Below are 288,358 nucleotides of genomic sequence, written 5' to 3'. Positions count from 1 at the left end.
ATGGGTGCGGTCAAGCCAGGCGACATACCCTTCATATAACGGCGCCCACCACCTAGTTTCCCGTACTTCCTCGGAGTTAGGTTCTAGTGGCTCCTCCTCATCATCAGGCCCGCCCGAGGATACCCCTGAAGTACCCTCAGAACGCATAACCCTTCCCTTACTTTGAGACCAATGTCCGCCCTCACGACTCAGCGCGCTAACAATCAACCCTCGTGGTGAAATCCTCCCTCCACCCTCCGATCCATCATCGGAAGTTCCCCAGTCCAGGCTTCCAGTCCGTTCTGTGATAGGACCCCGGGAATCCCCTGACATACCCAGACTAGAGGTAGACCCGAAGGAACAGGTGACAGGGACAGGGGTTTGAACTAGGGCCTTGGGGCTAACCCTGGAGATGGACGGGGTTGGGGGACGGGACTGGACGGTAGGTTCCGGCAGGGTCACGGCCTGCTCCTCCGCAACAACTGACTCACGTTCGCCACAATGTTCGCTCTGTCCTTCGGTAGTGGGTCCTCTCGTTCTCCGATTCGAGCGCCCACTCCGTCTGCTGTCCGTAGGGGATCGACTTCCACTGCTCGACCGTAGAGGCGCAATCGCCTCCCACTCGACACCGCTCAGGTCGTCCGGAACTGCCTCTGGATCCGCACGTGCTGCGACGCCATCTTGGGTTGGGTCCCCAAGCGAGACCTCTTCCTCCACGAGGATATCCGGCAACGCCCTTCTGCTGCGCGGTACAGCTTGACCCTGGTTCCGCTTTTCGCTCACCTCCACCCCCGGGATCTGCGGTGAGCACGGGGTTATCCTACTGCTCCGCAGGGTCGGGGTGGATCGACCTCCTTCCGACCCGCTAGTCACCACGGCAGTGGGACTCCGGCGATCGGGTTGTCGCCGCACTGGAGACCCTCGGCTCCTTGTCTCCACACCACGAGGAATGGCATCTCGCCACGGAATACCAGTAGCATGGTACTCCTCTAACAAGTCCTGTGCCTCTGCCAGCCTGGCACACTCCTCGTCCGAGGACTCTAATTTACAGTTCGGTCGGGGTATTCCAGTAGGGGACCGTCTATGGGCTCCTTTCCGGTCACCTCTACGATGACTGGGTTTCTCCTGATTGAGAACCCGGCCGGGTTCCTGCTCCGCGGGATCTGCACTCTCCCTCCACAGGGCACCCGGAAGCTCCGCTGCCAACGTCGGGGTAGGATGTCTCATCCCTACAGTTTGTACTGGCACAAAAGTCGTCATGGGCCACATGTACTGCAGGCTACAGTGAGGGCATCGAGCCTCACTGCCCACGGCTCCACCAGGCAGTCTGCACTGCAGGCAGAGGCAGACCACTGTCTCCACACCTTCTACTCGGATAATCAGGAAGCCTCCTGGAGCCGAGTAGGGGTGGGTTGATATCAAGGGACTCTGTTCCACCTTCTCCGCTTGCTCAGCCATGGTCACCAACGGGAGCACTCGTCCTAGTGGTCTGTAGTGATCAATGGCTCTTCGCAACTGAAGTGCAGGGGATGGTTGAGCTGTCCTTCCCCCCGCTTCCTCCCTCAGCATCCGGTGGAACTTTACACCACTCCCCCTGGTTGAAACTAGGGGGATGTCTCGCCGCTTTGTGGGCTGACCCAGCACAGGGGCTGAGTGAGTCATAGTCCATGAGGGCGCGGCTCCAGCTTTCGCGCCAAACTCCCCAACTGGGTGGAGTTTCCTCGTTGCCGCCAATCCTGGCCAACAATTTGCAAACTGCAGAGTTGCAAGGCTTTCTGCAGCTGGCCCACGCGATGTCCCGGGAACGCGGGAACCGTCATTTTGGTAAGCACTGTCCTTTTTTGTATTTGAGGTAGCGTCTGGCTGTTTGTTAATTGGTGTGTAACAAAGTCCATTTCGTTCCTCCCATCTCGCAAGGCTGTCGTCCTCACTATTCTCAGGGGTATCATCCCTAGAACATAGGCATGACAAACACGGCGCAGCCACGGCTTTCACGCCATTCCATAGCAAACACACAAGAGTCTCTCCTGTAGCTTGTTCTCCTTCCTCTTCCCGACATCCTGGACCTTCTGCTCTTTGCAGATCCTCCATTCTGACGGTCACTTCTTGCTCACGGTATACTGGATTATTGTACATGGAGCTCCGCTCTGCAGGGCAGCTACCACATCCGTACAATAAACATGCCTTGTGCACCACCTCGTGTACCTAACATATGTCTAACTCGTTTTTGCACTACCTCAGGCTAGGCTCACTCTCTGTGTCTGCTGTATCTCCTTCCTCCCAGTCTGTGCTCCCCTCGGTAAGTGATCTGGAATGGCTAGAGTACTCTGGGGCTCCCATGCAGTACTTGGGCGTCTACCTCTCTTAGTCAGCCTAGTGCAGACCCTCTCCAGGACACCTGACCTAGTTAACAAGCTCTCCCTTCTGGCGTCATACCCCTAGCGCGACCTCAAGGTGACTCGGACAGCTATAGCCCCTCTCCAGACCCACTAACTCCTCTCAGGTTCCCAGGCTACTCCTGCGGTTCCATCCCAACACAGCACAAAGTGGCAGGATACACTTTCCCTGTTTCCTAGCGTGTGCCTAGCAAAAGCCTGTCCTGTTGATAGGTATATATATCTCAGCAGCGCCTCCAATTGTAACGGGTTTCCCCCCCCCAATCTCACATTGGCCCGGGTACTTTAATAACCAACTCCCATTACGTGTGTGTTTGGTGGTGCACCTGTAGGTAACAGGGCTCCTGAGTCTCCCGCTTGATGGTATTAGGGGATTTTCAACAGAACAGGTAGCTGAGGTAGTGGGTGCGAGTTCAACTTACATCATGTGCAGCGCCTCCACCTCATCAGGATCTGTGCTTCCGCAGGGAGATGGTCCTGGTGAGGAACTCCTTCTTGGTGGTGCCATCCACTGTTGAGTAATTTCACACTCACACAGTGGGGGTATCGTTAACAAGGTCATCTTTATTGTAGACGGTGATGTAGCAGACTGCCCCATGCAGCTGCCGGCTCTAGCCGCACATCTCTCCTTGCTGTCCCTTCGCCAGGTACGCCCTCCTGAATTGAAGTGGGATTCCCTCTTCTCCTAGGGAGATCCTCTCTGTGCCAGGTCCCTGGACACAGAGTGGCTTACACAGGCTGATTGGTCAACCTGGACCGCTAGTTACTTCACTAGGGTCACAAAGAGTTCCTACAATCCCTTATGCAGGCCATACAACTTCCTAACAGCTTTCCACAGCTGCCAGAACACTAGGTTAGAACTCTGTAACTAACTGTGTTGTGCCTTATATACTTCAGGAGGCAGTCGCATCCCTGATGTCACTATCCAGGGACTCAGAGCATACAGCCACTCCCCTCCATACATAGGGCACCTCACCATTGGATGAGGGGAAACCTCCATAACTACTGCTGGCATACCTGTTCTTACCAGGACTTACTGCCAACAGAGAGGAAAGCAATATACCATTATTATGCATGGCTATACTAGTGTAATTTTTAGTAATATCTCAACAAAATATGAAGATATTTACACACTTCATTAAAGAGGAGGGAAGGCAGTATACTGCCATGGAAGAGTAAAAGAAACAAGCCAGACTGCCCCTTTCCTTCATATCTCCCAGTAGCACACACCAGTGGGTAATTATAGCAGCAATTCAACCAGGAGGGAGAGAACTTAATATATAACAGCTTGCAGGACCTTCCTGATGCTTGGATATTCAGCTTATAGTATACTGTGAAAGTATGGGTGTCATGTAACGGGCCTGAGCAGACCCCGCAAGTTCGTTTGGATCGCCAACCCAAGACACGGAGTTCAAGAAGCAATGTTTATTTGCAAGGGCAACGGAATAGAATCATACAAATATACACAAAAAGCACAATTAACCACTTTGTGACCCACCTCTGACCTGGGAAAGGATTGGATTTCTCCCCACCGAGTAGGTTACCCAGAGGTGGTGCCAGGGGTAGCCGCAATAGTCCCTCTGTTCCTGGGTTGTGGAAACAGTCCGTTATGGGGTACAGCAATGTCCTGGGGGCCGCAGGCTCACAATAGATAAACAGTCCTTGTCCTAATTACCGGTAGAGGCTGTTCCACTAGTCCAGGGACTGACCTCCACTGGTTGGTTGTTGCAAGGGGTAAAGGGTATCAGTCTTACTCCAGGTGCAGTGACAGACTAAGACAGGCTGAGCTGTTCTAAGATACACAGGAAAATTTTGGGTTTTCAGAACCAGATTCAGATCCTATGTTGGTGTACTATCTCTTATACTTAGACACGTTTGTAATGGCTCTAATGAATCGTTGTATAAGACGATGATCTGCAATCAATAGAGTGTTGAAGTGTTTGGTTTCAGACTCTCAAAACCATCTTGTAAGAAAGCAAGAATCTTAGGGATTGATGCGGTCTCTGTTCTTACCCACTCTTGGTGAAACACTTGGCCTTGAGAAGATCCCTTCTTATGGGTAACACTATTAGGCCGTGCTTATAGTGCTGGCGCCGCCACCCGAAAACAAACACATTGCCGCCGCCGCGTGCGCTTATAGTGCGCGCGACAGCAACAAAGCGATGGAGCGAAAACTGGTAGCCAGCAAAATTAGCTTTTTCCAGGGCTGTCGCGTCACGCGACGGCCCTTCAACCAATGAAATTGCCGGAAACACACGACAACGCCCAGCGAAATATCACTTTCGCCAGTGACGTCACCCGTCGTCTCGCCATCGACGGCACGGCCTTAGGTTTTACTAGGTCTGTGACACATGCTCGCCTTGGCCAAATATAGAAAATATCGTTATTACATCGCCTTGATTTTTTTTTTTTTTTTATCTTCCTCCGTAGAGTACCCAAGAAATCATTGGCCCGGAAGAAAGATATGTCATCTGGAAATTCAAAATCATAGCATTCACGTGATGTAGATTTCTCCCCTCTTGTCAAGGAGCAAAATGTTTTGACCTTGGCATTCTGCTTTGTTGCTATGTTATCCATTTCTGTTATAGCCCAGTATATTCTATTAAATAAGCTGCACTACCCAGCATACGGGGTCTGTTTCTGAATGGTGAAAAGGGCTCTAAAAGGTAGGTCGTTTAAGCCAGATAAATTATTTTGTCCTACATCAGGAGTCTAAGCTATTACGCCTCTGGTCTGTGCTGCCTGGAGACATGAAGGAAAAAGAATATTCATTACGCAAATAAGTAAAATTGTTACTTTAGGGTTGAACCATTCCAAGGAAGCTTATTGCACCAAGCGATTGACATTTTGTGACCAGCTACATTGGGCGGCCCCTTGAACAAAAATAAGCGCAACGCTCTGAATAGTTTTCATATTTCCAAATACACAAAATTATTACAAAAAAAAAAATCACTGAACTGAAAACAAATAGTTTCATTCACATCAATGTAGTACTGTGGCTTTGCAGCTTGGGGTAAACCTTCACTTCAGATGATTTTCCTTATGCTGTAGATTTTGATTATGCATAAAACTCTTAGGATTGCTGCACTTTTTATATATGCTACTTTTAGTAGTGTAAATGAGACGCATATGCAACATTTGCATTATAAAAATGGTCATAACAACGCTCCCAAAAACTCCAATGGACTGGAGAACCTCCGCCTAGTTCCAAAACCTACCATAATAAATGCCATGAACTGAGACATGTGGTGGCAGTTTGCCCTTTGAACTCGGACCAAATGCAGAGATATCTCGGTGGTAGTTTATAGGGTGGTGCTTCCTCTATAAAGCACACAACCATAGAGCAGGGGAGGTTAGAAAGAAACAGAATATGTCACATTAAGGTGGATCAAGTGTCTATAAGAGCAATGCTCGATGCTGGCAGTACGGTCACTTTTGTGTCTGCATACCTCGTTAGTAATTTAGATTTGACAGAAGTTTCTTTACATGTGACTTCTATTTATGGAGACATCTGCTGTTACCCCGGTGTATATAGAAAACCATCTTGGCCCAATACATGACCAAGTAGGCAGAGTACCAAAACTGTTTCATGAGGTGCTACTGGGTCAGGATTTTCCCTAGATTTGGGAATTATGGGAAAGGGAGTCTGATTCTTTTCAGAATGTACCTTCATCAGAACTCCAAGCTCCCTTAGGTTCAGTTGTACCTTTAGAGGTTATGGTGGGTGGGTGAAGAGAATCCGACTCTTGAGAACAATGTAGATTTTGGTTTTCAGGATTTGGGGGTTTACCTGTTAAGTTTGCTTCTGCGCAGCCAAGCGATTTGACTTCGTAAATGCAAAAGCTAGCGTAGTGCGTATAAATGGGAAACCTGTTGACCCGGAGGCTATGCCATCTGCCAATTATTGACTATGGAGACATAGTATATGGCTCGGCTCCTCAAACCCACCTTAGCAAACTTGACACCCTCTACAATTCAATTTGTCGTTTTGTTCTCCAATGCAACTACAACACACATCACTGCGAAATGCTCAAAGAACTAGATTGGTCATCACTAGAGTCTAGGCGCAAAGTTCACCTTTCCTGTCTCACCCTCAAATACTTTCTGGGCAAGCTACCCAGCTACCTGAACAAGCTCCTCACCCCTACCACATGCAGTACCTATCACCTGAGATCAGACTCCAAAAGACTATTCATGGTCCCAAGACTCAACAAAGTATCCGGACGTTCCTCCTTCTCCTTCCGTGCACCCCAAAACTGGAACAACCTACCAGAGACTCTCATATCCACCACCAGCTTAAGTTCTTTCAAATCTAAGGCTGTCTCACACTTTAATCTGGTCTGTAACTGTTTCATAAGCTCATAATATATATTTTCTTTAACTGTGCATGCAATGTCTTGTATATAAATGTATACCTTGTTCATTTATGTAACTGTATTTGTAACCATGTATTATTTGTTTTACTCTGTGCCCAGGACATACTTGAAAACGAGAGGTAACTCTCAATGTATTACTTCCTGGTAAAATATTTTATAAATAAATAAATAAATCTCCACCCTAATTTATAAGCAACAATGATTTGCTGTATAGGGTAGAGAAAAAGGACTCGATTTGCTAGAGCAACTTTTTGTGCATAAAATTTTTAGCCGGCAGGTTTTAGACCTAGCGCAAACATCATATTTTGGGCAGATACTTAGGAGTAAAAAAACACGAGGAGAGACGAGAGATAATAATAGAGATAAGGATAAGGCTAGAGATAAGGATAAGGCTAGAGATAAGGATAAGGTGAGAGATATATAGATAAAGGAACACCTTTTATGTCCCACCTTACAAAAAGATATAAAAGGAGATGTCGACTATTTAATATTAAGCACTTGTGCACTTCGGTCTATCACCCTCAGACAGATTGTTTAGTAGAGCGGTTTAACAAAACCCTTAAAAAGTATGCTACGCGCCATAGACCAAGATGGTAAGAATTGGGCTTTCCTGTTACCGTATCGGTTTGATGTAAGAGAAGTAAATTAGGCCTCTACTGGCTACATCCCTTTGAGTTATTGCATGGGAGACATCCCTGAGGTATATAAGATATGCTTAAGGAAACGTGGGAAACTGAGTCGACCCCACAACGTAGCATAGTGGAGCATATTACACAAATGCAAGATCTCATTTCAGCAGTGTTACCGATTGTACAGCAACATATGCAACAAGCCCAGAGTTCGCAGAATTTCTATAACCGAAATGCCCGACTTACGGTGCTCAATACAGGAGATGGTCTTAGTGCTGATGCCCATGGTGGAATGTAAGTGTTTAGCCACTTGGCAGGGCCCATTCAAAGTTACGGAGAGGTTAATTACCGCACTAGCCAGCCAGGAAAAAAAAAACCCCAGAACAGTTGTATCATGTGCACCTGTTTAAACCCTAGAAAGAGGTATGCCGAATCAAAAACTGTTCCCTCTGGGCCACCTTCAATCCCTGATGTAAAAGTTGCAGACACATTGTCTCTGGGGAGCAGACAAACGCATACGTTGTGCACCTTCTCCCATACCCAGAAGCATCTCGGTCATTGAGATCAACTACGGAAGCTGGAAAGGTTGTTAATTGTTTAACAGGAGCTAGACGACAGGCAGTTAAAGAGGTAAAGAAAATGCTTGATAGGAGTTGTACAGTAACTGGTCTAGTCCCATTGCCTTAGAGACTTATTTTGAACTGTTTTTAGCACCCAATATAATATATATTTTTACATTTCATTACCTTTGATTATTTATTTCAGTGAATGTTTGCTAGTGATTACACGCTCTTTTGTTGGTGATAGGGTTACGTTTACCGAGAAGAGCTGCATGTACAGCAATAAGAGTCAACATACAGTATTTATAAAAACAAAGCTTCTTTATTCTTAGCATATAAACCTGCATGTTAAGTTGAGCACTTGTAAAATAAAACATGGCAAGTTTAAGCAAATGAAATTGTAAGTGTCAACACAAGTGTCTTGTAAAGCAAGCCTGAAATTCATTTTGTAACTACAAAACAATTTATTTGGTAAAACATTTGAATGAGGCAACTCAAGGGAAAAAAAAGTGAAATGACTTTCTAAATATAAAAACGACAAACAAAACATGATTAAAAAGCAAGTTATTTACATGTAAAACATAATGTGCACAGTTCTACACAAATAGCCAGTGCATAAACCTTTTCTTCATTTTGCAGTTCAGGACATTGCATTAAAACGGGTACTGATAAACTGACCACATCTCAATTTAAATATATGAAGATCTTTCTTCACCGGGATGTGATATGGTTTGGCGTCACAGGAACCAAACGGTAATAGTGGACAGAAAATGGGTGACTTTCCTGTCAATATCACCTTGTTTACAATATACACGCTTCAATTATTACACTTGAAATAATCTGTTCATTTCAAGCAACTTCTGCAACTATTGTGGTATAACAGATTTCTGAAGAAAACTACGCTGATGTAACTCCCAAAAATGCTACACAAAAATAAGCATTTGGTGCATGACTAGCTTACATTGTATATGTTACTATACTTATACAATATTGCCAGTTACTATTAAATATAATTATACAATGAGGATTATTATATTTATCTGCAAACACATAGGAGATGGGTCTTTAACGTCAGAGAGAAGCTCCAAAATACCATTTCTATGTATTTAAATGAGTTGTAGGGGGAAAGTGGTAAATTCCTTTGAAGAAATAGAGACATAAGCATCACTATTAATTAACATAGAACAGAAACCCATGTTAAATACCAGTAAAAATGCAGAAACGTAAGCTTAGTCTCAAATCTACTAAAAATAAAACTTTTTTTTGGCAACAAATTCATAAAAACCCTGCTTTAAAATTAAATGTACTTCTCCATTTATAAATTTATATTTGAGGTAGAATACTGTATCCAAGTATGGATTATGTTTGCTTAACATTGCATATACTTTTTTTCAAATTAAATGCACGTTTGCATTTGTAATAGAAAATGCAACATAAAAAAAAAAAAAAAATACTGATTCTATGTGTGTATAATAAAATATGTCCTGAGCTGGCATTTGCTTTTCACATTCACATTGTACAGCATTACGACGGATTATCCAGCGCGTCATTATGCGTTCTACAGAACGCATCATCTGATGTCAGAACGGATTATCCGCAGCTCACTGACTCATTAAACATGGGATTCACATTGTAACGTTTTCACTACCCACCAGCAGTTTGCTGAACGGATTCTGTCAGATAACTCGAGGACTGCCTGTACTGTACATGAAAGCATGCAATAAACAAAGCATATTTTACACTACTTACAACAGATGAATGCCTGCAAATTAATGTGTTTTTAATATATATATATAATTATATATAAATATATATATATATATATATATATATATATATATATATATATATATAGGTTCTTTTTTTTCTTCAGCTTTTATAAAAGTAGTTAACAAAACTATGCTCATTCCCTTGGGAATTTAACACACGGGAAAAAAATAATCAACATTTGTAATTTCGCAGTATAGGCATCCGATATCAATATTCCTTCAGCTGTGTACACAAACGATGGAATAATTTTACCCCCCTCTCCGCATGTACGCTTTGCAGATTCCTGCTCGCATTTAGTTACGCCAAGCTAGCACAATGCACAGAGGGGTTTGTGCAATACTTTATAACAATATCAGCCTTATAAAATATAAAAGTTTGCCTAATAAGAGGCCAGCAAACTGGTCACAATGACAAACTACAGGCAATAAACAGTGACACGTTGGTATGCAATTTGTAAACACGTTTAAAACCATAAAAAAAATCTATTTTTTATATTACTAGAAATTTGTAGAAGTTTAAGATATTTTATATCATGTAACCGCCACAAACGTTCTACTTATTTTTTGTATCAAAATCCTGAATTATAGTATAATTTCTTTTAATAACGCATGTCACCCTATGTTCGCTCTATAGACAGTGTATTTACTTGCACTTTCATAAAAAACAGGTCTAACATGCATCCATGTTCAGGAGAGGGTGCTACGCTTTAGCACGCCCTTAACTCCTATTGAAATTAAGGAGTGTTAAAATACGGACCCTTGTTTCTAAATCTGTATGCAATGCAATGCCAGGCAGAGAATGAGCGCACTGCAGATATTGCAAACAGGGTTTAGATAAAAACAAAAACATGAAGAAGCAAGGCAAGCCAGAACGTGGAGGGAAGGAAGCCCTTTCCAACTTCATCATTTATGCCTGAAAAGCAAAAAAGTGAATTCAATATATATTTTTGCCTCGAATAGGCAAACTCTAAAAAAATAACTTTAAAAGACATTATATACAGAACATTTGTTATTTTACACAAGATATATTGTCAAAAATACTTTTTTGTTTCACAAATCCTCCAAATTAAAAAAATAGGCGGATATATTTTCTTTAAAAAGGAAGGCATATTATTTTCTCTTGCTAGTAGATATAAGGGAGTATACGGTACGGCACGCGTTGACAGTACTTTTCCCAGTCAAGGCCATATTTTATTTTGCATTGGTGCTCATCTCTGGCTTCCCGATGGATAAGAAGACAGGTTAAGAAAACCCCATAGAAATAAGGCAAAATGTGATTGAAGCCTGAAAAGGAAAGAGAGAAGAGTATTTAAAGAAAGTAAAAGGAGAATAAAGTGCGCGCTGTCCCAGCAATCTCTGTTGATTCCAGGTGGGGATGGTTGTTCCTCTGCTGCTCCAATTCTCCCGTGATCGGTGGGGGTAAACCAGGACATACAGTATAAAACAAAAGAGCGCAAAAAGGAGAAAAAAAACAAACACAATAAGTTCCAATACGATAAAATGTATAAAAAGGAACAAAATAACACCTACATATAAAACAGAAGTACGTAGATCCAGTCATGCACAGATCTAAAAAAGGACACAGCCATGAGGGTCAGATCCTGAAAAAAGTCAGGACCCCACAATCTCACAGTCCAAACGGTGGAAGAAGGAGCACAGTCCAGCCAGCCAGTTGTTGTAGGCGCTCAGTGCATTTGGAGTCCACGTGGAGGTAAGGAAATGTCAGCTTCCAGGTGTCCGTGGCCATGGCGGTGAGGTAATCACGCAGCTACGCGACGCCGTACGTCTGGAAGCCGACATTCCCCTACCTCCACGAGGACGCCAACGACTTGCTGGCTGGACTGTACTCCTTATTCTACCTCGGACTGCGGGATTGCGGGATCCTGACTCTTCAGGATCCGACCCTCGTGGCTGTGTCCTTTTGGATGACTGGATCTACATGATTCTATTTTGTGTGTTATTTTGTTCCTTTTATAAATGTTATCGTATTGGAACTTGCGTTTAATCCTTTTTGCGCTCTTTTTTTTGTTTTATATTTAAACAAATTGCATACTGATAGGAAAAGCGCATTCTCTTCTGCAAATCCTAATCATGGTACATGTATAAAAGCCAAGGATGCAAAGCCCTTGTTACACTTCGACCAATGGTGGGCAACAGGCGGCACGTGTGGACTTTCACTGCGGCCACTGGCCCCTTCCAACTAAATACAAATACAGGAGAGCGCTAAACCAGGGATAGAATATCTAAAAGTTGTGTGGGAGCTGCATGAAAAAGAACTGTTCCCAGTCCAAAAGATAGAGGTGTCCAAGAAAAATCAGCACCTCAATACAAAAAGAAAACAAATATATGGTGAAGAATGTTCACAAAACGAAGCTCATTCAAATCTGGTAAGATATGCCCTTGCATGCAAGTGTCAGATCACAGGCACTAAAAGTTATCTCTTCTTTACTTGCTGTTTTTTCTTGCAAGGTTAGATGTAAAAGTAGCACGACAGCCTCTTGATGCAAGTATGAAGAGACATCTTTATGATGAAAAACACTGGTACAACGCAAAGTCAATTCATTTGCACTAGGGAGCCAGATAAGAGTAAATCCCCTTCTCTCCTATTGCCATGACGGTTCCTGCCGGCGTCTGACGTCACTTCCGGGATTTCGTGTGCAACACTCTTTGTGGTCCTCTGTCAACCTACGCGTTTCGCAGGGGGGGTTCCTGTTTCCTCAGGGGATTTACTCTCTGGCTCGCTAATGCAAATCAACTGACTTTGTGAGTTGTAGCAGTGTTTTTAATAATAAAGATGTATTTTCATACTTGCATCAAGAGGCTGTCGTGCTCCTTTTACATCTAACCAGGCAAGAAAAAAATGGCACGTAAAGAAAAGATACATGTAAGTGCCTGATCACAGGCACTAAAAAGGTAAGTGTATATCTTACCAGATTTGAACGAGCTCCGTTTTTTGAACATACTTCACCATATAATTTTTTTTCTTTTTCTTCCTTCCAATTTTCAGTTTGTCACGCTTAGTGTAAATGTTTTTCAGTTCTAAAAGGCGGCAAAGTCATCTCAGACTACAACCACTTAAAGGTTTAATGATGCATTAACTCTAGATGAACATGCCAGGTGGGGAACAGACAACGTTACCGGTCCACATTTTCCAACAAAACATCACTGAGAATTTCTGGTACATGTTGCTCCCCTGAACCAACGGACCAATTTATTTTCCATTATTCCAGAGATACTGACCACACGGCAGACACCAAGCCACGGCCATGATCAGGTCGCCCAAGTAGTTAGGATGACGAACAAATCCCCACCACCCGGAGACCAAGAGTTTCTTTCCACCCGACGTAGGAATGGTTTTCAAATCTGGGTATGAAACAAAGGGGGTTTTTTGTTTTTGTTTTTGTTTTTACAGGGAATTGGACATTTTTATACATAGACACAGAATAGCGATAAGGAAGATTTACTTACATGCAAGTCTCGGATCATCTGGATTTTTCCTGAAGGCGTTCTTCTGGTTGTTTGCAGCACGGAAAATTACGTATCCAAGAGCTAGTTTAATTACAATGTGGTTAAATTAAATCTACACACAGTAAACCTGCACAGTAAAATTGCACTTCTACAGTTACTGGATCCAGAAACATACTTTTACATTGTATTTTAATATATAATTCAAGGCTATGAAAATCCGACCCAAATCCTTTGTTCATAAGTTGCTACAGCCCAACTCCGTTATAGCGCGGTCCTCGGCGGCCACCCGATCCGACCGCGCTATTACCGGGTTCGCGCTAATTTTAAAACAAAATGGCCGCCGCGCGCCCGATCGGGAGGGAAGAGGTGACCGGCAGCTCTACACGTCCCCCAACAGCCACCGTACCTTCCCCAAGCAGCCTCACTTCCCACAGTAGTCCACACCGATCCCCCCCCCACCCTCCCCACCCCCCTGCCAGACCCGCTCCGATCTCAGCAGCTGACACCAAAGGTAGGGAGGGGGGGTGTGTGCAGCGTTTTGTGAGCGTGCAGCGAGAGAGCGCAGCGTGCAGCGAGAGTGCGCAGCGTGCAGCGAGAGTGCGCAGCGAGAGTGCGCAGCGTGCAGCGAGAGTGCGCAGCGTGCAGCGAGAGTGCGCAGCGTGCAGCGAGAGTGCGCAGCGTGCAGCGAGAGTGCGCAGCGTGCAGCGAGAGTGCGCAGCGTGCAGCGAGAGTGCGCAGCGAGAGTGCGCAGCGTGCAGCGAGAGTGCGCAGCGAGAGTGCGCAGCGTGCAGCGAGAGTGCGCAGCGTGCAGCGAGAGTGCGCAGCGTGCAGCGAGAGTGCGCAGCGTGCAGCGAGAGTGCGCAGCGTGCAGCGAGAGTGCGCAGCGTGCAGCGAGAGTGCGCAGCGTGCAGCGAGAGTGCGCAGCGTGCAGCGAGAGTGCGCAGCGTGCGTGCGCAGCGAGCAGCGAGAGTGCGCGGCGAGCAGCGAGAGTGCGCAGCGTACAGCGAGAGTGCGCAGTGTACAGCGTGCAGCGAGAGTGCGCAGTGTGCAGCGAGAGTGTGCAGCGAGAGTGTGCAGCGAGAGTGTGCAGCGAGAGTGTGCAGCGTGCAGCAAGAGTGTGCAGCGTGCAGCAAGAGTGTGCAGCGTGCAGCGAGAGTGTGCAGTGTGCTCTGGTGCTGTGAGTGTGCGCAAAAAAATCCAATTTTTTTTTTTTTTTTTTAAATTCGGGGTCCATGCTCAAACAGCGTTTTAAGCAGATCTGCGTTATAGCGGGGTTGAGCTGTATTTGCATAAATGAGAAAAAGACTCAGTCATTTTCGATTACTGTAAGGCAGTGGTTCCCAATCCTATCCCTGGGGACCACCAGCCACACTTTGCTTTTGTCTTATTTTATACATGGAGGTCACAATCCCATTAGCACTCCTTGTGAGAGATAAATATCTATATCTCTAGATGTCTACTCATATATATGGGTTCTGAGCTTGCAGGGGTTGTGGGTTACTCAGTGCATACTTAGCTGGTACCTCCTCACGACTCCATTTAGCAGGATCCCATAGGGGTCGCTGTTCTAAAACCCCCAATCCAATGCCATGGGGTCAGTGACACTCATCTCAATCAACACCACATTCATTCCAGCACTTTCCATCTTCGCAGTATTGCTAGTCTGCCCCTCCAGAACTTACCAACATTCTAATGCAATCAATGATGCTGTACTTCTGCTATTACAGCCAGAATATACTATTTTTTTACCACGTTTTAACTCCAGCCTTCTTTAAAGTATTGCTGCCAGGTTCACTTATGTTTTGGCAAATATACAATGATGTATGTATATGTGGTTTAAATTAAAACCAGCCTATATTAGCTTATTAACCAAAGCTGTGGGTTTGTGTTGTCAGTATAAAGAAGCTAAACGGAAAAGTAGATCATATTTATTTCCATATACTTTTATGGGTGCTGGTGGAATTAAACATTTTTTTTTTAAAGCGGATTAATTTTATGGTCAGGGCTTTTACTGTATATGAGATGATACACACTTATTTTGAAAAACGCTGCATGTGGTATTGGATCAGTATGAATACAAAAATACATACCCATTTGTTTTTTCTATACATTTTTAGTTTTTTGGACAGAAATAGTAGTTGGAGAAATACATATGCTTACTGTTTAAAGCAATAATTGCTGAAGCAACTGTCCAAGAAATATCCACCTGGTGGTTGACCAAATAGAATGTCTGTAAAGTGTAAGTAAATGGAACCCACACTAGGTTTCCAAAGGCCAACATGAAACCAAATCCATCATGCACAATATCCATAGATGTCAAGACCGCTTCCTAAAAGCAAAAATATATACATTTATTGTACTAAAGATGTTTTTTTAATGCAATAACATGCAAGATAAAAAGAATCTAACAGAATGTTCTGTAAAAATAATAATAAAAAAAAACAGTATCTAGGACAGAACTAAAACTTGAATATATTTTCAAACATATGCCACAGCAAGGTGTGGGTATATGATGCAGGAACTGTACAAATTACGTTCAGTATGATTATATAAATGATGAATGTAAATACATACACCTACATGGACAAAGGGATCTTGAGCATGAATGTGCTTTGCTGTGTTTATAGGGCTTTAAATTTTGTCCAAGTTAATTGAGAAGGCAAACAACCATATGAAGAGAAAACGTGGCCTGCAGTATACATATAGATCATGTTCACATATAGCCATGATAAATCTAACACCCCCCTGCAGTGGGCTGTATCCCATCTAAATAAAAGTATCTTTAGAATGCAAGCCATACAAGGAAAATGTGCAGAATCACATGCACATATAATTTATATAACAAAAACTATGCCATCATAAACTACAACGTTACATGAAGTTAGCTGGATTGTACATCCAGTTCCGGTCACTTCAGTATTCAAAAAGCTGCTGCTACCCAAGTGGTTAAAAAGAGGCTAGTTTTAGTTGGATGGGATATTACAGTGGGAAGAGCACCACAGCTCAGCTAGGTAAAACATGTTGTTCTCTGTTGTGACTCTGCACTGCTTGCTGTACAGTGAGCATGTGTGGTCAGATTAGTGTTACCAAATCTTTGCTGATCTTGGTGGTAGCTGTCTGATGAACAGTTTGCTCAAACATATTCTCCCATAATATTCATGGACTTTTCACTTTATGACTTAGAACCTTAGGTTGGCAAAGTGTTTGCACGATGTAGGACAAAAAAAGGGAAAGTTTAAATAAAGTGGTATTGTTTTACCTTAAAAAAGGGAGCCCTGGGCAATGGAGAAAAGCATTATGGCTAAAATATGTACAAGCACACTCCGACCCGATTTTATACAAAAGATATCAAAGGTTACAGGTACAGTGATAACCGGTGTTGTCTATTTTAAAGCAATTCCTGTACACAATGGGTTAATAGAATATACCTTTTTTTTTTTTTTTAAACAAGTTTTATTTCAAATTTAATTGTAACCTTGTTAGTTTGTAAAAACTTCCATTTCACAAAAAACTTCCCGTTTTAAACCATGAAGACCAATTACCTCATTCCAAAAAGCATGGGCGACATACAACAGTTGAAAACTGTTTACCAAGATCATAGATACCGAGGGAACACCACGGTTCTGCATTTTCATTTCCGCCAGGAGCATTATCAAGTTAATGAGAACCTAGGAAGAGAAGAAAAAACAAAAACCATGGCCCTTTAGCAAAGGTAATTAGAAAGCTGTACGTTTCTGTACAATTTAACTCTTCGGTTGTCCATTTTGCACTCTAGACTAGGAAAATACATTTAACCATTTGAACAGCAGAGTGGCACGGCCTCTCCAGCACACCGTATTTACGTGACCGCTCTATAGAACTTTCATGTGATGGTAGCGGTCCTAAGCCTGCAGAACGGAAGCGCAGTCCTCTTCCATTGCCCTGCACGAGATCGCGCCCGTGCCTCCATAGAAGCACAGGACATGATCTGCCCTGGAAAAACGAGCACTCTGCGGGTATGATATAGCCACTACGACATCATGGGGCAACAGGGGTGCCAGACCCCATGACAGCCGCTACGTGCCTTGGGGCACCAAAGGGTTAATGGATCAAATTTAGGCACCGTATGCTTCATATAGATACAATCCTTCCATTAAAAACAAAACTATTAGAAGGATATTAATGACTGAATATGTTGTATCTAAATACTTTATCCCCCTGCATGGGCTGCCCAGTCAGAGAATTTTTACTTGAGAACTAGTTTTAAAATGTTTCAATTCACGAGAGAAGAGTGCGTGCGCGTGCACACACACACACACACACTCTAAACAAGTAGTGTTATAAAACTATGTCCACCAGTGGCCTTAAGACAACTTACCCAGCCAATTAGTCCAGGACGAAGTTCGGTGAAATATTTAAGATCAAACTTTCCAATGCGGGGGTTTAATTCACGACCCATGAAAAAGCTATATATCACATGTCCTGCAAAGAATTATTGAATTATAATAGAGCATATGATTTGGTAACTGTCTAAATCTAGATAAGGAAAATACTAGAAAAAGTGCCTGACAGAGCATAAGCCATATGTGAAATAAATAATTGGCACAAGAAAATATTATATTATTTTGCGCTCTGCCATTCTACAGCCAGAGAATTGCCTAATGGAGTAATTCTGCAAGCGATGCAGAGAAGCAATAGTTTGGTTGTAATGTAATAATTTTATTATTAATAAGAAATTAAATTGCTTTTTCACATTGTCTTAAAGGTTTTAGGATGTATATGAAAAAAGACCTACCAGAGCTACCTCCCAATGAAAGTTCGTTATTTGGGGCTTTCAAAGAACGTGCATATAGATAGATGCTTAGAAGAATGGAGAAAAGGGTAGCAGAAGCCGCAAACTGAAGATAATTCTCAAAGACGTAAAGAAGGCTGATCTTGCAGTACAAGGTCACTGCAACTGCTGCTGCAGTCAGAAGTAACGCATGAAATCCTGTTACAGAAAAAATAAATATATACACACACTTTAATAATAAGGATTGATCAAAATGCAAATAAATTACTAATAAGGTATGGAAACAGAATTTAATCACAGTGTATACAACAAAGCATCAGTATTTATTGCGCCATATAGATACCAGCTCGTTGTTTACAGAATTACCACCTTTTATTTGAGACAAAATTATGGTGAGCAAAAAAAATTAAATTAAAGTGCTACCCAATGTGCTTAAAATATTATGGCTGAACTACAACGTATGTTTTAGTAACATCTTTTCATATTAAATGTAGTTAATCGCATTACAACTCATATTAATCCACGTTTTTAAAATGGGGGGGGTGGGGTGTAGGTAGAGAAATATAGCAAAAAAAACATGGTGTCTTTATAAGCAAAATAACCACAACCTTCCACCCCCCATAACCTCTGACAGAACAAGTATTCCACGGAGCTCGGGTTAAACATTTATATTGTAGGAAAATGGAGCCATTATCAAGGAACGTTCAAAAAAATATTTAAGAACTTGCATATTTAAAACTAATTCTGATAGAAACTAAACATACCATTTATCCTGTACTTCAGTCTCTTCCCATTTACAAGTGGCACTCCATCTGTAATCTTAGAACATTAAATTTGGTAACTACAGATGAAACATTTCTGTTAAGGCAGAATTTATCGGAAATGTAGCTATAATATGCGTATGAAATAAAATACAAAAAAAAGGTGACAATAGAATCTAACAAAGGGGAAACATTTTAATCTAAATTGTAATGTAATAAAAAAAATGGGGCTCATTAATGAAAGTCCCCAACTAGAAATCATAGCAGGTCATTCCATGACCGGTACTTTGTTTTACATTTTCCCCAACAGGCAATAACAAAAAAAGGTTTTAAACAAGTCTTTTACCTTTCCCAGTGGAAGCAAGTAGAACAGTGCTTGCAGAAATATCCACAGCAGGAAAACCCCAAAAACTGTAGTGTTCCATAAATCACTGACGGTTAATCCTGAATGGAAATTGAAAATGCTTGCATCCTTCTGTACACACACCAACAGTAAGTAGTAGAGAAGGACAGGCTGGGCCAAGATCATAAATGAAACCCCTAAAACGCAAACAAATGTTAAAAGAAAAAAAAAAAAAAAAAGTCAATGTAATGTATTTTACAACACTGTAATAACTTCTGGTAGGAGTTGAAGCATAGTTTGGAAGCAGTGCTAATCAAAACAATGAAGCCAATTTGTAGAATGGAAAAATACCAAACTAGTATTATTCGAGAAACAACAATAGAACTGTTTTAGTTACATAGTTAGCACAATTGTAAAGGGGATGGCCTGAATTAGGGTCGTTCTATACTGCCGGGGCGTGCTACGCACGCACGGTAGTGATAAATGGCTTTGAGGTCAAGTCAGCCCTTCTATACAAGGGCCGCGCGTGCACGGCGGGGAGCCGACAGACAGCGGCGAAGACGGGGAAAAGATGATTTTGCGCCGCTACCGGTGCTCAAATGTATGTATGTATGCGCGCGCGCGCGTGTGTGTGTGTGTGTGTGTGCCAATGATTGCACAAATAAAAAAAAATATTAAACTTTTTTTTTCTTTAAAAAAAAACACACACGCACGCACGCGCGCACGCTCCCGGCTCTATAAAAGGGAAAAGCATGCGGCACGCGCGGCACGCATACAGTATAGAACGGACCTTAGGGAGTATGATCACTTTCAAGGAAAAGGGGTGTCCTTTTTAATAGGAGTTTGCAGAAACAAAAAAAAGGACATACCAATTGTTCCTCCAAATTCCAATACTTTCCTATTTTCAACAGCTTTTTCTTTCACGATTTTTTCTTTCGCGATTTCTTCTTTTAAGATTCCTTTTGTTATGCTGTCCTCTTTTCTGGGGTTGAAAATATATCGCAACACCTTTTCATTGTTGTTTTCCATCTCTTGTTCCACTTTTAACTATGAAAACAGTTTTTGTGAATTAGACTTGAGGCAAAGCATAAATATGAATAATTAAAATATGCACTTTCAAGATCTTCTACATAATGAAGGAAAAGGTAGGGATTCAGAAAATGCTGCTAAGGAGCAACAGGATATCTAGTATAAAGATGTACGAGACATGTCCAGGTGTCAGGAAATGGTGCACCTTTATGTATATTGAAAACATTGTTTGGTTTGAGCAACCCACAGCCACTGCCCAAAGATCAACTGCAGATATCGCCAGATTAACAGTACCAGCTGCCAGGGAAGCAGCGGAATGCTGACCTAGGCATCAGCCTATCTGTTGGGGGGAGGGGGGGGAGTATGGGGGGGGGAGGGGGGTATGGGGGGGGGATTCTGAAGAACAGGCACCCTCCCCCACACAGGCAGCCGCGGCTATTGCAGTCCCTGGGACCGCTGTGATGTGCTTTTAATGCTGCGGTTTTGGGGGCAGCAAGTCTGGCTACATCTGTAGTTATGGTTCTAGGTTTTCAAGGCTACATTATTATTATTTTTTTTACATTTACGCTGGTACTGTATTATGAAATTACTAAATTAAGACAAAGCAGAATGTAATGCATAACTCTTCAAATGTATCATTGCATTTAATTTCAACTTTTCACATTTAAAACAAAGCATTAGACATAACTTGAACTATGAAACAATAAAAATTATAGACCAGGTGCTATTTGTCAAGTGACAGCACTAGGGTTAGTCAATATTCATGATAACGATATATTGCGATAAATCACACAAGAGGTTGGTGTACAAAATAAAGAAAATTGGACTCAGTAATAATATATGCACCTGGATTGAAAACTGGTTAAAGGACAGACAACAGAGGGTTGTCATAAAAGGAACTTTTTCAGGTTGGGCTAAAGTCGTGAGTGGAGTACCTCAGGGATCGGTACTGGGATCCCTGCTTTTTAACTTCTTTATTAATGACCTTGAGGTTGGCATCGAGAGCAAAGTCTCCATATTTGCTGATGATACTAAATTGTGTAAGGTAATAGAATCAGAGCAGGATGTAATTTCTCTTCAGAAGGACATGGAGAGACTGGAAACGTGGGCAGGTAAATGGCAGATGAGGTTTAATACAGATAAATGTAAGGCTATGCATTTGGGATGCAAGAATAAAAAGGCAACTTACAAATTAAATGGAGATATATTGGGGGAATCCTTGATGGAGAAGGATTTAGGAGTGCTTGTAGACAGCAGGCTTAGCAATAGTGCCCAATGTCATGCAGTAGCTGCAAATGCAAATAGGATCTTATCTTGCATCAAACGGGCAATGGATGGAAGGGAAGTAAACATAATTATGCCCCTTTACAAAGCATTAGTAAGACCACACCTTGAATATGGAGTACAATTTTGGGCACCAATCCTAAGAAAAGACATTTTGGAACTAGAGAGAGTGCAGAGAAGAGCCACCAAATTAATAAAGGGGATGGACAATCTAACTTATGAGGAGAGGCTAGCTAAATTAGATTTATTTACATTAGAAAAGAGGCGTCTAAGAGGGGATATGATAACTATATACAAATATATTCAGGGACAATACAAGGAGCTTTCAAAAGAACTATTCATCCCACGGGCAGTACAAAGGACTCGGGTCCATCCCTTAAGGTTGGAGGAAAGGAAATTTCACCAGCAACAAAGGAAAGGGTTCTTTACAGTAAGGGCAGTTAAAATGTGGAATTCATTACCCATGGAGACTGTGATGGCAGATACAATAGATTTGTTAAAAAAAAAAGGTTGGACATCTTTTTAGATGGGAAAGGTATACAGGGATATACCAAATAAGTATATATGGGAAAGATGTTGATCCAGGGATTAATCCGATTGCCAATTCTTGGAGTCAGGAAGGAATTAATTTTTCCCCTTAATGGGGTTTTTTGTTTGCCTTCCTCTGGATCAATAAGTATAGATATATGATAAAGTATCTGTTGTCTAAATTTAGCATAGGTTGAACTTGATGGACCTATGTCTTTTTTCAACCTCATCTACTATGTAACTATATGTAACTAATGTGTTAAAATGCAAGTCTGAAACCGTTCTAGGAAATCTAAATAAAATGTCTTCTCAAAATAAAAATTCTTTAGATTTACTAGAACAAAAGGGACCTTCATTCCAAAACCTTTTCCACGTCGGGCACTTTGCCTTTTCTCACCTACACTGCTCCCATCACCCTAACACCCCATCATTCACCCAGAGATACTCCATTTAAAAACAGATTTCATTTATAAAACGTTAAAAATATAAAAACAGATTTTTCAACCATTAAGAATGGTCGAAAAATCAGTTCTAATTATGAAAATGTTCAAAATTAAAGGCCGACAGTGATGGGATGAGGGGGATGTTAGGGTGATGGAAGCAGTGTGGGTGAGAAATGGTGAAGTGCAGGCATGGCAAGAGGATTAAGGGTCCAGGGGGGGGGGGGAGAGAGGAAGGGTTTAAGGGTTCCCACTCCCAGGAGATTATGTTAGCGCGATATTACTGCATATCGGTATATCACCCAGACCTACACAGCACCAACATGCCACTAGGTAAGCTTGACTTTTTATATAAAATACATATGTACCTGTGTAATCCTCTGAGATGCAACATTTTTTTCAATACCCTCTGGTTCACCGTTGCGCTTGCCAACTTTGTACTCATGTAATTTCTGAAATGAAAACAAGTCTCCCATTTATATTTTCATTTTTTTTGCAACGTTTGAACAAACAATGAAGGAGGAGGCGGAAAAATAAGAAAAAACAATATTTCATTTCAATACCTATACTTATAAACATTTAAAACGACTGTTCGGAGTAGTTGAATAAATTCTTTTTAAAATCAGGAATAGCTTTTCCACTCCAATATAATTGAAAATTAAACAGTATTTAAAATGATTGATCATATTAAAATAAGCGACTAGCGAGACCAAATAAAAAAATGTCAATACCAGTGGAGTTAGATGAATTTGTAAGATGTCTCCCTTTGTTAAATCTCTGATTTGAGAAGGTGGCTGCAGGGCATTCTTCGGCGTACGAGCTGGAGAACGTGCGCGCCCAGGGGACCGAGACCTCGATCGACTTCTGCGTCTGGAGGGAGAGACGGAGCGTTTCTTGCTCCGGAATGCAGCTGCATGCTGTCAGGGTAGGAAGATTTCATCAAGGTTAGAGTCATCATAAATCCTCACATTGTGTTCATAGACCACCTGTAAATGTCAGCCTCTTCCCGTTCACAAATTCCACTTTTGTACCAATGCTTTTAATCGTACTGATATGATGGACATGTTTTTGGTTCACTTAGTGTGGATTCAGCACAGGAACAAAAAAGAAAAAGAAGAAGAGGTACACAAGATTTCCTCCTCTTACATTTTGAAAGAATATAAACATTCTTAGTGAGATTTATGACATAGGGGAATTGTTTCATTAATGCAAGGGTGCGCAAACTTTTCAGTCTGCGACCCCCTGCCTGCTCTCCTGTCAAATGATGTCACTTTGCCATGGCGATGCGTCGCCCAAAGCCAAGGTAAGTGAAGTTAGAGGCCTCGAGCGTTCCCCTGGCATTTAATTTAAATGCCTGTGGGGAAGCGCGCGGCCTCTAACTGCTGCACCCCCCCCACCCCCAGAAATCTTGTGATCCCCCAGTTTGCACACTTCAGTGTTTACACACTTTAGATAATCAAATATCATAACGCATTGATATTTGATTATCTAAAGCACGAGATTCGCTGTGGGGGGCGCAGGGTTTACAGAGGCCCCGCGCGCTTCCCGAAGGCACTTAAATTAAGTGTCGGGGAAGCGGCGAAGGCCTCTGTAAACTACCCTTAACTTGCTTCTGTAGACGCGTCACCATGGCGCTGCAAGGTCATGTGCTGTCACGTTGCAATCACGACACCAACGCCAGAGGCAAGGTAAGAGGCAGCGGAGGGGGGGGGACGCAGGGGGGAAAAAAAAAAGAAAGAAAAAAAAGTAGACGATTGTGCTGCCCTGATCTAAAGGAATGAGAGTCTACAATCACAAATTAGATAAGGTGTGACATAAAACGAGTTCTACATTTTCCATTTCTAGTAATTCCTGATTAAAAGTTCACTAAATCCCTCCAGCTTATTCTACATCAAATGGAATATCGTATTGGATAGGAGAGCAAGTAACAAACACATTTGCATTCAAATCATAACTGTTTGATAGCGCTCTCTACCCAAAATACTTTACTGATACTTCTGGAGTATCAACATTTCTATTTTACAATCTGCATATTTTAGGACAAATCAAATGTATTTATGGATTAAAGAGTGGACATTTAGTGCATTTGCTTGACAAAACTATTTTAGATTAGGCGTTTCTAAATAACCCACAAGTCTGTAAAAGTAAAATTAATTATTTTACAATTATGGATTTAGATTTTGAATGTGGTCCTACTAAGTACACAAAGCAAGATAAGTATTTAAACTTTGTTTTAATTGTCGTGGTAAATGAGGGGGTGCGGGGGGGGGGGAGGAGAAAGGTGTGATTGTCAATCTTGTTTGTTCCATCCCAAAGGCAAGGTAAATCCGATTTCCAGGCCCCTTACTTTCTGAACACAGGTTAGGTAGGGACATAGGATAAATAAACAGGAGAAAGTAAAATCAATGCTAAGCGTCAGGTTTACAAACAGTCCAGTGTACACAGACAACCAACCAGCTAGTTTAACTTGAATGTACCAAGGTCATCAGTTAAAATTGTTCCAATGTAGAACTGTGCCTTTAGCAACGAGAACGAAAGCTCAATTTACAGAAAGCCGACAGATAAAATAACAGCTTTGAAAAGGGGCAGCCACGGAAACTTAATTGGTTAAGCATTTATTTAAAGAGTGGTGTTGAGGCTTCTTTTTTTAATGTATTGAACAGTCTTGGTAATGTTAGTAAACATTGAATTTTAATGTTTAGAGGGGTCTTGCCACCTATTCTCCAATATTCTGCCCGTTCTAGGTGATTTAACAGGGAACGGCATAAATAAATATAACAACCCTTAAAAAATCGAATAGAACAAGCAAGATTGCAATCACGTATCCCTGGCAAAGGACCCACTACAAATCAAAAAAGAAAAGGAAAAAAAAAACACTTTAAAATAGACAAATAAAAATACCTAGACTTGTCCACGATTTGTTGGGAGAGAATGGTTTGGAAACAGAGCACATTGTGAATTACTGTTGGTGACAATCTAAAGCAAAAACAATTTTTATACACACCAGTCAGCTGGAAGCAAACAAAACCTGAAGGTAAAGATGGGATGTTCAAAAGTCCTGCGTTCGTGTGTGTCTTACACTCCCTACTCAATGTGATGTCGTCTTTCCTTTAGCTGGGAAGATTTCCGCTTCATACATTTGAAGGAAATCTTCCTGAGCAAGAGAAGGACCGCTTCACAGCTTATTAAAATAGGTCATTACGGCAATTACTGCCGTTTCCTCAAAATGTAACCAAAACCGCAGGCATATCGTCTCTAATGTTTTGCCAGTATCTTTTCAAATGACGGATTCTCTCTCCTCCATATCTCCTAAATGCAACCGGATATAATGTAGGAGAGCACAGCATTCATGTCAGAAGACGGGAACCAGCAATTAAGTGCGCATATTAAAACAATAGTCTCAAAAATGGCTTTTTTGGCATCTTATTCATAATACCCGGCCTTACCTTGATATCGTTCTCCTTAAGCTCCAGCTCCGTCCCATCCTTATAACGCACAGTGTAAAGTTGAGTTGGGACATCAAATGTTACAATTTGCACTTCATAGTAAAGGCAGCTTCCCGGCCACCGACCCATTACCAACTCGCCACTATCGTATTTTCGAACGGACATTTTCACAATAAATTCACCTGCACAAAGTTTAAAGTAAGAGAATATTACTTTAACACACACACTATAGGCCACATTTCACTAGAAATATTACGAATTCAGCACTTTATACAATAGCATACGCTCCCTGGGCAGTAATTGAATGTGCCAATGAAGTGGCCCTGGGGTAAGCAATGGTCAAAGTCAGAATAGTTATTACTAAGCAACTGTAATATATCTTTGATTCAAACATCCAACTCTGTTTCCAGCACTCGTAGGTAAATAATAAATGTGTGTTATTTGGATATGCCAGAATATTTTTTGCTAAATAAAATCACAACAAGAAACACTGCAAAAAGGAGCAGAGAAAGCACAATATCAATCAATGCCAACAGACACGGATAAAAATAACAAACACCCAATCCCAGCAAGCTCTAATCCCAGAACACACACCTTAAAAAGGAGGAGTGCTACTGAACGTGGCCAAATGTATACGACAAAAGACAGAAAAGCCCAATGCAACAAAATATATAGTACTAGCTGAGACCCGGCGTTGCCCGTGAGTTAAATTTCCTGCTCCCTCCTCTCCCCCTATTTCTGTGCTCCCCCTCTCCCACCCCTCAGAGGGAGGGAGGGACAGTGGACAGGAGGGGACGACGACAGTGGATAGGAGGGGGAGAGGACACACACACAGTGTCACACACACACGCACACAGTGTCACACACGCACACAGTGTCACACACGCACACAGTGTCACACACGCACACAGTGTCACACACGCACACACGCACACAGTGTCACACACGCACACAGTGTCACACGCACAGTGTCACACGCACACAGTGTCACACACACACGCACACAGTGTCACACACACGCACACAGTGTCACACACACACGCACACAGTGTCACACACACACGCACACAGTGTCACACACACACGCACAGTGTCACACACACACGCACACAGTGTCACACACGCACACAGTGTCACACACGCACACAGTGTCACACACGCACACAGTGTCACACACGCACACAGTGTCACACACGCACACAGTGTCACACACAGACACAGTGTACAGGAGGAGGGGGGTAGGGAGAGTGGAACATGCTCCCTCAGGTGCAGGCTCCCGTGCACGCGGCCCTCAGCTCGCGCTCCCTCAGGCTGCCCCCTCCCCCTCCCGGCCGTCCGTTCCGCCGCTTGGTCCCGCCCGGTTGAGGTGGGAGGCGCCGGGGTGTGAGGTGAGCTGGGAGGCAAGGCGGGAACACAGGCTGGAGGCGCAGGGGTGTGAGGTGAGCTGGGAGGCAAGGCGGGAACAGGCTGGAGGCGCAGGGGTGTGAGCTGGGAGGCGCAGGGGTTTGAGGCGCATGGCCGCCGGCAGGGGTGTGAGCTGGGAGGGGAGGCTGGAGGCGCAGGGCCGTTTACTTACTTACCTGGTGGTGTCTGTGTGTATGTGTGGTGTGTGTGTGCTGGGTGAGGCGGCAGTTTGGTGGCTCTATGATGTCACCCTTCTGATTGGCCAGAGGCTGAGGACCAATCAGATTCACCGCATCTAGCACCAACCATACAAATTTCAAATTTATATATTAAGATATACAGTAGTTAAATACTTCAACAATAATATTCTCATGAGTAAGGGTATTTTAGTTAAACCCTTTGCCAGAGAGTTATAAGCCTGCAGCCACGTCACAACCAAATTTGCAGGTCCTAACACTAAACTGTGAAACGTCTCTTTTAAGTGTTTTGAGTGAGAATGACGGCAGTAGGTCTGTCCCTACATGGTGGGTTCTGGAGTTAGAGATTGCTGGGATTGTGTGTTTGTTAATCAATTTTAAACTGGCATCGGTTGTTTGAAGGTTAGTGGCCCCTCCTCCCAGGGTTTAAGCTCACCCCTCCCCACATTTTAAAGTACGGAATGTTTTTTTCATTTTGCTGTATGGACAGACTTACTGCGGCCATTCTCCCTCCAAACAGAGGTAAACGAAGTTTCACAGTTTAGTGTTAGGACCTGCAAATTTGGTTATGCCTTGACGTGGCTTGCAGGCTTATAACACTTTGGCAAAGGGTTTAACTAAATGACCCTTACTCATGAGAATATTATTGAAGTATTTAACTATATACTATTTACTATATATTTTGTCACATTACATGCAGCATTGGTCTTTTCTGTCTTTTGATGGATAAAAATAAGACAGAACAGTGCATAAATACAGACAATAGTACAAAGTGAGACAGAGTGCAAAGTATAGACCACGAATACTGATAATCATAAAAAAAAGGGAGAGGGGCTAAAAAAGTGCAGTGAACAAGGCAGAGAAATAAAAAAAAAGTGCTCTGCGCTCAGGATACTGTGATAGGTCTATATCCTATTTCCCAATCAGTGCAAATTGAAAACTAATGTGATTAAAAGTGTTCAATCTCAATTTGAGTGCTGTGTTATTTAACAAGTAAAAAATGAAACCTGTTAACAGAACATAGAGTTGTATGGAGGTTACTGCTACTGTACTCATGGAATGGCTCCACAGACCGTAGTACTAGTGCAAAAAAAAAAAAAAAAAAAAAAGAGAAAACAGCGCAAAACCTCATAGTGTAGTATATAAAAAATTATATTGGTATATTCAGCGGGTAAGTATAGCACGTACATCAATAAAAACATATACCTTGGAAAAGACGCGACGGAAGTGACAGAGCTCTGGTGATGTCATCGGTGTGTCCGCGGAGACCCGACATCCGGAAGCAGTAAGGAGTCTGTCGCTTCACATCTACGGCAGCAGCATTCTCACTATGCAGTGAGATGTACACCGAACCGAGTGAAAGGACTTTAGAGACTGCTACCAGAGAGGGAAGGGATTTGATCTCCTTGTCTGGGCTGAATCAACGTGATCCGATGCGGTTGCGGATGTGGTAACATGTTCCAAACATGTCATGCTAATATATGTTTTTATTGATGTACGTGCTATACTTACCCGCTGAATATACCAATATAATTTTTTATATACTACACTATGAGGTTTTGCGCTGTTTTACTGAACAAGGCAGGCAATGTTTCAGGGGGTGAGCCCCTACTTCTGCCCCGTTCCCACAGACCAGGGCGTCTGTGGTACTTCCCATGAGACCCTCCGCAAGAACCTCCCCTGTAAGCAAAAGATATTACACGAGGCTCCAATGTTTGTGCTCAAAAAAGATGGCACGTTGCAGAACAAATGTTCAAGCGAAGCTAAGCTTTTTAGCAATTTCAACATTTGTTCTGCACTGTGCCAGCTTTAAGCACAAACATTGGAACCCGGTGGTAATATATTTTCCCCTTGAGTGCTTACCTGTTTATTGTGCTTTCACACTAGCCTGACATTGTGCAATAGGTTTCCCATCATTGGGACCACACCTAATTTATACCTGTCTTTTGATTACAAGGGAGGCAGTGTCAAGTGAAGTAGCACAGACCCCACACCCCTTGTCTGTGGGAAGGTGCCACACCCAGAAACGTTGCTCCCCCTTGTTTTTCACTGCACTTTTCCTTTATGATTATCGGTATTCTTGTGTTGTACATTGGAGGGACTCTGTGTTTCACTTTGTACTATCGTCTGTATTTATGCACTGTGCTTGGTCTTATTTTTATCCATGTATGTTGGAATAGATTGATATTGTGCTTTCACTGCTGTGACTTTGTAATTTAGTGTAAAAAAATAAAATAAATGTTCTGGCATATCCAAACAACACGTATTCATTATTTACATGTGAGTGCTGGGAACAGAGTTGGATGTTTGTGTAGATATTTGTGAGGTTTTAGGGTTCCGCTCTTGTTCCCACTGCACCACCATCGCTCTTTTGTATAGATTCACTCATCGTTGGAGTGCTGCCTATATCCTATACTTTTGTAATAACATTCATTGTAAACTGCCAACAGCCAGCAAAAATATTCGACTCCTGAGATTTTTCCATCCCAGATACATCATTTATATATTTTTGGGGTGCCCGTGCAGTAAAGTTTAGTTTGTTCTCCAGCCCCTCAAGGTCATCAATATGAACCCTGGTGATTTCAAATGAGATAGAATCAACAACAGGGCACTCACTAATATAAAAGCACAAACATTATTATATAGAGTGCACACAGTCCAAAAGGTAAGTACAGTAAAGAACAAGGTGACATGCACTACAAAATTTAAAAAAAGGTGTTGTTTATTAACTAAACTACGCTTTTTTTGCATTTTGGAGGGCCTGTCGAGTGAGTAAAAGCTGACTATATTTTATAATCTATTTAAGGGAGACAATGCTATATATTTTCAAGAAATTAAAGATAAATGCCTAATCTCCAATTTTTATTACCATATTTACTTACAATGGCGAGTTTCAAGATCTTCTATTCATCATTTTAAAATAAAACAAGGAAATACTGGCAAACACTAGTCCCAAAAGAGGGGGGGGGGGGGGGGAAGAGAATTCAGTGGTCCAGTAAAGTCCCCAATGTAACAGCACTCAATAACACTGAAGTCTATAGTATATTGTATAGTAACTTAGTATGTCGTATATTGACAGGAAAAAAACAGACAGAACTCAGAACGTCCATTGGTGAAAAAATGATATATAGGCATACCCCGCTTTAAGGACACTCACTGTAAGTACACTCACGAGTAAGGACATATCGCCCAATAGGCAAACGGCAGCTCACGCATGCGCCTGTCAGCACGTCCCAAAAAGCAATACAGGCATACCCCGTTTTAACATACGCAATGGGACTCCGCGGAGCATGTACAGTATGTAAAGTGAAAACGTACTTAAAGTGAAGCACTACTTTTTTTCCACTTTACGATGCATGTACCGTACTGCAAACATCATATACATGCATAACTGATGTAAATAATGCATGTGTAACCAAAATAAATACAGTAGGCTTTATAGAAAGAAAATCTTTAATGTCAGCTGATTTTTTCTTACTAGTGCCCCCACAAAATACATACCAAAAAAACCCATCCCTCTAAATACATGCAACCCCATCCCGCCAACACATATTAAAAATGCCCCCGCCAATACATTTTTAAAAAATCCCCCCCATAAGTATTTTTTTTTTTAAATCAGGCCGCACGGGTAAAATCATATCTCCTCCAGCACGGGTAAAATAATATCACCCCCCACCTGCATGTCCCTCACATCACCCCCCCCCCACCTGCATGTCCCTCACATCACCCCCCCCCCACACCTGCATGTCCCTCACATCACCCCCCCCACCTGCATGTCCCTCACATCACCCCCCCCACCTGCATGTCCCTCACATCACCCCCCCACCTGCATGTCTCACACATCATCCCCCCCCACATCACCCCCCCCCACCTGCATGTCCCTCACATCACCCCCCCCCCCCACCTGCATGTCCCTCACATCACCCCCTCACCTGCATGTCCCTCACATCACCCCCCCACCTGCATGTCTCACACATCACCCCCCCCACCTGCATGTCCCTCACATCACCCCCCCACCTGCATGTCTCACACATCACCCCCCACCTGCATGTCTCACACATCACCCCCCACCTGCATGTCTCACACATCACCCCCCACCTGCATGTCTCACACATCACCCCCCACCTGCATGTCTCACACATCACCCCCCACCTGCATGTCCCTCACATCACACCCCACCTGCATGTCTCACACATCACCCCCCACCTGCATGTCTCACACATCACCCCCCACCTGCATGTCTCACACATCACCCCCCACCTGCATGTCCCTCACATCACACCCTGCATGTCCCTCCTCCCTTTCTTTCCCTACCTCAAGCGGCGTGCAGGTTGCGGGCGGCAGAAGCATGGCAGTCAGAGGCGGCACACGCACGCTAGAGCGCGGCTCTGAGCGGGCTCGGGGGAGTGATCGGAAGAACCGGGGGGGGGGGGGATGGGGTGATCGGAAGAACCAGGGGGGGGAGGGGGGGGTGATCGGAATAGCCAGGGAGAGGGTAAGGTGATCGGAAGAGCTGGGGAGAGAGGGTGGGTGGTGATCGGAAGAGCCGGGGAGAGAGGAAGGTGATCGGAAGAGCCAGGGAGAGAGGGGGGGGGGGGTGATCGGAAGAGTCGGGGAGAGGATGAGCCGGGGAACGGAAGAGCCGGGGGAGCCGGGTAAAGGAAGAGCCGGGGGAGCCGGGTAAAGGAAGAGCCGGGGGAGCCGGGTAAAGGAAGAGCCGGGGGAGCCGGGTAAAGGAAGAGCTGGGGGAGCCGGGTAAAGGAAGAGCTGGGGGAGCCGGGTGAAGGAAGAGCTGGGGGAGCCGGGTGAAGGAAGAGCCGGGTGAAGGAAGAGCCGGGGGAGCCGGGTAAAGGAAGAGCCGGGGGAGCCGGGTAAAGGAAGAGCCGGGGGAGCCGGGTAAAGGAAGAGCCGGGGGAGCCGGGTAAAGGAAGAGCCGGGGGAGCCGGGTAAAGGAAGAGCCGGGGGAGCCGGGTAAAGGAAGAGCTGGGGGAGCCGGGTAAAGGAAGAGCTGGGGGAGCCGGGTAAAGGAAGAGCTGGGGGAGCCGGGTGAAGGAAGAGCTGGGGGAGCCGGGTGAAGGAAGAGCTGGGGGAGCCGGGTGAAGGAAGAGCCGGGTGAAGGAAGAGCCGGGGGAGCCGGGTAAAGGAAGAGCCGGGGGAGCCGGGTAAAGGAAGAGCCGGGGGAGCCGGGTAAAGGAAGAGCTGGGGGAGCCGGGTAAAGGAAGAGCCGGGGGAGCCGGGTAAAGGAAGAGCCGGGGGAGCCGGGTAAAGGAAGAGCCGGGGGAGCCGGGTAAAGGAAGAGCCGGGGGAGCCGGGTAAAGGAAGAGCCGGGGGAGCCGGGTAAAGGAAGAGCCGGGGGAGCCGGGTAAAGGAAGAGCCGGGGGAGCCGGGTAAAGGAAGAGCCGGGGGAGCCGGGTAAAGGAAGAGCCGGGGGAGCCGGGTAAAGGAAGAGCCGGGGGAGCCGGGTAAAGGAAGAGCCGGGGGAGCCGGGTAAAGGAAGAGCCGGGGGAGCCGGGTAAAGGAAGAGCCGGGGGAGCCGGGTAAAGGAAGAGCCGGGGGAGCCGGGTAAAGGAAGAGCCGGGGGAGCCGGGTAAAGGAAGAGCCGGGGGAGCCGGGTAAAGGAAGAGCCGGGGGAGCCGGGTAAAGGAAGAGCCGGGGGAGCCGGGTAAAGGAAGAGCCGGGGGAGCCGGGTAAAGGAAGAGCCGGGGGAGCCGGGTGAAGGAAGAGCTGGGGGAGCCGGGTGAAGGAAGAGCTGGGGGAGCCGGGTGAAGGAAGAGCCGGGGGAGCCGGGTAAAGGAAGAGCCGGGGGAGCCGGGTAAAGGAAGAGCCGGGGGAGCCGGGTAAAGGAAGAGCCGGGGGAGCCGGGTAAAGGAAGAGCCGGGGGAGCCGGGTGAAGGAAGAGCCGGGTGAAGGAAGAGCTGGGGGAGCCGGGTAAAGGAAGAGCCGGGGGAGCCGGGTAAAGGAAGAGCCGGGTGAAGGAAGAGCTGGGGGAGCCGGGTAAAGGAAGAGCCGGGGGAGCCGGGTAAAGGAAGAGCCGGGTGAAGGAAGAGCCGGGGGAGCCGGGTAAAGGAAGAGCCGGGGGAGCCGGGTAAAGGAAGAGCCGGGGGAGCCGGGTAAAGGAAGAGCCGGGGGAGCCGGGTAAAGGAAGAGCCGGGGGAGCCGGGTAAAGGAAGAGCCGGGGGAGCCGGGTAAAGGAAGAGCCGGGGGAGCCGGGTAAAGGAAGAGCCGGGGGAGCCGGGTAAAGGAAGAGCCGGGGGAGCCGGGTAAAGGAAGAGCCGGGGGAGCCGGGTAAAGGAAGAGCCGGGGGAGCCGGGTAAAGGAAGAGCCGGGGGAGCCGGGTAAAGGAAGAGCCGGGTAAAGGAAGAGCTGGGGGAGCCGGGTAAAGGAAGAGCCGGGGGAGCCGGGTAAAGGAAGAGCCGGGGGAGCCGGGTAAAGGAAGAGCCGGGGGAGCCGGGTGAAGGAAGAGCCGGGTGAAGGAAGAGCCGGGTGAAGGAAGAGAGGGCACACCGCCGCCCGCTGGTGTCCGTACTCGCAAAGCACGCGTACGTACACAGGGGGTAAGATGCAATTTTTAAAAAAATGTACGTACTTGCGAGTGTACGTAAAACGGGGTATGCCTGTACCAGCTTCCTACCTGTACCGAAGCTGTGCGCAAGCGGCGAGACAATAGGGCCTGTTACACGTGTTATTTACATCAGTTATGCACGTATATGATGATTGCAGTACAGTACAGGAATACCCCGGTTTAAGGACACTCACTTTACGTACACTTGCGAGTAAGTACATCTCGCTCAATAGTCAAACGGCAGCTCACGCATGCGCCAGTCAGCACGTCCTGAACAGCAATACCGGCTCCCTACCTGTACCGAAGCCGTGCGCAAGCGGGGAGACTATAGAGCCTGTTACACATGCGTTATTTACATCCGTTATGCACGTATATGACGATTGCAGTACAGTACATGCATCAAAAGTGGGAAAAAGGCAGTGCTTCACTTTAAGTACATTTTCGCTTTACATACATGCTCCGGTCCCATTGCGTACGTTAATGTGGGGTATGCCTGTACATGCATCGATAAAGTGAAGCGCTACCTTTTTTCCACTTAAGTACAGTTTCGCTTTACATACATGCTCCGGTCCCATTGCGTACGTTATGCCTGTGTGTGTGTGTGTGTATATATATATATATATATATATATATATATATATATATATATATATATATATATATATATATATATATATATATATATATATATATATATATAATAAAAAATAAATAACTTTTAATGAATATATAATATAATAAAAAATAGGGTATTAAAAACTGCCCGGAGCACAATGAGATTCAGAAATATGAACCTCTACTCAATCTTTAGAGCAACTGCCCCTGATAAAAATAATTTGAGGACAGGACAGGGTAGCCCAACAAAAATAGAAGTTAAGCCAACTAGGAAAGGGGGCTGCAAATCCATCCACCTACACATAGGTCAACAGGTAGGAATGAGTAATAACAAAATACCTACTGTAGCTGGATTTGTGAAAGATGCAAGTATATCAGTAAATACTAATGTTTCACTGAGACAGAACTATAGCAAGTGTACTTGTACAGCAGGGCCCCGCTTTACTGCGTTCCGCTCATAGAGCGTTTCCCAATGCATACCCATATTCATTAGATTCGGCGCTTGTTACGTTTTTCCGGCAATTTTCAGCATGACGCTCTCAGCAGCAAAGTATCCGGCTGTCACTAAGCAACAGTTTTAGCGAATGCACAACTCCTTGTCAGATGCCACGTGTCAGCTAAACAGTCGGTTTACATCTCTGCACCTCTGTGTTCAAAAAGGAACAATACAGTACAGTAGGGCCCCGCTTTACAGCGCCGTATGAGCGGGGCCCTGCTGTATTAGGGATAGTGTAAGCGGCCCCTAGGTAGGGACTCCCCGCTAAAGAGTATCCCTTGAGAAAGCACCAAAGGGAAACGGCCGTCGGGGTTGCCGCTAACCACCCCCCCCCCCCCCTAGGGGCACCTTAGTGCTATTGGAAGCACTTTTACCCACTACCCCTGATTTGATGGACTACTCTATGGCCAGGGTCAAAAAGACCGTGCTGACCAGCGCTGAGGGGGAAACATCATCCCTATTGAGCACGCTTCCGCAGGCGTGTGGAATTGCAGCCGACAGCATATACATCATCATTTTTTCACCAATGGACGTTCTGAGTTCCGTCCGTTTTTTTACAGTCACTTTACGACATACTAAGTTACTATACAATATACTATAGACTTCAGTGTTATTGAGTGCTGTTACATTGGGGACTTTACTGGACCACTGACCCCCCTCTTTTGGGACTAGTGTTTGCCAGTGTTTTCTTGTTCGCTTTACTTTTACCCTCATTGCACTGTTCACTTTTCTACCATATACTGTATTTAGATTAATTAGGGAGTGCTGGTGTCACATTTGTTGTTCATTTTAAAATAGTCAGTAGTGGTGGCCAAGTCTCTCTCCAGGAATAGTCAGTTATTCAGTATGATAAATCAGTCTCATGCCACACTTTACAATCACATTTATGGCAATGGAAAGATGTATAGCTGTCATTTCTCTCCCCCATCTGTCACATCCAAAATATCCACTCAGTATAGGTTTGGGGGTGGAAGGGATATACACATATCAATAAGGCACCAAACTGCACCTATGTTTATACAGACAGTATGGAGATTATAGCCGTCAATAACGATCGGTACTTCCAAAGTCACGCCCCACAATGCCATGGCACCGTGGAAGCAAAGCATTGTGGGGTGTGACTTAGGAAGCTTCTGCTGTAATTTAGTTATACCGGGGATGCACAACGCTTAGAGGCACGGCACTCTTCCCCACAACATTTAAATAAAATGCCTGGGGAGCCCGCGAGGCCTCTAACTGCCCCTTACCCATCTTTCGGCAAAGCGTCGCCATGATAACACGGCGGCAAATGGCGTTGCTGCCGATGCCGGAGAGAAGGGGGGAAAGGAGCAAAGGAGAGAGAGAGAGAAAAAAAAAAGAAGTTTGCGCATCCCTGAGTTATGCCACGCACACTAAGGCCGCGTCCATGCTCGTCGAGACAGTGCGGAGGAGTGTGCGGCGCGATCAGTAATATGATCCTATATGAGGTAGTCTTTCGAGCAGATGCGCGAGGACACCGATACAGTCGCTTCGTTGCATCCAACTACAGGGCACACATCGCTCCAGCTAGAGTTAAGCCCCTCGCACAGTTGTGCACTGACCTACCATGGACCCAGCCGTAGGTGCAATTTGGGGCCTAAATGCAGTGCCTCAGAAACTCACTATACTGCCTGGGATCCTCCATTACAGGCTCTTGGCAAACCCCTTGGAGACACCTCCCTGTTGGGAATTACAGGTAGTCCTCGCTATCCAACGTTTCACTTTACAACGAATGGCATATCCAATGCAACCCTGAGGGCCGTTTTTCAACGCTGCAATGCTTTATCCAACGCTTACCGCCACTGATTAACATGGGACTCACTTTACAACGGTTTCACTACCCAACGCTACTTCCAGAACGGGTTCCGATGGATAACACGAGGACTGCCTGTACCAAGAGAAGCAAACCAAAAGATAACTACAAACATGTAATCTCATTGCCAGGAGGTGCCAGCAACACACGCCTCCAAAAAAGGTTAAGATGAAAAGTTCCCTCTCAGGGATACTGTCAGACTGGTGAATTACACATGGGCAATATACCACAGGGGATGATGCCCATCAGGCAGGTGCGCAATAGAAAATGTAAACGTGTGTGAATATATATATATATATATATATATATATATATATATATATATATATATATATATATATACACACATACACACACCCCCCCCCCCCCCCACCGGGCAACCTGTGACCACTCATACAGAAACTCCTGCGAGTTCACCTTTCCGTTGTGTTTAAATACCAAAACAAGGTTTCCCAACAGAAATAGGAACATCTTCAGGTGTATATATAGATGTGCATAGAAAAAAAAAAAGTGGTACAAAATGGTAAGAAGTATTAAATAAAAGCAAACATTGGGAGAAAGATGGCCCTGTCCCCGAAGAGCTTGCGATCTAATACCCATGGTATACAGACATGGAAGCGCATTGATCAGGCCTCGGAGGGTGGGGGGGGTCTTTCATTACACGCCCCTTCACAGACCCGGGGAAGGGAACTTTTATGGGATTTACTAACCCCCAGAAACAAGAAGTGTTCAGGTTTATTTCTCCAAAAGTGCCAAGTATACATGTCACAGTCTTCACAAGGGGACCTCACAACAAGAAGGGGAAGCGGGGGCGGGGCCGGGGCATTTCCAGGAAAGAAAGTCAAACGGGACCGGGCGGGCGGTACCATTAACCCTTTGCAGCGCGCGGAATACGTTATATAAAACACGCACCATGTAGAATTAACAGCAGCCCGGCGCAAACAACAACGCCATATAGACGCGAACACACGCGTGTGGGAAGTGGCTGCAATGTGACACTCTCCCGCTGCAATGTGACACACGGTGACACTCTCGCGCTGCAATGTGACACCCTCCTGCTGCAATGTGACACTCTCCCGCCGCAATGTGACACACGGTGACACTCTCCCGCCGCAATGTGACACACGGTGACACTCTCCCGCCGCAATGTGACACACGGTGACACTCTCCCGCCGCAATGTGACACACGGTGACACTCTCCCGCCGCCATCTCCCCAGCCTGAGGGGAAAGCCGACACTTCAACAAGTCCCCACAACATTATGCTTCAGATCCAAGGGGGCACAAGAGCTGCTCTTTACCTGTTCACAGGTGGCTGCGTCCTAGGTCACTGGGGTGCGAGAGATCCGCATATAACCGGATCCCCGGCCTGACGCCAGCGAGCCCGCTGCTGGGAAAGTAATCAAAAGTACACAAACCGCTCGCGCTCCGGTTCTCCGCTGGGCGATGGGCGCGAACGCTGCTGATTGGCTGCGGCGGGTGGTTTGAAACGTTCCCCCTGTGTGTGATTGGTCGCCGCGGGGAGAGGAGGCCACGCCTTTCTCAGCTCCGAGGGAGAGAAAAAAGCACAAACAGGCGTTAAAATGGAGGCAGGGTGTGGGGAGGCAAGGGGCAGGCGCTGCTGCTAGTGGCACAATCTGCCATGAAGCAGGTTATACAGCTGTAATAACAGTTTCATATTCCCGTTACAGGAAGTCTGCATTAGTGAGGCGGCCATAACTATGAAGCACAACTGTAATGCATTTTCAAGCGTTTCAAATAAAGTTGAAGTTGTCCATAAACAATATCTTCTTCGTACGTTCCCTGCTGTTTGAGCAAATAAAGCTAATAACTATTTGGACACAGTCTTTATGACTGGTGTTTTTGTAGGAAAAAGCTGTAGGAATCCGAAGCAAAGAAAAAAAATGATATCTATAAACTACAATAAATATTCCAGCAATTAAAAAAAGAAAGTCAGTAGAAAAATAACACACTCTTCCCCTCAGTTTTTAAGCACCATTCATATTAATTTCATAATCGCTTTGTGGAGTTTCTTGTTGATCCCTTAAAGACAGAAATATTTCCCCACCCCCCCCCAAAAAAAAATTAGCCATGGTCTTTAGAAGATAATCCTTTACAAAGTTCTTGAAGTAAACAGAATCGTGACACTTTAAAAATTAGACTTTACCTTAATAAATTAGAATTCAACAACTTTAATTAACAACTGTATCCAAGCATTAAGTAGATAATCTTCAACCTGTAATAAATGGTCATGTTTGTGTATATCAAAAAAGACAGCAGAGTGAAATTGAGAATGCATATAAAAAAAAAAAGTCCTGGATTAGTGTACTTAATAGAAACATAGAAAACAATTCAATACATTCAGAGATATATACTAATTGAATAAAAAACTGTGCCATCTCAATATTGAAATGAAATACTCCAGCCTGAGGCATAGTCTGAGCATGGCCTTAAACCTTGTTCCCTCTAGATTAGACGTTCTCATGGACAGGGCCCTCAGTACCATTCGTATCGGGAGGCGTCCGTTAGTGCTGCATTCTACTTAATGTAACTACCGTTCCCCCATTGCACCGCGCTGAGAAATATGTCGCCACTTTATAAATAAATGATAATAGTAATACAGAAAATGCCAGCTCAAGCTAAATGGAGACCAACGTTCAATATCTCTGATGTGTTTAACAACTATCCTGCAAGGAAGGTACATACTCCAAAAGTGGCGTATTGTTCTCTCCCCGGCATCCAGTCGTCTATCCCTGCGGGACATATGGAGCTGTAATTGAGAATAGAGGCTTGGGTCCTAGCCCCGTCAGCTTGATTCCAATTGGTCAGTTCCAATTTCCCACGCTCACCAAACCCCGGCCCCTGGGGGCTGTCCTTAGATATAACAAAGAGTAAATGCTGCACACCACAATATGATAAAGAGTGATACAATTACCAGTGCTCTCATCAATGTACGATCGGCTGCATCCAATCCACGGCATACAAAAAGGAATGAAGATGGGGCACACGGATTTCCAAAATAAAGAGATTTATTAAAGCATACACAACGTTTCGACCCTAAGGTCTTTGTCAAGTGCAAAAAGTGGCTTGTGCACTTGACAAAGACCTTAGGGTCGAAAATTTGTGTATGCTTTAATAAATATATTTATTTTGGAAATCTGTGTGCCCCATCTTCATTCCTTTTTGGCTGTCCTTAGATGCCATCACAGCCCAGATCTGATTGGTCCATCTAGTCGAGCCTCGGGCTCCTGATTGGTTTACAGCTGGTTCTCCATGTTTTCAGATAGAGGCCAGGAAACTATAGAAGCTGATGCCGATCAGGGCTCCACAGTAGTTTGTGGTTGATCTCGGTGACAAGAGACCAACTGGTATAGTGAACTGTGGACCATAGATGGCATCCAATGTATGTTACCGGTATTAACAGACGGATAAAGGCGGCATCTAAGGTAAACTAGCTTCAGTAGCACCCTACACCTAGAGAGCTAGGAGTCCCCTGTACCCAGAGTTTGTGGTGAGTTATTCCCTTGTGCTTATACTGTGTTGCTCCCGGCAGAATAAACTTGAGTAACTCTCTCATTCTGTCTGGTGTTTGCTATCCCTGTTAAAAGACAAGGCCTTCATCCAACCGTGGATCAATAAGAGCTGAAGAAGATGATGATCTGATGAACAAAAGCGATCAGAGTTATTTCCATTAATAATACAAAAATAAAAAGTATTTCTAAAGTGAGCATCCCTCCTCCTATAGCTGTGGAATTCCAACTCCCCTCTTACCCCCTCATTAGGCCTCATTAGGTCTCATTGGCGATTAGGAACTTCAAGGCCATTGTTATCAACAAAGATTCCTGACTATAGATTTTTGCGGGGGAAACATTTTACCCATATCAACATTTCTTGTGGTGTGTACCTTTCACCTGCCATGTGTACTTTCATGGGGGTATTTTTATGATCGAATGGTAGAGTTTTGATAGAACCTTTTGCATTCAGCCCTGAAAAATGTAGACATAAAGAGCATTACACGGTGTTACTAATTTGGGGCCACTATTTGCCAAAACAGTATGTAAACCTTGACATATTTGGTATCAGTGTACGCAAGGGATCCAGGTCAAACACGTTTAGTTTTTCTGCCCACGGTTACACTAACTTGTGTGAGGGATTTTGAGGCAGAGCCGGAAGGTAATGGACATTTATGAGAAAAATATCAAGACAACTTTTTTCAACAGAAATTCAGGGCCAGAATGTTGTGTGTGAAAATATGTGTTACCCTTGTCTAAATTCCCTTTGGTATGTACTGTATTTTCATAAAAAATTATTCTTTAATTGGGGATTTTTTTTCCTAGAGAGAAGTTTTGGTCTGTAATCAGTTACATTAAGCATGTGCACGTGCAGCTGTTCCAGGGAGCATGCTGCAGTGGGGAGTGTGAGCAGGTGGTCTCTTTGGAGTCTCAGATTGCTGATCTGAAGAGGCAACTTGCAACACCGAGGGACCATGACAATCTTGAAAGGAGTTTAGTGCTCACTAAGCAGGCCCTGGCGAAGGCCACAATTATAGTAACCGCGACGGCGCTTGCGCCGCGAGAACAATTCTGTGGAAGTCAATGAGGGCGGACATAGTGCGCGCAAGCGCGGGCACGATGTGGAGCGACCGCGCGGCAGAGTTTTCAAGCTACAAATGATTGTTTTTTTCGCAAGACGGCCGCGACACGTGCCCACTATAAACAAAGGGTTTAGCGAAATGACCCTTACTCACGAGAATATTTAAGTATTTTACCATGTATTTTTGTCACATTGGATATAGCAATGGGCCTTTCTGTCTTTTTGATATATAATATATATTTATATATATATATGTGCAGTGGTTGACAAATCACCAAAAAATCTACTCGCCACACAAAAAAATCTACTCGCCACCTAGTACCAAACGTGTGCTGCTTGGGCCAATATTTACTCGCCCGGGGGTTAAATCCACTCGCCCAGGGCGAGCAAATGTATAGGTTTGTCGAACACTGTATATGTGTATATGTAACCCTGTTTCCCCCCCCCCCTCTCTGGAAACATGTTGCTGCTACTACTGATGTCTTGGTGCGTGCATACCAGTGAGGGGCCAGGAGAGCTGAGAGTCCGCGATGGGGTGGGGACCAGGACAGGCTTACGGTGATCCTTATGTTCTTTCCATGGGGATACAGCACCTCCAGACACGGCAGGCTACAGCAAGGCTGCAGGCAGTCCCTTCCATGACGGTTCTTTCTCTCTCATACCTCTGGCTAATAGACCGCAACTCAACCAAGGGTATATAAATGAGGTCTTTATTTGTAGCAACCACTGCAAATGGTAAACAGCGTTGCATATAGTGGAGTAGGGGTCTCAGATCCCTGGATGGTGCTGGCCAGCAGTTAATGGTTGAGGCCTTGTGCCATGCACAGATCTTGCTCTCCCAGCCCCAGGAGGGTGGAGGAGAACTTGACACACGCTCCTCTCCCCAATAGGGGTGAAGGAGGACTCACACCTCCTCTCCCTAGGAGGGATGGAGGGGAACCGTCTCGTATAATTTGGAACATCCTCCCTAATGCAAAAGGGGGGGGGGCCACAGGGTATGCACCAGGATTGGCTGCAACACAGACCCCATGACACCACCTCTATTGCTACTCAGGGAGGCTGCGTGAGGGGGGGTAAACCCCACAGGGTAGCCTGTCACTGCCTGTAGCTACTGGGACTTAAGTGACAGGAGGGGCAGAAAGATACCTGGACCAGCCATGGCTGTGTGTGTGTGTGTGTGTGTGTGTGTGTGTGTGTGTGTGTGTGTGTGTGTGTGTGTGTGTGTGTGTGTGTGTGTGTGTGTGTGTGTGTGTGTGTGTGTGTGTGTGAAAAAAAGAACATTACGCGCAATCTAAATTGAATTACCAACACAATATAAATAGTGATATAGTGATATATAAATAAAATAACACAATTTATGACAGAGGAGGTGCAGTCGATACTACCTTGCCCTATTCAAAATGCTGCCGTATAGGTCCACAACCCTACCACCGTCGAGATAGAGAAATTGGCACAGATGACCTAGGCGCAAAAAAAAAACTGGGAAAGGAAATATTAACTTAAAACCAGAGACGAACATGAAACACAGAGAGAGCTCAATGCACATCCAACGAAACTTTATACACGGTACAGTGCCTAAATATACATGTATTGATATCTATTAAATAAAATGATCTTTTAGTTTAACATTTTGGCCAAATTGTTGTAAGCCCCTGAGCCTCTGCACGGCAGACCACACCTCAAGGGTCCCTACACTAATATAAATTCTTAATAACCTGTGCATTGCTAGGAAGAATGATTTATAATAAATCTGTCAAAATCTCACTCAATAGCATCTCCCACTCTCAGGGGAACTTGCCTGCTTGCAGTGTGATTGTGACAAATCTAATACAGAGTGCTTTTCCTGGTAATGTACAGGTTAATAAAAGCTTCAATCAGACTTAGAACTTTGCAACTAATTTTGACAGATTTATTATAAATCATTCTTCCTGGCAATGCACAGGTTATTAAGAATTTATATTAGTGTAGGGACCCTTGAGGTGTGGTCTGCCGTGCAGTGGCTCAGGGGCTTACAACAATTTGGCCAAAATGTTAAACTAAAAGACCATTTTATTTAATAGATATCAATATGATATCAGAGGGGTTAATTAGGCAAATAACTCCTGACGAAGCTAGGGAAACCAAGCGAAACGCGTTGAGTACTGCAGTATCCAAGAGGAAACTTCTGTGAGACATCCGAAGTTTCCGGGTGGCCGCTACCGGAAGCTACACCAGCAGGCACCTCCCTGCGATCATCCAAGCGTCACAGAGGCGGTGATATCGCCGTCCTGACTGTGATTGTTTTAACTGCCTAAGAGAGTGGCATCCTAGTAAGTGTGCACTCTATAGGCCAGGCTTATTTTAATGTTAGATAAAGTTTTAGAATATATATCTGCGTTATGGTGGTATCTTCCCTTTCCGTCTGGAGGTAAACCCACACACCCACCTAACGTACATACCTGTATGCAGTGCCACAGATTGGATTTTGCATACATACACTCACACACAGGTGAGTATAAATATTGAAGTTTTTTATACTCCAACTCGTTTTTTTGTTTTTTTTGACATATTACACTATTGGTGTTTTTATATATTTTTTTTCATATATGGTTATTTGATGACCTCCGTTCCCTCCATCCTGCCACAATCAGAGGGGTTATATCATTTTCTGACATACGGTTTTGTAAGAATTCCAACTACAAATCCCTAGTGTTAGTTGGAAGAAATGACAGATAAAGAAAACAGTGTATATAACTTTTTCCTAAAAATTGTCAAATTTTCTAGTGAAACAGCAATCCCAGGTGCTTGTTTGTTATTTTTTAAACTCCCCGACACAGTTCTTTAAAAAAATATGTTTGCAGGGTGGTAACTAGGGGGTCTACGGGGCTAAACCGTGCTTTCATCAGTTTTGGGGACCCCCCCCCCCCCCTGCAATTCCTGAGATACTTACCAGAGAAGTTACAGGCAGTCCTCAGTTATCCGACACAATGCGTTACTCAAAATGGCGTTGTAAAGCGAAACGTTGTAAAGCGAAACACGTTTTCCCATAGGAACACTGTTTAAATAAAAGGTTCCGTTCCTGAAGGCATTTTTAATGCTAAAATACACCAAATATTTTATGCAGGCAATAAGATATGCAGCACACACATAAATTATATAGTGTATATACTGTATTATATATATAATATAACATAATAAATAATATATTATATAGTATAATATAATATTATATAGTATAATATTATATATATATATACGCTCTTACGACGCTTTGCAACGTTGTTTATGTGAATGTGTATATATATACAAACATACACAACGTTGCAAAGCGTCGTAAGAGCGTTGGATAAGCCGTTTTGGCGTTGTAAAAATGAATATAGGTATGCATTGCATAGCGTTGGATAAGCCATTCGTTGTAAAGCGAAGCGTTGTAAAACGAGGACTGCCTGTACTGGCATCTCAGTCCCCTCCAGCAGGAACCACAATGGTCGTTGAAATCTTCCCCGTCACACGTAGCGCACTTTTACCGGTAAGTTTCTCAGTAACGGAGGGGTCTCCGGGATTTTAAATATAGCGGTTCAGCTCTGGAGAGTCCCTGGTTCCCACACTATAAAAATAACAGGAGGTTAGTGGTACGATAATGCATTTTTTGGTGTAGTTAGACTACAAATCCAGCACACAAAAGGTTAACTTCATGGTAGAGTTAATATGACATTTTAAAAGTGCTTCGTTTTCCTCTGTCTCCTTGACCAGGAGTGGCCAACTCCAGTCATCAAGGGCCACCAGCAGGTCAGGTTTTAAGGATATTCCTGCTTCAGCACACATGAGTCAGTCAAAGACTGAGCCACCTGTGCTGTGAGGACTGGAGTTGGCCACTCCTGTATTATTAACTTCAGTGGCCATGTGGGACTTTTTTTCTGTTGGCCACCCCTGTCCTAGTGGGTATCTGTGAAATCTAGCCAATATTAATGGACCAACTTTACTGGTCAATCAAGCGATTAATTAAAAGAACATGGAGTGTGACAGGTGTGCCAATAAGTCACCAGGACATGGTAATGTAACTTCAAGGGAATGCCAAAGTGCTCTGGACAGAACAAGAGGGCCTGGCCAGCAGAGCATTATCCATGTCCCTACAGATTTACTAAATATAAAGATAGTCAGGCAGATTAAATAATACCAAACATGCCTCGATCTTGAGGGTACAAAGGTCAGATATTGGTTTGCGCCTCAAAATTAGGAGTAGCCCTAGCAAGACTGATTTCTATGCATTCAGCAAACTCACCCGAACACAATGATGTGGGCAGTGGTGGGATTCAAAGATCTCCCCAGTCAGCATCCTCACATCTCCCCCAGATCTCCCCCAGTCCCCATCACAATTCCCCCAGATCTCCCCCTCACATCTCTCTCACATTTCCCCCTAAATCTCCCCACCACATCTCACCTGTCCGGGGGGCGGCCGGTGTCTCCCAGCATGCGCCAGTATCGCATGTTCTCCCTACAAATCTTCTTAATATGGCTGTGTGGCGTCACATGGCCCAGCGTTGCCATGACAACGCAATGCTACGTAACGTCTCGAAGTCATGTAGCATCCCATTGCCATAGCAACGGGGCATCACGTGATGCGGTTACGTCATGTGGCGTTCCCATTGGCATGGCAACGGGGTGCCATTCGACACCGCACAGCCATATTGAGAAGATATGCAGGGACAAGATGCTGGTAGACGCCGCCTGCCGTCCGGACATGTTTGGCGAACTTGTGAAATTTTTGTAACAGGTTCGCACGAACCAGTGCGAACTGGCAGAATCCCACCACTGGATGTGGGTCACATTATTCTAGGGGTTTCAGAAAGAGAGTTAGGGGTTATTTTTATACTATGAGCTATTTTGAGTTTAAGACTATTATTGCCATCACAGGAGATGGATGAGTGGGGGTTAAGGACAACCCCACAAAAGGTAGGGCTTATGTTTGTGACAGAGGCAAAGTTGGGATAAAACCCATTAATTTGTATTATGAAATCAGAATTCAACAAGAGGAGTGTTGTGGCATAACACGTTGATTCTCAGATTCCAAACTCAAAGACCTCTTTGAGGAGTCTAATAGGTGGTAATGTATTTAGGCTTTCTGATGTTTTGCACTGTTTATTTTATCAAGTGTCTGCATTTCTATATGGTATGTTTGTTATAACCTTCTTTTGCTGTAATTAAGCACACTACTATTATTGTGTATTAAATCTAAAAATGTAATAAGTATTATCTTTGGGCTCTAAATGAATCAAACACCCTTTCAAGAGATTAACCGCATTTTAGGACACTTTTTGCTACATTGGGTTTTGTGTTAAATTAGGTATTTTTCCTAGTACACAGGAGGCCAAGGACTCTCCAGGTAAGACCTGAACTTTTTCTTGGTAGTGGAAGCGCATTGAGGGGTAGTGTGACGGTTTCCGACGAGATTCGGCTCATTTCAGGGACCCTGCGGGGAGATGTCAATCAGCTGGATAGCTAGATTTATTAACCCTTGTCACATACAAAAGTCATGTGCTCACATGTATAACCTTCGTGCCAGTTAGTTAGAAGGGATTGCTGCTTTAAGGACTTTTCCAAGATATTACAACGAGAAGTTGTCAAAATGTTCTACAGAATGGTTAATTAAGTCTTAACGTCTTACAAAATGACCACAAATGTGGTAAATAGAACTACAGATAATGTGCTGGAGACATAGAGAAGAGAATTCTGCCCCCGGATTCATGAAGCCGTGACGCTCAGAATCGCATCCCGATTCGGAAGTGACTTTCATTTTTAAGTTAAAGACAGTTAACACCGGTTCAGGGTGCGATACCCAGCAACGTTGCATTGTCTGCGACCTATGTTTTGTGTTTATTAAACTCCATTCCTTTGATTAACATGTTTAACTGTTTTTATACCCTGACTGTAATTCTGTTATGTGCAAAGTTAAAATAATATTTAAAAAGCTCAGTAAAATAAATAAAGATTTTTAATTTAAAATGTGTTACTCACCTACATTTTACATGCCACTATAATTAGTTCACTTTAATCCTAAATAGGATTGCCCCTACAAAGAAAGAACCATGATTTCATGTATGAAGAACTCTTAATCGACCATAATCCCCTTCAGTGCTGAATGGGACAGCAGCATATTCCAATGCAAGACATTAAAATATATTACAAGTTACAACAAACCCAAACTTCTCCAGGAACAACACAGCAACCAGGCATTTGCACCATGTTATAGTACACATATGGTGTTCGCCAAATGTTTTCCCTTTAATGCTTATTCTTTAATGTATCCTCCTAACAGAGGGAGGGGACTGTTAACAAATGGATGTTCATTTATAGAAAGACTCGAGCTGCCTGACAATAGGCTTTTGTGCCTCAAGCTTTTCATTTTAATTAGCACGAGGCTGACTTCAGTTTGCCAGCTAGGGAAATCTATGCAAACCGTGAGATTTACTGTAGTAAAGAGAGCCCACAGGGGTGTGTAAGCTATACCGTTTTGGAAAAAGTTAGACTAAAAATACCACAAATCTTTCCTATATCCCTCCTACTAACAAGAGAAAAAAGTGATATGTTGAGAAAAAAAGGTTTCTTCTTGTTTTTACTCTGTAAGGAATAAGTTGGGTCAATGATAATTATTTAGAAGCCGTTTGCTCTCCTGCAAATAAGCACAGTACCACAGACCTTTCACCTTTCACCTTTCACTGATTTTCTGAGTCTCACCAATTTCAGGTCACTTTTCCATTAAAATGTCAGATTTTGGCCCGAACACCCCCCAACTCTCACTGGTTTTGCTTCTTTGAAGTGGACATCTCTGGTACCACAAATTCTTTTTGGGGCATTTCAACCAAGGCAGAAGTACTTTTTTTGCATGGTGACATAGCATTGTCATTGAAATGTTACTTTTTTTCCCATAATACATATTTTGTCTGTTTTTTATTGAAAATATTTTATGCTTATAGGTGAACCTACACATCGTGCAGTCTGTTTTATAAAGCCATAAAATAAAAATCCCAAATAGATTAACAGAGTTGATCAATTATTTTAACGGTGAAATCCCTCGTATATACCAGTTTTTAGTGGGGTTTTTGAGTGTCAGAAAGCTGGAGGAGAGTCTGGTGGTGCGTGGTAGGCAATTCTAGAGAGAAGGGGCAGCATGGGAGAAGTCTTCTAGGTGAGAGTAGAAGAGGTACCAAAGCCAGAGGAAAGGCGGATATCGAGAGCAGAAGGGAGGGGGCATTTAGGGATATATTTGGGGATGAGTGCTGAGATGTAATGGGGGGTAATTTAATTGAGAGTGCTGTAAATCAGAATTAGTGTTTTAAATGTAATTCTATAGGACATGGGAAGCCAGTGTAGAGATATGCATAGTGCAGCGGTGAGTGAGGTAGAGGAGTCTGGCAGCAGCATTTTGGATGGATTGGAGTTGGGACATGCGGATGAGGGAAATGTAAACAAGGAGAAGGTTGCAGTAGTCAAGGCGGGACAGGCTAAGTCAGTGAATTATGATTTTAGTTGCATCATGAGTGAGAAAAGAGTGTATCTGAGCAATATTTTGGAGGTAGAGATGGCAGGGCTTAGACGGATTGAATGTGAGGAATAAAGGAGAGGGCACAGTCAAAGAAGATCCCTAGGCAGTGGGTATAGTGTGTTGATGAGATTGTGGTATTATTGACGGTGAGGGAGAGTTTGGGTGTAGGTGTGACAGTGGAAGGGGGAATGATTATTAATTATGTTTTGGACAAATTAAGCTTCAGGTAGCGGTGTGACATCCAGGAGGACATTGCAGAGAGACAGTTGGTGACACACGAGACAGGAGAGAAGGAGAGAGGTCAGGTGAGGAGAGGTAGATTTGGGTGTCATCAGCATAGAGATGATATTGAAAGCCAAAAGATTGTATTAGTTCACCAAGAGAAGAGGTGTAGAGTGAGAAGAGTAGAGGGCCAAAATACAGAGCCTTGTGTAACCTCGACAGAAAAGGAGTAGACACTAAAAGAGCAGTTGGATAGGTTAGACTTGAATCAAGAGAGGGCTTCATCTGAGAAGAATATGGAGTGTACTCTGTGCAGGAGAAGGGGAGATCAACAGTGTTGAAGGCAGCAGAGAGATCTAGGAGAATTAGTGAGGAGAAATTACCTCTCTTAGCCGATAGTAGGTCGTTGGACACTTTTGTTAGTGCTGTCTCGGTAGAGTGTAGAGGGCATTTAAAAGAGTCAAGCAGGGAGTTAGAGGAGAGTAAGCGAGTGAAGCGGTTGTATACAAGTCGCTCAAGTAGATTTGAGGTAAAGGGGAGAAGAGATATAGGGTGAGACAGAGGCTGGATTAAGACATCATTTGAAAACTATCTTACCCTGAGGGAAATAATACATATTTTGTTGTAAGCATACTGCACCGACACACTTTATTCGAGCAAATACCCGGTATGTACCTGGCAGATACCTGGAATGCGCCGCTCCTCACCTCTGACAAGCCCCGTTGCATTTGCCTTCCCAGCCTGGGTTCATGCCTGGCTGACGGGCGGCTGATCTGTTAAATGATAATGATTAGGATTTAATAGGCTGCAATGCTTCGCGTGTCTACCAGATGGCATAAATTCATGAATTGTAATGCAGTATATATATATGTACTGTGCAGTATTGCAGCCAGCGGGAATAAAATGCTTCAATCCCTGCCGGAAAATACCTCAATGCACTCGGGCAGAAAACAGTCATAAACCTCAATACACCCGGGTATACCCGAATTCGTGGGACTAGCCGAGCTCGAATAAAGTGTGTCGCCAGTGTATAATGAATTGTGTGGGACACCTTCTTTGTCTGTTTCCATTCATATTCATGACCTACATTACTGTTACATCTACTGGTGATAAATAATCATGACACTGTGAAGGTCTCCTTTTAGTCTACTACTGTGTGTTTGAAACACTTGTTGACTCTGCAGTCTGAAGCAGGAAACCATAAACTCTTTATCTTTCCTTTTACTTTGTTAGAAGACTTGAGACAGATGGCAGTAGGGATTTGTCAAGTGCCAGCCCTAAAAATAGTGTCACATCTGTAAAATGACAAACAGTAATACAGGTGGTCCTCGTTTTCCGATGTTTCGCTTTCCGTCGGATGCATTTTCTGACGGCGCATAATGCAGTAAGAAACTCATTATCCGCCGCAGTTTTTGCGCATCCGATGGAAACCGCCACCAGTTAACATGGGTGCCGCTTTCCGACTGTCCCGCATCTGACGTGAGTTTTGGGGACACATTGTGTCAGAAAAGCGAGGACTCACTGTATAATAATGTATATTATCATTATTGATAGTGATGATAGTATATCGTCTGGATAGGTGAAGTATTAATTGAATTATAATAAACAAAAACTTCACTTAGTAATAAAGCAGCAATCTCATCCAAACTGGGTATGGTTTTCTTAGTTCTTTTTTTAAATTACCTGATCCTATGGGTTTTCTGGAGCTGATCCTATCTCCGGGGACACCCCAGTTCCAAAGATCTTTAAAAAAAAAAAAAAACTACCCATGTATGAAATTCAAAACAACTACAAATATGTCTGCTTGGTCACCAAAGATGGAATGTCATCACCCGATGACGCTGCTAGTATAGTACAACTTTCCAGTGGCTGCCCCTTGAGAATGACCAGGAGGATATTTTCTGTGTGGGAGGAAATATGCTTCCTCCATCGACATGAGCAATGATAAAAGGATTGTTATCCGAGAGATTTAAGCCCATTATTTACTAAGACGTGCTACGCCATAAGACACCTTCTGTCCCGGAAGACACCTGGCAGCCCATTCACTTGAAGGCTATATTCATTAAGACATTCTGCAATGTGTCTTATAGCGTAGACCTGGGCTTAGTAAATTTGGGCCTTACAATCTTCATTATTACCGCCGGTCAGCTCAGGGGAAAACATCCTAGAGCTGCAATGGGAAAAAGAAAGAAATAGAAAAAAATAGTAGTAGTAGTACTCTTTGATAAAGCGCACATATGCGCGAAACGCGTCAGAGTTCGCTCCGCTAGCTCTCATTTTTATATCCTGTTGCCTACGGCCCAATAAATATTTTTAAATACCTTTGAGCGATCCAGCCTTACTTTTTTCAGCAGTGCAACAACCTATTTCCACCACGGTATTCCATTTCCGGTACTCCGGGTATATGAGTAGAAAAGTAATGGTTTCGAACCCCCCCCCAGTGCCATCCCACTTTGACCACTGATTTCATACATAAAATGTTCTGTATCTGTAATACCTTCTTATTTTTTGCTATACACGCCAGAATTCTACTACTTTCTCAAAAATAGAGTTGAGCAAATGTAAAAACATCCGACCTACGTATATATTTAGGCGAATGTTTGTTGATATTCGCACAGCCAGCTAAAATTTGTCTGCAAAGTTTTTTGTTAAAAAATGTGTCCCCCATGTATGCAATTCCACCGGTGGCCACAAGTTCCAAATGTGTACTAAACATTTGATTGCAAAAATGTGAAAAAGAAAAAATGTGCACAAGCGCTAAAGACTAAAACACCAGTGTGACAATTGCAAAATATATATATATAAAGGCTGCCTAGTAATACTGTCAGTACTGACAGAGAAAGTGAAAGTGAAAACAAAGAAAAACCTGGCGCCAAAAGTTCATTGGATAATCCTGTACTCCTCAGGGGATCAGCACACTTGCTTGACAGGCCATATAGGGGAAAAAACACAAACAGACACAGATCATAGTGCAACACTGTAGGGTTAAAACAGGTCTACACTAATACACACACTGCACATATAACATAGAGACTCCTAGTGACTATAAAAACTATTTATTAAATAAAAAGAACTATGCCATAAAATGGTTTGGACAAATGAGAACACCGCTGGTCATCCAGATATGAAAAATCAGAGCCCTACTTACAAGCAGCAAGGCAAATACAGGCAATGCAACAAAGAGTCTTCCGGCTGCTGCTGATGTCTTTGCAGAGATGTGATTCCTGCTGCACCGTGACTCTCGTGCTGACTCTCCCTCCAGGGGTTAACAGGAACAGTGGCAGTGTTGGAGGCCTGCTTGTGGGGCTCACAGCTCTCCTCCACGTGAGGCTGCTCTCCTCACTTCCTCCTCCGGTTACACAGGCTGTCTCAGCGTGCCTGCACGCGAGTGTGCACGTGCCCTTAAAGGGACAGTACAAACGTCCTGTATGCCAAGAACTAACGGCTGCAATGGGGCTCAAATGTGACCAAGTGTCCCAAAAAGTCCAATACCAAGCTCAAAGTGACTGTGTCACCTGCCCTACGCGTTTCGTGGATGTTACTCCACTTCCTCAGGGGCTACAAAGACTGACACTGAATGACATGTACATATACCCTAACCAATTAAAAATTAATTGCCCAATTAGGCTGTATAGCCTGCATGTCATTAATATCAAATCACTACGTCTCTAACAACATAATACACATACAATACATTAAACAACATTAAAAATATTCAGATATCAACTGATAACCATATATCCCAAAATTGAGGCCAGATGTAATATCATAATAGGCATTGATATATACCAAAATGCCAAATTGTGGCCAAAGGATAAACAAACCTGCTTAAGCCACTTAGTATGCTACTGCTGGTACAGAGTCAAATGGATAAGGTGTCATCCATTAAGTAATGGTTGCATTTAACTAATGTTTGTTTGAGCCATTTCATCTACCTAAAAAGGAGCCCAATTCAAAATCAATATTGAGCCCATATGGGGATAGAGTCTTAAGTTCATAGATCCAAAAGGCCTCCCTCCTATTGATGTGTTGAATGTTATTACCACCTCTCCAATTGGGTGTACACAATTCAATAGGTTGACAGATAAGGCCCTTTGGATTTTTGCCATGATGTACCAAAAAGTGGTGGGACACACTGTGTGATGTTAAACCCTTTTTGATGTTGTAGATATGTTCATATATACGTCTTTGAAACGTACGACCAGTGCGACCCACATATTGCAGGCCACAAGGACACTGCAAGAGCCAGGGTGTGCAGCGCACAGCAATGATGAAAGAGCAGGTCTTGCAATAAAATTCCTTTATTTTTCAAACATCTGGTTGTGGGACAGCAGCAAACTTCAACGCGTTTCGTTCAAAAGAACTTTTTCAAATGGAGTAGATTTATATACATTACTCACTCCTACAGATTCAATCTGGTTACTGATGGCATCTTTGGCGAAATACTTTTTTAAGGCCAACTTTCTGGCAAACTTCTGCACATCAATAAACAGATTGAAGCTGTTGGGCCCACATACAGGGGCGAATGTAAGGCCCTTACCCAAGACTCTCTTTTCCATATTGTTTAGGGAATATTTGCTAATGTTAAATATATTTTGATACATTTCTCTGCTGTCAGATTTTACGTTGCATCTCTTATTCCTACCTCCTCTTCTCCCCCTGAATCGTTTTTTCTTTTCTTGTGGATGTTCACATGAAGCATTGAATCTATTTATTTGGGATGGGGAACTGAATTTATTAGATCAATTCATTTTGTACCTTAATGACAATAACAGAAATTTGAAACTAATATGCCAATATGATAAAACCACCATTAACTTTTTGGATTTAAATATTAGTATTGTTGATGACCACATTCATACACAAACATTTTTTAAGCCTGTACAGGCCAACAATTATGTTATGGCCAACAGCCATCACAATCCGCAATGGATTAGGAATATTCCAAAAGGACAATTCATCCGACTTAGGCGCAACTGCTCCAGGTTGGAATCTTTTGTAGAGCAGGCGGGTGAACTCAAAAATAAGTTTCTAGATCGGAACTATCCCTTAGACGAACTAGAGAATACTATCTCTTTAGTTCAAGATATGGACAGGAACAAACTCCTGGAATATAAGGACAAAGGGGACAGCCAAGGGAAAAATAATATTTCCTTTATAACACAATATAACGCTATGGCCCCCAAAATAAGGAATATTTTTGCCAAACATTGGCCTATATTGTTACAGGATGCAACTTTGTCACAGATACTAACACCACAGCCATCTATTGTTTTTTAGAAAGCTGGTAACTTTAGGAACAAACTGGCACCTAGTTACCCTTTAAACCAAGGTGAAATAAAAATGAACATCAATCAGGTTAAAAATGGGTTTAAACCATGCAGTAAATGTATAGCCTGTAAGTACAGCTGTTGTAGCACAGAATTCAAATCTAATGTCACCGCCAAAAACTACAAAATCATGTCACATATTTCATGTAAGTCAGAGTTTGTCATTTATATGTTGCAGTGTCCTTGTGGCCTGCAATATGTGGGTCGCACTGGTCGTACGTTTCAAAGACGTATATATGAACATATCTACAACATCAAAAAGGGTTTAACATCACACAGTGTGTCCCACCACTTTTTGGTACATCATGGCAAAAATCCAAAGGGCCTTATCTGTCAACCTATTGAATTGTGTACACCCAATTGGAGAGGTGGTAATAACATTCAACACATCAATAGGAGGGAGGCCTTTTGGATCTATGAACTTAAGACTCTATCCCCATATGGGCTCAATATTGATTTTGAATTGGGCTCCTTTTTAGGTAGATGAAATGGCTCAAACAAACATTAGTTAAATGCAACCATTACTTAATGGATGACACCTTATCCATTTGACTCTGTACCAGCAGTAGCATACTAAGTGGCTTAAGCAGGTTTGTTTATCCTTTGGCCACAATTTGGCATTTTGGTATATATCAATGCCTATTATGATATTACATCTGGCCTCAATTTTGGGATATATGGTTATCAGTTGATATCTGAATATTTTTAATGTTGTTTAATGTATTGTATGTGTATTATGTTGTTAGAGACGTAGTGATTTGATATTAATGACATGCAGGCTATACAGCCTAATTGGGCAATTAATTTTTAATTGGTTAGGGTATATGTACATGTCATTCAGTGTCAGTCTTTGTAGCCCCTGAGGAAGTGGAGTAACATCCACGAAACGCGTAGGGCAGGTGACACAGTCACTTTGAGCTTGGTATTGGACTTTTTGGGACACTTGGTCACATTTGAGCCCCATTGCAGCCGTTAGTTCTTGGCATACAGGACGTTTGTACTGTCCCTTTAAGGGCACGTGCACACTCGCGTGCAGGCACGCTGAGACAGCCTGTGTAACCGGAGGAGGAAGTGAGGAGAGCAGCCTCACGTGGAGGAGAGCTGTGAGCCCCACAAGCAGGCCTCCAACACTGCCACTGTTCCTGTTAACCCCTGGAGGGAGAGTCAGCACGAGAGTCACGGTGCAGCAGGAATCACATCTCTGCAAAGACATCAGCAGCAGCCGGAAGACTCTTTGTTGCATTGCCTGTATTTGCCTTGCTGCTTGTAAGTAGGGCTCTGATTTTTCATATCTGGATGACCAGCGGTGTTCTCATTTGTCCAAACCATTTTATGGCATAGTTCTTTTTATTTAATAAATAGTTTTTATAGTCACTAGGAGTCTCTATGTTATATGTGCAGTGTGTGTATTAGTGTAGACCTGTTTTAACCCTACAGTGTTGCACTATGATCTGTGTCTGTTTGTGTTTTTTCCCCTATATGGCCTGTCAAGCAAGTGTGCTGATCCCCTGAGGAGTACAGGATTATCCAATGAACTTTTGGCGCCAGGTTTTTCTTTGTTTTCACTTAAACATTTGATTGCAGGTATGTTGGGGGGTTATATACAGAACTTGGGAGTCTTATACGATTGGGATTTCTTTGAACTCAATCCTGGAATATTCACACTTAAGAATAAAACGCCATATTTATGTTGAATTCAAATGTTGGCGAATATTTTCCCAATCTCTATTTAAAGCCAACAAAAATGTCGAATTGGTTTTAAAAATCAATTGGTTTTAATAATGAGCAGAAAACTACAAACGCGTGAGGCTTTTCCCCCCCTTACTCTCTTAACCCCTTCACTGGCAGACAGGCCACCAATGCATTGCAAAGAGAAAGCCTGTCCTGCGGTCTGGCCGTTAGTTCCAGCACCCGCAGGTGTCAAATGGGGATATATATATCCTATCTTCAGAAGGCTGCACGTCAGGCCCTGGCGCTCAGAGGAGAGCGGGACCGAGGTCTGAGAGCTTACATAGGTTAAGGTTTCCCTTCCCAGCTCTGACCTATCTAGAGGTCCGTCATCACACTCTCCTGCTCCATGCTTTGTGACCCCATTTGACACCTACGGGTGCTGGAACTAACTGCCAGAGCGCAGGCCAGGCTTTCTCTTTGCCAGACTTTTTCCTGTCAGCAGCTCAGCCAATTAGCTATTATCTGGGCACTTCTTCCGGATCTAGACTTATCCTATTTGAGCTGTTACACAGCATTAGGCTTACCTTCCAGTATTGACCAAGCAATTGGTTCACATACACACACATCACAGGCAGGCTCAGACCACGTCTCCCCACTCCAAGACGAAACGCGTTGAGGGGGAGATCGTGGTGTAGCCGTGTGTTTGTGAGGCTTCAATAAAGTTTTTTCTACGAACCCGGAAGTACCTCGATGTTTGTCACAGGCTGTGGCGTCGGAACTTCTTTCTTCCACACCAATGCATTGGATAAACAGACATAGGTCGTTTTTTTTTTTTTTAAGTAGGTTCACATGGCAACTGTTGATGTGTGGACCTGCTGAGATTCGCTTTACCACTTTTTTAATCAAAATTAAAAAAAAGTTTGCCAAACCCATGAAAAGTTTAATAGATGTTTAGCCGGCAAAAGTTCTATTGAAACGACAAAAATTGTTAAAAATGGGCTATTTCGCATTTCTAATGTAGCAAAATATCAGCCCCACAACATTATATATATATATATATATAATATATATAACATACGTCCTTTGATTTTAAGTGCTTAAGCGAGTTTAAAAGCTAATTTTTTTGCCAAATCAAAATGGTTGAAATCCGTAAAGTTCACAAGCGCGCAAAGTGTTCATACTGTACATGTACCATGGTGACAGTCACTTGTCAAATTATGACAAGTAGCTGATATGGCTTTCTCCCCCCCTGCCCCTCCCTCCTACAGAGCAACTTCAACGTGAAAGACAGAAATCTTTCACTTGTGGTCTCTTATTACATTTGTAAAGAGAAACCCTGCTTCTCTGCATTGCAGCCTTCTCCACTCTCGCAACCGCCACAGGAAACCTGGTGCATTTTTTATCACCATTTGTAATTGATGCATACTTTACGTAGCAAGCAAGTGCAAGCTTTTGGAATGTCGTAGAATGGGGTAATGCCATGTTGCTTGGGAATAGTTTATTATTCGCATCTCTTGCGTGTTCCTTACATTTGGCAAGCTATTTTTTTGGTACCACAGCAATCACAGGACTCCCAAATCTTGCTGGAATGGCAGCAGTTTGACATTCACCTCTAGTTTAGGAAAAACCTTCACACATCTCAAGTGTGGTCTGAGCAATCTCCCTTTCTTGCCTGCATCTTCCTGACGTATTTCTTTCCTACTGCTGCTCTGCTCCACAACATCAGTACATACGGGCTCTTTCCACACAAACATCTGTTTCCCGCCCGGTCTCTGGGGAGACTGAAGAATGCATAGGGCAGCAAGGAGCTACAAGATGCATTTGGAGTGGTGCATGAGGCAGCATGGTCTAACAACACAAGACCTGGCAACCTAGCTGGTGTGACTACTCGCTGTTTCCATTCTCAATGAGTTTCAGGCTCCATACCTGGTGTCTTTAGCCCTAGTACCTCCCTAGCTCAAACATGAAAAGAAACAGCTGCACAACTTAAACATTGAAGGAAACCGCGGCACTCCCATCACTGGCTCTGCCTCTTGCTATGGTCGGCTATCGGCGTTTCCAATGCTCAAATGTAATCGCTCCACCCAATGCGCCCCTCGTAAGTGGTAATGTTAACGCTCTATCCAATGCGCCCCTCGTAAGTGGTAATGTGAACGCTCTATCCAATGCGACCCTCGTAAGTAGTAATGTTAACGCTCTATCCAATGCGCCCCTTGTAAGTATTAATATTAACGCTCTATCCAATGCGCCCCTCGTAAGTAGTAATGTTAACGCTCTATCCAATGCGCCCCTCGTAAGTGGTAATGTGAACGCTCTATCCAATGCGACCCTCGTAAGTAGTAATGTTAACGCTCTATCCAATGCGCCCCTCGGAAGTAGTAATGTTAACGCTCTATCCAATGCGCCCCTTGTAAATATTAATATTAACGCTCTATCCAATGCGCCCCTCGGAAGTGGTAATGTTAACGCTCTATCCAATGCGCCCCTCGTAAGTAGTAATGTTAACGCTCTATCCAATGCGCCCCTTGTAAGTATTAATATTAACGCTCTATCCAATGCGCCCCTCGGAAGTGGTAATGTTAACGCTCTATCCAATGCGCCCCTCATAAGTGGTAATGTTAACGCTCTATCCAATGCGCCCCTCGGAAGTGGTAATGTTAACGCTCTATCCAATGTGCCCCTTGTAAGTAGTAATGTTAACGCTCTATCCAATGCGCCCCTCGTAAGTGGTAATGTTAACGCTCTATCCAATGCGCCCCTCGTAAGTAGTAATGTTAATGCTCTATCCAATGCGCCCCTCGTAAGTAGTAATGTTAACGCTCTCTCCAATGCGCCCCTCGGAAGTATTAATGTTAATGCTCTATCCAATGCGCCCCTCGTAAGTAGTAATGTTAACGCTCTATCCAATGCGCCCCTCGGAAGTATTAATGTTAATGCTCTATCCAATGCGCCCCTCGTAAGTAGTAATGTTAATGCTCTATCCAATGCGCCCCTCGTAAGTATTAATGTTAACGCTCTATCCAATGCGCCCCTCGTAAGTAGTAATGTTAACGCTCTATCCAATGCGCCCCTCGGAAGTATTAATGTTAACGCTCTATCCAATGCGCCCCTCGTAAGTGGTAATGTTAACGCTCTATCCAATGCGCCCCTCGGAAGTGGTAATGTTAACGCTCTATCCAATGCGCCCCTCGTAAGTGGTAATGTTAACGCTCTATCCAATGCGCCCCTCGTAAGTGGTAATGTTAACGCTCTATCCAATGCACCCCTCGTAAGTGGTAATGTTAACGCTCTATCCAATGCGCCCCTCGTAAGTGGTAATGTTAACACTCTATCCAATGCACCCCTCGTAAGTGGTAATGTTAATGCTCTATCCAATGCACCCCTCGTAAGTAGTAATGTTAACGCTCTATCCAATGCGCCCCTCGTAAGTGGTAATGTTAACGCTCTATCCAATGCGCCCCTCGGAAGTAGTAATGTTAACGCTCTATCCAATGCGCTCCTCGGAAGTGGTAATGTTAACGCTCTATCCAATGCGCCCCTCGTAAGTGGTAATGTTAACGCTCTATCCAATGCGCCCCTCGTAAGTGGTAATGTTAACGCTCTATCCAATGCGCCCCTCGTAAGTGGTAATGTTAACGCTCTATCCAATGCGCCCCTCGGAAGTAGTAATGTTAACGCTCTATCCAATGCGCCCCTCGTAAGTGGTAATGTTAACGCTCTATCCAATGCGCCCCTCGGAAGTGGTAATGTTAACGCTCTATCCAATGCGCCCCTCGTAAGTGGTAATGTTAACGCTCTATCCAATGCACCCCTCGGAAGTAGTAATGTTAACGCTCTATCCAATGCGCCCCTCGGAAGTGGTAATGTTAACGCTCTATCCAATGCGCCCCTCGTAAGTGGTAATGTTAACGCTCTATCCAATGCGCCCCTCGTAAGTGGTAATGTTAACGCTCTATCCAATGCGCCCCTCGTAAGTGGTAATGTTAACGCTCTATCCAATGCGCTCCTCGGAAGTGGTAATGTTAACGCTCTATCCAATGCGCCCCTCGGAAGTAGTAATGTTAACGCTCTATCCAATGCGCCCCTCGGAAGTGGTAATGTTAACGCTCTATCCAATGCGCCCCTCGTAAGTGGTAATGTTAACGCTCTATCCAATGCGCCCCTCGGAAGTAGTAATGTTAACGCTCTATCCAATGCGCCCCTCGTAAGTAGTAATGTTAACGCTGCACCCAATGCATTTCGTCATTATGGCGATTTTCTCAGGGACTAGTGGAGCTTCAAGTAGAGAGATTATTTAACGCCCCATTTAGCCACGGTAACTGATTGGTTTATGCTTTTACCTGACACAATTGAACTTAATATGTTTGAGCTACAAGTGCAACATATTTCTATAAAATACAAAATAGAATGTATAAACATAATATAGAAACAATATAAGCGTTTAGAAATATATACAAGATGATAGATTATTTTTATTGTTCGTTTGTATTTTTTATAGTTTTTTTTAATCTACATTTTGTTAACATTGCTCCTTTTTATGTATTATGTTTAGACTTTTTGAGGGGGGGAGGGAGGGGATATGGACTGTGTCTTGTTGTACAAACACTCAAATGTTTTGGTCAGCTAAACAGAACCAGTTTAAGGTAGATTGTTATGGGAGACCAGGCAATTTCCACCTTTTTATCCATATCATACATTGAGCAAAAGAAGTTAATGAAATAAATTGTAAATTTATTCACAAGAAAAGGCATACACATACACAAACTACAGCAAAAAGCCACACTTACTTGGAAATTGGGATAACAACCTAGACTCTCCTAGTTGCAGGGAATACTAACCCTGAGAACAGTTGCAAAAACAGGACAGAAAATATTCCAGGCAGCTTTTGCTGAAGCAGCCCTTACTTGCTGGAGACTTCAAACTGGAAACTTAGTTATCCAGTCCTCTAAGATTCTCAGATTCTAACTCTCTGAGGGGCGTGAGTGGTTATAATACCTCTGACTTTCATTAACAAAATACTACCCCCCAATCGGAAGCGTGAGAATATTCTTAGCACCCAATCCGAGACAAACTTGCAGAAACAACAGGGTTACCTGGAAATCTGAATGAACCAAGGGGCATGTGCAATTTGGCACCTCTGCCGCTGGTTCCCTCAATCCCACCCGCGGTGGCAGGCTCCTGCCAGTCTGGTGGGTTCAATGGAAATGCAAAGAGCGTCCATTGATCTCAGGACGTGAATACTTGAGTCCTTCCCTCCTGTCCTCTTGACACTTCAGACATCCTCTCGGCTTTCATCTCCACTGTATGGGTGGACACAGTGGCACGTTCTGAAAGTCCTAGCTCATAATATGGTGCAAAAGCAGAAATGTTTTAAAACACATTGTTCCATAAAATATACACTTTAAAAATATCCTAAGTCTGGCGTGTCTATGACGTCATCCAGGACAGTCGGGTAAAAGCTGAGCTCCAGAGACCCTCCTGAATAACTGCTGATTTAAACCCTTTTACCCCGGGCAAAAACCCCGAAAAAAGCCCCTGACGACCCTCTAAAACCAGAGGGATGGCTAATAAGGGGAAAAATCCCCCGACTCAGGGAGTGGGGAAGTTCTTCTCTCCTGCAAAACAGCCTGGTGAGACAGGGAATAGAAGGCAAGATGGCCCCCAGGCTTCAGGCCCACGAGGCAAACAAGGCCTCTCAGACTCAGCGAGCCCTACCGAGACCCCCTCTTCCCCGGACGGGGGGATCACAAAGACATACCTGGAGGAACTCCTTGCCAAGCTCCAACGGTCATTACAGGCCAATATAAAAGACGCAGTGGCAGAAATTAGGCAGGATATCCAGGGACTGCAGGAACGCACTACCACACTGGAGACCAGACTGGACGAGGCTTTACACCACCAGTCAGAGGCCGATGATGAGATCATACGCCTGGGCCAAGAAATAAATACACTAAGAGACGGATTGGAGGACCAGGAAAACAGGGATCGCCGCCAGAACCTGCGGATCCGCGGCATCCCTGAGGCAGGGCTACCCACACATCTGCGAGCATACCTGAAGGACTTCTTCCTCTCCCTATGCCCAGACCTTGACTCCCGGGATTTGGAAATGGACAGGGCGCACAGAGCCCTGGGCCCGCGCTCCGAGGACCCCAACCGCCGGCGGGACGTGATCGTGCGACTCCACAGTTACTCCACCAAAGATAAACTAATAGGAGCTAGCAGGGGGAGAGACACGATCGCGTTCCGAAGCGACCCGCTTCAGGTCTATAACGACCTTTCCAAGCTCACAGTGGACCGACGCAAAGCACTACGTCCCCTAACATTACTCCTTCGTGAGAAAGAAATAAACTACAGATGGGGGTTTCCTTTTAAATTGATTATTCCCCACAAGGGCAAATTTCTCACCATCCGGCACCCTGAAGATATGGTGCACTTAGCAAAAGCCCTGGGCCTTCCCGTGGACTCCCTCCAACCTGCCCACCCAGCTGGTAACCGGGACCAGGACAAAGAGGATCAGCCTGTGAGAGCATCGGAGCGGATAGCCGAGCAAAGGCAATCCCGGGACAGATAAGAAAAGACTCACCAGCAAATCAATCTCCCGCCCGGGCCCACGCCATCGTCAGCCCCGAAACTCCTCCAAAATGGCGTCGGACGCGATCTCACTAGCCCAGGCAGAAGACCTCCGGGCCGGAGCCGCGGGGGGGCCCCTCTTCATCCCCAGTTCCAGAAATCCTACCATGGGCAATCGGAGGGCAGACGCCGCACAGCCGACTTCGGATCCCCACAGCTGCCCCCGGTGTCCGTCGGGGTAAACACTACCGCCTGCTCCAAGGCTCTCCCAAAATGGCGTCCGAAGCGAGCATGCCGGTCCTCGTGGCTTCCCTGGCTGAGCTGCACATCTCCCTCCACAAAATGGCGCCCGAGAGAGACGTCCCCGTCTGCGGAGCTCCACGAGGTCTGACGGCGCGCTACAGCTGACGTCAGCTGACTGCGCGACTCACATCCGGCGCAGATGGAGACCCCGCCGGAACCCGGCAGCCAGTCCCATCCGCGGAGCGTCGCGAGGCCAACGGACGCGCCGGGGGTGACGTCAGCATCATGCGCAACCCGCGCCGACGGAGGCCTCGCCTGGACCTGGCGGCGGTGCCTGGACCGGAACGCCGGGGCCCCCGAGTGACATCCAGCTGACGCCACATGATACTCCCAGCTCGGGGCTGTCTGGCGCTTCCCCCCCCCCCCTCGGCCAATGGGCCCTACCTGGGCATTCTTTTATCCTCGACAGACACCCTCCCTGGAGGAGAGCCGCCGGCACAAGACTACACAGCCCCACATGCGCCATCCCGTGGTCTTGCCTCCAGGGACAGGGTCTGTAAAACTGTGAAACCCATATATATTCCCCTCTGAGTCTCTCCCCACCACCCCTAAATTCAGCAGGGTTTCCCCTTCACTACCCTACAGTTGTGTTAGCCCCCACTAGACGAATGAGCAGGTTTAGCCACTGACCCCTACCCTCAAGCTCCCAGGACCCCTCCCCCCCCTTGCTCTTTATACTTAACATTAGCGTTATAGAAGTTTCCCCACCTTGATTTTGATCCAGTGCCCCATGAAAGGGCTTTGTTGTTGCTGTTGCGACCGCTACTGTTATCGCTCGGTATGGATCACATGTTATCACTCTTGCTTCATTTACAGGCTGAGACAAATTGTTGTTTATGCAGAGATATGTCTTCTCCTCCCCCTTTCCCCCCCCCTCCACCCACCCCCCCCTCCACCCACCCACCCCCCTCCTCCACCCACCCCCCCCCTTCCACCCCCCCTTCCACCCACCCCCCCTCTCTCCCCCCCCCGTCCTCCACCCCCCCTCTCTCCCCCCCCCGTCCTCCACCCCCCATCCTCCACCCCCCTCTCCACCCCCGCCTCACCCCCCTCCCCCACCCTCCCCCTCTCTCCTCCCCACCCACCCCCACCCCTCCCCCCCACACACCCCACCCCTCCTCCCCACCCACCTCCTCCCCACCCACCCCCACCCCTCCTCCCCACCTCCCCCCCTCCTCCCCCCCCCACTTCCCTTTCCTTCCCCCACCCCTACCACCAATCCCACACTCTCCCCCCCCCATACCCGTTATTCCCCCACCCGTACTCCCTTCTCCCACTCCCCCCCCCCTTTTCCCCCCTCCCTCCCACTCCCCCCTCCCTCTCCATCAACCCCACCCCTTTTGCCCACCCTATCTCACCCCCTCCTCTCCCCCCAAGGACCCTACCTCCCTGGAAATGACGCCTCATACCAATATCACACCAGACATCAGGAGTGTGTAGGCCTATCCAAAAGATTGGCACTATCTACCCTGGTGGTAAAGGATTGTATAATGTATTATGTACTTGGAGTGTTTTATGCTAGCTAAGACGAATAACAAAGGGGAACATGTTCTTGAACTGCCCCTTCACCATCTCACCTCTACCCCCCCTCTCTCTTCCCCCCCTCCCCTCCCCCCGTCCCCCCCTTCTCATTCTATCTTTCCTTCCCCTTGTGGCTCTCCTCCCCCCCCCTCTCGTCCCCCTTTATCTTTAGGCACCCATCCTCCTGCACGCAACTCACTCCCCCATTCCCACCTGCCCCAACCCACTCCCCCCCCCCCCAATCTCACCCGCATTTCAATACACAGGCAACCAAGAGATGCTAACCCCTCTCAGCCTTCCCCACATGAAGGAAAAGGGGGCGATGGGAGCATAGCCCAGACCTGCCCTGTCGGCAGCAGGTTCCCTAGAAGCTTCTTCAACTCGGGCACCCTAGAGAAAGTATGCTCGGGTGTAACCGAAGACTGTTATGGGTCTCTGCCCAGCCCGCCTCTGCTGGAAGCCGTTACCGGACCCGCCCCCAAGGGTCTTATACCACTCCAGCCGGTCCTTAGATTAGACCGGTTTTCAATCTTTAAGACCCCATAAGGGTCGACCTTCTTCTCTTCTTCTCCTACCCGCTGTTACTGTCCCAGCGGTTCTTCACCCAACCCTCCCCCTCTTCCCCCCCAACCTTTCCTCCCTCCCCCCCCTCTCCCCCCCATTTCGGCTGCTTGTCTCTAAGCTCTTCTTCAACAACAACACACACGCAGATTCCCCGACAGAGCAGGCAACCCCAGTCACTAAGACTCCCTCTCAAGCCTCCCCCCCCCCAAACCAGAGGGGACCCCACCCTTGGCCCAACGAAAACTTAAGACAAAATGTCTCAACAAAAAGCGCTAAAAATTGTTTCCCTAAATGTTAAGGGCTTGCATAACAATAAGAAGAGACGCCTAGCCCTCCAGGAACTAAAGAAGTCGGGGGGCGATGTGGTTTTCCTCCAGGAGACTCACTTCACATCTAAGGAGCCGCCTAAAACATTTCAGCAAGCGTATCCGTCGAGTTACTTCTCATCGTTTAGTAGCAAACGAAGAGGGGTTGCCATTCTGATTCGTCAGGGCACCCCATTTAATCTAACAAAAATCCAGGCCGATCCAGAGGGTAGATTTATTGTGGTATACGGCTCACTTTCAGGCTCGGCAATCGCCCTTATTAACCTATATGCCCCAAACGAGAACCAGACAGAATTCTTAAAAAAAGTTCTGGAAGAAATTGACCCACAGTACCTATCCTCGCTACTTATCGCGGGGGATCTAAACATGGCTCTTAACCCAATAGAAGACAAATCGAGCCTCCCAGGACGACAACACTCCACCCAGTCACAAAGACTGGGGAAAAAATTCAAGGACATAATGGGGGACTTTTCACTTTTAGACATTTGGAGAACACAACACCAGGGGCAAAGGGATTATACCTTTTACTCGGCCCCTCACCAGACATATTCCCGTATAGACTACTTTCTTGCTACCAAGAACATTCTAGAAGCCGCCCTAGATACTGACATCGGCCCCATCACGTGGTCAGATCATGCTCCTATCACCCTGACCCTATCCATTCCATTCGTGAAAACAACCTCATATTCCTGGAGACTGAACGACTCCCTACTGAATCACTCGGAGACAGTACGGGAGCTCAAAAAATCCCTTAAGGAATATTTCCGGATAAATATAGGCACTGTTGCCTCTCCAGCGAGCCTGTGGGAAGCCCATAAGGCGACAATCAGAGGACATTTCATCTCGATTGCCTCCCATCGGAAAAAAACTAAACTTAAACAAACCAAAGAGCTAACAGACAAAATAATACGCTTAGAACAACAGCACAAAAATAACCCCTCCCGGAAAATTTATAAACAGTTGACTTCTGCCAGAAGCGACTTAAGAATAATCCAAATGGACAATGTCGAAAAAGCTCTTAAATGGACGGGTCAGAGGTACTATGATAAAGGGAACAAGGCCGACAGACTTCTTGCTAGCAAACTAAGAGGCATACACAAAAGATCGCAAATAACGGCGATTCGGAATAGTGCTGGGGAGCTCCTACATAATGAAAAAAAAATTGCAGAGGAATTTACTAAATTTTATTCTAAACTATATAACCTAAGGGCTCACTCTGCTAGCCCAGACCCGAAGGAGCTATCGTCTACCATTGACTATCTAGCTGATTGCGACCTCCCCTCATTAACAGAGGAGGAAATCCTTCTCCTGAACGCCACAATAACGGCGGAAGAACTAGAATGGGCCGTTAAGGCCTCCAAAATTTCTAAAGCACCGGGCCCTGATGGTTTCACGAATGCCTACTATAAGAAGTTTCTCCCCATTCTGTCCACCCACCTTTTACAATTGTTCAACTCATTTCTAGAAGGATGTCCGATCCCATCTTCAATGTCGTCCGCCAATTTGGCCATAATCCTCAAAGAAGGGAAGGACCCCACACAATGCGGTAGCTATAGACCAATCTCGCTGTTGAACAATGATCTAAAACTATACAGTAAAATACTGGCGAACAGACTTAATCCAATTCTCCCGAGACTAGTACACATGGACCAGGTCGGGTTTGTCTTGGGCCGCCAGGCCTCAGACAATACCCGTAAAATCATTAACTTAGTTGACCATGCCCACCTTACAGATTCACAAGCTATGTTACTAAGCTTAGACGCAGAGAAGGCATTTGACAGAATTGACTGGCTGTTCCTAGACCAAACATTAAAAAAATTCGGATTCAGGGACTCCTTTCTTAAGGGTGTCCAGGCGCTCTACCAAACTCCATCCGCCTCAGTTAGACTATCGGGTGGAGGAGCGGAACAAATTCACATTAGAAATGGCACCCGACAGGGTTGCCCCCTCTCCCCTCTCCTTTTCGCTCTCACGATTGAACCACTGGCGGCCAAAATAAGACAAAACCCAAACATCCAGGGTATACCCATGGCCACTGAACAATACAAAATTTCCCTATTCGCTGACGATATTATCCTGACCTTGACCAGACCCCTAACTTCCCTCCCCAACCTCCAGATGGAACTGACGGAGTTTGGAAAGGTATCAGGGTATAAAATAAACAGCGACAAATCTGAGGCCCTAAATCTTAGTCTTCCCGACCCCACAGTCAAACTCCTTAAGCTAAATTTCAGCTACCGATGGTGCCCCTCATGCATTAAGTATCTGGGAATTAATGTATCTAGGCACTATCGGGACCTATATAGGGATAACTACCCGAAACTATGGGAGCAGATCAAAAGGGATCTAGATCGGTGGGAAGGTTATCAGATCTCATGGATTGGGAGGATGATCTCTACCAAAATGAATATACTCCCAAGAATGTTGTACCTATTCCAGACGCTCCCAATCCAGGTCCCGGCCGCCGATCTAAAATATATACAGAATAGACTACTCCACTTCATTTGGCAGGGTAAGCGGCCCAGGGTCGCCAGATCAGTCCTGATGACCACGAGATCCAGAGGAGGGATGGGGGTGCCTGACCTATACAAATACTATCTAGCCGCTCAGCTCAGGCAGGTAGTAATGTGGAACTCAGACCCGACCCGATGTTGCTGGGTGGGAATGGAAACTCGGTGTGCCAAATTGCCTTCTCTGCAAGCCTCCCTCTGGAGCCTGAACAGAGGAGAGGGCCACTTACACAATCTTAAACTACAGGCCTCACGATTCACGTGGGACACCTGGTCCAGATGCAAACTTAAATTTAATCTCTCATCCACAAACTCACAACTCACTCCCCTCGTTAATAACCCTAAATTCCCTCCAGGATGCGGATCTAAGCTGTTCACCCACTTTCACATACGGGGTATAGAGGCGATTGCCGACGTACTGAGCCTAGGGAAGCTCCTGACCTACCAAGAACTGAGGAACAAATTTAAAATTACAGAATTGGACACCTTTAAATATCTACAAATTAGAAATTTTGTTAGAGCTACGTGCCCTCATCCAGAATACCCCGCTCTCACTACGTTTGAACATCTATGTGAGGACCAGTCTTACCAGAAGGGACTTATCTCGGACATATACAATATCCTAATGCGCTCAACGTCCCCGACACAGCACGACTATATGTTACGATGGTCAGCTGATCTAAACGTTAACATAGAAAGAGAGACATGGGAGGAAATCTGGCAGGCAGCCTCAGAAACTTCCCTTTGCACCACAATTAAGGAAAACATTTATAAGATCATGTTTGGCTGGTATCTTACCCCAGCACGATTAAACCAGATCTACCCTCTGGCATCAGACCAATGTTGGAGAGGCTGTGGTAATAGAGGGGACATGGCCCACATCTGGTGGACCTGTCCAGAAATTGTGAAATACTGGGCCAAGGTCCAAATTCTGATAAAAGAGGTCACCGACCTAGAAGTTCCTATTGAACCACTGACCTTCCTGTTGGCCGCACCTCTGTCGAATATTGTTCGACCCACCAGGAAATTAATATCCTTCATTCTCACTGCGGCGAGATGTTGTATTGCGGCCTCCTGGAGGAAAACAACCACTCCAGCGCTAAACACGATTAAGAAAAGAGTTGGGGAAGTGATGACCATGGAGCGACTCACTGCCCACATTAGACAAAAAACTCCGGCCTTTGAGGGTATCTGGGAATCCTGGTTCCAATTTACCAGAGCGCACCAACCAACCCAGGTGGGTCTGAGGCCCACCCCCCCTCCATAAGGGAACACTCAAACGACTCTCATCAGCAAAACTTCAACAGCCAAGTGGGTCGACAAAACCCCTCCCCCCCCATTCCCCACCTCCCCCCCCTCCCTCACACCCCCTCACCACCCACACCACCCCCCCCTCTGCCTCCCCTCTAAGAAGGCACTCCCCTCTTTCTCTGACAACTTCGGTTGCCACTCTTTTACCCCCCCCCCCCCCCCAAAAAAAAAAAAAGATGTTTTGGAAAATTGTTAGGCTTTGATATCTGTTGAGAATGTTGTATTAACTAACTGCCTAATAAAAACATTTAAAAAAAAAAAAAAAAAAAAAAAAATATCCTAAGTCTTTTGCTTATGGGAAATAGAATAAGAAGCTGCACGTTATTTCCTACTAGCCATATTCCCCACACTCTATACAATAAACATAGGACTTGACTTTTAAAAGTCCCCTCACAACCTTATAGATGATTGGAGTACACCTGTACAGTAACTGGGTGTGACGATGAGGGGGTAACCAGGCTTTATAATAAAGGTTAAGCCCACTTGGTTACCTCTGAACTGTGTATTGGGGGTCCTAGAGTGTCAGCTCTTGGACCCGTGTATTGTGCATGCATTACTGTACCATGTAATAAAATATGCGACAATTGCAATTTTTTATGTTTTACCCTTTCCAGGAATGCTAGCAAGTGGAGATGACCAGGCTATGAGGTTCAGGGTAGGTTTGACTGAGAAACTTATTTCAGATTGCGTCTATTTAGCGGGGTTCCAAAGTTACTGGAGACCCCAAAAATGTACCCAGGATTCAGGTTAGATTACCGGCTACATTAAAGCGCAGTGCTCCGGTCAAAACCCTACCATGAACACGTTGTTGCGGCTCACCGCTAGTCTGCCTGCTTCAGCAAGACCAGAGGGTAAAATGGGGTACCGGGGGGTAAGGTATCCCTTGACCTGTACCGGGGTCCCCAGTATAATGAGGGGATGCCCAGTGTTTGCCCAGACCCCCTAAACCTAGTATAAATGTTTGGGGGTTACTCTAGCCAGAGATAAGGCTGTGAGAGTTTTAAAAGTAAAGTTAAAATGTTTCAAAGTCTAGTTTGCTGTGTTTAAGAAATAAAGGCTAGTGTAAGGGGAACCGTTTCGTTTTTACTCTCTATTTCATACACCAAAGGACTGTAACACATTTTAGCAGCAGAATGTATAAAAGTATATTTTATTAAGCCGCAGTATTTTAAAACATGTTTTACTTTATACATTAAACCAGGCAAGGTCTTTCATCCTAGGGACAGAGGGGGGGAGGGGGCTCCTGGCCACCTGGGCTTTGGTGCCAGTGAGTCTAATCCCTGGTCCGTAGATCAAAGTGACACTAGCTGCCAGGGGTGTGAAAGCTATTCAGGCGAAATGGCTAACTCAAGTACCCACGTCCTGGACTGATAGCTGACCAGCCTGGCCTTTTGTCACCTTCCACGACTTGGAGGCACTGAGCCTGCAGGGGGCTTTGAAGAGTGGGCAAGATGGTGGTTGGTGCACATGCCCTCTCACTTTTCTGAAGCCATAGGTGCCAGCTTTCACAAACCTGGCAAAGTGTTTGAGTGGCTAGAGATGAAGTTCCCACGCGTGTGGGTTGGCAGTACAAATGTTATAAAAAAAGTTAGTAGCCAGCCCAGAGGGCAGATTCAGATTCTGGGTTGCTAAGGAGATTCCTAAGAGATCAGAACACCGATCCGACCTGTGATTCCAAGGTTCAAAGTGTGTAACCTTCATGGAGGGGTCGGACCGACCCAAAGAAGCCTTGTGGAGATAGCAAGGAAGCAGCTTCAGGACTTTAAGCAGAAAAGTTTCTAGGTCACACTTTCAGTACCATTTGGAGTGGAAAGTGAGAGGCTCATGCCGATTTGAGCTCCAGAACTTTTCGGGCTAAGACCCGGTCAACCAATGGACTATTTAAAGACTTTGTTTCAATCAGGAAAGCTAGTTTTTCAACCCCCGGTAAGTGTATTTTCTTCTGCCTATTGTAATCCAATGTGTGTTTGCCTGTTTATACAGAATAAATCACAATTTATTTTACTTATTGTCTTTGCTCAGTGATATGATCCCGGTATAAATGTGTAAGTACCTGGTATCCCATGACACTGGGAATCCCCCCTAACCTGGGGAACCCTTATAGTTACAGGGATACTTTACATTCCTTTGCATCATTTACCTTTCTGGGCTGTGCTGAAGCAGGGACCCCTAGTGGCGAGTTGCATGGGGTTTTTTCTAGGTGAAATATTACCGAGACAATGTGTCTACATGTGTCTACATGCATCCAGGAATCTGACCTGATTCCTGAGTACATTTTTAGGAGAACCAGCAAATCTGGGCACTGACTAGATAGACACATTCTGACCACTTTCTCCACATAAACCCCTTGAAAATCATACCACAGCAATCCCTGCTTGCTGGCATTCCTGGAAAGGTAAAAACACAAAAATTAAACGACATGAAAGAATCTTAAATGTATTTAAAGCCTGCCTGGGCCCTCCCTTGGCAGAGTGTCTAATGGACAACTTTCGTGTATGATCATACTCTATGCTGTAAAGGCAATAAACTACTCATTATCTACGAACCCGTGTTTCTGAGTTTGCAAACAACTACAGCAGCAAGTAATGCAAATGTTATGAATTTGGGACACACTGGCTGAAGTTTCTAAAATGTAATAATGAATGATACCGGTTTTTAATTTTATGCTTGGATGCACTTTATAAGACTTCTGGAGGGTGTAATAGAAAAACACAGCCCTGTGAGGGGAGGTGATAATAAAACTGTTTTGCAATGTTTCAGAGTCAAACTTTTGTTCATACAAAAATCTTAACAACTTTCCTGGAAATTCCTCCCAAATACTTTTCTGTATCCATGTGTAACATGACCGGAAATCAAAAAGTTTGTAGGGAATTGAATACAATAGACAGATGAACGCTTATGATAGATATTATATATTATCTCTCTCTCACCTCTATATCTCTCTCCTCTATTTCTCTCTCCTCTATATCCTCTAGATCTATCCTCTATCTCCTCTATATCTAGCCTCTATCTCTATCATCGAGATCACACCAGCCACTGCTAATATTCACACTTTCCAGCTGGACCGCGAGTGGTAACGTTATTACCTAATGCCTTAAAGAATGTACACTTTGTGAGTGTTTTAAATCTCGACCCCGAACCTATCACTTTTATATATTATGCTATGGAGCATGTGCTTCTTTTTGTGTATAGATATATAGAGAGAGAGATGAATAGCTCAAATATCATGTTACTTTATAGCAGGTGCATTGCATAGTCAGTTACATTCAAAACGTTGTTTTGATTTGAAAGCAAGTGTTGCATGATAATAGTTACTTCCCTGCTGTGACAGCTGGTTGCAGCTCAGAGCTTGTACACGCTGAGCCTGTTTCCGTTGTTTGAGGCATTTCCTGTTTCAAGAATATTGCAGTTTGCAACATAGCGAATATGTGCCGCTTCCACAACAAAGCTATAACATTCAAGTTCAGGACTAATTAAGCATATGCGCTTTAACGTCAAACAAGCCTGCTGTTTAGAGATCCAGGTTAAGTGCGATACAGAAAAGGCAATTCAGTTTTTTATTCCTCCGCGTGAAAAAGTTCTCTGTATACACACATAGCTTGTCAGAGATGTAGCTACTGTATGTTACTCATCCAGAATGTCACAACCCCAAGTCAAGTGTCACAATCATTTACAGAGCAAGGCACAATTTAGAAGAAAGGAAGATTTTTTTTTTTATTTTAAACAAAATTTTAAATGGAAACATTGCGCTTCAATATTCACAGTCAACAGCAGCAGCCCCGGAGCCATCAGTGCAGGCTCAACATGACCTACAGCCAGGCAAAAAAAAAAGGATCATGTTAAAGGGGAAAGAAATGATAGATCAGATGTGGCTGGAGAAGTGGAATGCGTGGGTGTAAGTGAGGAGGAGAGTGGGGAGCACAAGGTAGAAATGATATGTGAGGAAGTGAAGTCTTTTGTTTTGTTTGATTTGAGCAGGTGGTAACATCCTCTCACCCACCTTTAAAATAATGGATTATAGAATAGGTAGGAATTAGTAAGGCAGGAAGCAACACTGTGTATCTTTTATGGAATGGGGGACCTATTGCAAGCATATACTCTCAAGATTGGTTGGAGAAAGGAGATGGAGAAAAGATGCTCTTGGAGAAAAGATGCTCTCCCCCCTTCTTCTACTTGGTGGGTTGGGAGAGGCACTGCTACTGCCCATGCTAGGTTACTGGGTGTGGTGGTAGATTCTCATGGTTGGAGAGGTGGCGCTGCAGCCCAATGGTGAGAGAGGCAGTGCTACAGTCTATTCTTGGGGGCAGAGATTGGTGTGGTACTCCCGTGGAGGCAGACGCAACTCAATGGTGAGTGGCCGGGTGTGATGGTGTCCTATAATGGAATGTTGGTTATGGAATTTGGATTATTCCACCGAAATGGTGTGCACGTTCATCTGGAAATCTACATACAGCTAAACCCCGTTATAACGCGGTCCTCGGGGTCCACCCCGAGACCACCGCGTTAGTAACGGGGTCGCGCTAATTTTAAAAAAAAATGGCCGCCGCACGCCTGTTCGGGAGGGAGGGAGTGAGGAGGGAAGGAAGGAAGAGGCCTGCACAACATGCGGGCCCGTCTGGCCTCTCTGTGGGGCCCGCAATGACGGGCGCCAGTTAATTAAATAAATAAAATGTTTAAAAAAAACGGCACGATTCATAAAGCCTCCCTCCCAGCCCCCTCCCTCTCACAGCCCCCTCCCTCTCCCCTCCCTCTCATAGGCTCCTCTCTCTCAGCCCCCGGCAGCCATGTGTTTTTTTTTTCCGGAGTGTTTTTTTTCTTCCGGAGAAGCTTAGTACCGGGGATTTAGTGTGTGTGTGTGTGTGTGTGTGTGTGTGTGTGTGTGTGTGTGTGTGTGTGTGTGTGTGTGTGTGTGTGTGTGTGTGTGTGTGTGTGTGTGTGTGTGTGTGTGTGTGTGTGTGTGTGTGTGTGTGTCAACTTCCTGGAAGCCCTGTCCGCTTCTTTGTCTGCGCAGAAAGTGGCTGGTGTTTGTGCCATCAGGTTCAGATGATGCATGATACAGTGATAAGTACATGTAAATACAGAGGAGTTATTGCCTCAGAGATTGGGAGCTTGGGAAACACAAGCTGGGTCTTTCTGACACCGTATGGAGCAACAATAAACCACAGAGGAGGGAAAGGGCCATGGATTGGTGTGATACCTTGTCTCTCTCAGTCAAAGGGAGGGGATAAGCAAATCAGGGCTACTTTGCATCGTCGTATGCAATTCTTCCTTTGCAACTATCTCATATAAAAAAAATACATCTGGCATCCCATACTTGTCCATTTCCGCCCCTTAAAATCAAGTTTACTTCTATACCAAACACTCTGCCCATATATATTCTTTTGTTTCACATTTGATAGCAGGAAATAGTCAATGGTAGCGATGTGAAGTGGGGGGGATGGGGCGTAGAAGGGAGTTGTGGCTGTGTCCAAAGAGAGACTTTGACCTTTAATTGATCTCCAAAAAAAATCCCAGAATTAAAATATTGTTTTCACACGTGTGTGTCAGTGTGAGCTGTGTGTGTGCAGTGTGCAGTGTGCAGTGTGTCAGTGTGAGCAGTGTGTGTGCAGTGTGCAGTGTGTATGCAGTGTGAGCAATGAGCAGTGTGTGTGCAGTGTGTGCAGTGTGAGCAATGAGCAGTGTGTATGCAGTGTGCAGTGTGTGTGCAGTGTGTGTGCAGTGTGTGTGCAGTGTGTGTGCAGTGTGCCAGTGTGTGCAGTGTGAGCAATGAGCAGTGTGTGTGCAGTGTGCAGTGTGTGTGCAGTGTGTCAGTGTGTGCAGTGTGAGCAATGAGCAGTGTGTGTGCAGTGTGCAGTGTGTGTGCAGTGTGTGTGCAGTGTGTCAGTGTGTGCAGTGTGAGCAATGAGCAGTGTGTGTGCAGTGTGCAGTGTGCAGTGTGTGTGCAGTGTGGCAGTGTGAGCAATGAGCAGTGTGTGTGCAGTGAGTGTGTGCAGTGTGTGCAGTGTGTGCAGTGTGTGCAGTGTGCAAAAAAAAAATTAAATTTTTTTTTTTTTTTAAACGGGAGCCACGGGAAAACCGCGTTATAACCGAATCGCGGTATAACGAGGCGCGTTATAACGGGGTTTAGCTGTATATATGTGGTGCTGGAAAGCTCTTCTTAAATTATGTATAAGATTGTGAATAAAATGCTATGGCCACTTTCAACCACAATTGTGTCTTATTGTTGTGTGTAGGAGTGAAAGACGGGAGGTATATGGGGCCATATGGCCACAAGGCGAAGGGGCAATTGAAGACTCGTCAGATTCATTTGCATAGTTCTTTCATAAGAAAAAGGCATACATGGAATAAAAGTGTCTCTTGTATTTTACAATTAAGCTAGATGTATCACTGTGTAATAAAGGTTGACAGCTACAGGCCTATATCATCTATAAGGAAGGAGAAATGCCTTCATAGACCAGTCTTCGAAAGGTGCATGTAAAAACCTGCTACTTAAGAAGTGGGAAGGGCAAACTTTAAACCAGGGAGGAGTAAGTTTTTTCATGCACCTGTGGAAGACTGGTCTATTAAGGCATTTCTCCCTCCGTTACAGAGGTAAATGAGGATTTTCAGTTAGCGTTAGGACCTGGAGAGTGGTCATGCCGTGACGTGGCCGCAGGCTTATAACGCTGTACTTATGAAAACACAAACGTGTAAGTATTTTACTATATACTTTGTCATTTGGATGAAGCATTGGGGCTTTTTGTTTTTTGTTGTATACAGTACTTTGATACATTGGTGTAGGATGAAAATGCTCCACTTTTGGTCCACCTTTACTGCTCCTGGAGACCGGTGAACACGATCTCCCCTAGAAAACGTAATAATGACGTCCACTGGACATAAGAAATCTTGATTCATAGACCACATTGTACTTGATTGTATCTTAACCTCTTCATTGTCAGATGAGGCAGCTTGATGCTTCGCAGTGTGTTTCTGGCCTGTCTACAGTGTAGGGGATAATTAACTGAGATCAATTTAGCTAAAAAAAAACTATTTAGACATATCTATTTTTAGATGTTAAGAGTTCCCAGGGCAACTTTATCCATTTTTCTTGGATACATATGGTGCAAATTGTTGCTCCAGAAAACTGCTTATTGTATCTTTTGTACAATGTATGTTAAATGTGATCTACATTAAATGCTAATACAATTAGTATTAAAAGACAAAAGTATTGTTTTGCACTTCTGCTTTCTACATACTTTTTGGAGATCAAAGAACAAAGCCTCCAGTAAATTATGAAAACCTCGTTTCACTTCCGGTGGCACAGAATGTCTGCTTTGTCTGCTCAAATGACTTCTGGAATTTCGATAAATATTGATTGATCCTTCCACAGAAGAGTTATTGCAACTATTTCCCCTCTAGGTAAAATGTGTTACTGTTACCATTTGTTCCACTTACGTCCAGTTGTGAAGGAATTAGCTGCTTTTCTCTGATCTGTTAGGTATTTTCACTACAACTAGTGCAGCATTTCTTTGTTGAAATCAGAAATATCAACAAGTTCTCCAACCCGGGCAACATAACTTATTGAGCGTTGCAATATTTGATCAGATGAATTGTTTATAACATTTTCCCAGCTCAAGGGCCCCTGCACGAATCCCTAAAACTAATGGCCCTCTCACTACCATTTTAAAGTTCCAAAAACTCTGGTAAGAACTGAACCCATTGGAGGCCCATAATTCTCCTCCATCTTACCCTGGCATCTTCACACCGGATACCTAGATAAGGCTGCCTTCTGCTCTTTTGGCAGCCCAACACACACATGAATACTTTTAAACCGAAAGCATCATATGGGGCAGATCATGAATACAGAAAATATTACCCAACATTAATAAACTATGAATTGACCAAAACATGAAATAACCAAATGCGGACAAACAGAGCTGAAAACTCCCACCAACACACTTGCAAAATCCTTACTGTCGCTGCACCTATTCTAAACTAATACGTGCCCAAATCCCTCAAGCACACACCCAAACGGTCTAAACATTGTTTAAAGACTACAATACTGAAAACTGGTTAAAGGTTGACTAGTAAAATGCACCGATAAGGGTCCCACATCCTATTGAAATCCTGCATTAGACTAATCGGACAAATATGGCACCCTATGGCAAAAACCTTATCCCATATATCACTCATCAAAGAATCTGTTTTTCATCTATGAATCAGACAATGCAAAACTCTTTCTGAAATAACCACATCCTGAAAATTAATTCTACATGGTTTACGGTACTCATGGAAACCAACTGAGTGCTACATAAAAGGTCAAAGCAAAATCTGCCTTGATTTATTGTCATCGATCAGGTTTTGGGTATTAGAAGAGGTAACCTTTAATAAATGTTGTTACAAAATGAACTACAGTGGAATTGTAGGCTAAAAAAAAGCTCCTCTGGGGTTAAATGAAGAATATGTTTTCACGTCACCTTTGTAATTTTAATATGTTTTGTTTTTATGTTTCCTTTGAGATGATTTTTAAGTAGTGGTCTGGGTAGATGGCGACGCAGGGTGATGTCACAAATGTTCTATATATAAACCACCCATTGGCAAGAGGGTGATTGCCCCGTAGAATCCTTGCATCCAGGTGAAACGCACGTCGGGCAGCCAAAGGATGTGATTTTCGGAGATGGATATTGGCAAGATCCATCCGGATTCATTATAACCATCTATTCAAGCTGTCGCATGGGATCTCCTGAGATGGGACTGCTATTGTGAATGACTGAACCTGCTTATATAATGCATGTTCATTTGGTAATGTGGGGATTTTTTTTTATAGTCCTTTGTGGGTTATAAGTCATGTATATTTTTGTTTGAACGTTGGTAGGATTGCAATGAATTATGGTACACCATCATGTAATACAACCTTCACTTCCACTTGAATATGATATATACCTAATAGATATACCCACGTATATATAATGACATAATTACGTGATGACACTGGACTTCTGTATTCTCAGTGCACTCTCAGCGACTGATTGCAACTACCACGCTGGGATACAGCAATACTGGCTTCTTGGCACGAATCCCAAGCTGCAGAGACTGTTTTGTGCATCCTTAAACTGGCGAACTATCGTTTGTAGGATTTGGTTCCTGATTGAAACCTTCTCCGCACAGAATTTGGATAATTTCCATATACGCCAAGGACTCTCATTTCAATTTTCGTTCCTGCATATTGCTGAGACCTGAGATCGCCATACATGAGACGCTAGTCTGGTAATTCTCCGCCATTTCTTTATACTATGCCAATTTTTTATCATAAATCATGTGAGTGAGCATTTGTCTAAAGTTTTTTATTAATTTTTTTGTACTTTATTACACTATGGAGCATGCTATTCGTATTTATGTATGTATGTAGTCAGACACTCTCAGGAACATATAAGAAGTGAAAATATGTATTGCCGCATTTTTATGCTATAATAAACTTTTTTGTTACCCTGTATGATGCAATTTCATATATGGTAACAATGCACATAGTCTTTCTAGACATTTTGCACTAAAACACAAAAAGGACCCCCGGTTTTTGAATATCACGGGTCTTGAGTATGCCCACCCCTCACTTTTGGGGAGACTGGCAGATTCAGCACACTTTGTAGGAGGAAAACCTGCTGAATTTACAAACCTGGTACACTTTCACCTAGGCCAGGGATTTTCAACCAGGCTTCTGCGGAAACCCAGGGTTCGGCAACCACCCTTTAGGGGTTCCACGGCTTCCAGAGGGGGAGGGGATAATTTACCAAGACCTGATAGTTGCATATCTGTTGCAAAAAGTCTCACTCACATGTATAAAGCACAATCATGTACAGACCGCGGCCCTCATTAATAATAATAACTTTATTTCATATAGCGCTTTTCTCCCAATGGGACTCACAGCTTCTCACAATTACAGTATAGCGCGTGGTACGCAGAATTTAGGCTAATTACAGACACAGACCCTGCCCAGATGAGTTTACAATATGTTTTTGGTGCCTGAGGCACAGGGAGATAAAGTGACTTGCCCAAGGTCACAAGGAGCTGACATCGGGAATTGAGCCAGACTCCCCTGCTTCACACTCAGTGCCGTTGTTTTCAGAGTCAGTGTCTTTACTCGCTGAGCCGCTCCTCCAGCACACGGACTCACTGTAATTCTGTAACAAAAACATGATCACCACCAATCAGATTTTCCACCAATGAGCCTGCTATGGTCCTTGTATAAGAGGTCAAGTGAGTCAAGTAATTCCAAAATTATCCCTGAGGAAGGCGCAGCAGCGCTGAAATGCGTAGGATTATACATTAATAGATTGACTCATACCAGTTTGCAGGCGTTCACGGAGAGTCAAGTCAAGATTACGTTTTCCATAGACTATAGCCTGAGTGGTAGTGGTTTAGCCTGAGAGAGAGGAGGGCAAAGCATTTCCTGACAGATCGGAACACCGGAAATACGCTAGAGTGCGTCAGTGAGGAGATAGCAGCAGACGGTCAGGACGCCAGCGGCTGCACAAGCGGAACTCCGAGAGGTTGCGCAACACCCCCCCGAGTGCGAGTACCCGAGGGACTAGCGTGGCAGACTGAGGAACGGCAGTACCATCGGCTCCTGAGTCTCCAGTAGCGGTGAACCAGAGGGATATCGCTACACTCGCCCTTACAGCCCACGGTTACACCCAGAACGGGTAGGAGAACCCACCACATATACAGGCAATAGTTTCTGGTTACTTTATTTTTATTTCACTCAGCATCTTGTCATTTATGCATTGATATGTACCTTTTGTTCAGTCTAATACAACACCTTCATTTGCTACAGCGCCCCTGTTTTTTGTGTTTTGTTCTTCAGGAATTGAGCCAGTCTCCCAAGCTTCACCCTCCGTGCCGTTGTTTTCAGAGTCAGTGTCTTTACTCGCTGAGCCTCTCCTCCAGCCCACGGACTCACTGTAATTCTGTAACAAAAACATGACCATGCGAGTCAGGTGCTTTCCTCGAGGCAGATGCACAAATCCCCATTATATGTTTGGCGAAGTCTCAAGGAGCATGAACTGCAGGCATGTGTCAGGCTAAATCTCCCCCTGGGCCTGTCGCGGTGCTTTGCCTGCCTCAGCTTATTTCCTCTGCACATTGTAATGGTCTGTCTCTAAGCAGGAGCAGGATATGAACATTTTTCTCATTTGAATATAAGACACATGAGGTGAATAATAATATTTTCCTACCAGTGCTTGGCAAAAACAAAATTCCAACGTTTTAACTCTTTATTACCAGAAGAAATCTCCATTGCATCACGCTGCTTGGAAGGTTGTACGACACAGTGCAGTGAGTGTGAAGGGTTCACCAAGTGTAGTGTATATTTCACCCCCCCACAGCTGCTCTGCGCTCTGCAATCTAAAGCCGCGGTCATGGTGCACGCGATGGCGTGAGCGCGGCTCGAACAGAATGCAGGGGCGTCTACGGACAAAAGATTTTGTATTTTGATGAGGGCCGGCGCGGGTCATGTGAGCGGTTCAGCCAATGAGGGCGAACCAGCCTCGTGACATCACAGTCAGGCCTCCGCACACGCCTCCCCGTCGTTGTGGATGCCAGTCCACAGATCGCTCGGCCGACAGGCACGCGCTATGCACTCCGTCGCGAGCGCCCACTGTATCCGAGGCCTTAGCTACCTTTAAATAAGTTACATACTGTGCTCCCATGTTTGTCTGGAGGAATGAGCATCAGAAGTTCCCGTAGGTATAGGGACTAGAAAAAGATAGTGGAAAATATACTTTGCTCCTTTCTCTTCCTTTTGCTAGGTCTCCCACGTGCACTATTGGGCCCAGATACATCAAACTCTATTAAAGTGGAGTTAATAGGGTACACGGTTTAAAAAAAAAAAAAAATACGAGTGTTTTTACCGCAATATTAATTAGGGAAACGTCAACATTGCAGTAATAATTTACCAGGTGCGATATTCGGGCTAAATCGCGATGCCAGATTTAACGCGGCCATTAATAAATGCATTAATGACCCTGCATCGCGATCATAGTAATACTATATCTATCACAGGCTTCTGTAATGTCCATTATATCAGAAGCCTATGATAGAAATAACATTAACCGTTTGATGCCTGTGGTTACCATGGTATATCACAGAGCACCTAAGGGGTTAAAGGAGTAGTCCAAGCTGCCGGTTTTCATTTTTTTATTTGATATTTTTTTTCCCTTTAATATGTGCATCAATACAATCAACACAATGATAAGTAATTAGCAAAGTTGCCGATCGATCCGTTCTCCTGTGATCGATCGGCGAAGATTCGGCTCCGGGGTTTACTAAATGGCTGTAAGTGCAGCATAAGAGGACCAAAGATGCAAAGTTCTGTGGAGAAGATCATGTGACCAGGCAGTCACTAAGAAGGGTCTTACTTACCCTTGCGGGATGAAGACCACCCTCCTCCTCTGCAGCACCATGAGATCCATCCAATAAAGGCCAATGCCCAACCATACAAAAAAACACCAAACAAATCCATGCCCGATGCAAATACAAATAAAAAAACACCAAACAAATCCATGCCTGATGCAAATACAAATAAAAAAACACCAAACAAATCCATGCCTGATGCAAATACAAATAAAAAAACACCAAACAAATCCATGCCTGATGCAAATACAAATAAAAAAAACACCAAACAAATCCATGCCTGATGGCACAAGAAAAATAAAAAAAAACACCAAACAAATCCTTGCCCGATGGTACAATAACCCCCCTCCCCCCCAAAAAACAATCAAGTAATATTAATCCAAATCCCGTTGAAGGAAGTGCAATCTCCGCTATGTAGATCTTCTTTCTTTTCTTCTCCCTGATGTTGATTATAGCTGTAACATGGCTGGTCCTGTTGCTTTCCTGCCTCCTGTCACCCAAGCCCTGAAAGGTATTGCAGGCTGTGATAGGATGATTCAGGGCTAAATAAAGTGCCCCTTTTCTATATACAGTATACTCCTGCCTGAGTTCTCAGTCTATCGGGTAAGAGTATATCTGAAATGTGCACCCATGGGAGACTGACTCTGGCCACCCTAGAGCCACTGGAGCTGGAGGCACTGACACCAAGAGCGAACTATGAGAAGCCAACGAAAGCCTATCCTGTTCCCCATGCCATCGCGGACCACTCATCATCTCCTGGATCCTCGCAGGTATGCAAGCACCACAACAACGGTAGCAGCAGTAAGATCTTCCTGGGGGGGGGGAACAGTGCTACATAGCTCTACTTCCTGTCAAATGAGACGTCCCAGTGAGTGAGCTTTAGGCCCAGGACATAGTGCACTCAGCGTCACTGAGCCGGGCTGAGCCGCGCTGAACAGATGCACAAAGCCCTTGCATCTGTAATCAGCGCGGCTATAGTTTCTTCGTCCGCATGCGTGCTGATGTGTGCGGAGGCTGAGAAACTTCCCCGAGACAGGCAAGTTTTAAATTTGCCGCTCGGGGAAGCAGAGGAGCGGTCACGTGACCGCTCCCATCCAATGGGTCTGCAGCCGGTCCGGCATTGTAAGCACAGAGGTGTATCTGTATGTGTGTGTGTGTGTGTGTGTGTGTGTGTGTGTGTGTGTGTGTGTGTGTGTGTGTGTGTGTGTGTGTGTGTGTATGTGTGTGTGCGCATGTGTGTGTGTATGTGCATGTGTGTGTATGTGCATGTGTGTGTGTGTGTGTGTGTGTGTGTGTGCGCATGTGTGTGTGTGCATGTGTGTGTGTGCATGTGTGCGTGTGCGTGCGTGTATGTATGTGTGTATGTGTATGTATGTGTGTGCGTGTGTGCGTGTGCGTGTGCGTGTGAGTGTGTGTGCGCGTGAATATATTTATCAAAGTTGCACAATGTTAATAAATAATTTATTCTCACTACATGTCTTTTTTTTAATTTTTAAAATATTATATAATATACACACACACACATATACACACACTCACACAGGTTCCCCAGTGACACACAAACACACAGACCACTTCAAAGTGACACACACACACACTGACAGCTACCAAGTGACACACACACAGTGATACCCGCCTCCCAAGCGCGCTTGCTGTCTCCTCTGCCAGGACAGCAAAAAGCTCCTGGTAGAGCGAGCGGCAGCAAGCAAAAGCGAGCATCAGCACCTAAGCGCTTACTATGTCCCAGGCCTAACACAGGATGCCTCCACTATCTGTCCCTCTCAGAATATTCCAGTGACTCAGGATCACTGCCTCTCGGTCCACAATTCATATTTCCAGGTAGTCTCTTGACACCGAGACAAACCACGAATGACTGTGCAACTCTGATCAGCATCGGATTACATAGAATCCTGGCCTCCATCTGAAAGCATGTAAAACCAGATGTCAACCAATCAGCAATGAGATTTTCTTTGCTGAGACAAATCAGAGGCAGAGGGCTCGCACGAGATGGACCAATCAGGACTGAGGGCTAGTACAGCACTGTAGGATGGCCCCAAAGGGCGGGTCCTCAGGGTAAGAAAGATATGAACTGACCAATAGGGAGCGACTGGGCTAGGACCCATGCACCGCTCCCCGGTTTCAGCTCCATACCTCCTGCAAGGCGAAATGCCTCACTGCCCAGGTGAGAACAACACTCTGGCTTTGAAGTATGTACTCTCCCAGCAGGTGGGCGCGCCCCAGCCCAACTCCCCTTTGTCTCACAACACTGCACCTGGCAGTATAACACTACCTGCCCAATAGAATGGTTGCTGGATTCATTGTATGCTGGTCTCGCTGAAGGCATCAGGGCCCAATATACCGTACAATGAATCCTACAGACAGGGATCTTCTGCGCTAGTGGGGAGAATGTTATAAAGTTTGGAGGAGATTTTAAACTAGGATGGAGGGGGGAGGAGAATGAAACAGATAACGAACGAAATAGAATAGATGAGGAAACAAGGGGTTTATGGAGGTAGAATGGGGGCAAGTGCGAGTTTGACAAGCAGTGAGACACCCATAGTTAATACAGATAATACTAGAAAACTTCTAAAGACTAAACCAAATTGGCGCAGAAAGGAAGGAGCAGATAAGATAATAGTACAGGCTGAAAAAAAACTTAAATGCATGCTTGCTATGCAAGAAGCCTGACATATAAAATGGGGGAGCTTGAATTAATAGCTGCAAGGGAGCAGTATGATGATATCATAGGCATTACTGAAACATGGTGGGATGAAACTCATGACTGGACAGTTAATTTAGAGGGTTATTCCCATTTTCAAAAGGATCGAGCAAATAGAAGAGGAGATAGAGTATGTTTATATGTTAAACCGGATCTAAAACCTATTATAAGGGATGATGTTTATGAAGGGAATGATGACAATGTAGAGGCCTTGTGGATAGAAATTAGCAGTGGAGGTAAAAGTATAAAGAAAATGTGTGTAGAGATGTGATATAAACCACCAAATATCTGTGAGATTGAGGAAGCTAAAATACTTTTGCAAATGGAGAAGGCATCAAAACTGGGTCATGTTTGCATAATGGGGGATTTTAATTATCCAGACATAGACTGGGGCAATGAGATTAGCGTTACAACAAAAGGAAACAGGGGTGATTAAAGACAATTATATGACTCAAATTATTGAGCAACCAACCAGGAGAGGGGCAATACTGGATTTGGTAATATCAAACAATGTAGACGTAATAGCAGATATTCAAGTCCTGGAACATTTGGGTAACAGTGATCATAACATGGTCTCATTGGAAATAAATGATCAAAAAACAGATTACTTGGGTTCAACAAAGACCTTAAACTTTAGAAAGGCAGATTTTAATAAACTGAGGACTAATCTACAAGTAATACAATGGGATGATGTTTTTGCAGGGAAAAATGTAGAAGATAAATGGGCAGTCTTTAAAACATTGTTAGAAAAGCACACTTATCAGTGTGTACCCTTGGGTAATAAGTATAAAAGAGATAAGTTAAAACCAATGTGGCTAAATAAACAGGTAGGGGAGGAAATGGAAAAGAAGAGGCAGGCGTTCAGATTCTTTAAGTCAGAAGGGACGGAGGCCTCGTATCAGGATTATAAGGAATGTAACAAAAATTGCAAAAGGGCAATTAAATTAGCAAAAATGGATAATGAAAAAAGGATTGCAATAGAAAGTAAGAACAACCCTAAAAAGTTCTTTAAGTGCCTTAATAACAAAAAAATTAGAAAAGAAAATGTTGGACCCTTTAAGTGTGATATGGGTAGGCAGATTATTGGAGATAAGGAAAAAGAAGAGGTACTGTATTAAACAAATTCTTTGCCTCTGTGTTTACCAGGGAGGAATCAAGTTCAATAGTAGTGCCGTAGGAGGAAGCCACAACCTCCATATTAATGAACAATTGGTTAACTGAGGAAGAAGTTCATAAGTGACTTTAAATAATTTAAGTAAATAAGGCACCTGGCCCCAATGGCATACATCCAAGAGTTCTCAAGGAATTAAATTCAGTAATAGCCAAACCATTATATTTAATATTCAAGGACTCTATTTCCACAGGCTTAGTACCACAAGATTGGCGTAAAGCAGTTGTGGTGACTATATTTAAAAAGGGAGCTAGATCACAACAAGGGAATTACAGACATGTAAGCCTGCCTTCAATAGTGGGGAAACTACTTTAAGGTTTAATACTGGATAATATTCAGGAATACCTAATGGAAAACAAAATTATTAGTAATAGCATGGATTTATGAAGGATAGATCATGCCAAACTAACCTTATTTATTTCTTTGATGAGGTAAGTAGGAATTTAGACCAGGGTAATGCAGTTGGTGTGGTCTACTTAGATTTTGCAAAGGCTTTTGATACGGTTCCACACAAGAGGTTGGTGTACAAAATAAAGCAAATTGGACTCCGTAAAAAGATATGCACCTGGATTGAAAACTGGTTGAAGGACAGACAACAGAGGGTTCTCATAAATGGAACTTTTTCAGGTTGGGCTAAGGTCGTGAGCGAAGTACCTCAGGGATCGATCTGTACAGGGACCCCTGCTTTTTAACTTGTTTATTAATGACCTTGAGGTTGGCATTGAGAGCAAAGTCTTCATCTTTGCTGATGATACTAAATTGTGTAATTTAGTAGAATCAGAACAGGATGTAATTTCTCTCCAGAAGGAATTGGAGAGACTGGAAACCTGGACAGGTAAATGGCAGATGAGATTAAATACAGATAAATGTAAGGTTATGCATTTGGGAAGCAAGAATAAACAGGCAACTTGCAAATTAAATGGGGATAAAACAGGGGAATCCTTGATGGAGAAGGATTTAGGAGTGCTTAGCAATAGTGCAGGCATAGCAATAGTGCCCAATGTCATGCAGTAGCTGCAAAGGCAAACAAGATCGTATCTTGCATGAAACAGGCAATGGATGGAAGGGAAGTAAACATAATTATGCCCCTTTATAAAGTATTAGTAAGACCACACCTTGAATATGGAGTACAATTTTGGGCACCAATCCTAAGAAAAGACATTATGGAACTAGAGAGAGAGTGCAGAGAAGAGCCACTAAAATAATAAAGGGGATGGACAATCTAACTTATGAGGAGAGGCTAAAGGGGATAAAAAGAGTAAGTGTTTTACAGCACTGATGCTCAAAGTAAATAATGTAATATAAAATAATACTACAGTGATTACTATAACTTTTGATTAAAAAAAATTGACCAACACAAATTAAACAAACCAAACAACAAATACAAACAGTCGGCGCCTAAAATAAAATGAAATACCCCAGTGAGTAAACTCTGACCAAATACAGAGTCCAATCACGGTGTTCAACCAGTTTCTGAGAAGGATCTTGACTGAAGTCTCACAGCACATACAAACAACATGAAAGACAAAAAAGACAAAAAGAACAATCATAGTGCAACCCTAAGAAATAATAATATTAAGTGTAAAAACTCAAACACATACAAAGAATTCACAAATATTTATCCAAGAGGGATAAAAAGAATTCCTCTGTTTGCACTCACTAATTTATATGTGTGAAATACAATTTTAGTAGTAAGGCTTGGATTGGTGAAGACTGTTAAAACCAAAAATAATTTTTTTTTATTACATCAAATAAATCAATAGTGACTTGGTGAAAAATATAAAAGGTTTTAAAAAATCCTGTTCACAGAGGGAAAGAGTGGTATGAGACTCTATTAACTTTTCAGACTATGAGAACACATTAATATGTGTGTCTGTGTATTTAAGTCCACTCTGACCACTCAGAGTTGTAATTAATCAAATATAATTATCTGACAGACCAGTATATTGTGGTAGATGCTAGGTTAAATACACATCAGTAACTGATATCGGATTAAATAGGTACACTTTAATCTATGTAGATATTATAATAGCTCTGAGTACACATCTCAGTGGCATTAGTATATTCAATAGCCATTCAACAGTTGTTTTCATATATCAATAAGTGTTGTCCGCTATCAATTTAAGCGGTCCCAGACTAGTGTGTAATAAACCAACATAAACGCATTAATAGGTCACGGCGGACCTATGGACATAATAATCCCCAAAACCGCTTCTATAAAGGGGTCATGTCGGACTACAAATCGCTGTATCAAGGCATTTGCCGTGTCAAATACACGGTATACAGATTCCCTGGAAGGTGTGGTGTCTGGACTGACGTCACAGAGGGGCGACACCTCAGTGAAGGAAACACGGACAGTATTTTGGTGCTAAGACAGCATCGGAGCTCCGGAGGACTTGTGTGGCGTTCCCCTAAGAGGTCCAAAACAAGGAAAGGAAAGAGATTTGTGATATCAGATTTTTGTCTTTTTTGTCTTTCATGTTGTTTGTATGTGCTGTGAGACTTCAGTCAAGATCCTTCTCAGGAACTGGTTGAACACCGTGATTGGACTCTTTATTTGGTCAGAGTTTACGCACTGGGGTATTTCATTTTATTTTAGGCGCCGGCTGTTTGTATTTGTTATGAGGAGAGGCTAGCTAAATTAGATTTATTTACATTAGAAAAGAGGCGTCTAAGAAGGGATATGATAACTATATACAAATATATTCAGGGACAATACAAGGAGTTTTCAAAAGAACTATTCATCCCACGGGCAGTACAAAGGACTCGGGGCCATTCCTTAAGGTTGGAGGAAAGGAAATTTCACCAGCAACAAAGGAAAGGGTTCTTTACAGTTAAAATGTGGAATTCATTGCCCATGGAGAATGTGATGGCAGACACAATAGATTTGTTAAAAAAAAAAAGGTTGGACATCTTTTTAGAAAGGAAAGGTATACAGGGATATACCAAATAAGTAAACATGGGAAGGATGTTGATCCAGGGATTCATCCGATTGCCAATTCTTGGAGTCAGGAAGGAATTTATTTTCCCCTTATGAGATATCATTGGATGATATGTCACTGGGGTTTTTTGTTTGCCTTCCTCTGGAACAATAAGTAAGTATAGATATAGGATAAAGTATCTGTTGTCTTAATTTGGCATAGGTTGAACTTGATGGGCAAATGTCTTTTTTCAACCTCATCTACTATGTAACTGACAATACACCAAGCACAAAATAAACTTGATGTTACAGATGGCTAACTGAGGGAGCACATTAACTGGACTTGGTAGCCATTTTGGTTTCCCTGAGATGGCTACACTGACTCTATACATGGGCCACCATCTTGACAGGTAGAGGCAGCCAGCAGTCTTAACCTTTAATATACTGAGCCAGGCGGCCCCATTCTATCACATTATTAAAACTGCAAATTCTCTCTCAATTTTCAAGACCTCATTTTTACAAATGACCTTTAACATATTATTAACCTTTTGATTTTTGATCTTTATCAAATATATCATCAATCAATAGGTGAATATGCCATAAGGTGTCTTCTAGCACAGAAAGATATCTTAAGGAGTAGCCCCACGTAGTAGAAATTGGCCTGTATAAATGGTTTAGTACAGTATATGCCATTGGTTCATTTGGCTCATAGAAAGGACTTGTCTTTCAAAAGAAAAGAACAGTATGTTTTGCCTTTTCCTTTCAATCAACTAACTTGCACAGTGAGCGATCCACCCTTTATGAGTCAGGAAACAAGGCTTTGTCTATCGTCGCAAACCAGCATCCTGCACTATTAAATAAAGGAAATACTTCCCAGCATAAACAAAACACAGGGCCCTCAGTGCCCGTTTCAGATTTCAATAGTGACTGGGCTGGGTCGACAAGCTTCTGCTTTCAAAATCCATTTGCAAATAGATTAGATTGAGACCCAAAAAAAATCTAAGAACCCACTCTGGCGTAGTGAGAAATGTTAAAAGTAGCAGATGTAAAGAATGTAAACATATGAAAACAGACAAATATGTGATTTCTACTGTAACCAAAAAGGAATATGAGGTAGAGTTTCATTAATTGTCTCACCGCGTGTATGGTTTACGTTTACATAATACAATCTTATACTATATTAGTGAAAGCACTGTATGCCTGTCTGGATGTCCGGTGTCCCTAGGGGAAATCTCATTGGTCCCTTGGGTCGCCCGCCCCCGCACACCTCTCATTGGCCTGAGGCGGAGTGACCACACACACACACACACACACACACACACACACACACACACACACACACACACACACACACACACACACACACACACCCCTCTCTTCCCCCTCGGCCACACATACACTCTCTCTGTCCTCTCTCCCCCCCATCACACTCACCTCCCTCCCCGGAGCTCCACTTACCTCCCTCCCGCTTCACTCACCTCCCTCCCGCTCCACTCACCTCCGCTCCACTCACCTCCCACTCCACTCACCTCCCTCCCGCTCCACTCACCTCCCTCTCCACTCACCTCCCTCCCCGGCGGGGGGACACGCGGCCACCTAAGAGGCGCCCGGAAGCCGCTCCACTCCCTCCCGCTCCACTCCACTCCCTCCCGCTCCACTCCCTCCCACTCCACTCCCTCCCCGGCGGGGGGACCGGCGGGGGGACCGGCGGCCACCTAAGAGGCGCCCGGAAGCCGCTCCACTCCCTCCCGCTCCACTCACCTCCCGCTCCACTCCCTCCCACTCCACTCACCTCCCGCTCCACTCACCTCCCGCTCCACTCACCTCCCGCTCCACTCACCTTCCGCTCCACTCACCTCCCGCTCCACTCACCTCCCGCTCCACTCACCTCCCGCTCCACTCACCTCCCGCTCCACTCACCTCCCTCCCGCTCCACTCCCTCCCCAGCGGGGGGACCGGCGGGGGGACACGCGGCCACCTAAGAGGCGCCCGGAAGCCGCTCCACTCCCTCCCGCTCCACTCCCTCCCGCTCCACTCACCTCCCTCCCCGGCGGGGGGACACGCGGCCACCTAAGATGGCGGCGCCCGGAAGGACCCCCTTCCTCCTTCGCGGACTAACTAAGATGGCGGCGCACGGAAGGAGAGGTGATGTGTGTGTGTGTGTGTGTGTCACTGTGTGTGTGTGTCTCACTGTGTGTGTGTGTGTCTCACTGTGTGTGTGTGTGTGTGTGTGTGTGTGTGTGTGTGTGTGTGTGTGTGTGTGTGTGTGTGTGTGTGTGTGTGTGTGTGTGTGTGTGTGTGTGATACTGTGTGTGTCACTGTGTGTGTGTGTGTCACATGGGGGGGGCAGGAGCGGAGAGAGAGGGGGGAGCGGAGAAACATACAGGGGGAGTGGAGAGGAGAAACCCGGAAATTTTAACCAACCCACCCCCCTCCTGTCCACTGTCCCCCCCCTCTGTCCACTGTCCACCCCCCTCTGTCCACTGTCCACCCCCCTCTGTCCACTGTCCACCCCCCTCCCGTCCGCTGTCCCCCCCTCCCGTCCGCTGTCCCCCCCTCCCGTCCGCTGTCCCCCCCCCTCCCGTCCGCTGTCCCCCCCCTCCCGTCCGCTGTCCCCCCCCCTCCCGTCCGCTCTCCCCCCCCCCCCTCCCGTCCGCTCTCTCCCCCCCCTCCCGTCCGCTCTCCCCCCCTCCCGTCCGCTCTCCCCCCCCCTCCCGTCCGCTCTCCCCCCCCTTCCCGTCCGCTCTCCCCCCCCTTCCCGTCCGCTCTCCCCCCCCTCCCGTCCGCTCTCCCCCCCTCCCGTCCGCTCTCTCCCCCCCTCCCGTCCGCTCTCTCCCCCCCTCCCGTCCGCTCTCCCCCCCCCTCCCGTCCGCTCTCCCCCCCCCCTCCGGTCCGCTCTCCCCCCCCTCCCGTCCGCTCTCCCCCCCCTCCCGTCCGCTCTCCCCCCCCCCTCCCGTCCGCCCTCCCGTCCGGCGTCCGCCCTCCCGTCCGGCGTCCGCCCTCCCGTCCGGCGTCTGCCCTCCCGTCCGGCGTCCGCCCTCCCGTCCGGCGTCCGCCCTCCGTCCGCCCTCCCGTCCGCCCTCCCGTCCGCTCTCCGTCCGGCCTCCCGTCTGCTCTCCGTCCGCTCTCCCCCCGCCCTCCCCCCCTCCCGTCCGCTCTCCCCCCCCTCCCGTCCGCTCTCTCCCCCCCTCCCGTCCGCTCTCCCCCCCCTCCCGTCCGCTCTCCCCCCCCTCTCGTCCGCTCTCCTCCCCCCCTCCCGTCCGCTCTCCCCCCCCTCCCGTCCGCTCTCCCCCCCCCTTCCCGTCCGCCCTCCCATCCGGCGTCCGCCCTCCCGTCCGGCGTCCGCCCTCCCGTCCGGCGTCTGCCCTCCCGTCCGGCGTCCGCCCTCCCGTCCGGCGTCCGCCCTCCATCCGCCCTCCCGTCCGCCCTCCCGTCCGCTCTCCGTCCGGCCTCCCGTCTGCTCTCCGTCCGCTCTCCCCCCGCCCTCCCGTCCGCTCTCCCCCAGCCCTCCCGTCCGCTCTCCCCCCGCCCTCCCGTCCGCTCTCCCCCTCCTCCTAACGGGAAATTTAACTCACGGGCAACGCCGGGTCTCTCAGCTAGTGTGATATAAAGCAATAAAACAAGCACTCAACATATGATACAGTCTAAGCTTAATAAACTGTTGTAAGGTTGGTGCAGCTTGAAGAGAGAACTGTTCCCAGTTCTTAACGATGATGTAGTTTCAGGAAAAATCAGCACACCTCAAAATAGAAAAAAAGAGGAAGGAAAAAAAAGAAAAAAGGCAAAATAGTGAAGCACATTCACAAAATCCTTAATACGATTGAATGGTGAGGTATGCACTTACATGTAAATGCCTGAGCCCAGGCACTGAAAGGTTTCTTTGCATCTCTGCTTCCGCAATGGCACAGAAGGATTCCGAAGCCTTATTCTTTAAAGGTCCAACTTTATGTAAAAATCATAAACACTGACAGTGTAAATTGGAAGAGGGACCAGCTCGATCACCCAGACTTCTCCTCCGGTTACCACGACTCCCACCGCCGTTCCAGCCAACGTCCTACGTCACTTCCAGTTTTCCTGTGCTCTCCAGATACTGGTCCCCCGGCAACCCTACGCATTTCAACGGTGTTCCCTTTTTCCTCAGGGGTAAGTATAGTGAGTACATATATATATATATATCACTCAACGGCAGTGATTTAAGAAGCAGCGCCAATCCTATATACAACAAATCTATATATTAAATAACAGAATATACTTATTGTAACGCAGCTAGAGTCCAATGGAGGCTATTCCAGTTCCTCCAGAAATTGGAAATGAGAAAAGATAGAGTCCTCCAGCGCATAGACTTCTGCTCTTCTTCTCCTCAGTGTATATATGGGAGAAAGAGAACAGAACACAGACCCACGGTGTAATAATTATACCGCTAAAGGAAAATAATAAAATACAAATAGAGATTGACACTGTGCCTATCTCTCACTTGGTGTGTGTCTCCAGAAGATCTTCAGTGTTGGCTTTAGAAAGAGAGAAGAGAAGAAAGCATAGTGTAATAACGTTTATTATAAGACAGCAATAAAAGAATCCTACTTACAAGCGTCCATAAAATTGAGCTTTAAAAGTTGTGTTCCCAGCATTTTGCCCTTGAATAGTCCTCTCCACGTTATTCCCTGCCTTAGGACTATTCACGTGGACGCCACTTCAGTTTCCGCTTCCTGGTTCACAGCATGCTGGGGGTTCCTCCTGGGTTGCACAAGCCCTGGGTTGTCCTCCTGTGCTCCCGTGTTCGGTGCGCGCATGCGTGGCTGTAGCTCTCCGGGTCGCGTCGCTGATTTGGCAGAGTACTTCTCCTTTGGGCTACGGCTCACAGTGTACAAAAATGTCCACCAAACGCATTTCGCCTGCTCGGCTTCCAAAGTGGTGTGTATGCTCATTGGAAATGACAGTTCCTTTTATACAGTATGTCTGCCATCTATGTAGGCTATGGTGCGGGTCTCGTACTCTATCGCCGCTACATCGATGACATTATTATTGTCTGGAAGGGTGGTAAGGAAACATTAACAACATTCTTTAACGAGATTAATATAAACCAATTCAATTTGAATTTTACATACAATATTAGTACTACCAACGTAGAGTTTTTAGATCTGGATATCTTTATTGAAGGGAACAAACTACAATCCAGGACCTTCTTTAAATCAGTGAATTGTAATAATAATATCTGTGCATCTAGCTGCCACAAAAAGAGTTGGCTAGAGAATGTCCCATATGGTGAATATAGATGCCTCAAAAGAAACTGCACCAAAAGGGAAGATTATGAGAAACAAATTAAACCAATGAGGGAGAAATTTATTGCAAGAAAATACAAAACAAAAACAGTAGATAATGCAATAATGAAAGTGAACAATCTAGAAGGGTCAGACATGTTAGGATACAAAGAAAAAATAGATAAAAGTACATCAATACAGAATAAGATCCCATTCATAACCACTTTTAGCATGCAGTCAAATAAGATTAAGGGGATCCTGAAGAAGCATTGGCATGTTCTAGAAAATGATCAATGGCTGAAAGATGTGATTGGTCCTAAACCAGAAGTTATCTTCTCGAAGGCACCAAATCTCAGGCAGAAATTAGTACCCAGCTATCTGAAAAACAAAAACGAAGAGTGCTGGCTGACCGGTATCACATAAGGATTTAGTAAATGCTTAAATCGTAAGGCCTGTAAGAATAATAAAGAACAGGAGACCAAGATGAAAGAATTCATATGTAATATATCCCTTGTAAAATACACAATTAAATCAAACATTACATGTAACAGTAAGGGTGTGATATATGCCGTAGTGTGCAGTTGTAAATTACAATACGTACAGTAGGGAGGACAATCCGGAAACTTAAAACCAGGATAGGGGAACACATAAGTGTAACGGGTATTCCACCCCACCCAATCTCATATATAGTGTGGGTGAGTAGAACATGTGGTGTTACCGGTGTGGTGCGTATACCTGCAGGCTCACAGGAGGTCTGAGCCTCCGCTAATGAGAGCCTGGGGTGAATCCTCTGGAATGGATCTTCTTTCAGCGCCTCCACCTATGTAGGATTCTATGGAAGTGTAGAATGACCCTACATAGGAACCCAATCAGAAACCACACACACAGTGATTATATAATAACTAAGGACTTTACTTATGAACATATAACACATTACATACCATCATAACCTTATGCAATACTGGAGCACCTTCTGCCCAATGTCTGGTGACTGCGCAGTCACTAAGTTATCTATTAGGCCTGTTGGTGCACATGTGTAGAAATACCTTCCGAGCACTCCGATGCTCGGGCCCGCAACACTCTTCTAAAAGGGTCAGACGCGCGATGCCTCCGTCTGATCATTTCCAGGTGATATTTTCCGTGGACCCCAACGTGGGTCCGAACTCCGTCACTGGAACCACAGCATCCGCTGAGTCCCTCTCTAACGATACAGCAACGTGACACACCCTGCACTATAGGCCGTCCCTATAGCACAGCATCCTTAAGTGGCTTAAGGGTCAATCTCCTAGGGCATTCGGGGTTGCCTATCCTATATAGGTAGGTCTTGTACCCACCCTACTCATAATACGGGCCCTGGGCTATGGCTCCCCGGATTGGTTACTGCTATGAACCCCCCCAGTTGCCTCGTACTACGCGCAACGCCGCCCTGGGCAATGGCTCCCCGGATTGGTTACCGCTATGAACCCCCCCAGTTGCCTCGCCACTCGCAACACGGACCCTGGGCTATGGCTCCCCGGACTGGTTACCGCTATGAACCCCCCAGCTGTCTCGTGCCACTAATTCACCTAAACGCCTGCCGCATGTAACTACCATGAGTGACAGGGTCCCTCTCTGAGACTATCCCTGGCAACACTCACTAACCTGAGGGATAAGGGCTAACTTGGACCTTAGGGCCGCTGGCCTAGTGCAAGGAGTCCCCGGCTCCTGCACCCTACCTCCTTCCTTCCTTGGGCTCCTGACTCTGACTGCCCGTAGCTCCAGCCCGCCAAATGTATCTATCTCCCTCCAGGGCAGTCCTACAGCCCTATTGGCTCCTATCAGGCACCTGGTGCCTGTCTCGCTTTGCCACATGGGAGTTGTAGTCCCATAGAGCCTAAAAGCACATAGGGACCGCGTGCGCGCCTCTCCTGCGCATGCGCGAGCAGCTAATGGCCGCCTCACTGTTTCCCTACCTATTCTCCCACTCGTGCGACTCTTCCCTGCCCTCGCGCGATCTTCTGCGCATGCGCGACTATCTCGGGCCGCCGGGGACTCTCTGCGCATGCGCAAACCGGCGCAACATGGCGGCGCCCTGTGCAAGAGCCGCCGGAGATCTCCTGCACTCCGGCGAGCTCCCTCCTCGGCCCCCACCCTCCTGAATGGCCGTCGGGTCTGCCGCTTGCCTTTGGCAGTACCCGACAGCGTCCGTGGCCACGGAGGCTCCCTGGGGGGTCGAGGGGAGAAAAAGGTAACATGGCTACACTAGGAATATACTAAAAGGATTAGAAACACATAATGTGTCCCTACATTTTAAGAAAAAACACAATCAAAACCCAGGGTGTTTAAGATTCTGGGGGATAGAGCAGGTGACACAGGACTGAAGAGGAGGGGATTTTAACCAAAAAATATCCAAGCGAGAATCCTATTGGATTTTCACAATGCAGTCACTAACACCAAAGGGTTTGAATGTAGACATGGAATTGTCATCATTCTTCTAATTATGGTCCCTATACCAATCCCCAGGTAATTAATAACCACATTTATGCGCAAGAAGGGATTAAGGCATATATATTTATATTTTTATTCTTCAGCAATAAGATGCCACACTTTAAGAGGAGGTTTTTAATATTTCAAGTATTATGCCTCACAGTAAACAAGAGTAAACATGAGGGGTAGATTGCACAGATGGTTGTTTTTAACAATGAGAAAGGCAGTTTAGCCATTTTTAACTATATTTGCTGTAATATTTAGGAAGTCATAATATTTTAATAAAGAGAATTTGTACTGGTACATGAAGATACTGTAAGGGAGAAGGGAAGCATAGGAATAGTATTCTGTGCATAGGATGCACGATTATATGATAATATGAGCAGCCAATAGATGGCAGACATACTATATAAAAGGAACTGTCATTTCCAATGAGCATACACACCACTGAGGAAGCCGAGCAGGCGAAATGCGTTTGGTGGACATTTTTGTACACTGTGAGCCACCGTAGCCCAAAGGAGAAGTACTCTGCCAAATCAGCAACGCGACCCGGAGAGCTACAGCCACGCATGCGCGCACCGAACGCGGAAGCACAGGAGGAGAACCCAGAGCTTGCGCAACCCAGGAGGAACCCCCAGCATGCTGTGAACCAGGAAGCGGAAACTGAAGCAGCATCCACGTGAATAGCCCTAAGGCAGGGAATAACGTGGAGAGGACTATTCAAGGGCAAAACGCTGGGAACACAACTTTTAAAGCTCAATTTTATGGACGCTTGTAAGTAGGATTCTTTTATTGCTGTCTTATAATAAACGTTATTACACTATGCTTTCTTCTCTTCTCTCTTTCTAAAGCCAACACTGAAGATCTTCTGGAGACACACACCAAGTGAGAGATAGGCACAGGCAAGTGTCAATCTCTATTTGTATTTTATTATTTTCATTTAGCGGTATAATTATAATTATTACACCGTGGGTCTGTCTTCTGTTCTCTTTCTCCCATATATACACTTAGGAGAAGAAGAGCAGAAGTCTACGCGCTGGAGGACTCTATCTTTTCTCATAGTGAGTACATGTGTTCTCTCCTAATATATCCCTCTCTAACACTGCAGTGTAATTAAATTTAATTGAATGCTTTACATGCAGAGATATAAGATTAGGATACCAGAGGCACATTTAAACACACAGAAAATGCTCTTCAAATACCCATAACATGTTGAAAATTATACATAACATAAAAATAGATGTTTCATAAATCCATTTAAAAGAGATTGACTGGCATTGAATAGATTATATAATTGATTATTTAGAGGTAAACCATTAATGATTTACAGTTTTTTAGTATGAAGATCGCTACAGTGCACCATATTAATTATTAGTTAAAAAATTATCGTATATATAATTTGAGATCTATATGAAGACATGTTTCAAAGTGCACCTGTGTGTGGACTAGCGCACCCTGAATCGCCGCACGGTCCCGGATCAATATACCTTGCCGCGGACTGAAGAGATCCTCAGTGCCCTATCCGGCAGCCAGTGGTTCAGCGTGCTAGACCAGTGGTCTGGGTTCTACCAGGTCCCCCAGAGCCCTGAGAATCAGGAGAAGACAGCGTTTGTCTGCCCTCTTGGGTTTTACCAGTTCACCCAGATGCCCCAAGGCATCGGTCGTACACCCGCAACGTTCGAAAGACTAATGGAAAGGACCATCAGGGACATGAACCCTCGGGAATGTCTGGTATATCTGGACGATATCATCGTGTTCGGACGGACACTAGAAGAGCATGAAGAATGCCTTTTGAAGGTCCCGGATAGATTAGGAAAGGAAAGTCTGAAGTTGTCCGTGGACAAATGCCAATTCTGCTGCACCTCAGTCACCTATGTGGGCCACATCGTGTCCGCGGCGGGAGTGGCTACCGACCCAGCCAAGGTCGAAGCAGTAGTGAACTGGTCCAGACCAGAGAACGTGATGGAGCTCCGATCCTTTCTGGGGTTTTGCGGATACTACCGAAGATTCGTAGAGGGGTACTCCAGCAAGACCAAAGTTCTCAACAACCTGTTGAGCATCTATCTGGAAGATCCTCTGCAAAAAGCAGCATAAAATCATATATATAATTTGAGATCTATATGAAGACATGTTTCAAAGTGCACCTATGTGTGGACTACCGCACCCTGAATCGCCGCACGGTCCCGGATCAATATACCTTGCCACGGATTGAAGAGATCCTCAGTGCCTTATTTGGCAGCCAGTGATTCAGCGTGCTAGACCAGTGGTCTGGGTTCTACCAGGTCCCCCAGATCCCTGAGAACCAGGAGAAGACAGCGTTTGTCTGCCCCCTCGGGTTTTACCAGTTCACCCCAGATGCCCCAAGGCATCGGTGGTGCACCCGCAATGTTCCAAAGACTAATGGAAAGGACAATCGGGGACATGAACGCTCGGGAATGTCTGGTATATCTGGACAATATCATCGTGTTCGAACGGACACTAGAAGAGCATGAAGAACGGCATTTGAAGGTCCCGGATAGATTAGGAAAGGAAGGTCTGAAGTTGTCCCTGGACAAATGCCAATTCTGCTGCACCCCAGTCACCTATGTGGGCCACATCGTGTCCACGGCGGGAGTGGCTACCGAGCCAGCCAAGGTCGAAGCAGTAGTGAACTGGCCCAGACCAAAGAACGTGATGGAGCTCCAATCCTTTCCGGGGTTTTGCGGATACTACCGAAGATTCGTAGAGGGGTACTCCAGCAAGGCCAAAGTTCTCAACAACCTGTTGAGCATCTATCTGGAAGATCCTCTGCAAAAAGCGGCGACCATGCGAACACCGTTCGGGGACAGGTGGACTTCCGCCTGTGAGAAGGCATTCATGGAGCTTAAGAAAAGTCTTACCGAAGCTCTTGTCTTGGCCTTTGCAGATCCGGAGCAACCGTACGTCCTGCACATGGACGCCAGCTTAAAGGGCTGGGAGCAGTACTACATCAAAAATATCCTGCGGGCCTCCAGCCCTTAGCTTATGTGAGTCGCAGCCTGATGCCAAGTGAACACAACTACCCAGTCCATAAACTGGAATTCCTGGCACTCAAGTGGGCTGTTGTAGATAAACTACATGATTATCTCTACGGGGTCTCCTTCGAGGTGCGGACCGACAACAACCCATTGACATACATCCTGACCTCCGCCAAGTTGGATGCCACCGGCCACAGCTGGTTGGCTGCTCTGTCCAATTATCAGTTTACCCTAAAATACAAGCCAGGCTCCCTAAATTTCGGCTCTGATTGAGTTCAGCATCAGACGATGGCGAATGGGAAGAGATTCCTGGTCTTCGGGAAATGTGCTCCACAGCGGCTATAGTGGAGGACAAAGTAGCCTTCCCCGAATTCAGAGTGGTGGACTCATTGGGATGCCAGTCGAAGGCACTTCCTGCAGTATACTGCCATCCAGAAGGCATGTCCATAAACCAAGCCACTATAATGAGCTAGAAAGAGCTAGTAGTAAACCCGATGCGAGACCCTGTGGCTAAAGCCATCCGTCGGGCCATCCAAGAAAATAATCCCTCCTTAGTGAAGCGTGCTCCAGCCGACACAGTCGCTATTCTCATGAGGGAAGGGACAAGTTCAAAATAGACCATGGCCTCCTCTATCGTGTCATCTCCTATCACAACCACCCGATAGGAGACAACTAGTGCTGCCAAGAAGATTGTAGTACCAGGTCCTACGGTCACTATATGATGACCCCAGTCACTTGGGGGTGGAGAAGACCTTCGGACTCGAAAGAGACTGTTTCTTCTGGCCCAAGATGTGGGAATCAGTGGAGCACCATTGCCGAGGTGTCTGCAGTGCATTCAGCGGACAACACTGCTTACACACGCGCAGCCCCAACGGGCCACTTTGTAGAGCTCTGGTCCCATGGACCTAGTCTGAATGGACTTTCTCTGCATTGAGCCAGACTCTAGGGATATCGGGAATTTTCTCGTAGTAACGGATCATTACACCCGGTACGCCCAAGCGTTCCCCACGAAGGACCAAAAAGCACTTAAGGTAGCCATAATAGTGTGGAAGAAGTACTTTGTGCATTACGGGCTATCCAATCGGATGCACTCTGATCAAGGGAGGGACTTCGAGAGCAGGCTGATAAAAAAAACTCCTAAAGTTACTTAATATGAAAAAGTCTCGTACAACTCCCTACCATCTTGATGGAGATGCCCTTCCAGAAAGGCTCAACCGAACCCTACTGAATATGCTGGGCACTCTGAAAGACTCAGAGAAGGCTGGATGGAGCAAGCACGTGGAGCATATGGTGTATGCTTATAATTGTACCAGGCAAGAGTCCACCGGTTATTCATCCTATTTCCTGATGTTCGGTCATGAGGCCCGACTACCAGTAGATATCCGCCTAAGGGTGTCCATCGACGGGATACCAAACATGGCCCACTATAAGTATGTACAGAGGCTGAAGGACAACCTCCAGAGAGCGTACAGCTTGGCGGAAGAAGCCACCGCCAAACCAAAACAAGAACAACAAGCGGAGGTATGATTGTAAAGTACGGTATCGAGAGCTTCAGCCTGGAGACACAGTTCTCTACGGAACCTGGGAATACCTGGGAAGCACAAGCTAGCTGACCGATGGCAAGAGGCTCCCTTCGAGGTGGAGTCGCAGATACCTGGCCTCCCCGTCTATCGTATCAAGGATTCGGAGGGGCGGATAAAAGTCTGGCATCGGAATCATTTGTTACCAATCCCTCAAGTGAGAGGAAGTGAACCTCATCTGTCGCCCCATACTGCCCTCCACGGAACAGGAAGATTCCAGCGGGAACTCGGATCCACTAACGGAAGAGAATCAGGATCCAATGGAAGGTACTTCTGCAAATACCCACAGAGACTGGTGGCCGCACCAGAAGAAGAATTGGTTAATGGCCCTGTCAGTCAGGCGCTCGCTCCAGTGGCCTCGACAAGTCGGTCTCTGGAACCAAAAAGTCCTATCTTCACCCCAAAGGGTGTTAATGACATTCACTCTATGAGAGGGCCAGGGCCTCAAGCCAATGGTAGCCTCTCCGACCACGAAGAATTCGAAGCAGTAGAAGAAGTTAATTGGAGGCAAAGACCGAGACGCCCTGCAATGAGGGTGGCTTACGATTCATTAGGGGCACCCCACTATGAACCTCAGCAGTTGTCTCGGAATAAGTTAGCCTCCCTAATGGTGATTCTGACTGAAATATTGAATACCATTTAATTGCATATTGTATAGATGTGTGTTGTACAGAGTTAAGTTGTATGAATATATGCATTTTTCATTATATAAGTGCCTGTACATATATTGTTCTCAAGTGGGGACGTTGAATTTTCCACCAGGGGGAGGATGTAGCAGTGTTCCACAACCCTGACTCTGGTGTGGGGAACTGCTCCGCGCGATCGGGAAGAGTTTCGGCGGCCATCTTGGCATTCAGGGCTACAATTCCCAGAAGCCTCGGTTGGGTCACATGGGCCATCTCAACCAATCAGGCGAGAGCGGCCATTAGAGAGACTCCTGATATCCTCTGAGGGGCCGTAAACACCCGGCAGTCTTGCAGGAGCCGGCAAATAGGACGGACGTGTCCAGGGAGCCAGTAAGCCACTGGACTACGCCAGAACTCTGCCCCAAGTCCCCAGTTAGGCCACGATCTCTCCAAAGAGTGAAGGTGTTGTAGGGAAGGCCCTAGATAGGGACCCCCCCATTAGAACGCCAGCTGTACTACCGTGCCGGTGGACGGACGTCCATGTCGCGGACTGCGGCCTGGGACCAGGCATGCTCGTGGCAGCAGAGAGGTGGACCCCTCCGGCTGGAGACTTCACCGTGGATCGTGTCTGGATAAGGGGTGAGGGGATTTATGTTGGAGGCCCTGCAGCACGGAACCTGATCCAGCATCTTCCAATCAGCAGTCCCTGGTCAGGCCAGGAAGGTACCCACCATGCACCACCACTCCACAGGAGGTAGCACTACCTCACATTTGGCTGGTAATTGTTCTGTGGACACTGATTGTTTAGATGCCCAGGACACCCTCAGTACATTTTGGTTAGCACCCTCCCCCCGCCTAACATCTGTGGCAGTTTTTTTGCGCTTGCATCTATATTCTTGTTCTATATCATTTATGTGCTGATTTGTTTTTTCATACAGTATGTAGATTTGCATATTCTGTGTATTGTGTCATTTTGGATTTCTCATCCAAGCAATTAGCCTATTGATTTTATAGTATTTTTGTGTTTTTGAATATGATCAATATCTGGTCCTATATGGGGCAGAGTGTTTCCTTCTTTTCACATTAAATGTATAAATTTGTTCTAATATTGATCCCTGGTTTTTGCGCTGTTTTGAGCGCTGTTTGCATGTTCTTGTTGTGTCTCTGATCAGCACGTAAAAGTTCACGAGAATTTTCTGCCACTGGTTGAATCCGGTCAGAGGACAGCATGGACAGAGACTGCAGGGAGCCAATGAAAGGCGCAGATACAATCCTCGTGTCAAGGTCTAGTCCAGTTACACATAGCCACTTATCTGTGACAGTCCAAGTGATAAAGAAGTTCTTTGCCATTGGATTGGCTGTCAGTAGGAGGCCAGCAGCCTTGGGCAGGAGGGTATCGGGATGCATCAAGACAGATGCCCGGGAATCCGTGAGCAGTAAACGTGGCTTGGACGTGGGGGGTGCCGTACATACGCCAGACTCTGTAAGAGAATCAGGGTGCAGAAAACTTGTCTTTGCAGTGGGAGTCATAGAATCAGCAGAGGATGCATCAAATACTGAAGGGTAATCAGAAAGAAGAGCGCTTGTCTTCACAGTGGGAGCATAGGAATCAGCAGCTGGTACATCAGGTTCTGCAAGGAAATCCAAGAGCGCTTGTCTTTGAAGTGAGCGCCATAAAATCAGGAAAGGGAACATCAGGCGCTGCACAGAAATCAGTGAGCAGTAAATCTGTCTTTAATGCGGGGTCCTTTAAATCAGTCAGAATTATATCAGGTACTCCTGGAAAATCAGTGAGAGGTAAACCTGACTTCCAAGTGGGAATCTTTAGAGTCGGTAATGGATACCTCAAACGCTGCGGGAAAATCAGCGAAACTTAAACATGTCTTTGAAATGGGAGTCCCAGAGTCATCAATGTTTTATAACAGGAACTGCAGGGGCATATCAGTGAAAGATATGCTTGTCTCTGAAGTGGGTGTCTGAGAATCAGCAGTGGTTGTACCAGGTACTGCAGAGGCATCAGAGAGATACACTTGTCTCTGAAGTGGGAGTCTGAGAATCAACAATAGGTATACCAAATACTGTTGGGAACTTTAAGGCAAGAGCCTTAAAATCAAGGATAGGGTTTCTAGCATTGCAGGGAACTTGTCTTAGAAAAATCAGAAACAGGTATATTTAACCGTGTGGGGAGATCAGTGGAACGGGAATCTCTCTTTAAAGCAGGAACCTTAGGCCTGGGACCCGCTGCGCTCATTGGCGCGGGCGGCAATGTAGCGAGTTCCCCACCAGCAGGGGAATCCTCGCGAGCCGGTCCCGGTCCCCACTGGCTGCACAGCTGACTACACGCTGTGGCGCGTCAGCCGCTAGGAGACACAACAGAATGGTGTTTCCTAGCTTCGACGCGTCACGTGGTGTGGCTGTGAGCCAATGGGGAGGGGAGGCTTCGGGAGGAGGCGAGGCTTCGGGGAGCGGGGAGGAGTGTGGAGTGAAAGCAGCGTGCGTGCCTGTTTCTGTGTGTGTATGTGTGTGCCTGAGTGCGTGCGTGCCTGTCTCTGTCTGTGTGTGTGTGTGTGTGTGTGTGTGTGTGAGTGTGTGTGTGTGTGTGTGTGTGTGTGTGTGTGTGTGTGTGTGTGTGTGTGTGTGTGTGTGTGTGTGTGTGTGTGTGTCTGCCTGTGTGTGTGTGTGTATGTATGTATGTATGTATGTATGTGTGTATGTATGAGTGCATGCGTGTGTGTGTGTTTTTTACTTACCTGCAGCCCGTGGCAGCCCGTGGAGGGAGGGGGGGGGGAAGAGTAGCGGGTCCCTCCGCTCAAGCCACGCCCCCTCCTCCCTGTCAATCCTCCCACTCCCGCCCACCTCCCGCTCCGGCCCCCTACGTCATGGCCGCGCCCCCTCACGTCATGGCCACGCCCCCTCACGTCATGGCCGCACCCCCCCCGACCCGTTTGGCCACGCCCCCCGCTACTACTGAAGTTTCCTGTAGACCGCAGATCGCGGTACAGCGAGTTGCACGCGCCGCCGGCAAGCAAGCCAGCCGTGCGGACGCGTGCAACGGGACCTTAGCCTTAGAATCAGTAAATGGTACCTCAGACATTACCGGGTAATCAGAGAAAGGGAAACGTGTCTTAGCATTAAATATAGGTACAGTATATCAAACACTGTAGGAGAGTTAGAGAAGGGGGAACCTGCTTTTAAATCTAGGGCTTTATAACTGGCAAGGGTTACAGCACTTACTGCATGAGATTCAGAGAAAAGGGAAGATGACTTTGAAACAGGATCTTTAGATTCACTTATCCGGACAGCAGCCACTGCAGGGGGATCGCAGAAAGGAAACTAGACAGTAAAGCAAGGTGTCTTAGGGGCTTATTCACTAAAGTTCAATAAGTTCGGTGCATTGGCGAGCGATTTTGCATGTTCTTATCGCACTATAAAAAATGTGCGTCGAAACGGTATTCACTAAGAAAAATCACACATTTTTTTAAAGTTCGGTAAACAAATGCTGCCTATGTGTCCCTCCCCCCCCAAGTCTAATCACACTTAAACTGTTTGCTTAAACTGCAGCCTGGAAGAGCTGCACGGAGAGAGCTGCATCTCCCTGCACGCCTCATACAGGCGTTCATGCAGTTTTAATGACATAGTATTGTAGAAGGGGTTCTCCTGAGCTGAACTGCATTAATTTCAGTCACTGAGACCTCTGGCTTCCTGAGTTATAGGCCCCGGTATCGGGTGCTGGTATCTCCTGTGCATTTAAATCTCCATGTCACGTGACGTGGGAGATTTAAACATGGCGGGGAAACCGGCACCCCATACCGGGGGCCTGTAACTCGGGAAGCAAGGGGTCCCCGAGACTGAAATTAATGCTGTGCACCTCCGGAGACCCCCTGCTACAATACTATGTTATTAAAATTTACATTAAAACGGCTTAATTACCTTAAAACGGCTAGCCGCTAAGGCAATGAAGGGGTTAAGCCACAGTACCTGGTTTATTGGGGGTAGAGGGGGTGGGTGAATGGGGGTACTTTGCCCAGAGTGGGTGCATAGGTCTACCCGGAACGTTGCGGGAGGAGTTAACCGTTCAATAGCGGTGCTAACCACTATGGTAATGAAGGGGTTAACCCCTCCCGCTAACCCCCCACAATCCAATCAAATTGGGGGTGTACCATTTGACACTCAAATGTGACGTCACAGGCCTTATAAAAGACCTGTCCCATCTCGTTTGACCCCAAGAAGTCGACAGGACAACATCCGCCCCTATTGAATTACAGTATACAGCAGAAAATAAAGAAGAAAAGAAGGAAGAACATACCGGAGAGACGTCTCTTCAATCAACATATGATCATGGACGCATCGGCTGTTTGAGAAGCATTACGTCGTGGGTCAAGAATTGCTGACGGAGTAGGATTTGGAGGGTGAATACGGCAAAGATAAGAGACACATTGATTGTATGCTCTTTAATTGCGTTTTTTTTTTAGGTTGCCCATTGACTGCCACTGTGTTTATCTATGCCCCTTTCTGGGTATAGATAAGCACAGTGACAAGCAATGCCATTTTTGGCAAATACTTGTTTTAACTTCATTGTATTTGTATTGTATTTTTTGTTATGTGTTTTGTTTTAGGTTGCCCATTCATTGTCAGTATGGCAATCCATGCCCATATTCAGGGCATTGTTTACCAGTCACAATCAATGGCTTGATTGTGACATGCTTGTTTTATTTAAATGTAATGTGTTATATTTTGTGGCTGTTTCTTTTTTTAGCTTGCCCTTTCATTACTGTTGTGGCAATACATGCCCATAATGGGGGTATAGTTTACCACTGTGACAATCAATCGGTAGAGGGGGGGGGGTGTGGGTTGGGGGTAGTTGCCCCGGGGAGGGTTGTTAGGCCTTCGGGTGGGTATAGGGGGGAGGGGGGTTAACCCCTTAATTACGATAGTAGTGATTAAGGGGTTAGTGGCCAGTAGTTTTGTTTTTGTGTAATATTGCTGCCCATGGAGGACAGGGAGGAAGACGAAGACAGCCTTCATCCTAGCAGGAGTAAATAGACTTTAATTTACTTTATGCTGGCTGGCTAATGTTGTATTTTTAATGGGCAAATGCGCTATTATCCATATCTGGATAATAAGAATTTTGCACATTACAGTGTGTGCTGGGGATGGGGGGTGGGGGGACAGGCTTGATGCCTTTGGTCGTTCCCCTTTGATGGCTACGCCCAAGCAGCATCCATGGGCAGGCAAGCACAACCGCCCGAATGCTTCTCGAGAAACACACAGAGTCTCCGACAGGGGGAGTGCGGATGCCCCCCCCTGCCCCCCGCTCAAGAAACCGATGCCCCGGTGCAGACTCTAGGCCCCCAGGAAAGCTGTTGGCAGCCCTACTTGGGGAGTGTCCATAGGAGAAGTTACATGGTGCACATATGTGTCACATTCTGCTTCCCTCTGTGCCACTCTTTTTGCCTTTTATTTGCCCCATAAAATCCTCCACATTTAAAGTGGCGTAAGTCTGACATACTGCGTGAGATATGACACTGTCCTTACATATGCCACAGCTCTGCTCCAGAAAATGCAGCATGCACCTGAATACACTTTTAGTCTTTATGCTAAGACTCCAAATGTTATATATATCTCACAACTGCCTGATGGTGTTCTCCCCAGTGGGACGGTGTCCTTGCTATGATGACTACTAGAGATACAACTATCCAAAGCGTCTCGCAGGACGCAACCCTCCACCGTGTTTCCCACACCGTGTCCAATGTCCCACACCCGAACCCCAGTGTGTGGTGACCGCACGGCCACTACGGAGAGCGTATATATTTGGTGCACTTGGTGTATGGGATTACCTGCCGAGCGCTCCTGCCAGCAGACAACTTTGCAAAGGATCCGCCGACACGTGATACCTTCTGCGCCGTCCTTCCAGGCGATCCCACCCGGGATATATGTTATGACTGTCTCTGAAGAGGCCTGGTCCCAAACCTCTGTTAGGAAATGCAGCGTCCGCTGTGTCCCTGACTTTGCACACTAATGGGGCAGGTTCCTATTCTAGGACCTGTCCCTACAGCAACCACAAGCTGTATGTGACTCAGGGGCCTATCTGGGACATAGGAGGCTTTCTGGCCTAGTGTAGAGGCTACTTGCCTCTCTACACACGCAGCTCCTACCCTTCCTGGTCTTGACTGACTAACATGCTCCCCTGCGCAACCTCCTATCTCCCTGCAAGGATCCTAGTGCCCTATTGGCTCCCTGGCATTCATGGGACTTGTAGTTCCCTGCTCTAGCCCTCTTCTCATAGGTCCGGGCTTCGCGTGCGACCGCAGCCACTTCCTGCGCGTGCGCTAGCTCTCTCTAGGCGCCGTTGCTTACCATGCTCACTGCGCATGCATGAACCTCAAAATGGCGGCGCCCTGGACGTTCGGGCCGCCGCGGAGCCTCCTATGTACCAAAGCGCTCCCTGCACGCTCTGCAACCATGCCTAACGCTCCCACTGCAACGGAGGTAAGGACAGACCCGGGGGACCTGGCTACACTTATGATGTTTACAGTGGAACTGGAATGTTAAGCAGCTTCAAAGATTATACATCCGGGATAGCTGAGTACATACACAAGCAGCTTTGAAACTGCAGTTTAGATGAGTGACTATGTTTTGCAGTTAGCACATGATTAGCAGGATACTGGTGGAGGCTTACGGCGCCGTCATTAAAAAAATGTTTACTTTTATTTTTTGTCAACAACATTTTTTTCCTTTGGTATGCAATACTACCGGTATATATTTTTTTTCTTTAACTAGGTGAAATATCCTGAAAATCATAAAAATTACAAATAAGCATTCTGTAAAAAGCAGTAAAACTCAATTCCCTGCACAATTCGGCATGCCCAGTGGCCTCGGATCGCAGAATCTTATTTGGGTTTAGAGCAACTTTTAAACTATGTGTGACCCCTTGGCTACCTGGGGGGAGGGGGCGGGGAGGGGGCAGTAAATTGCTCTATGTTACGGCCTATAACAGGCATCTTTATGTAACCCTTTTTGTGAACCAGCCGACCCACCCAATCTCACATTGGCCCCTCGTGGTCTAACCGGTCCCTTTCCCTGCAACACACCTGCTCTAAAGGACTACTGGTACTGCATAACCTGTGTGGCTCCAGGAGATCTGAGCCTCCGCTAGCTGGGAGCCTGGGGAAAACCCTTACCCTTACTTGGTGCAGCGCCTCCACTTACCCAGGATCCCCCGTTAGGAAAGATAGCCCTGAGTAAGAAATACAATGACACTCGTATACGATAAAACAATAACTAACACTTTACTTAACACACACATATAACTCATTACATAACATCACATAACATAACCTGATGCTCTACCCGCATCACCTCAACCCAATGTATGGTATTCCCCAACCAAGTGTCCTGTGATCACCCCACACCCAATGTCTCGTAACTCCTACGGAGGTCGTGGGTGACTGCGCAGTCACTATATTAAGCTAGGGCCCAGTTGGTGCACTTATAATACTTGAAGATACCTTCCGAGCACTCCGATGCTCGGGACCGCAACCTTCTTCTCAAAGGGTCAGACGTCCGTCTGATCCTTTCCAGGTACTCTGCCGGTGGACCCCAACGAGGGTCCCACCGCTCAACGGGAACTGCAACCGGATCACGGCAACACCAACCGCGTGGGAACAGCAACCGCCGCTATCCCTATCACTAACCACTGCTAGAGCGACAGCAACCCTAACCTAGGGCCTGTCCCTGAAGAACCGCAACCTGGGATGGCTTGAGGGAAACTCCTAGGGCCTGTGGACATAACCTGCCCCCCCTTCCCCTAGCTACCCAGTCCTAACTGTAACTGCTACTAGCTATTCCCAACTCACTTGCAGCTGACACACCGCACACACTGTCAGCCTGCAGGGATCCACACTTCACACACACTGCACGCACTGCGCCCAGCACATACAGCGACACTACTCACAGGCAGCTGCAATCACACACAGCCCCTGGATCCCGCAGCAAACACACTGCTAGCACACCGTGCCTCTTTGACAGTGCCCACAGCACTCTCCGCTGCGACACTGCCAAACCAGCACCTTCCACACTCAAGGGTCACCTCCCTAGCTAAGGCGTCCCTCTTCAGATACCCCCTGCCCTCTACCCGGGAATTGGGGCCTGCCTGGGAATCTAGGGAGGACCCTTACCTGATGCAGGAGCCACGCGCTCCCTGCACCCTTCCTACTCCTTCCTCTGCTCTGCCCTGACTGACTCAGCCAAGCCCGGGAAATGTATCTCTTTTCCCGGGCTGAGCTTCCTTCAGCCCTATTGGCCACTAGGGAGCACCTGACCTCTGCCTCCCTAAGCCTCCTGGGAATTGTAGTTCCCAGGGGCTGCCTAAAGCATTGGGGCCGCGTGCGCGCTTCCCTTGCGCATGCGCGAACCCCTAATGGCCGCCTCACTCTCCCTCTACACTTCCCTACTCTCGCGCGACCTCTCCCTACACTGGGGAACCCATCGCGCGCTTTTGCCCTACTGCGCATGCGCGAACTAACGCGCAATGGCGGCGCCCTCTTCCTTGCAAGCCGGGCCGGTGGCAACGCGATCGCGGCACTAGCGACGGCCCGATCGCGTCCCCGGCAACCGGCCTGCACCGCAGGGCAACGCGCTACTCCCTGCTCTGGCCCCCACCCTCGCGAAGTGCCGGCGGGTCCGTCGCAGCCTCCGGCGGCACCCGCTACCTCACGGCACTCGCGGAGGGGGGCCAGAAAGCTCAAATTTACCTCGGGGCTACACTCTCCCCCTCGCAGAATCCCAACGCCCTCGCTTGGGTAGCAGCCATGCAACAGATGATTATATAATGGAAAATGCATTGTAACCGATACATCACATACAAGCAATTCCCCATTTGTACCCAACATCATCCCATGGATACCCGAGGCCAGCTGAGTCTCAGATTGGAGTGCCCCTAACAGACTGGGTGAGGGTATCCCACCTTGACTCCTGTGAGTCTTTTGAAGTTCAAGACCTGTCCCTTCTGTCAAAACACCGCCTCCCCCTCGCGAAAAAAATAGTAAGGGGTCCTGGGTATCGACCCTTGCCGGATCCTCCGGTCTCGTCTCACGGGAGACAGGGAGGTTCAGTCTCTTGCCTCGATCCACCACATGGCGAACATAGCGCTCCATCGCGCACCTGGGAGAGGCCACAACTACCAGAGCGGTCTCAACAGAGTCTTTGTCCGCTCCAACCATCCCTTTAACGGTGACTTCGTCCGCGGACGGCACCACTTCTTCGGGTAGGCTCGGGTCTTGAGAAGGCCAAGCTTGGAGACTCCTCATGCAGGGGTATATGTCGCTCCGGTCCGCTACACCGGATACCTTCATGAGGTCGGATTCATTCCACGATCCGCAGAGATCTTCTGGGGGAGACACTTCCACCAGGACGCGATGACGGGGTGAGCCCATCGCCCGGGTGACCCTACCTTTGGAGTCACCAGGCTCCACGATCACCGGGGAGCTCACACCCGACACCCCTGGGGCAGTCAACTTACCCCGGTCGGTATCGGCAGGTACTGATCCCACGCCTGGGACCGCTGGTACCTCGTTGATAGGCCGGACTGGCCGTTGCAGGGCACACGGGCCCACATCATGGTCTGTATCAGTTGAGACGGTCGCTTCGGTGACCTCACTGGAGTGGTCCGCCGGCAGGCGCATCACCACGCTCGGCGGGTCGCTAGAATCATCACACATGGGCGGGGGTACAAGCACCTTACCCTGGCCTTCCGGAATCTGGGGTTCTAGTCTCGGTGGTTCCTGCTCGGGAACCGGGTCTGGAACCGACATCTGGGGTTCCGACATCTGGAGCTCCGCCTTCAGCGGCTCTGGCTCAGCGTCTAGAAAGTTCATTTGGGCACACGGGCCTTCCACCACCTCCATGGCTGAAGTGGACAAACCAGTAGCAGCTTCACCCACCTCGGTAGCACCATCAGGCGCCTCTTCCTCCGCAGGTTCCGCCATCAGAAGTTCCTGCTCCTCCATTTGCACGTCCCCTTTGAGAGGGTCTGCCACAGTGGTCTGGACACACGGGTCCCCGGCGGCCTCTGGAAGTAGAACAGACTGGGGACACGCATCACTTACTTCAGGAGAGAGGTCCGGCTCCTCCTCTTCTTCATCGGCTGGTTCCGCCGCCTGGGGCAGGATAGGCTGTAGGAACCAGGCCCCGCAATACTCACATTGAGGCCCCCACTCCAGTGCCTCCCTAGGACAGTCACAATTTGGCATAAAACACTGGATACCCAGTTCTCCATCCAACTCAATGTTCTTGAAGTCGAGCGGTAACTGCGACAGGGCCGCTCCCGAGGCACAGGCTTTTTGCAGGCAGGGACACGCTAGCACAACTTCATCTATTCCTGGCGCTCGCCAGGACACATACACATTGCGGTGTAACCCCTGGCAGTCTATTTCTTCCTCAGGGGAAGGACACTCCATTTCTACAACAGTGTCCCCTCCCACTGGCCGTTCGGCAGGCTGCGGCAGTTTGGGTTGCAGGGTTGGTACCCTGCAGTAGCCACATATACGTCCCCAAGCCAACTTACAAGACGAGCAGTCACCTTGGTTACAAAAACAGTCTAGGTACCCCTCCTCGTTCGCGTCTTCCAATCGCATTTTTACCATGCACGCCAAAGTTTTGAGGTCCATACTACCCCAGAGACTCAATGTTTGTATCGTACATGGACACAACAAAAAGGATACGCTCCCAGCCTTGGTCTGCCAGGATCCATACGACGGCGAGCAATTTTCTCTGTGTCCAGTACTCTCTTCCAGGGAGTGTTGCGAGCTCTGTACTAAGTCACTCACAGTGTGGGGGCGGGGCTCGGGTTTTCCCGCCAGTCCTGGATGACTGTTGGCAACATTTTCCCGCGCGGCCGGGAACTTAGCACGTGGCTTCCTCCGCCTTGAGGGCTTCCCCATGGCGAAACAAAAATAGGACACAAATTTAGAAAAACATGTACAGGGCACCCCAGGTCTGATCTCTCAGCAGCGCCTCCAAATGTAACCCTTTTTGTGAACCAGCCGACCCACCCAATCTCACATTGGCCCCTCGTGGTCTAACCGGTCCCTTTCCCTGCAACACACCTGCTCTAAAGGACTACTGGTACTGCATAACCTGTGTGGCTCCAGGAGATCTGAGCCTCCGCTAGCTGGGAGCCTGGGGAAAACCCTTACCCTTACTTGGTGCAGCGCCTCCACTTACCCAGGATCCCCCGTTAGGAAAGATAGCCCTGAGTAAGAAATACAATGACACTCGTATACGATAAAACAATAACTAACACTTTACTTAACACACACATATAACTCATTACATAACATCACATAACATAACCTGATGCTCTACCCGCATCACCTCAACCCAATGTCTGGTGTTCCCCAACCAAGTGTCCTGTGATCACCCCACACCCAATGTCTCGTAACTCCTACGGAGGTCGTGGGTGACTGCGCAGTCACTATATTAAGCTAGGGCCCAGTTGGTGCACTTATAATACTTGAAGATACCTTCCGAGCACTCCGATGCTCGGGACCGCAACCTTCTTCTCAAAGGGTCAGACGTCCGTCTGATCCTTTCCAGGTACTCTGCCGGTGGACCCCAACGAGGGTCCCACCGCTCAACGGGAACTGCAACCGGATCACGGCAACACCAACCGCGTGGGAACAGCAACCGCCGCTATCCCTATCACTAACCACTGCTAGAGCGACAGCAACCCTAACCTAGGGCCTGTCCCTGAAGAACCGCAACCTGGGATGGCTTGAGGGAAACTCCTAGGGCCTGTGGACATAACCTGCCCCCCCTTCCCCTAGCTACCCAGTCCTAACTGTAACTGCTACTAGCTATTCCCAACTCACTTGCAGCTGACACACCGCACACACTGTCAGCCTGCAGGGATCCACACTTCACACACACTGCACGCACTGTGCCCAGCACATACAGCGACACTACTCACAGGCAGCTGCAATCACACACAGCCCCTGGATCCCGCAGCAAACACACTGCTAGCACACCGTGCCTCTTTGACAGTGCCCACAGCACTCTCCGCTGCGACACTGCCAAACCAGCACCTTCCACACTCAAGGGTCACCTCCCTAGCTAAGGCGTCCCTCTTCAGATACCCCCTGCCCTCTACCCGGGAATTGGGGCCTGCCTGGGAATCTAGGGAGGACCCTTACCTGATGCAGGAGCCACGCGCTCCCTGCACCCTTCCTACTCCTTCCTCTGCTCTGCCCTGACTGACTCAGCCAAGCCCGGGAAATGTATCTCTTTTCCCGGGCTGAGCTTCCTTCAGCCCTATTGGCCACTAGGGAGCACCTGACCTCTGCCTCCCTAAGCCTCCTGGGAATTGTAGTTCCCAGGGGCTGCCTAAAGCATTGGGGCCGCGTGCGCGCTTCCCTTGCGCATGCGCGAACCCCTAATGGCCGCCTCACTCTCCCTCTACACTTCCCTACTCTCGCGCGACCTCTCCCTACACTGGGGAACCCATCGCGCGCTTTTGCCCTACTGCGCATGCGCGAACTAACGCGCAATGGCGGCGCCCTCTTCCTTGCAAGCCGGGCCGGTGGCAACGCGATCGCGGCACTAGCGACGGCCCGATCGCGTCCCCGGCAACCGGCCTGCACCGCAGGGCAACGCGCTACTCCCTGCTCTGGCCCCCACCCTCGCGAAGTGCCGGCGGGTCCGTCGCAGCCTCCGGCGGCACCCGCTACCTCACGGCACTCGCGGAGGGGGGCCAGAAAGCTCAAATTTACCTCGGGGCTACATTTATAATGGACAGACCTGCCATAGGAATAAAAAAAAAAAGCTCTTAGAATTAGCAGAACAGAACTAACAAATGTATATCAACAACTACCCCAATAATTTGCTTGGCAGTGCTATTACGCAAAGCTCCTACAGGTCACCACTAACCTAAGTATTAAGGTCTCCTCAGCGATATAATAATTTTGTACCTCTGTGCCATGAACGACACTCACCTATAACTCTTTATATATAACAGTTTGTACAAGTCATGAGTAAAACAACTGTCTAGCTCTAATAAATGTGCACAAATATTGTTTATTGATTAAATTCCACAATTAATTTAGTAGCTGTAATCTACACAATCACCACTAGATGTCCCTCTATGTCCACAGAAACACAGTGCACACTATTGTATCTTGAGCACGCCATTGACCACTTTGTGGTCTCGGGAGCGATCACAGGATTGCGATCACCGAGGATGGAACTGAAGAGGGCGGATCATCCTTTTCCGTTTTTAAGGCGGCCAGATTGCGTTCAGCGCTAGAAAGCAAGCAAATCGAATATGCTGCAGCTGCTACGTCATAGGGCTCCTGGAGAGCCCGACTAAAGGGCACCCAAGAGGTTAAGCACCAGTACAGTACAAAGTGTTTAATGTTTTGCGCTGCTTAGAGTTATTCTTACAGAATTATATACATAAAGGGATTACACATGCAGCTTCTGGCTATATATTTCCTGGCCCTAACACTGTAAGTCCTGGTAAAGAGCAGGCAGTGTTGGGGTTAAATTCCTCTCACATGGGCCAGCATGTGAGTCTCCTCACTGGTGAGTTAATTTGTTGCGGTTTCCAGGTGCTAGTCTGGAAGGAATAACTTGGCATAAGGTCCTTTGTAAATTCATTCAATATTCGATTTCATAATTTCAATATTTAGCAGTATTGTCATAAATGACTAACTAATGTTCACTTAATAGGAGTGTCAGCCTTTAATAATTTCCTAATTCTAAAACATTGGGATTTATCACATTCCCTCCGATGTCCTTATCTTCATAGTCCATTTTACCTTTTATTCCCAGGTAGCATGTTACAATCTGTATTATAGTGAGAATCGGGGGCGGCAGTATTTGTCAGAACCCTCTGACATGTCATTCCTCTCGAAGCCGATCAGTCTGCAGAGATATCAATCTTCAAGGGCTCAGATCAGATTTGGGGTGTTTGAAGAACAGATGGGCCTTAGTTTTAATGGAAACAGTGTTGACTTCTATCAGACTCCATTGAAGTCTGTGAAAACGCCGATGATAAGTACGACAGCCAGAATATTATTAAGATGACACATCTGACTCCAGTGTATTGCTCAAAGAAATTGTTATTGCATAATAAAATAATGATAATGACAGAGAGATGTGTAACATTTTCGCTAAAGTTTAAGAACCAGGCAAAATATGGCTGGGCATTTTTCCCTGACAACAAATTTGTAAAAAGCACATCTGAAGAAATGTTCATGCATTTTTGAACAAGTGTGAACTTTCACTAAAATGTAGTAAAAATGTGAAATATATACACACTCTCACACTCTCACACTCTCACACTCTCACACTCTCACACTCTCACACTCTCACACTCTCACACTCTCACACTCTCACACTCTCACACTCTCACACTCTCACACACTCACACACTCACACACTCACACACTCACACACACTCACACACTCACACACACTCACACACACACACACACACACACTTTATTGTTTTCTTCCTCAGATGGACATGCTCATCGTTTGTCTTTTTCTTTCTTTTGATGAGTTTGGCAATTTATTTTGCAACCCTTCTTTTAAATGACACTAAACCATACAGGATAATATATTTTAACAGCTTCCTTAAGCTCCGACATTGTCAACTTTTAATGTAATGCTTGCTATATGCAAAGATGTATTATACAGATAGAGCGCCATTTTACTTTCGCTGGGGTCTCGCTGGTTGCGTCTGATCTCTCGCTGTTTTGTCGGCTGCTCACAGCTGACTCTCAAGTGCGTTGAGGCTGGAGAAAATGGAGTTTAAGCATTGGTTGCAATACTCCGCAGAAATAATAGGTGGCGCTAATATGCTAATGTGTCTTCAAATCTAAATGCAATGTAAGCTGTCCCTTATTCCTGGTCATTTTGTATATGATATCCCAAATTTTTAAATGTAACTCACCATTTATTCCCCTAAAAACTTCAGATGACAACAAAAGTATTTTAAAATTATTATTTTTTTTTAAATTAGATTCCAGTAAATTACATTTTAGAGATAATGCACAAACACTTTGTGAAAATATAATAATACAATTTTCTTCGATCTTCTTCCAAATGTACAATCTTCTTTGGGCTGGCTGTTTCCTGGACACTTTCACTTGTAAAATGAGAATGTTATATATTAATAATCAAGAAGAAATAGATGCAAGAATGACATTGTGTGGCACGCGTGTGTTTCTATTGGACCTGGTTGACACGCATATGTTGTCATTGAGTTTTCCCGCACGCTAGGTGTACAGAATGTAAGAACTGTATTGAACGCGTGCACACTACAGCTATTGACAAAAAAAATAACCTTACCTGACCGTATCGCTGGATCTGTTTCCTGCACGAACAGGTTGTTGTCTTCAGCCTGTCAAACCTGCAAAACAAGAATGAAAATAAGAATTAAACAACGACTACAATAAAGTACTTCATTAAAAACATTTTCTGTAAAACTTTATTTATTCAGTTCATAAATTCATCTTCTTCACTCGGAAGACTGCAGCCCAGGGGCCTCTGATGCCGTAAAAGTGCATTGATGGTGTATTTGACGGTCTTGAATTGTGCAGTGGTGAGTTTAAAGCTGCAGTTCAGTCTATATCCTGCATGTGTTTTTTTTTTTAATAAATCAGTTCTGTAGTAAGAAAAAATACTTTTAGCATTTTCTGTTTAAAAAAAAAAACAACTTTGAAAGACCAATTTTCTTGTATTCTATTTTAACAAGCATGTTTGTTACTACAGCAACCATTTACATTCCCCAGATTTAAAGATGTCGCCAAACTTTGCAGATCAATAGACGGAGAACGAATTGACCGGCAGCTATGCAGTTCTTTAGGTAAGTAGAGATTGCCCACATGAAACTATTGAAGTAAAAAAAACAAAAAAAACCTGAGTGCTTGAACTGCAGCTCTAAGTTGCTTCTTCAGTTCATCTGTAATGCTCTCCTCAAATTCATGGAAATCACATTCTTCCCCCTCCAGCTCAAGTTCACTTATTTTGACCACTGGGAATATTGATCAAAGCTCACATGATGTTTGAAAATTATATGGGCATATTGATTCGGCTGTCACTCGCAGTTTGTTAGATATCTTGTCAGAGTTTCCACTGGTATAACATTCAGCAGGATGTCATCTAATGCATTCCCACAGATTATCTCAGATCTTCGCCTCTGTGGTGCAGCAGGTGTCCTTTGCAAAGCAGATACAGCTAACTGCTGTGGGATGACACTTTCCCGTAGGTCTCTCCCTCCGTCAGGAGCCAAAATTTGAAGGTGAGCTGGGACCGGGTTGGGCTGAGATGAGACCGGGTTGGACTGAGCTGGATCCGAGGCAAATTTGACAGGGTCCAGGTTCGGCTAAGCTGGGACAGGGTTGGACTGATCTGGATCCGGGGCGAGGTGAGCATGGTCAGGAGCTGGGAGCGATGGGGATTGGGGTACCTTATGCAGAAGCAGGTATCCTGGGCCAAAAATCTTGAGTGGAAAGGGTTTTGGCAATCTTCTTATTTCTACATGCCGTTCCTGAATTCTTCATTTTAGGAGTTTTCAGTGCTGCTCGTTTTTGCCCCTCACACTTTAGCCTTTTTTATTTTTGGGGTCTCCGGTACAGCTGGCATCTTTCGCTTTCTCAGGAATTTGGCTTGAACAGCAGCAGCAGCAAGCAGGATCTTACGTACGTAGAAGCTGAATTGATCCATTGTTCAAGCACAAGATACAGTATCTGAAAGCACAAAAGAACAAGAGTTAGTTCTGACCAAGATCAGTGAGACTGGCAATGCAATTTCTGTGAGCTTTTATGTACAATACCACCAACATCACAAGGGCAGCATTGGACAGGGCTATGCTTGTAAGGTGTCAAAAGTAGGCGTATACCTGTACCCGTCGCTTTACCTTTATAATACAGCATAATGTATAATGAAGATACAATTCACATATTGAATACACATTCATTAGTGATTCAGTCCTTCTGAAAAGCAGCAATGACCAAACAAATGACAAAAGAAAATAGCATGGTGACAGTGCGCATGTACAAGAAGGGATACAGAACAACAGACATCCAATGAAGCATACAGGAAGTGGGCATCCAGATGACACTAGCCTGTGTTCTGTATCATGCCCAATGGCAGACTAAGATTTGTAGAAGAGTCTGCGAGGTCAGAACCGAGTAAGTACTGTACTGTATACACTTTTGCTTCTAATGATTTTCTTCACATACTGTAGCATGCCTATGGATGTGCACTCTTAATCTTTAAGATCTTCCTTATTTTCACAGTGAAGCGATGAGGCTGGTGGAGGTGATAAGCCATGAATACGATGAGGGCTCTGCGGCAGAGGTTTGGGATATTCTGTAGAAGAAGTATGAATTTACCGGTTGTAAGGCCAGCATCAGACAAATGAAGCTCGATTTGGGCTGGACCTATGGACGTGTCAGGTAAAGTGCTTTTCTGTACAAATATACTGGTTCTCAAAAGTTTAATGTCTCTGTTTACCTAGCTTATAGCATGTTTATTATGTATGACTTATTCTGGAAAGTACAGTACTTTCTATATAATTACGTTTCTGGGTAACTGTATTTGTCTATAGTAACCAAATCCGAAATCACCACATAGTAGAAGGATATTATTAATTTAACCTATTTATTTCTTGGAATTGTAAAGTGTTTCCCATGATAAAGGAGGCTAGTAAGATAAAAAAAAAAAAAAGAGTTGACCAAGCACATGCATGGATTGAGAGTGGAGAAAGGTTTGATGATGTTATATTTTCGGACGAGACATCAGTAGCCCAGGAAATATTTTCCACTATGGCATTCAGAGGAAAAAAAGTTCATCCCTCAAACCTCGCCCCAAGCATCCACTCAAGCTTCATGTGGGGGGGAAATCTCGAAATATGAACCAGGGCCCATAGTTGTATTTGAAGGTAAGCCCCTGTATATTAGTGTTATATTGGTTTTACATTAGTACTCTAAATGTATCTGGATGTTATCCTGTCCCTGTATAACAGTGTTAGACAGTATGTTTGACAGTAGTGAGTAGTACTGTAAATGTATATTAATGTGACCCTGTCTCTGTTACATTTGTTTTTTTCTCCAGGAATTATGGATAAAATGTATTTTCAGGAGGTCATTATATACATGTTAGTACCATACATTAGAAAAGAATTTCCATCTGGTCACTGGTTCTTCCAAGATAACAACCCAAAGCACAGTGCCTCTGCTATCTTTATTAAGGAATGTGGAAGCAACTGTGATAGAACACCACCAGAGGAAGTACTGTAATTGTTTTGAGCAGTAGTACACAACTATATTGTGCTTGCATTTTTTCTTGTCAATAACTGTACTGTCTTTGTCTCTATATTTTCAGATCCTCCGATTTGAACCCCATAGAACTGGTGTGGTATGCTATGAAACATCACCTGAGAAAATATATCAAGCTGGCAAACAAAGAAGAACTTCACAAGGCGATCCTTAGTTACTGGAATGAGACTTTAAGTGCCCAAACTTGCAATAATTATATAAATCATATAAATAATGTGTTACCGGTTGTTTTAGAATGATCTGGAACGGCCACAGTAATGTGATTAAACTGTAGTATAAAAAAATATTGTATTTTAAAGTAACTTTTTTTTTGTACTCTTCAAGATACAGGCTTCTGTAGCAGCAGGCAAGGGTGCCAGTATTAGTATGCAGGAGACGTGTATCGGCCGCCAATGATGTGTCAACAATTTGAAGATAATCTTTCTGCTAGTGAGTCATTTGTGCAGAGCAATAATTCCAGGAGAATGATGTGAGAATGTTTTAATTGCAGCGATGCTCATGTATACAAAGTATGAAAGTGTAATAATCCCTTTTCCCTATTTGAACTTTGGTTAACAAAAGCTGAGATTTAAACACTCCTGTTGAGCGTTGCTTCTTTTTGGCCACTTCCCACACAGTATAGCACTAAGGACAGACACTCAGGGGAAGTGTAGTGAATAGAATAATAATAATGTATTGTTTCAAGTTTCGGTAAGCAGTATAACTAAAATATTGATGATACTGTGTATATATATATATATATATATATATATATACACACACACACACACACAGAAGAAACAAGGAATCCCACATTAAGCACTCATATAATAACTGCAAATACACAATATATAACCAAAGTTAATCAAAATGAAATTTAATAGAATACATCTAAAGTAACACATACAAATATAAAATCATAAGAAGACAACAACTATGAAACCTCCAAAAATAACTCAGGGGACTGGCAGCAATTGTGATAGTTGCACAAAACTAGAAACTGCTCGCTGTAACAAAGAAGACATGGGGGGAAAAAGCACCCCATGCAATCACGACTGGCCGGTCATAAACCACATCATAGTGACATGAGCAGAATCTAATCTAAAGACCAATTAACAGAGCGTCTGCACTCAAGAAAATTATAAACAAAAAAACTCTGTATGAGCTGGAGTCATGCAGTCAACTAAGTAAAATGAATGAGTCAATGATGAAACTAAATAAGCTCCAAAAAATAAAAATGAAGAGGACGGGAAAGGGGGAAAGGGTGACAAAAAACAAAGCACCCAATGCAAACCAAACACATTTACTACTTTCATGAAAAGTAAGGCTCCATATACAAATCTCCCATAATGTAAACAAGCCCGTAGAGCAGTGGTCATCACACTTTTCAGTACGAGGGCCACATCGTATATTCTACACATTTTCGCGGGCCAAAGAAAAAAAAGTTTTTATAAATGAATAAATATGTTTTATTTGGATTTTTGGGGGTTAATCAGCATGATACGATTCAGAACAAAAGAGAAATGTGACAATTACAAATAAAGGATGCCATGCTTACACTGGGAAATTATATATAATGAGCAAAAATGTCAAATGCTCTGACGAAAGAATCATTTACTTAACTGCAGATGAGAAAAGCAGGCTATCCATTTTTTTTGTTAATTTAATATACACACACATATATATATATATATAGTAGTTTGCATAACTAAGATAGGAGTATTATATATATATATATATATATATATATATATATATATATATATATATATATATATATATATATATATATTGTGACATAGTCCAAAGATGTTAGGCAGCTTTCTGCCCCATTTTAGAGCAGAAAGTGCAGGAATAGTTAAAAATGATCCGTTCCACAGCTTCCCATTAACTCAGGCAGCTGGATGGAAAATCCAGACCACAGATTACTATGGCTCTAGTTCTCCCTCACCTGCTCTTCTAATCACATGCACAGGTACTTAGAGCAGAGAGGTTTTGCATTTCACTCTCTCTCCTTAGAGCCTGGGGGCTGGGGGTGTCGCTGCTCCCCTGCATCCAGTGTCGGGGTTGACGGCCCCTCCACGTATCACAGTACCAGAGGATTTGCCTGGACACCACAAAACAGATAAGCCAAACAAAGATGTATTACTGTTTGTAATGGACTATGCTGTATCTAGTGACCCTAATTGAGAGGGCATTGTTTTAAACTGGGGGAACCAGGTTAGTTGGCCCAGCAGCAGTTAGAGGCTGATTCTATGTGTAGTTAGATCCCTGAAAGGGATAGGATTTTGTTTATATCATTTGGTTTCTTTTTTACTTGAAATAACAATGTGGGAAATACTGTAACACTAAATGAGTGAACTACTGAATAAAAGTATCTGAGTACCTCTAACCTACACATGTTAAAGCTGCAGTACCTTACTTGGATGAAAATAAAGCAGGCAGAAGTCTGAGTTAAGCAGCTGAATACTTTGCATGATCCTGTTTTTTGTATTAAATAACCCTAGAAGACTGTGTCGGGAAGAACCCAGACAGACGTCAGCACTACAAAAGAGGGGCGTTTGTCACAATATATATATATATATATATATATATATAGTAATTTGCATAACTAAGATAGGAGTATTATATATATATATATATATATATATATATATATATATATATATATATATATATATATATATACAGTGTTCGACAAACCTATACATTTGCTCGCCCCGGGCGAGTGGATTTAACCCCCGGGCGAGTAAATATTGGCCCAAGCAGCACACGTTTGGTACTAGGTGGCGAGTAGATTTTTTTGTGTGGCGAGTAGATTTTTTGGTGATTTGTCAACCACTGTATATATATGTATATATATATATATATATATATATATATATATATATATATATATATATTACACAAAGACAGAAACCGCATACACACCTAATAACTAGGGTATTTATAAAACCATAATATAATCTCTATAATAGAGAGAAACAAGTCGGTGCTCTGAGACAGGGATAAATAGAATACAGAAAAGACACAAGAAGTCTCAAAAATGAGCACTCAAAAAATCCCCCAAAAAAGGATACTTTAATGTCCTCAAATGTAACAAACTAAAACATAATAAAAACACAAAACAGAACCCCGAAATAGACAGAGTGACTACATATAACATATGGCCAATACAAAAAGTCTAAACCTATACACAAATGTCAGGCTAATGCAAGAAGAGTGTACGGTGAGATCCCAGGGAAACTGGTTCCCTGGATCAGCAAGACCGGCCGGTCAGAAAATATACCAAAAAGACCTAAGGGACACACTAATGAATATACTGATGTCATACACATGTAAACCACACACACTGCAAGATGGAAACCGTTAAGGTAAAGCTAACCCACCGTAGAGGGAAGTGTGCAGAAAACTAGGAAAACTGTGTAGAGATGGATAAATTCGTTAGAAAAAAAAAAAATTGTGTTATTTTTTCAAAGTGTCAAAAAGAAAATCCTAACATAAAAAAGAACAAATGTCCAGTTGTATCCAGGATAGTATGAAATCTTGAATAAACGAATAGCATATAAAGTCCTTCATTTGTAGCATAGGGAATAAAGAAAAAATATACTCATCCCCCCTTGAGTTACAGAGTGCGGTAGTATATACATACATACATACATACATACATACATACACACACACACACACACACACACACACACACACACATATATATATATATATATATATATATATATATATATATATATATATATATATACATACAGATTTATGAGCCACATACATATATACAGTATGTGGCTCATACATATATACAATATACAGTATGTCACATTACATATTGCCTATATTTATATAATTGAAAACGTTGTATGTTTGCTGTTCTTATGGGCAATCTGATTGGTCTGTCGGTCTGTCACTCAGCCTTTGGCCAATCAGATTGGTCCGTGGCCCGGCCCCGCCCCGCCCGCCTCTCATTGGCTTGCTTGCTTCTATGACCTCACCCAACAACCCGGCCACTCTCCTCTTATCCTCCTCACCCCATCAACCCCCCTCACCCACAGCTCACCTCGCCGCCGGCTACCCCCTCCCCCCCACACCACCTCCCCTCACCCGCAGCTCACCTCCTCGCTACCTTCCCCCTCAGCTCTACTCTGGCTCCCAACCCCCGCCGAGGGCGCTGCCCCTGCCCTGCCCCCCGCCACGAAAGACCATTCGCCAAACGGTGCAAGCCTCTCAGCGGTAGCTCTGCCAGCCCCCTCTCCTCCTCTCCCCACGACAGCTCCAGCGAGAGACAGGCAGTGAGCAGGAAGCGTTAGTGTCACTCCGCAGAGCGCGTTCTGAGGAGCACATTCACAGCCACACCAGCCAGTAACACACGCTCCTCCTGCCCCCCAACGCTCCCCAATACTCACAGCAGCCACAGAGCCAGGAAGGCCAAAACGTGAGGAGTGTGCACTCACCCCAGAGCTGGCTGCATTTAACCCCATGGGGAGAGCCCCCCCCCCTCACAGACTGGAGGGAGCCACAGACAGCACAGGCAAGAGACTCCGACTGTGTGTGTGTGACACTGTGTGTGTGTGTGTGTGTGTGTGTGTGTGTGTGTGACACTGTGTGTGTGTGTGTGTGTGTGTGTGTGTGTGTGTGTGTGTGTGTGTGTGTGTGTGTGTGTGTGTGTGTGTGTGTGTGTGTGTGTGTGTGTGTGTGTGTGTGTGTGTGTGTGTGTGTGTGTGTGTGTGACACTGTGTGTGTGTGTGTGTGTGTGTGTGTGTGTGTGTGTGTGTGTGTGTGTGTGTGTGTGACACTGTGTGTGTGTGTGTGTGTGTGTGTGTGTGTGTGTGTGTGTGTGTGTGTGTGTGTGTGTGTGTGTGTGTGTGTGTGTGTGTGTGTGTGTGTGTGACACTGTGTGTGTGTGTGTGTGTGACACTGTGTGTGTGTGTGTGTGTGTGTGTGTGTGTGTGTGTCACTGTGTGTGTGTGTGTGTGTGTGTGTGTGTCACTGTGTGTGTGTGTCACTGTGTGTCACTGTGTGTGTGTCACTGTGTGTGTGTGTGCGTGTGTGTGTGTGTGACACTGTGTGTGTGTGTGACACTGTGTGCTGTGCAGGGGGGGACCAGAGCTGCGCAGGGGGGGGGGGCAGAGCTGCGCAGGGGGGGGCGGACCAGAGCTGCTCAGGGGTGGACACGACCGGAGCTGTGCAGGGGGAGGGGGGGTGACCGGAGCTGCGCAGGGGGGGGGAGACCGGAGCTGCGCAGGGGGGGGGGAGCGTAGAGAGAGGGGGGAGCGGAGAAAGTCGGGGGGAGCGGAGAGTGGAGGGAGCGGGAAATTTGAATCCTGGGCAATGCCGGGTCTCTCAGCTAGTATTACATATTACAGTAGGAGGGTGCAGTGTAAGTCTCTGCCACCCTCACTCACCCACACTGGCTCTGCTCTCCATTTCTGCCCACTCCTGGCACGTCACGCCGCCCGCCCCCTCAAAAGGCGCTCCTCCAATAAAAAGGGTTGTAGCTTCCGGAGGGGCGGGGAGGAGAACAGGCAGAGTTCACTGACAGTAGGACGAGGAAGCGTATTGGACTCCCCTGCCTCGCACACATCATACGGGCCAATCAGAAGAGAGGTGAGCGATGGGCAGTCAATCAGAAGATGATGCTAATACACGCAATGGGGAGAGGATCAGTCTTTTTATCTCTCACCTTTTAAGCGCTGCCCCACTTGCAGGCTGGATAAAATCTTGTGGCGGGACGAATGTGGCCCCACGGGCTGTAGTTTAGAGATGCCTGCCATAGATGAAACAGAGCATGTACTATGTAGTTTATCCAAAAATAACTGGAGAGCCACTAAATAGAAAACGATACTCAGCTGAGTTGTAACAATGTAGATCCTTTGTAAGGTAAATAACAGCTGAGTGTCCCTCCTTGTACAAGAGAGGAATAAGTAAGTCCAAAAAGTGAATTGCAGCCACAGTCCCACAATGAAGAGAATGGAGGTACACGTTGAGCCCCACTCAAAGTGGGAAGGGTGGGGGGGGGGACTGTTTTGTCTATGCAACCATCTAGTCGGTAGTGTGGTCAAATCCCACATCACTAATGCGAATACTGAATACCTGTACATATTACAGATAAAACAAGTCACTTTGCTTTTACAATGGTTTTTCTGTGAAACACCCATACAGTAGTATAAAAGTATAATAATGTATACATTATGTCTCAAAGTGGTTACTCAGACTAAAATATTAGCAGAAAACCCCTGTATTATGAGTCACTGTGCATTGAATTTGCAATTCTTTCTGGTTGCCACGTTTTGATTTAGTGAAAGTCCCCTAGTATAAAAGTGTAATTACTTATGTCTCTAGGTATGTGCCCACTACGATTAAAATATAAAAAAATAGTAGAAATATTAGTTTATTTATTATAATGTATACTCTACAGTATTGAAAAAGTTGAAAATTTTAATAGTTTTTAGACTTCAATCGACATCTTTTGGCTGTCAATTTGACGGCTTGCATCTGGTAAAATAATTGTGAAATTATTTACTGTACGCCGTTAATAAACAAGAAATAAGAAATGCTTAAAGTCCCGTATGCACATGCGTGCTCTATGGCAACGGTGCGCAAACTGGGGGGGCGGGGGCGTGAGACTGAGTGCGGGGGGGGGTGCGCGGGGTTTACAGAGGCCCCGCGCGCTTCCCGAAAACACTTAAATTAAGTGCCGGGGGAGCTGCAGGGCCTCTGTAAACCTAACATACCTTGGCTCCGGCGGCTTCTAACACGCGTCACCATGGCAACGCGGTGTCATTTGTGACATCATGTTGCTATGGCAACATGATGTCATGACGCCGGAGCGGGGTGTGCGGGTGGTGCGGAGGTGAGGGGCCCACCGGCAGAGGGTTGCAGGGAAAAAAAGTTTGAGCCCCCCTGGTCTATGGAATGCATTTGCAGGTCATTTGAGAATGACAGTAGTACTGTATGTAAACTTATATTTACCTTGATTATACACGGGCTGAAAATTGGGTAGGTTCATCTCATTTTCAGAGTTGGTCTGTACTGGTAATGGTATTGGGGTGTGAGGATCGGGCGCAGGCTCCGCCTCCCTCAAGTTCCAGTAGCCTGATTGGGTCTAGCGTCCCTCCTGCCTGCAGGAGTAGTCCTGCATCTGATTTGTCTCCTGCTATTTAGGCTTTGTCTCTTTCACCAGGAAGCTTGCCGAGCATAGACTTCGTGTGACATCGTGCTGGTCGCAAGCACTCTGCCTTGCCTTATCTTGCTTGCCGATTTCTCCTACCCTCAACCCGGCTAGTGATCCCTATGATCCATACCTCTTCAATCCCCGACCTGGGCTGGTAACCCCTACGATCTGCACCTCTCCAACCCTGACCCGGCTACATGACAACGAACCTGCACACCGGACGCGGCTTTGTGGCTTCAGGTCGGTGTGTCAATATCCCCACCTCGGTGGCGGTTCAGTCCTGTTTGCGGCGAGCACTCATTACCTGGGGCAGGTATTCGGGCGGAGGCAGGTACTCTGATTTGAGTAGGTACTCAGGTTGGAGCAGGTACTCGGGTGGAGGCAGATTGGAGAGATAGGTTCGGGAAGGTTTATAATTCAATCTCTTTCTCCTTCGAACGCTGCTATAAATTGAACATACCCATCAATGATACATGCAGTTCCTCATGCTGGGGCATGATATTCTAATAAAGCAATCATTACGGCTTAAGTTGTGTCAAATAGAATTCCTGCAGCATAGTAAAAGAATGAATCTGCACTCGTGTTTTCAGCCTGCTGATAGCAAGATGAAGATAACTTATATTCCTTGCTGCTATCGGGTGTGGGAGCCCTCTCAGCTCCTCCAAATTCCACCGAAGATATCCGAGGACAAGACAAAAAAAAAAAAAAAGGAATATAGAGCGACCAGAGGTAAGTATGGGTATATATTAAACAGATATAAAAAGTAAGTGAAAACGTACAATTGAGGTAAAATAAGGTCAGTGGGTCGCAATTCACTGTGCATCTAGCTGGTTGAGATGCTGGGGAAGTGTGGTACTTGGTGACTTCATGTTCCACTCACTGAGACAAGTTGTGTATCATCAGTGACCCAGCACTTTCCTGCTTGCGTTGTAGTGTCTCAGAGAAAACTCGGGGGGGGGGGGGACTCAAACTTTTATTTGCTCCTCCCCAGCAGGTAACCAATCATATGAATCCTCCATCTCAGCAGGTTGCACATCTCAGCAGGTTGCAGGACTGATGTATCCCTCCTGTTGGTGTGGGAGGGATCCGATGTGTCTCATGAGCTGATTAGCCTCACACGATCTAGACCGGCACAGATTTATGTATTCCGGTAGTTGATCAGCATGGCATGTCAGAGACATAGCGCATTACAACACCTGACTTCATCAGGGACTCAGGCACAAATCTAATACAGGCATACCCCGCATTAACATACGCAATGGGACCGGAGCATGTATGTAAAGCGAAAATGTACTTAAAGTGAAGCACTACCTTTTTTCCCACTTTACGATGCATGTGCTGTACTGCAGTCGTCATATACGTGCATAACTGATGTAAATAACGCATGTGTAACAGGCTCTATAGTCTCCCCGCTTGCACACAGCTTCGGTACAGGTAGGGAGCCGGTATTGCTGTTCAGGACGTACTGACAGGCGCATGCGTGAGCTGCCGTTTGACTATTGGGCGATATGTACTTACTCGCGAGTGTACTTAAAGTGAGTGTCCTTAAAGCGGGGTATGCCTGTACAGCATAGAAGTCAGTACATTTCAAATTTTGCAAGAATTAATTGAAACATAACTCAGCAAATCTATTACCATCTTCTCAAAATGTATTTTAGCTGAGAATTGGTCTTACAACGCTCAACAGAAAAATTGGATGTGGATTGGAAGACCGTGTTTCAGGGGGATTCTCCTCTTCTTGGTGAAGATCTAGGGGAGCCAGTGTGCTTGAGGACAAGCTCTGTCTGGGATGATTAAACTTTAACATGATGATTTCCCTTTAAGCTTAACGTGGTGATGCAATGTCCTCAAATCTGTTCTTGTTTAAAATCCTCAGTTTAGCTGGATACACGAGCAAATCTGTGAGTTTGTGTATTTTGTAGTTCCAGAGTATTATCATCTTCTTAAGTAATGTTTAAAGGACAGATATTGTGTACCTGGATTCTCGTCTGATCAAAATAGTGATCAAATCTATTAGTTATTATATATTTTTTTTAAATTGGTCATTTCTTGCAACAATCCATCACTTGCATACAGGCATACCCCGCTTTAAGGACACTCACTTTAAGTACACTAGCGAGTAAGTACATATCGCCCAATAGTCAAACGGCAGCTCACGCATGCGCCTGTCAGCACATCCTGAACAGCAATACCGGCTCCCTACCTGCACCGAAGCTGTGCGCAAGCGGGGAGACTATAGAGCCTGTTACACATGTGTTATTTACATTCGTTATGCAGGTATATGACGATTGCAGTACAGTACAGTACATGCATTGTAAAGTGGAAAAAGGGAGTGCTTCACTTTAAGTACATTTTCAGTTTACATACATGCTCCGGTCCCATTGCGTACGTTAATGCGGGGTATGCCTGTATATGAGAAGAAATGACTTATTCTTATGTTCTTTTTCTCCTTTAAGTTTTGGAATGAAATAAAATATTGTTTGTTCCTGTCAATAAGATTATACATACATTTGAAATATGTACTAAACCCAGGGGATATTTCAAGTTCTCTAGTATTGGTAGGTATCTTGAGATATCATAAGGCAATCCAAAGTTTTTTCTTCTCACCGTGTTTTTATTGTATCTCGGATAATCATAATACTTTTATATGGGAGAGTATTTCTCACTATTTCATGTGCAGAACTTCCCTTAGGGTAATGGGGCTTGTGAGTTGTGACTCGAGAATATTTGATGAGTAATAGTTTTTTCCCAGAATCCAGTCCCCCACATTGGATTATGCAAGTCCCCCACATTGGATTATACCCACATTGGATAATTTCTTACACCTAGGAAGTTCATTCCCCCTAATTCTTTAGGTAAGTATAGTTAACTTTGTGATAGTTTTTCCTACCCTTCCACAAAAACTTTAACTTTGCTATATTTAGTGTTTTTATAACTTTGTGTTGTAATAGTTTTGGTAACGTCTGCACAGGGTAGAGCAATCTTGCAAAATATATAATTTTTATTAAACACCCGCTACTAAATAATGATGAAGGGAGCTCGAACCAATTTTTTAATTCTTCTGTAATATTATTTATTATGGGGTTAAAGTTGTTTTGGTATTATTTGCCTAGATCTGCCAAGATATTGCATCAGTTTTCTTGTGATTGGGAGAAGTGAATTATCTTTGACTTTGGGATCGTTTGTTCCTGAAATATATATTATTTCTGACTTCAAAATATTCACCTTAAAACCCACAAACGACCCAAATAGGTGGAGTACTTTCAATATTTTTCTCAAGCTCTTATATGGATGTGATATGAAAATGAATATATCAGCAGCAAACATAGGAACTGTAGAAATAAAGCTGGCAATCTTTATCCCCTCAAAGTCTGGTTATGTCTCAGGAATTGTGCCAACGGGTCTATTGCAAAGTTAAAAAAGAGGTAACAGTGGAGATCCCTGTTGTATACCTCTAAATAGTTGTAATTCTTAAGATAAATAGCCCGCTGCCATTATTTTGTCCCTTGGCTGGGAATACACAGGCCCTTCAACATTTCTTTGAGATTTCCACCAAAACCAAATCTTGTTAGTGTGTTGGAAAGATGGTCTCAACACATGTGGTCGACCGCCTTTTCAGCATCTATGGATATAATGGATTGATCTTCTATATTATGTGTCTTGACCCAGCTGATTGCTGATATTGGGTTGCTTCAAGCCAAAATGACTAACAGAAAACACATTGCTTAACAATTATTAATCCTTTCCTATGGTGATAGTGTCATCTTACAGCTAGTGTCTCTCCCTGGTGAACAGAATTGTTCTAAAACTGTGGCATTGAGTGGTACAGCCTTCACTTGAATGTGTTCAGACTCATTGTTGTTAGCCCTTGCGTCCAGATGCAACATTCATTTTTCGTTATCCATGTAGATCTCAAAGATGAAGCCATTACCAAACTATCCAAGTAGCTTGCAAATTCCTGCAGCACAAAATACCTACTAAGGGCATTTTGTTATTGAAGACACAAATAAAAGCATTGCTAATACAGGGGGAAATCCTCCTACAGCTGAATTAAGAGAAAAAAAAATAACTTTTTTCCATTATGAAGTAGTATTTGTCAATCAAGTGTTTTCTTTACCCTTGGCTCCACCCTCTATCAGAGCCATTACATATATTTTTTTTTAGGGCAAAGGCGAGAAAGGCGCTTACTGAACACAAATGGAAATAAGACAAAGGGGAGTAGCCAAAGGACATAAAACTATTCCCAAGTCTCAACTCGTCCGGTTTACAAATTAACTTACCTTTTTTTTTTTTTTTTAAGTTTGCCGGAAGTGTGCTATTTTTAGCTCCAGGCCCCTTGGTTGCTGAAATACTAGTTAGTTGATTTGGTTCATTCATGGATCAAAGATGATCGCTGTAGTTATCCAATAGGAAACGGGTGTTGCAACTTCCTTGTGCCCCGCAGTGTTTGGTGGCCATTTTGATTTTCCTGATCAGAATTTAAACGAAACCAATAAGTATCTTGGGAAACAGGTGGTCCCTGGAGTTCAACAGTGTGCAGTCACCTAGATATAGCACATTGTGTCACTGGCATTAGAGAAAGGGGAGGGGGGGGGGGGCTAGGAGGGATGGCCCCTTTAAGTGTTGTTCTTAACCGCATACACTTTTAAATACGTTTAGAACCCATTCTACTACATACAGCAAAACGCTGAAGGCTTTGTATTAGGTCACGGTCATGGACAATGTTTGCATATCGATAGTCAAAGTTAGATTGCAAGATTTACACACTTTCTGCACTATGCCCTTCTGTGTATGCAGTAAATGTAATTATGCTTTCAATATCCCAAACAGGATCAAGTCAAGTGTATATCTGTAGGTAGGAAGAGGGGGGTAGTGGGGAGGAGTGGGGGGAGCAGGAGAAAAAGGATACTTTATACAAGTGTAGAATATTGATCACTATTCTTTTACTGTTATTAATATGGGATGATTCAGTGACTATGGAGGAAGGGAAGGAGAAGCAGGGCACTTTGGATTTGAATAAAGTGAATTTATTGAGACGATCGATCGACGTTTCGGCCTCTCTCAACAGTAAACGGCTTAATAAGAAACAAAAAAAGTTCCAGTTAAATAGTCCCAAAGTCAGGTGTCCCACGTCGATACTCATCAGTAAAGGTGTGTTCATCATCCAGCGCCGTCCGTCCAATACAGGGCTCTCTAGGGCTTCCTTCCCCCATCCGATTGCTGATTTTACCAGGACCATACTCCCGCGTTGTCTTAGGTGGCGCGTGACATAACGGCATTGACGTTGGGCGCGCAGCATCATCCTGATCCTCCAATGTTGATGTTTGTGGTGTTGCTAGGCAACCCAATTTTCATGCTCAGAATGAGCGCTTCTGATGATAATTATGTGTTTGAGCAGCAATGAGGCAGCACTAGGGCATCAGCACTGCATATAATGGGAGGGATGACACAACATTATGTACTGATGAAAGTATCAAAGAACTCTTCGTGCCCAAACAAGAAAAGTGTTCACCGCGGTCATAAAACACAGCTACTGAAATAGCGAGTAGCCATGATGAGTGAAAAAACACAATAAAACCAAGTGATTGATAGCCCCAATTATAAGAAACAAAGAAAGATAATTAGTTCAAAATCCATTAAAAAAAAATAACAGAAATAACATTTCCCAGAATCCCTTGCTGCAGTGAAAGTGCTGTGTGCTGGGCGATAATGGTGAAAGACAGGGTTGCAGACCCATAAGACATGCAAATGAACATACAGTAATATTTAGTTGCTATATGCTTTACTGTGGAGGGTTTTTGACACTTTTTTTTACCCACCATAACTTTAATAAGTGTGGTGATTACCTACTCTTAATCTCAAACCAGCAAATGCCAGCAACCAACCTGGTTGGGTAGGCAGATTATTGGAGATAAGGAAAAAGTTGAGGTATTAAACAAATTCTTTGCCTCTGTGTTTACCAGGGAAGAATCAAGTTCAATAGTAGTGCCGCAGGAGGAAGCCACAACCTCCATATTAATGAACAATTGGTTAACTGAGGAAGAAGTTCATAAGCGACTTGAAAAAATGTAAGTAAATAAGGATGGCATACATCCAAGAGTTCTCAAGGAGTTAAGCTCAGTAATAGCCAAACCATTATATTTAATATTCAATGACTCCATTTCCACAGGCTCAGTACCACAAGATTGGCGTAAAGCAGATGTGGTGCCTATATTTAAAAAGGGAGCTAGATCACAACCGGGAAATTACAGACCTGTAAGCCTGACTTCAATAGTGGGGAAACTACTTGAAGGTTTAATACAGGATAATATTCAGGAATACCTAATGGAAAACAAAATTAGTAGTAATAGTCAGCATGGATTTATGAAGGATAGATCTTGCCAAACTAACCTTATTTGTTTCTGAGGAGGTAAATAGGAATTTAGACCAGGGTAATGCAGTTGATGTGGTCTACTTAGATTTTGCAAAGGCTTTTGATACGGTTTCACACAAGAGGTTGGTGTACAAAATAAAGAAAATTGGACTCAATAATAATATATGCACCTGGATTGAAAACTGGTTAAAGGACAGACAACAGAGGGTTGTCATAAATGGAACTTTTTCGGGTTGGGCTAAAGTCGTGAGTGGAGTACCTCAGGGATCGGTACTGGGACCCCTGCTTTTTAACTTGTTTATTAATGACCTTGAGGTTGGGATCGAGAGCAAAGTCTCCATCTTTGCTGATGATACTAAATTGTGTAAGGTAATAGAATCAGAGCAGGATGTAATTTCTCTTCAGAAGGACTTCGAGAGACTGGAAACATGGGCAGGTAAATGGCAAACGAGGTTTAATACAGATAAATGTAAGGTTATGCATTTGGGATGCAAGAATAAAAAGGCGACTTACAAATTAAATGGAGATATATTGGGGGAATCCTTGATGGAGAAGGATTTAGGAGTGCTTGTAGACTGGAGACTTAGCAATAGTGCCCAATGTCATGCAGTAGCTGCAAAGGCAAAAAAGATCTTATATTGCATCAAATGGGCAATGGATTGAAGGGAAGTAGATATAATTATGCCCCTTTACAAAGCATTAGTAAGACCACACCTTGAATATGGAGTACAATTTTGGGCACCAATCCTAAGAAAAGACATTATGGAACTAGAGAGTGCAGAGAAGAGCCACCAAATTAATAAAGGGGATGGACAATCTAATTTATGAGGAGAGGCTAGCTAAATTAGATTTATTTACATTAGAAAAGAGGCGTCTAAGAGGGGATATGATAACTATATACAAATATATTCGGGGACAATACAAGGAGCTTTCAAAAGAACTATTCATCCCACGGGCAGTACAAAGGACTCGGGCCATCCCTTAAGGTTGGAGAAAAGGAAATTTCACCAGCAACAAAGGAAAGGGTTCTTTACAGTAAGGGCAGCTAAAATGTGGAATTTATTACCCATGGAGACTGTGATGGCAGATACAATAGATTTGTTCAAAAAAAGGTTGGACGTCTTTTTAGATGGGAAAGGTATACAGGAATATACCAAATAAGTATATATGGGAAGGATGTTGATCCAGGTATAAATCCGATTGCCAATTCTTGGAGTCAGTGCATGAATATACATATACACATACATACATATACATACATACATATACAGTGTTCGACAATCATATACATTTACACGCCCGGGGCGAGTGGATTTAACCTCCGGGCAAGTAAATATTGGCCCAAGCAGCACACGTGTTTGTTTTTTTACATTTCCCTGCTCGCGCTGAAATTTTCCCTGCTCGCGCTGAAAAAAAACAAAAAAAAAACTCCCCCTACCTGACTGCTGATTGGCGCGCTCTCCCAGGCTGTGTGGGTGCGCGGCCAGGCTCTATATGAGCCCGCCCCCAACGAGCGGCCATTCTTTTCCATTGAGGACACAGTAAGTATTCTGTGCCTTCCCCCGTCCCCGGCGCTCCCGCTGCCCGCAGTTATGGAGGTGGTAGCGGGGGTGTTCTTCTGTCCCCGCTTCCCCCCGTGTCAGTCCGCGGGGCGGGAGAAGGGAGCGGGGATGTCCCTCAGGTCCCCGCTTCCCCCTGATCCCCCCACGTCCCCGGCGCTCCCGCTGCCTGCATGGAGGTGGTAGTGGGGAGTTTCTTCCCCCCACGTGCCCGGTGCCTGCATGGAGGTGGTAGCGGGGGGGTTTCTTCCCCCCACGTGCCCGGTGCTCCCGCTGCCTGCATGGAGGTGGTAGAGGGGGGTTTTTTCCCCCCATGTCCCCGGCGCTCCCGCTGCTTGCCGTGTGGTGATAGCGGGGGGGGTTTCTTCCCCCCCTGTCCCCGGCGCTCCCGGTGCCTGCGTGGGGTGAGAGATTGGCGCAGGAGGGGGGAGGTGGGGTAGCGGGGTTGTGGTGCTGGCCGCGGCCTTTCCGCTCTTCCGACCCCCCCCGTGTGTGTAGAGTGAGAGAGAGTGTGTATGTATATGAGTGTGTGTGTGTGTGTGCATATATATGGGAGAGGGAGTGTGTGTGTGTATATGGGTGTGTGTGTGTGTGTATATGGGAGTGTGTGTGTGTATACGGGAGTGTGTGTGTGTATACGGGAGTGTGTGTGTGTATACGGGAGTGTGTGTGTGTATACGGGAGTGTGTGTGTGTATATGGGAGTGTGTGTGTGTATATGGGAGTGTGTGTGTATATGGGAGTGTGTGTGTATATGGGAGTGTGTGTGTATATGGGAGTGTGTGTGTGTGTGTGTATGGGAGTGTGTGTGTGTGTGTGTGTGTGTGTGTGTGTGTGTGTATGGGAGTGTGTGTGTGTGTATATGGGAGTGTGTGTGTGTGTATATGGGAGTGTGTGTGTGTGTATATATGGGAGGGAGTGTGTGTGTGTGTGTGTGTATATGGGAGTGTGTGTGTGTATATATGGGAGTGTGTGGGTGTGTGTATATATGGGAGTGTGTGTGTGTGTATATGGGAGTGTGTGTGTGTTTATGGGAGTGTGTGTGTGTGTGTGTATGGGAGTGTGTGTGTGTATGGGAGTGAGTGTGTGTGTGTATGGGAGTGTATGTGTGTGTGTATGGGAGTGTGTGTGTATATGGGAGTGTGTGTGTGTGTATATGGGAGTGTGTGTGTATATGGGAGTGTGTGTGTGTATATGGGAGTGCCCCCCACCTAGTCAGTCAAAGTCACCCAGTCAGTCACCATCTCCTCACCCAGTTCCCCCCATCAGTCAGTCGCCCCCCCCCCCACCCTCTCTGTCGGTGTGTCTCACCCACACCCTCTCTGTCGGTGTGTCTCACCCACACCCTCTCTGTCGGTGTGTCTCACCCACACCCTCTCTGTCGGTGTCTCTCACCCACACCCTCTCTGTCAGTGTCTCTCACCCACACCCTCTCTGTCGGTGTGTCTCACCCACACCCTCTCTGTCGGTGTCTCTCACCCACACCCTCTCTGTCGGTGTCTCTCACGCACACCCTCTCTGTCGGTGTCTCTCTCCCACACCTACAAACGAAAGGTATTGCCATGGGCAGTAACGTGGCTCCATCTTATGCCAATCTATTTATGGCAGATTTTGAGAGTAGATTTATTTACTATATACCTTACTATCACAAAATGCTTTACTATTGCCATTATATTGATGACGTGTTCTTTTTATGGTAAGGCACGTCTGATCAACTTAGAGTTTTTCATTATCTTGATCTACAAACTCCTGTAAGATTTACTAGGAATCAGAGCGAACAACAAATTTCATTTTTAGACGTACTATTGACGAGAAGTGGGAAACATTTGCACACAGACCTATATAGGAATGCCACTGGTTTTCAGCCTGACTTTTTAAAAGAATATTACCTTTTTCACAGACGGTTCGAGCCACCAGAATTGTGTACAGTTAAATTGAGAAAACTTTTAAGGACACTAGAACATGCGTCCTATCAAGAGGACACAGGTCGTGAAAATGCCTTCTCCATCACTTATTTTCTATCACACGTTCCCAATATCCAGATGAGAAAGAGAGGATTACAATAGTGTCTAAATACACCACGGCAAGTAGGTTTCTCAAACAATGCATTACCAAACGCTGGAAGACTTTGGAAAGCGATGAAACTTAAAAAAAAAAAGCTGTTTAAATCGCCACCATGATTTGTTTATCAGAGAGAGCATAATCTAAGAGATCTGCTTATTCAGGTGGATAGAAAAGATCACTATACAACTCCACATTTCCTGAGTTTTAAAAAACCGGGATGTTTTAATGTCATAACTGTTCTGTATGTAATATTCTAAACACTGGCACAGAATTATCTTACCCAAGAAGCGGGAAGAGATAAACTATCAAAATCAGAATTACCAGTGTTACAACATATGTGGTCTATATGATAACCTGTCCGTGTGGCTTATGCTATATCGGAAAAACATTGCGTATGCTTAAGACACGCTATATCAAGCACAAGAGTAAGATGAATCACTCCACAGAAGATACTGCATTAATCAATTAATTGTTTAGATTACAAACACTGTCTTGTCACTCAAATTTATGGTATAGAACACAAAAACCCATAGCAGCGTTAGACAAGGATGCTTCGCTTTTACAAAGAGAAGCATACTGTATTGTATTGTATGTCTTTATTTATATAGCGCCATAAATGTACATAGCGCTTCACAGTAGTAATACATGTGGTAATCGAATAAATAACAGATAATATAAATAACAGATCATGAGAATAAGTGCTTTAGACAAACATAACATTAAGGAAGAGGAGTCCCTGCCCCGAGGAGCTTACAATCTAATTGGTAGGTAGGGAGAACGTACAGAGACAGTAGGAGGGAGTTCTGGTAAGTGCGTCTGCAGGGGGCCAAGCTTTATGTATCATGTGTTCAGAATGTTCACAGTGCTATTCATATGCTTCTTTAAGCAAGTGGATCTTAAAGGTGGATAGAGAGGGTGCTAATCGGGTACTGAGGGGAAGGGCATTCCAGAGGTGTGGGGCAGTCAGTGAAAAAGGTTTAAGGCGGGAGAGGGCTTTAGATAAAAAGGGGGTAGAAAGAATACATCCTTGAGCAGAACGCAAGAGTCGGGGTGGTGCATAGCGAGAAATTAGGGCTGAGATGTAAGGAGGGGCAGAAGAGTGTAAAGCTTTAAAAGTGAGGAGAAGAATGGAGTGTGAAATGCGGGATTTGATTGGAAGCCAGGAGAGGGATTTCAGGAGGGGAGATGCTGAGACAGATCTAAGAAAGAGTAGAGTGATTCTGGCAGCAGCATTTAGGATAGATTGTAGGGGAGACAGGTGAGAGGCAGGAAGGCCGGACAGCAGGAGGTTACAGTAATCAAGACGGTAGAGAATGAGGGCCTGAGTCAGAGTTTTAGCAGTCGAGCAACAGAGGAAAGGGCGTATCTTTGTTATATTGCGGAGGAAAAAGCGACAAGTTTTAGAAATGTTTTGAATGTGAGGGGCGAATGTGAGAGAGGAGTCAAGTGTGACCCCTAGGCAGCGTGCTTGGGCTACTGGGTGGATGATCGTAGTTCCAACAGTAATGTGGAAGGAGGTAGTAGGGCCAGGTTTGGGAGGAAGTATGAGGAGCTCTGTTTTAGCCATGTTGAGTTTAAGGCGACGGAGGGCCATCCAGGATGATATAGCAGAGAGACATTCAGAAACTTTGGTCTGTATAGCAGGTGTAAGGTCAGGTGTTGAAAAGTATATTTGTGTGTCGTCAGCATAGAGGTGATATTTAAACCCAAAAGATGTTATTAGGTCACCTAGAGAGAGTGTGTACAGAGAAAAGAGAAGAGGTCCCAGGACAGAGCCCTGGGGTACCCCCACAGAGAGATCAATAGAGGAGGAGGTGTAAGCAGAAGAGACACTGAAAGTATGATGGGAGAGGTAGGATGAGATCCAGGATAGAGCTTTGTTCCGAATACCAAGAGTATGGAGAATGTGAAGGAGAAGAGGGTGGTCCACGGTGTCAAATGCTGCAGAGAGGTCGAGTAATATGAGCAGAGTGTAATGACCTCTGTCTTTGGCAGCATGGAGGTCGTCAGTTATTTTAGTGAGGGCTGTTTCCGTGGAGTGAGCAGTGCGGAAGCCAGATTGTAGAGGGTCTAGGAGAGAATAGGTGTTGAGAAAATGGAGCAAGCGAGAGAATACAAGACGTTCAAGGAGTTTAGAGGCAAAAGGCAGGAGGGAGACAGGTCGATAGTTAGAAAGACAAGTAGGGTCAAGCTTGCTGTTTTTGAGTAATGGTATGACTGTTGCATGTTTGAAGGATGGAAAGGTTCCAGAGCAGAGGGAGGAGTTAAAAATGTGCGTGAGCGTAGGGATTATAGTAGGAGCAAGAGGTTTTAGGAGATGGGAGGGAATGGGGTCAAGAGGGCAAGTGGTAGAGGGAGAAGAGGCGATCAACAGCGACACATCCTCCTCTGAGACAGTGGAAAAAGAGTCAAGGAAGGCAGGAGGAGTTAGGAAGAGGTGTAGGATGGGAGGAAGAAACAGAGGGGATGTTCTGACGTATGGATTCCACCTTTTCCTTAAAATAGTCAGCAAAGTCCTGAGCGGAGATGGAGGAAGGAGAGGCAGCTGAGGGTGGTTTGAGTAGAGTATCAAAGACAGAGAACAGTCGGCGTGGGTTAGACTTGTGCATGTTGATTAGTGCAGAAAAGTAGGCTTGTTTAGCGTGCGAGAGGGCAGAGTTGAAACAGGATAGCATAAATTTGTAGTGAAGGAAGTCTGCGAGAGTGTGAGACTTCCTCCCGAGGCGTTCAGAGGAACGAATGGAGGAACGCAGCATGCGCGTGCGGGAATTTAGCCAGGGTCTAGGGTTAGAAGGGCGAGTGCGGCAGAGAGAAAGTGGGGCATGTAGATCAAGAGAGGAGGACAAGACAGAGTTGTAGTTCCTGACCAGGTTGTCGGGGTCTGTAGCAGAGCTGAGAGAGGAGAGGGAGGAGCGTAAAGTGGATTCAAAGTCAGGTAAGTGAATAGAGCGCAGGTTTCTGCAGAACCGGGGGGTAGATGGAGGTGGAGAAGGGGAGAAGCGAGATAGAGAGAATGAGATGAGATGATGGTCAGAGAGAGGAAAAGGGGAAATGGAGAAATCGGAAAGAGAGAAGTTCTTAGTGAAAACCAGGTCTAAGTAGTGGCCATCCTTGTGGGTGCTGGCTGCAGTCCACTTTTGAAGACCAAAAGAAGAGGTTAGAGAAAGAAAGCGGGAAGCCCAGGGGAGAGAGGGGTCATCAATGTGGCAATTGAAGTCCCCAAGAAGAACAGGGGAGTCTGAGGAGAGGAAAAAAGAGAGCCAGGATTCAAAGTGAGAAAGGCAGAAGGGGGATGAGTAGAGGTAGGTGGGCGATAGATGACTGCCACATGAACAGGGAGAGAGAAAATCTGGACAGTGTGAGCCTCAAAGGAGGGAAAAGCAAGAGAGGGAGGAATAGGAAGGGTTCGGTAACGACAGAGAGAGGAAAGCAGGAGCCCCACGCCTCCACCCCTGCCATCAGGGCGCGGAGTGTGGGAGAAGGAAAGGCCACCGTAGGAGGGCAGCTTCCAGAGCAGAGTCAGACTGAGTGAGCCAGGTCTCAGTTATAGCAAAGAGAAGCAGGGAGTGAGAGAGAAAGAAGTCATGCACAGAGAGGAACTTGTTAGAGAGGCAGCGAGCATTCCAAAGGGCACAGGAGAAAGGGAGAGAGGAGGGTGGCAGGAGATGGGTATGAGGTTGGAGGGGTTGACACCAGGAGTAGAGGTTGCAGTTGGCAGGCGAGGACGAGCGCATGTAGGAATAAGACAGGGAAAAGGATTGGGAGAGATATCCCCAGAAGCAAGGAGGCGAAGCATGGATAGAAAGAGGATGTGTGAGGATGATTTGTAGGGGTGTTTTTTAGTGCAGGGGATATAGCTGTGTGGTGTCAGAGGACGCAGGTAAGAAAGGAGTTCATGTGAACAGAGAAGTGGTGAAGGAAGGAGAGATGGAGATATATGAATAGAGTTAGAGACATACTGAGGCTGGTAAAAAGAAGTGCATAATTTGAGAAGAAGTGAAGTCACAGCAAATATAAATGGTAAAGGCAGCATCATAACAGTAATGATGCAGTCTGGTATTGATGATATCCTCCTTTCCAGCGTAGTTCAAATGCAGGAATCCGGGCCAGATGGGGTGTCCACTTCTTCCTCACTTCTTTTGAACTTCCTTTTAAACTTCAGTTGTTCAATAGTCATGCCACTTATAATGGGCCACTTCCTTTTAAACTTCAGTTGTTCAATAGTCATGCCACTTATAATGGGCCACTTCCTTTTAAACTTCAGTTGTTCAATAGTCATGCCACTTATAATGGGCCACTTGGATAAGGGGCTGCAAGCAGACTAGCTGTTCTGACTGGGTTTATATAGGCCTAAAAAGTCACCTGACAGTGTGGTTCTGTCTGCTTAATTAGCACATCTGAGGCACATTCAAACAAATGGTTTTCTACACAGGGTGTTCCCTGCCTAGGTGGCAACACTTAATTTGATTAGGGGTAGACAGAAAACAGCATTCAAATATGGTTTTTACCTAGCATTGGATCACTTACATATACTATATAATACACACAGCAAAGGCTTCAATGATGATTTAGAGATGGTTTTTACCTGAGGAGAGAAGAAGGATAAGATCCTTTAGGGTAAGAGTTACTGGAACTTTACCCTTGATAGTTTTCCAAAATGGGTTAAATGACAACTTGGCTCTTGGGTGTTTTCTTACTGAACGCTAAAACACATGAGATGGAGATTTTACAATGTCAGCTATAGATCTCTTGCTGCTGTTGCCGATACCTGTCTTATCTTGGGTTGGTATACCTGTTATTTTTTTTTTTTATTATGCATTTTGAACTAATCTTTCTCTTTCTTTCTTATAATTGAGGCAATCACTTGGTTTTATTGTGTTTTTTCACTCATCATGGCTACTCACTATTTCAGCAGCTGTGTTTTATGACCACGGTGAACACTTTATTGTTTGGGCACGAGGGGTTCTTTGATACTTTCATCAGTACATAACATTGTGTCAACCATCCTATTATATGCAGTGCTGATGCCCATTGCTGCCTCATTGCTGCTCAAACACACAATTATCATCAGAAGCGTTCATTCTGAGCATGAAAATCGGGTTGCCTTGCACCACCACAAACATCAACATTGGAGGATCAGAATGACGCTGCGCGCCCAACGTCAATGCCAATACATGACATCACACGCCACCGAAGACAACGCAGGAGTATGCCGATTTTACCAGGACCAAATGGATGGGGGAAGCCCTAGAGAGCCCTGGATTGGATGTATTGGGCAGATGGACGGCGCTGCATTATGAACACGATTACTGATGAATATCGACGTGGGACATCTAACTTTGGGATTGTTTAACTGGGACTTTTTTGTTTCTTATGATTAAGCCATTTACTCTTGAGAAACGCCAAAACGTCGATCTATTGGCTCAATAAATTCACTTTATTCAAATCCGAAGTGCCCTGCTTCTCCTTCCCTTCCTCCATATTGACTGGGATTTTTGCACAGGGTTTTCCTGGAACAGGAGCACCGGTAGTTGTATCCCCCCGCCCCCTTTTTTTTCTTTCTGTGTGGTGAGCAACATCCCCTTATCCTATTATATTATTCAGTAGCCATCACATTCTTGTACAGGAGTAAAAAGAATACAAAGTTTACAGCGTTCATGCCTCAAGAACCACCGCCAGAACAGGCTTTCAAGATTTCTTTAACAATTAACTTACCTTTATCGCTAAGGAAACTTGGGCCAGGTATGTATTGCTGAAAATAAGGTCTGCTGGTGCTTCTAAAGGACTGAACTTTAAGAGCTCTCTAGGACTTGATCTCTATACTGTTGTTAATCTATACCTATTCATTAAAAATCTTCTGCAGATTTATATTATGTTCATATAAGTTAGTTTATGTATATAGTTTATACTTTTTTTATTCTTGCATTACAAAATATCTGTATATATTTTACTAGACTAAATATATACATGTTTTAAAGTATATGCAAGAATAGTTGCACGTTTTCATCACGTTGGGGCACATGAAAATGTTTAATAAAATTAAATTTCTGCGTATGCATATTTATGGGGTCTGCATGACATGCTATTGGTATTTATAGAAATCCATTAAAAAATAATTTAATTGAGATTACATGAAGAGAGGCGTTTTTTTTACAGTTTACCTTAAAATGGTATTTGTAATTTCTGAGCCACACCAAATCCATTCTTAAACTACTACGGAAGATACACACCCACAACATGTACAGTACTTATATACATACTTCATTTATAAGTATTACATATTATCCTTGATTACATTGTTCTGGTTATTCAATTCTGGTAAAATGTATTTTCAAAATTAGAAAAATAATGATCGCATTATGTAAACCTTCAAGAAATGGGATTATGTTTTTCTGGAATTACTATTAATCACATTCAATAAACCCCATCTGGAACCTCATAGGGCAGTCCAAAATTGTTACGTTTAACAGACAAATGGCGGCAACACATATTGCAATTTTATTTAATTTGCTCAAACAAAAACAAAGTTAGCATGTAGTAAATTTAAAACGAAACAATGGTAAAAAATAGCAGAGATGACTTAGAAAAACTAAAAAAGTGGGAAATCTAAAGCATGATTAACATTCATTAGTGTTTCATCTCCTGTTTCAAATGACACGCAAGAAAATGACAATGAAAGACAGTCAAATCATGATGAAAATTTGTAGAGATTTCAGCACCAGCACTAAGATTTTTACATTCAGTTTCATTGCAATTTTATTTCTTAGCCACTTGTGTATGATATAAATTTATCACAGCTCAGATCACAGTGTTGAGAAAGCAAAAGCTTCCTTGTAGCGGGAAGTATCCCTTAAACTGTTCACCGGTTAAGACATCCTAACAAACAAAACACAAAACCACCAAAACATGGTTTTTCACGACTTCTCTAGTTCGACATTAAGGAAAATAATCTTCACTTCCGTAATTTGAATGATTGAAATCTCTAATAGTCTAACTCTTGGCAAGTATTTTGTTAGTGTTCGTGCATCCAATTTTTCAGAGAAAACTAACAAAAAGGGGGGGGGGGGATGTGAAACAAAACAAAAGAAAACCAACAATTTGGGGTAATGTAGGACAGATGTAAAAAACAAGATGAAGACATTTGTTTTTTTTTTCAAGAACGGAAATCATGTTAATTTTCGACCAAGGCACAAAACGTTTAGTGCATAAACCAGTTTCATTCAAGATTCAGGAGATCAAAACGCTCATCTTACTTTGGACTTCTTATAGCCATATGCCGTGTCATTTAGGCTTAATCTTGAACACAAACAAAAATTAAACAGGATTTCTTATACAAGGCTGAACTTTCTTATCGCTGAAATGTTTGCAGAAACAGAAATGAACATGTACTAAAGATGCAAAGCTTCCTTTTCATCTCAAGTGAGCCAGTACTCTACAAGCTTGCTGCATGTCAACAATGCCTTTACTTCGTACCATGCAGAACAGTTTTTGGAAAAGGCTGCTTGCACATTGGGATGTTTCAGGTTTATATAGAGAGTCCAGGTCTTTGTTTTCTTTTAGAATCAGGACAGTGTTATAAATGGTTGATGTCCTTGTTCAAAGACTTCTTTATAAGCATTTGCTTTGGTGACCAGCACTTGCCAAGGTATGCCATTTAAAGTTTCTACTGTGAGCAGAGCTGTAGGGAATTTACTTATCAAATGCTTGGTACATTCTCCCTATTTGGTCTTCCACAGGCTCAATGTCAATATGGCACTAATTCCGAGTCACAAAACGCAGTTTCACAAAAGAGTATTTGATTGAATTACCATTTTCGGAACCATTATGCATTTCTCTCCTGAATGACACGTTTACAACAAAATGTAACTGAACAGTACCATCAAGTTTTGTAAATAACTTTTGAACTCCAAAAAATAACTCTCTACCTCCAATTTGTAACTGCAGGGACATCTTTGTAAATGAATAACATTAATGCATTTAACCGAGGTGTCTTCAGCATAACATATTGCAAACCCTTCCCACCCAAAAAATAGTTAATCAACTTTCCTTGAACTTGAGGATATATGCTGGCAAATATCAACATCATTAAAAATACCAAAGAATGAATATGGGTGATGTGTCTAGTTTATCATGAGGATGAAGTCAAACATTGCCTGCTCCCCACCAAATTTATACACATGCGTCTAATCCATAGAAAAAAGTGCAAGATTTAAGAAAAATATAGGTTTTTAAAATTAAAGATGATGACTGTTATGAATGCCTATTCCCAAAGTATTTTATTTCTGGTCCAAAAAAAAAAGTGATTTAATACTGATGTGACGTGCACTGCTTTTGTAATTATAACAGTTGATTGGACCATTGTGTTAGTTTACAAAAATGTCCACATGCAAAAACAACCCCCCCCCCCACTATATCCTGAGTATACAACATACCCATGATGTACGTACGAGTGATTAAGGATTTCTATTATGTAGATGTTCTTGATTTGGTAAAGCATTGTAACAATTTAGGAAGGCATTTCTTTTGAGAGATCATTTTGTAGATTTACGCAAATATGAATAGGAGGCACCCCATCAAATTATCCACAAATTAATTTAAAAAAACAAAATGTGCAACACCCTTTTCTAGGTCATCTCACAAATATTGCCCCATGATCACATACTTCCTAGAAATAAATGATTGTGATCCTAACTTATATAGCGATACAGTCTAAAATGTATGTGATACCTTAAGTTATTCATGGAAATATCAAAGATGATAGGAAGACAAACCTGAGTTACACTTGCAGTACACAACTGTATAACTTGCTAGTTCAGTCATTAAACCGCTTGCAAAAGCATTCCCACACTCTTCTGTCTCCTTTTAAAATTAAGAATTTTGAAATATGTGCAATTTTATCTTGACATGAAAAAATCAAATGCACTGCAAGCTCCTTTGACAGGAAAAAGTAATTTCTGCATAATTATTACAGTAACTTTAAGATTGTTTTTCCATCGTTCTCAAAGCTCACAAAATAAGCAGAAAATCAGGAGAGACTTCGCATACATCCAAAGAGTAATCTCTGAAAGGTCTTAATACGCGGTTCCCAAGTTGCAGGACATCAGACTTGATAGTTTCTTTATACAGCTTAGAAAATTTAGTCATTTCTGATTCAGGGCAATTGATCGGGTCTCGTCAGTCTTTGTCTTCTCTATGCAGTATTGGATTTGCCTAGTTCTTGCCTAATGGCTGTTAAAGAGGAAAAGGAAATAGTTAACCGACAACAGTACAATATTTGTTCAGACTATAAACACTGAGGATTTTTTAATTAAAAGATCACAAGCATTCGAATATTGAAGTAAACTCTGAAAAATGTTCATCGATTTTCATTTTAGATTATATAAAAAGGTTTAGTAGCATTTGTCCAGTATTTTTTAAAAAATTTTGAAAGCATTGGTATCTGTAGTGAATAAGGCCCAAAATAACCAAGTCATAAGCCATGTAATGCCCAGTTTACTACAATAACCTGCAAGGTGCCTTACAGTTTAACACCGCTTAGTGCAGGGATAGCCAACTCCAATCCTCAAGAGCTACCAACAGGCCAGGCTTTCAGGATATCCCTACTTCAACACAGGTGGTTCAATCGGTGGACTTTTTGATGACTGAGCTACCTGTGCCTAAGCTGGGATATCCTGAAAACATGACCTGTTGGTAGCTATTGAGTACTGAAGTTGGCTACCCTTGGCTTAGTGAATATGGCCGTAGTCTTATTATTAGATGTGCTTTGAAGTGAGACCAAACTAAAAACAGGAGACACATAGGCTTAAGTTGCATCTCATTTGCCCATTTCCAAAACGGGGCTATACCTTATGTAATTAATGGAAAAAATAAATAAATACAATACAAAAATCAGGTGCTCAAGAGAGAAAAAAAAAATAGAAAAATCAGTACAACACTGGTAAATATTTGGCGTGCTCGTCTTTTCTTACTTTCCTGTATAAAAGGCAAACAATTTACAGATGCGTTTCTGCTTATGAATACTTTCCAGCATAGGTCATGCCGGTATGCAGCCCCAGCTAGCCGAACAATATGGTAGTTTAAAGCTCTCACGCGACACTGACCAATAAATAGCATGCAGAGACAGCTTTCTAATGGCCTGTGTGACCTTTAAACATGCACGAGACACAGACATAACCTTCTCCAGTAAGCATCTCGGAAGCAGGGGGTCCCCAGAGCAAAAATCAACACTGTTCAGCTTTTGAGACCCCCGCTTCCCATTTATTATTTTTACAATAAGTACATTTTGTCCCTGTGATAACAGGAGATAGATATAGATATCTATCTATCTCCAAGGCACACTTACTGGTACAATAATTAAATTCAACGTAGTGGGATCCACAGACATTCATTTATAAGGGAAATTTAGCCAAGTAATCCTCCACACCATTATTCACACTGAGGGAGTTTGCGATTAGGTATTTGCTCCCAACAGTAGGTCTAAAAAGAATGGTGGCAAAGCCCAGTCTCATACAACATACAGAAAAGGTGCTGGGAAAGGCTGTGGAGGAAAATCATTGATGTTCTATTTACCCTTGTTATCAGTCTGCATGCATTTGCTCTCTACATTACATACATTACATTGCACTCAGACTTTTTTTTTCTTTTTGCTACATGTTGCATTATCTGCAGCCGGTAACACTTCTGGAGAAAATATAGGGGCAATAAAGAAAAAACCATCACTTGTACAAGGGAAAGCTTCATTTTTTATTACTAAAGGAGACGTTTCTACATGTGACACGATATACAACTCTAAAATTGATCTGTAGACCGCTATATTTTTTTTTAATAAAGAAAAGACTAGGAAAATACAAATCATACTAACCATCGATAAGTTCCTCTTTAAGTTTTGTTAATTCTTTCCTCATTTCCTCTAAAATGTCCTAATACACAAAAAAAGCCAGTTACTTCAAGCAAATAAAGGGACCCTGCATTAAAAAATATCATTCTTGATTTACAGTTTTCAATCAATCACTGATTATGAACAATGTAATTCCCAAATCACAATCTCGACAGATCAATTTGTGCTCTAAAATATGTAGTATGTATTATGATATATATGTATTTTCAGGTGCAGACCTGCCCCCTAAAAACAGGCACATAATTGGGATTGGTGCTTCGATTCTCATGTTCTTTCAGATTTTAAACTCTTTGGGGTAGGGACTCCTTTTCTTAATATTTACTTCTGTCTGTAGCACTTATTCCCATTATGTGTCCTGTTTGTCACATGTGTTACTGCTGTAAAGTACCATGTACATGGATGGCACTATACAAATAAAGATATACATAGAAAAGCAATAGTGTGAAAATGACATATTAAAGGAAATTTAATACACCAATATAACTAATGGAGTAAAGCATTATGGAATTAAAGCCTTACGTCAATTATTTCAGGCCTGTACGGTGTCGGGAGATGAACGTAAATGCAATTATTATAGCTGCCCTATCGGGTTTAATAGTGCTTTTTTTTTTTACTTTACACACCCATGCTTAGAGCTACAAGTATACTGTCCTACTAAGCAATGTTTTATATTGCAACACTACTTGTTCTTGTGGATCTTGGACAAGTAATGCTGAGGTAAGCACAATGTATTTGTTTTTTTTAATAGAAGAAACCATTCTAAAAAGACCCATTCATTCCGATTCATTGAACGTTGAACCCAACCCCCAGCTGAGATGTATTTATTGTAATGTACAGACCTACAAGGACCAGAAAAACACGAGAATTATCTGATAAACAGTAAATGTAACTCTAAATGCTTATTGTTTTATTAACCCTATGCCTACCCTTATGGCAGTCAATGGGTAGACTATACACAGAGAAGCATTAAGGTTTTGCATTTGAGAGTTTGTATTCCATGCTTCACGTACTGTATCTACTTATTCAAACAGTACCTGCTTCAATCTGTCGTAGTCTAATCCTTCTGACTGCACTCCGTTGGCACTGGGTTGCACCGATGGTGTAGACTTTGGTCTATAGTGGAGGGAAAGTTTACTATATTTGTAGACAAAATTAACTATTCATAAAACTAAGGAAAATGCTAAAAACAAGTTACACCCTTTTCTAAATATAGGCTTAATATATAGTGGAGTCTTATAAAATGAAATAGAAATAAAAACATAGCAATAGAAGATGTCTAAATCCAGGAGAAAATTGTTAGACGCAGATAAAATAGTGACAAAACTAGCACATCAGTACAGTACAGACATTAGATTAGTGATGAACCAATTCCCTTTACCCTACCAGTGTGTTTAAAAAAATAAATGTAAATGTATATAGTGGCGTATTGCTGACTCCAGGATTGCACTCTTAAAGGGTTTAGGGAATACATATAAATTGTGTAACCACACACCCCACCCCCAAAAATATAAAATACTTGGGAGCCAGCAAGAATTGGGAGAAGGAGGCGCAATGGTTAGAATTACATAGGTAATTTTTTCAGAAACAAATGGCACAGAAGGAAGGTTATGTAATAATAATGTTCTTTCATGTGGCATGAAAGCATAAGCTTTAAATTACTATACTCTGAAATTAAGTTTACCTGGAGATAACAGGTGATTTGCTACCATTTATTGTGTTTGTCCTTTCCCAAGGCTTTCTTGTTGGTTCTGCAGAGATGAAAAAGTGAGTAAGTTGAAGTACTAGGTTATCATTTTCTTTTAACAAGCCAGACATGTAGTTTTAACAAAATTGTTAATGCAACAAGAGTTGTATGTTTTACAGGTTAATATCTTTCACATGATTTTAAGGTCAGTACAGAAGTCTCGTACAAAAAGTGATGGATTTGAGCTCACTAATGTCAAAAACACCCTTAATGGGACCAAGAAAGAGGTCTGTAGTAATTGTACACAATATGAATAGGAAGGTTGAGAGTACTCGCGTGGACTTGTATAAAAGTGTATTTAATAAACTGGTCGGCGTGGTCTTGAGAAAGGTCCAGGTTGGGACCAAAACGACGACCAGTTTATTAAATACACAAGTCCACCACAGTTCTCTCAACCTTTATTACAGAATTGTAGGCAACTCCTTGTGAAAATAAAAAAGCAACAAGTCAATAAACAAAACCACAAATAAATCAACTATTGTAATTGAAAAAAATCCCAATACACGTGTTCAATCTTGTAAAAAAAAAAAAAAATTACATGGCTTTGTTTGTCTCAAAAGTTCAACAAGATGCTACCAGTAACTTGCCTGTTTTCCATAAAAAATTTTTTTTTAAAAAAACGACACAAAGCAGAATTGTACATTCAATTTGAGAAACGTACACATTTCTGACTTTTAGAAATGTTACCTAGAGCTCATATGTCCACCAATTATGTTTAGTTAGAAAAGAACGTGTTGCAATTGACAAAATTCCAGTTCTCCATACTATATTAATATTCAAATCACATGATTTGTAACTCCTGTACATGTTGTGCAGCAAGAGTTCACCTGTGCGTTAATAATTGCGGATATAGAATTCCAGGTGGTACTCACCAGGTGTGCTAGCTGAGGGAGCTTTGGAAGTTACGGGCTCAGATTCCTCCTGTATAAAAAAAAAAAATTCCCAATTTATAACCGAAATTTGCATGAATAGAATTTAAATTAGTTTGATATTCAGGAATATATGTTATATATACAGTATTAAAAGTAGTTAATTCTTTCAAAGTTTTAACTTCAATTAAAAAAACAATATGGTGCATGGCTTTAACTAATCACATTTTGTATTTTTGTCCCTACTTCCCACCAATGTAAAAAATAGGGGGTGGCGGGGGAAGAATTCTGTAGGTAGAACTGGTCCTCTAACGCCTTCAGTGCCAAAAGGTAACTACGTACTCAAGTTTTCAAACTTTTGGTATACATTTGTTTAAGTAGGATTCCTGTGAGCAGCTTTAATATGTACTTATGAAAACTATTGCAGGGTTTTCAGCTTTTTATTGGTATCTGTCTCGGGTGAATTGCATATCATGTCCCCAGGGTATGCCAAATATGGGAGAAAAAGGTTTTTTTGTTTTTTTACTTATTTTCTTAATATTGTCCCAGCTATCACTAACAAATTCTTTAATTTCTTAATAATCAATACTATTATTTTTATGTGTCCCCTGATTACACCAAAATTAGATATGTATAGGTTTACAAACTGTTTGGCCAACACAGACACCACATTAGCTAGATGTTTCACGCTTGACATTTTCATGTGTAAAAAGTCCTGCTAATATGGTGTCCGTATTGGCCAAAAAGTATGTAAACCTATACATATCTAGTACCACAAAAGTATATATTTTCTGAATGTACATGCCGTAAAGATTTCCCTACAAAAAACTGTCACGAATCTGTTAAATTTATGATAAAAATATCAATACCACTAATTTCAAACTTTGAATCAAAATGTCTCAAACCAACTCAGTGTAATCTTGAACATAAATATAAAATGCTTTGTCTTGAGTACATTGATCCCAAATATATGCAGCTTTCCATACTAATTCGGGGAATCATTTTGCCAGAATTGACATACTACACAAGCATTCACACCAGACTTCATGGTGAATGCAAAAGAGGCTGGCCATCATTGGTAAATAAAAACTACCATAAAAATATGCCTGTCATGATAATTTCATGAGATATTATGTATTTTAATCCATTTGTTGCTTCAGGAGGTAATGAAGGTACAATTTGGGTTTAAAAATACAATATATTGGGTTTATGACAGGTCCAGACTTGTCATTGGTCTGTTCTGGGCTTCAAACAGAACTTAATTAGGGGGGCCAATCCTGGTTAGCCCACTAAAAGTGACACGTGTTTAGGTTGTAAACGCTAAGCAGAGTTGACTAGTCACGAACTGTGAGTTTGCTTTGAGGACAACTACTGGTACATTCCACAGAGAGGTGACACACAGGTTATGCCCTCATTGAGGGACTTCAGTAAAAATGAGAATATCATGTGGCGTCATCTACTGTATCTACTAAGAGTTATATGTGGTTGAACATGGCACCAAATGTAATATAATGATTAGAGACGTCAGGTCTAGCAGGTACTAAGGGACAGATATCCATTTGTAGCTCAAATTTAGGGGTATGACGGTCATACTTCAACTCGTTGTGTCAGTCATTACTGGCTGAATCTATTGATGTAGCCCACGCATGTGTAAGTTTGCGAGCAGTGTATTAACCCTTGTCCCATATGCAGGTCACGTGCTCACAGGTGTGCTGTACCCGACAACGCGCATAAAATGTATGTATTTTCTGAAAATACATAATCACAAGGAACTTTGACATGGGTAAGGTTTTCACAAAAAAAATTCTGGCCAAGAACTTTGTTGAACAAAGTGGTGTCCAAATTTCTCATAAATTTAGAGTAACTTTGGATTTATATCAAAATCCTCCCATATGTTAAATGCAAATTATAAAAAGGAATACTATATTTTATCGCCCTGGGTCCACCAAGTATTTTCTGAGGGTACACAGCACAAACTATCTAGACATGGGTAGTGTGTTTTCCCCACAAATATTTCTAGCCAGGAATCTTTGTTGAAAACAGTGGTCTTAAGTTATCAAATTGTACACCGCCAGGTAGGGCCATCCTTGCCTTGTAGAGTGCAAGCGGAATCTCTTCTGTTGCATAGGGAAGCTGCCTGCATGCTGTTGCCTCTCTGCTCCCATTGTCCTAATGACAATTTCTTGACTGGAGCACAGCTAAGCAGAGAAGCAACAGCATGCAGGCAGCATTCATATGTTGCAGAAGAGACCCAGCCTGCAGAGAAGGACAGCACTCTCTGCTGGTATACAAGCTAGGGAGCGAGCAGGGAATCCTTTACTTTTTATAATGGTTATTTTTATGTGGAGGGTGTCTCCTCCTCTCCCCTCGTCCCCAAGCACGTCCCCCGTCCTTGATGGGTAGATAATCTGATCCAGCCAGCAGAGGTTGATTTAAAATATCTGCAGGGAAGGAGGAATGCAGGACGTACAATGCACATCACAAAGGCCTCCAAGGTACAGGCTCTCGTGACGTACCATCACATGCCCAAAGGGCACTGAAGGGGTTAAGTTAGCTATGAGAAGCTAAACAGTGAAAAAATATATTTGCATATTTGCATGTCCAAAACATCTGAAGCTTAGGCATGTATGAGAGAGACTGGGGAAGGCTTGGGGCATCTGCTTATAGTGAAGTCTCATTTATCCAAGTTACAGCATTTTATGAGCTGGATATTCGGCACGAATAAAATTCTAACTTGCACTTCCAGCTCTATTTACACTTACGATTTTATCTTCTTTTGGATCAGATTCTATGGCTGGTACCTTTTCTGTAATTCGTCTCCTTTGGGGGGGAGAAAAAGTAGGGAGAGTCGTTAGATTGAGCTAGTTTCTTCAGTATATATGATTTTATTTCAGCCTTCAATAAATAGCTATAGTCTTTATTGTTTCAGTGAGTAAGTGCATGGTGTTTATGGAAACCCTGCTGTATTCCACACATGCTGTACGTACCTCCTTGCAAGCAGGGCACTCATTTCTTCCATCAACCCCCCACCTCCCATAGGAAGAGGTCCATTTCCACGGCTAGCTTCCGTTTTAGCAGTGGCCGAGCTTGCTCCCATGGCACTTGCACCCCCCTGATTAGATGAATCTTCATTCTATAAAAAAAACAAAACAAAACAATGCAATAAGTGAAAATAAACATTGTTCCCATAATACATTCTATACACTTCTTTATTTGAGACACTGTAGCATAAATTAGCAAAACAAACTTACATGGTCAGACTGAGCACCATCTACAGTATAACAGGGGTGTGCGAGATATTTTTTAACAGTCTGGGGGAGGGTGGGAGGAGAGCGGTTACAGAGGCCACGCTCTCTTCCCAAAGGCATTAAAATTAAATGCCAGGGGACGGCACGAGGCCCCTGCAACCTCACTTAACTTGTATCAGTCGGCTTCGGCAACGCTTCAAACCAGGTAAGGGGAGTGCGAGCAGTGGGGGAGAGCAGGCAGGGGGCGGAAGGCAAAAAGTTTGTGTACCCCATATCTATAAGATTCACACAAACACAATCAGTAGTAATGTTAAGGTGTCTTGGGTAAGCGAAGGGTCATTGGGGATGGCAGTGGGTTACACAAGTTATTATTGTAGTACTGGTCTGAAGTAAAACCCTATTTAGGCACTCCAAATTAACCTGTTGTAATAAAAAGCACACTGCACACTTTTTAGCAGCACAGAGGGCTGCAAACTTAAGGCCACTTTTCAGCATTTAAAAAAAAAGGTGCACTTCTTCCTCAATATCACCTATTAAAAACTGAATTTCATGTGTTCTCTTCAAAAGCATATAACTTTTTTTTTTCTAGCTTCTTTTTATTTAAAAAAAAAAAAGCCCAAAGGCTGCAGTAGTGTGTTCACATAGAAACACATCTTGATTACTCACATTCTCCACTAAGAAGCATAGAGTTTTTTTAACATGCATATATCAAAAGCTCTTAACAGAAAAAAGGTCTCATCCTAATATTATCAGATAAGGATTTTTGAGGTCTACTACGGTCACTACGAGTGGGACTCAGTGGCCATATTAATTTGTGTTTACCCCCTCCCCCCCCTCCAAAACAAGAGATGAGAAAACAGAGCATATTGTACCGTATAGGGAAGAAAACCAAAATGCAGGGGGAACAGCCCATTTAACAGCATCCAGGCTGCCACATTTCTCTTGTCGTGATTATTAAGTTAGGGCTCTAATCTAAGCAAAGGCACAGGGGAAAATAAAAAGCCAGGTTTCGTCAATCAGAGATCAAAACCATATTTTGTGTAAGACTACTAAAATCAACATTTGACATTTGAACAGAAAAAGGTTGATAAAGAAATAGTAGAGAAACACACACACACACACACACACACACACACACACACACACACACACACACACACACACACACACACACACACACACACACACACACACACACACACACACACACACACTTTAACCCCCCAAATCAAAAAAGCTCAATGTAGCATCCTCAAATACAAACAACCCAAACAAAAGAATGGAAGAAAAAGGCGTTCGTTACCCGAGATATTTTTCTAAGTTTGGCTCCAGCAAGTGCAGCAGCTAATCCTGATAAAGGATTGCTATCTTCTGACACCGAACCAAGGGAAGCAGCAGAAAATGGAAGAGGCGGCGCTGGAGGTGGAGCTGGAGGAGCATGGCTATGCAGTAGAGGTGGAGGTCCGGGTGGTGGTGGTGGTCCAGGTGGAGGTGGTGGTGGTGCAGGACCACAAGGCGGAAGTGGTGGTGGTCCTGGAGGAGGTGGAGGTCCTGGAGGAGGTGGGGGTCCATTTACTGGAGACAAGCTTGCACCTGGGGGCAGAGGGGGTGGGGGAGGAGGTGGTGGAGGTCCTGGTATAAAACCTATCAGGAGAGAATTTAGATCAAAGCATTGAAAAAACAATCCATTCATTAATTGAGATCCCAGCTGACCTTTAATATGACCCAGTGAGCATATTACCGATTTACAGCGAGCTGAAAGACACTTCGCTTTGAGATTTTATAATGCATCATGATACCAAAATACGGTACTAATCACAAGGAGAAAGGCAAACTCTTTCAATAAGACTGTTATAAAACAAAAATGTTAAATGAAAATACAAGACCTCTGCAAAATTTGGTCTATGTGGGAGTAAAAAAAACAAAAACAGTTTAAGATTCCAGATTTCAAGGCACTAGAAAATACTCTCAATTTGCACAAATTTAGAAATAAAGAAAAGTCCAGCCTGAAAGGGAAGAATAAAAATTCATAAAGAGCAGGCAAGCTCATATTTAAAGACAGAGCATTTGAACTAAACGTGTCAAGAAAATTTTCGATAAGACCACATTTAGGGCAATTACGAATTGATCATTTATGCACACATCCCCACCAGTAACAACGTGAAATATTCATGCATAAGTTTTCCCCCATGGAGTAAATATTCTAAGTAAATAGGGAGGGGTATATGCTTAAAATATCCTTGTGGTTTATCCTAATGGTTTGAAGACGGAGTACATTTTATATAACCGTTCTTAAAATAGACGGAAAGTCCAATTTAGTGGTCTGTATTTTACTATCCATTAAACTGCACTAATTCCATGGTATTTACAATGCGCAGGTAATTTAAGGATAACAAGTCAATACATTGCTTAGAGCGCCACCTTTACAAGCAAGCAGTGAGAGAAGGCACTCTGTGTATAGGAGCCAACAGTATCTCCTTTGGTATGCGACAAAGGGAGACAATGTAGGGCAATGCGGTGTTTATTACATTTCAAAGAGTTTAGATGAGAATGTAGCTTTATTTGTATTACCAATGTAGATTTTGTTATTGTGCTCAAAACCAGACCAGTATCAGCAGAGTATAAAATAACATCACACGTCATTCCAATGACGACATAAGACATTGAGAAGGCTAAATGTTCACTTTTCTCAAATGTCAAGAACCTGCTAACATTTTTTTTAAGAGCATCCTCTACCAATATAAGTTAGGAGTGCATTTCAAGGTTAGTTAATTAGTTGCAGTGACAGAAAGCCTTACCCGGATGGGCTGTAGGTTCAATCAGCTGAGAGGCTGCTGTCAAGTCTGGCTGAGAAGCACAGGAGTCTCCCAGCACAGAGTTTAAAGAATTCTCAACAGAAGCAGGGGAAGCTGCAGAGGGAGAAGGGAGAACACTAGGCTGGGATGAAGGTGTGGAGACAACAGGGGTGGTTGGAGGAGTGCCAGTTTGGGATGAGGACAATGAGAATGGTGGAAATAATGGCAGTGGAGGTGGAGGTGGTGGTGCAGGATGTGGTACTGAAGTAGAAGAAACTTGATAGGCAGAGCTTTCTGTGTGCCCATTTGGTGCATTGGGTATGAGGGCCATTTGAGACAACTGGCTAGATGCAGAAACTAGATGGACTGGCCTTGGACCAGTAGCTTTGCCTGGAGGACTGCTAATCATCACTGGAGGAGATGGAGGAAGCGGAGCAAAATTAGAAGCGGACCAGGAAATAGGTTTCACAGGTGGAGGAGGAGGAAGAGGAGGAGCAGGATTCACTGGAGAAGGAGGTCGGGAGATTTTATTTATTGGCCGAGGAACAGTTGCATAATGGGGAAGAACAGGATGGAAGGCAGAGCCTAGGGATGTAGCAAAACGAGATGCAGAGTGTCGTAGTGGAGGTGTTGGTGGCGTAGAGTTAATGGATGTAGAGGTAACTATTACATAGTCAGCAATGGAATCTGTACATATAGAGGAGACTGGAGCTGAAATGACTTTAGCATAAGATATGGGAGATGTTGAATGAGGTTGGCAGCTGGTGAAATCTAGATGTTGCGTGTTATACAGCGAGTTGTCGAAAGATGAATCTGGAGAGAAGGTGGATAGCAGCAACAGATAGGACAAACAAGAAGAAAAAGAGAAAAGGGAGCTAATGAAGCAACCAAACCAGCATTCAAACAAAATGTATAAATTAAAACAATTGTTAGTACCAGAAGATTAGGTAAAGGGGAAATTTCTGCAAGGAATTAATTTTGATACATGCACCATTTTAAATTTATACAAATTCAAATTGCAACTACCCCCCTAATTGTACCATTAAGAAAAAGGGAGTTTAGTCAAAAACTACTTGAGACGTTTTGTGGATTTTCTGCATTATACCGCAGGCCTATTGCGCTAGTTCATATTTCAAGATATTGCATTACAAGCAAACTACGGACAATTACAACAGTATAAAATATAGTGACCATAATCATATTCAAGCAATGGTTTCTTTGTGGCAAACCCCAACTTGCACTTTGAATATAACAAGCATGAAAAAGCCCCTTAAATTAAAAAACTAAAGATAAGAAATGTGTTGAACAGAGTTTGTAATGGGAAGTTTGTAAATTCTTTAGTGAAGAGAAATTGTTCTTATTGTATAAACTGGTTGGAATGACTCAATTATACAGATATCCAACATAAGCCTACTTAATAAACCAGAATAAAGCACTGAAAAAAATTGAGCAGTTTTTTTTTTTGTTTTTTTTAACAGGTGAAATTAGTAAGAGATAAAGCAATCATTTCCTAACATGAAAAAGTGAAACAGTATTCAACATTTTGTACCGGTGGCTCAATGGGGCCTCTTCATTAAACTCTAATAAATGCAGGCAAAACAGCAGCCAATTTCACACGGATTGACATCTCGTCATATTCATTAAGCCCTTATTCATGTCAAAACCATGCGAAAATTGATACTTTTGAATACATTTCTTTCCTGCGATGCAGTATGAAAGTTTTGTATGTGGAAGTTTTGTATGTGGATGATGTATACTTGCAAAATTACATATTCACGGGCTTACTATTCATTAACTTGTGAATTTGCAGATTGCCTGTGAAGTCAGCTAGAAATCTCACCTCCAGTTGTGTGAAAAATAGGGATTTTGTGCTCTTCTAGCATATATCCTACTGGCTAGTATTGCTGCAAAATGGGCATATACAGTACTGCATTCGTATGACAGCTGAAACTGTGCAAGTTGTATGTATAGATAATTTTTTATGAAAAATGGCAACAGATTTTTTTTTTTTTGCAACAAATTGCATTCCTTTTTGGTTGATTTTGCATTTATACTATTGGAGATTAACCAATAGGCCCCAAATTAGTCTTGGCTACCATGTCTAGACACCAGTAACAATTTACAGAAGGATGAAAATCCAATACTCAACTTCTTTGGGAGATATCACCATCAATAAATCTTTCCTAAAATGTTAAACTTTGTATGTTACGTGGATTTCTGCTAGTTTTCTAACCATATTTGTAAAAGGCCAGGCCTGAGCAGAATACTCCTGTGGTGCCATGTAGCGTCAGAGAGACATTCCAGCCTAAAGTTCTGAGTTCCTACTTGCTTTTTCACTGTGGTTCAAAAGGACTCAACTGAATATATACAGCCTCCACATAAAGTCCCTTGCCAAAACAATCGTATATTTTCCAACACTATGTTTTCTCCATAATGGAAACGGAAGCAGTTTTTCATTTTAGTACATTTCCAAGCCCTTTAATACCAACATAACACAAAGATAACCACGTCTCTTCCATCTACTCATGGAGAATACTAAACAATCTGTACTTTGTAAGGGTTTTAAGCCATAAATCTGATTCATTTATTTATGAAATAAAGCTTTTTTTCTTCGCACGTTTACACGTTAAAAAAAAGCCAAAATAATGTACTTTAAACACCGAATGTAAAATGTGAAAAATGAAAGTATTATTCTTCAATTTATAAACAAATATGCTACAACACATGCTCTCCGAGTGACAAAAATATGAGGACCACGGCGAGGAAAAATATTAATGGAAAACATATTTGGTACAATTGGTATAGCCGGGTATCAATCTTTCATACCAGTAGGACAAAATATTAGCATGTTAGGACAGAGCATCTTTCTGTGCACACAACAATTTTAGATGTTTGTTTAGATTTCTATCTTACGGATTTCATGTCAGAAGGAAATAGTTTTTTGTAACCAAAAAATAAAAGTATTACACCAAAAGAAACAAAAACTCGCTCACCACACCTAGAAATAGAGGTGTTTTGCTTAAAGCACTTGTGGTGTTCTTTTGTTTCATTTTAAAAGGAGGGCTTTTATGTTATGTTAACATTGTATAATTAACCCCATTTGAGGTCAGCAACAGGGTTAAACGTGAATTAAATAATTTCACTCTTGGCGAACAAAGAAGTCAAAAGATGGCTTCCTTAATGGTGCAGAAACATTCTTACCAGCACTGGACACTCTCCGTTCTCTTTCCCATTCCAATTGTTCCTTTTCTAGTTGTTCCTGGAGCTCTCTATCTTGCCTCTCTTGTTCAAGTCTCTCTTGTTCTTGCAGCTCACGCTCCAATTGTTCTTGCTGTTCCCTTTCCTGACGCTCTCTTTCCCTTTCGAGTTGCTCTTGTTCCAAACGCTCTCTCTCAAGTCTCTCTCTCTCCAATCTTTCCATTTCCAGCCTTTCCCTTTCCAGCCGCTCTCGTTCCATTCGTTCACGTTCCATCTGCTCACGTTCCAACCTCTCGCGCTCCAGTTCTTTCTGGCGCTGCTGCTCCAGCAGCTGTCTAAAACAGGGTAAAGAGAAGTGTTACATGAAATAAAGGGAACCATAGTTACCTGGTAAATGCTTTGCTCAACTAACATTAATATTTTAACAGAAAACTAATCGTTCTTTGTCACTGTGAATGATATGCCTTGCTTGAATTGCAGATATAGAACTACAGTGGTTCAGAACTGCAAATATACAACAGACTGGTCCCTTTTACACAAGACTCCACACTGTATTCTTTTAAAGCATTTTGTGCTCCAGGAGCACAAGTGGAAAAAAAGTCCAGAATTTCTGCCCACAAATGTGACAAAGATTTTCAGTAAAGGAGAAATGTCCCATCCCCCGGCATAAAATACCCAACCACAATTATAAAAAGAGGGAATTCAATCTCCTCCTTGCTACCAGCGTTTAGAAAGCCGTGCGCTGGACCAGCAAAAATGTTAGAAGATAAACAAAGCTGAAAGAATGTTGGCTAATAACTTGAGCCAGTCTAAAGCGAGGAATTACAGTATCTGTGCCACAAACACTTTAGATACTACATATCTTGAATCTCCAATTAAATATCTAAAGTAATTAAAGCTCTCAAAAATGATAAAACCTTATCAAAATGTAAAAATGTATCTGGATTATAAAAACATGTTTCCCCTATTCTAATCCGTCATCTAACGGAAGTAAATAATTAATTGTTGGAAGGCTCCCCATCGTCCCAAGAAACGGTACAAACATCTATAGCAGTAATCCCAAAAGGTGTCCTTAAATTGCGCAAGCTACAGGCCAATATCGCTTCTGAATACAGATATTACGTGATACGCAAAAATCCTCGCCAACACTCAATCCACTTCTACCAAAACTGATCAATCCAAACCAGGTAGGGTTCACAATGAATAAGCAAGCCCTTGGTAACACCAGAAGAATGATTAATCTTGTACACGTGGCTAAGCTGTAAAATTGATGGCCTCTCTTAGCCCTTGATGTAGAAAATGATATTTTGACACTTTATCTGGCAGTTATTCTCCCCCCCCCCACTACTAGCAATGTTCTTCAGTGACAAAATCAACAGTATTAAAAGTTCTATATGCATTCCCACCTGCTACAGTTAGAGCTAATGCTTCACATTCGGCCCCTATACAAATGCATAATGGTACCAGACAGGGCTGCCCACTCTCCCCAATGCTATTTGCAATATCTAATTAACCCTGAAATTAACTGTAAATTTAAACTTTTCGCTCATAACGTGCCATTGTCGGACTAAAATATTAACATCCCTTCCAAATGTATTACTTTTTAGAGGAATATGGTTCCCTATCAATTTACATATTTATAGCACTGAACATGAATCTCCCTGAGCAGACTGTTAAACTTATACAATGAAACTTTGACTTTAAAAGGAACCCAAAACAAATGTAATGTTGTAATACAAATTACAAAGGACTACTCTATTCAAAACAAACTTTAAATCCTTTCTTTAGTCAAACACCCTACCCATAATTTTATAAAACAGTTGTTCATATGCTTCTAGTACAAGCCCCAGAGATAGATTTTAAGTTTCTACAAAATAAATTGATTCAGCTTGTATAGCAGAATAAATCGGTCTAGGACGATTAATCGCGTTCCACTGCCGGACATTTCCACTGCCCCGGATAAGCCAGGTCTTCAGCCCCGGCAACTTTATGTCCCAACCGCCCGCTCCATCAACTGCATGTTTAAATATCCCGCGCCGGACCCCTACACTGCCTAGGCAGAAATGTCCCATGGGACATTTAAAGATGGTGTGTCGGAGTGACCTGTCAAGGCAGTGTAGTGGTCCAGCGTGGGCTAAATGCCGGCTGCATTTTGGTCGCAACCAAACGTCCCATCCCATTCCGTAATAAATGCCCTAGAGTACATATATCCATTGTCTACGCCTCAAGAGGAGTTGCTCTACCCAACTTGAAAAACATTTTATATCAGCTCAATTAGGACAGCTCTTAAGTTGGCATGGCAACCCAGCAGACAAGATGGGTAAAACTAGAAGACCTAATATGCTTCCAAGAGGATTTACAAAACATTTTCTGGCTAAACAAAAATGATAGGCTTCCTAGTGTACAATGTAATCCTAATTAATGGGACTCACTAAAAATAAAATATGAATCTTCTCCCTCCTCTGGTATCCGTTCTTAAATTCTGTGGTCTCAAGGTTTTTACACCAGGTTACCACAATATTTGGTCTCAAAGGGTTATTGCTAGAGTTAAATACATTGTGGAGACAGGCTCCGTTAAATCTTTTTTGGACCTTCAGAAAAGTACAAAAAAAAAAAAAAAACTCTTTGGAACTCAATAGTCTCAATTAAAAATGATTGATATTTCTCGACTACAGGAGATTAATGCCTTACTTAAACAAGAATCTCTGGGACATAACACCTGAGTTACCCCAAAGGCGTCTTCCCAATATGCCTTTACTGCCGGCCCTGTCCACCAGGCCAGCATGGCAGGGGTTACCAGCAGGAGGACGAGCCACTTCAAAGACCACCTAGAGTCCATCATCTAACTGTCCATGAAAAGTCTATATATTAAATTGAATGTATAAACTTTGTTCATTTAATGCCCCCATTATTGCAACTCTGTTTTTTTTCCTGTCTCATGTGTAACAAAATAACTATTTAATTGTAGTTGTTCTCAACCTGACTAAAGTATTGTGATGCCCCCTTATGTGGAGGCCTGTACTTAAAACATAAATGGAGATGTAAAATAAACCATATGCTAAATTGTACATGCTGCTCGACTGCTACATATTGGAACAAATCCACACCCTCATCCTTCAAATATGTTTACAATAAAATATGGGATATAACTTTGAGAAATGAATAGCCTACTTACGTGACAACACCAATACATGTATAACCTGGAGCACTTTTTTACCCATTTCAACTCGACAACTAGGTCCATTACAGCAACTCTTCGTTTTAAGCAAGGAAAACAAGACTTCATTCTTAGAGACCCCTGTATTCCCTTTGCTACGATGAAGGAAGAATATCAATGATGCTGATGCTCCCCTGTCCTCCCCTTTCCATACACTTATTTCTGTTGTAATTGCGCTACCCCTTTCACTCCCTGAATATTTATAATCCTGAGTTCATAGTTTCTTTATTATACCCTCTGCCGCTTTCCTAAAAATGTAAAATAAACTGTGTTTATATATAAATAAATTAATTTAAAAGGTTTAGGAAACAAGACAACCAAAAAGCAGTGAGAGAAGCCAATAGGCTCTATGTACTCAGTGGTCTTAGAAACCTTCTGTAGAGCTGCTTCTATGTTAAATTAATAGTAAGATTAGAATTAATTAAATAAAAAATGCATGTTACATGCAACAGAATCCGATTACAGACGGCCTATGACGGAAACTACATTATTGCTTTAAAAACTTCTTGGTTTTTATTGCGACCTACTTTATTCCCAGAACATGCAATTCTAAAATGTCATAGAACTACATCCTACAAAAATGCTTTGGATACAAAATCAAGAAATGCTATGAAATCTGTGACCCGTGGCTGAGGGGGCTTAATGTCCGTAGAGATTTAATTTCTCTATAAAGTATACAAGTATGAAACACTTTTCCCAACTTATACGGTGATTTGTCAGATTCGATTAAAATCGAATTATATTCGCATATTCTTGTACTATTGTAAATGTAAATCTGGATGTATTTTTGCTGAATATTTTAGGTGTTATAATTTCACTTAATTCAATGTTCTCTACACCACCCCTTCCCAGTCTTCATTCTGTACCGTTCCCCTCATGGATTTGTTTTCTGTATTAAATATCAAGCTGAAAATAAAAATGATTTGGAAAACCTGACTGAGCATAAAATCGTACAACATGCAAGTTGCACTACTGCAGGGGTGACCAATTCCAGTGCTCAAGGGCCACCAACAGGTCAGATTGAGGATATACCGGCTTCAGTACAGGTAGCTCAATCAAAGACTGAGCTACCTGTACTGAAACATGGATATCCTTAAAACCTTACCTGTTGGTGGCCCTTGTGAACTTGAGTTGGCCACCCCTGCCCTAGAACAAGGTTTCTTAAACTAATCCTCGTCCCCTCCACCCCACCCACCCACGACCTCCCTATTGAAATGATCCAATTGCTTGGGTACCCCATCTTTTTTTATCTATTGTCACTAGGGTTGCCAGGTGTCCAGTATTGAACTGGACTGTCCTGTATTTGGACACACTGTCCAGTAACAAATGAGAGGTAATACTGGACATGTACTGTATGTGCCAGGTATTACCTCTCTGTACATAATGACCTGACCGGCTTGGGGAAAGGAGGGGGGGAGGTGGAATCTCCCCAAGCATCGAGAGAGTAGGGCTGTTGCTAGGGGGCTGGGCAGCGCCCTCCATCCTAATTGGCTGCATTACCCAGCAGCAACCAATCAGCAGGTGTCAGGAGCCTGGGGGCAGGGCCAAGGAGAGGAGGAGACCAATCCGCATGGAGCAGGGAGGAGTGTGTGTCCAGTATTTTTGGAGAAGCCATCTGGCAACCCTAATTGTCACATTTGTTTAAGTTCCAACAAAACTTGGTAGGAACAGAAAATGTCGAACAATAATGTAAAATTATATCATAATTAACAGTAAATGTAATTATAAATTTGTAAATGTAATTGTAAAAGGTTTGTTATTTTAAAATGTAATGCAAAATCTTTCAGCAGCAATAAAACACTGCAGCATTTGGGTTGATACAGAGCACAATTATTTTTTTTTCTCCACAGGGCACCCATAGGGTTAGTATGAGGCACCCCCGAGTGACATGGCACCCAGGTGGAGAAACACTGCCCTAGAATCTCAGTCCAGGTTTGTATATTCCATCCTTTACACAATGTGCTCCATAAAATAAAGATGTAATGAAGCTTTAACAAGAACAATTTTGACCAAACATACTGTAAACCTTGTTATTTCAAAGCAAACAATGATCAATTTTGGCTCGGTGACCGATATCAGGAGCTACCCAGCACCTAACCATTCCCCTTATATGTCATTATAATAAAGCAACCAGGGGAACAAAATGAACCCTTTCTGCAAATTGTAACTACTCCACATGTAGTTGCTCTATCCTCGTCCACAAATGTCATTGGTGACTTTCATAATGCAGTGCACCACAGCAGCTTTACGCTCAGATTTTTAAATATCAGAATACATTATCTAACTTGAGCAGAAGAGTCTAACTTGAGCAGAAGAGTTATGGCTTTCCCTACAAAGAATATTTGAAAAACTAAGGAAGGACAGAAACCCACAGCTTAAACACGGAACTATTTTCGATAGTCTGTTCAAAGAACTAGTTTACATTGTGATTATTTTAAATCAAGTTATTATTTGCCCCCCCCCCCCCCCCCCAAAAGACTTCTGTCTCAATAAGCAAAGTGGAAAATAGCAAATGCAATTTCCGGAAACCAGAGTTATGCAATTCCATTCACGATACTCTACTCAAAATAGATTTCACATAATTCACGTACTGTTAAATAGTCTGATCTCATGATATGTTTAAGTTAAAATCTATGGCCATTAGGTAACAATTCAATTACCAGAGCACCATTATCTGTGGTGAAAGCAAAGGACTCCTTCAGTACTAACTCTTTCCATGAGTCAACTATACATATCCTTTAAATGGTTCCAATTAAGGTGCTACACTATTTTACACCCACGTCAATGTCTTTATGAACATAGGCAGTCATACAATTAAGCAGAAAAACGTATTGTTGCCTGTACTTCTATGTAATAGCAACTGTAATTATACATTTTCCTAATAATATACGTCTGAAAATGTACTTACAAAAGGAGACGGTCCACCTTTGGTCCATTTCCCCTCTGAAGTACAATGTAAGAGCCAAAAGGCTTCATACTTCTGGAACACAGGGCGAATCTTCCCTTGTGGCTCCCATCTTCTTTTTATAAACACTTTCAGCATTCAACAGTGACATTCAAACTATAAATAGTCAATGTGTCCCATGCTGACCGTGTGTCAAGCTTCTGCTTCAGTGAGTCACACTGATGTCATCTTTGAAAAATAACACATTGTAATAGCCAGAACAGCGGCAGAGGTATACTGTATTACCATTCCCAACACAAAAATAGGAACAAGGGATCCCATTTAAGTTGAGAAGGTATCCATAACCGTTATTTACCACCGCAAGTAGAGTCTGAATGCCATTATTCCTATAACCTCACCATGCCCACAAACTACAGTATGTTGTTAAGCCCTTTAGTTTAGAATACTGAAAAAGGAGTATTAGGCATAAACTATAAGAACTTAAGTAGACTGCAATCACTGAAATCGTGCCACTTGGCAGGTGCTGAGTTACAGCAGCACGCAATACTAATTTAGGATCAGTTACGGTTGGGGAAACGAGACTAAGCAATAGGGGTTGCCATTTTTGTTTTGTTTTAACCAAGCTAAGAAAAAAATCATTTTGGCATCCTGCCTTAACCCTTTGAATGCCACAGCCACTCTGGCACCCACGACATGGGCGCTTCTCTGAAGCGATCACATGATCGTTCTGGCATTGGTAACGGAACGGAAGTACTCTTCCTGATAAATCCACGAGCCCAGTGCCATCTCCCAAACAAAAATGGGCCACAAGATTGACGTCGCTACCATGTCATGGGCCCCCTCTGGAGTGCCAGACCTCCTGATGTAGTAGCTAGGTCCAAAGGCACCGAAAGGGTTAAAGCAACAGTCTGACGATAACCTTTTGGCATATCTTTTCCCCATTAACCTTGAGAGACCTCATCTTGCCCTTTCCATCTCTGTTTTTATGGTTTGAATCTGATGCTTTGTTTAGGAGACAAGCATTCGAAATTTTACGTGTCCATGAGGTTAAAATGGAGCTCTCCCTAGAGACCAGTGCAGTCTAAAAGTTAATTAGACAGACAGGTGTTTACCTATACCCAGTCTAAAAATTATCATGGTAATATCAGAAGCTGGAGCTTAAGAAAATCATGTTTTGGAACGCACACACAAAAATATATAATAAAGAAAAAAAAACATTCAGGACACGCTCAGGGGACAAGATACTAAAATTATAGGAGTGTGTTTGATTGCCGTTTTACAGCGGGAAGATTACTGTTCTACAGTTGAGGAACGAGAGAAAAATAATCTGGAAGCACCTGGATGACCCCCTGGGATCTCACATGTTTATAAACAGAAACGTGGGACACCAAAGTCTCCACTTTCCCAAACACAATGCAGTAAACTGGCATACCCTGGATGTTTCTACAATTGGTTCAACAGCCCACTTACAGTCTGAATTACATCACTAACACAAAATATATTTCAACACAAGAGTAAAATTGATTATTTGTCATGCTACAAAAAAAGAGAAAGGGTAAAGACCACAGCGCAAGATACTCCTATGCTACAAAAAAGGCACGAGAAACATTGAAGGGAAACAAATTGCCTCAGAGGAACTATAAATAGCAATGACTAGGGTGAAGCTATTTATAGATCACATTCACAGGAGAACAAAAACTACGACTAGCTTGCAGGGAGGGGACCTTTAAAAATATTAGCTTTGAAGCTTTATAGCAAATGTGAGAATTGGCAGTTATTCTCTATATTTTTAAGGGTCTTTACCTATGTTTCCACTATCTGGATAATTATTGCAAACAATCATTTGGAATACAAACCATAAGCATCAATAATTCCGATCACTTGCCCTACCTTTCACCTTCTCCAAGGCCCCCGTTAAAATCCAACCTCCTCTCAGGTTTCCTTCTCTGTCTATTCCCCCTAAGCCTCAACGACCGTGGTTCTCAAATGGGGCGCCGCAGCCCCAAGGAAACGCTCCGTTGGCTGATAAGCAAGCACTTGCCGCTCTGTCTTAAGACTGATCGGCTGCAGTTTACCTCTACCCTCTCCACTCAGCCCTGCAAAAAGGAGCAGGGAAAGGTGCATTGTAGCCTTCCCGCCACCAGATCGTACTGGCCGCTGAGCAGCATTTTAAGTGTGTATGAACATGGGAGAGAAGGGGGTGAGGGGGCTTTGTATGAGGGGAAGTATGTGATTTGAGTAAGCGATGGGGAGGTGCTAGTGGTCTGTGTGTGATATGCGAGAAGGGAGGATGAAGTGTTTAAGAAAAGGAAAAAGAGGGCGACTATGAAGTGAGAGAAAGGGGTTGAATGTGGAGTGTACAATAAGGGTGTGAGTGTTGTGGGTTGTGGGTTTGTGTAAGTATGGAGGAAAAATGTGGTGCGTGTGAGCAAGAAGGCGTGACGGAGGTCTCAAGAGCAGGGGATCCAAAGATTTAAAAAAATCCTCCAGTGGTGCAGCTGCTCAAAAAAAGGCTGAGAACAACTAACTGCCCTATACCTTCCCTCCAAGGTCTTCCTCACACAATAATTCCCATTCACTTCCCTCTCCCTACTGTTGCTCCATCCTAGTCTCAATCAGAGTGCCTTTTCTCCAGTGATATGCAAGACGGTCCCTTGCTTCCAATAAGCATGTGATGAAGTGGCACCTAAATATAGTGAGCTGGTCTTATTCTGTGAATTAAAACTTTGGATCATACTCCTGTTTGCCTCTCTGCTTATGTTTATTCATGAGGGCTTTCTAGAAGAACTTGACCGTGTGTAGTGGGAATATCTGGTCTAGAGCTTGTGGAGTATTACAGCAACTGTCATTAATAATTTACTTCCTGTATGAGACTCTCCATTCTTCTAATTCAGTGGTAGGCAGCATGACATACTTCAAGAGCCCTCAAAAAGGGCCCCATATTGACCACATATATATGATGGACATGCAGAAGTGACGTTGCAGCCACGAGTAGGAGCTTCTTCCCACCCCCTCCAGTCAGCTTCTTAATGCCGGCACACGGATTAATACTGTCCTGCTCCTTTCCTTAGGCTGAGAACTAGCCATTAGCTCCGTCACTAGACAGCAAAGAGAAGCTAAAACCAACAATTTACTAACTCTGAAGTGGGAAGGAGAAGAGTGGGCTTCTGGGGAAGCCAGTGGTTAAGGGCCACAGGTGAAGCTGCGGCCGTCGGGATGCTTGTTCCCGTTAATGGTCTAATTTATTGTTTTCAAAAAAATTCTACATGACCAACTACAAATCTGGAGAGAAAGCTCTACTCAACAAATGATTGTTCATATTATAAAATAGTTAATTGAAGCTGCTTACAGTTTTTACATGAATATTCAGAACGTGAGCTGGAAGTCACATTTTAATTTACATAACAGGATTTAAAAAGTGCTGATATTTTAATTTCAATTCAGCAGATCAGGCCTCAAACTTGTCCAAACTTCTATAAAGGTCAGTTATAATTATCGATCAAACTATTCCTCCAAATCACGGACCTGAACACGTTGCTTTCTGTTGGGTCACAACTAATTACAATGAATGTTTACTCATCTAGGCATTAAATGTGCAAACTAAAAAATATATTAGTATGAAGGCTAATTTTTGCATTACACGAGCAGCAGTATAAGTGGTTTATTACATAGTATACTTTAAATCTACTGTAATACAGGCAAAGTAAAAAATATGCTAAAAACCGTGATATTGCCTGTTTTTCCAACCAATGAATAAAATCAATAACATTTTTTTTTTTTTAAAGGTTAACATTATGGTCACCACAACAGATTTAAGTGCAAGACGACCAGTTATTGGTAGCTTCTACACTGGAGACCTCTTCTGCTTGTTTTCACAACACAAATGGCATTACAAAGTAACTACCGGCACAATAATTCATACATTGTGGTAATTGAATATAGCAAAGAAATGAAACATTTGTAATGTGAAACCAAGGCAGCAATATAGCAGTTACAGTCATGAACTACCAAGGTCAATCACGGGGAATAAATAATGGAATCTGTTCTAATTATACACCTGGAGAAATGAAACAAGAGCAGAAAATCATATTAACTAGTAGTGACTCTGAACAAAATGTGGCTTTTCCAATAACTTACCTTTGTTACAAAGAAATTTAAATATTGTTAAAGAAGAATTTCCTCTTGCCCGTTCTTTGTTTTACTAAATGCAGCAGTTTTATGTTTACTTCAATGCAATTAGCCAAGCGGCCGATCGATCAGTTCTCCCGTGATCGATCTGTAAAGATCCTGCTTCCCAGAGCGCACAATATGGCCGCCTATTTCAAGAGAGTAAGGCTAAGGCCCCGCTCCCAGAGTCAGCGCACCTGCGCTGCTGACAGGCGGTGCGCTGAGATACACAGACCGCGATCTGCGGTCTGTAGGGAGCGGGAGCCGGAGCTGGAGGTGGGCGGGAGGTGGGAGGTTTGATCGGGAGGTGGGCGGGAGGTGGGAGGTTTGATCGGGAGGTGGGCGGGAGGTGGGAGGTTTGACAGGGAGGGGGGGCGTGGCTTGAGCGGAGGGACCCGCTACTCTCCCCCCCCCCTCCCTCCACGGACTCGGGCTGGAGCTGGAAGGTAAGTTTAAACACACACACGCAGGCACTCATTCATACACGCGCACACGCACACACGCGCACACACACACACAGGCAGGCACTCACGCACTCATACACACACACACACACAGACAGAGGCAGGCACTCGGGCACACACACACACAGACACAGACAGGCACTCACGCACTCAGACACATACACACACAGACAGGCACGCACGCACTCAGACACACACACAGAGAAAGGCACTCACCTGCTTTCACTCCACACTCCTCCCCGCTCCCCGAAGCCTCTCCTCCTCCCGCAGCCTCCCCTCCCCATTGGCTCACAGCCACACACGTCACGCGTCAAAGCTAGAAAACACCATTCTCTGGTGTCTCCAGCGGCTGACGCGCTACAGCGTGTAGTGCTCTGTGCAGCCAGGGGGGACCGGGACCGGCTCGCGAGGATTCCCCTGCTGGTGGGGAACTCGCGACCCGCCGCCCGCGCCAACGAGCGCAGCGGGACCGAGGCCTTAGTGCTGTGGCTTCCTAAATAGTTGCTACAGCACCCCAAGGAAGCTTCATACATTAAAAAGTAATTACAAAGGCCAGAGAGCGAAATACATGCAGTATTATCTAACACTACACAACTAAAACCAGAAATGTCATTTGAATGAAAGTCTGCCTTAAGGTTTAATGTAGATTGTAAACTCTCATTACCTTTTGATGTCATTTATGCAATTCTATTCCCCGTTGTAACTCGCTTGGGGAGTATGTTGGTGCTTAATAAACTAGAATATGGACTAATCAAATATTTTGAATCTGAATGTTTATACTACGCAAGAAACACAATTAAAAAAAAAAAAAAAAAAAATTTTTTAAAAGCCCTTCCCCCCCATAAGTTTAACATTTGTCTTAAAGTTACAACTGTGAAAAATGTATGTTAACATTGAATTTGCACTGAACCTATAGCTTCTGTAGCATGAATGCTCACATACTAGGAACGAAACAAAGATGATAGATTATTACATGAACTTTTGAAGCATACCTTCGCTGCATCTCCAATTCTTCCTGTGATGGGCCATTTGGCACTTGAATGGGTATATGTGAATTCTGTCGAGACAATGTTGGACCTATAAATGGATCAAAACATAGATATGAAAATATACCTCCTGTTATAGTTTAACCAAATAGAGCAAATATTCCCCCCCCCCCCCCCCCCCCCGACTTGTAGAACAAACAAAAACACCAGTAACAAAAAACAGATTAAAAGTACAAACGTAGATTTTACACACAATGAAGCTAGTAAACAAACATTTGAATAGGTAATCAAACCAGAAATCCATGACAACTACAGGTTATTGACCTTACACAATCAATGGACACGCTTTTATGGAACACTGATGCCAACAGATAAGTAGAATAACTCACCTAAAAAAAACACTGGGAATAAAAAGGGAAAGGAAAATATTGAGAACTGAAATTCCAGGAATGATGCAATATAAAAAAAAATAAAACAGTTGTAAATGATCTAACTACAAGACCTTATCCCTTATGTTTACAAGGCATCGTTAGGCATTCCAGCAGCAAAAAGCTTAACGCGCCAAATATCATAATTCGTTTGTTTAAAATGGGCAACATTTTTTCCCCAAACACTATCATTGCAATTGGCTTCTGTAAAGATTTGATCCTCCTCCCCCTCAATGTAAATGTTTCCATTATTTGCGTCTTTGTAAAAAGGTTTTTATTCATTTCGGGACCATTCATTTCAAATGTTATCTAATCATTTTTGTTCTGTCCCATTATCTTGTTAAACTAATAATTTGGTCATCATTAGCCAAACAAAACAGATTATACAAGGAGATGTCATGCACATTCAATAGCTTACAGTCATATCAAAAGATTTGATAAAGATCATTCAAAAAAACAAAACAAAAGAGAGAGAAAAAAAAGAGACAGAGAAAGAGCGAGAGACAGACAGACAAAGAGAGAGAGAAAAGAGAGAAAGCGAGAGAGAAAGAGCGAGAGAGAAAAACAAAGAGAGAAAAAAAAACAAAGAGCGAGAGAGAAAAAAAGAGACAGACAGAGACAGACAGAGAAAAAAAGGAGAGAGAGAGAGAGAGAGAGAGAGAGAGACGGAGACAGAGAGAGACAGAGAGAGAGAGACAGACAGAGAGACAGAGAGACACAGAGAGAGAGAGAGAGAGAGAGAGAGAGAGAGAGAGAGAGAGAGAGAGAGAGAGAGAGAGAGAGAGAGAGAGAGAAAGAGAGAGAAAAAGAGAGAGAGCGAGAGAGAAAAAGAGCGAGAGAGAAAAAGAGCGAGAGAGAAAAAGAGCAAGAGAGAAAAAGAGCAAGAGAGAAAAAGAGCGAGAGAGAAAAAGAGCAAGAGAAAAAAAGAGCAAGAGAGAGAAGTAAGAGAGAGAACCAGATTCAAAGGCAGAAATGTGTATTAGAGGACACACAACACACATAACTTACTCACATGTAAGTAATTAAAAGTAGGCTCCTCACAGCACCGAATGAGAGCTGTGCCGACCGACGATCAGTGTCTCTGGAACTCACAGCTGTGAGTTCCTATTGGTTGACAGCTCGCAGCACCGGATGTGAAGAGATGCAAAAGCTCAACAGCTAATCAGCCTGAGAGTGTCTTGCGTGCAGCCACCTGCACCAACGCCAAAACGGGGTCAACCTCACTTGTGCCTCTAAACGCTAGACCACTTCCAGCTGTTTAGGGTCAGGGGGTTCCACAGTCCATGTGCTTGATACTGTAATAGTAGTGACGACCTCAACCGGTTTCGCATCTGATGAAGCACTTCTCGTCTGAAACCGGTTGAGATCGTCACTACTATTACGGTATCAAGCACATTGACTGTGGAACCCCCTGACCCTAAACAGCTGGAAGTGATCTAGCGTTTGGAGGCACAAGTGAGGTTAACCCCGTTTTGGCGTTGGTGCAGGCGGCTGCACGCAGGACACTCTCAGAGGCTGATTAGCTGTTGAGGTTTTGCATCTCTTCACATCCGGGTGCTGCGAGCTGCCAACCAATAGAAACCCACGGCTGTGAGTTCCAGAGACACTGTGATTGTCTGTCAGCGCAGCTCTCATTCGGTGCTGAGAGGAGCCTGCTTTTAATTACTTACATGTGAGTAAGTTATGTATGTTTGTGTGTCCTATACTACACATTTCTGCTTTGGAATCTGGTGCGCTTTGTTTTTTCTCTATTTGTTGAAGATGCTGCGAAGGACATTTTAGAGGGAGAGCGGAGCTACCTCTGTGGCAACAGCAGCACGGATTCGGCTTTTAACCCTTTCATTACCTGGAACAGTTTGGCGATAGGGACATACATATTATATACATATAGTTTAAAAATGGTGTCCAAAACTTCACTTGTACAAATATCAAGGAATAGAGATCTCGTCTAGATGGTACCTGGTCTCAAAAATATTACATGTAATGTTTCCTACAGTTTCCAACACTTGTTGGAGGAATTGCGGGGAGGTTGGCACAATGTTATGTAGCCGTGTCCCCGTGCCCCGTCCCCCCCATACCGGGTGCAGGGAAGGCTGTTGTGGCTGCCAGGCGTGCTATAGAGAGGTGTCGGGTGCCGGCGGGATGACAGGCGGACGCGGCACAGGAGGCTGATGCAGCTGCGTGCAGGGAGAGGGCGCTCCGTTGGTCATGCGGCGCATCCGGCTAGCGGGGGCCGCCATGACAAGACGCGCATGCGCATAAAGGGTGCCTGACGTATCGGCGGTGAGCAGGAAGCTGGCACATGCGCAGTGCCATAGACCAGCGTTGGCCATGTTGGGTAAGGCTACGCTTATAGTGCCGGTGACAGCAGGCTGTGGTTGCTGGAAAAATCAAATTGAGATGACTTCCAGCGATCGCGACTAAGCTGTCGCTCTGCGCTTACTATAAGCGCACGCGACGGCGGCAATGCATTTGTTTTGACGCAACGTCGTGTCGCAGGCACTATAAGCGCAGCCTAATGCTCCGCAGGGAAACTACATATCCCAGGATCAAAAAACAAAAGAACAGGGCGCACAACGCACATAGTGATGTATGGTTTAAAAAGTGAATTTATATTCAGAAGTAAATAGTTCTGCGTAACTACATATCCCAGGATCCCCTGGGGCACCCCGATCGAGTGGGCAGTGTTAGCCAATAGGGCTGTTAGGATCTCTAGAGGGGATTTCGCTACATTTGGTGCGCTAGCAGCGCGAGGCAGCAGTCGGACCAGGGATGCAGAAGGGAAAGGTAGGTTCTGAGTGCCTGTGACACTCAGACTAGGCCAGAGAACCCCTTTAAGCTCCAACTCAACAATAGATTGTTGCTGCTACAGGGAAGCCCATAGCTAGGGACATTCCCCAGTAGCTGCATATACTCAGGTTATATCATTGGTGAGACGCCACGCAATGATTGCGGCCTGCGGTCTGGGATCAGACCACCACAACGTTATCAGAGACTCTTAAAAGGTGGGATCCTCCAAACGGAGTCCATCCAACGCAGAGGCGGACGCCATCGTGGAGGACCACGTCGCTGGATAAGACGGATCCTCATTGCTAAGTTGGCCGCACCGAGTACTGGAGTACTCGGCAGGTACCTCAACAAAGTGCACCAACAGCTCACGGGGTAGCGCTACTCCCTACACTTTAGGGTGGGCCTGGACATTGGGAAAGGGACATCAGGTTATTGGTGCCTAGCACCCCATGTACTTTGGGACACTCACTGGCGGTACTGGGCTGGGTGTTCACTAGACGGTGTGGTGGTGTTATGTTATATGCGCTGTCAGTAAAAGTTGTTATTATATACTGTGTGTTTACTATTACGATTGGTTCCTATGAGGGTCTCCTGCCACTACGCTGGGATCCCTCACAGGTGGAGGCGCTGCACCGAGACGATAATTATACCACCCCAGGCTCCCAGGGGCAAAGGCTTAGGCCCTCTGTGAGCCAAACGCAGTACCAGTAGTCTCTTTAAGTCAGGGGGAAAGAGGGCTACAGTTACATAAATGATGGACGTGTTCAATAAGATCACAGGCCTGGGTTCAATTATTCAAGATTTATGAAATATTAAAAAGTAAGAATTCTCCAGGAAACTTGCATTGTTCTTTTCAATATGGCCATCCCGCATACTACCAAAAATGCCCGATCCCCAATCTATATATATATATATATATATATATACAGGCATACCCCGCATTAGCGTACGCAATGGGACCGAAGCATGTATGTAAAGTGAAAATGTACTTAAAGTGAAGCACTACCTTTTCCCCACTTATCGATGCATGTACTGTACTGCAATCATCACATACGTGCATAACTGATGTAAATAACGCATTTGTAACAGGCTCTATAGTCTCCCCGCTTGTGCACAGCTTCGGTACAGGTAGGGAGCTGGTATTGCTGTTCAGGACGTGACGACAGGCGCATGCGTGAGATGCAGTTTGCCTATTGGGCGATATGTACTTACTCGCGAGTGTACTTAAAGTGAGTGTCCTTAAACCGGGGTGTGTGTGTGTGTGTGTGTGTGTGTGTGTGTGTGTGTGTGTGTGTGTGTGTGTGTGTGTGTGTGTGTGTGTGTGTGTGTGTGTGTGTGTGTGTGTGTGTGTGTGTGTGTGTGTGTGTGTGTGTATGTATATATATATATATATATAACTGAAAGTTTGGTTGTGTGGGGGTTTGTGAGGTTGCGGCGGCTCACGCTGTGATTGGCGGGGTGGGGTCACGTTACAAACACACACATCCTCACCTTCACAGGCTCCTCACACAGCGTGCCCCTCTGACCGAGAGACACACGCAGTGCACCCACAGAATTTTCTACTCCTTACCGAGCGCCGCCAGCCGCTTCAACCCCCAGCCGCACACCTACAGCCACACCTCACACCCTACACCCAGCCTGCCGGCTCGCCTCCACTCCTACCCCCGCCGGATCACAATGTCCACCCGTCTCACCTACAGCCGTACTGCCGCCTCACACCGGGCCGCCGCCGGCCCCCCGCATCACCGCCACCCCCCCTCCAGCCGCACCATCACTCCTTCACCCCGCCGCCACACAACCTACACCCTGGACCGCCGCATCACCTACAGCCGCATCCCCGCCGGATCACACCGTCCACCCACTCCACCGCCTCCCCTCCGGCCGCACCGCACCATCACTCCCTCCACCCGCCCCGCCGCCTCACCTACAGCCGCAACACCGCCGGATCACAGCGTCCACCCGCACCGCTGCCTCCCCTCTGCAGCAGGTATGGGGGACAGAGGGGGGGGGGAGACATGCAGGGGGGTGAGAGATAACCCAACCCACCCAGTCACTAACCCACTCACCCAGTCACTAACCCACCCACTCACCGAGCTCTGAAGAGGAGGGGGGGGGGGAATTGGAGATATGAAGGGGGGGGGCCTGAGATAAGGGCAGGAAAACAGAGCTGTGAATGGGGGGGAATGGAGCTGTTAAGGGGAGGGGACCTTCAGCTCTGAAAGGGGGAGGGGAAATCGCACATGTCAACGCGGGGGGAACACAGCTGTGAAGGGGGGGCCAGGAGCTGTGAAGGGGAGGGGAACAGAGCTGTGAATGGGGGGTGGGGGGGTGGAGTGAAAAGGGGGAGAGAGAGAGCAATGGGGAGAGAGAGAGAGGGGGAGCGGAGATAGGGGGTGAGCAGAGAGAGAGAGGTGGAGCGGGAAAATTCTATCCCGGGCAACGCCGGGTATATCAGCTAGTCTCTCATATTCGCTAAATGGACCATAGCTAACTAACCATTGCAGGCAAGCGCAAGCCTCACAAAGAGACTATTTTTAAGTAAGTGAATGTTATGTTAATGAGAAAACGCTCCAGTATTCTTAATGGTACCAAAGACATATTTGGGTATATTTAGACCCCTTGATAAATTCAATTTTACTCCCAGCCCTCAGATGAGGACCATAATGACCCAGTGCTCGCTATACAACAGAATGTGTATGTTGTGCTGGAGTTCATGTGTATATACAGATAATATGAAACAGTTTGTGTATTGTAACGAATTGTATAACTGGAAAACTTTAACGTACCGATATAAAGTGGATCATGCTACCCTTCCCTCCCTTTTTATGCTGTATCCCTTTCCCATTTATTTTTTCCCCTCAATTTAAAAAAAATAAATAAATAAAAAATGGTGTTATTCCCTTACATTTAACATATGGAACATGCCACAGGTTTAAGGTCACTTTGGTCCTTGGGATTGCCCATTTAAGTGAAACAGGTATAAAATGACATTCATTTAAAATATGCACACAAAAAATAAAAGAAGTACAAAAACAATTGGCAAATAAATGTGCATAATCAGTTTCCAGATAATGTATAGCTATAGTAAATGTAATCTCCCTGTAATCAGTCATATAAATATATCTTAGCCTCCATTTTGGAATAGGGCCGTCACTGACTGCCCATCTGCCAGCAAAGAAAAGATGCGGAACATACAGTAGGAACACTTCCTTAGGTCAAAGCCACTGCCCTTTGTGTTTACCCACCAACCCTCTGATCCCTAAGGCTGCGCTTATAGTGCCGGCGACAGCGCGTCAAAACAAATGCATGGTGCAACGGCTTGGTCGCAATCGCTGGAAGTCATCTCAATTTGATTTTTCCAGCAACCATAGCCTGACGTCACCGGCACTATAAGTGTAGCCTTAGAGTGGGGAAATGTGACATCAGCTAACAAACCGCTTATTCTTGGCCAAAAACTTAGAAAAACAGTCAGCTTGCAGTCAGTCTTGCTTTCAATATGTATTACAATGCAAGGTAAACAAGGTTTTACATAAGCAGTTGCAATGGTCATTTCATTGAGAGGTGGTGAAAAGCAAAAAATAATTGAAGTGTTCTCATACAAGTTGGGAGATTTGAAGATGTATGGATTACTGGCGATATTGCAGACTTAATTTAAAAAAAGTCTATACAGTCTTAAGGCAGATAGTCAACAATTACATTTAGTTTATTTACTTTTCTGAGAAGGATAAATGTTAATTGACATCCCCAATGTTTGAATGCAGCAGTGAAGATTAGGTATGATTTACATGACCTTTGAGATCAATGAGTTTATGTGGCAAGCAGACAGATTCATGGTAACTGTGTTTGGGCACAAAAAGGGTATGCCTCACAGCATTTATTGCAGCACAAGTGTCCCAATTACTGCTTTTACCCCCTAGGTGCCAGAGGGGCCTGCAATGCTTTGTAGGGGTACACACACACACACACACACACACACACACACACACACACACACACACACACGACCTGGTTCAGAGACAAGTGTATGCTTTAACGGCTATTATACGGACTAATATCAGAGACTGGAGCAAATCGAGCGATCAGATCTCAAAAACGCAAGCGGTTTACTAATTAGACCATCCACATAGCACAGCTGATTGAAATAAACAGACCAAACGTATCTTTACAAGTTTACATATACAGAAGGATTATGGCTGTGCCCATATAAATATATATATATATAAATAAATGAGTTCTTCAGTATTAGGTGATACCTTTTTTATTGGACTAACAATTTATGTCATAGGACAAGCTTTCCAGAGGAGAACTCTCGAAAGCTTGTCCTATGACAAATTGTTAGTCCAATAAAAAAAGGTATCACCCAATACTGAAGAACTCATTTATTCTGATAGATTATATACACACACACACACACACACACACACACACACACACACACACACACACACACACACGTGTGTATGTGTCTGCCTATGTATGTAGGGCTGTGTGTGTGTCTACTGGAAGATTTTATTTTGTCCCCCATCAGATTTGGGGATATACAAATATCAGATAAATCAGGTGCCAATTTGATCTATTAAGCTTTCAGTACAATTTCTTTTTGCCATCACATTTGATAACTCTGCTGCTGTTTGCAGCAGTTTATCAGAACAGAAACTTTGATATATAGCTCCAACATGGGGAACTGGCTGATGGGGCTACAGCCCCCTCAAATAATTTGGAAGGTCAAGCACGCACAAGCCGTTGAGCTAAAAAAAAATAAAATAAAAAAACTAGCCCACGATAAGAGAAATGTAGTACAGGTCATGTAAATCAAAAACACAGAACCCCAGCAAGCTCTTTTTGGGAACCCCCGAGCCCCCACAAAATATATATGTGTCAAAATGGAGTGCTATTGAGCGTGGCATATGTATACAACAGACAGAGAAGCCCAATGCTACATCCAACATGACAGAAACACATAGTAAAATACTTATATATTCTCCTTCCCAGATTTTAAGCCCACCCCTCCCCACTTCCCTAGCTTGCAAGTCCTTTCAATCTGCTGGATATAGACCCACTGTGGTCTTTCTCCCTCCTAATAGAGGTAAATGAGAATTTTAATCCTAATAGAGGTATATTAGTATTTTATCTGGTAGTGTTAGGCCTTGCGAACAGGTGTCTGCCTTGTCGCGGCTCCCAAGCTTACAACGCTTTGGCCAAAGGGTTAAACTAAATTACCCTATTTCAAGAGAATATATAAGTATTTTACTGTGTGTTTCTGTCATGTTGGATGTAGCATTGGGCTTCTCTGTCGTCTGTTGCATGTAAATGTATCCAAAAATTCAGGTTATCAGGGTTTTCGAAGCATCGGGAAAGTGTGTCAAGCAGCAGGCATATAAAGGAGTGTTTAAAACCAGAGACAGAACATGAAACACATACAGAGCTCAGTGCACATCCAGTGAAACTTATACACGGTACAGTGCCTAAATATATATGTATAGATATCTATTAAATAAAATGGTCTTTTAGTTTAACAGTGTTATAAGCCCCTGAGCCACTACATGGCAGACCACATCTCAAGGGTCCCTAACACTAATCAAAATTCTTAATAACCCGTGCATTACCAGGAAGAATGATTTATAATAAATCTGTCAAAATTAGTTGCATAGTTCTAAGTCTGATTGAAGCTTTTATTAACCTGTACATTACCAGGAAAAGCACTCTGTATTAGATTTGTCACAATCATACGGCAAGCAAGCAAGTTCCCCAGAGAGTGGGAGATGCTATGGAGTGAGCTTTTAACCATTTTAATATGAGCTTGCAGGTGTCTTGTATGTTATATAAAGGAGTGTACAGATGTAGCAAGACTTGCTGTCCTCAGCGCTACAGAAGAACAAGCAGAAGTCTGCGGCGCTGGAGACAGTGTCCGACGCAACAGATGCAGGAGGTCCCTGCTTCCGAATGGGACCACAGCAGAGTGAATCCTTCGGAAAACAGTAAGTCTTGCTACATGTGTACAACACAGCATGGCTTGGGAAGAGACCTGGACATATATTGCAAACTAATAGCTTTCCCTGTTATCAATTAGATCAATGAGATAGGGACTGTAAATCTTTAACTTCATTAGAAGAAAAGTTACAGCCAGCTGCAACTGGAAAGGCCAAGGACATCTATGTTCTCTAGGGCATTGGTGGGCAACAAGCAGCCCTGCTGGTTGCTCCGCAAGCCCCCTCTCTCACAAGTAAAGGTCCAGCCGACATGGTTTGAGCTTGTCCCCACCCCATACACTGTTTACAGACATAATACTCTTCTCCTGTGCCAATTACTAGCTCCCAATGTAAGAAAAGGACCGTATTCATCTGCCTGCAATGAACAGCTTAGCAGAGGGGGCGAAAATCCTACTCGTGACTACAATATCCCTTCTGCCTGTGCAATATATTTATTTAATATTTCACTGTATCATGTTGCCCACCACTGTTCTAGGGCTATGTGACAGCTTGTGTAGGACCCCTTCGTATTACTGACTAATTAAACAATTCCCATAGGTTTAATATGCAAACCGAATTATAGAGGTGAACAATATCCAAGTGTGACTTAATTACCCATAACTATGTATTAAGATACATTACCACTTAGGGGGTGAAAAAAACCTTGTTACGTTCATAACTACTATAACGAAACATGGATTCAAAAAAGAGAGGAAAAAGTGTCAGACAAAAAGCGTATAGTAGGAAGATATCTTTAAAGAGAAGCAATAATGTTTTTCAAATGTAACGGAGCTTTTGCAGAGCCTCTGTAAGAGTCTTGTAATACATGGATAGGTTTGTACAGTCTCAGAAGATAGAGTGTTCAATATTTCATTTCTAAAGTTTTACCCAAAATACTAACGGATATAGATTTTTGGTAAATGCACATGTATTTTCTTTGCCGACAGTAATCACATCAAGTCTAATACATTCTCCAAAAACATTAAAGCATCAACATGTTTGTTTTTCTGTCAAGGACCACACCCTATTGAAGCGTCTATTTTATGGATTACTGTTCCTCTATTACTATACTCCCTGCTCTCTAACAATAAACCAGGCGCACCAAAGTATGAACTGAAATAAAGCCTTTGAAGTATTTACCTTACATGCATTGCAAAATCTAAAAGTAGTAATGAAACAAGATGCGCAGATACTTACATGCAAATATGTGAGCATTATCCCGTTTGTGACAACATAGATACCTCCACATCCCATTAGTACCATTGTGATAAGAAGAGTCCACAACAGTCTCAGCAGGATCTTCAGAGTGCATGAAAATGACCATTTTGAAAATATCTAATTCACCAATTTCAACAAATCATGATTTGCAGCAGCCCAGGTGTCTCTTGCAAGACAGGTTGCTCTTCTCTCATGCGGCTTATTGTTTACAGTATGTTAAGGCGGCTTTAATTCTTACTGCAGCATGCATTTCCTGAAGATATTTAATTATTTATGCTCCTATATCTATAAGCCTCCCTAGCAGCACTCTACCCAATACAACAGCTAATGTAAATATCAACATTACAGAGAAAGAAAAATAAAGCATTTCAGCATATTATCTCTATTACTTTAATTTTGCAAGTATTGATTCGTTAACCTCCAATAAAAGAATGCAGTGTCCTAGGACAGATCCATTAGGGAGAATATCAGTATGGTGCATAACTTAGAGCAGGAGCGCTCAACTCCAGTTCTCACGCGCCCCCCCCCCCCCCCCTCATCTTCACCTGTGCTGAAGCAGGGATATCCTGAAAACCTGACCTGCTGGAGTTGAGCACCCCTGACTTAGACTAAGTGACAACACACACGTTCAACATTAATTTTGTTTTTTGGGAAATTAGTTTATTTTAAAGATTACATTAATGTTCTAAAACAATAGGATGTTTTTCCTTAGTGATTTCCTTAGAGAAATGACTACTGCATAATAATAAATCTACTGCAGAGTGACGGTGCCTCCATGTAAAATAGACTTCACTGTTACTATGTGTGTTTATGACACACGGGGGGAGGAAAGACACTGGGGGGGGGGGGGGGAAGAGACACTGGGGGGAGGAGGAGAGACACTGGGGGGGGGGGGAGAGAAGGAGAGACACTGGGGGGGGGAGAAGGAGAGACACTGGGGCGGGAGAAGGAGAGACACTGGGGGGGGGAGGAGACACTGGGGGGGGGGAGAGACACTGGGGGGGAGAAGGAGAGACACTGGGGGGGGAGAAGGAGAGACACTGGGGGGGAGAAGGAGAGACACTGGGGGGGGGAGAAGGAGAGACACTGGGGGGGGAGGAGAGGCACTGGGGGGGGAGGAGAGGCACTGGGGGGGAGGAGGAGAGACACGGGGGAGGAGGAGAAGGAGGAGGAGAGACACTGGGGAGGAGAGACAAGGGGGGAGGAGGAGATACACGGGGGGGAGGAGGAGAGACACGGGGGGGAGGAGAGACACGGGGGGGAGGAGGAGAGACACTGGTGGGGAGGAGGAGAGACACTGGGGGGGGAGGAGGAGACACACTGGGGGGGAGGAGAGACACTGGGGGGGGAGGAGGAGAGACACTGGGGGGGAGGAGGAGAGACACTGGTGGGGAGGAGGAGAGACACTGGGGGGGGAGGAGGAGAGACACTGGGGGGGAGGAGGAGAGACACTGGGGGGGAGGAGGAGAGACACTGGGGGGGAGGGGGAGAGACGGGGGAGGGGGAGAGAGACGGGGGGAGGGGGAGAGACACGGGGGGAGGGGGAGAGACACGGGAGGAGGGGGAGAGATACTGGGGGAGGGAGAGAGATACTGGGGGAGGGGGAGAGATACTGGGTTGAGGGGGAGAGACACGGGGGGAGGGGGAGAGATACTGGGGGAGGGGGAGAGACACTGGGGAGGGGGAGAGACACGGGGGAGGGGGAGAGACACTGGGGTGGGAGGAGGAGAGACACTGGGGGGGGGAGGAGAGACACTGGGGGGGGAGGAGGAGAGACACGGGGGGGGAGGAGGAGAGACACTGGGGGGGGGGAGGAGGAGAGACACTGGGGGGGGGGAGGAGAGACACTGGGGGAGGAGGAGAGACACTGGGGGGAGGAGAGACACTGGGGGGAGGAGAGACACTGGGGGGGAGAGAGGGGGAACAGGGAGATGCTGGGGGGAAAAAAGAGAAACAAAGGTTAGAGAATTACACTAGGGAAAATAAGAGCATTAAAGCGGGAAGAGGATATTGGAGGCAACACATGGATAAGGGGAATCACATTAGGGAAAGGAACGAAGATGACATGGGAAAAGGAAAGAAAAGCGGGTTGGGGAAGAGAGACAAGAGGCGGAGGAGGATAAAAAGACACTAGAAATAAGAGGCATGACGGGGCAAAGTAGACTCAATTATGTCGTTCTATTGGCTGTCTCGCACAGCATCATTAACTTGCAAGTTAACCCTTCCCCTATTGAGGCACTATCGCATTTCAAAGAATTTGGCTAGCAGAAACATTAACATGGTTATTCATTAGAAAGACTTTATAATCTTTAACTGTCATTTGTAATAAAACATTTATATAATCTTGTACCTATAGCAGTCCTTTAGTTCTAGTTAGTAATTTCAGTGCCATTATTAGCCCAACAGCTAAAAGTGTAATTCTATCAGATAAGATTATGAATTTCATAATATCACCGAATATAAAACCACTTATGTTAGCCACAAGAGAAAATGTCAGTATCTGTTAGTGAAAAGGTTTAAAGGAAACCAGTTGCATTGATTGTTTTACAGAAAAGAAAAAGCTTTCAATCACAACCATTTTATTGAATAACTGCACTTTTCTTCAGCAAAAAGGAACAATGAAACCACCACATTTCTGCACTAATCTGAAGCGTCTTCCTGCTTTAGGATTTAAAATAGCTAATATTTAGTAATAAATTCCTTCATTTTTATAAACAAATGGGAATGCAGAGACTAGATTCCGTTTAACACTTGCAGTGCATAGTCTTTACAGCCCACAAGATGGCAGTGTTACTGCTACGAAACCTGCTGTGAGTGTGGTTTGCATCAGAGGGCTGGAAGCAATTACAGGCATCCTACTGTTAATGTGGTTTCTGCCTTTCATCCTGTCCTTAAATTCCCTTACTACAGATTATCATTTAGTTATAACGCGCCAACATATTCCGTAGCACAACCCAATAGGGCTGGACGATGAAAACAATAAAATAAACAAACATTCTTACAGTAGGTAAGGAAGGCCTTGCCCCAAGGAGTTTACAATCTGTAAGGAAGGGTAAGTGGAAACAAGGTACAGGGGGATGAGAGGGTTGGTGTGTTCCCGAAAGCGGCTTTTTATGTGGAGGAGTTGGCATTGGGGAAGTAGTAAGTGGGATTATGCACAGGTAGAGCTGTTAAGAGCTGGGTAGTGTGTGCAAATGGAAATGCTTCAATATACATATCAAATTGCTGCACTTGGATGCGGACTACTCCAAGAGTCTGAGGTAGATATATATTTTTTTAAACCTTATACTGATTGGCTGGCAGAGCCAGCCAATCAGGTAATACGACATCTGGTTGGCCGAGAGACCAATCAGAAAAAGGAAAGGCTGCAGTCTGGCGCAACCAAAATAAATATGAAACACGGATGTAGAGGAAAGTCAGTTGCGCAGAAAACAGACATTCAGCACAGAGATGCAGAGGCGAGGTGCAGACGAGATTAAACAGCAATATCTATTTATATTATTGCAAATTGATTTATATTAGACAATCTTCAATACTAAAGTTCACAGACACTCTACCTTTAAGACTCATCTTTTTACATGCAGCATGCATAAAGAAATTAAAGTTGCTAACCATTGATGACTAAAGTATACCGCAAGAACAAACAGGTCCCCTCAAGCATTGCAAGAGAACTTGCAGAATTTCTAGAGCTGAGCGAGTTTGGGTTTTTGGAATTGGACACCAAAAACCCCAGCAAAATTTAAGGTAATGCAATTGACTACATTTTGCTTGCATTGCGGAGCTTCGTGTGTGTTGGATTCCAAAGATCCAAGCATGATTAAATGCAAATGGAGTTTTTGGGAATTATTGTACTTCTTTAAACTAATTATGCTGCCACCTTTAGCCAAAACAGGAATAATCTCCACAAACAGATTGTAAAAACCCAACAAAGCATTTAGTTATACTATGGAGACGTTAAAAAGGTTGAAGAATGTAAATACTTATCCGATTAGTTTAAAAATGGTAGGGTTCATCTATACTTAACATGCCACTGCCAAAATTCATTTAGTCCTAGGTCTAGGATGGATTCCCAGGCTGGATAATCTGTTACAACAGTTTGGTGTACAATTCTTTTCTGCTTGTAGTTCAGCTCGTATTGGAACACAATGCCCCATAACATATATAATGATCGTATGTATGCAAGAATAAAAAACAGGGCCATACGCTGATTTTGGGCTCACCCCAGTATTAAAGAAATCGGTATGAGCATTACATCCGACAACCAGACAAATCAGAACGGAGGTTCGCAAACTTTTTTACATTATGCACCCTCTGCTAGGAAATAATTGTTACGCAAACCCTAAATACATCTTATTCCTACTCAGACTATTGCTAACTAAACTGTGTGACCGATCCCAGGCAGTATGGTGTCTTGAGCTCGTGTGCATGGGTAGTAGAGTAGCCAATGACTGTGGGAGCTTCCAAAGTCACGCCCCACAATGCCTTGGCATTGTGGAAGCAAAGCATTGAGGGATGTGACTTTGGAAGCTCCTGCTGTAATTCACAGCTATACTATGCACACTAAGGTGACATTTGGGGCCTTGCCAAGTGCACAGTCACCTGCAAAAGCCTCAGGAACTGGCTAGACTGCATGGGACCCGCCATTAGATTTATTTTTTTGCTGCACCCCTTGTATGCACCTCACAGACGGCTAGGGGTTCCCAAACCCCGTGTTGGCAATCACTACATCATAATATATTATGATGCAATTACCCTTCAAATAAAATTCCTCACACTTTTTCTTTCCGTGTACAAATTGGTAAGCTTATATTTCATCTGCCATTTAAAAAGTCTCTTCGGCCAATGAACACAGAATAATTAGATTAGACAAAACAACAAAGGGGAATATTTTCACGAAAAAAAATAAAAAAAAATAGAGCATTCAATATGTCCTTACATTTTATTTAAAAAATTACAGAAAAGGCTTCAGAAAAGATAAATATACAGTATATTGAAAATATCCCTGCAACATGTTAAAATACAACTGGATAGATCATAAATCACGCCTATCCCATGCAGCCGTATATAACCCAGGTACCCTGTACTGTAGGTACGCCAGTGTCCCAACCCAATGTGCCTCTGTGCAATATTTCATAATTTAAAAGTGCCGTATACTGCCAATTATTACCACAGAGGAAAACAAACTCGATGAACAATCTTCAAACATTGCACCATTTCATTAGCCCCGGGTGCACTTTGTATGGAAGGCAAGTCTTCGTCAAAACAGATATTATACTTGGGTTATATGTTTGCATGTTATGGGCATAACCATGATATATGATGTATCCAGTTACATTATTAAAGACCCTCCAATATTCCCAAATACATTTCTTATTCTTTGGAATGTTTATTTCTTTTTATTAAAACCTTAAATATCGTATATAGTGAAGGCTGAGTGCTCCATATTGAATGCTGTATTTTGTTTATATAATATTTACATTTGGAAGCACCCTCTTTAGGATTAGGCCTTACTTGTTTTTCCTCCGTGATAGAGACAGCGTTTATCTTTTTACAGTTTAAACGTATCACATGGGACTGGGCAATGTGTGTAAAAACACTATAAAGCGTTTGGTTACCAGACTTTCACATTTTAAAATGGTAAGTTATCAATTCTTTACCTATTAAACACTCCACTGATCTTAATGTCCCAAGAGGGAGTAGCCCTATAAAATTCAGCTGTATCAAAAACCTTATTTATAGGTGAACCATTGCAGCAAACAATACAGCTCATCCATGTAACACGTGCTTGAGAGAAATAGGTCATTTGGAAATAAGGGAATTTTGTATTTATGCATCTCATCATATAGTTAATCATTTCACTGTTGGGAGAATTTAAGCACCGTTTTCCAGGGCCATAACCATGTGACCGCTTGAAGTAAGATCATGTGGTTTTATCCCAGCCCGGCCCAGAATAATGTGAACAGAAGTGGAGAATACTTCCGTACAAATCATGATCAGAATCCAACCTCACCCTGGCAACAAGCAAAATTCATATGGTGTTCCCTGAATGTCATAAGGAGCCAAGGACTGCTGGCCTTGTGACATACGGAACAAGTTTTCATAGCACTCTACAGGTCAAACTTTTGTATTTTTTAAATGATTAGTTCCACGATTTAAAAAAAACAAAAAAAAAAAACTGACAAACCATGTAAGAATGTCAAGGATGGCCCTGGATAGCAAAGGTTACATTAAATGTTCTGATAATGAGTTAATAATTGAGTTTACAGCATACAGTTGAAAAGGAACAATAAAAACCTGTAATCTCAGTTTACCAGATTCTTGTGAATTCAGCACTTCTAAGGCATGCATCATGGCACTTGCAAAGACATTGGCATCCTCTTTGCTCCCAAAATTGAGGCCGTAAACTTGTCTTGCATCCCGCCACTGGTGGAAGGTCTGTGTAGCTTGATTATATTTCAGTCCTTTAGGGATGGCACAATTTATCACCACCTAAAACATGCAAAATAAAAAACAGGTATGAAAAAAATATATACTGTATATATGTTTTCATTAACATTCTAAGAAAATAATAAAAAATAAAAAACACACTGGATTTTTCAGAATTTTAAAATATACATGTGAAACTCACATCTATTTACATTTTTAGCATTTATAAAAATGATCAGAATTGCTAAAAAAAAAAAAATCTTGCCCAATACTGAACCCGACAGTCCCATTTTAACATTTGTAAAGTAAACGGCTGGCTGTATAATTGTCTAGATCTATAAAAGGGAAAAAATATTAATAAAATGCATGGGTGTACATTAAAGTCATATTTTCAAAATGTACCAGATGAAAGAGAGACATGGCAGTAGATGTCAGGTCTATGATAATCTCTGGTCATTAATGAACAAAGCAGTTGCCTCAACACAGAATTTAATGGTACTTCAGTTGCAAGTGAAAATGTTCCATAAAAAATGGCCACTCTATTATACAGAATCTTGCCATTGTGCAATAACCTCCTGTGTCTTCCTTTATCAAGTGTCTGTGCTGAGTCTAAATAGATCACATATAATCCTTTTAAAGGAATCAAACAGAAAGTTGCATCAAGCAGAAGCTAGAAGTTAATATGGCATGGCCTGTTTATTCACATGACTGCTCTATAATTTTTTTATTAACTAGATTTCTGGAACGTATTCTTAATAAAGATGTACGTAGCTTTTCAGTAATGGATTTGCTAACAGGCCTATACTACCCTGCAGTTCTTTATAAAGGCAAGGATAGAATAATGCATTTACACGGTCCATGTGCAAGTGTATTTCTCACACTTGATGGGAAACCCTCTTCTCCTAATGCTGGTCACAGTTGTAATTAGCTTGCAAAGACGCTAGGTTGAATTAGGCAAGTTTAATGCACCAGGACACAGGGAGGATGCAGTGTGACAGGGCTTCAGATGGGGCCGTTAGCAGTGGTCAGTAAGATCAGGGGATGTGTGCAGAATGATGAGTATGGGGCAAGGGGAGAGCGGGAATGTTGCAGAAGAGAAAATAACAGCACACAATAGGAGTTGATGCAGGGGTATGTAGTGTTTGTTTAGGTTTTGTGAGCAGCGGAAGCAAACGTGTCTGATAGTACATATGTTCAGTCAGGCTTTAGAATAATCTCCTGGTAATTTAGGGATCGGATTGTGAAAGGATTAAAGTGTTGTCTAGCAATGAACTGAATTCCATAAGAATAAGGGCCATCATGGCCAGGTGCCTAATCCAGTGTCTATAAGCAGCCCCTTTTATTCCTTCATTGCTGTGCAAAATGTTCATATACTCAGGGCCGTCTTTTCGGTTATACCATGTAAAGCAGGAGTGGCTAACTCCAGTCCTCAAGGGCCACCAACAGGTCAGGGTTTTCAGGATATCCCTGCTTCAGGACAAGTGGCTCAATCAGTGGCTCAGTCATTCTGACTGCACCACAAGTGCTGAAGCAGGGATATTCTGAAAACCTGACCTGATGGTGGCCCTTTAGGACTGGAGTTGGCCACTGCTGATATATAGGATATTGAAGTGATGCTTTTGTTACCCAACTTGAATAGTAAATGCCATACACTGCTTTTATACATTTGGTTTTAAGCCAATGCACCCGTTAATGTACCTATAAAAGTTGCTCACATTGGATTTTATTAGCCTTAAACAAATTGAAAGAATAATTAACACCTTATTTTAATCTATTACACACTGTCATTAGTTCAATTTGACCCTGAGCGAGACTGCACTGTACATTTTTATCACTTAACTGTGTTACCTGATTTTTGTACACCTCCAATATTTAAACACTTTACACTTATCTTTCGAGAAAAATACAATGTATTGCCTGTAAACAACACAACGTTTCGACCGTACTGGTCTTTATCAAGTGACATATTGCCACAATGTCACTTGATAAAGACCAGTACGGTCGAAACGTTATGTTGGCTCTATAAATGAGTATGGATATTGTAAATCTGTTGTGCCCTTTGTTCCTTTTATCATCTATCCAGGACTGATCACAGGCTTTCGTACAAACATTGGAGCACCGGTAACTTTATCTATTTTGTTTACAATTTAAGGAGTGCAGCATTTTCCCTATCTGTCTTGCCTGTAAACAAGCCGTAGCTGTCTAAAGTCTGATATTTAGTAAGTGACGGCTAATATTGTATGTAGAGATTCCCAGTAATAGTTCATATTATTTCATGATTACCAATTTATTTCAAGTTTATTCATCGGCTCTTCCATTAATTTTAAAAGCAGCAAACCAAGCACAAATATGGGGTCACCAATCGGAAGCCACAACGGCATTGGTTTTCTATGATTTCCCCAGTGCACTCCCGGTCACACCCTGGGCTCGCTGCTCTAAAACTGGGATGTTCCAGGAAGTCAGGGGACCCCCCCAGTTCAAGAATAAAAAAGTTTTGCTGCGATTGCGATTTTAATAGAGTAATGAAAAAATCATTCTAGTTTGAAACTTCTAGTACAAAATAAATATATATAGTCAGTTACCCAAGTGGGTAGTACATTCAACAGGAATCAGATCAACTTGGTGCTTTAATCCAGCGGTGCGCAAATTTTGGGGGGAGGGGGAGCTACTCTTAGAGGCCCCGCGTTCTTCCCCTCAACTTTTAAATTAAATGCCAGGGAAGCACGCAAAGCCTCTAACTCACTCTTTCCTGCAGTGCCAGGCAACGCCGCAGGGTCAAATGGCCACACGTTGTGATGGCAAAGCAACGTCACGACATGAGATCAGATGCCGGAAAAAGCATAAGTGGGGGGGGGGGGGGGGAGGGGAGAGGGGAGAGCATGAGGACAAAAAAAAAAAGTTTGCACACCCCTGCTTTAATCCAGAACACAAAAAGTAACTTCCACTCCACTTTGGATATTAGATGCATTAGAATGAGTAATTTTGAAAGTGGGTTTCAAGGATTTGGGGGCTCACCAATCCACTGACAGACAGTCTACAAATGGAGAAAGTTCAAGGCCACAGATAACTCTACCCAGGGGCGGTCGTCCTACCAAAATCTCTCCAAGAACAAACCGGCAAATTATTCAGGAAGTCACAAAGAACCCCAGATTAACATTCAAGGATCTGCAAGCCACTCTCGCCTTGACAAATGAGAGTTTTTATGACTAAACGATCAGAAAAAGACTGTACAAGAATGGTGTTCATGGAAGGATAGCCAGGAGGAACTCAATGCTCTTTAAAAAGAACTTTGCTGCCCATCTGAAGTTCACCAAAGACCACATAGATGATCCACAAGGCTTCTGGAACAATGTTCTCTGGACAGATGAGTAAAAGGCAGAACTTCTTGGCCTCAACGAGAAACGTTATGTTGGGCGAAAACCAAACACTGTGTTAGAACAAAACAAACTAATCCAAACTGTCAAGTATGGTGGCAGGAGTGTGATGGTTTGGGGCTGCTTTGCTGCCTCAGGACCTGGACGGCTTGCCATCATTGACAACCATGAATTCTGCATTGTATCAGAAACATTTTAGAAGAGAATGTCAAGCCATCCGTCCGCGAGTTGAAACTGAACTGAACCGAAAATGGGTCATGCAGCAAGACAATACAAGCAAATCTATAAAACAGACTGACCAGCAGTTACAGGAAACGCTTTTTTGAAGCCAGTGTTGCTCAAAGGGGTACCACCAGGCACTGAATCAAAAGGTTCACATACTTTTTCACACATGGATATTGGATGTTGAATAATTTGTGGATAAATGTTGAAAAAGTGTTGTGTGCCTTTTTTTGATCAGGTTATCTTTATCTATTAGGACTTGGGTTAATATCTAATAACATTTTAGGTTTGAAATATATGAAAATCCTAAGGGGTTCACAAACTTTCTCGCCACCGTATATTAAATATAGGACATTCTGGGATGACACCTATTCTAAATAACAGGTACATATTAGTCACCGTTGCAATAAGACAAATCAAATACCACACTTCATGATTAAGGGGTGCTAGAGACAGATAACAGATTTCCATGCAGAAATAGACGTTGGGCTGTTAAATTTTATATGCAGGCATGTATGCGAAGTCGACAGACAACAGTGAAGATGGCGTTTAAGCATTAGAGAAATTAAGTTATGAGTGTGCTTATATATAGTCAAATTTAACCGTCAGAAGAAAAAAAAATTCTTTCAAGTCGTAAATGTCACCCAAGTAGCCGATTTATGACAGGGGTTGATTTATGGTGTTCTCAATCAGGGCGAGTTAGAATATAAAGCCTTACTTTTCAATTAGGAGTTAGAATTCAACAAGGCGTGTTTTGGGATCACACACAGGAGTTCTCATCTTTTCTACGCCAGTGACCTCTCTGGGAAAAACCTATGACATCTGGTAACGTACTGCAAAAGGATTTCTGTTTATGTTTTTTCATTTTATTTTAAGAAACTGGTCTGCATTTACTTTAACTATATGTTCTTGTAATAATCTCTGTAACCTAAGCACTATATTTTTTTATATATGAAAACAAAACTTTAATAATTGATGCTTTGGAATCTGAATGAATGGTTTGCATGCTTTGTAAAGAGTCAAGTAAATTTTCTGAACATTTTGCTACAACGTGTGTGTTAAGTGCATAGTTTTTTTTAAAAATAAACATGAACATTGGACACTAGCAGATAGATATAGATTTTACTTGCATATTACTTGGGTGGTGTCAGCGAGTCGTTTGTAATTAAGGGGTAAAATATTAACTAATTGAAAGTACCTTGTGCAGGAGAAGAGTTGGCTAGAGATGGGGCACGCAAAGTTTTTAACCTGCGCCCTCCCACGCCTGCTTACCTCTCGGCTCGCGCCTCTCCCCCCGGCGTCAAATGACATTGCGGGGTCACGTGATGTCACCATGGCAACCCACCCCGCAGCGTCATTAGCCGCTGGTTACCATGGTGACGCATCACCGAAGATCAGGTAGGAGAAGCTGCAGAGGCCTCGCGTGGCCCCACCCGGCATTTAATTTAAATGCCTTGGGGGAGATTGCGAGATCTCTGTAGCCGCCGCGCCCCACCTGGAAATTCTCCCGCCCCCCACTTTGCGCACTGCTTGGCTACAGTAGCAGTGTGTATGAACCCTGGTTTCATATAGAATCATGTGCTCACAAGTGTGCAGTTTGTGACAGTGTATTGGGATGGAGTGAGGGGAGATATTACTCATTTGAGGGAAATTTGCGAAACGTGGAGTGGGTCAGCTAGTTAGCTGTGAGAATTAACCCTTGTCCTGTATGCTGGTCACGTGCTCTCGGGTGCTCTGTACGTGACAGTAACATCTATTGTTACAGTTTAGAGCCGAAACTGTTGGAATATTTGCAACAAATTATCCCAAACAGGAAAGTGTTGCAAAGATCTTGTACTGCTGGGGAGGTGGGTTAAAAACAGCTTTAGAAATTAAGGCATGGTTTAAAATTAATAAAAAATTAAAAATGGCATTAAGAGTTGAATATAAACAAAAAAAACAAGGTCACGTATCTAATACTACAGAACAGATTTATTTTAAAAGAAAAACACAATATTTTACGTTCTGCTATTTTAACTATCCAATTTAACATCAAAGCTTTAGTTTAAATTCTAGACATTAATGACCAGACAGTTACAGATGTGATGAGTCATTGAACCAGACTAAGTATTGTGAGACTCCAATTATAAAACACACATCTGAAATTTATGATCAAAAACCCATTAAGACAATTTTAAGTCTAGACTTTATCCCCTTAACAGATTACAGGGTTTTTTATTTAAATTTAAAAAAAAAAAAAGTGAATTCCCTTAACAAGATGGTGCAGGCTGTGGGTTGGTAAGGTGAGATCAAAGATCACGATATAGGTTGTAAGAAGTTAAGCGATTAATTAATGTCAGAGTCAGCATTTCATACAACGCAAACCTAAAGAAAATATTAGACATTTTGTTGCCTGATTTCTATTAATTTTAAGGAGAGCGGATATATATATAATAAAAAATAAATAAAACACTAGGGTAGTTGGTGTGGATAGAGCACAGCTTCCAGACTCCCTGCAATGTGAAGCAGGGAAAACAAAACCAGGCCACTCCGCAGTAGTTTCAAATTTGTATTAGCCAACTAACACATACAGGGAAAAAAGGGGGGGACAAATAGAACGCACCTACGCGTTTCGTACAGAGGTACTTTATCAAGATGAAGCAGGAACACAATACCAGCCTATTTATACCCACCATTTGCATTTCTAATCCAATGGGTTGCGGCGTCAAACGCCGACAGCTGCAAGCAGTCGCGGCTGTATGACGCACACTCCCAGGGGATAGGGTGCATCAGGTAGTACATAGGGACTGCCATGAGACCTCCGTCGCGTCATAGAGATGACGTCATCAGCGTGCGGCACGTAGGCCCCTCACGTTGACGCAACGTCCATCTCCATTGGCTGGGATATGTCACGTGATCTGAAAACTTTTTTACAACATACAACTTTATTAATATAACACAATATGAACAGTAAAAATCAAAATACTTGGAAATAGAATGCTTTAAACAAGATTTAAAATAGAACAGAATAAAAAACTTGCTGGATAATTAAATCGCAGACTCCCTGTCATGGTTGAATATATCTATGATTGCAAAAATATTGCTTGTAATACATTGAATAATTATGAAAGACAATGCATCAAATAAACATTATATATGAATATATTCATGATGATGTAACCATTCATGGGACAGAAATAGAACCATGCTAGTTCATGGAAACTTGAACAGTAGATGTATATACAATACTATCAAATAGTAATGGTATAACTTACAAAAGCAGTGTACATTTTATACTTATAGTACATCTAGGAGGAGACATATGATTCATAGGTTGTTATGTTTTTATATCTTAATTAAGACATGAGCACAGATTGGGATTGCATAATGTTCACTAGAAATTAAAGGAATAAATGTAACTAAATATAGCCAAGATTGTAAATAAATTTCCAACAATATATGTATTACAAGCAATATTTTTGCAATCATAGATATATTCAACCATGACAGGGAATCTGCGATTTAATTATCCAGCAAGTTTTTTATTCTGTTCTATTTTAAATCTTGTTTAAAGCATTCTATTTCCAAGTATTTTGATTTTTACTGTTCATATTGTGTTATATTAATAAAGTTGTATGTTGTAAAAAAGTTTTCAGATCACGTGACATATCCCAGCCAATGGAGATGGACGTTGCGTCAACGTGAGGGGCCTACGTGCCGCACGCTGATGACGTCATCTCTATGACGCGACGGAGGTCTCGTGGCAGTCCCTATGTACTACCTGATGCACCCTATCCCCTGGGAGTGTGCGTCATACAGCCGCGACTGCTTGCAGCTGACGGCGTTTGACGCCGCAACCCATTGGATTAGAAATGCAAATGGTGGGTATAAATAGGCTGGTATTGTGTTCCTGCTTCACCTTGATAAAGTACCTCTGTACGAAACGCGTAGGTGCGTTCTATTTGTCCCCCCCTTTTTTCCCTGTATGTGTTAGTTGGCTAATACAAATTTGAAACTACTGCGGAGTGGCCTGGTTTTGTTTTCCCTGCTTCACATTGCAGGGAGTCTGGAAGCTGTGCTCTATCCACACCAACTACCCTCTTGAATCTTCCTATGGATGGACTGCACGCTACTGATCCTGAGAGTGCCCCCTGAAGGAGCAGGTAAATGCCAATGTGCCTTATTTAAATCCTGCTGTCATGGACATAGTTCCTCTTTATTATGCTGTCAGGGTGATTATTGTGTACATCCCGGTGGTTGTCTCAACTGACTCCACTTGTCACTTCCCCTACAGTCATCACGCAGATTTATTGCATTATTGAGGGGCACTCCATCATCGCCGGACCTCCTAATTAAGGATCTTATTAACAATATGCTTAAGGATGCTACCTGCTCAATTTTGAGCACCACATATACCACATTCCTCTAAATAAAACACTAACCTGGTGATCCTGAATCTTCCGGCCTACAACCCTGAATGTATTGTTGCCCGTATGATGATAAATATGAACTCTGCTAAATCCTGTTGATCCACCAGCCGGTACCCACTTCTTGTTGGCATCATCATAAACCATTACAGCAGCTCGTGCTTGGCAGATGCTCTGTTCACTGCAAAGGAAAAATATTTTTAGTTCCAAGAGCTTTACATGGGGGAGGTGGGGGGGGGGGGGGGGAGGATGGGGAGAGAGAAAGGGAAGACACTAGTTTTCTTTATTGTATCTTATAAGGCGCCATCTATTTGATGTTAATGAATTACTGGAAACAGTTATTTTGGGTATGTATGTCGGTGTCTTGTAGGGCATGTCCTATTAATGACATTTTATTTCCATGCAAAGCTCGAAACACCACGCAATATACAAATAAATGAAGGACACTATCTGCATGGGGAGCGGATAAAATACACACACCGATTGATAGCCAAGTGAAAACATTAAGGGTCTCCAAAAAAAATACAAAATCAAACAGAAATATAACACAAGCACAGACTGACTTGTACATAGAGGTTCTATATTTGGTTGGAGAACAATTTACAGGAAAGTGCTCCATCAAGAAACTTGGAGATGATGCAACTCCTCTGAGTTGCTGTTAAATATTCATTTCAGCCTCTTGTTTTGGAAAGGAACAAAAACACATCTGAGACAACTTATAGGATTTAGGAGTCAGAAATGTGTGGGCATCGCCTACATAATGTCAGTTCTTCCTGATCGTAATATTTCTCTTAACACAATATAGAATAATAGAAGAGCCCATGTCTCCGTCAGTCAGATCCATAGTTCCAAGGCCATGAAACCTAGACACCTGAAACGTTGCGTGTATACTAAGGGGACCAAAGGTTGTGTGCACCTGGGGTTTGTATTTAAACACATTCATTGTAGGAGTTAAAATCGATTGGCAGCAGACAGCTGAAAAGGCTGCAGAAAGAGCCAGGAGGGGGTAAAGTGGTGGGGATTAATTACTGCAAGTGCAAAGCCGGGTACTTTATCTATCTAAATAAATCTCTGTACCAAACTGATTTCTAAAGCTATATACAATCACATTTGAATTAGAGTGTCTACAGTGTTAGTTACTAAAATTGTTAAAACAAGATAAAAACAATATACATATTTACACAAGATCGTTTGTATTTCTACTGAGAGCTGACAAACACCTGTTGTGTGTCACTGCTTCGAAACCAGCTCATTAACACTTAAATCTGTACAGGAAAAGAAGACCGTGGCCCCAGAGATTTGAGACTCAATGCAAAGGTTTAATGGAAATCTTATATCTATCATTTTTAAAAAAATTGTCAAAAAAAATTAAATTTACAAAAAAGTCGCAGGAGCATTGTGTGGTTTTTGGAAAAACTCTGAAATGCAGTCACAATCAGGGCAACTTTGGGATTTTCCTCAGTTAGGGATGTGTACAGCAGCACAGAGCAAAAGCTGTATGCAGTATACATTCTATGATTAGCGCTTTCCAGTACTTTTTTTGAGGGGGTTCTACCTCTAAATAAGTTTCATGTTTAAATGTGCAGCATGCACCACAAGGGGTATACCTCTTGATATCATGGAGGTTAACACCGGGTGCTGCATAGGAATTTATTTTATTTTAAAGTAAAACACAAAATAGAGTTAGAGCAGCACCGAACTGTAGTTGAATAGTTTAAACCAGAGATGCGCAATCCCCCCCCACCCCTCACTTACCTTGGCTCTGCCATTCTGATGTGACAATGCCGCATTGCCAACACATCTCCAGAACCCGTCTGAGCCAAGGTAAGTGAAGTCTACAGAGGCCTTCGCCGCTCCCCCTGCATTTAATTTAAATGCCTTCGGGAAGCGAGCAGGGCCTCTGTAAACCCTGCGCCCCCCCCCCCCCCCGTAGAGAATCTTGAACCCCCTCCCACTCCCCGGGGGCGCGCACCCTTGGTCATAAACCTTATACTACTGATGGGCAATAAGAAAATGTTCCTTTGATAAAAAAAGAATTACATAAAGTGTTAACTGGTGATTTGAAAAAAATCTTTATTTGGCGTATTTTAAAATAAAGGTCACATTTAAAAAAAACAAACAAAAAAAACAAAATAAAAACAAAAAACAATTAAGCTCTTTACGGAGCATGAGTGAAGGGGATTGAGAGCAAACACGAGGCAAATATTTATATTATGTACATCTTGGATTAGTGAAGGGAGGGGGAAGATATGTTTGAAACTGTAAAATATCAACGTTTTTTCCTCCTTGTATAGCGCAGAGTGTACGCAGTGCTGTACATAGAATTTTTGCAGGCATGTGTCCCTTCCCCGTAGAGCTTACAATCTGTGATTTTGGTGCCTGAGGCACAAGGAGATAAAGTGACTTGTCCAAGGTCACAAGGAGCCGGCACTGGTGATTGAACCAGCCGCCCCTGCTTCAAACTCCACTTTCTACAAGATATAGAAGGAAAATGTGGGGGCAAAATAGATCATGCTCTGAAGCTGGCAAGTGAGGGGCTCAGGAGAAACTGAGGAAGCACTTCACAGAAAGGGTGCAGGATTAATGGAATGGCCTCTCAGCAGGGGTGAATATAGGAAGGAAATTTCACATTGCTTGGGATAGACAAAGTAGTTTGGAAGAGGCCAAGGCTAAAAGGCTACATTCAAATTAGGTCTATGATTTAAGGAGGGGAAAAATATAGTCAGACGAGGTGGGCCAAGTGGTTCTCATCGGCTAAATTCTCTTAATACCAAATCTGATTACAATTATACAGTACCAAGGGAAATACAAACTTTACTCCAGAGGTGATTGAATCTTTATAAGATGGATCTAGAGTCACAGGTGTAAAAGATAAATACATGTTTTGCCCCGCTGTGTGACTTTAACCCCTATGCAGTGATGACTGACCAAGTTAAATTGCATTAAATGAATTCACCCATGTGATTTTTAACTTCTGCACTCTAAATTTAGAAATGTTTAGAATATTTAATTTTTTCTGTTTTTGGCCTAAAAGCCAGACTAAGAATGGTACAGATAATTAAATTATAATAACGTCCCAAACTATGCCACAGCGCAGTACAATAGGGTTGGAGAACAAAAACAAGATAAATGTAAACATATATTGTTACAGTAGGTAAGGAGAGCCATGCCCCAAGGAGCTTACAATCTATAAGGAAAGGTATGTGAAACCAAAAAGGTACAAGGAGGTATATTCAATTAACAAAGGTTATACATTCAGTTCACAGACATTTCATGGACTGTTAGAGATAATAAATGATTACGGGAATTGTAACAGAGCATCTCTAACATCAGCAAACGGCTGACACCCTTTGGGGAGAATTGTGTGGTCTCATATCAAAGTCCTGAGGTGAAGTGATTGCTTCCTGCTGCTAACAGGCCCTCACAGCAAAAATGCAGGGGTGAGAAGGTGACAATCTCGATGCTTCTCAAGTTGTTGGTCCTTTCCTGATTAAATTAACCCTGTCCATGCTGGCTTATTTATTTATCAAATGTTTTACCAGGAAATAATACATTGAGAGTTACCTCTCATTTTCAAGTATGTCCTGGGCAGAGAGTTATGACGACAAATAATACATGGTTACACATACATAGTTACATTAAGTGAACAGGGTTATACATTAGATACAAGCTTAGTGTACTGACGCAGTATGTAGAGTGAAGGAGAAGCATGGTGGGAAGGCCATCACACAGTTTTTGCAAGCGTAGCTACCACCCGTGGGCTAGGTCTCCTCTGCAGCCGGCGGCGCACGCCTCTCACCAGCCCCTTACCTTCTCCCTAGCTGTCCCCGGTGAGTCCTCGCTTCCTGGCTCTCTGCACACTGTGACGCGTCAGCCAGCAGGATTGTGATCCCGTGCGGTGACGCGTCACATGGTGTGCCAGGGAGCCAATCAGCAGGACCCTAGCCACTGCCTCCTTTCTTTTAATTAAATGCTGCTCCTCTGTCTTGTTTCTGGCAGCTGGGGGAGGCGGGGGTGCATGGTTTTTAGCCCCTATTCGGGGATGGTAGGCTCACAAGGGCAGCTCGTTTGTGTGTGTTTTTGTATTTACCTACAGCAATCTTGCACATTACCCCGCCCCCTGTCATGGCCACGCCCACCCAGCCCATTATGGCCACGCCCCGCGCCTAAATAAACTCCCTACAGACAGCTGTGACATGCGCGCACCATAAGGACGCAAGGTGGGTGCGCCGCGTGTAGTGGGACCTTAGCCCAAGGCCTTTATTATGCCAATGCTGTAAGGCAGCAACGCTACTCTGTCACCCAGCGCTGCTGCCGAGCAGCATCTTGATTATACCGGGGAGAGAGAGCAGATGAGGCTTGGAGGCGTGGCCGTGAGTGGTTCACCCTCATTGGCTGAACCACTCACGTGACACGGCAGTCACAAGGAAAAAACAAATTTCTATGTCTCTTCCCCAGCTGTACGCAGTGCAGTACGGGGCACCGCAACCGTCGCTTGCGGTATAAACACTTGCATTAGAGGCAAGCTGCATTGTTTTGGCGCCACGCGTTTGTGAATAATCCGGCCCAAGGCTACGCTTATACTAAGGGCTACGTTGACGCGACTGCGTGACGTCAGCCATCGCAATAGCGATTCCTGAACTCTGGTGCAGGAGACCAGAGGGTGATCGGGGGCGTGGCCGTGAGCTGTTCGCCCTCATTGGCTGAACTGCTCATGTCACGCGGCGATTGCCAAAAAAGTTCAAATCCTTTGACAACCGCGACCACTCAGTCGCTCAGCAGCACTGTCACGCCCACTATGGGCATCCGCGACAGACTGCATGTACTTGCATAGGCGCTGTGGCCAGTACTTTAAGCGCAGCCTAACTAAAGATTACTACAGCTGCCTATATAAATACTGCAAGGAGTGTTTAATTGTATAGCAGCTATGAGACAATGAGAGTAACATATATAGTCATATTTCAGCCCAAGACAAAGTTAACACAACATAAAAAAAAAAAAATATGAGTTATACTACTAGGAGCTGAGTAAAAAGATTTGTTGAAGATACAGCTCGACCCAGTTATAACGCGATCCAATACAACGCGAAAACGCTTATAACGCGATTCAAGCGTGGCTCCCAATTTTTGTATTTATGAATACTTTACAACACAATTATTGGGATCTTAAATATTTTATTGTACAATGCATACATTTTTACATTATTTCGAACGCGATCCGCTTATAGCACGATGTGATTCTTTGGACCCCAAGCATAGCGTTATAAGGGGGTTGAGCTGTACTAATGGGTGGAAAAATAGTTTAGAAAAACAGAACTTATTTTTAGAAAAAGGAGGGATGTGGAGCACATTACAGAGTTAAACTGACTAGCAACAGGATTTGTGTCCATACATTTAAAAACGTGCACAACTAAACCAAGTATAAAAGGTGTCCTGCATTTACAGCACATTAAGAAATGCATAAAATGACTGGATATATACTATATCTGATGTCGGTAGGTTATCTACAGCAGGGGTGAACAATCTATCCATGCTGTGGCCCCCTTCCAGCTCACGCCCCCCGTGCCTTACCTTCCCGCCGGCATCAAATGACGCCGCGGGGTCACGTGATGTTACATTGCCATGCCAGCAAGACGTCATTTGACGCTGCGTTGCCGAAGAGAATCTAAGTTAAGTTGCAGAGGCCACACGCGATCCCCAGGTATTCATTTTTTTTTTGTTTCAATTTTTTTTTATTGTTTTGGAGAGACATAACAAATATATAATCTTGGAATACATATGATGTTTTAACATTGTCACTTGTCCATACAACAAAGGGCATTAACAGTTCCTCATCATTACTGAAATAAAATATTTGCTATAACACGGTTTTTGAACAAGTGTGGTCTGTCTTATTTCCGGTTGTGTTAGGGAAGCAGCCGCTTCCGTAGACGTCTCTCATGAGCTTAACAATGGAAAGAGAAGAACGCAGGAAAGAAGAGAAAGAGGGGTGGGGGCCAGGTATTCATTTTAATGCTTTGGGGGAAGAGCGCGGGCCCTCTGAAACCGCCGCCCCCCCTGAACAATCTTGCGCCCCCCCAGTTTGCGCACCGCTGACCAACAGTACAATTTAACTTGTCTGTACTGGTGTCCCAAACAGTTAATCAAAACCGCAAAAATCTGAAACACTTAAGTTATTAGATGAGGGAAAAAGTATGCAGTAAAAATAAATGCGTTTAGACTGGAACAGGCAGCGAGTTACACAATAGCCATTATAACGCTGGATATTGTTTTGTAAATGTAATGGATGATGCCATTTCTTTTTTGCCTGCTCTGCAATTAGTCAGGATTATAGTACATAACATGGCTTCAACAGAGTTGGTCAATTAAGTGAATAGTACATGCATAAACATTGTAACAAAACACCTTGATCCTTGCTTGATTTAGTTTCATAAGAACACATACAGAAACAATTACCCACATTGGTTAATATTCTAACTCTCTACATTTGTCTCTTCCATTTAAAGAGATGAATCAGGTAAGACGACCAAGTCCTACACAATTAAATGAAGGCGTGATGCATAACTAAAATGTTTAGTCACCAAGTGCCCTTTTATTTTTTTTAGTTTCCATGGTAGAACTCTGCAGAAAATGATTCACATTGACCTGCTCCTTCTGGGACCAAAGGGAACGAATAGCCGTAGCACGGTTAATGGGTAAACTGCATGCAGATTTTGTTTATAAACTTAATGCTTCCCACAGCAACACTAACTATCCAGGGTTTTTACCATTTTTATCACTTCATTATGATACATCAATCCTAAAACATACAGGTACTGTATTTTTCCTTGTTTGAGAGTAATTATGCCAACAGACAAACTGATATACAAACTCATGTTTATGTGACATGCATGACTTTTAGAGTACTTCTAGAACAGGAACACATTTATTTTATAGGTGATTATAAAACAAAATTACTGTGATAACATTTTTTTATTTGGTTGGGGAGGGGCGGGGGGGGGAGAGAACACGACTGCTATATAAAATACCGATTGGTCCTCTTACAGGGAATGGAATGTTCATTTTATATTCACTGCAGTAAAGAACAATCTTAAATTTACAAAGAAACCAGAAAAATCAAATGTTGACTTTAAAGAAAAATAAAAAAACAAAACTCCATTTGTAAAAACAATTGGATTACATAATTAAATTGTAATGAGTAATAATATCCATTAGCCACATACAATGCTGCAATGAAGTGAAAACATTTTAAAGCAGTCTCAAATTAAACCAAATTTCGGTTTTGCTCCAAATTCCGGGAAGGATTAAGTCCGTAAAAATCTCAAGAATCAAATATTGCAGTATGTACAATACACAAAGCTTCATTTGGAAGGTTCAAACACAAAAAGCATGGGCTAATTTATGAAATTGGGGTTGCATCACAATGGTAATTAACTTAATCAATGAAAATCTGATTAATAAAAAGGGATATGTAGAAAATAAGTTAATGTATGGAATTATGTACGAATTATGATAGCGAAGTAGCCAATGATCCATACAGGATTTGACAAAAGACATGAAGATACGAAAACTCTGACTAGGGAAATACTTTTGCAAATGTATTTGGGGAGGGGCAGAAGGCCAAAAGTGCAGAGAGGAATTGACTGTAGTTCATATCATTCAATAGTAGCTCTCAAGTATGCAGCAAGGTTCCATGGAAGTAGGTGGTTCAGTTTGGACCTCAACAGCAACAGCACAACACAGGCCCACTTATTAAGGGAGGCAGTTTATGGTCACCAAAATCGACGAAGCTCGAAACCAGGAATACAGCCTGATGGACAGAAGTTGGTTCCCAGTAACAGACTAGAACCATTGCTACTATAGAGTGCCCATGTGCATGTCTTGTCCAGGAAGGGCAGACAATGTGCATTTTCTATGTTGCAGAAATGTTAAATAAATCACAAATTGAGTAGAAGTGTGGGAATCGAACAGACCTTATTCTATGCTTTGGTGGTCATCTCCAGCCTGCAATAATGAGGGGACGCAATGTTGCTTAGTATAGACAGCCTATAATAATCTACTTATATATTTAATGTTTCAGAGCCTCTATTATATGCATACATTAACATTTGAAGACTACATTTTAAAGCAGCAGTCCAAGAGGACGTTTAAAAAAAAAAAAAAAAACCTTTTTCCCCTCTTCAATGTGTGCATTAATACAATCCACACAATGATAAGTAATTAGCCAAGTTGCTGATCAATCAGCGAAGACTAGGCCCGGAGGTTCACTAAATGGCTGTCAGTGCAGCAGAAGAGGACCAAAGATGCAAAGTTCTGTGGGGAAGATCATGTGACCAGGCAGTAACTAGATACAATTGGTGCTCTGCTAGAGAGAGGGCAGGGCTCAAAAAGGGGTGTGCCAGAGCATGTTTCAGAAAAGGAAGGGGATGTGACTTTGTAAATGGTTGCTATAGAAAAAAAAATGCTTGTTACATTACAATACATTAAATATGTCAGAGTTTTTTTTTTGTTTTGTTTTTTAAATGCTACAAGTAATTTCTCATGGTACAGAACTGATTTTTTTTATTTTTTATTAAATAAAACAGGATATTGCTTGGCCTGCAGCATTAAAGAGATTGCAGCCCGTCAAAACAGACTAGCACATTAGACATATGAGCTGGCTCATATGTACATTTTAAGAGCAGTGCTGTCCCTTGACTATTATAATAAATAGCTGCCCTATAAATACCAAAACCTGCATACCAACAATATCAATATGAGCCAGCATCCTACAGGAGATACCAAGGGTGTACAACATTATTCACCGTCTATATCTTTTAAAACACGCTATGGCCAATTATATATATAACGAATAAACTAATAAGCATGCTTGGGGGAATTCTTTAAAAAAAAAAATGGGGAAAAAAAAAATAAAAATAAAATAAAGAGGAGAATCACCGTCTTTAGGGGATTTTATTTTAATTTTTTAAACTGGGATACACGAGACAGGAAACACAATCTGATGTGCTCTGCCTAAGCGATGCTCGCAAATCCACTGCGCCTCTCAAACAAAAACTGTTTTCACGTACAGTATTTAACAAAGTATATAAAAGTGATGCACTTAATGTGAACGGTGTCGTTTAATTTATTTTGACTTAAGCTGAAGTTTTACTATTTTACACCCTTAAGGAAAGTTAGAAGCCGAGAGCAGCTAATAGAGATAATTTTGTAGAGAATAAAGAATATACTTTTTTGATAAACATCTGCATAGAATTAGAGCTATTTATACACCAATTACAGAAAACAATACAATACTTCAGCAACACTTAAGATGCTTAAAGCAAATGGGAAACGCCTTCTATTTTGTTCATATGAATGAAAAACCATTATTCAGCTGTGCGCTAAAACAGAACCTTATTAGAATTCAGATTAGGGCTCTGGGAACAGTGCCCCAAGTGCTTTCAACTTGCCCCCATTCTCGTGGAAACAGAATTGTTGGTTACTGTGCAATCTGCATTAGAAAAGGAGGCAAAAACGTTAGTTACATTTAATGGAAGTAACAGGTGTGTTATATCTAACAAAAGGGTTTATAAAATAAGACAGGGAAAGAACTTTCCTCTGTGCATAAAATGTTGCCCCTGGCACCTGTGTTGAGCCGCAGTGGTGACTTACCTGTCAATCAATGTGCAGCAGACAGGTCACTCAGCACTGCAAACAATTTTAAGGAGCCGGGGAGGGGGGGGGGGTGAGGAGAGACCGGAACAGCCACGCTCTGACCACCCTCTGCGCCTCCTACCACTCAACAAAACTTTGGCTCCTAAAAATTCCACCTGGCTTCAAAGTTAATATTTTGTCCACCCATGTATTATAGCAAATTGTAAGTACAATTCAAAAAGGCTTCAGACTATATTTCGAGAATGCTTTCTAATTCAAATGTATATTTTAAGTTTATTTCAAAGCTTATAAAAGGACATTTGTGGTTTGCTTGCAAATCCGAGAACCTGACCGAGACCCTCTTTATAAGTGCACACGAGGAGGAAAGATTGTGGAGTGAACAGTACTGCATTATTCAATTCCATATCTACTATTAAAGTGCTGAAATTGGACCAATTGTTACAGAAAATGCTTACTCACAGGTATAAAACGGACAATACAAACATTACCTGTGAAAATTATTATACCCAAGTATTTAACCCCCTTGTCTACCAGAGTGGCTTGCACTAAGCAATGTATTGCAGACACCTGTGGATGCTGTTTTGCTCGCAACTGGAATTTTTGGCACATATACTACATATAACAGCTTTGTGTTAAATCTGAAAAAAGTTGAAAGGGCATTGCAAACCAACTCCATTTCATAGAATGTTTAGTGAGAAATAACTCAACTACAGTTGTTTCTGTGGAATACACACGTACTCAAAGCCTGGCAAGTAAAATTCGTATGATGTAGAGACGTGTGGCTTTAAAGCAGCAATCTGGCCACTACATTAACTCCTGAATTTGAGAAGAATATTGCAAGAATACTGGAGGTACCTGGAGCTGGGAGCAGTGCGGTTTTGCTCCACGGGACCCCATCGATCTTTAAAAGAAAAAAGTGCTGGATTGCGGCTGTAAATGAAAATGAACTGTAAAATATTCTGAGTTTGCCAAAGAATTGAAAAAATAGTCTATGTAATTTAAGAGCCGACCATATACTTTTAATAACCTGTTTTGCTGGGTTGTTTTTGACGACCCATCTATGATATGGGTATCTATCAATACCCAGCTCAGTCATTTTCAGGGTATGTACCCTCAATTAATACATCGATGTGTTGATCATGCAATAGGGAGTGGTTCAATTTCCCATTTTATTGTAACCTCCATCACAGGATTCTGATCCGGCATTTTGTTAGTTTAGAGCAGGGGTGCACACATTTTTCAGTCTGCGCCCCCCTGCCTGCTCTCCCTCCCTTGTCTTCAGCGTCCAATGACACTGTGGGGTCACGTGACTCCGTGTTGCCGTGGCGACGCGTCACCAAAGACGCGGTAAGGGAAGTTGCAGAGGCCTCACGCGATCCCCCGGCATTTAATTTAGAATGTTTTGGGGAGGAGCACGGGGCCTCTGCAACCGCTGCACCCCCCTCCAGTTTGCACATTTCTGGTTTGGAGAATTAAAAAAATAAATAAATAAATAAATTTAAGTAGGGCATCAACTAAAAACATATTAGTCTAAAGTTAGCCCGTCTGTGACATCATTCGGTAGCGCGTTCGGCGCTACGGTATAAATATTGGCTTCCTAATGGAGTAAGGTACACCTTGAGAAAGGGCATAGAGTCCGAAACGCGTTGGTGGACCATTGCTGTGGCTAGGGGGGACATTTAGTCCAATCTTTTTTATGGATTAAAACATTTTTTTGCTGTTGCAACCGTGAGCCTCCTCCTGGTCTTTTTGGCAGTGCACTGCCGTTCCTCTACTTGTTAAAAGTTTTTATACACCATAATAGTGTGAGCGTTTAAGCAAAATGTTATACCCTGGCAGTTAATCAACCACATTAGTTTCAGCTCCAGGGACCCCCTGTTTCCCAAGATACCTTTCCTCTGTAGGAGGTGCCAGTATCCTTGTGAAGTTTAAAAGGTCCCGGATACTCAGGCCTATAAGGTAACCACAAAGGATGATGTCATTGCTTTCCACTGGGCCAAGTGGCATGGGACATTAAAGACGCCATTTCGATAGCCCCACTTTTCCAAGCTGGAGACGCTACCAGAACCCCCTACAGAGATAGGAATCTCGGGAAGCACAGGGTCCTCAGAGCTGAAATTAAGGCAGTTCAGGTCCGGAGATACCCTGCTTCAAAACAAAAACAAAAAAAAAGGAAAGCAGGATTGGTGCTTTAAACTAACGTAAGCTTTTGATTAAAAATTATTCTTAATTCGTCTTTCAATTGCGACAGGCACGTCCCTCACAATATAGGTGCTAAATGGCAAAAAAAGATTGGTTAGTGACAATTTAAGAGAAGGGGTGGGGCGGGGTGAGGAAAGTTTCAATGAATAAATAGTGTGTCTTCGCTTCAGGGAGCAGATTAACTAGAATAAATCTAAAGGTAAAAAAAAATAAAAAAATTCATACATACACACTCACATGTAATATACATGCGGTCACGTGGTTGCAGCCTTCAATATGTGGGCGCACCACACAGCCCTTTGTGTGAGAGGTTTCTTGAGCACAGGAGAAACATAGTGAACGGCATTACCAGTCACTGTGTCGAAACACTTTCTCTAGTGCCATGACAAAAAGACTGACTGTTTCAAAATGATGGGATTTTAAGTCACTTCACCATTCCCATCGGCAGGTGACAGGTTTAAAACTCTCTCGTAGAGAGACCTACTGGATATTTAAGCTTCTCAGCTTGATTCCAGAGGGTCTCAATGAAAACCTGGATACAAGCACAATTGTTTAGCACCCCGGTTTTCTTTAATCTGTTTGGCCTTTAGTTTATGCTAGTTTGTCATGCACGTGTAGTCTTTGCTAATATCCCCTTATTTTATATATTCACACCTTTTTGGTGTCATATTTTAAATTATTCTATTCATCATTTTTAATTATTCTAAAATTGAATTATCTTTTCATATTTTCCTAAATAACTCCACTGTTGGTGTATTCATTTATATATACACTTTTGGTGTATTGTTGGTGTATTCATTTATATATACACTTTTGGTGTATTGTTGGTGTATTCATTTATATATACACTTTAGTAGATTCACAGATTCCAGGGGGAGCATAGAGGGAAAAACACAAAAGCACAGAAAATCTAAGTGCAGGAGAAATACAAAGTGAAACAAATTACAGCTCCAATCTTGGCTCTTGTGAAAGGCCTACTTACAAACTGTAAGAATATCAAGAGCAGTGTGTAATCAAGGCTTTAGGCAGCCTATCCAAGGTGAGTGTCAGCTCAGCACGGATTGAGGGAGAAGCAGCTCCAGTACTCAAGAAGATTTAGCCCCAATATAGAGAGAGGAAAAAGCTACATAGCATAGATCAACCAGGTTTAAAAGGTTTTAATCTAAGTGTAAAAATCGCACTTACAATAGATCAATAAAAAAACAGGCATATCACACTGCAATAGTGTATTGAAGAGACAGCTTGGCACACCAGCTCACCGTCCTGCAGCCACCATAAGATCTGTCTCCAGCCTTTACTCCATCGCGTCTCTGCGGGTCTGGGCGTCTGACCCGGTTTTCAAGTAGCAACCTTGCGGCCTGCAGCTCCTCTCCAAGAATGCTCCGTATGGTGAAAAGACTCCCACTCAACCGGTTTCGCCACGTGATACCGTCGGCTTCGTCAGGAGTGTGTCGAAGCCGACGGTATCACGTGGCGAAACCGGTTGAGTGGGAGCCCTTTCATCATACGGAGCATTCTTGGAGAGGAGCTGCAGGCCGCAAGGTTGCTACCTGAAAACCGGATCTGACGTCAGACGCCCAGACCCACGGAGACGCGATGGAGTAAAGGCTGGAGACAGATCTTATGGTGGCTGCAGGACGGTGAGCTGGTGTGCCAAGCTGTCTCTTCAATACACTATTGCAGTGTGATATGCCCGTTTTTTATTAATATATTGTAAGTGCGATTTTTACACTTAGATTAAAACCTTTAAATCTGGTTGATCTATGCTATGTAGCTTTTTCCTCTCTCTATATAGGGGCTACATCTTCTTGAGTACTGGAGCTGCTTCTCCCTCAATCCGTGCTGAGCTGACACTCACCTTGGATAGACTGCCTAAAGCCTTGATTACACACTGCTGTTGATATTCTTACAGTTTGTAAGTAGGCCTTTCACATGAGCCAAGATTGGAGCTGTAATTTGTTTCACTTTGTATTTCTCCTGCACTTAGATTTTCTGTGCTTTTGTGTTTTTCCCTCTATGCTCCCCCTGGAATCTGTGAATCTACTACAACACTGAGGGACAAGTGAAAACATATCCCACCAGAGGGTTTGAGCAGGGGGTCAAAACTTTATTATTATTTTCACCACTTTTTTTGGTTTTTATATCTTCACAATATTTAAGTGTTATATACTATACGTGCACTTTAATTAATTAATTTTAAGAGTGTTGTATTCACTTCACTGAATTTACAGTGATCACCTGTTAAGTTTTTTGCGCCGTTTTATCACTTTTCACCAATATATATGCACTTTATACAGGTTGTTCACATATCACACATTATGAAATATAAATATTCTATTAGTCTTGATAAATAGGCACGCATGTATACATTTATCCATGTATTCATTTAGTATATACATGTAATTATATGCACTTTATGTAGGTTGTTCACTTATCACACATTCTGCAATTGGATAGCTATATAATTTTTGATTAATAGGTACATATGTTCACAATTATCTATGTGTTTTTTATTATATAATTCATGCTTGCACCTTTATATTGTTTAGCTCTAGTTATAGCATACCGTGTTGCACTGTTTATGGTCGTTATAAGCCCTCTTATCAGATTTCTCATAAGGACTATAAATACTCATCTAGCCCCTCCCCCTTGTCATAGCCCCTACCACCTGGCATTTCCCCTGATGAAGTTGGCGTATTAGCCAACGAAACGACGTTGGGAGCGTCATCACGCCAGTTGTTGGTGTAGCAGCTGAGAGGAAGCCCTTAGGAGCAGCACCGGTACACAGAAAGGCTGTGTGCTGTTTATCTGCGTGTAAGAAAGCTGAAAGAACTGTTGTGGGGTATTCCCCACTCTGATTGCGGTAGCCAGATTTGCTTCCATCAGTGGACTCCACACATCTGCCTCTGGAGGTCTAGAAGTGACATACTGGTGGTTGGTATACCGCCACTGTTCTTGCCCACTGAGCTGTGTGGAATCACCTGGGCGGAGGGACGTCATCTCCTGGAGTCGGAGATTGGATCAGGTACTCCCCTTTTTGATTGCCACTACAGACTGCCTATCTTTCTCCGGGACAAAAATCAGCCCTAGCTGACGCGTTTCTTTAAGTCAGCATATGTGAGGCGTGTCTGTTAGGAGCTCAGTGTACTATCTTCATCTGAATTAATTCTGTGTGTGGGCCGAAATTTGTAGTCACTTACCGGCTATTTACCGCTTATTACTGATATCCAAGGAGGACACCTCAGGATACACACACGTCATATTAACAGATTTTATTAACCCTCAAGGGACATTCCTCATCCTATCTGGATATAGCATCCACCAACTCCTTTTCGATAGAGTTTCCCATATATGTTCATGGTCACTGTCTGATTTTTATTAAATTTTGTATTATTTAGGTTAATGGGATTGTGTTTTCTTTTGTTGATATATATATATATATATATATATATATATATATATATATATATATATTTATATATTCTCTATTATTATTTTTTTTAAATAAGTGCTAGGCCGTGTCACATACAGCAAACCTGTGAGCATGTGACAAGGGTTAACACATAGCTCTAGCTGGCCCACTTTTCACCTTTGCAAAGGTCCCTCAAATTAACATAATTTCCCCTCAATGTGTCCCGAACAGCACACTTGTGAGCACGTGACTTGGATAACCATGGTTGCATAATACACACAGCTACTCTAGTCAACTCACATTTCTCCTGCGCAAGGTACTTCCCATTAGTTAATATTAACCCCTTACTCAATTGCAATCATATGCATCTATACACTGTCACCATCAGATAAATATGCAAAATGTATAAAACCAGGGTCTCAGGTCCCTGTTATAGAAAAAAACTATGCACTTCACACACAATTCTGTTGTAGCAAAATGTGTCCGAAAACGTAAATTACTCTACAGAGCATGCAACAGTTCATTCAGAGCCCAAAGCATTACTTATCAAATGTTTTTATAGATATACAAATATTGTGCTTAGATTACAGAAAAAAAAGGATTACAAGAACAGTTACAATAAATGCGTAACAGTTTCTGAAAATAAACAGGATAAAACAAAAACAAAAATCCTTATACAGTACGTTGTCATATGTAATAGGTTTTTCCCCAGAGGCGTCACTGGTGTAAATGAAAATTCACATATCTGATCCCAAAACGAACTTCTGTTGAATTCTGATATTCAGAATACCTTGCTAAGACTTATGTACTAGTATTTCCCCCCCCCCATTAAAAACACACAAGACCGCCCCCCCCCCACCCTATCGTAATTCGGCTGATAGGTAGACTGTTCTACGATTTAGAAAAACCCTGCTCTAAAAAGAAGTTTTAAAAAGGTGCTTAGATTTATGAAAGATCTCATATCTTAATTTCTCTAATACTTAGACACGAGTCATATCAACAGATTCGGGCGAGTTTGACTAATGATATACAAGTGCCCCGAAGGGCAAAAAGTGAAACCTCGCTCTAACAAAGGACAGGGAGGGTGTCTAATTAATTAATTTAAAAAATCCCTAAACACTAGTGAGAAAGGTGGTGCTCACTGGGGAAGGTGAAGTATGAATAGGTGAGACGGAAAAGTATCCCCTAAGGTAGTGGCACAATTAACACCTAAAAATAAAACTCGATTTTATTAACGTAATTAAAATAAAGTGTAAGGGATTATGGACAAACAAAACAAACACGTGAACATATAATAATAAAACGGAGTGTAATTAAACAAGGGTAACTGGTGATTGGCAAAACACTTGGAAGATGTATGAATAAACTCTCCCCACAAAAAATTGCGTTGTGTGTGTTATTTGGATCACAGTTGTCCTACTAGGGGAAAATAGATGGATTCCCTGAATTACTAGAGACCCTATTGGTAATGGGTTCTCATACAAATTGCATATCTCACATAGTTAACACAACTGATTGCCAGGACTTGGCTGAATTCAAACTCAATCTGCAAAATAATTGGTGAATAACCAATTGTTTAGGTTCAATAAATCTATATAGCACAGCCTAAACTTTGAGTGGGTGGGTATGGTCACCCCTCCCCCACTAGGTATTGGATAATTCAATGCCTAGTTGGGTAGTACTGGGAAACTACCTAACTAGGCATTGAATTATCCAATACCTAGTGGTGGAGGGGTGACCATACCCACCCACTCAAAGTTTAGGCTATGCTATATAGATTTATTGAACCTAAACAATTGGTTATTCACCAATTATTTTGCAGATTGAGTTTGAATTCAGCCAAGTCCTGGCAATCAGTTGTGTTAACTATGTGAGATATGCAATTTGTATGATAAACCATTACCAATAGGGTCTCTAGTAATTCAGGGAATCCATCTATTTTCCCTTAGTAGGACAACTGTGATCCAAATAACACACACAATGCAATTTTTTGTGGGGAGAGTTTATTCATACATCTTCCAAGTGTTTTGTCAATCACCACCTTGTTTAATTACACTCAGTTTTATTATTATATGTTCACGTGTTTGTTTTGTTTGTCCATAATCCCTTACACTTTATTTTAATTACGTTAAGAAAATCGAGTTTTATTTTTAGGTGTTAATTGTGCCACTACCTTAGGAGGAGTTTGACTAATGTGTCAAGACAAATTTTGACGGACATGCTCCTAAATTTGAGTGACAAATGGCTATGTCCCTGCCCATCATCTAGACATGAAGGGTCTGGCCTCATTGCATTAGTCTCCTTGAAATGATTACAAATATCAAAAACATTATAAATTTAGAATTGAGGTGATCACCTGATACTAGAGAGAAAAAATCCCTTACTGCAGCACCCTAAACAGTATAGAAACATTTTATTAAGTAAATACAAAATATATATATATATATATATATATATATATATATATATATATATATATATATATATGTATTGGGGTCCTAGAATTGTAACGACGCAAACAAATTAAAATATAATTAAAAATGAAGAGCCGTGCAAGCTGAATGGGAATGGATATATACATATATACTGGTCACCTGAGACCCGTATATTAATATATACTACGGGTTAAATGGCAGATAAGTCTGCATGAGTGAATCCAGTGTCCAGCTAAAACAGTCTATTCGCAACGCTCGTCTCCCCGATGAGCTGACACCCCTTTGTGAGGTGACCTCAGACGTACCCTTCACCAACTATGGCTTCATGGAGGCGGATTCCAAGGCTACAAGCTCCATTTTTTATACTTCCTGATAGTCATGTAGACCGGGCCGTGCTATTGATTCTATTGGGTAGTCCTTTGCAGTGTCCTATGACGCGGTCTGTTACAGAGACAGTGTAAAACCTCACCCTATTGGTTACAGTGGATCACATGGTCACTCCCACTGTTAACCAGCTCTGTTCTCAATGCTGCCATGGTATCAAGGAGACCAAACACCGCTATTGATTGTTAGGCGATCCCTTACAGTATCTGGTGATGCGATTCGACTATCCACTATCCTCCTATTGATTTTAGCAGGTCACGTGATCGCTCCTGATGTTATAAAGATGCTATTTCATGGCAGGAAAGATATGAGTATAACTGTATATACATACTCATATGGATGCGATCATGGCAATCCTAATAGGGCTGGATGTTCTGTGTATAACCCAGTAAGCTGGATCAGAATTGTATAGGAGGCATTGTGATTCAATGTTTCCTCTAATTAAAGAGACTACGTTTATTTTATACATCACGCTTGACATGATTGTCACTGTACATCACAAACTATATTCATAGGTGATGAATGACAACTTAAACGTTAAGGACAATAATTAGAGGGAATTAGGATTTAAATAAACTGGGTAAAGAGGAAACCCTCATTAGCCCCCCACCCCCACTTGCACACTGTCAATCCCTTGAAAGTAAAGGACATTTACGTCCCCTTCATTTCTTTCCCATGCATGCCTTGATACTGTGGTATCTAGGCTGTTGGAGTTTGATCCCACATGCTCTAAAATATGCCTCCAAAATTGGTGACCGGTCTTCCCGACATACTTGATGCCACACAAGCAGATGATGAGATATATTACTTTGGAGGTTTTGAAGTTTATGAAACTGCAGATAGGATATTTAATGCCTTTGTTTTCAAAGTGTTTACTTGTTTTGATAAACTTGCAGGCTTCACATGAACCACATTTGTATGTTCCCGTTTTGGAAGGGAACCACGTTTCCACTGACTGACCACTAGGATTTTGGTAGTGGCTATGCACCTGATATCTTCATTTTTAATAGTCCTCCAAATAAGTGGTGACTGGTGTCACCCCTCTCCGTGATGCAAGTAATCATTCACGACTGTCACAGTTTCCTTTGAAAATGGCTTTTATATAAACATGTCAAAAGAGCCATAATGTAATCCCATCTCTGGCAAAACAAATGCCCTTCTCAAGATTCTCAGTTTCATGCACTTCTAGTGGGCCATAAGTGATAACCCACCAATTAAGACCTCTTTGTAGATCTGCCCAGACCCAGGAAGGGTCTTGACCTGCTATAAACCCAATATATTGTATTTTTAAGACAAATGGTAACCACATTAACCCCTCAAGCACCAGATTGATTAAAACACTTAATATTCCCGATTTTCATTACAGGCCAATATGCCTCGGGCAGCAAAATAGTGAACGTCACCCTAAAATTAGCAGAAACAAAATAGTGCAAATGAGAAAATAAATAGCAAATGTATAATTTTAGTTATTTTAAAAAAGGAACAAGAAATATATACTATTTTCACAGAGTGCAAAAAACAGCGTCATCTTGCTTTGTGTCAGTGAACATCGATTAAAACCTGTGGTTCAGGATTAAATTTTTTATTTTATTTTTAAATCTCTACAGAATCAATAGGACCAAATGTAATCAATTGTGCTATTTAGATTAAAAGTAGGTGACCCATGTTTAAAAATAAAACAAAGTAATAATTACATATTGTAGTGCAATACAGAATATTTTACAAAGATGTACAATTTATATATATTTATTAAATTAATATTTTATAAGACCACAGGAAAATTGTATTCCATTTATTAAGACAATAAAAACATTAAATCAAAGTCCACTGATGTCAAATTATAAATTAGTTATATATAAATACATGCATACACAAATTGCATTCTCCTACCATAATACAAACCCAAAAGACTTTGGTCAAATTTTTTTTAGAGGCACAGCCAAAACACCAGGGAAAGGGAGCATCTCCAATATATATACATATATTTATAAACACATGACAAAAACTGCAGCACTCTTTCCTTGTCCAGCACTGATCCAGCCCTTTGTGTCACATGACCTCTCAGCACACGGTCACACTCCGTGGGGCCTGCTGTTGGAAGACTCAGGAAAGTAGAATGCAGCAAAGGGTGAAGGGTGAAGCTGCAGCTTCAGGGCAGCAAATATTGCCTCCACTGCATGGTTGATTGCAGCTCAGTGTTAAGAGTTACTAGTTCAAGTCCCAACATTAAACCATAGAATTCTCACTATTAGTGAATGTTAATGTGTGTGGCCCCTTTGATTGCTCAAGGACAGCACACGCAGCCCTTGAAGCAGATCACATTGCCCACCACTGCCTCACATTGCAAAGACGATAGCAAAAGCAAGACGATGCAAAACATTTTGAAAGCAAAGTGTCATGGGCTTTAATTAAGTAATAATCCCAGAAGAACAGGGCATTACTTGCCAATAATGACCTGGCTGGAAGAGTTGAAGGCCCGAGGCGAAGCAGAGAGACTTTAACCCAGCCAGAGCATTATTGGTCAGTAATGCCCTGTTCTTCGGGGATTATTACTATTATAGGTTAAATGTAGACTTTTTTCATTAATAGTAGACACTTTTTTTATAGTTAAATAGATTTTTTTATTAAAATAAAATGGTAAATACATGAATCCACCTCTTACACTGCAGATATCTATATCCACACACTGCCGCCCCCTCTGTGTACACACACACACCTCTACCTACACACACACACACACACCTCTACCTACACACATACACACACACACACCTCTACCTACACACACACACACACACACACACACACCTCTACCTACACACACACCTCTACCTACACACACACCTCTACCTACACACACACCTCTACACACACACACACACCTCTACACACACACACACACCTCTACACACACACACACACCTCTACACACACACACACACACACACACACACACACACACACACACACCTCTACCACCCCCCCACACACACACCTCTACCCCCACACACCTCTACCTACACACCTCTACACCCTCACACACCTCTACACCCTCACACACCTCTACACCCTCACACACCTCTACACCCTCACACACACACACACACACACACACACACACACACCTCTACACACACCCACACACACACACACACCTACCTCTACCCCCCCCCCACACACACACACCTCTACCCCCCCCACACACACACACCTCTACCCCCACACACACCTCTACCTACACACACACACACACCTCTACACCCTCACACACCTACCACCTCTACACATACACACACACACACCACCTCTACACACACACACACACACACACACACACACCACCTCTACACACACACACACACACACACACCACCTCTACACACACACACACACCACCTCTACACACACATACACACACACACACACACACACACACACACACCACCTCTACACACACACACACACACCACCTCTACACACACACACACACACCACCTCTACACACACACACACACACAGACACACACACACACACACACACACACACACACACACATAGCACCTCTACACTCACAACACAGTAGCTTTACACACACATACTACACCCATAAACACTGCTGCTGACACACACACACACAATCCCCCCCCCCCCCCCCCACAATTCAACTGAATCTGCTCAGAAATTTTCAGTCAGCTCAGGAGGGGGAGGGGTCAACCCGTAGCTGATCCTTCCTGACCCATCCCCTGCCCTGTCTCAGAGTGGTTACTTCATTCTGACCAATCCCCTGCCCTGTCTCAGCTATTCTGAAAGCTGATTGGCTGGAAATAAACAGATTGAAAATGATACTTTGGAAGCTGCTAAAAATTCCGGGCGTTACTGATTGGATAATGCCCAGAATTTTAACCAATCAGAGAGCAGGGTTTTCAATACTGCCCGGAATTTTACTGCTTTAGCCTATAATTTTAGATAACCAGAATTTAAACAAATTTTAAAAAGGCGATTGATACTTATGACGAAGCAATTATACAACCCTGTAAGAAATTGTTTCTCGTGTTGCGTAGCCCCAACAAACTGACGAAAAAATAAAAAAAATGTTCCCCAAAGCCAATAAAAAAAGGTAAATCCCACTCCATATATCCTGGAAATACAATTAAGTGGAATGTGCAATGGAACATATCACTGTAAAAGGGCTTAAATTAACCATTTTGCTGTCAGAGGGGGCTTGAAATGAACTACAAAGCAAAAGTGACTGTTAACCACTCTGTAAAAAGGGGTGGGGGAAGGATTTCTACATCATGAGGCAATCCTGTGACATCCAGCAAACCTCTGCTGCTTATCCTCTTCCCGTACCCAGCACAGGACTGGCACTCAACCCAAACGTCATTAGAAGCAGCAGTACTTATTTCCAACTTTTTTCTATTTATATACGTAAGGCTGTTTGATACAGTTATTTTGTATTCATTATATCATTTAGAGATTTATTACATTTATAATATTTATCTCTCTCTGTCATGGTCCCTGACTATTAGCCAATCATATATCCCAAGGGTAATACACTACGCAATACTGTGTGTTCTATATTTCTCTTCTCTCCCATCTCTCTGAGGTAGAACGATCCACAGTCGTGACAAAAGAATCAAGAAAATCTCCAAACGAATTTATTTATTTCCACCAGAAAGGTCCTTTTTCCACAGTGATCCAACCTGGGTGTTAGACAACCAGTATGACTTTTCAAAGCAGCTTATTGGACTTCCACAATACGGGACTTAAGGTTCACCGATTTGAATTTAATTTGTTGTGGCACTAGCGCTTTTTTGCACTAATTTAACCTACCCTATAAATTGATGCCAGATATGTTTATGCAGTATTGCACCCATATTTTTTGTACAGCAAGGCAGGTCTTATAAAGCAATCATAAAGTTATTTAAAGTGTGTGTGTGTGTGTGTGTGTGTGTGTGTGTGTGTGTGTGTGTGTGTGTGTGTGTGTGTGTATCCATCCCCCCTGAGGATGAGGAGCAGGAGAGAGGATGGGTTTGCCTAGGAGGATGAGCGAGCCTCTAACTGGGCATCTGAGGAGTGGAGATCTGACCGATTGGCTGTTCTAGCATCGGATAATGTAAATATGCGTTAACGCAGGGGAGTAACTTGTGTTTTGCACCTAGGGCAAGTGTCACCAACTGCGCAATCCTCCCCCCCCCCACACCACACTTACAGTGTGCGCCTCAGTGTCAGACTGAGGCACACACAGCACACTAACAGACCAAACAGTAACTGACAAATTTACACACAGCATACAGACACACTGACAGACAAACGCTCTCCCGGGCCCGCGGGCTTTGCCCAGGCTATAGCAATGCCCCTGGGGCCAGTTGATTTATTACGTTTACGGTTTTTATAGCTGCAGACACGTAGTGTTATTGGATCCCCTAATTTTATTTGGGCCATTTTTCCAACTTTTAGAATAGGGATATTAGTCAAAAATGTTTCTATAAGGTCTGATTTTGAAGTATTCTTGTTTTTATTGGCAACTTTCTCAGTTATGGATACAGTATATTATACAATTTAGAATAGTAATCTTTAAAATACATGGATTATAGATCAATTTATCTTTTGGTTTTCTAATAAAAGTTGATCTATTGTGTTTATTTATTTCTAAGTTTGTTTGCTAGAAGTTTATCTGCTTTATTACCTTTGGTATACAATTTGTTTTATCCATTTTACCGATTTTTCTATATTTTCCCCCCAGAAATAGAGAATTAAGTTGACATTTTTATATAGATGTCATCTTGTTTGTTGTTTGGAGGTGGATGTTTTAGTTAATGTTTCAAGCTTGTCTAGTTCTTTTGAGAGTCTTTTTGTTTCTTGTATAAAGCAGGACGAAAAGGTTAATGTGGCCTCATAACAGATTTATGAGCTAACCCCAATGTAGTATCAATTTCTGGGGATTTAGCGAGATCTAATCTAAGATTTTTGTTCAGGTGGTCTACATTACTGGAGAAGTCTAGAATGTAATAGTTTCGTCTCCATATTGGTTTATTGCATTGTAGTCAGGGTTATTCAAAGTAATATTTATCGGGCATGATTTGACCAGGTGATTAGGCCAATTTCAGAAGAGAAGGTAATAATTTAAAATCCATAAATATATAGATTTAGCATAAGTAGAAGGTGGTGCAGAAAAGGTGGTTTAATCTCTACCCCCTTGGCACTTATCTGTGCATCTACAAAAAATAGATCTTTCATAGTGGTCTCAAATTGTAAAATGTGTTTATTTAAAATATAAAACATTTCTCGGAGACGTTTCCTGATCTGTCTATATGCGGATACAGCACAAAGTTGGAATCACCACAGATTAATAGAAAGCCTTTTCAAATTTTCACAAGATGTTCAAAGGTTTTTTTTGGAGGAACACCAATTGATTGACATTTGAAGCAGAAATATTTGCAATAGTATATGTTGTGTCTTTGGAGCAGATTAAAAAAAAAATAGACCTTAAACCGAGAATGAATCTATAAATGTAATCAGTACGATTAATGATTGCTTTTTTTTTTTTAAATGGTTTGCGGAAGATGAATAGCAATGTGGGTAGTATATCATAAAATGTAGATTTCTTTTTTTTTTTTTTTTTTAAATGAGTCTTGTAGGCAAACCCCATCTCCATGGTCGTTTCTAAGCTACGTCTGAGGAAGACTTCTTTTCATAGGAGAATTCAGTCCTTTAACATTGAGAAATTATTATTTATTTAGAAACAGGTCATTCAATAAATATTTAAGGATAAATATTACTGTATCGAATCATAGTTACATAGAGGAGGTTGAAAAGAGACATACGTCAATCAAGTTCAACCTATGTTAAAATTAGACATACTTGGCGCATGCGTGGAAGCAGTGTAGCACAGATCCAAGCACACAACTTAAAAGTCAGAAAACAAGGGATAAAAACCGTCCCAAAACCCATAATCAAAGGTTTAACATGTGGCGGAGGCGCTAGGTCTGCGGGTCCCGATCCGGCCCAGCAGCAAGATGGCCACTGCCAGCCTGTGAAGGAGGGGGGCTGAGCTGCCGCTTTGTCCCGGTGCCCTCCTGGGTGCGTAGGAGCGCGCCACCCACCACGAGCCTCGGTCTCCTGGCTGAGCCCTCTATCAGTTCGGGAAATCCCGGCGGCTGCTTCCTGTGGGAGGGAGCAGGAGCACCCAGCTTGTCCCCCCGCATTGAGTGAGAGAGGGCCGCCGTGGCCTGTGAGGCACAGCAGTTCGAAGAACTGCAGACAGTAAAGAAAAGGAGCTGTAGAGGCAAGTTCTTGTGATGACTGGTGCTGGCATCCCATATCATCCCTATTCCTGATATTATATAAGCCTCTGCAAAGCGCTGGGGTGCACTCTGGAACGCCAACGGCTGGAGGTAAGGGGGGAGGACGCCTGATGCTGGCAGACGGTGGTCCCTCCTGATAAGCCCCGGAAATTCCAGATGAGACACGACACAGGGGAAGATGACCATTTAAAGACGGAGCTCTGCCGACCCGTGCACATACAGACTAATAAAAACATGAAAAAGTAAAGAATAATTCATAGAAAACACCATCCAAAATGGAGGAAGGCACATGTGCGACAACTGAGGGAATAGGTGCTTAATCTCTGAGCTCCTCATTCCCAGGTACTTTTATGTACTAAAAACAAAATAAAAATCATAATGAAATCGCTATCCGAGTTAACCACAGACAACGGATATACCCACCATGTCTACCTGATCAAAACTAGAAGAACTTCGCCGGATTTAACCAATTTGCCGCGGCACAAACCTCATGCGGAGGCTGAATCAGAAAGACGTGATGGAGGACCGAAGGTCAGACAGAGACAGGGAACTAGTTACCAGAAGTAACCTCAAGGAGTTCATTGGGGAAATTAAATCTTTTCCAATCAGAGATGGCAGAGTTAAGAAGAGACATTTATAGCATTTATTTATTTATTTATAAAATATTTTACCAGGAAGTAATACATTGAGAGTTCTCTCGTTTTCAAGTATGTCCTGGGCACAGAGTTAAGACAAATAATACATGTTTACAAATACAGTTACATAATGAGCAGGGTATACATTATATACAAGACATTGCATGCACAGTTAAAGATAATATATATTTTGGGCGTATGTAACAGTTACAGACCAGATTAAAATGTGAGACAGCCTTAGATTTGAAAGAACTTAAACTGGTGGTGGATGTGAGAGTCTCTGGTAGGTTGTTCCAGTTTTGGGGTGCACGGTAAGAGAAGGAGGAGCGGCCGGATACTTTGTTGAGCCTTGGGACCATGAACAGTCTTTTGGAGTCAGATCTCAGGTGATAAGTGCTGCATGTGGTAGGGGTGAGGAGCTTGTTCAGATAGCTGGGTAGCTTGCCCATAAACAATTTGAAGGCAAGACAGGAAAGGTGAACTTTGCGCCTAGACTCTGGTGATGACCAATCTAGTTCTTTGAGCATTTCGCAGTGATGTGTGTTGTAGTTGCATTGGAGAACAAAACGATAAATTGAATTGTAGAGGGTGTCAAGTTTGCTAAGGTGGGTTTGAGGTGCCGAGCCATATACAATGTCTCCATAGTCAATAATTGGCATTAGCATCTGCTGTGCGATACGCTTTCTGACCAGGAGACTTAGGGAGGATTTGTTCCTGTAAAGTACCCCTAGTTTGGCATAGGTCTTGGTTGTCAGGGTATCAATGTGCATCCCGAATGTTAAGTGGGAGTCAAACCATAAGCCCAGGTATTTAAAACTAGTGACAGGTGTTAGGGTGGTGTTAGTGTTGGTTCTAATTAGGAGCTCAGTCACTGGAAGCTTTACAAATTTAGTCTTGGTCCCAAATACCATTGTTACAGTCTTGTCAGTGTTTAAAAACAGTTTGTTTTGGGAAATCCAATTTTCGAGTCTCAAAAAGTCAGACTGAAGTTTGTGTTGAAGGTCAGAGAGGCTATGGCTGTGTGGATATAGGATTGTCTCATCTGCATACATGTGTATTGAGGCTTCCTTACATATATAACATTGGTAACAGGACAGATGAAATAGAAAAAAGGCCGGATGCCACCATAAAGGCTCTTCATAAAACTGAGAAAATCAACTCGCCTAAAATCCCTGATGTCGGATCTGGCAGACCGACTAGGAGAGAAAATAGGGATAGGAGAAACAACATTAGAGTCAGGGGGGTCCCGGGGGCCATCACAGATGCAGAATAATTCATCACAAATTGGCTAACTAGCATGCTGCTGGATAAATCAGAAGCAGAATTACAGCTGGATCATTGCCACAGAGCCATTTCACACTAGACCTCAACCTGGGGCGGGGAGCCAGTCCTCCCACGCGAGATAATGAGATTTTGTTATTTTAGAGTGAAGTATGCGCTTTCCCAAATAACCAGAAATACTGCATCTGTTGAATTTGAGAGGATTAAACTAGATATTTCAAGACTTATCCCCTATCACCCCAAGCAGGAGGAGAAAGTTACAACCAGTCACTAAAATATTACGCGACAAGGGAGTTTGCTATAGATGGACCTTTCCGTTTGCCAACTTTAATAACCAACAGTCCAAAGCCTGTGCTTTGAAAGATCTTGAACAGGGGTAAACCTTCCCGGAGAAGTTGGGCCTAAAAGTGAGCTCACTCATCGTGCTTCTGAAGAGGGGTCTGTGCCCGATCCAGCCCGGAAGGAAATGAGGAGCAATGCGTGTGGTAGGAAGAAGTTAATTGTAAAGCAATTAAGACTTTAAAGTGTTACCGTCCTACGCAAGTTAAAAGTTTAAAGTGACACTACACCTTTCCTGATGCAGTCCGGGTGAAGTCGCATTCAATTTGGAAACCAGTCCCGGTCTTCGATACAGAGTGGTTGGCGATTTAGAACAGAGGATGTGTGAGGATGGTGGAGCAGTTTGGAGAGGCGGCAAGGAAGGTGCCATACTCTGAAGGATCACCGGTTGCAGAGCTGATGAGGGCCCGAGGAGTACCACGTTTGGGGAGGGAGGGGGCCGGGTGATACAAGGCAGGGAGGGTGTGGCAGGACTCGGAGAAGCAGTGGAGAGATGGTTCGGCTGTCCATGGGGTGGCCGGAGGCAGTAAGGGGGACTCTTGAAGTAGGAGATACTGGAGGTCCCGAGCAGCAAGAGCCGTAAGCGGTTGCAGGGGGCAAGTACATACCTACACAGTGACTGAGCCGGCGGTGTGAGGTCCTGCAGGGGAGGTTGCGGGTCCATCATGGGCGAAGAGGCTAGACTGCACAGGCGATTAAGGATCCCTGCCACATACAAGAGGTTTGCCCTTAGAGGAACCATGCCACTCGGGCGATAGCCCTACACTGCCAGCAGGACAGCCACAGTACTGGGGACAGGGGAAAAGAGGGTACATCAGTTGTTCGGGCTCTTGCACAAAGGTCATCTATAGAGTGTGGGACTCCCTATAGGAATTTACAGACTTGCTGAGACTGGTTAGAACGGGGTACACATAGAAGATGTAATAACTGGCTATAAGCCTTATCAAGAAGGTGTATGTGGAAAGTCACTGATTATCTGTTTGTCTCTCTTTATTATTCTCTCTCTTTTTCCCCATTTACTATGCGTTAAATATACATGTTGAAGCTGACGTTAATGTTAGTCAAGTTGGTCATCTAGCTGAATTCACTAGCAAGCATTAGAGAATTGGTGAACCTAAAATGGAGGGTGACACTAAGGTTACAGGTATGGGCCAATAAACACATAAGGGTCTCTACAAGGGAGGATAGGGACAATAGGCAGTAAAGCATTACAACATGAGAATTACAGTGCCTAGTGAGGGTGTAAGGTAGAGACTGCACAATCTAGGGTATTGTAAAATGGGGAAGTAAGATACGTTCAAGGGAAATATAGGCTGCATTGCAAAGGATACATGTCTAAATCTACATAATCTGGTGTAAATTCCTTCCACCCTATTAAGTGTTCACAGGGTTCAATAGCAAGCTAAAAATGTCCTACCGGCTGGGATACCACATTTCCAAAATGTTCGGTCAAGGGATGCTAGATGCATTGTATTTTTTAGTGTATTGGCTAAATAATTTTTCCACGTTGTGCTTATTGTTGTTTTTTTTTTTTTTTTTTTTACAAATGTGCCAGGAGCGGAGGAGGAGTGTGGCTACCCCGGTTATCCGCATGTACCACATTTTGGGTGACATGGATAATCATGTAGCCGACAGAGACCCTTGGGTTTGTGGGACTGGGGGTTACCCAAGTCCCTGGACCTACCCTCTCGAGAGCCCAGTCGAGAGGTTAATCCCAAGGGCAACTGAATCAGGGTCACTATTGACCAGGTCTGATTCACTGAGCTTTTGTTTTTTGTTCTCTCCCCTGCCTTCCCTTGTAGAAAGTCAACATTCCAGAGAAAAGATTCTCCCATCTCCCTGCTGGTTGGTAAACTCCGTGTGGGGTCTTGGCAGTGGTTCAGAGTTTAGCAGAGTTGGGTCTTTAAAGTACAAATGGCGGTAAATATACTTCTCATAACATGAAGGGTCTGAACTGCCCAGGTAAAAGATGAATAGTAATGACAGACTATAAGAGGAAAAAAGGCGGACATCATACTACTCCAAGAAACACACTTTAGTAATACCAGTTTTCCCAAGAACTTTGAAAAACAGTTCATGCAATTTTATTTATCATTAGCTAACTGCAAAAGGAGAGGAGTGGCGGTGCTGTTCCACAACCAATGCCCCTTTGCGGTGGAACAAGTTGGAAGGGATAAGGAGGGCAGGTTCGTGATAATAGTAGCCACAATCAATGGACAACACTTGACGAAAGCCAATATAAATCCCCTTTGTGATGAGGAACCTACTTTCTTCGCATCGTTCTTTTCAGTTCTGAGCCATATGGCAAAGGGACACATATTAGCAGGCGACTTCAATACAATCCTGAATACAAGAGTAGATAGATCGGGCCAACCCAGAGACAAGAGGAAAGAGTCCAGCGACACTCCTCAAAGGCATTGAAGGAAAATCAGTTAGTAGATATCTGAAGGGAACTCCATCCCAATATACTTTCTTCTCACATCCCCACGCCAGTTATAGAAGAATTGATTACTTCCTTATATTGAGCAAACAGTCCCGAAGATCTGCCATGCTGGGAACCATGATATTTCATGGTTAGATCATGCACCAGTTGAGCCAAGGTGCTCTCAGATTAATCTAGACAGACCCGGAGCAAACTGAAAACTAAATGAAATCAAATCATTAAAATCCCTGACGTGTTCCAGACAGTCAACAATAAGATTGAACAATTTTTCAGATTAAAGAAGGACAGTGTTGTTCCCAAATAACACTGTGGGGAAACTCACAACCCTCAGGGGCTCCCCGGTTAGCATAACCACAGGGAGAAAAAGGGAGAGAAATAGAAAGATAACCATACTCCAATCCAAACGCGAGGAGCTGTCCGACAGGCATAAACAAGGCGGTAGAGCAGAAACATTAAAAGGAAGTGAAAGACATCAGAATTGAATTAAATATGCTCCTGACCTCAGGCTGAGAATTCCATGAGTTGGTCAAAGAGGAAATTTTATGAGAAAGCAAACAAGCCAGATACCTTGCTAGCAAAGAAAATTAGGAACAGGCAGTCAAACTACTACAACATTCATTCTATCAGACTAAAACCAGGGGTAACAACATAAAATCCTAAGCTAATTGCAGAGGAATTTAAAAAGTTCTATGAAAATGTATACAATGGTGAAAAAGTTACTCACAACAGTAACACGAAAAAGGCCCTGCAGGACTTCCTAGCTGACTCAAAACTGCTGAGCTTGAATAGGGGGGAACGGAGGGAGGGGTTAACAGAAGATTTTACAATGGAGGAGTTGTTATAGGTTATTAAACACCTGAAAACTTCTAAGGCTCCTGGGCCCAGATGATTTTTCTAATTTATACTATAAGAAATGTAGTACACTCTTGGCCCCCTATCTTCTCCGGATGTTTTATGCAGTGCGTCATTTCCGGATCACGTGCTTCAGGCGTCGATATCACCAATATACAAGCAAGGGAAAGATCCATTGGACTGTAAAAGTTACAGACCCTATATCCCTGATAAATTCGGATATCAAAATCTATGCTAAAATGTTGGTCAACCATTTAAGCCGTATCCTGCCTAGACCATTATACCCAGATCAAGTCTGTTTTATCAAAAACAGGCAAGCAGATGATACTAGACGAATCATTGATCTGATAGCCAATACAAAAAAGATACAGGTTATGGTGTTGAGTCTAGACGCAGAAAAGGCCTTCAACAGGATAGACTGGCCATATCCAAGACCATGCTCGGGGCGTTTGGTTTTTGGGGTAGAATCTTGAAAGCAATCCTGGCACTGTATTCCAGCCCGGCAGCAAGAGTGATTCATCAGGGTTTCCCTTCGGAGCCCTTCAAAATTAAAAGCGGTCCACAACAGGGATGCCCACTTTCACCTTTGCTGTTTGCTCTAAGTATGGAACCCCTGGCAGCACAAATTCGGAACAACCTGGATATATCGGGAAAACAAATTAACCGCATAAAGTAGCTCTATATGCAGACAATGTTTTCTTGACTGTGGCTAGACCTTTCACCTCCCTGCTCAACCTATTCGACCTCTTCGGGAAGTTAAATAGAATTTCAGGCTTTAAAATTAACCAAACAAAATCGGAAGCCCTAAACATAAATTTACCAAAAGAGATAAAGAAACTGATAGCCATTCATTTCAATTTTAAATGGCAACAAAATTATATTAAATATTTGGGAATACATATCACAAACAATTATAAAACCCCTTTTATTGGGCTAATTTCCCCAAACTCTTTCAGACTTTGAGAGAAGACAGAGTATGATCTACTTACAATATTTCATGGATTGGCAAGATCTATTGTGTTAAAATTAATCTTCGTTAAAAAGGATACTTCCTCGTATTCTTTACTTCTTCCAGACCATCCCGGTCAGTGCCACTGAGACTGAAGGACATACTCTCGCATCAGTCTCTGAGCTCTTAAGTTTATTTGTGGACATAAAAACAGAGGGTAAAAGGGAAAATCCTAAAGAGACCTACATTTTCGGGGGGGGGGGGGGTGCTGGCGGTACCTTGCTTGTTATCCAATTACAAAGTGGCACAATTATGTCCAATCTCAATGGCAGGTAGATACCAACCGGAAGAGGTGGGTGAAGTTAGAAAAAGAAGTCTGCTCTCCTTTAGAGTTGGATAACCTGATTTGGTCCCCAAAAATCGGTGTTTAGAACCATCAAAGAACCGCTATCCTTGATGGCCAACTCTTGGGCAAATTGGGAGGCCTCTAAATTTAAATGCCACCTGACAACCAGAAATTCATTAATGGCCCCTCTATGGGGTAATCCGGAGTTTGCTCCGGGCCTGAATAGTACAGATTTTGCAATTTGGAAACAGAAGGGATTCCCAAGATTTAGGGATCTGGAGGGAAACAGAAGTATCAAAACATTTGTGCAAATTAGATCTGAAAAATATATCCCCCATTCGGAATTATTTAGGTCCCTCCAGATCAGAGCAATTTATAACAAACATTCTTCCCGTCCCCCATTGACAAACTTCAAAAAGCTCTGTTTATTAGAAACGGATACAAATGGACTTACATCGCAAATGTATAAGGAGGTAATCTGTTTGGGTACCGACTTTGCCCAAAAGCTTAGCTATATGTCCCAATGGGAATCGGCCTGGGTGAGGTGCTGAAAGATGAAGCCTGGGATGAGATATTTATATCAGCAGCCAAAAGCTCAATCTGTACCACGTTAAGGGAGAACGCACATATACTGATAATTAGATGTTATCTCTCTCCACTAAAATGATCTAGATTTATCCCAGGATACTCCCCATTGTGTTCGAAACAATGTGGAGAATCAGCTAATCTGGTGCATATGCCGTGGTCTTGCCCTGGATCACCCCTTATGGGAGCGAATTAAGGATTGGCTTCAGAGGATTTTGGACCTCACAATTCCATTGGACCCGTGGCTGTTCCTACTAAAAATAGACAACACCAGGTCTAGCCAAGGTAGCGAATAAATTGGTTGCTCATTATGCAACATGGAAAATAAGAAAACCTTGGAAGATCCTAGGAGATATTACGTGGTTTAACTTAACTCTGTTTTTAATGTAAAATAAGACATCAAAGTGTTGGGAATTCACACACACGGCTGAAAGAGGCGTCTGCTATCACTGCAGTGGAATCAGCAAGATTAAGATAAAGTAAATAATATTTATAACATAACTCAAATCAGTAAACAAGAATAATTGGCTGGAGAAGAGCGCGGGGAGTGCAAAAAAAATAATAATGCAACTAAAATTACATACCAGTATCAATGTGCCGTAATGATCAACTGGCAAGTCTCAATGGGATAGGTATAAAAGACTAAGCCAGTGCAGCCGGCGGCACATGCGGCCGTGCGCGCGCCTCTCACCAGCCCCTTACCTGCTCCATGGCTGTCCCCGGTCCCTCCGCGCTCCCAGGCTCACTGCGACACGTCAGCCGGCAGGGGCTACAGCCAGTTTGTGATCCCGAGCGGCGACACGTCACGTGGTGTGGCAGGGAGCCAATCAGAGAGGCGGGGAAGCGGGAGAAGTCTGCTGAGGGGTGTGTGTCATTTTTTTTTTTAGTTTGGCTGGTGTCGTAGCCCCGCCCCTTCGTCATGGCCACACCCACCACCCATTTTGGCCACGCCACGTGCCTCAGAACACCGCCTGCAGACCGCGGTATAGCGCTCTGCACACGCCGCCAGGTCGCAAGGCAGAAGTGCAGGCGCGTGCAGTGGGGCCTCAGCCTAATGAAATGCACTCATACAGCCAAGTGAGAGACAGTATCCAAAACACTGTGGTTTGATGTGTGTACTGAGTGCATTCACATCAAAATACATGAGTATATTCTTGAAATTGAGCTCCTAAAGATCTTACTTAGGGAGATATAGTCTTAATAGATATAAGGCTTGCACATTGCTGCAAGCAATGCTTTTGCACACCATTTAAACTACTGCAAGGATCTGATTAAGCATCTGGTGATGCGAAACCGGTCATCCAAGCAGAAACGTGTTCCTTATTGTTCATTGACAGCCGTCGTAGTCAGTCTGTGTTGCTGTGATCCAGTCCTACTTGCGGACAGTAAAGCAGGCGTCCACTGAGTTGCAGAAGACAGACTCTGTGGATGCACGACAGAGCTCATTTCACATGTGAGTGCGTTGTTGCCCTTACTCATTTATTGCAATAAACCCAACTTTGACCATATTGCTGTGGCTGCATTTGTCATCCTATCTGGTGTAACGTAGTGGTTGCGTGAAGCCTCCCCACGGGGTGTCCCAGCTGAACAGTATTAGAGTGAGGAGAATACTACATCCCACGAGAGGAGAGAGAAGTCCTTACATCAGATTTATTTGGATACGGACTAACACTTGGCCGTGTGAGTGCATTTCATTAGTCTTCTATCCCTATCCCATTGAGACTTACCAATTGACCATTACAGCACATTGACACTTATGTAATTTTATTTGTATTATTATTTTTTTGCGTTCCCCGCAGTCTTTTCTCTCTTGCCACGAGGATCACGGAAGGGTCTTCCATTGGGTCGAGACAGAATTTTACTGTTTCTTTATTTATATTGTTAACTGTCAAACACTTCCTTAATAGCATTTAGTTGAGAGCGCCCCAAATATCTTCCACCACAAGAATAATTGGCTGCCAACATTTTAATAAATTAACAATGTGCATCCAATAATGGCTCGGTGATAATATAACAATGTAAAACAGTTCCACATTTAGTATATTTTTTTTAAAGAACAGTAAAGTTGTGTTTATGTTAAAGCCAGATGGCCGCAATACAATCCAGTCAATACAAAGCAAGCAGTTGGAGGGATGCTAGCAGGTTAATACCTAATAACCTTTCCTTTTAAGGCTATGAAGCTGGCTGATTATTTGCTTATAACAAGGCCAAAGCCTTCATAGGAATTCAAGCGGCCTTACTACTGTACAGAAAGACTTCAAATGTTCTGTATTCAGTAAAAAAATAGATATGCAAATATAGCGAACATACGTTTATATTTATTGATTGGGGGGAGGGAGAATAAAACATCAGTATTTATGGTAGTTTTAACTAATCAAATATTCCCTCTTTCAGTACAAAAAATTGTAACTTGTAGGTTTATTTCCGTCCGTATCAATTCACATGCAACCCATGAAAAATTAGACATCCAAAATGTATACAAAGACAAGACATGGTCTACATTATTCAACAATACATTCATACAGACTGACACGTACAGCACACCTGTGAGCACGTGACTTGTATTATGGGACAAGGGTTAATACACAGATATCTAACCGATCCAATCTTCACGTCGCAAAGTTCGAAAAGAAATTAATAATCTCCCCTCAATCTACAATCTATCACGGACGGCACACTTGTGAGCACGTGATTTATACCAGGTTTAACTCGCTGCCTCACCCGTCTCCTTCGAAAGGTACTTCAAATTAGTTAATATTCTCTCTCACGGTATTAAATGTACATACAGAGCCCCTGGCCTGTTTAAGAAAACTATGCACTTAACGCACAAAAATCTGTTATTTCAAAGCGTGTCTGAAAAGGTCAAATTTATTTATAACATTTATATAGTGCCCTTATCCAGGGTGCTGTAAATTACTGAGACTTGCTTGGTTAGTGGGCAGTGGTTGGGGTCAGGTCTCTGGATTTAGTCTCATTGGTGGCATGGTGACGGGTCTGAGTGGGGACAGTGGATGTAATTAGATAGTGAGGTGGGTGACCATATAGGGTTTGGGAGAGACTTTAGGAAGGAGTGAGGGTAGGGGAAGGGATGGGTTAGGAGGTTAATGTGATGGAGGAGTTTTGCGTTGGTGTCTGAAGATAGTTAGCAAGGGTGCAAGCAAGACAAATTATTATAATCAAGTAGACACAGGGGGCAGAGGGAGTGAGGGTTGTGGCAGTCAGGGAGCGAAGAGTACGGGAAGATGTGTAGCAAAAGGAGGAGTGCTGAAAGGTACGGAGGGGCAAGAGCACAGAGAGATTTGTAGACCAGGGTGAGGAATTTTAAGAGGGAACGCTGTTGGATGGATAGCCAGTGAAGTTGGGAGAGTTGAGGGGTGGCATGGGAAAAGCGGGGAAGATTGAGAAGTGTACGGACTGCAGCGTTTTGGATTTGTTTGGTCTCCAACTTTCCTCTTTAAAAAATACAACTTAACTGACAAAGCAAAAAGTTGGCCGCAAAAAATTTCACATTACATTTTCAACACGAGGGTAAGAACCAGGGCTCGAAAAATACCACTTTTAACCAGTTTTGGGGAGGGGCAGGGAGGGGGGGAAAAGAAGAAAAAAAAGAAGAAAAAAAACACACCACAAAACGAATGTCATGTATTTCAACAAAGCCACATCCTTTTTAAATATATTGTACAGATCTACGATGTTTTTTTTTTTTTTGCACCGCCAAACTCAGTGCCGACGCTTGTGAACATACAGTGCAGCCAGTGTGCCTAGTTTTGGCAATGACGTACCCCATCATCTTGATTTTGATGGCCAGTTATCATTTATTTATAACACGCCAACATATTCCTTAGCGCAGTACAATAGGGTTGAAGAATGAAAACAAGCATTTACATACATGGCTATAATAGGTAAGGTGGGCCCTGCCCCAAAAGGAGCATACAATCTATAAGTAAGGGTCAGTGGAAACAAGGTACAGGGGAATAAAATATTTTACCTAAGAGAAAACACAGAGCATAGAGCGCACTACTAATGTGTAAAAAAAAATGTGTGAACTGTGAATATAGTAAACATCTTAAGTGAGTCAAATTGTGATCAGTATAAGTGACAATGGTGATAATTGATATGAAATATACACACTTTCCTTTGGGGAACACAGGAGGGTCTCGGAGGTCCTCGGGAAAAGTGCCCTCCAGGGTGAACAATATTGCGGTTAAAGTTCCAGAACACCACTACCCACACCACAAAATACTGCCTCCTAAAAATGTTAAATTTTTGTACACCCTTGTAAACATGGATGTAAACCAATTATGCAGATCTCAACTCTTGCAAATTGTCGCGTACAGCACACCTGTGAGCACGTGACTTGCAAATGGGACAAGGGTTAATCTAGCTGACCCACTTTTCACAAAGATCCCTCAAATGAATATCTCCCCTCAAATCTTTCCCAATATACCATTTGTCACACATGGCACCTGTGAGCACGTGACAGCTATGTGTATTAACCCTGGTCGCATATAAAAGTCACGTGCTCACAAGTGTGCCAAATAGTATATTGGGATAGATTGATGGGGGAAGATATTATTCATTTGAGCGACCTTTGCAGAAGGTGAAAAAGTTGGTCAGCTAGTTAGCTGTGTGTATTAACCTTGGTCACATATACAACTAGTTGTCCCGCTTTTCACCTTCCGCAAAGGTCCCTCAACCAAATATATACCCTCAATCCTTGAAATTATATATCTTTAATGTTCCACTACTAGAGAAATTATCAAAATATTAATTTGCAGAGTCTCGGGTCCCTGTTTACCAAGAAAACTATGAACTTAACACACAAAAATCTGTTATAGCAAATGTGTCCAAAAATGTAAATTACCCTCTACAAAGAGTACAACAGTTCAATCATAGCCCCCAATTCTACTGATCAAAGTTTAGCTTTAATATACAAGAAGTACAGTGCTTGAGGTACAAAAAAAAAAAAAAAACACAACATACAGTATAAAAAAAAAATGCAGTTTAAAATATAACGATAAATCAGAATTCCCTATACATTACAACGTATATCCAGGTCTACCCAGAGAGGTCACTGGAGTTGGAAAGATGAGAATTCACGTCTGATCCCAAACACACCTCGGTTGAATTCTGATTATAATCCCAGCTACAAGGTTCATATTCGAATAATCCCTTAAAAAAAAAAAACAACAAAAAAACACACACACACACACACACACACCTGTTGGGGTGTGGTCTCAACAAACCAACCCCTTTCATCAATCTCCCTAGAAGACATTTTTACGACCAAGGAAGAAACCATTTATTTCGACTTGTAAACTTTGCCTAAGTATATGAATTAAGTAGAAATAACCTTGTTAGTTCAGTTGCGATAGTGCCGAGTAAATGAGTACTTCAGCATTAGGTGATACCTTTTTTTATTTGGATTAACAATTGATGTTATAAAACAAGCGTGAGAGTTCTCTCTTCCTCAGGTCAAGCAGTTCAATATATAAATACTTCATAACTTTGTTTCCATAATACTTAAACAAACGACATCTTCACGGTTGTCTGTGTGCTAAATATTCACACCTGAATATGAAAGATGACAAACTAATTTTAACTTTGCAGGAAAACAGATTTGCTTTTTGCACCTCATCATGATCTGTTTGGAATCATTTGATTCGTCTCATTGCAACTGTTACTAATCTCCATTTGTTATTCTTGTGAATTGCTGCAGGCACAGGATACTTCACGTTTAATAAATGTACACACAGTTGGAACAGTTGTACTAGCTACGCCCTCTGATATTTTACATATCACATAAAGGTATCCCTTTCAAATAACATTTTAAAGGATTCTGGTTATTCTAGTATCAGGACAGCCATATTTAAACACCAAATACACAAAAGAAAAAAGGACTCAGCTGGTAGCACTCTAACTCTAAAGTAAATAGTAATAGTAATGATAAGTGAAAAGGATTAAAAATAATTTTAATGGTATATCTCTTAAAATAAAGGGGTGTACATAAATGAGAATAAAAATGACCGTATATCCCAATCAGAAGCCTGCTATAATCAGGGTGTGATGAGATATGTGCTAAATAACTATATAGCGGTTACAAATGCATCCCATCAGTTGCATGCTCTGTAAGTTGTCCTGCTAGGTCAAGCACCCATAACAAGATTGGGTATAAGTCTATGTGGTGTTTCGGAACCACTAGCCACAATCACAACATTAACTCATAATTATAAACAGTCCTATAAACACAGGCCTTAGTCAGAGGTTTAACAGGTCATAAAAATAATTCTTGTATTTTTAAAACAATTTGTAACCAACATTAACCTTGCATGTGCCAGATTGATTAAAATACTTAACTCATAACACGACAGGCATTATAGGCTCGTGGGCCCTACGAGTGTGAAGGAAAACGTTTTTTTTTTGCGTAAAAATTATACTGTGGTGGAAAAAATTAAAATGTTTGCTAAAATGGAAAAACCCTTGAGTATTAACCTTTATGTGCTATGAAGCGTGATGGTTTGTGTGTGCAGTTAGAGTGGTAATTTACTCTAATTACAGTGGGAACATCAGTTAAATCAAGTTAGTTATGCAGACTATAAATATGTTTAAATCATAGTGCTTCAATATTGAGCACTTAACACCTGTCTATTTCGTTTCAATGAACCTCTTTGTATATTACTTTACTCGTATTTCAAGTTTGCTTTTTGCAAAACCTCGTTGTTCCCAACTTCCAGTTGTGAAAATCTGGTTATGAAGTTGGAGTTAAAGCAGCATAGAATGTTAAATTGTTTCCTAGGTGGGAATCAGCAGATCTCCAGAGCTGAACCGCATGAATTTTGGCTCCGGGATCCCCTTGCTTTCAGAGACATGTACCTCTGTAGGTGCTGCTGGTGCTCCATGGGCATCACAATGGCTGTTATGGCTGCTTGTTATTGGCTTCTGTACTGCAGGAGATTTAAGCCTCCATATTTTTACCCAGTCAGGCATGCTGTGCAGCACCTATGAAGGCCAGTAAATGAAAAAAAAAAAAAAAAATTAAAAAAAAAAAAAAAAAAATATCGGGAAGAAAGGGGATCCCAGACCTATAATGAACGCAATGGGAAGAAAGAAGATCCGGCGCCACTGCAAGTGACAAGCATCCAGGCCACTTCCGGGTAAGTTGAAAAACTTTATTAGCACATTACACACACACGGCTACACCACGATCTCCCCCTCAACGCGTTTCACGCTATGGAACAGCGCTTCGTCTTTGAGTGGAGGAGATGTCCCTTATTTGCACCCTCCTTCTCCATCCACCAGTGACTGCACTGACACCTACGGGTGCTGAGACAACAAACGGAGCGCAGGACAGTATTTTTCTTCTCTATAATGAACGCAATTCAGCTCTGGACACCCCGTTTATCCCCCCCTATAAAAGGGTAGGGATGGTATTTTCGCATTATTAATACTAGAACACAAAAACTGACAAATTGTTTTAAATTGTACCCTGGAAAACCATGCACAACATATATCTTATCTTGTGATGTCACCAATCTAAATGAGGTTCTTTGCAAATTTCCAAATGCAGACAAGAGATATCAATACTGGTTTATATGACTTTTCTATCAAATGTTCTACTGATCAACTTTGTAACATGGGAATCCTAAACTTTGCTGATTATCAATTTTGTGATTGTACAACTTTGGTGCTTGTCTGACTTTGGAAGAGTACAGAACCTCCCAAACTCTTCTCAGGTATCTTTTACCACAACATTAATGCAGTATTTCATAAGTAGTTGTCAGCTTGTGGAATGACAATGACTCATTAAATGTACTTATGTATAAATAATGCAGTTTTCCACAAAGATGTTTTGCTTCACTGGATTCAGTGGTCCTTATGCAGTCAAGTGTTTTCTTAAAAATATCTTCACACCAAAACATCAAATGTTAAATAAAATAGCCACAGAGACATTCTAGCATAAATAGCTTTTACAGCTTTACAAATGTAACCCTTGATAGTATATTTACAAGTAGTAAAATAAGTTTACACAAATACTGCCTTTGCTTATACCTAAATTATAAGAATACAACATTAATTTCACAGTTGCAGTGATTATATTAGAGTTATACAGCAGTTTTTAGAAAAACAAAATGAATTCAGCATAATATTTACATCAAAAAGTAGTATGTGACCAGAATAAGGTGAAGCCAAGTTAGTGTTCTAATAAACTGTAGGCATCCTAAGAACAAAAAACTTATTCAAGTACATATTAACAAAATTATAAATAAATCTCAATATAGTAAACCAAAACACCAAATGGTGCAACATAAGTTTAAATATATGGAACAGAATGTAATCCACCTCACTGAACTCGATAAAGGTGGAATTAAAAGTAAAGCAAGTCACAGGGGGATACCTAAATTACAATTCGGTTGGCCATCCTTTAATTTCACAATTTGCATTCTTAACATCCACCTAAAAAGCAATACCCATTCTTCCCCCCGCCCCTCTACCTTTTAGAACACTCTTTAAACCTCTCTAACCCTTCCCCATCTGTTGGCTGGTATACCAAGAGTAAAACAACAAATAAAGCGCAACAAATAAGTGTTATAAAATAAAATTATTATTTCAAAATGCTGCCTGAACACCAGCAGTCTCCCAAAACGCCAAAAAACACCAATCCAAACCAACAAGTGTTCCTGGCGCAGATTGAAATGTGCAATACAGAGTGCCAATACCCCCAGTGATTAACTAAACACTGATACCACAGAGTACTGCTCCCCCATACTACTTTGCATATGTTTCCTTATGCAAATGCACTATTGTCTTGGCATCTGTGTTTCCTTCTGCATATGGAGGTCTGGTCCCTACACCAGAAGATTCTTTTGACTATGAAAGAGCAGTACAGTGTGGTATCAGTGTTTAGTTAATCACTGGGGGTATTGGCACTCTGTACTGTATTGAACATTTCAATCTGCGCCAGGAACACTTGTTGGTTTGGATTGGTATATCAAGAGTGTCCAGGGGTGGCCAGAAATATAAAATACTTGATCCAGCATTTGTTAGGCTAGGTCCCCTCTGCAGCCGGCGCCCGCGCATCTCTCACCAGCCCCTTACCTCCTCCCTATCTGTCCCCAGTGGCGCCGCGCTCCCCAGCTCACTGCGACGGGTCAGCCAGCAGGGGCTACAATAGGATTGTGATCCCGAGTGGCGACGCGTCACGTGGTGTGGCAGGGAGCCAATGAAGAGGCAAGATTGCCGGCAGAGAGAGTGGATCCTTCCTCAACCATGCTCAGCCCTCAATGCAGCTGACCCGTTTTGGCCACACACCCTGCGCCTAAAAACAGCTCCCTACAGACCGCGGTGAAGTGCATGGGGCCTTAGCCACTCTGTGGAGGGGCGGTGGCGCATTCCGGCTACCCCACTGCCCCTCGGAATAGCATGTCATCTGATGCAGAGGGTGTGAGATACACAAGGCGGGGTGGGGTGGGGGAGGGGGTCAAGTTACAAACCTTGGCGCACCCCTGCTCTAGCCCACTGTTTTTCAACCAGGGTTCCAAGAAACCCTTTGGTTCCCCGGGCATCCCTAAAAGGGTTCCCTGTAATTTTCAGGTCATTTTAAAAATGTACGAAATACAGAAGTATTTACAATGCATCTGATCTCAGAAGCGCTATTAGAGAGTTCCTCAGAATTTCACATAGGGATCCTTAAAAAAAAAAAAAGGAAAACACTGCCATTGTTTTGTCCTTCGACAACAAAAACTAAATGCATGCACTTATCTCCCATCACAAAAACAGACTACCCAGCATCAAATTTTGATTTGCGCATAAATTACCTCGACTAAAACAATGTTCAACTCCTGCCTTTTTAAATAACTCTGCTGGTGTAAAAATAAATAAACAATGCTTCCCCCCCCCCCCCCCCACAGTTGCTTAATCATAAAAATAGACCATTAAAAAAATATATGTTTCCATGGTAAACAAGGGTTATGGATGCTTTCTACGTATAAATACGTAATGTATTTTGAGTGATGACAATTTGTCAGGTATCAGGATTCTTAGCTTAATTACTTTGTTTACAAAGTAAATATGGTGTCAGCATTAGACAAACAAATATAAGGAGCTGTAAGCTTAAATCTAGTGTTTACCATAAGAAACTATTCATAATTATTTTCACAAGATCAAAATAAGTAAAAAAGTTACACTACTTTTTTCCCCAGCCAAGTTGAACTTCCCTTTTAAATGTCCATAAAGGCCTTTCAGGGCATCTAGAAAACAGCAGCATGACACATTGGGGGCATTTTCTAAAGTCTCCTTTATGCAGGAAATATATATATATATATATATATCCTAAAACAAAATCCCATAAAAAAAATTTTATATATCAATAAATTATTTTTTTTTAAATGGGATTTTGTTTTAGGATTTCTATTTATTTTTAAACTCTCTTAATGACGCTCAGAAAAACTAGAAGTGTTCAGGTTGAAACTTCTATACAAGTACCTGGTGAAGTCTAATCAGTAGGATTGCAGTTGGAGTAACCAGAGAGGAGCTAGTGCTGGGTCTACTCTATTCAGCAGCTGCATTTCCAGTCATTGGTAAGGTGGTGCTGGAATGTCTGTACTGATGACCTACTCCCTTCCTGCTGGTGTCAAATGATCAACCTCTGCCGAATGATCAATTCCCTGCCTGGGACTCTGAAGCAGTCACATTTTAAATATAAAAAAAAAACCCTAATTCTTAACCATCCTTTTTGTATTTGTAGCAAGTTGACAAATGTTTGGCAGATGGTACAGGGAGAATTTGGCATCACTGGTTGGGTTTGGCCCGGTTGTCCAAAACAAACCTCATTATGCATAACAAAAATATATAGAAATGTAGGCAAGATTATGCCTCCATACATTGTATAGGCATATTTTCAATTGACTTACTGTATGTAGTTAGTTTGGGGGGGGGGGGGGGCAGATAAATGTCTATGTAACAATAGTAATAACAGATGGATATTGAATGAAAAAATATATATCTTATACTATATTAGTGAAAGCACTGTATGTTTGCCTGCCTGCCTGCATGCATGCATGCCTGCCTGGATGTCCGGTGTCCCTAGGGGAAATCTCATTGGTCCCTTGGCCCGCCCGCCCCCGCACACTTCTCATTGGCCTGAGGCGGAGTGACGGGTCAAGGGACACACACACACACAAGGAACACAGGGACACACACACACACACAGGGAACCACACACACAGGGGGACACACACACACACACACACACACAGGGACACAGGGACACACACACACAGTGAGAGACACACACACAGTGACACACACACACAGTGACACACACACACAGTGACACACACACACACACACACACACACACACAGTTACATACATTAGCGGGGCTCACAGTGTTAGCAGCACCCGCGCGCACCTCCTCCTCTCCCCGTGTCTCCCGCGCTTTCACCCCGACCCCCCCCCTCCCCCGGCGCCGCTACAGTCAGCGGGACACACACACTATTATTACCCCTTCAGCGCCCCCCCCCCCCCACCCAGTGTCAGCGGCCGTGCGAGACCCCCCCTCTATATCTCCCACCTCTCCCCCCCACACATATACATGCCCCCCCCCGGCGCTACAACTCACCCCTCCCCGGCAGGGGAACAGCCAGTGGCCAGGCAGGCTGCCTCGCGGCGCCGAGTGCCCAAGATGGCGGCGCCCGGGACACAGCGGGGGAGCGGCCACAACACGCTGCCTCCCGCCTCAGATCCACGTGGGACCTGCCGGATGGGTGAGTGAGCGGCCTTCACCTCCCCTCTACCCCCCCTTCACCTCCCCTCTACCCCCCCTTCACCTCCCCTCCACCCCCTCCACCCCCCCTTCACCTCCCCTCCACCCCCTCCCCTCCAGTGTCAGTGTCTCCCCGATCCCCCCCCCCCCCCCCGGCGCCGCAACAGTCAGCGGGGGAGCGAGCGAGCGCCCGGGACACAGCGGGAGAGCGGCCACAACACGCTGCCTCCCGCCTCAGATCCACGTGGGACCTGCCGGACGGGTGAGTGAGCGGCCTTCACCTCCCCTCACCCACCCCTCACCCCCCATCAGCTCCCCTCACCCCCTTTCACCTCCCCTCACTCCACTTCTCCCTTCCACCCCCCTTCACCTCCCCATTTACCTCCCCCCCCTCCACCCCCCCTTCACCTCCCCTCCACCCCCCCCTTCACCTCCCCTCCACCTCCCCCCTTCACCTCCCCCCTTCACCTCCCCTCCACCCCCCCCTTCACCTCCCCTCCACCCCCCCCCTTCACCTCCCTTCCACCCCCCCTTCACCTCCCCTTCACCTCCCCTCCACCCCCCCTCCACCCCCCCCCCTTCACCTCCCCTCCACCCCCCCTTCCCACCGCCTCCCCCCCCCTTCCCTCCACCTTCCCACCGCCCCCCCCCCTTCCCACCGCCTCCCCCCCCTTCCCACCGCCTCCCCCCCTTCCCACCGCCTCCCCCCCCTTCCCACCGCCTCCCAGCCCCCCTTCCCACCGCCTCCCCCCACCCCTTCCCACCGCCTCCCCCCACCCCTTCCCACCGCCTCCCCCCCCTTCCCACCGCCTCCCACCCCCCCTTCCCACCGCCTCCCACCCCCCCTTCCCACCGCCTCCCACCCCCCCTTCCCACCGCCTCCCACCCCCCCTTCCCACCGCCTCCCACCCCCCCTTCCCACCGCCTCCCACCCCCCCTTCCCACCGCCTCCCACCGCCCCCCCCCTTCCCTCCGCCCCCCCCCTTCCCCCCCCTCCTCCCCCCTCCTCTAACCCTTCCCCCCCCTCCTCTAACCCTTCCCCCCCCTCCTCTAACCCTTCCCCCCCCCTCCTCTAACCCTTCCCCCCTCCTCCACCCCTTGCCCCCATCCTCCACCCCTTGCCCCCCTCCTCCACCCCTTCCTCCCCTTCCCGCCGCCCTTCGCCTTCATGCCCGCCTTACCGCCTCCCCACCCCCGCCTCTGCCTTTCACCCGCCCTTACTCCGGCCGCCTCTGCCTTTCACCCACCGCCTCACAGCCGCTGCACGCACTCAACAGACACCCGCCACACTCGACACATACCTGCCGCCACACACACCTGCTGCCTCCCGCCCCTACGCACCGACATCACTGACCCACCGCCTCACACCCTAGCAGGACCCCCACTCACAGACAGCACTCACAACCCACGCGCCAGCCGCCACCTCACACCCTTGCAGGACCCCCACTCACAGACAGCACTCACAACCCACGCACCACCCGTCGCCTCACACCCTAGCAGGACCCCCACTCGCACACAGCACTCACAACCCACGCGCCACCCGCCGCCTCACACCCTAGCAGGACACACGACTCAGATTTTTACATCACTTATGCCACCAAAATATACATTGTACTGTGGTGTGGTTACAATAAACCATTTTTATACAACATCGTATTACATTTTCTTCCAACTTTCTTTTCAATATTATTATCCAACCTTTACAACAAACAGTCACCTATTGTTCCACGATTTATAAATAATACTACCTATTACGCATTTACATCCCGGGCAACGCCGGGTCTCTCAGCTAGTACAGTATATTTAAAAAAGGAAACTAGATACATTTTTAATTTATATGGATATGGTTCTGTTTTTATAACAATTTTTTTGTTTTTGCAAAAAAAAAAACATTTCATGCAATCCATCTGTGTTATGGCTATTGTTACATGAACATTTATCTGCACCAATGTTGTCCAGAGTCATAGAGTACACTTTGTAACCATTCTGTGGTGTCAAAACATATTTTATACATAGAAGTGTTTTAAATATTTTGTGTGACCAAGTATGTGTTCATATTCTTGTCCTATCATCAAGTCCCTATTGGTGTTATGAATCAAGTATGTTGATTAGTTTTTTGCATTTTTTTTTATTGTTTATACTAGGTACTGCAGCTTTTAGAGTTCATCTAGTTCACCGCTGTGATTGAGTATATAAAGGGACAGCGGTAAGCAGCCATCTACAGGACCCCTGACAAAGCCAAGGCGAAACACGTAGGTTGATTAACAACGCAGGATTGAGGACCCAACAGGACTCCAACAACGCGAGATGAAAGGGAGGAAATCATGTGACGCAGAAGATGTTTGTATTGAACACCATGGCGGTGAGAGCATCACTATTAGCATGGAGTACTCAAATTGCCCATGTATTGTTAATATATTGCAAGTGCACTTGCTACACTTTAAAGAATCTATAAACGTTATTACGCTATGCTTGCTGTTCTGCTTTCCCCCTCTCCATATTAGTATTGAGTCTCATCCGGCATGGGTGACAGAGAAGACAAGCAACCTGTACATTTTAACACACCTTTACCAAGAAAACATCGTGTGAGTTATATATAAAAAAAAAAAAGCCCACTTCAGAAGTTTGTATTTATTTTAGAGTGTTTTTTCTTTTTGCATTATAAATTTTCTTTGATATGAACTCAGAGAGCACAGTCCAATCAGAGCTGCAGAGAAAGATATGATACATGCACACGTCACTTTGTATCCCTTTTCCCATTTAAATTAGTATCACTTCTATAATTTGAGTTGCACTGTTCCGATCACTTTATATGTTGTGCATAGCAAGACATGACAGGAATATTCCCTAGAAGTTACATATTTAAAGTTTTCGGTGCACAGGGAAGGTCATCAACTCCACTTTCATCTGGAGTACTGCCTTAAAGCTGCAGTTCAGTCAATATCCTGCATGTGTGTTTTTTTTTAATAAATCAGTTCTGTAGTAAGAAAAAATACTTTTAGCATTTTCTGTTTTTAAAAAAACAACTTTGAAAGACCAATTTTCTTGTATTCTATTTTAACAACCATTTGCTAAGGCACTGCCCCTTCATGTCCTGTCACAAGCCCTGGCACACCTCTGAGGCACAGGGAGATAAAGTGACTTGCCCAAGGTCACAAGGAGCTGACACCGGGAATTGAACCAGGCTCCCCTGCTTCTCAGCCACTCCCTCTCCCATAAATAAATTTAAATCAAGGCCCATACTCGTGTCACTACCCTTACACCTTCTACAAATCTTTGCAAGTCTCCCACTTAGACTAAGCACTGTGTTTTCTAATCTGAAATGCTCATGCAATATTTGTTACATTGTATGAGGTGTTCTAACTGTAGCCAAACAGACATTCTGTATTGCACTTATAGCAGCAGTCCAAGTGGCCATTTCCCCCTCCCCCCACCCCCCCCCCCCCCCATTAATAATGTGCAGTAATACAATCCACACAATAATAAGCAATTAGCCAATTAATCAGCGAAGATTCGGCTCGGGGGTTCACTAAATGGCTGTCAGTGCAGCAGAAGAGGACAAAAGATCATGTGACCAGGTAGTCACTAGATACAATTGGTGCACTAGGCTGGGGGGGGGGGGGGGGGGGGCTGCAAAAGAAAGGGGTGTGCAAGAGCCTGTTCAAGAAGAGTATGTGACTTTGTAAATGGTTGCTATAGAAACAAAAATGCTTGTTATATTATAATGCATTAAATGTCATTCGGAGTTGGGTTTTTTTATTTAAAAAAAAAAAAAAAAAAAAAAACAACACCATGTAAATAAATTCCTATAATTTCCCGTTCACGCAGGTAGATTGGTTGTGTCCCACTTCCCAACCCCCCCCCCCCCCCCAATCCCTCTTGTTTTCCTCTTCCTTGATTCTACCTATCTCATAGGTATGGTAAACACACTACACGAGGATTACTCACAAGGTTTTTATTGCACATCCACTGTTACAAAACCATCAAACTTTTATTCTGTTAAGTGCTTTTTTTGTGTTTTGTATGGAATGATCTTGTGTTTTGTGAAGATTACTGCTCAAAGTGTGGTTATCGTATTATGCACAAAAAAAATAATAAAAACAGATTGAAGAAAAAAAAAAACTACGCTAATAGTACCAAACTGAATTATTATTATTATTATTATTAAAAAAAAACCACATGTTTAAAGCAATATGAACTTATATAAGAAGTGCCCAGGACTTTACATGGTAGGTAGTCGGTAATCCTTTCTAGGAGGAAAGTGTACTACTAGAGGCAGTGAGATATTTCAAAAGATAAGTTTGAGTGATTTATGCCAAAGCAATAACCCACTTTTTTTTTTCTTCTTTTTTTCCACAGAATGGAAACCGACCGGAGTGTCCCTTGCAACTGAACTGATATATTTTTAGCCCTGGGTACCCCACACTTTAAGATCTTTACCAGTTAAAATACCTGTTTTAAATCCCCCTAGGGCCTAGGGAAAACAAAAGCAAGAAGAAAAAAAACAACATTGCCCCTAACTTAGAGAACCCAGAGTAAATTAATTTGTGCATAATTTGTAAAGAAAAAAAAATGCAGATAAGTCTTTGCTTTAAAAAGAGGCAATCCAAGACGCTTTCCCCTTCCCCCCCCCCCCTTCATTTTTCTGTTATACAGTATTGAAGCAGGGTGTCTCCGGAGCTGAACCCCATCCATTTTAGCTCTGTGGACCCCCTATTTCCGGAGATACTTACCTCCGTAATGGGTGTCGATAGCTACTCCACAGTTCACATTATGGCAGATTTTCCAAAACACCCGGGCCCTGCAGGCCAATAGGAAGCCATGACGCCATCCAGTGCGGCTTCCTATTGGCCCATGTGAAAGGGGGCTTTAAACAGCAGAAACACAGGCACAGAAATACCAGCACCCCCTTCGGGCACAGGTATGTCTGGAAGCAGGGTGTCCGGGGAGCTGAAATTACTGAGGTTCATCTCTAGAGAACCCGATTCACTCCTGTATTTTAAAAAAATGGGGGGGGGGAGGAGGACTTCTATAATTGCTCTTTTGAGTATGGTTTGAACAAATGTAACCAATTGGGTTATTAAATGATTAACAAAATGTTGTTTTGCTGACTATTAGTGATAGTATCTCTAAAACCATAAAACCAAAAGCTAAGCCAGTTCAAGTGCCCTGTTTTACTTTTACAAGAACCTTCGCAAAAAATACATTTAGGTGATGTGCTTTGGGTTCTCTCACTCGCCCATGTGAGTTCCACCACATTTGAGACATTAGCAGGTAAACAACCCCCCGCTCCGCCCTGATTTAAAGGACATTAATCTTACTTGATACCACAACAATTTCCAATTCAAACAATTTAAAAAAAACAATCAATGCGCTCGCTCCCAAATTCATGAATAGCAGAGAGAGAATATAAATAAACTAACAGGGCAATAAATGGAATGGAAAGTGGGAAATAGGACCACACAAGCACCAGCAATGTGAATGTCTTTATTTATATAGCACCATTAGTGTACATAACGCTTCACAATAGTAATACACGTGAATCATATAAAATAACAAATAATAGTTGTAAAAGTGCTTCAGTCATAAAAGTAACATTTAGGAAGAGGAATCCCTGCTCCGAAGAGCTTACAATCTAATTGGCGTCCAGGGTGAATCCAGCCAGGCGGAGGCGCGCTGAGGCTGAGGGAAAGCGTGTGCTTTCCCTGGCCTTAGACCGCGTGCGTCCGGGTGGGGGGGGTGCCTGTGACGTCACGGAGCTGGTTCGCCCTCATTGGGCGAACTGCTCACATGACCGGCCCTGCGCTCCCGTGAGCGCCAAAACTAAAATTTTCTTAAGACCCACGCTTCCGGAAGGAGGTAGTAGGGCCAGGTTTGTGAGGAAGTATAAGGAGCTCAGTTTTTGCCATGTTAAGTCTAAGTCGGCGGATAGCCATCCAGGATGATATCCCAGAGAGACATTCAGAAACTTTGGTCTGTACAGCAGGTGTAAGGTCAGGGGTTGAAACGTAAATTTGTGTGTCGTCAGCATAGAGGTGATATTTAAACCCAAGAGATGTGATTACGTCACCTAGAGAAAGTGTTTACAGAGAAAAGGGAAGAGGTCCCAGGACAGAGTGAAGGGGGAAGAGTGGGCTGGATTTGTAAGATTAACAGAGAGGCAGGGAGAAACATTACAAAAAAATGATAGTGTGTAAGAAACCCCATATCAGCATTGAGTGTTCTTGTTTTAGTGTCAGAGACCTAAGGAAGAGAGTAAGTAGCTTGTCTTCATAAAATAAATAAAATTAAAAAAAAAAATCAGGTTAAAATCACCCAATACTGTAGCACTCACATACTCTTCACTATCGCAACTATACTAACACGGATAATTCTACTTAATTCATACCGAAACAAAGGAATATTTTGGACTAGTAACCGGAAGTCTGAAGCTTTGGTGGCAAGGAGGAATAAGCACTATGATTAGAAATAAAGATTCCAGTGTTATTTTATTCTTTTGATAAAAATAAATAAATGGTGGCAATTTAAAAATAAATAAATCAAATTAACACATTTCTAATTTGGTGTCCATCCGTGCATTTTTTTCTTGTTTCTATACACCCCTGTGACGCCTTTGTCTATCGACAACTGAGCCCGCTACAAGACATGTAACACGATAGGCAACAATAATCACTGAAGATCCTTAAAGAGGCAGTACATTGAATATTTCTGAGAACGTATAACATTTATATACTATCACCCCAAAAAAAGTTTTTTTTTTAAATTGTGTGTAGTACAAAATTCATTCTCAACCGTTATTGTGCCTATACGCCTAATTGCTTAACTAACTATGATAAGAGATCAGAAAAAGCAGTGGCAATGCATCGTAAGTTCACTTTGATCCTTGGCTGGGCTGCCCCTTTTAAAGTATAACCCTGAAAATAGGATGTTTACACAGGAGTGTTTCAGCAATCCACAAAACAGTTTGCAGTTAGACATTACAAAGTAAAAAAAACCCTTGGCATTTTTCAACTCAATGGATACAATGAACCATTCCAAAAGACACGAAGAGTGTCTGCATTGAAATAAAGTAAACAAGTTATTTGATTATGCATTTACAAGTATTTTAGGCATCAAATAATTAGGTACAATAAGTACTACGCCATGGTGCCTTTGCCCGTGCGGAGGCGTGCGCGGCCGTGACGTCACCTGCTTTAAGCGGATGCGTTTTTTGGCCATGGCACGCGCACCGTCTGTGGGCGTGTCAGTGACATCACGGAGCTGGTTCGCCCTCATTGGGCAAACCGCTCACATGACCGGCCTGTCGCGCCAAGAAGTCAGTTTCAACTGATTTCTTGCGCAACGCGTGCCCGCACACCGCATGGACGCAAACTGCTTTAAGGCAGTCTGTTCGCTCAGTGTGCGCACACGTCCGCACGGTCTGCGGTACCATAGCCCCAGCCGTTGAGTCCATCAACAACACTTATTATATATTCCCAAGAATGAAACATGTAGAAAATGAGCTCCAACAAGTTCTAATTTTCAAAACATTGCAAGACAATACCTGAACAAAATCAATTTTTCATTTTAGTATCTTCTACACCAGCGTTTCCCAAATGGTGGGTCGTGACCCGGCACCGGGCCACGGAAGCAAAATTCCCGGGTCACAGCGAGGCTGGCCACGCGGTGTCCCTCCCCCCCTCTCCCTGCGGCGGTCCGAGTTGAAGTGCAGGACGGTGCTGAAGTGGTGCAGGCTGCCAACACCATGCTCCACCGTCCACAGGACACGATGCCCTGGTGTAGGTAGGAAGGGGTAGCAGGGTGCACCCGCCGGGTGAGGTGGGAGGGGGGAGGGGGGTGTTGTACCTGTGCCGCCTTTTCTGGCGCTCCCTTCGCCCCGGTCCCCTGGGTGCGGGAGATGGCGCGGGTGCGGAAGATGGCGCGGGGGTGGTCAGTGGTGGTTGCGCGGTCACTGGTGGGCTGGGGGAGGCGGGGAGCCCCCTGCTCGCATCGCGGCCTTTCCTCTCTCCCCCGCCCCCCTCCAATCACTCATATCCGTCGCTGCCTCTGTAATCCACTTTGTGTGTGTGTGTATCTGTGTGTGTGTGTATCAGTGGCTGTGTGTGTGTGTGTTTGTGTATAGGGGAGAGTGCGTGTGTGTGTGTGTGTATAGGGGAGAGAGTGTGTGTGTGTGTGTGTGTGTATAGGGGAGAGAGTGTGTGTTTATCAGTGGCTGTGCGTGTGTATAGAAGAGTGTGTGTGTATCAGTGGCTGTGTGTGTGTGTGTGTGTGTGTGTGTGTGTGTGTGTGTGTGTGTGTATCAGTGGCTGTGTGTGTGTGTGTGTGTGTATCAGTGGCTGTGTGTGTGTGTGTGTGTATGTATGTATCAGTGGCTGTGTGTGTGTGTGTGTATGTATGTATCAGTGGCTGTGTGTGTGTGTATCAGTGGCTTTGTGTGTATATCAGTGGCTGTGTGTGTGTGTATATATCAGTGGCCGTGTGTGTGTGTATCAGTGGCTGTGTGTGTGTGTATGTGTGTGTATATCAGTGGCTGTGTGTATATATCAGTGGCTGTGTGTGTGTGTGTATATCAGTGGCTGTGTGTGTATATATCACTGGCTGTATGTGTGTGTATCAGTGGCTGTGTGTGTGTGTGTGTGCATCAGTGGCTGTGTGTGTGTGTCTGTTCAGACTAGCAGTGGCTGTGTCTGTTCAGGTCTAACTGTGTGGGTGATCCTCCAACAAATCAGGGGAGCTCGTCTCGTAGTTATGAAATAAAGAAACACTACATAGTGTAATACTGTTGTGAATAAATTTGTGCAAACAAAGCTCAAAAATGACTACTCACAATAAAGCAGTCAAATTCAGGCAGTCGTAACAACGGCGAAACATGTAGAGTGTTTCAGCCCATACCAAAGAGGATGAACAACTGAGGTCCACCCGTCATCAGATCCAGAAGTTCGCTTAACAACCGGAAGTGACGCAAAGGGAGTGCCTGGCGTGGACGCGAGAGTATTGCGGTGGAGCAGAGGATAGTGAGGAACTCAAAGGGATCGCGACCAGATGAGCACCCACTACCTATAATATCATACTGCCTACCTCGATCATATGAAGTGTAAGCCTGCATTTTGTGAATCCCTTTTAATACTAAATACCATCTGCACTATATGGTCTCTTTTCTTCTTTTTTTCTCCTTCGAGGTTGGGGGCTGGTGGCTGCTGTATACACAGGGAACATCCATCCCTTAAGTTGGATGACTGCCTGAATTTGACTGCTTTATTGTGAGTAGTCATTTTTGAGCTTTGTTTGCACAAATTTATTCACAACAGTATTACACTATGTAGTGTTTCTTTATTTCATAACTACGAGACGAGCTCCCCTGATTTGTTGGAGGATCACCTGGTGCAAGACGAGTGGAACAGTCTTTATCAAGGGTTGCAGTTTGTTTCTAAGTTTCTTAATTTTTTCTTTAGATCACTTGATTGTTATTATTATCACATTGCTTTATTATTTACACATATGTGGTTGAATTGTATATTGTCACATTTAGGGTGTGTTAGAGCGCTATTGTTAGTTTTTTTCATTAACTGTGTGGGTGTCTGTGCGTGGTCAGTGTCTGTGTTGGTCTGTCTGTGTGAGTGTCTGTACAGTAGGTCAGTGACTGTGTGCGTCTGTGCAGGTCAGAGAGAGAATAGAGGGGATTGGGAGAATATATGAAATCTGTATGGACATTCAAAACTGTTTTATTTTACCTATAGGCGATAAAATTTTTAGTGGGTCACGAAGGAGAAGTTCAAAAATAACCGGGTCACGGAAGAAAAAGTTTGGGAAACGCTGTTCTACACGGTATGTTTAAGGGAAAATGCATCCTAGTAGACAGAAAAAAGAAAAAAAAGGCATTTGTTTACCATGAAAATGTTGAACATTTTAAAATGAATTTATGAATCTCTAAATGTGTCAGATTCTTTCAATCCTTCACCAGCTACATTTAGCCCATTAAACAGGTCCCTATCCTTAGCTCTCTTTCAGGTTAGGCTTTACGAAATGATTCCACTGTTGGAGCTTAAGTGAAAACAAAAAAATGCCCCAACATCTGCACAACAGCACTTAATAAAAACCATCAGCCTCTCAGCTATGTTCCCATGTTTAACAGCTGTATTACATGTTAAGTATCCAAGATACAATAAACAAAATATCCCTCAGTAAAAATAAAAAAAGAGGGGGGGGGGGAGAGAAAAGAGTTGCTTCTGTGTTACAGAATCCAAAAAGATCAACACACCCTCTAATAAAGGCATTTTAAATAACAATGACATGTTTAAACATAACTGCAAGTAGCATCATCCAGAATAGTTGAGATGTTAGCATGTTCTATCTATTTTAAGAGCAAAAGGTACTTAACCTTCATGCCAGAGCAGAGAAAGCAAAAATGTTTAGATGCGCTAATGTCACTTTGATGTCTCAAAATGAAAGAGTGTACATTTTTAGATACATCTCTCAGGCATGTTGCGTCAGGGGATTTTATCATTTCAAGTGCATCCTACAATGTTACATTATGGAGGCTGTAGCAACTGTTTGTCATTAATCTTTAACACAGAGCTGCAGAGCAACTGCATGTAAGGTAATATCAAAGAGGAACGCAACCGGAGCAGTTTTGTTCTACCCAATTGTTTAACCTTAAAGGACAGGCCAACAAGATGGGAGATTGCATTTCATTAGAATAGATCAGCATTCAAGTCTCATTTCTCACGAAGTGCTGCACCAAATCCAAAAGATGAGCGTAGCAACAAACTATTAGGCATCTGACGGTCTTTTGATAATCTAGTCTTTAAAAAATAAAATACCTCTAACATTTTTAGACTAAGAACAGATAAAAAAATGTTTACTCAAGGTCCATGAACCTTCTATGCTATTGATTGTAGAGAGAGGTAACATCTGCTGCAATGCAACACACAAGAGAAGGATTACAAAAATGCGCGCTTTCTACAGTACTCAACACCTCTGTGTACAGACAGCACAAGTCATTTAATAGTCAGCAGTCCATTGTCACCAATCTCTTTCTTATACACGACTACCGTTTACACATACATATATTTTTTTTTTTAATATTTACATGTCAGGGGACAGGAAGACTTCTCAGAGCAATGTATATACTCTCGATATCTAGCAGACTACTTTAGATCTTTACAAATCGAACAAGAACTTTAGTACTTTAAAGAATGTCGATAACGGTACATGCTACAGACACCAATGTGTGAAGGGAATTCCTGGTCTGAAAAGCTTAATCTAATGAAGTCTGCCTTTCATATCATGACACTATAACCAACTCATTGTAGGCCCCATCAGACAAACTGTTATTTAAATTCACTGTCTTAGATCAATATGCATTACTGATGTGCATACGCACACGTTTACCATAACAAAACATAAATGTGGTAGATTTCAAGTCTCAGAATACACCGACGGTCCTATTTTGTTTTAGGTCTGAAGCGCTTATTCCCATTGTGTTATATTATGCTATTGTGTATTAATGCTGTAAAGCACCACATAAATAAAGATACATAGGTAGGGATTTCACGCTTCTACTTTAAATGGCTAGAAATCCTCTCTGCAGTGTAAACAATACGTTTTCATTGTACAGTAAATAAGTGACTACATGGTTTAAGCTACATTATAATACCATGCAACCCTGTCACACAATGACCAAACAGTGGAAAGACTATTTGAATCTGCATGGTCAAAAACCAACTTGACAGGTACAGGACCCTAACTGGATAGACAGCCAGTTACTAGTGAACCCGAGAACTGTCTCGCAAAGTGGCAGAGAAACATTCTTGTCTGCATAGTGCCCCAACACAGATGCTCCCCTCACTTCCAATGCCACTCCCTTCATTTGGGAAAGGGTCTAATTTTCAGTACGGGTTTCCATATAGAGGGAAAGCCACCTACACTTGGAGAGTCCCATTGCCAGAGCCTTTTATAAAATGGTCAAATGTCACTCGTTTTCAACATCAACACAATTCCTCTTCCAAACAGATTCTCAATCAAATCCGGTTTATTCTTTTAAAATGCGCATATCCTGCTACCCTCCTGCCGTGACCTGCGACAAGCCTCTGGCACCAAAAGAAGACCAAGTTCTTCGTGACAGCAACTTGCGCCTGACAAGTTGTAGACACCACTGCATACTCTTGTTATAAGAGAATTGCTTCTGCTGGCAGCTACCCATGGATCCGAGTGGGTGAAATAAACCGGTTCCAAGCAACAACTTGAAATAAAATCAGGTTCCAACATGAGACTCCAGGGAAGTGTATATGTCCCGTGGGTGATACTTCATGGCAGTGTAGCTGGCATGAAAGACCCTTTAAGAGGATGGGGCGCTCCACTAACGTATGGAAGGACTCAAGTGGCCAGCCATGGGAGAGATCTCAATGCCAGAGACTAAAGTATATGGATACACAAGAGCCACCATCTTCACTGAGTGAGACTCCATTGGAGTGCATATCTATGGATAGGCATCAGGAGGAGATAGAGAAAGGATTCCTGGGTGGGAGGGAGCCCTATCCCACTGTACCCCCATATAGGGTAAAAAAAAAAAAAACTACCACCGAAATGTGATCAGTGAATAAGACTCACCATACACCGAGATCCCATTGTAGATCACCAACAAGAGCCCTGTCCCAACACAGGGCATTGAAAGCGCCAACACCTGGGCATACATGGGAGGTTGGAAAGCTTATAAACATATCAACTCTGTTGGTCCAATTAAAAAAAAATAGGTATCACACTACCCTCTCCTCCCTCATTTCACCACATGGAAGGACCAACACGTTCACCCACCCTGCAATATCTGGGCTTGAGAGCCACCTACCGCAGCAAGACACCAGGAGAGCCCACACTAGCATTGAGGGAGATCCAATGGGAATGTATGGGTATCCATGCCCGGGCACTACACACCACTTGCATAACGGGGTGGGCCTTCCTCCGGTTGGGAACCGGGCCTGCGCGCTCTCCCCCCCCTCCCCCCGGGTCCCTCACCTCATTGTGGCCGGCGGCGTCCTCCTCCTCCACCTCTCTGCCCCGTGGAGTCGGGTCCTTTCTCAGCCTCGGTTTTCGTACCTTCCTCACGGAAACCGCCGGTGTTTTGTAAAATCCTCGGGTCTCCCTGGATAAAAAAAGGTGGGGAGTTACCGGTGGAGGCACCGAGCCACCTTGTCTAGCCTCACCGGAGCACAGACAGGGAGTGGCATTCAAAGGATTTACCAACATGGAAGCCTGCCCGTTCCGTTTTTATTTGTTTGGTGTGGTACCCTAATCACACAATACAGAGAACCCTTCCCGGTGCCGCCGCCGCCGCGCTGCGCCACCAACCGTCTCCTCCCGCTACCAACGGCCGCACAGGGGCGCGCGCTCACACACGGACACAAGCCTGAGTGTGCGCGCGGCGGGTCTGGTGGCACCCCCCTCGACAGGATGACGTAGCGCGCTAACACAAGCAATACAAGGGAACTCGGGGAGGGAGTTGGAGGTGTCTGTTCTCCGCACGCCTTGTCCTCTTTCCAGTACCACGCCCACCTCTCCCACATGGACACGCCCACCTCTCCCACATGGACACGCCCATCTCCCCTCCCCACACATTGAAACGCACACCTCCCCCCACGGTCACGCCCACCGCCCTTACATGGTCACGCCCACCGCTCCTTGTGCGTCCTCAGCTGTTCCATCGGGGAAGCCGCGGGCTGCAGAGGCGGAAGCGAGGTGACGTCACAATGGGGTAAACACGCACGTGTAGCTGGCGACTTCCTCCTGCTTTAGTAAAGGTTGATTGGCACCTTATGGGCCAAGAGGTCCCAGTAACACAACATACATGCAAGGCGCGGTCTGGACTTATCTGGGTGACAGTGACTGAGATCAGCACCTCAATGGAAGTAATGGGACATGTGTCTGATTTTAATCAGTCATAACCATGCTAAACAATAGATTTCCGGACTTGCGTTTAGAAAAGTTTAATGCAGATATAATGAAAGCAGAAATGTGAAAGCAAAACCATTATTTTAAAACAAATCCACTGAGATTTACAAGCTGTAGATGCAAGTTAAAAAGAAAGCGCCGGTTCTCCTGATTTGTAATAAAAAGAAAAGTGATGATACTCCTTACAACCCAGTCCTATTATAAACAGCACTGAGTGTCCATTGGTGTCTATGCAATGAGTTTATTAGCAGTTAACCCCGGTGTGAGCCTGCGGTGAATTGTTTTGCAGCAAAGGATTTTAGCAAGCTGTTTTATGGCTGAGTTTTGAAACGGTCAGGCACGTGTAATATAAATCAAACTCCAGAACACCAAGGATTGATTCAGGCAGCTATGTGGTTAACATCTCCTTTGTCTCGAAGCAGCTGTGCTCTATCCTTGCATCTCCATCTGCAAACATGGAGTAAATCTGACCCTCTTCCTGGGCTGTGTCCTAAATTCAGTGGTCAAAGTCTAAAAAAAAAAAAGTCAGTGCATTAATTAAAGAGATCTACATTTCACTTAAAGAGTAGGGCACAGCTCTTTGGACTGTTTAAGAAAGATTTGAGCAATATCTATGGGGTAATAATAATAAGCGGGAAAGGCTTTTGAAAATGGATTACTTTTTTCTTTAAATGAAAAAGGAATTGTAGGTTTGTAAACAAAAAAAGTGGTGTTAATCTGGGTGTAAAAATTAAAAAGTGGTACTCTATATAGCCCCTAGAGCCTCCACACTTTGACCCCTGTGTCATACACATGATATCTATATATCAAAGTCTCCAGCTTATCTTCGAACACGAAAGCAAAAACAGCACCAGGTAAATGAAAGAAAATGAACCCCGTAGAAAGCAATAGGATATTTTTTTCTTTGACAAACCCTCTTCTGTTTTTTGGGGGGGTTTTTTGCCCCAGTTTATTCACAGACTGAATGTTTTTTAATTCTCCATATTGTATACATCAGGGGTGGCCAACTCCAGTCCTCAAGCGCTACCAACGGGTCAGGGTTACAGGATATCCCTGCTTCAGCACAGGTGACTCAATCAGTGGCTCAGTCTTCGACTCTAACTATACTCAGTCTTCGACTGAGCTGCTGATTGAGCCACCTGTGCTGAAGCAGGGATATCCTGTAAACCTGACCTGTTGGTAGCTGTTGAGGACTGGAGATGGCACTGTTGATTGACGTAGAACAGGGGTTGCCATCTCCAGTCCTCAACAGCTACACAGGTTTACAGGATATCCCTGCTTCAGCACAGGTGGCTCAATCAGTGATTGAGCCACCTGTGCTGAAGCAGGGATATCCTGTAGCCCTGTGTAAAATTGGGTTACATGCCTTTCCCATTCTGTGCTGTAATTCCTGTTAAGAGGGCAGGTTGCCAGAAGTCATCATGGAGGTTTGCCCTCAACCCCCTTGTGATGTGTATGGTGTAGCAAAGGAAGTGACAGCATGCTCTGTGTCCACTGTTAGTGACACGGGTGGGTCTTCTGGAACCTATATATATTACGCATCACTTCCTAAAGTTAGATGTTCAAGAGTGTGTCAGATCAGATTCAGACAGTTCAAGTGTCTGGTGCAAGAGCTGTGAGTCTGTGCAGCTCAAGTGGCAGATTGACAAGCTGACCCCACACTGTGTCCAGGGCTCTGGCACAGATGGTGGCCCTCCCTTAAGGAGAGGTGGAAGAAATATACCTGGCTGATTAAAGAGTCAGGAGAGACTTCCTAATGATGTGCGGCTAAGTACCGGCCGCTATGATGGGCAGTCTGCCATGCCAGATGCAAATAAAGATGCCCTTGATTAAGAGACCCTTCTTGCCTGAGACTGGAGTTATTCAGCAAGAAGATGCACCCAGGAGTTCTCTTCCAGAAACTCCTCCCTGCTATCGTGGGGATCTGGAAGGGATGGAGGCCCTGTACCAACTGTGAGTAGAACTCAGCACTTCCTCATACGCCTGTCATGGTGAAATCCCCACTACCAACGAGCGGGAGACTCAGGAGTCCTGTGAGCCAGCAGGTACATCACACTACACTGAGATGTAACTGGGGGCAGATTATGCACATAGGGGCCCATATGAGATTGGGTAGGCCTTGTACCGTTACACCTGACCTGTTGGTAGCTGTTGAGGACTGGAGATGGCAACCCCTGTTCTACGTCAATCAACAGTGCCAACACTATACTGTAGCCAGCCTTGGATATACATGTCCATGGTTATTGATTTAGACAATACAGTATAAATAATTGAAAACCATTGAACCAGTGTATGACAAAATACTTAATACATCTTATTCTCTTTGGATTATAAGTACCTTATTTTTCCCAGTTTTACCATTACCCAGGTACACCTGACGTGGAAGACCTTTTTTCCCTTCTTTTTCTAATGGGATATTTGGCTTTATAAGAAGAGAAGTCACCGACAAAAAGATAACAGTAAAGTCACATGATGGGGCGGAATTCTCAAGGCCCAGGACTTGTTAGAGACACCGGATCTGGTATTAACACCTATTCAAGACAATAGTAGTAGTAGTTTTCTTTCCCTAAATCTGATTGAAGAAAGTTTGTTGTGTGTTGATGCTTATATATATACACACGTGTGTGTGTGTGTGTGTGTGTGTGTGTGTGTGTGTACAGTATATATCGTGTATGTGTTTGTGGGGGTGTAATCATATTCATGCATGTGTTGTGGCCCTCTAAATATTTTAGTCAGATTTGTTTTTTAATAAGGCTATTTTCTTCCTTGAAAGGTTGCAGACCTAGGGTAGTAAATCCATAAAACAGTAAAACCATGTTCACATGGAGATGACGTGACAGTTGGCAGAAATTATCTTGCTATTGTAAGCTTTAAAGAAACGTCATAAATGCTTGAGACCTTCTCTGACAAACAGGTCCAGAGGTGATGAAAGTGTCACCATATTACTTACCATTACATATTCACGTTATATCTGGCAATTCAAGTTTTAATACAACCCACGATAAAATCAAGTATCAATCTGTAACAACAAGCAGTATGGTGTTTAACGATATTAAATGTGAGAAGGCTTGATATTTTGTTTTCTTCTCAAATTTAAAAGTGGGACTATCAAAAAGGGGTGTCTTTGTGACCTACCCATAGCCTATTTTTTCCGGGCGCTTCATACAAGTGTTCTGATTGAAACCAGCACGTTCTATGTATCCACAACCCACTCAGTGCCATTGAGTCTATTTAACAAAGTGTCCCTGCTTCTAAAGTAGGGCAAAAAACAATATCCCGTTTATTAAAGGACAGGAATCCCATTGAAAGCAGTGGGATTTTTCCCTTTGGTAAATCTGGTACAATTAGTTTGCGCTGGTTCTGTCCTGGTTTTGCAGATGGGAGAATTTATTAAATAGGCCCCAACATGTTTTCTTTCCCCCACTACATTTTCATTGGGTCTGTGTGTCAGGGCCAAAATGGTGCAATTTCAGTACAAAAAGTGCAGCAGATGCATCAAAGAACAGAAGCTGCTGCTTTTTAAATGTGACTTCTTTTGTCTCTAAAATATCTGGCGCACTTTATTCAGAGAGTTGCACCAGCTTTGCTTAGATACATAGAGGGTTATTCATCTAAGTGTGATGCTGCCTATCAGGTACTACCGCATCAAAAGCTTACCGTCTTTAAAGTAGCAGTCCAAGCTGCCGGGTTTTTTCCCCCCTTTAATACTGTATGTATGTATGTATGTATATCTTTATATAGCGCCATTACTGTACATAGCGCTTCACAGCAGTAATACACGTGATAATCATATAAATAACAAATAATACATAATGGGAAGAAGTGCTTCAGACATAAAAGTGACATTTAGGAAAAGGATCTTGCCCCGAGGAGCTTACAATCTAATTGTTAAGTAGGAGGTATGTATAGAGACAGTAGGAGAAGGTTTATGTATGAGGTGTAAAGTATCAGCCACGGAGCTACTTATATGCTTTGTTAAGGAGGTGTGTTAGAAAGGTGGGTAGAGAAGGTGCTATTCGGATATTGAGGGGGAGGGCATTCCAGAGGTATGTGCATCAATACAATCCAGGCAATGATAAGTAATTAGCTAAGTTGGCGATCGATCTGTTCTCCTGTGATCGATCGGAGAAGATTCGGCGCTGGGGTTCACTAAATGGCTGTCAGTGCAGCAGAAGAGGACCAAAGATGCAAAGTTCTGTGGGGAAGATCAGGTGACCAGGCAATCACAAGATACAATTGGTGCACTGCTAGACAGAGAGCGGGGCTCAAAAAGGGGTGTGCCAGAGCCTGTTTCAGAAGAGGAAGAGGATGTGATTTAGTAAATGGTTGCTATAGAAACAAAAAAATGCTTGTTACATTAAAAATGTCATGCAGAGTTGTTTTTAAAAAAGCAGGCTTGAGACTTGGGAACATAACCACTGCCAGTCATATTCCTGTGTTACTTTCCTTTGTGATTAAAGGTCTGCACATGGTTTTGACCATAGACAGCTGGTTTTGAAGGTCTCTTACTTTCGGCACTTGTGTGAAAGGCAACTGGGAAAACAAAGGGGGCATCTCCTGTAGGACCAAAGTGAACCTTTGGCAGTGGCATGACAGAATACGAATTGTAGCTGTGGAAATCTACTCACTAAGCTCCATTGAATCAGGAAAACTAATGTGACGTTGCCTATACCAGGAACATATGTTATTTTCCATGAGATAACGCCATATTTACTAAGATAGGACGCAAAAACAACAGCTGCTAGTTTGCCCATTGTCATTTGGGTAAAATCTGTGACGTCATTTCAAAACACGGGGACCACGTGTTAACACAACCAAATGGATCGGTTGATTTTACACATGGTCCATAACCTCTCTGGATGCAACCATGCCAGGCCCTATATAAGGGCTGCACCCTCGTATAACAACATTTATCGCCGGTTGAGGGAGGATGCTTGAGGATATGGCGTTGGATAAGAAGAGGAAAAGAAAAGGTGTTTTTTTTTTTTTTACAAATAGTGAATGATGGTTATTTTACAAGCAAGTGAGGAATCGTGTCTTAAATCTAGATTGAAGATTGGGCTTCGATCACGCTGGATGCCATTGGATTTGTATATACAGTAGGCCAAGGAATAATCCTCACTGGTGCTAACGTCAAAGCATATCTGCTTCGTATGCCTCTCTACACCTTTTGTGTCATCTGCTTCATGAGGAGGGACGCTGGTCATTGGTCAGACCATCGATGTGGGAGAGGGAAGAACGTGTTCCTATTAGAGCACCTCTTCACGGAAATTGAGCTGACATGCGCTTGGTTTGTGTCTTTGTAATTCTACTCTCACATTCTACTTATGTATCTGTAATTTATTTGATTACCACATGTATTACTACTGTGAAGCGCTATGTACATTAATGGCGCTATATAAATAAAGACATACAATACAATGTACAGTAATAAACCCCTTGATCGATAGAGATGTTTTCTCTAATAGGGCTGTTCGCTATTCCTATGGGGTCAGTAATGGTGGTAGGTACCCTGCTGAGGAGAATGAAGCCACCGGGAGAAAGGTGTTAAGGGGTTAACTCGTTAGGTAACATATTGGTTAGTAAGACCATTCCAAGAAACACTTTATTAGCCTCTTTTTGTATGCAAGTGGTGTAGTTAGTGTAATTTGAGGTGTATATAACTAACCCCTTTGTAACCCATGGCTACCAGGCCACTTGGGCTGCCAAAGGGTTAATATATTCCAAAATAGATCAATGTTAATTGAATGAACTCTCATCTACTGCTGTAATTATTCACTTTGTAATAACTGTAGCTATGACTAAATTGGGTGAATAGGGTATGCTTATAACGGATAATTAGCATATAATGTTCAGTAATTTATATTAACACTATACTTTAAACTTAACGTTAAACTAAGTTCACGTTACCTTACCGACTTTAATATAAAGCTTGTTAGCATTAACATGACGTGTACTGAGGTTAATCTCCTGTTAAATGCCCTAACAGGGTTTAGTATATCGCTCCTCCCCCTACCCCCCAAGTATACAAGGATAAATGTTTCCTCCGTAACATTGCAAAGATACGCCCTTTCCTCTGCCGCTCTACAGCTAAAACTTTAACGTACGCCCTAATTCTCTCCCGTCTCGACTATTGTAACCTACTGTCCGGCCTTCCTGCCTCTCACCTGTCTCCCCTACAATCTATTCTAAACGCTGCTGCTAGAATCACTTTACTCCTAAATCTGTCTCGGCGTCTCTTCTGCTGAAAGCCCTCTCCTGGCTTCCTAGTAAATCCCGTATTTCTTACAAAATGCTTCTTAATTTCGCTATACACCTGCCTGACTCTTGCGTCTGCGCAAGGATGTCTTCTGTCTACCCCTTTTGGTATCTAAAGCACTTAAAACCCCAAACTCACTGCCCCACGCCGATCCGACTGGCACCCTCTCTCTCCACCTTTTAGGACCTTTCTTAAAACCCACCTCTTTAATGAAGCATATGGGCAGCTCCGCTGGCTGATACTATACATCTCATATGCACTGACTTTGGCCCCTTGCAGACACACTTACCAGAATGCCCTCCTACTGTCTCTGTAAGTTTTCACCACTTACCACTTAGATTGTAAGGTCTTCAGGACAGGGACTCCTTTTCCTATTGGTCTGTCTTATCCCCGTGATGTGTTATAATATTATGTTACGTGTATTGTAAACGGCTATGTACATGGATGGCGCTATATATATAAATATATACATACATGCTGTACATATATATACATACATACACAGAGCCACCCTGAGCAGGTTGGATAATTACCTTGGAGGGAGTATTAAATACCCAAAAGATCACTGTCCTGGAACAGGATTTCATATTTTCTGTCTCCCTTTGCAGCTCATAGGATCCATGTCTCCCTAGTTTAGCGGCCTGTTCTTTTCCCTGTCCTAGCAGCTAGCTGCATGTGAAAGGCAACATTATCGATACATATGTTGTTTACACAGCCCTAGTTAGTGTTGGTTGCCCTAGCAACCTCCTATTCTCCTGAACTGAGAATGGGCTATTCTGCCCTCCCCCCTGTCTTGCTGACAGTTAGTTAGTCCCATATCACTTCTAGTGTGACCCTTGATCCTCACTTCCTTTTCCAGCCAGGACAGTGAGTACAGTACCTGCCTGCTAACTACCCCGGCAAGGCCTTTCTGTTTTACCGTAGTCTAACCTCAGGCAAGCATCCAGACAGAGAAGCCCTCTCTACTCACACTACACCTACAAGTACCAGTATGGTTTCCACTTCTGCAATAAAGTTAAGAAAGACAATAAGGACTTGTGATGCTTTGGAAGAGGGAAGACATGAGTTAAAGCTATCTGGGTCTATTCACACTCTATACGTGACCCTGGGTCCAGAATAATCACCTCCATAGAGAAAAATCATCCTGCAGAGAAGAAATGATCCAACTATAAAAGGCTGCCAAAGAGGGCTAAACCAAGGGAAAGGCACCAAAGTCCAACACAGAGAACCCTACCGTACACAGTGAGCTATCCCAAGTAGACAGTGGGGGTTGTATATCCAAGTCTCTCAGAACTGGAGCAAAAAGGCCGCACCCAGTGTACCAAGAGAAACATTCCAATTGTTTCCTATGGAACCTTTTTCTTTGATAAATCTGGTGCAGATTTTTTTGCCCCGGCTACAAAGCCGGAAGATTTTGATTTGACGACGCGTTACCATGCCAACGTGACGTCACATGGCGATCGTGAGATCGGGACACTGCAAGAGGAGGAGGCCCGGGGGGGGGGGGGGGGCGAAAAGTGCCTATGGGCAGCACAATTCTAAAAAGTACCCTGGGGGTGGGGCAGGTTATTGAGAGTGTAGGGGAGGGGAATTGCGGGAGAGATGAATTGAGTGGGATTGAGTGTGAGGAGGGGGGTGTGAGTGTAAGAGAGAGGAGGGGGGACAGTGAGGGAGGAGATAGAAGAGAAAGAGGTGGAGGGGTGTGTGAGATGAGGGGGAAGAGTGGATGTAGGGGGGCAGTAGGACAGTGGCCTAACAAAAAATTTGTGCCCATTTATTGGTCACCTGTGGCCTAAACCTGTCTAAAATATGACTAAAGATCTTTGTCCCAATGTTTCATACATGTAGAACTTTTTTTAGTTAAACACATGCCCGCTACATTTTTAAGCTACTTTGGCCACTGGGTGTGGAGAATGAACATTGGAACAATTTGATAGCAGACAAGAACCACTTGACCCACCTAGTCTGGCTATTTCATCTCTAGACCCTATTTGCTACGTGGGCGAACCCTTTCAGTGATGGGGAGAAGGAGAGGGTACAGATAACGTCTGATACAGAGCATACACAGGAAAGAAAAAAAACTATAATACAGCAATCACTAAAGCAATACCATGCTGTAAATATTTTATGCTATGCAATTTCAGTTTGCTTTAAGTTCTCCCCTGACTGCCTTAGATTATGCAGACTGTAAAATTAACCAGGGCTATTTTCGTGTTTTGAACTCATGGCAACTGAATTCAAGTACCCCAAATAGTGATTACCACATCATGGGGAATCTTTTTGGCTGCATGTTTTTACTGCCGCATTCCCTTATTAAAGCTGTATTAATTAGTGCAGTTAGTTAGTGACACTTTTATTCATTAATGCCTGCCTGTGCCCCTACCTTTCATATGCAGTGTAGTGGAGAAGATAACTTGCACATCCTTTAAAAAAAAAAAAAGAAATATCATTGTTTAAAGCGGCCATGCATTAAGGCGGCATTGCTGCTGCTTTGCAGGAATTGCTGAAGAATTCTTGTGGCAGATTGAAGAGATTTGTGGTTCTTCATTATGACAAATGGTTCCCATTGTAATGTATGTATTTGGTAAGCAATGCAAACTTTCAAACATCTTTCTCCCACAGATAATCAATGAAAATCAGTGTCGCTTTAAAGAAATAACAAAACAGTCCTGCAGGACCACGTGTGCAGATGTAATAATTATCGGGGACCATGCACTGCACCATCTATGATGGCTGCTTGACCGAGAAGCTCTGCGACTGCGGGAACTAACCACGCTCTAAACCACTTTTCCAAAACTATCTTATCAGATGGGGGTTAAGTGACTGACCCACACATCTGGAATGCCCTTCCCCTCAATATCTGACTAGTACCCTCTCTATCCACCTTTAAGACCTATCTTAAAACCCACCTCCTTAACGAAGCATATGAGTAGCTAATTGGCTGATACTTTACACCTCGTACATCGACCTTGGCCCCTTGCAGACACACTTACCAGAACGTCTTCCTACTGTATGTTCTTCCTAAGTACCAATTAGATTGTAAGCTCTTCGGGGCAGGGACTCCTTTTCCTAAATGTTACTTTTATGTCTGAAGCGCTTCTCCCCATTATGTATTATTTGTTATTTATATTATTATGTCGTGTATTACTGCTGTGAAGTGCTGTGTACATTAATGACGCTATATAAATAAAGCTATACATACATACATGTGAAATCCTCTCCATGAAGCCGAAAGTGCCTCTCGAGGTGTAACAGATGCTCACCACAAACCAGACAGGACCACAAGGCTGAGGTGGGATTAGGAAACACAGACCTAGAGGTGCGAGGTCACGTTCGGTATGCAGGTGTAACGCTCGGCCTGCCCACAAGCCAGACGAGACCCCGGGACTGAGGTGGAAAGGACAAATACCACACACCTAGCAGTAAACGGGGGCACGGCCGGAGTGTGGAAGTAGCGTTGCTGGTCCAGGGAACAAAAATAAGAATAGTTCGGTACTTGCCAAATCCGACGTAGAAGGGTTAAGTCCATAAGCCAATGGTCCAGGAGTAGAGGGGGGAGCGTGGTAGAGTGTCCGTACGCCTGGGTCGAGGAGAGGAGAGAGCTGCGTCATAGAGGGTCCGTTTGCCGAGTCCAAGGGGTATAGAAGACAGCGAGGTAGAGTCCAATAGCCAAATCCGAGGGGTCCAGAGAGAAGCGTGGTCAAGTCCAAAGCCAAGGTCGAAATCCAGGGAGGTCAGCTGAGAATCCAGGGACAAGAACAGGGACTGAAAAACAAGAGAGCCAAGCAGAAGCAGACAGCACCAAGGTACAGTAGCTATGCAGAGCACTGAGTGAATGGTGAGAACAAACTAAATAGTGGGCTGGGACCTATCGGGGGAAAGGGAGGAGCGGAGGTGCGGTCCAGGGGTTAACCCTGATAGGAGAGAGAAGCCTGGGGGCAGACCCGGTTGAGCTGGGGCTGGAGAGCACGCTAGTGCGCATGCCTGAACGGAGGAGACGGGACCAGGCTCCGGACGCCAGGTAAGAGAGGCTTGGGTCCGCACGCCTGTAAGGATGACGCGCGCGACCCGGAATTGAGGGAGCAGCCGCGGGGGTGACGCTGACGGCAGAGGAACGCCGCCGGGGATTCGGGGCAGCGGAAGAACCAGGTAAGGGGGCGCCGAGAGCGGGAGTCCCTGCAGAGCGGGACCTTACAGCAGGTTCGTAGTCGCGGATAGCCGGGTCAGGGTAGGAGAATGTAGAATCTTTGAAGGCAAACCGTGGTTGAGCACTGGAGAGAGCAGGGTAGTTGTAGGGAAGCCGTGGTCGAGGATTGGAGAGAGCAGGGTAGTTGTAGGGAAGCCGTGGTCGAGGATTGGAGAGAGCAGGGTAGTTATAGGGAAGCCGAGGTCGAGGGTTGGAGTCAGCAGTGAAGTCCCAAGGTAAACGAGGCAAGTTGAGTGAAGTCAGGGTGCTTGCGACCAGCAAAGTCACAAGGTTTATGCTTAGCCAACTTCCTGGTAGAAGAGGCTGAGCCTAATTGCAGGACTGGCGAATCAGTTGCAGCATTAATCCAGCAGGCAGGAGAGAAGCAAGAACCAATCAGGCGAGTGGAACTTGACGGGGGCGGAGCCTGCATCTGATCCTCACACGAGGTTTCCCAGTTCTTCAGAAGAAAAGCGCATCGCAAGCCTCACTCTAAAAATGGCGGCTCTCTGCGTGCTGAGACCGAACCCAAACTAAGCTCAGATGATGAAGATTTAGCTCCGGTCATGAAAGGAGATCTCAAAAATGATCTGAAATTAAGAATACGTTTCCAGAGGAATTCCAAAAATCTATTGCAGGAATTAAATGGGAGGTGTTCGACCTAAGGCGACAGAACCGATGAGGTGGAAAGTGTAGGAAGTGGTTCACTTTCAACATGTCTCCGCTGAGATGATGGACGTCTCCTTAATAAAGGATAGTATTGAAGACGACAAAAATTGTTCCCACAGAAACAATCTGCGCATTTGCAACCTACCTGAATTTGTGAACTCCGTGGACATCGAGGAATGCATACAGTCCTTACTAGCGGGGCCGCCAACGGGGAGAGAACCGGGACAAGCGTCCGGGCCCAGTTTAGTTGCCACCGGGCCACGGCTATCCCCCAGCTGCGAACCTCCCTACTCACTAAGCCTGCGTCCATAGTATGAACGACCGTGCGAGCGACATCATGCACGCCTAAAACAAAAGGCTGTAAAGCAATGCGCATGGCCATAGATCGCATGTGCATGAGAGCGACGGGGCAGCTGTTACTTCGCGAGACAAAATTTTTTGATTGTGCCATGCAACGGCTGGGTCATGTGCGCGGGCGGTTCAGCCAATGAGGGCAAACCGCTCATGTGACATAATGAGCACGCCCTCGCCATGCCCACATCGCGCAATCCTACAGGCCATGGATCGCTTCTAGTACAGGCGCGAGTGACGCCTGTACTATATCCGAGGCCTAACTGTCCCACGCCAGGCTGCTAGCATGCGCTGAACCCCCTAACGTCAGCGTGTGCCGGAAGTAAGCTGGGTTGGCTTACGGCGCACGCCGGCATGAGAGAGAGGCCCGGCGCGTGCTGACGTCAGTAGCTCGGTGTATGCTAGCAGCCCGGTGTGGGGCCGTTAGTGAGTAGTGAGAGAGAGTCCTGCAGCTAGGGGAGAACTGGGGCCCAATGGCAACGAGAGGGCCCCCCCACAGCCTGTGGGCCCAGCAAGAGGCCTGACACCTGAAACCAACCGCAATGTAAGGGTTTAAATGTATTGGGGAGGGGGGGGTTATATCAGTTTTGGGGGGGGGGGTGGTTATATGTATTGGGATGATTTTGTATGTAATGTGATTTTTTTTATATGGATTGGGTTTTTTTTATATATGGATTTGGGGGAGTTGTATATATTTTGGGGGGTGAGGATTTTTTTTGTATGTATTTGCGGCATGGGGGATTTTGGTATGTGGGGGATTGAGGTTTTTTGGTATGTATTTTGTGGGGTGTATTGTGTGAGGAGCGAGAGAGGGAGTAATACATGTGAGGCGGGGTAGAGATACATGTGAGGCGGGGTACAGGGTTTGAGTGAGAGTGGGGTAATTGATGAAGGGGGGAAGAGTGAGAGGTGAGACGGAGGGGAGAAAAAAACATGCGAAGAGGGAGGGAAATAGAGGGGGCTCGCGAGGTGTGAAATGGGGGGGCTCGCAAGACCGCCGACATGGGGGGGGGGGCCCCGTTCATAACTCTAGTCCTGGGCCCTGGGAAATATGTGCGGCCCTGCTTACTAGGAGACCAGCTTCTCAAGACCAGCTTCTCATAGACAGAGTACTACTGTAACTCGTAGCTCACCACAAACAAAGCGCGACCGCGGTGCTGAGGTAGAGAATTGAGTAAAGCCAACCCACAGCTACGCGGGCGCACCTAGAATGTAGATTGGTCATGCAAGCCAGGTCAGGATTATAGATGTGAGAGTATTAGAGGGTACTTGCCGGATCAGGATTGGAGAGTAGCTGATCGTCGGGGTACGTACCCAAGTTCAGGATTGGAGAATGGTGCAAGGTAGGATGATATCAGGAGTAGAGAGGTGCGGAGACCAAGGTATGTAGCAGGGTCAGTCAGCAGCAGGATCAACAGACAAGGCAGGAGATACAGTAACAGAATGCAGCAAGGCACTGTGTCACACAAGACTATGCTCAGCAATGTGTGTCTGGAGCAAGAAGGTATATGAAGGGAGATCCTCCAATGGAGAGCCAGGGCGGAACCAGGAAACCAAATCCTATAGGCTGCTGGTGCACACAGGTGTGCCCTATGATGCGGCCTGATCAGGAACGGAGGCGGGACCGAGCGTGCGCTGAGCCGAGCGCATCACTGAGGTGAGGGGGCAGAGACCAGAGCGCCAGTCACTCACACGTCGGTCCTGTCCATCACCGGGAAGGGGGCGGAGACTGGGGCGTGTCAGAGGGGAGGCTGGATGAGTGCACTAGCCACGCGCCGGAGCGGAGGTGGACCCCGCGGGCGGGCAGACAGGCTGCGCAAGATCCGAAAATGTGGAATGTTGTGTGGAATATTACTTGAAGTGATATATCCTGAAACACTCACACCCCAATTAAAGTGACACGTCGTTTAGTTTATCAGTTTAATTTTACATTACTTCGTACACTCCCCATTTAGGGTTAGCACTGAGCAAGAAGGCAGCCACTTCTACCAAATTCATGTATTTATCATCTCCCTTACGTGTCTCCGTTCTACAAGGGGTTAATAATTACTCCCCCACTTCCCTATCGGGAAGGTATAAAGGACCCCGTAACCAGCATACCTGACACTCCCTTGAAAAAGTGTTCACACGCGAAACGCGCGTCGGGAGTCTCAGTTGACATCACAGTCACACAGTCAGCGATGTCCTTCCGAGTAGGCACTCGGAGTAGACGGCGCCTCATGTGGCGTTTTGGAAATGCTCTTAGGCTGTGTGATGTAATCCAGACGTCTTCTGAGTACAGCTTCCGTCTATTTACAATTTTATTGAGCATATTGTAGTACTCTTGTTCACGTGACTGAGTATTATTGTGTTCTTTTTTTGAACAGTTTGAAATACTGAAATTGTCCTACATGGAATTTATAAAAAGCCTTTATTAGTAACTGGGCAGATACTCAGAGGACATCTCAATAATTCTCAGATTATATTGAACATATTGTAGCTCTATTCAGGAAATTGCTAGCGACTCTTAAGTACTATTGTGTTCTTATCTTGAATATTTTGTCATACCAAATTGTCCCAGAGGGAGTTTACTGCAGCCTTCATTAATAACTGGGTAGTTACATTGCAAATTATTGAGCTCTCCTCGGAATACTTTGATGAATCGCATTGCTTCGAGAGCATCAAAGCACTCTGACTAAGTATGTAACTGCTGTGATTGGCCATCTCCAACTAGCACAGTGGTCTCAGTTTAATCATCACACTGTGTAACAATTTGTTGTAGGAGAGGTACGTCAAAGCGAGCTCAGACTTCTGATGACATAGTTAGGGGGAGCGATCTCTAACTGGTCCGATACACCACCCTCTCTAACTAGCGACTAGATGCTTACATGCGTCCTGCACAGTTTGACATTCTGTTTTTAAAGCATAGACCATAGCAGAACGGATGGAGCGTGCATACACCCATGGTTATGAAAACCTAATGCACATGGATTTATTTCAATTACTCAGCCTGAGTCACATTGTAATAGCAGACGTGACTATATCTGGTTACCTAGTATAATAAACCACAAAGGAGTGGTCTAAGAATATATATATGCGTGTGTGTGTGTGTGTGTGTGTGTGTGTGTGTGTATATATATATATATATGTATGTGTGTATATATATATATATATATATATATATATATATATATATATATATATATATATATATATATAATGTGTATGTATATATATATATATGTGTGTGTGTGTATATATATATATATAAATATATATATGTGTGTATATATATATATATATATATATATATATATATATATATAATTTGCTTAGAAATTGGGGAGTATTACATCTCCTGCTACGGGATCTGTCAACATGTGTGATCCCTATATTTACAGTACCGCTCGGGAAATAGTGTAACAGTGGATATAGGGCAACATAGTATTAAACTAGGGAAAGGTCCACATAGAAATAGCCGGTGCGTAGCCAAAATAGCAAAGCTAGCATGTGGTGACCAAAATTATTTATTGGGTAAAAAACATAAAAATCCTCTAACATGTTTCACACTGGAAGTGCTCTATCTTATCTATCTATTTATCTATCTATATTTGATAAGGCACTTCCAGTGTGATACAACATGTGAGAGGATTACCAGGACTACTACTTTATGGTTTTTAACCAATAAATAACTTTTTGGTCACCACGTCCTAGCTTTGCTATTTTGGCTGTGCACCGGCTATTTGGATCTTTCCCTTCATCTATTCAAGCCTGGGAGCCGCCTGGCGGGAGTCGTCGCATCGGAGGACCGTGAGGAGTTTAACAGTGAGTTCTTTAACATTATTGTGCTTTAGTTCTAAGCCAGATGTTTTGCCTGCTTACCCCCTCCATATCTGGTGTGGACTGACAGCGTCGGTAGTTCTGCTCTTGCGGGACACCCCACGACTGTCTCCCTCCTTTGTGAGTGGGGTTTGGCTTGCATATATACTCGCATACCTTCACGATTACACACAGTGTGGATACAACGCTGCGCTATACATTTATAGACTCTCATGAACTCCGCTGCTGCTGCATATATGTGTAAAGATTGAACTGGACTATTATCACTGTATTATTTGTTTGTGTGGTCTTTGAGCACCGGATTCTGGATTTGCATTTATTCTACACACAAATAGTATTAAACTACACTAAAGAGCCTTATTTAAGGAGGGGAATTAGACCCCTAGTATTCTCTATTCTACTTTTGATTAGAAAAACACCTACAGTACTATACATTAAGGTATATCCTCAAACATTATTATATTGGACTCCCTTTGCTTTGGTAACAATTACCATCTTTTTTTGGACTACTGTAGTCGTGTGCATACTATATAGATACAAAGTATCAAACAACTGGCTACTTTATAGGCCACCTTGATAAAGAGCTAAGGCTTGAAACGCGTAGGTGTGGGCCTCCTGCCTGTGTGTGTTTTTCATGATCCAATAAATTAGTATATATTTTTTCCACTATGGGAACGCTCTCGTTTTGATCTTCTTCTTTTACTCTGCATGGAAGTAGTGCTGTGTCTTTTTTTTTTTTTTTTTACCTGTTTTTGCGCTTGATGAAAGACTGAAGAACTCCTGTACCCTAGGACGTTGGATCATTGCCCAAGGATGCTGCACTACAGGTCAGTCCTTCAGGTATATCTCATATATCATTCAAGATATCATATTATATCGATGTACAATTGTCTGGACACTTTATTGTGTGAACTCCTTACTACAGTGCCAAGTGGGATGTTTCCAGCTTGATTCGATTACATGGGATTACGTGGGATTTGATCTATTATCATGTCAATATTTTGATACCCAAAGGATTTTATAATCTCCTATGCTGAGAGCTACTTATGTGTTTTGAGCATTCCACAATGTTTTTTGTGATATGTCTCTAATTACGGACTGATATCCAATCTATGCTACCTTTTTATGTTTATATATTGTCACTTTGAGTTCATTATTGCCTTTATTTAAAAACATTTTTTTCAATAAAAGCTATTTTTTTAAATTGATCACACAACACAATTGTCTACAACATTATACAATTTTAATCTCTATCAATAATATCTAGGAGCGCTGGAGTGCTTTTAAGTTGGGACCTTTTTCCCTTCTCGTTGATAACAATTTGTTGTAATTGGCATTGATTGCATAGTGTTCTGAAGCTCACCTACTGTTCTGTGTAACAACCTGCTGCACCTGGCTACAATTGTTAACAGAGTGTCTTGGCCCAATGAACATTTTGATTGCGACTAGGATAGTATTTTTAACCTGCTGCATGTAAGCAGAATGAACTCCCCATTTTATTTTATGTTTAATATGAATAAATATACCATTCTTTTAAACTAATCTTTTACATCAACGGATTACTTTTGGCGACATACGCACTACACCGATACTAAGACACTCATACTCAGGGACTTGACAGAACTATCAATGTTTCCTCAACTGACGTGTAACCATTGTGTTACAATAAACTAAGTCCTCTTTAATTGACACAACTATTATGACAATCACCATTAGCGTGTCATTCTCAATTACCCCCGTGACTTTATACCTTGAATTAATACTGCCCTAGGTTAGAGTGCATACAAGTGGGGATTTTGTTTCCCTCTGTCTGTAGAGGGAAGATTTTCTCTTGGTTATTCACCCCGCATTAAGTGCCGGACAAAATCAGCGCCGATATTAAAGATAATAACCCCAAAGTAATCTCTGAGGAAGATGAACAATCTTTAGCTCAACCTATTACAACTGACAATCTTGATTGCTATTAAATCTCTAATAAAAGGTGATAAAGCACCTGGCTCTGACGGACTTTCACATATATATTATACAAAACTCTCCCAGGTACTCATCCCCCGTTTGACTGCTCTCTTCAGTCCGTTCATGAAAGGTGCATGTTGCCCCCGCCATATGTTGGAGGCCAATATAGTTGGGATGGGACAGAGAAAAATGATTTAGTATTTGTGTATATTTAATTGTAAAATGTATTGTTTTATCCATTAACTACACAATGGGGAAAAGCGCCATTGATATATTACACTTCAAACAATGATATTAGTTGGACATTACATGGGATCTAAAGTTTTCAGTAAGTGGGGCATATGGGAAGACTAAAGACTAAATATGCCAAAAGATTCGTACTCACTATTTATTCATTTCTATAGCTATGACATCTGAGCCATTGGAGCATATGGATCATTTTAATGCACGTTAACAACCGAAACAACGTTAACAGCCGAAAGCTATGTCTGTCCATGAAAAGGGGCACGTTTAGGGGCATTTTTTTTTATAGTTTTGCCCGTACAGAGCCTTCAAAAAGAAGTAAATAGTGATCAGATTAGTTTACTTTCACACCTCCATTTTTGCCAAGCTTGTTAAATTGCCTAATAGTCAAACACTGCCTACACCAGGTCCGTCAAACTCAGGATAGCTGGGAGCCCAATTCTTACGTCTGAGTACAAGACTCGGGCCGCACCAGGACAAAATAAATCGTTCCTATAACCTACACGTACACTTTTTTTTTCTTGATTTTTCCGTATTAAAAATATTTAAACGTTGCTGTTATCTCGCTCCCTCTCCATCACCTCTCACCCTTCCCCCCGCCCCCATAACCTCTCTCCCTCTCTCAACATCCCCTCTACCCCCATACCCTCACTCTTTCTTTGTCCCCACTCAATCCCTTTTCTCTCCCCATTCCCTTGTAATGTTGCTGTCCGCAAATTAGGATATGAACCGGCACGGCAGATGTAGGGAGTGATGCACTGACCTTGACCTAGAAATGCTCTGGTATTGATGTCCGGGGCTGAGGCAGGCGGCAGAGGTCACAAACAAGATCAGAGGAACAGGGGAAAACACAGAACAAGGAGCACACCCAGTATAACAATACTTTGCAGGGGCAGAGGCTGGGAGCAACTGGCTGCTATTTAAATCCCTGGAGCACATGCAGACAATCGTAGTCAGAGATAAACTGACTTCCTGGTCTGGTGGCCATCTTAGTTGGGGAGAAAGCATCCTGGTCCATCGGCCATCTTGGCTGCAGATCAAATCCTCACACCCCTCCCTCTCTCCATCCCCCTTCTCCATCTCCCCAGCCGTTCTCTCGTACGCCTTGAGAAAGCACTGTTTGGTGTGAAACGCGTGGGAGGAGATTTTTTTTGTCCTTTTTGTTGTTTTGTTTCATGGTTTCAATTGTTGGCGAGTTCCTATATTTATTTTTGGGTCCGCAGTCTCACCAATCAAATTTTTTTCTTCCTCTCTCTCTCTCTCTCTTTACCTCCATTCCCTATCTCTCCCCCCCTATTCCTCCTCTCTAACTTTCCCTCTCTCATCCAGAGAAGTCTCTAGAGAAAAGGAAAGATAATCCCGGTAAGTGGCCCTGAGGAGGGGGGGAGGGGGAGAGACTGTGTCTCTCTTTCCCCCCCCCCCCCCTATTTCCCCTCCCCTCCCTATTTCCCCTCTTTCTCTCCCTCTTCTCATCCTCTCTCTCCCTGTCCCCCTTCTCTCTCGATCACTCTCCCCCCTTTTGCTCTCTATCACTCTACGCCCCTTTCTCTAGCACTCTTCCTCCTTCTCTCCTGCTCACTCTCCCACTGTCTTACTCTCCCTCCCCCACCACCAATCTGTCTCTCTCACTCTTACTCCCTCCCCCACCTCTTCCTATCTCTCTCCCCAACCTCTTGCTCTTCCTCCTTCACCATCCACACACACAATTCCCCCACCCCCACCGCACACACACACACACACACACACACACACACACACACACACACACAATACCCCCTCACCCACCATACACACACAATACCCTCCTCCCCACCATACACACAATACCCCCACCCCCACCATACACACACACACAATACCACCCTCCCCCACCATACACACACACACACACACACAATACCCCCTCCCTACTATACACACACACAATACCCCCCTCCCCCACCATATACACACACACACAATACCCCTCTCCCCCACCATACACACACACACAATACCCCCCTCCCCCACCATACACACACATGACGACACCTTGTGGGCCACATGCGGCCCGTGGCTCGTGAGTTTGACAGCCCTGGCCTACACTTTGTCACGACATTTTCAGAGAGAACGCTTTATTTCCATGTGAAAGATATAATTACCAGACTTTTCAACTTTTACAAACAATATGCATATAAAAACAAACATTATATAATATGTATATAGAGATATGCACCTATAGAGATACACATCAGTGATACAAATGAAAAACTCTAAACACATGCATGTCTGTGTATCTTTATTTATACAGCGCCATCCATGTACATAGCACTTCACATCAGTGATACACGTGACATAATAATATAACACATCATGTGAATAAGCGCTTCAGATAGAAAAGTAACATTTAGGAAAAGGAATCCCTGCCCCGCAGAGCTTACAATCTAATCGGTAAGTAGGGAGAACTCACAGGGACAGAATGAGGGAGTTATGGTAAATGCATCTGCAAGGGGCCCAGGACAGTGCATCCGAGATATATAGTATCGGCTAACGGAGCTAACCATGTGGCTAGTTAAAGAGGTGTGTTTTAACAGGGGTATTAGAGGTGGAGAGAGAGGGAGTCCGTCAGATATTTAGTGGAAGGGCATCCCAGAGGTGTGGGGCAGTCAGTGAGAAAGGTTTAAGGTGGGAGAGGGCTTTAGATACAAAAGGGGATAGACATAAGACATCCTTGAAGAACGCAAGAGTCGGTCAGGTGTATAGCGAGAAATTAGGGCTGAGATGTAAGGAGAGGCAGCGGGGTGTATAGCCTTAAAAGTGAGGAGAATTTTGAAAGTAATACGGGATTTAATAGGAAGCCGGGAGAGGGATTTCAGCGGGAGAGACGCAGAGTCAGATTTAGGAGAGAGTAAAGTGATTCTAGCAGCACCGTTTAAGGTAGATTGTAGGGGAGACAGGTGAGAGGCAGGAAGGCCAGACAGCAGGAGGTTACAATAGACGAGATGGGAGAGAATGAGGGCCTGTGTCAGAGTTTTAGCAATAGAGCGACAAAGGAAAGGTTATATCTTTGCAATGTCACAGAGGAAAAATGATAGGTTTAGCTACATTATAAATGTGCGAGGAGAACATAAGGGAGGAGTCAAATGTGACACCTAGGTAGTGGGTTTCTGATATTAGGTGTACGATTGTGCTGCCAACAGTAATGGCTTGGGACCAAGTATTACGAGCTCTGTCACTGGCATGTTAAGTTTAAGTTGGCGGAGGGCCATCCAGGATGATATAGCAAAGAGATACTCAGAGCCTTTGGTCTGTACAGCAGGTGTAAGGTCACAAGTTAAAAAGTAAACTTGTGTTGCATTAGCATAGAGGTGATATTTGAATCCAAGAAATGGGATACGGTCACCTAGAGAGAGTTTGTACAGAGAAAAGAGAAGAGGTCCCACGACACACACCCCTGGCGTACATTTACACTGAGATCTACAGAGGAGGTGGTAGCAAATGAGACACTGAAGATACGATGAACAGTGGTGGATTTATCCTTTTGCCTCCCAAACGCTCATGTTGGCAGCGGGAACGGCCCTCCTGCAATTTAGCAGCGTCACGGAGGCATGTGTTGTCATGACAATGCGGGGGGGGGTGGCTATCTGTGGCTATCTCAAGACACAGACACAAAAATTGCCTTCCCCAAAATTGCTGCCCCATATAGATTGCCGCTCTAGGCTAAAGCCTAGTCAGGGAAATCCAGCTCCGATGATAAGAGAGGTAAGACGAAATCCAGGATAGAGCTCCGTTACGGATACCTAGAGTATGGAGAATGTGAAGGAGTAGACGGTGGTCCACAGTATCAAAGGCTGCAGAGAGGTCGAGTAATATGAGCAGAGGGTAAAACCACTGATATCAGTGGTGAGATGGTTAACCCAAAATCGCCCAGGAAGCTAATAGGCAAAAGAGTAACTTGGTATAATATTGGAATAGTAAAAACCACATCAATATTGTTGGTACAGTTTGATTGGTCACCCTGTAAAATATGCCACTCAACCCATGCAGAAATAAATACCCCCTCAGGGATGTACAGGGAGCCTGATAACACGATCACTACATCACTTCACTACTGATGTTCACATCTTTGAGAAGTCACATCTGTGAGAGTGCAGGCGATCTCAGGCAGCATTCTCTCCCGGAACTCCTTGAGAAACACCTGATGTAGCGATCTTGTTCTAGGAACAGATGGAATGTTATCAGGCTCCCTGTACTTCACTGAGGGGGTATTTATTTCTGCATTGGTGGAGTGGCATATTTTACAGGGTGACTAATCAGACTGTACCAGCAACATTGAGTGTTTTTGACTATTCCAATATTATGATTAGGAAATGTTCTGACCAAGTTACTCTTTTGCCTATTAGCTTCCTGTGCAATTTTTGGTTAACCATTTCACCACTGATATTAGTGGACACTTTTGCATAGGGTATTACACTCTCTGATCGTTTAAAACAGGATTTTGCTGATTGACAATACCACTTTCACAATGACACAAGTATCGTAAAGTTAATTGTTGACCAAATTACTTTATTGCCATTCATCATTTTGGGCAGACTCTGCCTCCTATTAAGCCACTGACACAATCGGACACTGCTGGAATCAATTATACAGGCAGTGTGGGCTGAATATAGGGGTTTTTTTTGCAGTTGATCACTCATGTACACCCTCATCGTTACTATTAGCAATCATTTCCAATTACACCTACTAGGTTGTTACAAGAAATTAATTCAGATTGCCTAAATGCACACCATTGGCAGCTTATACACTCATATGCCCTCACATTGTTTTAACCACGTCTGCTTACTGCAGCTGTTTTTATTCTTTAGTTCATGTTAATAGTTTTACTCTATAGGTCATTAAAATAGTTTTTAAAGCTAGTCATCAGCAGCACCTATAATTCCAAGTGCCTGCTATCATTCCATTATCAGGGCTCACTATTTGGTAGTAGCCCTTATTAGCTTAATCTTGCTACTGGTTAGGCTTTAACGCTAGACATTATCTGCCTCTGTAGCCACCTATATGGTTTTCTTCTAAGTTGATGTTGTTGGCCATCTGCCTTACTTTTTTAGAGTGTGCACCAACAAAAAAGGATTCCTGTTCTCTCTCTCTCTCTACCTATCCCTTAGCGCTAATTGCATTTTGAGCCTCAGGTGGCAGCTCTATTCAATCCTAGAAAGTTTTATACTACATTCATGGTTAGAGCGAAGCATCCCTCCTCCCCCTTCCCTGTTCAGATACTATATGTGCATATTCTCAGTGAATATGTCATGCTAAAGTTCAGTATCACCTTGTTATTGTTTTGACATGTAAAGTATTTTATTTGCACCATTAAACATGTGTAGGGAATTTTATTAATCCAAAATACATTATCTGTTCCATTTTTGTACCTATTTAGTTAGTGACATCTGCATCTAGACGTACATTTTTGCAAAATGTCATATAAACATGTACCTACTGTATATATATACGTATATTCATACATGACATCTTCACCAAGTAATTAGTGTGTTACTAGGACATTTTGATGTTTGATTCATTACATCCTATACAAATTATGGCATGTATTTAATTATTGCACATTAGGGGAGTCGTTTCTTCGTTTAACTGTGATGGCATATCACAACACACATGTAGAAGGTAAACGTGCAGTAGCCTTGTCATGTCATGTAACTATGTTCACATGTTTTTGTGAATGTTGGCTAAAGCCAAATACAATACAAACAATGTAAAGTACTTTCAAATAACATTTCAATTGAGTATATATTAAAAAAAATACATTTATTTAATAATAACAGATTGTCACGTGAGACCAGAACTAACACATCTGGAATCAACTTGTCACACAGAACTACAGAGTTAATAAAAGTCAATGTATTGGTAAATGATGACCACAACTGTTCACATACATAATACATACACTCCCAACTGGGGTAACTGAGGAACCCTGTATGTCTAGGGGCAGGGAACTCCATGAGGAGGTTTTCCCTGTCCTCCCACGCAGTGTCTTCTGGAACTGGACTTCAAGCCTGGAACTGGCACTGGAACTCACTCTAATTCCTTCCTCCCCTGTCGCCCGAGCGATGTGTGCACTCTAGATGGAGGCGATGAAGAGGCGTGGTGGACGTTTCATCAGGCTGGTTCGCCCTCATAGGCTGAACTGCTCACGTGGCCGTGACGTGAAAAAACGTAATTATTTGTTGGTTCAAAAACTCTTCTACGTGGTCGCTCTTCATTGCTCGCGTTCACTATGGCCGGCCCGATAGAGCTGCGACATTTTGTTCACGCTGCGCGTGCCGTCGCACACACTATAATCGTGGACTAACAGACACTGGCACCCATGACAACTGGAATTGTAACTCAGACATAGAACTAACTAGGGGCCTCCCTTCCCACTTTTTATACCCCCTGGCACAGCATGGGTACATTTAGGGATGGACATTGGCAGGTGCTTCCAATATGCCTTAGCCCCCTGATTCGTGGGTTAACATGCAACATTAAAAGAGTAACATGGAAAAGACATAAAGACAGGGCGCACAACACACATAGTAAAGCACAGTAAAAAAGATAAATTATTACTAAAAAGTTAAAGGTTCTGCGTACATCAATGATATTAAAAACAAGCAGTGGGTTAGTGGGGTTACCACACAGAGGGAGGGCTGGAGTCACAGCTCTTCACCGGATCAGATGTAAGACGCAGGATACCAGTAATCATCATCCAGGATAGCAACCTCCGTGGATCCTTAAGTCAGGGTAACCAGATGTTGGGGACCGGTAGATAGTCCCATGAAAGTGTCCCGTAGTAGGGCACAGAAGCCTCCGTGAGTCTCACAGCTGCAGAGCACCGACAGCACGCCGCTCAAACTCGTGGTGCGCCTGCTGATGATGTCACAGGATTCCCCTCTCATGTACAGCATAGAGGAGTGTCCACAGCAGCGAACGGCACACAGGGCAGCATGTAACACCCAAAGCGGCAAGCGGTGATGCAGGGGACAGGGAGGCACAAACCAAGAATGTACTTGGCTACAGTATGGGTCAGACAGATGAGCATGCAAACCTTCCAACGCGTTTCGTAACTCAAAGTTACTTCTTCAGGGAATACCCTATGTGCGCCCTGTCTTTGTCTTTTCTCCAGTTCTAGGGGTGTCAAGTCACCCCTCGAAAGGCTGCAGACGCCACTTTAGTGACTTCCCTCACAAGGTCAAATTATTGGTTTTTATCACGTTGCACTGCATCATATAGCACTGTTTGTTATACCATGTTTTAGCTGTGCACCGATCACCCCTTTTTGTCCATTTAACATGGAAAAGGTTAACCTAAACTAGCAACATTTCCAACCTTATACAGAATTAACCCCTGGTCCCTGAAGTGCTGGAACCAAGCTACACAACACACACACACACACACACACATATATAATACAAATGTATTACTGACAGGTAGGGGTAATGGCGGGCTTAACCTTTATTCAAATCTACCCCTACCGTCACACACGTGTCCAATTGAACCACTATTAATAAGAACTACTACCGTGATTGCTTAAATTACAATGTTATTTAAATCACACGTGCCTTTGCAAAATGTTCTACAATGGGGCTATGTTTCAGCACGCTCAACAACAATGTAGTTAGAGCTCCTGAGACTTATCCAATCTTGCATGAAAAAGACGGACAGAGTGAAAGACGAGCGCATATTTCGTATAAGTAGACAAGGTTAGGGTTACTTACAGGTTGTATTACGTAGTTACAATTAAGATGAGGTTGAAAAAAAAAACTATGTGCATCGAGTTAAACCTATGTTATATTTAGACAACAGATACTTATAATATATTTGTACTTACCTAGACCTACAAGAAGAAAACATGCTGTCCCTGGTATAGTGAAGCTAATTACAACTATTCATTTTTTTTTTTTTTTGTTACTTATAAAAATGTTTTCCCAGGAAGTAATACATTGGGAGTTGCCTCACGTTTTCAAGTATGTCCTAGACACAGAGTTATAACAATACAGGATTACATTAAAAGAACAGAGGTTATAAATTCAATTCACAGACATTTCATGGGCAGATAGTTGGAAAGTTGGGTACAGGGGATAAAAGTGCTAGTGAGTTTCAGATTGAACTAGAGAAGTTTCAACATCACCAAACATCAGTAAATGGCTCACACCCTTTAGCTACACCAAAGGCTGTCCGCCCTTGGGGCGACGCAGATGTACACTGAAGGGGTTCCGATTGAATTCACAGCTGCATTCAAAGTTCTTTGTCCTCTTGGCTCATTAACATTCCAGTGGGTGGTGTTGACGTTCCACAGAGTACAAGCAAATGTTAACCCTTAGCATGCTGGTCGTGCAGAAGGGAGAAGCTCTTGTGGAGCCCCATCAGGCGTCCGCCTTTGGGGCGACACAGTTCTTTGCCTCTGGTTCATTCCAAACTACATTAGCATCACTAGCTGGAATCTCACAACCCACATTTAGTAGATGTTTATCCCAAGTGCTAAATGAAATGTTAAACATAGTACCAACTTATAACAAGTTTCCAACTGATCTCAAAACTAGAAGTACTATAAAACAGGGTTTCTTCGATATAGCTGCTTTCCCCAATGTTATGGTTGCCATCGGTTATACCCAAGTAGCCCTTATTCCTCCAAGGGATCATGAATTTTTGTTTAGACAGAGAAAGCTTTACCAATCCTTAAATGTGCAGATAATATGCTCATTAAATAAGACTATAATGAATATTGATGCTAAATGACCTGGAGCAACACATGATTCTTATATTTCACATCATTCTGGGATCCATGGTATTCTTCCTGAGGGATGGCTTCTAGCTAAGTTCTGTTCGCAATCATATTTTACTTTACATTGATGTCAAAGAAGCATAGAGAAAACACAGTGTATTCATATATTCATTTTTACATCTTGTATAATTTCTTATTTTACATTGATAGTGCACACATATATTTTTGTTTGCAAATTTAATTATGTTTACACAAAAATATATATACATGGATAATTTCAAATGTATTACTTATTTCTAAATATACATGTTTACATCTTTACATATGTACGTGTTATTCATGTTACATCACGTGCCAAATGTCCTAAAATTCTTAGCATGAAACTGTGATAATGTCTGGCCTGTCCATGGCAATGTATGTAACATACAACTTCCATCACAATGTGACATAACAATTGGGTCCTTGGATCTGCCATCGCCCCTCAACTGAGGGAGCATCGGTTTAAGGTCAGTAAAGCTGGTGGGAGAGCTTGTTCAAGAACCGTTCCAAGACTGTGGAATAAGCTCCCTACTGTTTTTAGAAATCAGGGCGCTTTACTTCCATTCTGAAAGGAATTTCAAACCTTCCTTTTTAAACAAAACCTTGCCAAATAGAAGGGGAGGTGTAGTATGTTTATATGTTAAACCGGATCTAAAACCTATTATAAGGGATGATGTTTATGAAGGGAATGATGAAAATGTAGAGACTTTGTGGATAGAAATTAGCAGTGGAGGTAAAAGTATTAAGAAAATGTTTGTGGAAATATGCTATAAACCACCAAATATCTGTGAGATTGAGGAAGCTAAAATACTTTTGCAAATGGAAAAGGCATCAAAACTGGGTCATGTTTGCATAATGGGGGATTTTAATTATCCAGACATAGACTGGGGCAATGAGATTAGCGTTACAACAAAAGGAAACAGGTTTTTGGGGGTGCTTAAAGACAATTATATGACCCAAATTATTGAGCAACCAACCAGGAGAGGGGCAATACTGGATTTGGTCATATCAAACAATGTAGAAGTAATAACAAATATTCAAGTCCTGGAACATTTGGGTAACAGTGATCATAACATAGTCTCATTTGAAATAAATTATCAAAAAATAGATTTCTTGGGTTCAACAAAGACCTTAAACTTTAGAAAGGCAGATTTTAATAAACTGAGGTCTAATCTAGTACTAATACAATGGGATGATGTTTTTGCAGGGAAAAATGTAGAAAATAAATGGGCAGTCTTTAAAACATTGTTAGAAAAGCACACTTATCAGTGTATACCCTTGGGTAATAAGTATAAAAGAAATAAGTCAAAACCAATGTAGCTAAATAAACAGGTAGGGGAGGAAATGGACAAGAAGAGGAAGGCGTTTAGATTCTTTAAGTCAGAAGGGACAGAGACATCGTATCAGGATTATAAGGAATGTAACAAAAATTGCAAAAGGGCAATCAAATTAGCAAAAATGGATAATGAAAAAAGGATTGCAATAGAAAGTAAGGTCAACCCTAAAAAGTTCTTTAAGTGCCTTAATAACAAAAAAATGAGAAAAGAAAATATAGGACCCTTTCAGTGTCAGATGGGTAGGCAGATTATTGGAGATAAGGAAAAAGCTGAGGTATTAAACAAATTCTTTGCCTCTGTGTTTACCAGAGAAGAATCAAGTTCAATAGTAGTGCCGCAGGAGGAAGCCACAACCTCCATATTAATGAACAATTGGTTAACTGAGGAAGAAGTTCATAAGCGACTTGAAAAAATTAAAGTAAATAAGGCACCTGGCCCCGATGGCATACATCCAAGAGTTCTCAAGGAGTTAAGCTCAGTAATAGCCAAACCATTATATTTAATATTCAAGGACTCCATTTCCACAGGCTCAGTACCACAAGATTGGCGTAAAGCAGATGTGGTGCCTATATTTAAAAAGGGAGCTAGATCACAACCGGGAAATTACAGACCTGTAAGCCTGACTTCAATAGTAGGGAAAGTACTTGAAGGATTAATACGGGATAACATTCAGGAATACTTAAAGGAAAACAAAATTTATTAGTAATAGTCAGCATGAATTTATGAAGGAAAGATCATGCCAAACTAACCTTATTTGTTTCTTTAAGGATCTAAGTAGGAATTTAGACCAGGGTAATGCAGTTGGTGTGGTCTACTTAGATTTTGCAAAGATTTTGATACGGTTTCACACAAGAGGTTGGTGTACAAAATAAAGAAAATTGGACTCAGTAATAATATATGCACCTGGATTGAAAACTGGTTAAAGGACAGACAACAGAGGGTTGTCATAAATTGAACTTTTTCAGGTTGGGCTAAAGTCGTGAGTGGAGTACCTCAGGTCGGTACTGGGACCCTTGCTTTTTAACTTGTTTATTAATGACTTTGAGGTTGGGATCAAGAGCAAAGTCTCCATCTTTGCTGATGATACTAAATTGTGTAAGGTAATAGAATCAGAGCAGGATGTAATTTCTCTTCAGAAGGACATGGAGAGACTGGAAACCTGGCCAGGTAAATGGCAAATGAAGTTTAATACAGATAAATGTAAGGTTAGGCATTTGGGATGCAAGAATAAAAAGGTGACTTACAAATTAAATGGAGATATATTGGGGGGAATCCTTGATGGAGAAGGATTTAGGAGTGCTTGTAGACTGCAGGCTTAGCAATAGTGCCCAATGTCATGCAGTAGCTGCAAATGCAAACAAGATCTTATCTTGCATCAAACGGGCAATGGATGGAAGGGAAGTAAACATAATTATGCCCCTTTACAAAGCACTAGTAAGACCACACCTTGAATATGGAGTACAATTTTGGGCACCAATCCTAAGAAAAGACATTATGGAACTAGAGAGAGTGCAGAGAAGAGCCACCAAATTAATAAAGGGGATAGACAATCTAACTTATGAGGAGAGGCTAGCTAAATTAGATTTATTTATATTAGAAAAGAGGCGTCTAAGAGGAGATATGATAACTATATACAAATATATTCGGGGACAATACAAGGAGCTTTCAAAAGAACTATTCATCCCATGAGCAGTACTAAGGACTCGGGGCCATCTCTTAAGGTTGGAGAAAAGGAAATTTCACCAGCAACAAAGGAAAGGGTTCTTTACAGTAAGGGCAGTTAAAATGTGGAATTCATTACCCATGGAGACTGTGATGGCAGATACAATAGATTTGTTCAAAAAAAGGTTGGACATCTTTTTAGATGGGAAAGGTATACAGGGATATACCAAATAAGTATACATGGGAAGGATGTTGATCCAGGGATTAATCCGATTGCCAATTCTTTGAGTCAGGAAGGAATTAATTTTTCCCTTAATGGGGTTTTTTGTTTGCCTTCCTCTGGATCAATAAGTAAGTTTAGATATAGGATAAAGTATCTGTTGTCTAAATTTAGCATAGGTTGAACTTGATGGACCTATGTCTTTTTTCAACCTCATCTACTATGTAACTATGTAAATAGACCCTAACACCCTGGCAGCCAGCTTCCTTCTCCCATCCGTGTTTCCCGACCTTTGTTGGTCTTCCTCATCGTTCCCCTATATGTTTTCATTCGGTAGGTCCCGGTTGTGGGCCTGGGTGTACTCCCGAAGTTCCTTCACATGCTCTAGTACCAGGTTTCTTGGTGAGTAGCGGGCTTGAAAAAATACGAAATAAAATGGTATTTTGGTTTGGAGAGTCAATACTCAGCACTGTTCAAAATGTTTCCTAGTTATTCGAGTAGTACATTCTCCTTTTTTATTTATTTTTTTATAATGTGTCAATAATGTTACAGTGTGAACTATGTGAGACATAACCATATTTTAGGGGACAGTGGCGAGGTTTTGAGAAAGTGGATGATGATGCCTGTATTGAACCCAGCAAGTATTGCACAGAAAATGATAATGCAGCACATAGATCTACAAGATGTATTATATAGCGAACTTTTGGTTTGTCAGTTGATCTACTGGCTCTTGACTCCACTTTGTGCTCCTCCCTATCTTCTCTCTGCTCTACTACAACCTGGATCTGACAACCTGGTAATGAATTACAACTACGCCCTATTCTCCTCTCTTGATCTCACCCCAGACGCTGGCTAAACTGCCATACACGCATGCTCTGTTCTTGTACTCACTCCTCTGAATGCCTCTGGAGGAAATCTCATACTCTCGGAGACTTTATTCACTACATATGTATTATAATAACCTATTCTGTTCCAACAATGCCCTCTTCCAGGCTAAACAAACCTACTTTCCTTTACTAACCCACGCCGCCTTTGACTCTTTACTCAGACCTCCTTCTGTTACCTGTTATTCTTCCTCCATTTCAGCTCAGGACTTTGCTGACTATTTCAAGACAAATAAAGGTGAAATGTCCCGCTTAACTATATGGTAGGGTATAATTGCATGGGGTGGTACAAGGTAAGATTTAGGTAGATTTACATATATTGGTAAAGAAAACAAGTCAATCTTTTGTGCTGCACACTTAAATACCCCAGATAGTATAGAGATTAATGTAGAAGTTAAAATTTGCTTTAATTCAATCAAAGTAAAATTAATTGGGCGTGGCAATATCAACTAGATAAAAACAATTAAAAGTTTGTGTGTGGGGTGTACTTGGAGTGATAATACAGTCTATTGGCTATAATAGTGTGTTAAAGCTTCACCAAAAATAAATATATATAAAACGAAAAGAAAGAAAGCGCCCGATCCTAGTGTAATATGAAAAATACACTTTTAATACCAATGTTAAGTCCAACAAATTTAAACTCACAAACAAATGTGAAATAAAAGCATGTAATGAGTATACTCATTCGCCAACTGCACGAAGATACTGCTCTGCTCACATGCCACTCCTTTCCTCTGTGAAGTCCCAGCTCCCCTGAGCCACCGTCCAGCAGGGGTTTCAGAGATTGCACAACCTCTCCCGATGTAACCCGAAAGTCCACCACTCACACAGCAACTCCGGATGGAAGGAAATGGTATTGTGACCCCGTGGAAGGAAAAATGAAGGGGCAAAGGTTCGCCAATGTATAGCAACATTCGTAGAGTCCCAGCAGAATAAGTGCGAATGAGTATAACCATAAACTGTCAGTAGCTCACACTAAACTTCCCAACGCGTTTCTTCACGCTACGGTGATTTCATCAGGGGATAAATGACGGACATACGTATTCCAAAATCCACATTCTTTCCCTACCTTTCTAAAGGTGGATTTATAGATACATTTTATATCCTAGTTCTAAGGGACTTTGAAAAACTATGTCAGGAAGTGCCTGTATTAAAAAGAAAAAATTTGCATCCGAATGAACAGCGAGCATTGGAAGAACTGGGCCAAAATAATAATGTAATTATTAGGCAGGCAGACAAAGGAGGGGGAATAGTATTACAAAATAGTGTATGTAGCAGAAGCTAAACGACTATTGGATAACAATACTTTTTATGTTACACTAGATGAAGACCCCATGACCAAATATCAACTACAATTTAAATCATTGTTGACAGAAGCTCAATCCCAGAGTATAATAAGTAAATCTGAATTTGAATTTTTGTATAAACGCCATCCAAGGACACCAGTCTTTTACCACATACCGAAAATACATAAAGACCTACAGTTACCACCAGGAAGACCCATAGTATCGGGTGTTGAGTCGATGACGTCCAGCGTGTCTCAGTATGTAGACTATTATTTACAACCTATTGTGGCAGAATTGAGGTCACATATCAGGGACACGCTGCACGTCATTGACTCAGTTTCTAGTATTCCCTGGAAATCCATGTATATATGGGCCACGTGCGATGTGGCATCCCTATATACGTGTATTGATCATGAAAAAGGCATACAGGCAGTTACAAAATATCTGGAGACTGATACACAGTTGGATTATATTCAAAGAGAATTTATTTTGAAGGTAATACGCTTCATTTTGGAGCATAATTATTTTCTATTCGAAGATCAGTATTATCTACAGGTCTGTGGAATGGCCATGGGCACCAGGTTTGCCCCCAGCTATGCTAACCTATACATGGGACTGTGGGAGAGTATCCATGTGTGGGGTAATGCTAGGCTGGTGGCTGGACTAGTGTTCTATGGCCGTTTTATAGACGACCTGCTGTTTATCTGGGATGGCGATGAGAAAGAATCATTGGATATTTTTTCATCCTTTAATACCAACAATATGGGGTTGAAATTTACATCTGAGTTGGATAAATCCACAATCAATTTTCTAGATTTGGAATTTAGTGTTAACATAGAGGGTAAAATTATTACCAAAACTTTTTTCAAAGAGGTGGCCACGAATGGTTATATACATAACACCAGTAATCATTACAAAAAATGACTTGAGAACATCCCACGGGGTCAGTTCTTAAGGGTCAGGAGAAATTGTTCTCTTGACTCTGACTATCTGGCCCAGGGGGATGTTCTAGTCAATAAATTTGTGGCTAAGGGATATGGTAGGGATATCATTGAAGACACATTTAGACAGGTAGGTACATTGGAGAGACATGAACTATTAGAGAAATCTAAACTCAAATTAGGAACTATCAATAAGAGATCTGATAGGAGGTTGGAAAATCAATCTGGTACACCTTTTTTTGTTACTCAATATAATAACTCATTTTCCAAGATTAAATCAATATTAAACTCTCATTGGAAGATTCTATTAAATGATCCGATTATTGGTAGTAGGTTACCCACAAGAACACCGGTTGTGTTAAAAAGAGCAAGAAACATTAAGTCTATATTGACACCCAGTAGATTAAAAAATGTAGAGGATATACATAAGAAAAATGCTAATGATGTGGATGGCAACTTCTTCTGTAAACGTACAAGATGCATAACATGTAAACACTTGAAAACTTCAAATAATATTTCCTCCAATGGATCTACACATTCTGTCAAAGGACATATTAATTGTTTGACTAATCTTGTAGTCTATGTAATTATGTGCCCATGTGGCCTACAATTCATCGGCAGAACGGCTCGTTCCCTTAGTACACGGTTTTTAGAACACCGTAGGAATATAATACACGGTCTACAAACACATAGCTTATCTCGACATTACCAATTGAAACACAATCAGGATCCAGCCACATTAACAATAATGGGCATTGAAAACATCAAATCCACTTTATTAAGTGGTGATAGACATAGACGTCTAAATTTACGAGAAACTTATTGGATATATGTCCTAAATACATTGAATCCATTTGGTTTGAATGACTGCATTGATGTCAGTACTGTGATTTGATAGTAATTCTTCTTGTGATAAAGACATGGAGGTCTGGGTTGAACATGCTTGACAT

The 288,358-nt window shown here is 43.5% G+C and overlaps 3 protein-coding genes and 2 long non-coding RNA genes across 12 annotated transcripts in view; 2 read left to right on the top strand and 3 right to left on the bottom strand.

Moving 5' to 3' along the window:
- DNAH14 (dynein axonemal heavy chain 14) overlaps positions 1-18,079 on the top strand; it is a 368,675-nt gene extending 350,596 nt beyond the window's left edge. The window contains exon 88 of one of the 2 annotated variants that reach the window (XM_075595506.1): positions 17,922-18,079. The gene's annotated coding sequence lies outside the window, so the exon portion shown is untranslated. Of the gene's footprint in view, positions 1-4,805; positions 4,966-17,921 lie in introns of those variants that run through there. The other variant, XM_075595507.1, reaches the window with a different exon arrangement.
- Positions 8,243-38,343, bottom strand: LBR (lamin B receptor). 2 transcript variants are annotated; one of them, XM_075595509.1, is made up of 15 exons: positions 38,184-38,343; positions 36,894-36,959; positions 25,780-25,961; positions 23,065-23,250; positions 22,702-22,785; positions 19,922-20,099; positions 19,056-19,249; positions 18,713-18,767; positions 17,952-18,146; positions 17,535-17,638; positions 16,720-16,845; positions 15,338-15,506; positions 13,178-13,258; positions 12,950-13,072; positions 8,243-10,993 (listed from the first exon to the last, which is right to left on the bottom strand). In XM_075595509.1, exons 3-15 carry the CDS (start codon positions 25,942-25,944, stop codon positions 10,833-10,835), a joined length of 1,821 nt encoding a protein of 606 aa, XP_075451624.1. In that variant the 5' UTR covers positions 25,945-25,961; positions 36,894-36,959; positions 38,184-38,343; the 3' UTR covers positions 8,243-10,832. The 2 variants fall into 2 exon arrangements, with proteins under 2 accessions (XP_075451624.1, XP_075451623.1); XM_075595508.1 differs by lacking the exon at positions 36,894-36,959 and having other exon boundaries at positions 38,184-38,342.
- Positions 38,344-116,480: 78,137 nt separating this feature from the next.
- On the bottom strand, positions 116,481-125,241 carry LOC142491921 (uncharacterized). Of its 2 annotated transcripts, XR_012800589.1 has the most exons (4): positions 125,189-125,241; positions 117,370-118,199; positions 116,800-116,860; positions 116,481-116,596 (listed from the first exon to the last, which is right to left on the bottom strand). It is a non-coding gene; the product is annotated as an uncharacterized LOC142491921 (long non-coding RNA). The 2 variants fall into 2 exon arrangements; XR_012800588.1 differs by having other exon boundaries at positions 116,481-116,860.
- An 18,184-nt stretch (positions 125,242-143,425) lies between these two features.
- On the bottom strand, positions 143,426-254,368 carry ENAH (ENAH actin regulator). 5 transcript variants are annotated; one of them, XM_075595501.1, is made up of 15 exons: positions 254,208-254,367; positions 253,875-254,001; positions 196,291-196,456; positions 188,159-188,336; positions 171,449-171,533; positions 159,707-160,038; positions 156,509-157,318; positions 155,014-155,354; positions 153,450-153,595; positions 153,225-153,282; positions 150,466-150,514; positions 149,531-149,597; positions 148,884-148,962; positions 147,814-147,871; positions 143,426-146,180 (listed from the first exon to the last, which is right to left on the bottom strand). In XM_075595501.1, the coding sequence occupies exons 2-15, from the start codon at positions 253,877-253,879 to the stop codon at positions 146,143-146,145; spliced, it is 2,412 nt and encodes an 803-aa protein (XP_075451616.1). In that variant the 5' UTR covers positions 253,880-254,001; positions 254,208-254,367; the 3' UTR covers positions 143,426-146,142. The 5 variants fall into 5 exon arrangements, with proteins under 5 accessions (XP_075451616.1, XP_075451615.1, XP_075451618.1 ...); XM_075595500.1 differs by having other exon boundaries at positions 253,875-254,368; XM_075595503.1 differs by having other exon boundaries at positions 156,509-156,619; positions 253,875-254,357.
- Positions 254,369-254,518: 150 nt separating this feature from the next.
- Positions 254,519-264,229, top strand: LOC142492660 (uncharacterized). The gene is made up of 3 exons (XR_012800878.1): positions 254,519-254,610; positions 257,160-257,328; positions 263,689-264,229. It is a non-coding gene; the product is annotated as an uncharacterized LOC142492660 (long non-coding RNA).
- Positions 264,230-288,358: the final 24,129 nt, after the last annotated feature.

This window comes from Ascaphus truei, chromosome 4 (assembly GCF_040206685.1).
Source record: "Ascaphus truei isolate aAscTru1 chromosome 4, aAscTru1.hap1, whole genome shotgun sequence".
In the NCBI taxonomy this organism is placed as follows: Eukaryota; Metazoa; Chordata; class Amphibia; order Anura; family Ascaphidae; genus Ascaphus; species Ascaphus truei.
The sequence above is the reverse complement of the archived record's forward strand: the minus strand, read 5'-3'. Positions and strand labels throughout refer to the sequence as shown.

Excerpts from the sequence above, each read along its gene's own strand:
- LBR (XM_075595509.1), bottom strand. The coding sequence starts at position 25,944 with ATGTCCGTTCGAAAATACGATAGTGGCGAGTTGGTAATGGGTCGGTGG. Across the intron at positions 23,251-25,779 it reads TTAAGGAGAACGATATCAAG|CATGCAGCTGCATTCCGGAG; the intron begins GTAAGGCCGGGT and ends CTACCCTGACAG. Across the intron at positions 20,100-22,701 it reads CATCTCAGAGGATTACACAG|TTAAAAGTGGAACAAGAGAT; the intron begins GTACATATGTAT and ends CTGTTTTCATAG.
- ENAH (XM_075595500.1), bottom strand. Across the intron at positions 171,534-188,158 it reads GCTGAATTCACAAGAATCTG|GTCCAACATTGTCTCGACAG; the intron begins GTAAACTGAGAT and ends ATCCATTTATAG. Across the intron at positions 157,319-159,706 it reads ACGGAGAGTGTCCAGTGCTG|ATTCATCTTTCGACAACTCG; the intron begins GTAAGAATGTTT and ends CCTTCTCTCCAG.